Source organism: Mustela lutreola, chromosome 1, assembly GCF_030435805.1.
Source record: "Mustela lutreola isolate mMusLut2 chromosome 1, mMusLut2.pri, whole genome shotgun sequence".
In the NCBI taxonomy this organism is placed as follows: domain Eukaryota; kingdom Metazoa; phylum Chordata; class Mammalia; order Carnivora; family Mustelidae; genus Mustela; species Mustela lutreola.
This window is the reverse complement of record NC_081290.1, coordinates 55,102,256-55,336,430: the sequence shown is the minus strand read 5'-3', so window position 1 is coordinate 55,336,430 and position 234,175 is coordinate 55,102,256. Positions and strand designations below refer to the sequence as shown.

The 234,175-nt window shown below is 43.1% G+C and overlaps 4 protein-coding genes across 4 annotated transcripts; 2 read left to right on the top strand and 2 right to left on the bottom strand.

Moving 5' to 3' along the window:
* The first annotated feature begins 30,170 nt into the window (after positions 1-30,170).
* LAP3 (leucine aminopeptidase 3) lies at positions 30,171-55,609 on the top strand. The gene is made up of 13 exons (XM_059164994.1): positions 30,171-30,327; positions 32,624-32,739; positions 33,954-34,008; positions 34,675-34,780; positions 35,878-36,037; positions 37,378-37,542; positions 40,520-40,678; positions 44,610-44,734; positions 45,868-45,956; positions 46,939-47,041; positions 51,951-52,030; positions 54,467-54,576; positions 55,051-55,609. The coding sequence occupies exons 1-13, from the start codon at positions 30,226-30,228 to the stop codon at positions 55,238-55,240; spliced, it is 1,560 nt and encodes a 519-aa protein (XP_059020977.1). The 5' UTR covers positions 30,171-30,225; the 3' UTR covers positions 55,241-55,609.
* Positions 55,610-58,899: 3,290 nt separating this feature from the next.
* On the top strand, positions 58,900-64,157 carry MED28 (mediator complex subunit 28). The gene is made up of 4 exons (XM_059165014.1): positions 58,900-59,082; positions 61,005-61,071; positions 61,757-61,869; positions 63,123-64,157. Exons 1-4 carry the CDS (start codon positions 58,933-58,935, stop codon positions 63,318-63,320), a joined length of 528 nt encoding a protein of 175 aa, XP_059020997.1. The 5' UTR covers positions 58,900-58,932; the 3' UTR covers positions 63,321-64,157.
* Positions 64,158-66,649: 2,492 nt separating this feature from the next.
* FAM184B (family with sequence similarity 184 member B) lies at positions 66,650-233,417 on the bottom strand. Its single transcript, XM_059164983.1, has 18 exons — positions 232,937-233,417; positions 165,673-166,425; positions 164,767-164,914; positions 163,432-163,571; positions 162,671-162,877; positions 123,795-123,905; positions 120,082-120,189; positions 106,945-107,048; positions 94,636-94,765; positions 93,719-93,931; positions 81,406-81,559; positions 78,459-78,622; positions 75,726-75,898; positions 74,755-74,901; positions 72,720-72,837; positions 70,786-70,890; positions 69,329-69,528; positions 66,650-67,847 (listed from the first exon to the last, which is right to left on the bottom strand). Exons 1-18 carry the CDS (start codon positions 233,081-233,083, stop codon positions 67,754-67,756), a joined length of 3,216 nt encoding a protein of 1,071 aa, XP_059020966.1. The 5' UTR covers positions 233,084-233,417; the 3' UTR covers positions 66,650-67,753.
* LOC131825500 (glutamine synthetase) lies at positions 159,129-161,102 on the bottom strand. Its single transcript, XM_059165005.1, has one exon. The coding sequence runs from the start codon at positions 160,970-160,972 to the stop codon at positions 159,851-159,853; it is 1,122 nt and encodes a 373-aa protein (XP_059020988.1). The 5' UTR covers positions 160,973-161,102; the 3' UTR covers positions 159,129-159,850.
* Positions 233,418-234,175: the final 758 nt, after the last annotated feature.

The window sequence follows — 234,175 nt, the reverse complement described above, 5'->3', positions numbered from 1 at the left end:
CAGGGAGCCTGCTTCCCTCTCTCTCTCTCTGCCTGCCTCTCTGCCTACTTGTGATCTCTCTCTATCAAATAAATAAATAAAATCTTAAAAAAAAAAAAGCAATGTTTCTTATGGTGAGCAGCGAGGAGAGCCATTTTTTTAAAAAAGCTTTTATTTATTTATTTGACAGACAGAGATCACAAGTAGGCAGAGAGGCAGGCAGAGAGAAAGGGAAGCAGGCTCCCCACTGAGCAGAGAGCCCAATGCGGAGCTTGATCCTAGGACTCTGGAGCCACGGTAGAGGCTAAACCACTGAATCACCCAGGCACCCCGAGGAGAGCCATTTTAAAAGCCCAGCTTTAGGCGTGCCTGGCTAGCTCAGTCATTAGAGCGTGGGACTCTTGATCTCTGGTTGTGAGTTTGAGCCTCATATTGGGTATAATGATCACTAAAATATATAAATAAGTACACACACACACACACACACACACACACATACACACAACTTGATGGATTCTACTGTAGTAGATTCTTACACTGGAAAAAAAATCCTAGAAAATCCATAAGTTGATCACTTTTTCATGTTTTGTAAGGGTGCCTTTTTTTCTTTTCTTTTTTTTTTTTTTAATTTAGGATTTTATCTAACTATTTGACAGAGTAAAAGAGAGAGACCACAAGCAGGGTGAGCAGCAGAGGGAGAGGGAGAAGCAGACTCCCTGCTGAGCAGGGAGCCAGACGTGGGGCTTGATCCCAGGACCCCCGGATCATGTCCTGAGTCAAATTGCTCAACTGACTGAACCACCCAGGCCCCCATGGGTGCCTTTTTTAAAAGACTCTCATCTATAAGGCTTTATCTCTGTCAGACATCACTATAGCAAATATTAACAAGTTACTTAGAACTTGTAAAATTATGACAAAAACACTATTTTTTAACTGAGAAAACAGAGTGGGAATGCATTACTTTTTCAAGTTTCCTTTATGTATCAAGTTTCGTATCAGTCCATGTAAATTACAATACCATAGTAAAATAGGAATTATTACACTTGTTAAAGTTATACATTCAGAGAATCAGTTCTTCTTTAAGTTGAAGCCCAGCTTACAAATCTCATTATTCTATTTATAAGGCTAGCACATCTTAATAGTCACTTTCAAAAGGCTTTTTTGATTCCTTGGTCCCAGTTACAAATGAAATTAAATAAACATCTTGAAATAACCTGTATATATTTATTCAATTTCTTTTCTAAGCACTCCAATTAACTAACAAAATTTAATAATCCTTCTAATAAATTAAATTTAAGATACCGTGAACCTACATTTTTATAAATGTTCTAATGCTGTGTATAAATGGAGTATCAACTAGAATTGCAATTGTTTTATGTAGTCTACCTCCTCTTAATCACCACCAATATGTAAAATAGTAAATATGCACAGATTTTAAACTGAAAATATCAATACTTCAATTTTTATGTCTTCTAGATATTTTTACACTTATTTTGAAGCCTAGTCAAGGCAAGAAGCTTACTCACCAAGAAAATAATTATACCATATCTCAAATTTTCAGGAATTGCTTACCCACATATTTAAGGAATTAATTCTCAGAAGGCTTGAGGTCACATTATGATCCTTAGTCTTGCCTCAAATACCACCTCCTAAATGATCAGTACTGGAAGCTGTCTTCCACCTCCCCAGTGGCTGCTCTTCCTTACCCTGCTCTAAGTGTTCTTTTTACTTAATTTTAACATCCCACATAATTGGTATGTACATTACATTTGTGTTTATTGTCTGTCTTCTCCCTTGAGAATGTCGTCTCCATTAGGATAGAGATCTAAGTTTTTCGTTTACTGATGTATCTCAAGCACCCAGAACTGTTCCTAAATTATACAGAAAACAAACTTTTTATATACACAAAAAAACCTTAAAATACACAAATAAAATTTTTTAAAGTGTCCCCTTTCCTCTCTCAACCCCACTTCCAAAGGTGACCATTCATACATCTCTATACATTTTCTTATATTCTTTCATAAGTATACATCCACTTTTTTTGCTTACACAATGGATTATTTGTATACATATTGTTCTGTAATTTGGAACACATATTCATAATCAAGCCACTTTCCTCTGAAAAAAAACAGACAACATAACTCTTCTTTTTATAAAGAGAAAAATCATATGTGACAAAAAAGTCTGCCGCTTACTTTTTTTTTTTTTTTTAAGATTTTATTTATTTATTTGACGAACAGAGATCACAAGTAGGCAGAGAGGCAGGCAGAGAGAGGGGGAAGCAGGCTCCCTGCTTAGCAGAGAGCCCGATGTGGGGCTCAATCCCAGGACCCTAAGATCATGACCTGAGCTGAAGGTAGAGGCTTAACCCACTGAGCCACCCAGGCACCCCTGTCACTTGCTTTTTAAGTCAATCATTTTGACTGCAGGAATTCAGGAAAGGGAAAGGCACATATAAGTAGTAGTTAATAAAGTTTCTTGGGAAAGTGACTGGAGCTGACGTAAATGTGTTTCACCCTGGCCGAGAGGATGCATGGCCAAGAGAGACACAAGCAAGCAGGGCATCCAGGACAAATGGACTGGGTGTGTTCTGTGGATGGTGGGTGGATGGGCTGGGCAGAGCAGAAGGCTGTATATTAGCAAGTAAGTTTCTAATATTCACTATCTTGCAGAAAATATATCCTACATGCCAGGCCATACACTAAGCACTTGATGAGATTTACCTGTGTTATCACATTTAATCCCCAAGGCAATTTTTTAGCTTTTTTTAAAAAAAGATTTTATTTATTTATTTGACAGATGGAGATCACAAGTAGGCAGAGAGGCAGGTGGCGGGGGCGGGGGGAAGCAGGATCCCTGCTGAGCAGAGAGCCTGATGTGGGGCTCAATCCCAGGACCCTGAGATCATGACCTGAGCCAAAGGCAGAGGCTTTAACCAACTGAGCCACCCAGGCACCCCCAGATGTGAACACTTTACTGCATTTGCTTTATCATATTCTCTCTCTCTCCTCTCTTCACCTCTTTCTTCTTCTGTGTGTGTGAAAGTGTGTGCATGTATGCAGGTGTGTGCACATTAGTGTGTGCATATGTGTGAGTACTGTGTGTACACACTTGTGTGCCTATGTATGTGTGTAGGTGTGTGTATGTGGGTGTGCGCAATTTGTGTGCATTCTGTGTGTGCATGTGCATATATGTGCAAATGTGTGGGTGTGTGTGCACTATGTGTGTGCAGGTGTGTGCATACTGTGTGTGCACATGTGTGTACTCAAGGTGTATACATGCTATGTGTGCGTGCATGTAGGTGTGCAAATGTGTGGGTGCATGCATGTGGGCGTGCACTGTGTGTGCATGTACACTTGTGTGCGCAAGTGTATGTGTGCAAAAACTTTCACTGAAGCATTTGAGAGTAAGCTGCAGACACCTTACTCCTTACCTCTAAATATTTTAGTGTGTGTATTTCCTTTAAAAATATTTTTTAGGGCACCTGGGTGGCTCAGTGGGTTGGGCCGCTGCCTTCAGCGTGGGTCATGATCTCAGGGTCCTGGGATCGAGTCCCGCATCGGGCTCTCTGCTCAGCGGGGAGCCTGCTTCCCTCTCTCTCTCTCTGCCTGCCTCTCTGCCTACTTGTGATCTCTCTCCGTCAAATAAATAAATAAAATATTTTTTTAAATATATTTTTTAAAGGCATTCTCTTAGATAACCACAGTTCAATGATCAAAATCAGGACATTAACATTGACACAGTTCTGTTATCGCATCTACAGATCTTATTCCAATTTTGCAACAGTCCCCTTTATGTCCTTTATAGTTTATTTTTTGCTTTTTAAAAAAGATTTATTTATATATTTGAGAGAGAGAGAGTGAGCAGAGGGAGGGGGAGAGGGAGGGAGAATCCTCAAGCAGACACCCCACTGAGCACAGAGCCCAACATGGAGCTTTATCCCAGGACTCCGAGATCATGACCTCAGCTGCTTAACTGACCAAGTCCCTCAGGTGCCCCTGTAGTTTGTTTCCTTTTTAACATGATGCAGAATCCAGGCTGTACTTGGTATCACATCTCCTTAGTCTCCTTTAAACTTGAACAATCCCTCAGTCTTTTTTGTCTTTTATAACCTCGACCTGTGCTGAAGAACACAGGACATTTACTTTGTAGACGCCCCCTCAATTTGGGTTTTGTTAGATTTATTTGGGCATTCTCAGGAGGAATCACCTCTGACATGATGTTGGGACCATCTCAGTATATCCTATAGGAGCATTTGATATCTTTTTTTCCTATTACTGGTGGTATTTACTTTGATTACTTGGGGAGTGGTACTATCAGATTTCTCCACTGTGGTTACTCTCTTCCCCATTCAGATTAGTCAGTATCCTCTTGAGAGATATTTTGAGACCATGTAACCAGGTTTACATTTCCCCTCAAATTCTTATCCACTAATTTTAGCATCTGTTGATGTTTCCTGCCTAAATCAATTGTTATTTTGATGGTTACCAAATGGCTCTTTTCCTAATTCCATTACTCTTACAAATGATGTAAGATGTAACCTGCATTGTGTACTCATTACAAATATAACATGTATTTGTTGGCATTTTACTGCAAGGTAGAATCTACATATTCATTCATTCATTCATATATTTTTATCAGTATGGACTCACAGATTCCTATTTTACTCTATGGCTTATTATCCATTCCTATTTCATTATTTATTTTGATGCTCGAATTGTCCCAGATGTGACCCATGAGAGTGCCTTCCGGTACCTCCTTTTGACATGTCCACCCTTCTCTGAGCTCTTACTTACCTGTGGCAGAGCAAGTCCCATTCGGGATTAGGGACTACTGCTCACCCACTCTGGAGGACCAACGAGTATGAGAACTGTCCTTGCTCACCTCATCCTTGACAAAGCCACAGAGGAAAGAAAGAAGATGGCATCCGTTAGGAAACCAAACACCACGTCATTGTCATAAGTGCTTAAATGTCAAGTACTCAATGAAAAAATTATTGAACTTAACTTTGATTATGAAGTTTATCGGAAACACCTTCTCTGGGATTTTCTTTTAATAAAAATTCATTATCACTGGTGAATGGGATGCATCCTTGCCAGATTTTCACTATGAGTGACCATAAATTGTGCATTGTTTGTGGAAAAGATAATGTAATGAATTATATCATGATGTAAAAAGACCATTAAAAAAAAAAGAAGCCTTTTATCCCAAAACACCAACATTTTTAGCACTTGCATTAAGGATTCATTTATATGCCATGAATTGCAGTCACTTACAGTTCAAAAAATTAATGAAGTCTATGATTCAATGGTTTTCAGAGTGTTTACAGAATTGTACAAACATCACCACAACTTTAAAACATTTTCATGGCCCTGAATGGAGACCATGTATCCTAGCATTCCTCTCCCTCTCTTCCAAGCCCAGTGTAGGCAACCACTAATGTACTTTCTGTCTTATGGGTTTGCTTATTCTGAAACATTTCCTATAAATGGGTTTATACAATATGGGGTTTTGGTGACTGGGCTCTTCCAATCACTCTGATTTCTTGGTTCATCTATATTATAGCATAATGTCCCAACACTAACTTTTGTATGTCATCATTGTGTCTCTCATCCCAAATAGAATACAGCAGGTACTTATTTTCCTTCCCTTTTCTTCACATAAAAACATCAAGCTTATTTTTTTATCTCCACACAATTTTGTTCTTTATAACATTTTTTTTAAGATTTATTTATTTATTTATTTATTTTTTAACCCCTCCTATTTATTTATTTGACAGAGAGAAATCACAAGTAGTCGGAAAGGCAGGCAGAGAGAGAGAGAGAGGGAAGCAGGCTCCCTGCTGAGCAGAGAGCCCGATGCGGGACTCGATCTCAGGACCCTGAGATCATGACCTGAGCCGAAGGCAATGGCTTAACCCACTGAGCCACCCAGGCGCCCATGTTCTTTATAACTTTTAATGGCTATTGAATTTCATGACATTCCCCTGCAGTGGAAATTTCCAGGTCTGAGATTTCAGACAATCCCATCAGATCCTATAATCCCTTACTCATAGCATCATTAAAGATGAATCTGTTTACGAAAACTGAGTCAAAGGATAGCATGTAACAATGATCATTTTAATACTCAATTGTTCCCTCTGCAGCTAAATGAAGGTTTTATCCTAGGGAACCTGTGACACCCTCTCAAGGGCTGACCAGCCACACAGTGACATCCTCTTCTGGGCTTCTCCCCAGGAGACATGGAAGTCATTGCCATTGTTCCTCAACTAAGGGCCATTGTGACAAAATGCAAAAAATGAAGCTTTCCGGAACATCTTCATTATCACATTAACACTTCTTTCTCATGCCTGTTTATAAACAAATGTACTTTGGCTTTTTTCAAATTTTTTATTAGGGAAATTTTCTAATCTATTTAAAAGCAGAGACACTACTATAATGCAGTCCTCTTTCCCAGCTTCAACAATGATCAACCCCTGGCTAATCTTGTTTCATCTGTACCTTCACCTCCACTCTCCCACCTCCAATGACAAAAGCTTCTCACTAAAGATATTTTCCAATATTTACTTGGAATGCCCCTTCCCTGTCCTCCCATAGATATGATTATTTTAACTTTATGTTCAGTAGGTATTTGGGGAGAATTACTATGTGCCCAGCACTGGGTGCTGAGGCTACAAGGATGAATAGGACATTGTTTGGGCAGTTTACAGACCAGGAAGGAAAAACACAAACATCCCATTTGATTATAACATGAGGTTGGGGGCTGGGCAAAGTTGGTTCCTGACACAGCTTCCCACAGGCAGTGGTAGGATTTGGAAATAAAATCATTAATAGTAACCACATGCCGGCATGAGGGTAAGTTTTCCAATAGTTACTGGTATGGAAGATCTCATATTATTTTAAGGCTAGACATGGTTGACCTTTATGATGAGCTTGGGGTTGGCTAAAATGTGAAAACAGGGCCACTTCTCTGATGGAACCCTTGAGCAGATGTGTTGGTGCGATTCACAACCTAGAAAACCCGGAGCACTGAAAGTCAGTGTGATTGCCCTTCTTTTCCCCATCACCACAAAGCTCCCAAGGCAAAGAGACATGGGCCCCAAGGTCACCTGGAATGGGGATAGAAACAGGGTAGGTAAAAGGAAACGTAATTGAGTATCTCCATAAATCACCAGCCTCAAAGGTCGGAGCCAAAGTTAAAATGTATATAACACAAAACTACCTAGACAGCCAGCCATAAATGGGAAGAAGATGGTTTATCTACGGACAATTGTGAAGAAGCTTTCCTGCCCATGGGCTCACGCAGGCTGCCTGGTCAGGGGCAGCTGATACCTTCCAAAGTGCAGGGGACAGCTTGTTGATGCACTGAGTTTCTAAAGTCAGAGTCAGATCATTATTTCCTTGACAAACTGTTCAAACAGTAAGTGATCTTGTTCTACCCACATTCAGTCCCTCATAATGCCCCAAGATGCACTCATACACATAGGTCGTTCTGGGAGCCAGAGTTGTGATTGGCCCGTAGAACCAGAAAAGGGCCCCATTTGTTTACTATCAGTTTTGAAGAATAGAGAAAAGGTAGGCAGGTGAAGAAAAAGGTTGAAGAATGAGGATGTAAATAAAAACAAAGGCATTGAGCCCTGAAACAGCATAGCCTTCTCACAAGGCATCAATGAGGGTCAACTGCAGGACAAGAAGCATGAAAAGAAGGAGGCAGGTGCAAAAGGTGGGCTGGTTCCCAGAGCTCTTCCTTCAGCCTGTGAAGGGACATGTGCTTGATCAAAGGATTAGAAGCAGGGAGATGGCATGATCAGACACAATCAGACTTGTGTATTAGAAAGATCCCTGTAGGGCGCCTGGGTGGCTCAGTGGGTTAAGCCGCTGCCTTCGGCTCAGGTCATGATCTCAGGGTCCTGGGATCGAGTCCCGCATCGGGCTCTCTGCTCAGCAGGGAGCCTGCTTCCTCCTCTCTCTCTCTCTGCCTGCCTCTCTGCCTACTCATGATCTGTCTGTCAAATAAATAAATAAAATCTTTAAAAAAAAAAAAAAAAAGAAAGATCCCTGTAGATAGTAAATTGAGGCAGAAGTTCCAGGAGGAAACATGTTGCAAAGTTAAGGGCAGAAGGAGGCAGACTTCAACTAGTTCAGAAAGATTTAAGATTGTTATGAACTAAATTGCAGCACCCCCAAATTTCTTATATTGAAGTCCTGATCTCCAGGACCTCAGGATATAACTGTATATGGAGATGGACCTTTAAAGCAGTAATTACATTAAAATGAGGTCATTAGGGTAGGCTTTAATCCAGTATGCCTGGTAGGCCTCATTATAGGAAGAGATTAGGACATACATTAGCATCTTGTGAAAATACAGGGAGAAGACAACCAAGCCCAGGGGAGAGGCCTCAGAAGGAAACCAACTCTGTAACACCTTTGAAATGCCAATTGAATATTACCCCCACCTTAAAAGACCACCTGAGACGTGAGTCAAAGCCAATCAGCAAGGGTCGTTTATTGCAGGTTGAACCTGGACCTCTGCGGCGCTCGTTGCCGATAACACCGAGAGGTCCAGAGCTGGGTCGGTGCAGGATTTTTATAGACAGATACAAACGAGTTTCGGGTGGGGCTGAGCTGATTGATTGATAGTTTGAACAGGTATACTTGGCGTCAGTGGATTGGGTCAGGGGACCCGCACGCAAAAGCAGACAAAGCAATCTTACAGAAGCAGAACTGGCCGGTTAGCCCACGCATGCGGGGGAAAAAAAGCACTATCAGGATATTGAAGGCCTGGTTACTTATCAAGTAAAGACAATTGGGAGTCTCCTGGTGGAATGTTACATTCCTGCTATCAAGCATCCTTGTTAGTGAGGATTAGGTTTAGAAGAAATTTAACTTTATTTACTTTTCCTTCTACCTCCGCCTCCTTCGGTTTTTTATGGAGGGGAGGGTGACATTAGGGCTATCGATAAGGTAACTTCTTTGTTGTAATCTCAAGGACATTTGCAAACCAAGGGAGACTCCTGTCTTGCAGGATTGTGATCTCAGCAAGTTAACTATTTATCGTTTTATGGCAGTCAGGGGTGCCTGAGGAATGCTACACATATGGAGGGGAGCGGGTGAAGCAGGGGGGGGGGTGGTGCAAGGCGCCAGCCTTTGCTTTGTCCTCAGCCAGCCTCCTGCTCCTTCACCTTGACCTCAGAACTTCTAGACTCTAGAACCTTGAGTAATAAGTTTCTGATGTTTGAGCCCCCCAGGCTGTGATACATTGTTATGGCAGCTTTAGGGGAGTAATACTAGGGAGTAACACATGTGAAGGAGGGTCAGGAAAACCAACAAGACTTGTTGGTTGCAAGTGGGGACAGAGGAATGAGAAGGATCTAGGAGGCAACCAGATTTCTCATTTGATGGGATTATTAGATGGTGATAACATTAACTGTCACAGGAATCCTGGAGAAGGAACAATTTGGGATTAGTTATATCTTAGAGCCTATGGGTGGGACATCCATGTAATGCACAACCAAAAACTGAATATTGAATCAAGCATTTCACAAACGCTGGCACAACTGTGATTCTTGGCCCATTTCCAGGACTGTTTTTGCTGTGTGCTCACCCCTCAACCAGAAGAAAAAGAAAAAAAAAAGACAAGATAATAATATCTTCCCTGAGACAAACCATAAGAGATTCTTAATCTCGGGAAACAAACTGAGGGTTGCTGGAGGGGTGGTGGGTGGGAGGGATGGGGTGGCTGGGTGAGGGATATTGGGGAGGTTATGTGCTATGGTAAGAAAAAAATTAAAAATTAAAATTTTTTAAAAATAATAATACTTTTTTGTCTTTCTTGCTGAGTTGCTGAGGGGTCAGATAAAAGTAATACAACCTTTAGGAATGGTATAAAAGCACTTTTTAAAAGAAAAATTTATAATTATATCTAATTTCTCCAGGACACTCACTAACGGGTAATTTCAAAACTGGACTAAGCTTATTAAAGTTCTTTCTTTCTTTTTTTTTTTTTTCTTAAAGAATTTATTTACTTGAGAGAGAGAAAGGACAAGTAGGGGAGCCACAGAGGGAGAGGAAGAAGCAGACTCCCCAATGAGTTTGAAGTGGGGCTCAATCCCAGGACCCTGAGATCATTACCTGAGCCAAAGGCAGCTTAAGCAACTGAGCCACCCAGGCATCCCTCACTGTGGTTCTTTAGAGCAATCTGCCTCAAAATGACAAACTGTTTTCTAGGCAGGCACTGTTTACCAAATCCTGGATCTGGTAGTAAGATCCCTTTGATTTGTTTTGTTTTGTTCTGTCACCACAGGGCGGCAATTTCCCATTTCCAGAAAATTAACCATGCTGGCTTATAATGTTTAGTGTGCTAAGGACTGACTTACAACAATGACTTGCATTTTTGTAAGATTTCTTACCAGAGGAAGTACTATAAATCAGAGATAAGTTGTTTTATTTGAAACATCGAATCAAAACATATTAGAGAAGTAACAAACTTCACCTTCCTGTAGATACTGTTGCTTTGTTAAAATCCTGAGCTAAATGTTTTAACATTGTTATTACTATGATATTGTCACAAAAGCATAAGTTGTAATAATCATAGTCAAAGCAACACCTGGTGTGCAAAAATGCATAAACTGTGATTCTGAAGTTAAACTACTTTTACAAACTGAGATGGTATGACCACCTTTCACCACCTGGGGGAAGCAATCCACCAGCAAAAAACACATTGTGTCTTGGGGTGCGGTGGTGAGGGGGACATGGGATGTTGAACGGGTCTTCCAACTCAGATTCATTCTATGATTATAAGAGGCTACATTTCAATTTCAAGTTCCAATCAAAGAAGGAATGTCCTTTTTATATTTTACATATATCACTGCTGGCTAAGTAGAATGGGTGTCATTTCGGGGCAGGGCTGGGGGCAGGTGTTGTCAGACCGTAGAGGACAGAAACTGTTAGAACTTTAGAGATCTTCCATCTTCCAGTAATCTGTAAAGTCGTGGCCATAAAAGTATGCCTCTGTGTCTTCTGAGAGAACAGAGTCCTAAAAATAAAAATATTTGGTTAACTGATAACTCACCAAGGATAAAAGAGTAGCTAGGGCAACCATGACAAGTCACTGAATCAATCCTTTTATTCATAAAAATTTACTCTTTAAAAGTTATTATCAGGGGCACCTGGGTAATTCAATCAGTTAAACATCTGCCTTCAGCTCAGGTCATGCTCTCAGGGGTCCTGGCAGAACCCCACATCAGGCTCCCTGCTCACTGGGGAGCCTGCTTCTCTCTCTGCCTACTGTTCCCCCTGCTGTGCTCTCTCTCTCTCTCAAATAAAAATAATAAATAAATAAATAAATCTTTGTAAAAAAGTGTTTTTGTTTTTTTTTTTTAAGTAATCTCTATACCCAACATAGGGCTTGAATTTACAATCCAAGATCAAGAGTGGCACGCTCTCCTGACTGAGCCAGTTAGGCACCCCAATTCAGGAGATTATTGGAGGAAAATCCCAGACATGACCAAAATGAGACTAAGAAGTAACAATTAGTCTTCTTTACTAGTAGCTTATGGATATAGGAGGATGCAAGGAAGTTCTTTAAAAGGCACATGTTTGAGTGTAGACACCCGGAGACCCAGCTCTTACAAACAAGCAGGACTGGACCCCTCGCTAGGCAGGCTGGATGACTAGGGAGCTGCAGGAAGTTGCCTGAGGATGAAACTCCTACCAAAAAGGGGTGATTAGGACCAGGAACTAGAATGTGTCCAAGGAACAGAAAACTCAATGGGTCTGAAAGCTGAGGCAAAACTGGAAAATAAAGAGAAACAACCACCATGAGATCTGGACACCACTGAGCCATTAAAGGCATGGGAGATGTCCAACGGTTCATTATCAACAGTTCAGGACATGGCTGGGGGCAGACAAGCCAGAACTCCAAATTTGTTTTTCCAGAGAAAGAACAAGCTGGTTTAAAAGCCCGGAATCAGATACGAAAGGGAGAGGATCTTCATGATTCATCGGCAGCCAACACGGTGTCCATGTCAGGAGCTGCTGAAAGCGAAGTCCGATAGTGTGTCGCTTGTATTGGGTCTTGATCTGTCTCCACCAGCTGTCCAGTTCAGTGATCTGGGACCACAGTCTCAGAAACAGCTCTCTGAAGGCCGGAAATAAGACAACATGTCTAAATCAAGCAAGGCTGCTACTCAACGTGGTCCATGGACCTGCATCTTCGGCATCACCAGAGAATTTGTTAGAAATGAAGAATCTCAGATCTCACCCCTGAAACACTGAATCAGAAACTGCATTTTTTACAGGACCCCAAGGCAATTTTATGTACTTGAGATCAGGTCTTTTGGTAGTCTCAAGAACAGTCTCAAGAATGACCAAAGCAGACTTGTTCATTACTAAACTTAGAAGAACCTTCAGCCTGAGGGTTCACATGTTAGGGCAGAATTACCCTAATCTATAGACTGATCAGTGCGCTCCTAGATCCAAGAAGAGTATCCATCTCTTGAACAGAGAGCTCAAGATACAGAAACGTAGTTCTGTGCTTATTAATTGGTAGAATGCATAAGGATGAAATAAATCTATTTTTTGAGGAATTCACTTCTAAGATGCAGAGCATCTTAGAAAATTGAAATTGCTGACTACACCGTGTGGAGTGCTCCCCTCCTCCGGACGCCTTCCACCCACTTCACGTGGTCATCCTCCCAAAATTTAATCTGGAGATCTGAATGGCCTCCACTTTGCTCAAACTACATTCTACCAGGAGTGTTGGGCATTGATTTTTCTAACTCTAGAAACAGATTCTGTTGCACTCAGAAATAAACATTTCTGTCATTTGTGTATTGCAGACTCACTAGAAAGATTATTTTTTTTTTTACAGATTATTTATTTATTTGACAGAGAAAGATGATGAGAGAGGGAACACAAACAGGGGGAGTGGAGAGAGAGAAGCAGACTTCCCATCTAGTAGGGAGCCCAGTGCGGGGCTCAATCCCAGGACCCTGGACCGAAGGCAGAACCTTAACCAACTGAGCCACCCAGCCTCCCGGAAATACTGTTTTAAACGCGAACTTTCAACTCACCATCCCAGAGATTCTGATTCAGAGGGTCTAGGGTGAGATCTAGAATTCTGCATTTTTATTTATTTATTTTTTATCTAGATATATATTTTTTAAAGATTTTACTTATTTATTTATTTGACAGACAGAGATTACAAGTAGGCAAAGAGGCTAGAATTCTTCATTTTTAACAAGCAGCTCAGGTGAGAGACTTAACCCACATGGGCCACAACCACACTTTGATAAACGTGGGTCTGGTTGTTAACGATCACTTCCTGCTTACACAGGCGCTTCTCAGGGAGTGAAGAGGGATTAATTAGAACAGCCAGAGAGTTGCTGGCTTTACAAGCATTTTTGTTACACAAGTGATGCCAGTGAAATCCCGCTGACCTAGGGCAGAACTTGGAGAAAATTGCCTGGTAAATCACCACCAAGGAAAACGCTTGCCTGGTGGGGGTGCCTTGAACTTGAGTCCCTGCCACCAAAAAGAACAGTGGCTCACAAGACTACACCTATTGAATAGGGAAAGAATGGGACTTCAGGTAGGGAAACAATAGGGGCCCCAACCAGGTTCTGTGGGTATTTTAGGTATGTAGACACTGAGAACAAAAATGAAGATCATGGGGCGCCTGGGTGGCTCAGTGGGTTAAGCCACTGCCTTCGGCTCAGGTCATGATCTCAGGGTCCTGGGATCGAGTCCCACATCGGGCTCTCTGCTCAGCAAGGAGCCTGCTTCCCTCTCTCTCTCTCTGCCTGCCTCTCCATCTACTTGTGATTTCTCTCTGTCAAATAAATAAATAAAATCTTTAAAAAAAAAAAAATGAAGATCAGGAAGAAAAATCAGACTAGTCTGTTCCAACAGCTAGGGTTAAAATGTTTTTTCTAATAATTACATCGTGACCACGGGGGGCGGGGGGGAATGACCACAGAAAATGACCAGGCCTCAAAAAAAGAAGCTAACCGTTAAAAATGTTATTGTAAATTCTTGTTCAACAAAAGACCCCTAAGAGAGTTGTAAGGCCACAAAACTCCTGGGTGATTCTAAATAAAAGAATACCAATGAAAAGCCCTCTCTGCCCACCCTGTCAGGACCCCTCTCATTCCTGACAGCTTCTTCTGTATCCTTGCTTAATAAAACTCTATTGCTTTACTAGCTCTCCTTTGTCTGGGAGATTCATTCATTCATTCATTCTTGAGACAAGAACCTGGCTCTCACGCTTCAATATGGAAATGGTAAAATTGAGAAAAGCACCTCCTTTCAGATAAACACCTATACAAATGCAAACTACTAACAAGATAAAGGGCAAGCCTAAAATGTTCTCTAGGAATTCTGTATATATCTGTAAAACTGTCAAATATAACACTAGTAGAAGCAGTGAATTGCACTATTATGCAATTGATGCTCTGATCTCGTTTAAGGGTATCATACAGGTGCCAAAATTACAGGGTGAAGAATTTTGCAAGGTCACTGCAGGTACTTGGAGGTTATGCCAGAATGCCTCTCAGTTACTATGGAAGAGGTGGGTCACCTTTGCTTGTGTCACACCTTCTGAACAATGTGCACACGTGGTTGCTGTGTAGTAAGACATGTGATGCCCGGGATGTCCCTCGCATTAACAACAGGCACTCTGATGACGGGAGTACACTAAATACCAGGTTCTCTGCATCAAGCTTTACCCTGTTTGAAAATGTAGAGAACCCATAGTAAATTGCTAAACTTCTGTTGTGCCCTTTTAATGTGTAAAACTCTACTCAGAGTGTTGTATCTATATCAATTAATTCTCACAGCAAGCACAGGAGGAAGGTATACTATTATTCATGCCTTACGATAAGGAAAGGGAGACAGGGAAGCACACTGTGAGGAAGCTACAGACAATCTGGCTCCGGAGCCCAGTTTTATTGCATCGTCTCTCAGTAATTGTTAGGTGGTACTTATTTATTCTGGATACTAATCCTTTGCTGATTGCCCAGGTTGCAAATATCTTTTCCCAAGCCATGGTTTGCCTTTTCACTGTCTTGATGTCTTTTTGTTGGGTGGAAGTTCTTCATTTTTTTATAGAAATTTCTTTTTTAAAGGTTTTATTTATATATTTGGCAGACAGAGATCACGAGTAGGCAGAGAGGCAAGGCAGAGAGAGAGGACGAAGCAGGCTCCCTGCGGAGCAGAGAGCCCAATGTGGGGCTCGATCCCAGGACCCTGGGATCATGACCTGACTGAAGGCAGAGGCTTTAACCCACTGAGCCACTCAGGCACTCTGGAAGTTCTTCATTTTAATGTAATTGAATTTATCAACCTTCTTTTATTGTTAGTGCTTTCTAGACCCTGTATAAGAAATCTTCGCCTGCCCCAATTTCATCTGAAGTCTCCTATATTATCCCTTTAAAAAAAAAAAAAAAGATTTTATTTATTTATTTGAGAAAGAGAACCAGTGGGGGCAGAGGCAGAGGAAGAGGGAGAAGTAGGCTCGTGCTGAGAAGAGAGCCCAGTGTGGGGCTTGATCCCAGGACCCTGGGATCATGACCTGAGCCGAAAGCAGATGCTTAACTGCCTGAGTCACCCAGGTACCCCAGTCTCCTATGTTATCTTACACAGATTTTATTGTTTGACCTTTCACATTTGCTTGGAAATTATTTTTGTGTTTGTTGTGTGGTAAAGGTCAAAACTCCCTTTTTCCCCCCCAACACACACCCACTTGGCCTTGCTTCATTCACTGAGATCAAAGGGCTTCTTCATTATGTAAAAGACTCCATTGCTCTGCAGTACCACTTTATAAGAAATCCAGTGTTCCTATAAAAATGCTAATTCATTTTTAAATATCAGTTTGGCATAACTTGTGTACAAGCCAAATTATATTGGGATACTTTTTTTTTTTTTTTTTTCTTAAGTAGGCTCCATGACCAACATGGAGCCCAATCCCGGGGCTCAAACTCATGACCCCAGTTAAGACCTGAGCTGGGATCAAGAGTCAGATCCTTAACTAACTTAGCCACCCAGGCACCCCTATTGGGACACTTTTTAAATATTAGGAGATTTTACCAGAAATCTGATCACAATACTCAGATCCCACACATAACTGGACTTCTGCCTCGGGTGGCTAGGGCAAAAGCCCATGCATGTCTCTGCAGCTATCTTCTATTTCAGGGCCCCCAAAGGGGTTTGCAAAGAACACAGTTCTCTGGACGGGTGAGGGGAGGACTTACATGTGGAGAGCAAAACATTTAATCCTTCACCACATAAATTCATTTGTTCAAGCCACAGAGTACGGCCAGTTTTCTTTTTCACCCTGTGATTTTTTTTTCTAAACTTGTTAAGGAGCTCATACCTGGGATGCAGCATTAAGAAGAAGCATCTCCCAATCCAGTTTGACCTCAAAACCCTTTGATCTCCGAGCACTTGGCTCTCAGCATGGCCTTCATTCTCTATTTACTAGTGAGAAGAGAAGCCATTAAGCCATTAAGTTCCTGCCACCACCTGCGTCTGACCTCACTCTTTCCTTCCTTCTCCAGTTACTAGCTTGTGCTCTTCAGTCAAGGGATGCCCCTTTCTTCTGCTCTAGTGCTGCCCCTTTTGCTTCCTTAGGACTCTGCTCCCCTCCTCCCCTTGCATCTTTCCTCTTCCTGGTGACCAGGTCCTCCCCTACAACACATAAACATGCTTCACATCACTCACCTTAAAAAACCAAAAAACAGGAAACAAACAAACAAACAAACAAAAAACCCAGGACACCTGGGTGGGTCAGTTGGTTAAGCATCTGCCTTCATTTCAGGTCATGATCCTGGGGTCCTGGGACTGAGTCCCACATCGGACTCCCTGCTCAGTGGGGAGTCTGCTTCTCCTTCTCCCTGTGCTGTTCTCTCTCTCTCTCTCTCTCTGTGTCAAATAATTAAATAAAATCTTTTTTTAAAAAATGAGAAATGTGAAATGCTACAGCCCTTCTGGAAAATAGTTTGGTGGTTTCTCTAAAAACTGAATATGAATTAATCATACAACCCAGTAGTTATACTCTTGGACATTTATTCCAGAGAAATGGTAATTATAGCCACATAAAAGCCTGTACACTATGTTCATAGCAGCTTTTTTTGAAGAATCAAAAACGGGAAGCAACCAAAATGTCCTTCAACAGTGAATGGCTAAAAAAAAACTGTGGAGCATCCATAGCAGGGAATAATACTCAGCAAGAAAAAGGAATGAACTATTGGTATGGATCTCAAGAGCATATGCTGAGTAGGAAAAACCAATCCCAAAGGTCACATGCTATATGATTCCACTTATATAATACTCTAGAAATGATAAAATTATACATGGAGAACAAATTAGTGGTTCCCAAGGGTTAGGGATGGGGCAGAGGGGAGCATGAGTAGGATCTTTTTAATAGTTTGATGCCATAACATAACATAGAACTATATGCACACATTATACTAACATCGGTTTCCTGGTTTGGATATTGTACTGGAGTTACATAGATGCAGATGTAGATCGGCTCATGTGATAAAATGACTTACAACTGTATATACATATACACATATTATACCAATGTCATCTTCCTGGGTTTGATATTGTACTATAATCATGTCGATATAGAAGCCACCACTGGGGAAAGGTGAAAGGGAAATGGAATATCCTGGCTTCTTTTCCAGCTTTCTGGGAACTGATAATTTTTTTTTTTTTTTCAAAATAAAGCACTAAGAAGAAAAGGGAGAATGTCAGTGTCCACCAAACAAACAAAAACATACCCTCTTCCCTAGACCCCACATTCCGCTCTAAGTACAACAATATCTTTCTCTACTTCAGCCAAACTTTTCTTCAATTTTCAGTACACTACATAGCTCATTAATTTATTAATCAAATATTTATTAAGTGACTATTGTGTCATGTACATTATTCTAGTTTCTTGGGACACATGAATGAACAGAATTTCTTTTTTCTTTTTTCTTTACAGCTTACATCTGAGGGAAGGTAGAGGTGGCACACAATAAAGTAAATAAATAAAACATGTAGTATGTTCAATGGTGATAAACGCCATGAAGAAAAACAAAATAGGAAAGAGGAATAGTGCTTGAGTGGAAATAAGTAATTTAAATACAGTGTCAAGTAAGACCTTGCTGAAAAGTAATATTTGAGCAAAGACCTTAAGGAAGCAAAGTGGTGAGCTGGCAGAAATCTGGGAGCATCATCTCTGACAGACCAAACAGCAACTGCAAAGGCCCTGTGGCAGAAGCTGTGGCTTTTTTCTAGAAACCGTGAGAAGGGGGACGCCTGGGTGGCTCAGTCGTTAAGCCTCTGCTTCAGCTCAGGTCGTGGTCCCAGGGTTCTGAGATCGAGCCCCACATCGGGCTCTCTGCTCAGCAGGGAGCCTGCTTCCCCCCCCTCTCTCTGCCTGCCTCTCTGCCAACTTGTAATCTCTGTCAATTAAATAAATAAAATATTTAAAAAAAATAAAGAAATAAAGAAACAGTGAGAAGGTTAAGTGTGATAGGAATAGAGACAGTCATAGGAGATGAGGACCGGGATAACTAGTCGGAAGTAGAGAGATCAGATCACTTGCTGGATTTTTTAAGTCTGAAAGTGAGTGATTGGAAAGACTCTGAGGAGTTCTGAACTCAGGAGGGACATGAGCTAACCTACATTTTCACAGAATCTGCTGAATATGGAATAGACCTTTGCAACTGTTCTTGCCAAGGTAAACTGTAACCTCCACATTACATTCTCTGTTGGACTCTTCCCAGTCCTTATTTCTGTGGACTCACCTCTGCAGTGTTTGAGTTTGTTGATCACTCTTGTCCTCTAATCAGTATCGTTATCTGCTATCTCTTGGGCCACTCCTTCTCGGTCTCTTCCTTTATCTGTCTCATAAATATTGGACTTTCTCAAGATTATGTATATGGCCCTCATATTACCTAAGTACAAATGCTCCACTTGGGCATTCTTATCCTCTCTCCTGGTTTCAGCTATATGCTGATGCTTGCAAAATTGGTATCATTAGCCAGGATGACTCACCTGAGCTCCAGACCCATCCATCCAGCTGCCTATTGCTTATTTCCACTTGGATGTCTCCAACTGGAGTAAAATGGAACTGTTTCTCCTACTGCCTCTTTGCATAACCCTGCCCCCCAAGACTGTTCCTCCTCCTGGGTCCTCAATCTCAGTTAAAGCAAGATATCCACCATGCTGCTTAAGCTAGAAATCTAGGAGTCACCTTTAAAATCTTCACTGTCCCTCACTCTTCAAATCTGGTCCCTCACCATGTCACCTCGATTCTACATTAAGTGCATGATAATTCTCCATTTCCCTGCCTTGCTCCAGCCACCATGCAGTCCAAGCCACCAGCAGCTCTCCACAGTGTACAAGTCTGTACAAGTCTTCAACTGCTGGCCCCTGCTTATCTGTAGAGCTCCATTTCGACCTCTCAATTCCTTGAACGACGAGCCACACACTCTTCCCTAGTCACAAGCATCCCTATTCACCTACATCCTTTCTCTTCACATCCATCAGTCCTACTCATTGTACAAGTCATAGGTTTAATGTTAATTTCTCTGGGAAAACTTTCCTGCCCCACAAATCAGGTGAAAGCCTCCTACTCTGTGCTCTTGTATTTTCCCTATCACAGCCCTCACTCATCACATACCTTTGGCATCGTCTTTTTTAGTTGTCCTTCCTTCCTGCATGATGTGCCGAATGGAGGCAGATTGTGCCTTTTATTTGTCTTGTATCCCCAGAGCACACCTCATTACCTGCCATATTGTGAGCTCTGAAAATATTTATTAAGAGGATGAATGAAGTAAATAGATAGATCCCGGGGTTCATGTAACTCAGGACACTTGCCTGTCTTATTCACCGCTGTATTCACCAGCACCTAGAACAGTGTCTCACATGAACTAGGCATTCAATAAATATTTGCTGAATAAATGAATGAGCACACATAGCAAAATTCCATTCCAGTGGCCTGAGGAGTAGTAAATTATTCCATGTGTGATATGGTTCTGTTGAGAACCTTCCTCTTAATCCTTAACTGACAAAGATGTGATCACAAGACCAAAGTACACAGCAATGAAGCAAATACACACAGAAACATGAAATGGTATCTCAGTAAATCTTTACAGATTATATTCATGCTCCCCCGCATAAATACCTCTTCCCAAACTTTGTAGAAGTCTAGATTATCTCTCTCAAGTGATTGAATCAGAAGTTTTCCAGATTTGGGGTCCCCAGATCAGTCAGGGGGATGCATGTAAGTGAAAATAGGGAAATTAGGGCGCCTGGGTGGCTCAGTGGGTTAAAGCCTCTGCCTTCGGCTCAGGTCATGATCCCAGGGTCCTGGGATTGAGGCCCGCATCGGGCTCTCTGCTCAGCTGGGAGCCTGCTTCCTCTTCTCTCTCTGCCTGCTTCTCTGCCTACTTGTGATCTCTGTCTGTTAAATAAATAAATAAATAAATCTTAAAAAAAAAATAGGGAAATTAAATGAAAATCCATAGACTGAATTACATAAATCAAGACACATTCCACCTGACACGCTCCAAAAAAGCTAGCAGTCAGGCTATTAAAGGACAGACATGCAACTGAAGGATCCTTTTTGAGGAAAAGGAGAAACCCAAGAGAAAATGCTTGTTGAGTCTGACTTTTGCGGATGTCCCAATGAAATGACTGGGTCTTACTTAATTACTCTTGGGTGACAGCTGCTAATTTTCAAAGGAGTTCCATTTAGCCTTTCAGTGCCTCACTTTTATATATTATTAGACAGCCAAAGACCACCAGGCATTTGAGGAAATCCACCCACATAAAAGTTAGAGGTTCAAACAAAGAATAGATGGTTCTCAGAGGGAACAGACAATTCAGAATAGAAGCAAATTTCAGAGAAAGCATCATTAATATCTAGAGAAAAATAGTAGTAAATATTGCATCAATGAGAAATGAAAAAACTCTTGGAAATTAAAATTTCTGGTAGCAGAAATAAGAAATTTAGGAGCAAAACCCAAGGAAATGGAAAATAAGATCAATGTTAAAAAATCCATGTTAAGGGGCATCTGGGTGGCTCAGTGGGTTAAAGCCTCTGCCTTCAGCTCTGGTCATGATCTCAGAGTCCTGGGATTTAGCCCCGCATGGGGCTCTCTGCTCAGCAGGGAGCCTGCTTCCTCCTCTCTCTCTGCCTGCCTCTCTGCCTACTTGTGATCTGTCTGTCAAATAAATAAAATCTTAAAAAAAAAATCCATGTTAAGCCTCTATTCAGTCATGTCAGCCTCTATTCTTAATATAATCGATTCTTACTACAGAGCAGCTATCGTTATCTCATTCAAAAGAAATTTGTCAGGGACAGCTGGGTGGCTCAGTCAGTTAAGCATCTGACTTCTGCTCAGGTCATGGTTTCAGGCTCCTGGGATTGAGCTCCACGACAGGCTCATGGTAGAGTGGGGAGTCCACTTGGCCTTCTTCCTCTCCCTCTGCCCCTCCTCCTGCTCATGCTCTCTCTCTCTCTCTCAAATAAATAAATAAAATCTTTTAAAAAGGGAGGGGGGAACCTGGGTGGCTTAGTCAGTTAAGCCTCCAACTCTTCTTGGTTTCGCTCAGGTCATGATCTTATCTCATGGGTTATAGGACTGAGCCTCACGTCAGGTTCCTCCTGGGAAGTCTGTGTGAAAGAGTCTCTCTTTCTGCCCATCCCCCTGCTTTTTCTGTCTCTCAAAATAAATAAATAAATAAATCTTAAACAAAACAAAAAAAAGATAAATTCTTCAGTAATCTTTGCACATGAGATTCCTTCCAACTGGAATGTGTCTTCTAGGGATAGTTCATTAAAATGGAAATTTCTTTTTTTTTTTAAAGATTTTTATTTATTTATTTGACAGACAAGTAGGCAGAGAGGCAGGCGGAGACAGAGGAGAGGAGGAAGCAGGCTCTCTGCTGAGCAGAGAGCCCGAATCGGGGCTCGATCCTAGGACTCTAGGATCATGACCCGAGCCGAAGGCAGAGGCTTTAACCCACGGAGCCACCCAGGTGCCCTTAAAAGGGAAATTTCAAAGTATCACATATATTATTTTAGAACAGGTATGTATACAACAATGAATTTTCTCAGCATTTACAATATACTTTGTCAGCAATTGCATTGATATTTTAAACAATATTTTATTTATTTATTTGCCAGAGAGAGAGAGAGCATGCGAGCATAAGCAGGGGAGTGGCAGGCAGAAAGAGAGGCAGACTCCCTGATAAGGAAGGAGCCAGGTCCTGGAGATCCTGACCTGAGCTTAAGGCAGATGCCTAACCAACTGAGCCACCCAGGATCTCTTGTTGTTGTATGGGTTTAAACATTAACAACCTAGTGTACAAGCTTGCAGCTCTAACTGCTTCTCTGGGTCTTTGTTTTTCTTGTGACGGCTCCCATGTAAACATTAATAAGTAAAATTTGTTCACTTTGCTCCTGTTAATCTGCTGTGTCACTTTAATTTTCAGGTCCAGCTAGAGACCTTAAAAGGGTAAAGGAGAAATTCTACCTCCTCTACAATGTTAAAGAACGTAGACAAAGAAGAGCTGATCTAACAAGGGCATCAGGAAAGAGCTCCTTTGGGAAATGAAATCAGAACTGTGACCTGAGAGATGAATAGCAATTACTGTGTGGGCAGACACTGCCTGTTGCCCAAACAACATCCAGTCTCTCTTTCACTGTTAGATTTTAGAACCCAGATTTTCCTCCTGGGTAGCAGCCTTTCTTACAGATAGGGACGGCCAACCAGTTGTAAACAGAAGTCCTTGGGCGCAGCTTCCAAAACATTTTGTAAAGGGGATGACTCTGCTGGGGGGTGGGAGGGGTGGGGGCTTGGTCTTTACCCTTCTTCTTATTTGGAAGGCAGAGACAATGGCTGACTTTCCAGCAACCAGATGACCTTGAGGATGCAAACTCTCCATTAACAGGTGGGAGAGGCCCTCTTGTTTACTGTCTTTCAGCCCCCACCTAACAATGGATCTTGAACCTGAACACTTTCTTACCTAGAGATAAAGAATCTACAGGGGCTGGGCTGGACTCATCACCCTGTATGGGACCATCTTTCCCCGTTTTGCACTCAGTGTGTGTTCCTTTGTTCTTCTGAAGCACCTGTGTCAGTCAATGGCCCACAGACCTGCCCCTAGCTTTCAGTATTCCCGAGGGCACTGGGGAAGGGGAGGGGTCCTGCTACTCAGGCAAGAGAGGGCTATGAATAGTTCAGTCGCCCTGCAGTGGCTTTTGGGGAATGGCATCGGCCATGGAGGACAGACCACCACTCCTGAAACATACCTTGCCATTTCTGCTCTATGAAATAAAGCATTTCTCCATCCAGGGCTTCACTGCATTGCATTTTTCTTTAACAGCTCTGATACCAAGATGGCGGTAGGCATAAGAGCTTGGACTCCTGCTCTGCTTGTTCGGCAATAGGTGTCTTTTGCTTAACACTAAATATGGTAGAGCAGAAAGACAGAAGAATTTCGAACCTCTGATAAGTTTAGGCAGCCAATGTACCAGTTTTTGTCTTCTGTCACATGAGATGATGAGTCTCTAATATGTTTCAGCCTTTGTGTAAGAATTTTTTTAAAAATGCACACGAAGCTACATAATGGTTCATGGATGCCCAAAAACACAGATAGTACTGAACTCTATATGTACATCCCTGTGATGAAGTTTAATTTCTAAAAAATCAGTCACAAGGGCTCCTGGGTGGCTCAGTCATTGAGCATCTGCCTTCGACTCAGGTCATGATCCTAGAGTCCACGTCAGATTCCATACTCAGCAGGGAGTCTGCTTCTCCCTCTGACCCTCACCCCACTTATGCTCTCTCTCTCTCTCTCAATTAAATAAATAAATAAATCTTTAATAAAATAAAGTAAAAAATGAGCCATAGTAAGAGATGAACAACAAGAACTACTACTATTAAGCTAGGACAATGACAACAATATACTGTAATAAAAGTTATATGAATTGGTCTCTCTCTCAGAATATCTGTTTGCACTCTACTCACCCTTCTTTTTCTTGTGATGATGTGAGGTGGTAACAGTCTTGCAGGACAACATGAAGTAAGTGGAATGTCATAGGCATCATGGGGGAGCATTGGGTTGGAAGTTCCGTTAGATGATCCGATCAGGAGGATCACCTGCTTCTAGACCGCCTTTTGACAGAGGGTAACTGAAACCACAGAAAATGAAGCTGCGTACAAAAGGGACAACTGTCCAGGGCTGTGTGGGCCTCTCAGGTTTGCTAGGTTCCCAGCACCTCTTACACCCTCCCCCTCTGGTGAGGGAAATGTTCCTCCGTCCTCAGGTGGAGCCCCACCTCCTCAGGGAGCAGCCAGAAGCTTCACTTTCTCAGCATGGTCGGGGGTGGGGTTAGATAGGGGACCCGACTCTGCCAGTGTTGCCACCCTCAGCAGACTGCAATTCGGAGGAGAGCACCCTGAGGAGGGAGGCCATGTGGGATCAGCATTGCTGGTAGGTTCAAAGCAAAGGGAAGACAGATGTAGCTGGTTCCATCTCTTCCTGCTTCCTGCCACCCTGAGTCTGGACAGGACGCCTATATCCCCATGCAACCATGAAGGAACCACCAAGCAAAGAGCAAGAACACCAGGGTATCATGAAGCAGCTGAACTAACATTGGAAAAACCTATCACTGGACTTGCTATTATATGAGAAAAACAAACTGGTGCTTCTTTGGGCCTCTATTAGTCCAATATTCTGCTGCCTACAGCTGAAATTGTTCCTAACTTAGGGCAAAATTACAAACAAGCAGTGCTAGGTGTTGTCATGGAGATGTGAATCCAGGGCCTCTTTCTTGACAAATATGATGAAATATTCTCTCACTGTGCTCTGTAATCTTTGGAGCATTTGAAACTCTTGAGCTCTCGATCTGTAGGCAACTCCCTCCTTCCTTTGGTGATGCTACACCATTCATTTATGAAGCTGAGCATGGTGTTCAACACCAGAGCTACATACAGGGCTTTCCAGCCAGGAGGCTCTCAGCACACAAATCTAGGTGTGTGGTGGTGTGTGTGGTTGTATATGTCCCCAGGCTTAGTAGAGCCCAACACTTGCTTTAATGATTTGCTGTCACCATCTTGTAATTCTTGATCATTTTGAAGAAGGGACCCCATATTTTCATTCTATGCTGAGCTCCAAAAATTATGCAGCTGGGTTTGGTGAAAGACTAACATACCAATGAACCAAATCAGAAATATGGCGCCAACTTCCTCAAATTCCTCCCAATTTGATTCTCATACATCTACTGCAATATAAATTGATGACTTCCTGGGACAGTGCATAATACCTGCAAATGAAAATCAAACACTCCTCACAATGCTACTGTTCTCTGAATTTATTTTTTGTAATAAAATGTGTAAGATTTTAAAAATATTTTTATTGGGCACCTGGGTGGCTCAGTGGATTAAGCCTTTGTCTTTGGCTCAGGTCGTGATCTCAGGGTCCTGTGATTGAGCCCCATATCAGGCTCTCTGCTCAGTGGGGAGCCTGCTTTCCCCCTCACCCCACTCCTGCTTGTGATCTCTGTCTGTCAAATAAATACATAAAATCTTAAAAAATATATTTTTATTGAAGGGCAATAAACATATGATGTTATATTAGTTTAGATATGTATTTTTTAATATTTTATTTTTTAATATTTTATTTTTTAAAGATTTTATTCATTTGATGGAGAGAGATCACAAGTAGGCAGAGAGAGGGCTCCCTGCTGAGCAGAGAGCCCAGTGTGGGGCTCGATCCCAGGCCCCTGAGATCATGACCCGAGCCAAAGGCAGAGGCATTAACCCACTGAGCCACCCAGGCGCCCCAAGATATTATTTTTGTAAAGTAACCTCTACACCCAATGTGGGCATAGAACCCACAACCCTGAGATTAAGAGTCACTGACTCAGTCTACTGACTGAGCTGGCCAGGCACCCCTAAATGTGTGTTTTAAGGAAGAGCAGCAGACCACATTCCTCTCCTTCAGACCAGCCCATTTGACTGCTTCTCTGCTTACACTCACTGTCAAAGGAAACCAGATAATGCTGTAGCATCATGATGTGTTTTATTATCGCAATTCTGAACTTCCAACAAGCCCCCACAAGAGTTCGTCCAGTTTGGAAGAGAAAAAAGACAACCAAAGTAAGCATGAGAACCAATAAGAAGTAGGAAACCAGGGTGGCAGAATTGAAATATCTGGAGCCCAGGCTTTGTAATGTTATTTGTGTGTATTGGTTAGAATTCCATGTCAACTGTTAGAAGAAAGGACAAAATAACAGTAGCTTAAACAAAGTAACAGCTGGTATGTTAGCAGTCCCGAAGTAATTCACTGGCCTCATGCTATTGGTGGCAAGCTTCCTGTGTCTTGTGGTTTATAGCTCCTTCTACTAAGGCTGCATTCCAGGGACAGAGAAGGGGAGAGGAGGAAGAGAAGGAAGTCTTCTCTTCCATTTTACTGAAATCTTAAGGTTTTTTTCAAGGAACTATTCTCTATTTTCTTCCTGCCCCATTGGTTGCTACATTTTGTTGTCTGGGCTGGTTCTTCTTTGTTTCAACATTTTTCTTTTGAAGGCCCTTAGAACTCAGTCCTTGTTCCTTTGCTTCCTGCCCTCCCCTTCTCCCCCACTTTCCTCCTTTCATGGATCATGGCTTTGGGTACCATCTTCATGCCAATGACTATCACATGTATATCTCCAACCCAGAACTTTCTCCTTAACTCCGGGCTTACATCAAGTTACTTCCTCCACATCTCCACTTGGATGTCTAGTGGACATCTTACATCACTGATTACCTCCTGCAAACCTGCTTCACCCATAGCCTTCCTAGTTAATGGCAGCCTAGTTCCCATTCTCAGTGAAGGCAACTTCTTCCTTATAGTTGCTCAGACCATAAACTGGAGTAATCTTTGACTCCTTTTTCTCACACCCAAACTCCAGTTCATGAAGAAGTTCTGATGGTCCCACGTTATTTATTCCTTTTAAAATATTTTATTTATTTATTTGTCAGGGAGAGAGAGAAAGAGAGTGCAAGCAGGGAGAGTGGCAGGCAGAAGGAGAAGCAGGCTCCCCACTGAGCAGGGAGCCCCATACAGGACTTGATCCCAGGACTCTGGGATCATGACTTGAGGTGAAGGCAAACACTTAACCAGCTGAGCCACCCAGGTATCCCTCCACTTCCCAGAATCTGACAATTTCTCAATAGCTCCACTTCAGCACCCTAGACTGAGCCACATCAACTTTGGCCTACATTTTTTAAGAGTGGCTTAAAATTACAGTATTTATTATGCTCACGGATTCTGTGGGGGCAATAATGCAGACAGGCAATAATGCAGAGCAATAATGTCTCTGCTCCTTGACATATTAGCAAGAAAACTCAAAGGCTGTGGCCGGAATCATGTGAACTCCAGTTCTCACACATCTGGAGCTTGATTCTGGCTGCTGTCTCCTGGACTTCAGTTCCTCTCCTCTTGGCTCTTCCACACGGTCTATGGGCTATGTTGGACTTCTCAGCAGGGAAGTAGTATTCAAGCAGCTGATAGTTCTTTCCACTCCTTAGATATTTAGCCTTCAGAGTCAGATTATTCACTGGACATCTCTCTTCTCCATGTTTCATCATTAATGTTTGTAGTATTCAGTATTTATGGTTTCTAGAACACAGTTTTCATCCTGTGAGAATTTCAGCTTTGGAGTGTCCTTCACCCAAGTTTCAAATGTCTGGCTGACTCCATCCTGAAGAGGAGTGAGGAGAAGAAGCACTCTCTCCTGCAAAGTGAATCAATGGCATATGCCATCTAGAAGCTAGATTGCAGGTATCTTATAAAAGGGCATAACTCAGGAACAGCCAGATGAAAGAGATGCGTGGGGCAAGGTATGTGGGAAGGGGCGTGGAGCTTCCATGCCCTCTCCAAGTGCATCACTCTCCTTGAATCTCCACATGATCACCATCCCAAGTGCTCCAACTCTGACCTACATTATCCTGTCTATAAATAAGATTTGCATCGCATAACAATTTACAGAGTTGTGAAAGAAGTTCCTTGGAATCTGAATCAGATACCACAGAGGAGCCTCCAGGCAGTCTCTCTGGACCCGGTACAGGTTTCCAGCCAAGCATAACCTTCCCCTACCTACACTGCTCAATCTTTTTGTACCCTTCATGCCGTATCTATCAATTGTACTAAAGCACAGCTTGTACTTCTCCCAGTTCCTACAAAGTACTTAATGAGTCCAAGTGAACTCCCACATCAATTATACGTTCTTCCAGCCTTTCAAGATCCTCTTTAATTCAGCATCACTCTCTTTTATAACCGCCTTTCATTCCAGGCAGGCCTGATCCTCATACCCCAAGCCAAGCCAACACCCTCCCTCATACGTCTCCATATTTTCATGTCCTCCTCAATCATCTATATCCTTCTCAGTCTGCTGGCTCATTGCAAGCTTTTTTTTTTTTTTTTTTTTTTTTGCGTTTATTATCTAAAGACCACAAGTGAGACCTATCCTATTCTTCAATTATCAAATCTATATCCACTAGACCTTGATCATGCTTTCATTCAACCATTATGTGAACACCTTGTATATGTGCCAGACACCATCTACACTCTAGATCTAGGCATTGGAAATCAAGAGACAAAAACACTGGGGGAAAACATACAATGAGCCTACAGGTAATTAGTTCTTTGAGACAAGGGGCTGTGAGAGCAAAGGAAGTGTACATAACCCACACATGGAATGTTATCAAAGTTTCTGGATGGTGTGCCATCAAAGTCTTAGTCAAGCTGAGAAGGGGACAGAAGGAATTGGGGCATAGGCATATATCATGAAAGTCTGTCTCTTTTTCTCTTTTACACTCATGATATATCTTGCTTATATCTCTCTTACACTCATGATATATCAAGGACATAATAAAGTCCTTGAGGCCGTGGACATTTAAATCCACAGTTTCTAACAAAGAACTTAGTGAACACTTTGTAACCTTAAGGTTTGATCAATGGCCAAGTCTTACACCCCAAAGTTGTCAATAATACTGTTTGGTAAGGACAAGAGTTATTGGGAGGCTATGACATTTATTTCTCCCTTACCCCATTAAATATATGAAGATGTAAATGCTATGGTCCTTGAAGCACACTGTGCAGTTGGTGTTTCCCCACCACCTCCCTGTGCCCTAAACTAAAATCAAAGATCCAGCTAAAATTAGGATCGGACACTGGTGTAGTATTAAGGATAGCTTCCCTAAGCCTTCTTCCTTGTGCTTCCCAATGTTCTCAGAGTTGCATTCAATCACGTACTTTAAAAAAAAATTATTTATTCACTTTTAGAGAGAGAGAGAGTCAGAGTGCACTAGTAGGAGCTCAGGGAAGGGCAGAAAGGGAGGGAGGACAAGCAGACTGGGCTGAAAGCAGAGAAAAGGTGAGGCCAACCTCTTGACCCAAGATCAAGACCAGAGCCGCAATCCAGAGTAGTACACTTAACCGCCTGAGCCACCCAGGTGCTCCCAACCATGTCCTTTTTTTTTTTTTTTTTTTTTTTTTTTTTACAATAAAACATTTAAGACCTTTTTTACAAAAGGAAACTTGTGTTAAAACATTGAGCACTATTCACAAGGATCCTGTCTTCCAAAGCAATACTTAGGGCGTCTTCCATTATAACATCCCTGGACGACATGCAAGTTCAAAAGAGTTCCCAAAAAGGATACGAATAAAAAAAAAACTCGATAGGAGAGAGAGCCTTTAATACCTGGTTAGACCTCTACAGTAAACCCCCACGTCTCCTATCTCTCCCGGGTTTCCCGGAGCCCCACCTCCATTCCCGCCCCCCGCCCTACGGCGTAATCGAGACTCCGCCCGCCTCTTAGCTCTAGCCGGCACCAGGACCCGCAGGCTGGCACGCCCCTGAGCCTGCGCCAGGTCGGCGCGTCCATCCTAGCACCGCCCAGTACGCGGCCGCGCGCCTTCCCGCTCCGCCCCCTGACATCTGCCCCGCCCCCAGGCGCCGTCCGCTCGGTCCCGCCCAAGCTCGTCCGCGTGCAAGCCTGATCGTACCCAAAAGCCACGCCCCTCGTGGCCTCCAGCCACGCCCCTGACGCCTGCCTGGCCTCTCCCTGGCTCCTTGCCCCCCCACCCCACCGGGCGCGCGCACGCTGTCCCCGAAAGCTCCACCCCCAGACCGGCGCCCGTCCTCCCAAATCACCACGTGCTCGCTGGAGGGCGGCGCTGGGGCTGAGCTGGGAAGATGTTCTTGCTGCCCCTTCCGGCTGCTGGGCGAGTCGTCCTCCGACGTCTGGGCGTGAAGCATTTCTGGGCACGGGGTCTCGCCGCCGCAGACATGACGAAGGTGAGAGGCCGTCACGGGAGTCCCGCTCCGGGCGCCCGGAGCTTCGAGGGGTGGTCGAGACCGCGGTGTCTGGCTTCTGCGCCAAGTTCGAAAACCCGGCTCGAAAGTTCCCTGGCATTGCCGAGCTGGGCTTTCGCCCGGGCAGGTGGCGTTGGGCTGCCCATCCCCCAAGCTGTTTGCGGAGGGTGTCCGTTCTTCCATCCTTTGCTTGGTGGGGGTGGGGGTGCGGAGCGGCGGAGAGGGCTAGGTTCCGAACTCCGGCCGAGAGAGAGTGATACCTGCGGCCACCGTGTTCTGAGCTCGCACTCTGTGCCGTGTCCTGAGTCCTTGTTTTGTTTAGCCCGCGCTGTGCCCCAGGAAAGGACAGTGCCGGTGGTGTTGCCACCGTAGCTAGGACAGAGCCCGCGTATGGTGAGGTGCAGCGTCCTCTAAGGTCCCAGAGGCGGCCGGTCTCGGGCTCCACTCACCCCCCCCCCCCCCCCAAGTCTCCCTTGAAGTGGAAGGCCAGGACAACAGCTCCTCCGGGACTAAATTAATTGCCCGAGTTTCTAGAGGAAAAATAGCGTCTCTCTAGGGAAAAGGGCTTTGCACAGGGACCCATATCTTTTTGAAATTAGAAGGAGAGCGTATTGCAGGAGAAAAGCGTTTTCCATCTAATTGAAGTAAAAAAAAAAAAATATGAAGGTCCCTATTGGGATGTGGAGGATCTGGAAAGTTGAATGGTTCTGTGGAAGAAGCCACAGCTTGGGTATCATGCTTAAGGACCGACCAGAAGAAAATGGCTTTGTCTGGCAAGGAATATTCTAGATAGGGACTGAGCTCAGGCCTCCAGCGGTGCCGCAGGTGGCAGGGGGACCAGTTGCCTTGTCCTGTGTTCTTTCCAGTACTGTGCAACATCCTTTCCAGGTGACAGCTGGGTCCTGTGTCCTTAGTTCCCCACTTGGTTCCACCGAATTCTGGGCAATGGGCAATCTTAGGAAAATGAGAATCTGGAAAATTTACACCAAAGAAGAGTTATCTTTTTGATGAAGAAGAGAAAGAACAGTTTGCTCCAAGTACCAGTGTGATTTTGTGGAAAGGTGGTGAGATTGTCAGAGAAGGAATCAAGATTTTTGCTCAGTTCTCGTGGACATGGGCCAGGTTTCTTCTCTCTCTTGGTCTGTGGGAAGAAGAGTACGTGTTCTTTCCACCTCACAGCGTTTCTGTAAGGCAGAAAACATTTTAAAGTTAAAGATTGCTCTGCAAAGACAAATAGTGATTCCCAGGTTGACTTCCTTCTTTCAGTTGTTTGAGGCATGACACGATAAACTGCTAAATGCTGGGCCCAGGGCTCTACTGCCTCTGCTGCCTCTCTGTGAAGATGCATCCTTCTCTCAGTCTAGGAATCGGCCAGAGTGCATATTTGTATTGGCAAGTGCAGCCATTGGCTTAACTGTGGTGGCATCCCAGAATACCTGAGATTTGCATTTGGAGATTGTAGGGAAGGGAAAACTTCCTTCCACTCATCAGGCTTCTGTGGCTGGACCTGGGAATTAAAGGGATGTATGACAGGTTAGCAGGGAAAAGTGTACAAAATTTGTTTGATATTTTTACGTGGACGTGGGAATCTTCGAAAGGAGAATGAAGACCCATAAGCCTCGAGGCCTGACAGCCTGTATTACCATTTTAAACAGAGAATGAGCAATTGTTGGGATGTGACGAGACAGAGGGGCTTGGGCTGGGGCAGGAAATTTTGTGACAGTGACTGAAGTATGGAGAGGGGAGATTAATGGAAGACAAGGGTTATTTTAGTAGGTTTGTTTGTGTGGGTCCATTTTGGTGCTGACTCCCAGTCTCTGGGGATAAGAATGTTCTCTTAGTTCAGGGAGAGCACCTTTCTTACAGGCAATTTTTTCACCTGCTTTTAGGTAAGAAGTGGCATATTTTGGGGTGGCATGTTCTGAATCCCCTTGTGGTCTAACTTGGTTAAAAACAGACTTGTTTTCTTAAACAAAACACCTTTCTGCCCTTCTTTGTTTGGAAGTAAAGGAAACCCTTTATGTTGTGAAAGAAAGCCCTTTCTTGGGAGGCACCTTGAAGACCCAGGACAGGTACTACTTGGGAGTCTTGCTTTGGCAGGAACATTTAGGCAGGATGTAAGTGTAGCTGACTGCCCAGCACTTACTTCTTTTTTGGCTTTGTCCTTGAGGGGAACACAGTTTGGGTGGAATTATTTGCTTCTTCTGGTACGTGGGGAACTCTGAGTCTCCTGGCGATCTCTAATTATACTTATTTTTTCTTGTTTATTCTTTCTCAGGGTCTTGTTTTAGGAATTTATAGTAAAGACAAAGAAGATGATGTGCCACAGTTTACTAGTGCAGGAGAGAATTTCGATAAATTGGTGTCTGGAAAGTTGAGAGAAATTTTGAACATGTAAGTATTCACCTATGGGCTCCAGGTTTTAAAATGCCCTGAAATCGAAAGAGAATTTTTTTCAATGCTTTATTGTTAGTACGTAAAAATGAACGGAAGTCAGTTGGCCATTATCTTCTCAGTGGAAGTGAAAGTATTTGCCCCTGGAATGCACTTTGGTACTTTGCCTTTCAGTAGGGGTGAGTCTGCAGTTCTGGGAAGTCAGGCCACTTCAAATCAGAAACAGATTGTGAGAGACTGACCCAGAAAGATCTGGGAAGTACCAAATATCCTCATCTCACACTCATCCTAGTCCCTAGACTAGAGCTCAAAACAGTTTATGGTACAGCTCCATTCTTGGTGTGCCTTGAGTTTCAGAGTCTCCAAGTGAATCCCTTGAGGGTATAGTTAGACTACAGATTCTAATTCAGTAAATCTGGGTGGGGCCTGCTACTGAGAGTACTCAGATTAGCTATAATTTAGAGGAAGTACAGAAAAATTGGACTTTCCAGCACCTTCTGAGCTGTTGGCCACATTTGGCAGAAAGGGAAGTGTCAGCATAAAGCCACTGCAAGTATCTATTATTTGGATTATAGATAACCTGTTGGAATACAGTCTAATAATTGCAGTAATTGTCTAATACCGGAGTAACAGAATTTGCATTCCTTCTCAATTCCTAGTCCTTCACCAATAGACGGTAATTAATTCATTAATCCAAAATCCACTGTTAGAGGACAGTACAGCCTGGCCTTCCTACAGATAACTGTCAGCTGTGGCATCAGGGCATCCAGTCTTTTGGCTATAATCTTTGCCATCTGCTTTGTTTGGAAATTGCCCATTATCCCATCTGTACAAAACCCCCCACGCACCCCAAGAGCCTGTCTGCTGAACACTGCTGTCAGCTTGGCTGTTACGAAGGATGGGAGATTCGGAGCTAGCTTTCATCCAGTGCTCTGTCCCCCCTCTGTAGCCACCCATTACCCAACCAAGGCATTGCTTTCTGTAGTTGTTTTCAAAGAAGTATGTACTAAATCCCATGTGGAAGTTTCCTAAATGATTTTTGAGCTAGAATTAGAAGTGCTGCATCTGAAAAATCTGTATTTTGATGAAAACATAAAAGCAGCAAATTCACAGAAGCAGCAGAGTATTGTAATAATGTGAAAGGTATATATACGTCACTTTCCAAAGGAGCAGAGACAACTAGTTTTTAAAACAAAAATTTCCTCTTGTTTTAGATCTGGACCTCCTCTGAAAGCAGGCAAAACCCGAACCTTTTATGGTCTTCATGAGGTAAGAGATCAGGATAAATTTTTATTTGGCAAAGCCTTGGTGAGCCCCTCCTGACTGTCAAGTATTGTGACTACACAGTCATTCAGAAAATTTGGTATTTGATTGTGTGTATGCTTTTATCTCTGTGTTAAGCCACAAATATTACTTAAGATTGTGAAGAGACAGTTGGCTGTTAAGAATCATTGCGTTGCAGTCTGTGAGCTTTCTTTGTTCAGTTTCCATAGTTGTGGCACAGGCTTACATAGAATTATTTGCAAGATTATCCTTACTCTACCTTTTAAACACACAAATGGGGGGCACCTGGGTGGCTCAGTGGGTTAAAGCCTCTGCCTTTGGCTCAGGTCATGATCCCAGGGTCTTGGGATGGAGTCCCGCATTGGGCTGTCTACTCAGCAGGGAGCCTGCTTTCCCGTCTCTCTGCCTGCCTCTCTGCCTACTTGTGATCGCTGTCTGTCAAATAAATACATACATACATACATATCTAAACAGGCAAATGGTACAGTTTTACCAAGAATACAGGGTAACATAGAACAGAATAACCAAATTTCATGGGGCGGTTTCTATGAGGAGGTGAAGGTAATTGTGTGGGAGCTCCCAGACCCTTCCCCACTGGAAATGGATGTTGTAAGGACATGAAGGTGTTGATCTTGTGCGTGTGCTGAACAGGACTTCCCCAGCGTGGTGGTGGTCGGCCTCGGCAGAAAGGCAGCTGGAGTCGATGACCAGGAAAACTGGCATGAAGGCAAAGAAAACATCAGAGTCGCTGTTGCAGGTGATTGCACTTTCGAAGTTCAAGGTTGATGGAGAGGCTCGAGGATGTCCTCTTTAAGATGGTCTCTTTCCGCTCGCTTGGTGCTTAAATCCGTCATTACCTTCCACCACATTCAGAGAAAACACTCACCTGAGCAAATGCTCAGTTTCCCTTACATATATGCCTGGCCTTAACGTAGATACTGAAGGTCAGCTTTTGAAATTTTAATTTTGATATTTCCGTAGCTTGTGTTTGGAGGTTTTGCGACCATTTACTTACTGCCTCATGCATTATTGACCTTAGAGCTCTCTTTTACCAGATGGTGGATTTTTTTCCCTTTTATAATACAAACCTGGTGTTGCTTGGCTTAAATGATGTAAAATCCTCTTACTTAAAATTAAAGGAAATGGGGGCAGAGTGTGGGGTGCCTGTTTCTTACTCATTACCGGAGGTAGGTGTCTGTCCCAGTTTGCCACGTGCATGGTTTACACGTTGAGGTAGATGCCACTGAGTCACTTAGGGGCTGAGCAGCAGAATGAGGCCTTTACCCAGAGACTAGTCAGAGATGCTTTGAGAGACATTGCTGAGGCAGTGATCATTAGCTTGATTGATCTTTGGCCCCGTGGATAGCATCTCTCCCTGTTAAATCTGCTTTCAAAGTTCATGTTGAGTGATTCATTGATAACTTTTATTTGGGATTTTTTTTTGCTGACCTGATCTTCATAAAATGCTTTGTTACTAATGGACTTTACTCAGTTCTGTGGATATAATTTCAGTGTCATCATTCCTCTCCCATTTTTAATCTGGCCAGCTCTAGGTGACTGGAAAGCTTTGTCAGGAAATTCTGGTGTTTCAGAAGTTGTACAGTAATAGCAGCTGCTTCTGAGGGCCCGTTCTACAAGGGGCCGGGCCAGCCCTTTTATCTGTGAGTCCGTCCTCCCACTACCTGTGTGGACACAGGCACACTTCACAGAAGGACGCTCAGAAAGGTCAAGTGCCAATGGGATCGGAACCCCAGATCTCTTGTTTTCTCAGCCTACAACCATGCCTCTGCCTTCCACTATTGGGTTGCCTCTGACTGACTCCATTTTTTCTGGTTTTTCTCTGTCCTTCTGAAGCGGGGTGCAGGCAGGTTCAAGACCTGGAAATCTCTTCTGTGGAGGTGGATCCCTGTGGAGATGCCCAGGCTGCTGCGGAAGGAGCAGTGCTTGGTCTCTACGAGTATGATGACCTAAAGCAGAAGAAGAAGGTTGTTGTATCTGCGAAGCTCCATGGAAGGTGCTGGAACAAAACTAAGATCAGGCTTGCATTTCCTGACATTCAGATAGTGGGGTGTTTGGTTAAGAGCTGCCTGCTTCTCACTGTGGGCACATCACACAGCTTGTCTGGGACTGCTCTTATCACCTCAGCTGTTTTATAAGTGTGGTGACATTTGTAAAACATTTGGCATTACAGCTCTACAGCTCTGCTCCTGGCTTTCGCCAGGTGCAGGTTTCAGCCCATGGCTTCCTAGGCTCTTCCATGCTTGCTGGTTACAGGGAAGCCAAACCAAGTCAGCTCTCTGAAGAGGGAGGAATGAGGTGACAGGTCCCAGCAAGTGTTGTTGTGAATAATTTCCATTTAGCCAGCATCTGCTGGCACTGTGTCAGATGCCAGGTTACACAGATAGAGGGCTCTTAGGGCCCTTTCCCTCATGGTCTTGTGGGGAGAGTCATTTTTCAGCAGCCTTACTGAGTACCTACTACATTGCAGCCCTATCTGTCCTGGGTTCTAGGAGATAAAGCCTCTGCCGTCAGGGATAGACAGAGGTGGGACCTTCAGGAGATGGTGCTGTGAGGACAGTGGGGTCTTGATACAGCCTGGGGTTTGGCATCTGTGAGGGGGTGGTTTGAAATGAGAGCTCTGCTACCATTCAGCCTGGCTTTGAATCCTGGCTCTCCTACTTGCTATCTGGGTAACCTCAGCAAAGAGACCAAAATCTCTCTTTCACTTTCTTCATTTGTTAGTAGAGCTGTAATGCCAATGTCATAGGGCTTTTATGATTGAAAGACACTGTTAAGTGTGGAATACATGGCAAATTATTCCTGTTGTGCCTAAGAAGAGCCGAGATCATGACACGCATGCCTGTATCTTATCTTTGCAAGCTGGTCCTTGCCCTTTGGTGGACTTGTGTTCAGAGCCCTGACCTGGGCAAAAAGAAGGCAGAAAGGCCTTCACTTTCACATCGGGACTGTTGAGTGTGCTTGCTCCATACAAGCACTGGGGGCTGCCTCATCCCTGCTGCAGTGAAGGAGGACACAGTGGGCTGTTGGAACGATGGAAACCTCTTCCTTGGGTTTGTGTGTTAGAGTTAGGACTTTGGAGACCCATCCGTCTACCCGTTTTCATGCACATGAAATGTGAAATGCTTGCCTCCTCTAACTTGGCTCAGCTAGGGCCCTGTTTTCTAGCTCTTGGGACCTGTTACCCTGAGTCAAGCAGAGAAAGATCCAGGTCCCGTGTGTCCATTTTGCACTTGGGGTCTTCCCCTTTTGTTTTCGTAGGGTAAGAGCCCTCCTAGCTGCAACACAGTATCTTGAGAGGTTGTCTGACAGTGATCTTGTGCTTTCTTCCACCAGTGGGGACCAGGAGGCCTGGCAGAAGGGTGTCCTCTTTGCTTCTGGGCAGAACTTGGCACGCCACTTGATGGAGACTCCAGCCAATGAGATGACGCCAACTAAATTTGCTGAAATTATTGAGAAGAATCTCAAAAGTGCTAGTAGTAAAACAGAGGTCCACATCAGGTAATGAAGGGTCCTATCATAGACTCAGGGTGTTTCAGTAGGAGTGTTGGAGTTCCTAAAAGTCCAGCACCCTCAGTATTCAGAGGAGTGACTCAAGACCAGGGAGATAAGGTGACCCACTCGCAGCCACAGACAACCTAGGTTAAGGGCTCAATTTGAGGTTCTTTTCATGCCTTTGAACGAGCACCTTGACTTCACAGTATATACTGTGTGTGTGTGTGTGTGTGTGTGTGTGTGTGTGTGTTTGTAACAGCTTTCTTGAAATACAATTCACAAAGCATACAGTATACATACCATGTAAAGGGGGCCGCTTATCGATTTTTACTGTATTCACAGAGTTGTGCTACCATTACCTCAATCAATTTTAGAACATTTTCATTACCCCAAAAACAACTTTGTACCCATTATCAGGCACTCTTTGTTTGTCTTCTCCCTCACACCACCGCCCCCCCCAGCTTGCAGTCATCAGTTGATATACGTTGGGTTGTTTCTACCTATTGGATACTTTGAGTAATGGGGCTGTGATTGTTAGTGTACGTTTTTTGTGTGAACATACTCTGGTGTCTCTTGTGTGTGTGCTTAGAAATTGAATTGTTGGATCAAATGGTAACTGTTTTGTTTGTTGAGGAATTTATGTATCATGTTTCCTTTGGGTGAGCTCCTTCTGTTTTTTCTCTTTCTGACAGAAATAAAGAACACAACATTCATAAGTTGGTATGAAATGAGAATCTATGTCTTGTAGACTCCCAGATTCATTACCAGAGCTGGTGTTCCCCAGCAGGCCTGAGTGGTCATTGTCAGCAGCTGGGCTGGGGGATGTAAATACCTGCCCCTCCATTCCCTTTATCCTCTGGTGATCTCCCCATAACCCTAAATGCAAACCAGGTCTGAGCATTGGGGGATTTAGGATTAAAAAGTATCAACAGATACTTGCTTTACCTAAATAGTTCTTTATGTCCAGTGTTGTATCTCAAGGGAGCTTGCACTTAAAAGGCTTCTTTAGTGCTTAATTGTGACCACAGTTCACACTTCTCAGGAAAATCCCTGTGGTCTAGACAGAGTGAATAAAAATGTGTAATCTATAGAAAACAAAGGACTTAGAGCTTGATGACATTTTTGGAAGTGCTGGCCCATATTTAACCTGTGGTAAGCTTTAGTCTCTATAAAGGTGTTTTGGCAAAGACTGTTCTTATTTGAGGAGACACCAGAGCTGTTTTATGTTAGCAAACGTGACTGTGTGGTTACACACCCGTGAGGGCACTTCCTGTGTGTGCCTGGGTGTTTGGCATATAAAGGTTGGGGATGGTGGTCTTTGCCCTCAAAGAAAGGAAGAGCTTATAAGCAGGAATAGGCAGGGAAAGAGGGTATGCAGAGGATCCTAGTCTAGGAGGGTTCTGGGAGAGCCAGAAAGGCTTGCCAATGAAAATGGGGCCTAAGCAGAGTCTGGAAGATTGCACAGAGGTTAGCAGATGGAGAGAGAGTTGGTCTGGGCATTTCAGATGTAGAAGCTCGTGTGCGGTGGCCCCTTGGGAAACTGCCAGGGCTTGTGAGCCAGCCAAGGGAAGGTTCAGGCAGGGATGAGGCAGGTCATGCAGGCAGGGTTTAACCCATTAAACAGAGAAACTGTTAACTGTTAAACTGTTAAACACCAAACCTGCTCTAGTGTAGGTGGCTCTAAGTCAGAGAAGTATAGACAGGACTTCCAGAAGACCAGGGCTTTCATAAAGTACGTCAAGTACTGGGAGTTTCTGGTTAAAATACCCACGTTATACAACCTTGCTGCTTTTGAAGTGGTGTTTTCATTGTCATTCCTTCTGTTTTTATGTTCTTCCCTCTCTGAAGTAATATTTGTGGCTTAACACAGGGATAAGAGCATACATATATATACCTTTCACGTTTAATAGTTGCAACAAATGGATGGGCAAGTGTAGGAGGAGCACTCCTTGGTGTGGTGTTTTCCTGCTTTGCCTGTTGGGAGTGTAGGATTTCTCTCCTGGCCTAGTTCTTGTGGCCAGAATTCAATACAAAGACCTTTGTACCCCTCACCTGCCAGGAATTGTGATATGGCATCTGTTTTCTGGGTAGCATTACACGCTGTCCCATTGGGATCACCCCTGGTGATCCTGTGTTTGTTAAGTAATTACTGGTTTTCCCACTTCAAGCAGACATCAGACTGCAGTTGAAGCCATGAGAAGTAGTGTGACACTGTTGAAAAGGTCAAATTCCAGCAACTCCGAAACCGCAAAGAATTGTGATGCTTTAGTCCAGTCATTGGACTATAGCTTTGTTGGATTTTGTTTTTGTTTGTTTTTATCGGTTGGTTTTTGGAATCATTTTTAGAAATACAAAAAATAAAGCACTGCACCCAGAAACTGCATCCTTAATGGTCTCAAAGCTTTGCTAACTTTATCTTACATGAAATCTTTAGCTAGAGATCAGTAGATTAGGGGGAACAAATCAAGCAATAAATACTTACTGACTCTGTATTGTTACTCACATTGTATTGTACGTTATAGGTGAATTCTCTTGGTAATTCGGTGACTTGTCTTGACAGATCTATCATTGACCTCGTTTTTTGGGTTGTTTGGTTTTTTTGTTTTGTTTTAAGATTTTATTTATTTGAGAGAGCAGGGGGGAGAGATACCAAGAGAGCACAAGCAGTGAGGAGAGGGAAAAGCAGGCTCCCCGCTGAGCTGGGAGCTAGACATGGGACTCAATCCCAGGACTCTGGGGTCATGACCTGAGCGGAAGGCAGAGGCTTAACCCACTGAGCCACCCAGGTGCCTCAGCCTCATTTTTTAGGTGAGAAAACAGGCTCAGAATCAAGTGGCCCAAGAATATACAGAAAGCAAGTAGGATATGATAATTGAAGCATTAACACGTGTATACATTTTAAGAGTTTTACATAAGAATTTCTAAGTTATTTTGAAGTAGAGATAAGCAAACATGTTGACTTTTCTCTTTTTCCGCCCTATAGACCCAAATCTTGGATTGAGGAACAGGAAATGGGATCATTCCTGAGTGTGGCCAAAGGATCTGATGAGCCTCCTGTCTTCTTGGAAATTCACTACAAAGGCAGCCCCAATGCAAGCGAAGCACCCCTGGTGTTCGTTGGGAAGGGAATTACCTTTGACAGGTACTTCTTTTTTTGTGTGTGTGTGTGTTTTTTTTTTTTTTTTTTTTTTTTAGATTTTATTTATTTATTTGACAGAGATTACAAGTAGACAGAGAGTCAGGCAGAGAGAGAGAGAGAGAGAGGGAAGCAGGCTCCCTGCTGAGCAGAGAGCCCGATACGGGACTCGATCCCAGGACCCTGAGATCATGACCTGAGCCGAAGGCAGCGGCTTAACCCACTGAGCCACCCAGGCGCCCCGACAGGTACTTCTTTATGTCTCTGTGCTTTGCATTTGGTGAATGCGCTGTATGTACTTGTATCGTTTATTTAAAGTTTGCTTCACAAGCATGGTGTCTGGTCCAGGCTTATATGTTACTTTAAATATATTAAGCTACCATTTGTAAAATGCTTATTGTGTCTCAGAGAGTCTATTAGGCATCTTACATGTGTGATCCTTGATCTTACTCCTAGGAGTTAGGCAGACCTTCTACAGGTGAGGAAAGCATGGCTTGGAGAGGTGCAGTAATTTGCTCAGAGCCCCATCACTCATTCATAGAGTCGGATGTCAAACTCATGTTTGTCTTGAAAATGACTTAAGATCTTTCCACCGTAGGCTTTTATTTTCCTGTGTGGATATTAAAGCTCCTTCATGGGAATAATGGGAGACAGCTGTTTGGATCATGGCATTGCCCCTTTGCTTGCTTCAGATTGCTTGCTTTAGCCGACTAGTCTAGCTCCCATTAATCTTATTGAACCATAAGTATTTTTTAGAATTGGGAACTGGTTATTCCAAACTAGGAGAAGCTGAGGTGGAGGAGGTGGTGTAGGTCCATATTTCCCATGGGAGGCACGGGCTGCTAATTAAGCACGAAGGTTAAAAAGGATTACTTGGGCAAAAACTAAAGTAGATAAAACACCTGAGCTATTTGTTGTGGGGTTTTTTTGTTTGTTTTTGAACTACAGGACTTCTCAGGGCACAGAAGATAGTGTTTTCTAGGCATCCTTTTGGAGGGAATTTAGTTCTCTTGGGACTCATGGTCTATGGAAACTACTTTGGAAAATGCTTGTATGGATCCATAAAATCTGGGTGTCCCCAGTACACGTGTGCACCCATTCAGATGCTGTGCCTGAAATGTGAATGAATGCGGTCCTCCCAGGAATGCTTGCAGGTGCCGTGAGACCCAGCCCGGGCAAGCGGAGGCCAACAGTGTCTTCCTTATGTTAGCCGGTCCACCTTCTCTCTTTCAAAGCATTGGTCTCCAAACATTCTGTAGCCCATCACTAAAAGATTCAAGCTCATATTGTTCACATTATGCATATTGATTTTTAAGTTACATCCGTAGGCAATCATGGACATAAGACTTACGTGTCTGTCATAAAGCATAATAGCAAATAAAAATTAGAGTGAAAGTTATGCTGTTTTTAATTGTCTTGCTAATTGTGAAGATTTCATGCTGTCTGGAGCTAATATCTTGATGGAGCATTAATACTCAGTATGAAACTTATGGTTAATACAAATCCATACTTGAATTTGTGCTATGAGAGTAATTTAGCAAGGAAACCTGACGTAGTCTTTGGGTTTAGAGAAAGCTTCCTTAAAGGAGTTACAGGTTTAGCTGAAGATGGGAATGGTAGGGGTGCCTGGGTGGCTTAGTCGGTTAAGCAGCTGCCTTCAGCTCAGGGCGTGATCCCAGGGTCCTGGAGTCGAGCCTTCTTCTCCCTCTGCCTGTTGCTCTGCCTTCTTGTGTTCTCTCTCTCTCTGTCAAATAAATAAATAAAATCTTTAAAGAAAAAAAAAAAGGTGGGAATGGTAGGAGGAGTTAGTGCAGCAGGGAGTAGGGCAGGGAAGAGCCTGGTGGAGGCTGCAGGGTGGGAAGGACGAGGGAACTCCGGGCCCTGAGGGATGGGAGAGTGGCTCCAGCAGAGTGTAGCAGGGAAGGAAGCACACAGTCGCTGGAAAGGTGGGCAGAGCTGGGTGGTTCTGGGCCCAGTTGCATTTTGGACTTTGCTCTAAGAATAATTGAAGTAACTGAAGGGTTTCTAGCTAAGGAAAGCCTGTTTCTTCTGTAAGTGTTAGGGTTTTAACATTGAAAGCTATGATCCATTTTGATTTTTTGTGCATGCTGTCGAAAACTTGTGGTTTTCTTTTTGTTCTTTCCATATGGATGTGTATTTGTTGCAAAACTTTGTTTAAAAGACTATCCTTTCTCCGTTAAACTACCTTGCACCATTGTTAAATCAGTTGGCCATATTATTGTGGGCCTAACTCTGGCCTCTCTGTCCCCCAGGACCTTGCGACCAAGTATCTAGTGAGTACAGCTTTGTCTTGATACGTAGTGATATATGGGTTCTCCAGCTTTGCTGGTTTTTTTTTTTTCAAAAGTACATTAGCTGCATCCTTTGCATTTACATACCAGTTTTAGAATTAGCTTACGATTTTTTACATGCACATACATGCGCGCACACACACACGCGCGCGCACACACACACACACAAAGGCTACCAGGATGTTTGTTGAGGTAGGTATTTTTTATTTTGGTAAAAAAGGTAGTTCTGTGAGGAATAAAATGAGGGGGGTAAGACTGATACAGGGAGACCTGATTTACAGCAGCCATGGCAAACACCCCAGTGACATGATGGTGGCCTCACCAGGATGGATGCAATAGAAGAAAAACGGATGGATTTGAGAGGGATCTAAAAGGTGCGCAGTGATAACTGCTGCTCTTTGATTGGCGGTTACTTTGAACTATGCATAGTCCTGCTCATGGAGAGTAAGAGTGAGTAGACAGAACGACCTCATGTACTGGTGTGTTCCCTGCTCCCCCGCCACCTTGGGATTCTCTGTGGACTTCTTGAACCAAGAGTGTGTTTCTTTCCTTATTCTGAGCCAGTGGATCATCTTTAATTTTAGGTGTAATTGACAGCCATCCCATTATCAGGTGCTTCTGAGGTGAATGAGAATTAGGACTTGATCTCTAAGGAAAGCAGACCTCCGTGCAGGGAGTAGACTCTGGACTCACAAGGGCAGGTTGGCAGCAGGTCTCAGAACCCAACAGCTGGAGCCCGGGCCCCAAGCCCAGCCCATGAAGCAAGTTTCTGCACTCTTGTAGACTGGAAGCAGGGAAGTCACTACGTAGTTAAACCTGTTTGGGGGAGTAGTTTGGGTTTTTGCTAAAACTGAAACCCCACATTTGAGCATTGTCTTTAAGGCTTTGGGTGAGCATGTTTTTTCTTTTGTTCATTCTTTTTTTTAAAGAAGTTATTTATTTGAGAGAGAGTGTTAGAGCATGAGCAGGGGTACAGGGGGAGAGAGGGAGAAGTAGGCTCCTCGCTGAGCAGGGAGCCTGGTGGGGGACTTGACCGTGGGATCATGACCTGAGCTGAAGGCAGATGTCTAACCAACTGAGCCACCCGGGCGCCCCTGGGTGAGCATCTTCGTTGTGCGTCTGCCTGATTCAGGTTGTATTTTGTCATCAGCAGGATGAAACACACCTTAGGGGTGTCCCTCTGTCGCATAGCTTGAAGGAGATCCTTCCAGTTTTCTGAATTTGTTGGCTTTGCTTTCCTAACAGTTCTTGACCCTCAGGTTCAATAAGTTGATCAATTCATAAAATTTGCTGAAAAAACAAGTCTGTGTGGGTGTTAGGAGTTAATGGGCAAATACAGAGATGGGATTTGAGCAGCGCAGATCGCATGATATAGTAATATTTCCACTGACACGACTTACATTTCATTCAAAAAGAAATAAAATGAGCTAAGAGACCCATTTATATTTTTGCAAAGTTTGCAATATCTTCTTTTAAAATGTTGAAATCATTTGGATTCTCAATTCAGAAATTTGAATTTTCTTTGCAAAGGAGATAGTGCCTCTGTTTATATATTCACTCTTAAGGAGGTGATTTGGGTCCTCTTTGTTGCCACTGATGTTGCACACTGTCCTTTTCTCCCACAGTGGTGGCATCTCCATCAAGGCCTCTGCAAATATGGACCTCATGAGGGCAGACATGGGAGGAGCTGCCACAATCTGTTCAGCCATCGTGTCTGCTGCCAAGCTGAACCTGCCCATTAACATCATAGGTGAGGGGGCAAAAGGGGGTGCCCTGGGGAGTCTGACAGAACAGACAGCAGACATGGTTTCCTCTAACCTGAAAAGACCAAGAAATGGTTTTCATCAAGCAGAAGCTGTTGAGCTAAGTGTTGTCTTGTCTGAACTGATTGAGTTAAATGTGTTTTGCAGTCACGGGCTGTAGCTAGAATTGATTTTTTGGTACGTCTGCAAAAAGCATTTAGCAGGCAGGGGCACATAATGTCAAGTCTGTGATTTACTCCAGTGAAAAATGCTCAGTCGTCAGGGTGGAAGGGCATTGCTGGCATATGCAATGATTGTCTCATAGGGGCTGTGGCTGATTATGAGGCACGATGTATAGAAAATGCGTGAGACAGAAAAAGCCTTCAGTCCGCAGCAGCTCTTCGTGGAGCTCCAGATGCCAGACACAATGCTGGGAGTTTGCCATGTTTCAGAGGACTGTGGGGATGGGGGGAGGCTTTGGTTAATGACTTCCCCGGTGTCACATCCGTTAGGTCTGTCTCACATGCACCCTCCCCCTTCCCTACCAGTATCCTAGTCTTGTTTTGTAAAAGTAAGTTGCGGACATGCCATGTCACTCCCGAATGCCTCAGCATGTGTCTGTCTGCTAAGAACAAGGACATCCTGTGGAATGACCATACCATTATCATTCCCAGGGATTGATACAGTCATCTAATTCAGACTTCCCAGTTGTCTACAAAAATGTTCATTTTGTGTACACACACAAACACACTCGTTTTTATTTTTGAAACCTAAGAGCCAGTTAAGGATCACACATTTATGTAGTTTCCAGGTCCCTGTTTTTTTTTTGTTTTTTTTGTTTTTTTGATCCGAAATGTGTTTTCTGCCCTTTTTCTTCCTTCTTGGTATTGGCAGTTTTGAAGAGTTCAGGCTTGTCTTGTGGTGGTCCACAATTTGGATTATTTGGCTAGACTCTTTCATTAAACACATGCATTTCCTGTGACTGGTGCACACGATGTCAGTTGGGTCCTTGGTGATGCTACATTTGATCACTTGGGTGACTGTGGCATACTTCTGACGGCCCACCAGTGGCCTGGGTCCATTGGGTGTTGAGTGTGGACCCAGCACATTCCATGTTCCTTCATATATGGTTTTCCAATAGGTTTGGCCCCTCTTTGTGAAAATATGCCCAGTGGTAGAGCGAACAAGCCTGGGGATGTCGTCAAAGCCAAGAACGGGAAGACCATACAGGTGTGTGAATGCCAGACATAGCCCTGCCCATTCTGGTGATCCTAGAGGAACCTCCAGTCACCACATAAGCACACCTTGAATGAAAGCGGAGCATGGGCTCCATTTAGGGGAGGGTGGTATCTTCACTGCAGGGAGTTTTTCATACAAATTTTCATACAAAGTCAGAAGTATTTCTTCATGGGAATTTTAAAAGTATTTTCTCTATCTTACTCTTCCTCCTGTAAACCATGCACACAAATTACCACACATCTGCAGTAAGCCTTGCACAGCATGGCCAGGCAGGAAGAGTGTGAGCAGTTTTCTAGAGCTTGACCTGTGCCATGCATGATTAACTTCTTCCCTTTTGGTGTTCGGGTGGAGCACACCGTCCTGAGTCATGGACTCTGCACCCCCAGGGATGTGGCTGCAGGGTCTTCTGCTGGGGCACCTGCATGCGTGCACACACTGCCCCTAATGCCTGGCCACTGTTTAAAAGAAGGGACTTGATCTCAGCTCAGGTCTTGATCTCAGGGTCATGGATTTAAGCCCCACGTTGGGCTCCATGCTGGGTCCACGTGGAGCCTACTTGAAACAACTTTACAAAGTTGCTGAAGTTGCAAGGGTTCCTCCTGCCTGGAGAGCTGGACCACTGCCTCACTGTAACCTTCCAAACTCGTTAGTCTCTTTGTCTTCAGAAAATTCTGAAATTTTCCCTTGGTCCTGCTGCGTACTTGTTGGTACAGTGGGCTGGACATTTTCTATTTATTTCTGCTTCCAAAGTCATGAGCATTTGGGCATCAGCTCTGTGTACAGGGATTATTAAATAATATTTGCTCTTCAGATTAAATAGATTTCTATTCTAATTGAAGTATACGTATGTTTTTGGTACTCTGGCAAGTGCCACACTCGCTTTCCTCACTTTTAACTTGAAGTGTTGTATCTTGTGTTGCTATTGTAGACACGTGTTTTCTGACCCTAACTCTTTTGACCCTTCTCTTCTCAGGTTGATAACACCGATGCTGAGGGGAGGCTTATTCTGGCTGATGCCCTTTGTTATGCACACACCTTTAACCCAAAGATCATCATAAATGCCGCCACCCTGACAGGTCAGATGTGTGTTTTTTCTGCCTTTGTTTGAAAAAAGCCACACTCATTGGCGTAGGGTGTGCACCGTAACTCAAGGCATGATTTTTCTGAAAGTTGGCTTGTTCCACCTGCATTCAAATATCTTTCACCAGGGGAATTGTTCTGCAGCTGTCAACTGTTTTAAACATCAGGTTTGTTGTTTTAAAACATTCCAGGCTGCAACTCTGAAAAAATAACAAGCAGGTTACATCAGCTCATCCAGAGTCCCCTCTGCAAATGACTTGAGATGTTTTGTGGTATGAATGCTGTTTGATACAGATCTGAAGATATTAGTGATAGATCCCCAAATCAGGAGCTGTTTGTATTAATCGCAGTGTATCTGATGTTAGCTGAGTTTTCTGAACTTTTTGTACTTGTTATAAACAAAAACATGCCGGGGGGGTGGGGTGGGAAGGTCCTCCTTTAACAGAGGCAGTGAGGCGTAATGTCCAGATCAGCTCGCTGTCCCCTGCTGGGCCTCTTATAGCCCTTCAGCCCTGGGCAAGTTACCTGACCCCCCTTGCGGCACTGTACCTAGGATGCCCGTGTTACCCTAGCAGAGTAGTGGAGTTCTGGAGGAGTTTTTAGGAAGCCTCTTTAACTCAGCCCCCTGCGTGTGGCAGACATTGGCTAAAGGAAGGCGAGTAGCCCACTGGGTCTGTGAGTTCTGAACTCATTTCCTGAGGGACGACAATAGGCATTGCTTTGCTGCAGGTGGCCAATAGTAGTGGTCTTTCATCTAACCGTTCTCTTTCCAGGGTTCATTCTGTTTCTGTCGCTGCCTCTTTTAAGATTAAAATTCAGATTAAAAAAAAAAATCTTTTGGGTTTAATTTGTCCTCCGCTCATGTGAGCCTTTATTATAGCAGAAATCAATTCATGTTTTTCCTTTTATGGGGCTCTAACAAGAGTGCATACATTTGCTAGGAGTCTTTTTTTTTTTTTTTTTAAAGCCAGCATTACAGTATTTTTGTGGTCTTCTTTCTCCCTGCTCGATTTAGCAAAGGGGAGCTGGAGGTTGGGGGTGCTGAGTCTGGTGGTTGGGGGGCAGTGGTGAGGTGGGTGGTAGTATACCTTTTCTGTAAATAAATCATAGCCCCCATCCCTTCCCGTTTTTTCCCCCCTAGTCTGAGGGTGGGAAAGTTGGCCCCAGGATATTAAGAGCATGCTGAGGGGTGAGCCTTTACACTGCCCAGGTGTTGGCCTGGCTGAAGTTCCCCACACACCCACAGAGCCCCTTCTGAGTTCTAGTTGCTGTGATCAAAGGGGAGAATAAGAAACACTTTACAACCCCAGGTTCATATTGGGAGGAAGTACACAGTCTTTAGAGATGGAGGCCCTGATCTTAAATTGGTCTTGCAAGACCAAGAAGATAAACATGTTAACCAAGATAATAGCATGTGATTTTGGACAAGGCCAAAGTTGTCTCATCTGTAAAAAACGGTATAATAATGCCTCACTGACAGGAGGAGTTTCTGTGCAGATGAGATGAGATGATACAGGGTGATGGCCCTGACCTGGCAGACATTAAACCAGTGTCCACTATCCTTGAAAAGGCAGGCCTGTACCAAAAAGCCGTGGCTTTTTCAGGGGATGGCCATTCAGTAGTGCTGCCTCTTTTCATTTTCTTCATGCAGGTTGTGATTTAGGATCAAAAGAGAGTGGTGACATCAGCACCTTCCTTGGAGCTTTGATTCTTCTGTGGGACTATAACAATTCTGATAACTTGATCAGTTAGCACCTTTGGCTCCATATGGGCCTTGGAAAAGAATACGGAAAGTAGGTCCCTGCTATTGGTAATTCTGAAATTGGTGATGGTAGCAGTTCTGTCATTGTATGTAGAAAATAGAGCATTTTCTAAAGAATGTAATGAAATCAGCTTTAGAGCCTTGATCTCAACTGGGATCATATTAAATATTTACATCTACTGCTTTAGTAGAGGATATCACATTCTTACTTGAAGATGGGGCATCTTGCTGAGAACTGCTGCTTGAGCTGGGATCTGAAAGAGGAAGCATCGCTGGGTGGAGGAGGGAAGGAAGAGCATCTCAGAGGAGGGTGCCTTTCACTTAGGGGCGTGTGAGGATAATGGCAAACGGGACTGGGAAGAGCACAGTGTGACTGGGGTGGGTACACAAGGCCAGCATTAGGAGGCACCGGACCCCAGCTTGGCCTTGACGTGTTTCTGGGGTTTGTCCTGAGCCTAAGTGCAGCAGGAAGCTATGGGGACAGTAAGATCATGTTTGTGCCGAGAAAGGGCCGGTGCTGGTAGTGTGCAGAATGCCCTGGAGAAGGGCCTGAGGGGACTGGCAGGCCAGCTAGTTAGTGAGCAGTGTGCTTGTTGACTCTTGTAGATGCATGTGTGTGTGTGTGTGTGTGTGTGTGTATGTAGATGCATGAGTGTATGTTACAGACAAATGTTACAGTATGTGCAGGTGGCTCCAAAATAATCTGTCAGGCAGGGGGTGTAGATGGAACAGGTTTGCCCAGAAGTTGGTAATTGCTGATGCTGATTAATAGGTATCTGCATTTATTATACTGTTTTCTTCATGTGTATTTGGAAATTCCCAGTAGTTTATGTTGTTGTTGGTTTTTAAGATCATTATTACTGCAGTCCAGTTTGTGGATGATGATGGTAGCACTAGGAGTAGGGAGATGTGGATAGGCTTGAGAGAGAATTGGGAGGTAGAAGAGTAACCTTGAGGAACAGATGACCAGACAGACAGAGCTGCCCAAATGTCATGCAGAATCACAGGGTTTTACAAATGGGTCACTACTTTATGTTTTAAATGATCAATGGTTTGACATCCCTTATGATTAACCAACTATTAATGTAATTTTTTTGTGACTTTTGGAGAAAATATACAATTCAGTGCCCTCGTGACACACAGGAATGGATTTCTTACGTGTTGCTCCCTTCCCTGGAGAGTCTGTGTAATTGTGGTGTGTGTGTGGCTGGTGGGGTTAGCCAAGATAAACAGAATGAAATGATGGCTCTCTGCTGTATTCCTTAAGTCAGAGATGTGTGCAAATTATTTACCCACAGACATGCAAATCTAGGGGATCACTCACTGCGTGTCCTACAACCAGTGATGCCAACTTCAAAGAAATGGGAGGATATGGGAAGTTTTGTTTATTGTTTAAAAAAAAAATCTACAAAACAGTGTATATAATTGTATTTCCAACTATCCATTTTTGTTGGGGGAGATGCTAATAAGCAGTGCATGAGAAGCCACCATGCAAAGCTATACTTAAGGATTAAGGTGCAAGCTGGCGGGGTGCCTGGGTGGCTCAGTTGTTGGGTGTCTGCCTTCGGCTCAGGTTGTGATCCTGGGGTCCTGGGATCAGGCCCTGCATCGGACTCCTTGCTCAGCAGGGACCCTACTCCTCCTGCTTCAACTCCCCGTGTTTGTGTTCCCTCTCACTCATTCTCTCTGTCAAATAAATAAAATCTTTAAAAAAAAAAAAAAGGCAACCTGGACATGACTTGTGAAAACTATAAATTTTCCTTCATCTTCCGTGGTGTCTCCTCTGATGTTCCAGGAGTGTCCTATTACTGAAAGATAGTGGGGTTTGCTTTCCTTTTGCATAAATACTGAGCTCCAGTGTGCTAGGCCCTCAGCACATACTTAGGAATCAAACATGATCCCTGCCCCAGAGCTTGCACAGGGCCAGGGGAGTAACAAAGGAAACTGTTGGGAGCTGGTACCAGAACTAGAGGAGGTGCTGAGCTGCAGCACCTAATTGTGATTGACATTCAGGAATGTGTGCCTGCAAAGAACCTGAAAGTCTGGATTTTTAACTTGATTTTTAAAGGTATATTAATATAGGGGCGCCTGGGTGGCTCAGTTGGCTAAGCAACTGCCTTCAGCTCAGGTCATGATCCCAGGGTCCTGGGGATTGAGTCCGGCATTAGGCTCCTTGCTCAGTGGGGAGTTTCCTTTTCCTTCTCCCTCTGCCCCTCCCCCCTGCTTGTGCTCTCTCTTATGCTCTCTTACTCGCAAATAAATAAATAAAATCTTTAAAAAAAACATACATAAATGTAAAAAGAGGGCGCCTGGGTGGCTCAGTGGGTTAAGCCGCTGCCTTCGGCTCGGGTCATGATCTCAGGGTCCTGGGATCGAGTCCCGCATCGGGCTCTCTGCTCGGCAGGGAGCCTGCTTCCCTCTCTCTCTCTGCCTGCCTCTCCATCTACTTGTGATTTCTCTCTGTCAAATAAATAAATAAATAAATCTTTAAAAAAAAAAAAAAAAAAAATGTAAAAAGAGAAGTTAACCGACAGAGGCACCTTTGTTGGAGAAGGAAATGCAGATGAAACAAATATGTTACGATAAAATACTAATACTTTTTTCCCAAAAAAAGAAAAAGGGGCAGAGAATCTAAATAGCAGATATTTACAGATGTGATTAAAAATGTTGAGGAATTCGAGATGCCTAAATGTCCCATAGGAAGTGAATTTTGATACCTTCTACCTGATGGACTTTTAAGATCATTAAAACTACTTTGTAACATTTGTTTCTAAAAGAGGAAGCATAAGAGGAAGAACACATACTTGGACATGAACAGTATGGTCTTAATTACGTTTTTTAAAAGTTCAGAAAAAAATCTGGAAGGAAATACTAAAAACTTGTAATGGTTATGCTGAGGATGAAGTTACTGGTGATATTTGGTATTGTTTCCTTTTTTACACTTTCCTTAATAATTGAAGTTGAATTCTAGTTGAGAAAGTAGGAAGATATTAAATACATTAAGGATTTCTGAAGCTTCTCTAGTTTTGAAAGTGAAGCAGATATTAAAATCAAATTACAGGGTGAAGTTTTGGTTTCAGCAGCAAAGAAACCCATCATGCCTGGAGAGACTGAACACTGACCTGAAGCCTTGTGTCTTGCAGGTGCCATGGACATAGCCTTGGGGTCTGGTGCCACTGGGGTCTTTACCAATTCGTCCTGGCTGTGGAACAAACTATTTGAGGTAGGAATAATAGGTAGAGACTAAAATGACATATGATTGAATTGTTGTAGTAGAATAATAATTTTTACTGTTTTATTACCCCTGTGTTAAAGTGATTTTTATGTCATAGATTTGCCTTTGAATTAAAAATACAATACACTCTATTCAGTGTGCTTTGGGTTCTCTATAAATGTTGCAAAATGTTTCTCCTCTCCTCCTGTGGCCTCAGAATGATGTGCAAGTGATGCACAGAACCGAAGCCATTGTGCAGACTCCCTGCGACAGAAAATGTTATGAGAACAACTTTGTCAAGGAAGGGATGACCTTTAGTGAATGCTGGCTGTGACTAAGTAGGGCTTGTCCATTTGTGGGCGGTGATAAGGACGTCTTCTGACTGCTATGCTCTATGCCTTCTGCACACTGTTCATAGCTAGCCTACCTCTTCCAAACAGCAAGCTCCTATCATCCCCTCCCCAGTTCCTTTACCCACTGCCTGCAGCTTTCCCCAGCCCACCCCACTCAGCCTTACTTAGACTGGCTGGAGGCAGCCTGCAACTCCAGTCTCCTGGTGACACCCCAATCTGCTGTTATCATCTCTCTGGTTCGCTCCTTCACTGATTTCTGTTTTAGCCGCCTCTGTCAGTTTTTTCCTTCTTCTTCCCCTTTGGTGGGTGTTCGGCCCTATACCACATTCTCTTCTCCCTGCCTCCCCACCACCACCTTCTTCATGGGGAAACCCAGTGGCTTCAGCTAGCACCTCTCTGCTGCTTGCTCCCATCTCTTTCGTAAGCTCCAGACCCTTTGTATCTGCCTGGTAATGAGACAGCTCCCTCTGGTACCTCCAGGAGCTTACTACCTGCCACTGAGAGACAAATCCAGAATGTCCTTGAATACATCTGTGATGTTAGTTTATGGTCCTAAATGTACCCTTCCTGCCTAACCCTTGTGACGTTCAGCTCAGTTGTCTATGCAGGCTGGGCAGGGGACTCTCCTCTGGCCTGTAATGCATTCAGTGTCCCTCTTTATTAAGCACCTACAGTGCTGATTTTTTAAAATTTAAGCTTTAAAAAAAAAAAAAATCAAAGTTCCGTGTGCATGAACATTTAAGTACCAGTCAGCAGTCTACAACAGTCTACAGTCTTACCTTCCCAGAGGCAGCTGCTTTCAACACTGGGGCTGATCCAGCTGCTGTTTACTCATGTCTCCAAATAACAGCTTCTGTTGCTGCTTCCTGACTTTTCACTTTTGGGTCTTCTCTCTGACCACAGTATATTAAAACAGTCTGTGTATTTGTTTCCTTTACCAGACTCTGGGCCTTCTGATGGCTCAGATATTAAATTTCTGTGTAGCCCCTGAAAGGGTCTGTAGACAAAAGGACGAGACTGATACAAAGTGAAAGTTAAGCAGGGCTTTATTTTGTGCCAAGCATGGAGAATCAAACTGACCGGCCAGGGCCATCTCTTGCAAAGAGGCGACCCCTCCCAGCCTCACACTAACTTTTATAGAGTAAAGGCCATGTGGTTGAGCCTGGCCACACAGAGGTGGCCAACTGAATTACATTCTACCCCATGATAGTCATCTAATTCAGCCTGTGACCTTGGCTAGAATTGGTGCCTTTTTCTGGCGCCCAAAAGGGGGGGGTTCACACTCCTTGGCAGGTAATACATGCGCTTTTACTTGATTGGACATCTCCACCTGGCCGCATACGTCCTTGGCGGGTAGGGAGGTAATACCTGCGCTTTCACTGATTGGACGTTTCCACCTGGCCAGTCACGTCTTTCTATCTGGGCTCTGTTATTTTTGCCTAGCCTGACATGTCCTGATCTCTGTGCTCTGTTATTGGGGCTATTTGGCCGTATTTCACCAGTTCTGTTTCTAAGCGCTTTCCTCTTGGGGGGAAGGGGCAGGTTCAGTCTAAGTTTACTGCATAAACAACAAAATGGCTCGCTCTGGCTAAGTAGGCCCTTACAGCCCCAACACCTGGTGGTGCTCTGTCGAGATTCAGTAACTGATTAATGTGAATGAGTGTGTGTATGATTATGTGAATACATAAGGTCACCCTGTCTTGGGCTCTGGTCTTCAGTGATGCAGTTTCAGACATGTATTCCTTAGCACTCTGAGCTGACAAGTATCACAAAGGCTGTTTCCGCATAATCAATCCCATAAAGTCAATGTACTGCTGAATACCATCTTACTGTAAATTGACATCCGTAAGAATTGATGATTTGGGCAAATGCCCTACAGATTTGTGGGGTGTTTTATAACATTCCTGGTTTCGTTTATAATTCTTTAGTAAATCTTTCGATTAACTGAAATGTTTCTGGACCTGGTTGCATAGTTTCCTGTTTTAGAGGTCAGAACAGTTCTTGCTTTCCAGCATTGAATACTTTAGTGCTGTGAATTTAACAAGAGCTTACTTCTTGCAGTCTCCAACTATTATACCTATTTCTTCTTTAGGCCAGTATTGAAACAGGGGACCGTGTCTGGAGGATGCCTCTCTTTGAACATTATACGAGACAAGTTGTAGATTGCCAACTTGCTGATGTTAATAACATTGGAAAATACAGGTATGTAAAAGGAGCTATAAAAGTACATTTTTTTTTACAATCACTGGTTACCAAAATGACCGCTTTAAATTTTATGCCCTTTCACAGAAAGTGTAGCCAATTTCCTTTTGATACAGTGCTCATAAACCCTAATTTCAAATGTCTTTAATTTTCAAGGTTTTTCCATCTGGTGCTCAAAATTTTGCAGGTTTTTACAGCTAAAAGTCATTTTAAACAAATCATAAGGGAAAGAAATGAAAAATAGGTGAATTCATTACCATGGGAAAGAGGAACCTACAATTGATCCTTTATTGCTTAAAGCTATGTCTGAAAATAAATATTCTGAAAGTGGTTCTGGGTTATGCTCTTAATCTCATAAACTTGACTTTTGCTCTCTCATCATAGAAGCTACTTAGTGAGAATAGAAAATCTTAATGGAAATGTTCAGTGAACGTTTACATGGGGTTAAAAAATGATTTTTGTCTTTCTCTTTAGGTCTGCAGGAGCATGTACAGCTGCAGCATTCCTGAAAGAATTTGTGACTCATCCTAAGTGGGCACATTTAGATATAGCAGGTGTGATGACCAACAAAGATGAGGTTCCATATCTGCGGAAGGGCATGACTGGGAGGCCCACAAGGACCCTGATAGAATTCTTGCTTCGGTTCAGTCAAAATAGTGCTTAGTTCAGATCTTCTAAAATTCTCTCATTCTGTCTTAAATGGGCAGTTGAGCCTCAAAATATTTTTGAATGAATGGATGAAAATCTTTCAAAGGAAACAAAGGGTGGTATTTAAAAATGTAGAACAAAAGAAAAATTGATTGCCTTGATTTGTTCATTTTGTGTGGAGATTTATAAAGGTAAAGCTAATCTCTAGCCTGGCAAAGATTTTTAAGATACTCTATAAATCATTAAATGTTTAAAAACTACCTAGTTAATTTTCAGAGTATATGTTTTTAATTGAGGAGCAAAGTTGTCTTTTAGATTTGTGATGCTAGGAATAAATTAAAGGTTACTATGCAATTGTCAGAAATAATAAATCATCTTTTTGTGCTTTCTGGTGTGGCTCTGGTATTCTGTATTACCGTAGACGCAGTAGTAGCCTAAATAGCTTTTTTGGCTGTGTTATGTGAACTAAGTAAGATGGTACAGTATTTTCTCAATGTTAATAATCACTTTAGGGCACTCAGCAATGAGTTTATCAGTTGGTGAGGTAGGTGCTATTATCCCCATGTTACAGATGAGGAAAGTAGTCACCAGAGAGAGGGAGGGGTAAAAATATGTCAAAAATGTCAACATGGAGGACATTAGGGGAAGGAAAGGAAAAGTGAATTGGGGTAAATTGGAGGGGGAGACAAAGCACGAGAGACTGGATTCTGAGAAACAAACTAAGGGTTTTGGAAGGGAGGGAGTTGGGGGATGGGTGAGCCTGGTGGTAGATACTAAGGAGGGCACGTATTGCATGGAGCACTGGGTGTGGTGCATAAACAATGAATCTTGGAACACTGAAAAAATTAAAAAAAAAAAATGTCACCAAGCTACTAAGTGGGAGAACAGGATTTAAACAGGAGGGAACCTGCCTCCACAGCTGGCTTAATTGTTACATTGTAATGCTTCTGTTAGTTCAGTGACTTGAGTGGATGTGGGATGTATTTGAGTTAAGGAACAAGACCAATAAAAGAGACTGTTCATGGGTAAAGTATTTGCTTACCATCTGGGACTACAACCAGTCAAAAAATTGTACTTGTGCAGATTTAGGGCAAAGCTCTCCTCTTTTCTTTTATATCTAGGTGAACAAATTACCCATGATTTGGATCCCTCTACTTTTTTCTTTTTTTAGGACTAAGCATTTGATAAGAAACCTGTTTATTGGAGTTATTTTAAATATTTTATTATTTTTTAAAGGTTTGTTTATTTTAGAATGTGTGTGTGGTGGTGGGGCAGAGGGTCAAAGAGAGAATCTCAATCTCAAGCAGACTCCCCCTCTGAGCATAGAGCCTGATGTAGGGCTTAATCTCACAACCCTGAGATCACAACTTGAGATGAAATCAAGAGTTAGACACGTAATGGACAAAGCCACCCAGACGCCCCAATTTTCAATATTTTAAAAATTTGACATGTAAGAGGATGTTATATGTCTCAAGTGGATTATAAAAAGGGAATGGATATGGGTATGCATATCTGTTTTATTTGTTAGAATTAAAGAAAATCAGGCAGGAATAGTGAGTAAACAGGTTTCTCTGGGTATCCATGTCCAGGAGCTCTTCTGTCAGGGAAGATGGAGAGGTGGAACCACTGGCTCTTGAAGGAAAACTAGAATTAGATTTCTTTCAGTGACTCAGAATGCGAAGCACGGACTTGGTAGAAGGCTTTTTATAAACAGAGGAACAACAGAATTCTTGTGTTTACCAGAGTGTGGGATCCAAAAGGCATGACTTAGCCCTGGATTCATGTGCTTATCTAATCTGACTGAGATGAAATTTAGTTATCATTGCAGGTACATTTGACTGCCAGGTATTACACAAACCTTTGACTCCTCTCAACCATGCTCAACCATGGGTATTACCCATGTCTATCCATGAGGACCAGGCATGGCTATGGCAAGCACCAAATCCAAAACAGCAGTAGTTTAGAATACAATAGTGTTAAAAGGTGGCTGAAGTAAAGAAACCAAAACTGAAGCAGCCCCATGGTCACCAGAAATCCAGGGTGGGAAATGTGCATCACCACCCAGGCTCAAGGCTCTCTTGCAGTCCCAGATGACCACTGGGGTTGAAGACATATAAGAGTGAGAAGTGTCAGTCTTCTATTTTTGCAAACAAGTAAAGTAAGCCCAACTCTTCTTTTTTTGGTTTTATAAAAGAGAAATACTAAAATATTGATGCTAATATTAACTGGCTTGTTTTTAAATATATTATTTAAATTCTCAGCTTTAATATGTAGGTATTTTACATATTCCAAGTTTTAGTTGAACAAATACCAACACAATCCATACGTGTTTGTAATACTCAATATTTTGGGAGTGTAAAAGGGTCCTAAGACCCAGAACAGTTTGAGAACTGCTGGAGCCCACTAGTTTCCTGATGGCGTTATATTTTTGTTTGGTCAACAATTATGCCTGACAGTTTTGGGGTGCTGAGAATACAAGTGATCAAGACAGGCAGGTCTTACTTTCCTATTGGTGCATGTGCAAAGTTAGGTGACTTTGTTAATGAAGACAAATGAACCACATAATTTCATGTAATGATTAAGTGCTATAAAGAAAATTAAATGGTGAAGTGGCTGGAAATGTGTGGCTAATTTAGACTGATGGGAAGAGGAGTTTTGATCTGAAACCTGATGGGCAAAGGGGAGCCTTTGCTTTTTCTAGCTGCTACTGCCCTGCCTCCCCCACTCTAGCCCCACTGGCCTTTCTGTGGTTCCTAACTATGCCAGGTGGGTTTTTTCTTCAAGGACCCCTCTGTCTAGAAAACTCTGGTTACATTTTCATTCCAGTCATTCTAGCCCAGATCTCTTTGAGAGGACAGCTACCCATCTCAAACCCATCACTAGCCATTTGTTTACTGGGTTTCATTTTTCTTCTTATCATTTATCTCCACTAGATATTGCTATATATATTTGTGTGTCTCTCCTCCACAAAAACAGTAAACACGACAACAGAGACTTGGGGGGAACTGTTATAACCCCAGATTAAATAGAGCCTAGGGCACAGAAGGCTCAATGTGCTGGATAACTGTAAAATATAATGGGAAAAGAAACCTTAGCTTCTGAAAAGATAAATGAATGCTAAAAGGAAGTTACTGAAAGACCGCATATGTGGTTTTAACGCAACCATAAATATCCAAGGCGAACAGAGACTAGTGTTTCTGTTACCTGCCTCTCAACACAGAGAACTTAGGGGTAACTTCGCCAGTTTGTTCCCGTTATATCCACAGTGAGTAGATCAGTCACTGGTGCACTGTAAGGGCTCAATTACTGTGGAATGAATGGGTGCCTCCCTCCTACCAATCGCTAACCTGAGCCCAGAGAGAGAAAACCTTGGCCAAAATCACTCCAAATCTCAAGTACAAAGGCGGGACTTGGACGCAGGAGTAACCGAATCCGGGGAAAGGGCTGGTTCCACCGTAGCTACTGATTCTCCACTTCCCACAACTGCGTCGAATCCTGGTAGAGCCTTTAATTCTTAAATTAGGAAAAGAAAAAGCCTGGCCGCCTACCGGCAGACGAGGAGAAAGCGAGGGTTATCAAACCTGCGGTTTCCCTGGAGCCCCAAGGACGCCCGCGGAGGCCCTCAATGTCACATGACTAGGGCCGTCACGTGCGCCGCGCGCGCCAGCCTGCGCAGCCGCACGGCGCCTCTTGCGCGCCATTCCAGAAATGGCGGCTCCAATGGGAGGTATGTTCTCCGGGCAGCCACCTGGACACCCCGGGGACTCCAGGGGCCAAGCTTCGCTTCTTCAGGCCGCGCCAGGCCCTCCGAGAACTTCTAACAGCACCTTGGTGGATGAGTTGGAGTCTTCTTTTGAGGTAAGATGAGACTGGGGCGTCTGTGTTCCCAGCCTGCCTTCTTTCCTGAAACATAAGCCGCGCCCGGGCAGTTGTCTTCTTTCAGCGATGCCCACATCAGGCTTGTGAATAGGAGAACAGGCTCAGAGAACGGAAGTCACTTGCTTTAGTTTCCACGTTGAGTGGTGACCGGCATTCTGCTCAGGTCTGCTGGCACAGATGTAAGCTTTATGTTTCTGGAAGCACGTGGGCTTGAAGTTTGCCCATCCCCAGCTTTGGGACCCGTCTAGGTTCCCCGTCTGTTTGTTGTACCTGTTCCATCCTTTTTTGAGCCCTGAGCGCTCTTCCCCGCACTCCTGCGTGTTTAATACTGGTTCATCTAGGATAGGTAACGTCACACTGCTATGTTCTGTGTTCTTTCCTTTGGGCTCCACCCTCAGATGGCTCCAAACTAACGGACTCTTGGAGCTGAGATGGACTTCTGTGAAGGTTACTGTGTGAAATTTGGTACTCGAGGGGAAAGAAGGGAAGCTGGAGAGAGTGAGGGAGACAGGGATGACCCAGATTCTGAGTTCTACCCAAGAAGTTAACCCCTCTAGCAAGGGAAATGGGGAGTGGTAGACAAAGGAGAGGTAAAAATAGGTGCTTAAAAATAAGATGGCTTTCAGTGGTCTCTAGAGCGGAAGATAAGCCTTTATTATGTGGAAATAAAATAATTTTTAATTGCAGCTGCCTTTCCACATTTTAAGTCCTAGTCGGGTGAGTTTTATACTGTGTATAATAGCGGAGTAGAGCGTGAATGTAGGTTGTTAATGAATGTGTTATTGGGGCTGCATGGGAAAAATGCTTTTACCTGGGACTGTACATTAAAAAACTTGGAAGTAACTGATTAAAAGACATCGAAATTCATCTGGGAGGAGGATGAGATGCCTTTGCAGTGGTGCCAAGCCATGAAGGAGAGGGTTTGGTAAGCTTTAGAGCAGCATTTAGCATTGAGATGAGGTGGCTGTCAGTCATGAGTGCTTGCTTAAAGATTGGCCTTGTAGAAGTCTTGGCCAGAGCAGACACCAGTGCTCTAATGCTTAAAACCCTTTAGTGGCTACCTGTCAATCTTGAGATAAAGTCAGAAGGTTTACTGTGGTATTCCTAGCTCAGCATATTCAACTCTCAGCTCCATTGCAGTTTCCTCTTACTCTGACCACAGAAGACTTTTTCTCCGTGTGCTGTTTATGTTCTCTCTGGGTTTCCAGGTCCCCTTCTCCAAATTGTGTATCACTTCCTCAGTGGATCTGCCCCTGGTGCCTTTTGTAGGATTTTTTTTTTTTTTTTTAATTTTATTCATTTACTTGACAGAGATCACAAGTAGGCAGAGAGGCAGGCAAAGAGAGAGGAGGAAGCAGGCTCCCTGCTGAGCAGAGAGCCCGATGTGGGACTCCATCCCAGGACCCTGGGATTATGACCTGAGCCGAAAGCAGAGGCTTTAACCCACTGAGCCACCCAGGTGCCCCCCTTTTGTGGGATTTACCACTAAACCAGGCCCATAAAGTCAGAGGCCACCTATCTCTCTTTCCTCCATCAGTGCTAATACAGTGGTGCTATACAAGTGCTTGATGAATATTTGTCAAACAGTGAAGGAACCTGTTGTGTGTCAGTCCTGGTGTGGAATGGGACTGCGAGGAAGGGGGTGAGTGGCAGGAGTTGGGACCAGGTGGTGGTGGTAGCAAATACCAGCAGCCTCATTTGCAGGTCTCCCTCTGAGGGTCTGATGGACTCAGTGTACCAAGTTTCTTCATCAGCAGTAGTATATTTTGTCAGCTGATGTGCAAACCTGGACTCTATCAGCTCATTGAATGAATTCAAGAGAAGTTATTTCTTACTCTGAAGTAAGATTTTTGACATGGGAATGACATATTTTTTCTTACATTTTTTTTTGGGTCACACAGGCTTGCTTTGCTTCTCTTGTGAGTCAGGACTATGTCAATGGCACGGATCAGGAAGAAATTAGAACTGGTAAGAATTTACTCTCTGTAGACTATGTTCTTACCTTCAGCAAGCTTCCTAATTACTGAATATATACTCGATGTGTTTCAGTTCTGTTTGTATCCTGAGAGAACTTTTCCAGGGAATAAGATTTATGCAGTCATTTCTGTATACTGCTGGTTCTTTGTTCAGTTCATTAATTGACATGTCACTCATAATGAACCACTTAAATTGAGCTTTTTTTTCCATTTTGGTATAGGTCAGAGATAACCAACAATGCATACTGCTTTTTTCAAAAACCCAAGTTTTGATTATTTTTTGAAGGTATTACACAGAAAAGTCTCTTGTGCTTCCCTGACTTCAGCCAAGTTCGCCTCAGAGGCAACCAGTGTTTCTGACTTTTTTTGTACCATATTTTACATGTTACGTTTTAACTGGAAGTCATGATGCTAATTGCTGGATCTCTGGATTATCTCTCTTCAGAAGAACTTTTGTGTTGTACTGAGGTATCATTCAACTCATAAAAGCACAAATTATGTGCTACTTAATGTTGGTTAATACATGGGGGTTGGGAGTCAGTATCACTGCTGTGACCAGAATTAAAATTCCAGATTACATCTGTGGGAAGGTGCCATTTTGATATTTTGCTGTTTATTTATGAGGGAGATGCACATGTCTAGGGTTTTTCTTAATATTTTGACCTTTTTCTCATAAGGTGTTGATCAGTGTATCCAGAAATTTCTGGATATTGCAAGACAGACGGAATGTTTTTTCCTACAGAAAAGATTGCAGTTATCTGTCCAGAAACCAGAGCAAGTTATCAAAGAGGTATGAACTCACATTTCTCCTTAACTTTTAGGAAAAACACATGTTGTCAGGATTCTATCTGTGCTTTAAATGAGATATATATCCTTTTCCCATGAGTTATCGTAGGGCTTTGTAGATTGAATACAAAGGTTGCTAGTTGTCAGTGTTGATGACAAGCTGGGCAGGTAGTGGAGCCAAGGGGTCGTGGAGGAAAGATGGACTCAAACAGAGCAGTGTAATTTGCTGGCTTTCATGAAAGACTTTTCCTTCAGGAAAGGTTCTTGAAAAAAGTGGAGAAACCATTAATGTAGATGACAAGCTCCTTTTGGACAGAAACTGGCGTGTGTGTATCCCCAGCTGCCTTAGACGCAGGAAGGGCTCAAGTTTCTTCAAGGAATCAAAAATTAAATGTTTTGTCCAGCTTCCTTGAGACTCAGGATTTCATTTATCTCAGTTGTTTGATCGGGGGCATTTGGAAATGTGTTGAGGTTGCCATGATGACTGGGAGGCTTTATTGGCATTCAGTGTGTTGGGCCAAAGCCTGCCAAATGAATTGTGGAAGGGAGAATCATCATCTCGCCCAAGAGACCTGTGATGCCCCTAATGAGAAACACTAAATTGAAAGGCTTGTTTTGGGGACTTTTGAAGTAAGTCCTCCCAGTTAATTAAAAACATTCTTTTTATTCACTGATACCAGCTATTGAGAACATGAAGGGTAAAATGATATTTTTAGTTTATCTTGTCAGATCATTTCCTGATTTGAACACTTGACTAGGAACATAGGTGTGTTTGAGGTCAGGCCTTAATAAAGAATTGTAATGCTGGTATTCATTTAAAAAACTCTTGAATATGAGATTTTAACACTTTATCCTGAACTGATAGAACAGTGGTTTTGGACTCTTTTTTAAACAGTTGTTCGCATATGTTTCAGGTTCTCAGTGTAAAAGATCTCAGCAGTAGCCTTTGAATGGAGGTATTGGGTGCCTGGGGACTGGGATGGGAAAGAGACTGCCCTTTGGTACTTTAGAATATTGGAACATCTGTATTACTTACTAAATTAAAATGAAAAATAAAAACTCCCAGTGTTAGGCAGGTATCTTCCATTGGAGGAGCTGCTGCAGGTTGTTTATAGATAGTGGAGCCAGGCAGGATAATAGGTGTACAATGGTTTAATTGATTCTCCTGATTTGAATTACTTCTTAGAGCTCTTACTAGATCAGGAATTGTTTTCACTTTTCATGAGCTTACTCTTACTTCGTTGTCTTTGTTTGTAGGATGTCTCGGAACTAAGGAATGAGTTACAACGGAAAGATGCTCTGGTCCAGAAGCACTTGACAAAACTGAGGCATTGGCAGCAGGTGCTGGAAGACATCAACGTGCAGCACAAAAAGCCAGCTGAGATCCCTCAGGGCTCCTTGGCCTACCTCGAGCAGGCATCAGCTAATATCCCTGCACCAATGAAGCAAACCTGAGTCAGAGCTGGTCTGAAGGTGATCTGGTGTGTGAGTCAGCCTAAACACAGTCTTGACAGACATCACTTCTTGTGGACATGACATTTTGGAAGAACTCTTTGCCAAAGAATAAGATGATTTTTGTTGATGATCTCACCTAAAATTTTCCCCTTATTTTTTTAAGCGTTATTTTTTGAGTACTTTATAAAATGCCTATACAGTTTTGGTAAATCAAGTAAATTTTCCCATCTGTAGCAAAGTTTAGACTGTTAGTGTGATGCCACCTACAGATTTCCTTTTCATGTTTCTTTTTTCTGTTTGTACTTACTGTTTTTGTATGACTTAGTCTCTTCGTGTTTCCAGTTTTAGATTAGCTTGTATGATCTGATCTAAGAATCAGAAGGTGAGGATTTTGTTTGCAGGCCTTTCATGACAATTATCCCTCAGTAGTTGTGCAGAAAAATAGGTAAATTTGCATGTTTCAAGACTTTAAATTACCTCAAGAAGAAGAATCTAATACAGTGATATTTGTAATGCATCTGGAGCTCTTAGAATGAGGATATTTTGTAAATAGGTTGAAAAGGTTATAATATCGTAAGTTAGAATAGTAATAATATGGTACAATCCTTACGTTGATGTTGACTTTTATTTGGACTAACCTTTATATTTTGTGTAGTGTTTTTCCAGTTTTTGGAGTGGGGGTGTGTAGTAGGAGCAGTAATAAGCTAGTTTTGTTATGTTCTCCAGTGATGAATCACTGTAAGTAAGGGGGCAGACTTTGTTTTCAGTGTGATGCTTGAGGCATATATGCAGTATGAAATATTAAAGCTTGCTATGATCATCTCTTTTCATTTTGAATTTGCTTGTGTCTTTCTTGTTTCTGGTTTTTTTGTAGCTGAATTTTCCACTAAGGATGGTTCTTGCTAATGAGTGACATTGATACCAAGGGACTGAGGCCTCTGGGTGGGGAGTGGGCTGCAGGATGACCCTCAGCAAACTCCCCATCCTCAAAAATCATGGGAGCCTCAGCATTTGGGAAGACATTTTACCCTCTTGTTGGTTACAGAGGCCAATGAGATTCACTGTTGAGCTGCCTTTGGGAAGTACAGAAGGGCATTGAGAGTGGTGCTCCCTAGGTGAGATTTTTCCTTTCTCTGTGTTTACAGTCGCTTATTAGATGACACCTCCTAACTGAAAACAAATGCTCTATTGTTTTCTAAACAGGCAGTACTTCTACACCCTGTATCCTGACTTGTTTTGATTCCTTCAGCCTTGAGGGCTCCTCCCTCAATAAGGTTGATATCCATCCATTTATGGTTGTTTGGCCTGGATGCCACCTGGTCCCTGAAGCCTCTGCATGCCCTCGCTGCTGCACCCCACCCAGGGACATGGGACTTCCTCTTTCTCTGCCGACCTTGCTTGATTGTCCCTGAGGGTTAGAGATTTATATCCATTTCTGAGCCCCTCATGAGAAGTAGGCATTGTTCCTCTCAGAATATACACTGGCCATTTATTATTTATCTTTTATGCATGATACTTATTACTCCTTCTTGTCTGTGCATGTGTGTGGGGTATCCAGCTGGGGCCAACCCCTCAGTGTAGATGAAACAAAGCTCTTAAAAGTTGTTTTTACTTTTGTTCTACGACCTCAGGGTTGTTAATCTGGCCAACCTTGTCCTTGTGGAATTCAGATGGATCCTGGAGAATGAGTATAAAGACCAAGTAACCTCAAGTGCAACCACTGTGTTGGCTGTTACATTGATGCTAGAGCAGGTGATAAGGGCTCAGGTACATGATAGCAGCCATTGCTTGGGTGAGTTCATTCTTTTCCATCCTAATTAAGAAACGCTTTACAGCAATCTTCCTTTACAGTTTCGCCCTAGCAGTGTTAACCCTTCCTCCTGTCATAATAGGGCCTACCAAGATTTATCACCAAATCTTGATTATCACCAAATCTTGGTGATTCTCCCCGCTGACTCAATCCTGAATCAGTTCATTTCTCTTCATCTCCACTGTTCTCCCCAAGCCATCACTGTCAGGTCTGGACCACTCACTCTTGAGAGACTGATGGAATCAGATTATGTACACAAAAACTGGAAGAACGTTTTCTCTCTCAGATTGAGTTTCTTTGTCAGTGTTTTCTATGGTATGGAGAGGTAGGATTTTAGTCACTGCTGGTGAAGGTGTAAACTTGATAGGAACTTTCTGGATGATAATCTTGATACGTCACAGAAAGCTTAAGCATGTATCTTTTGATGCTTTACTTCACTCAAGGAATTTGTCCTAAAGAAATAAATGGTAGGGGATGCCTGGGTAGCTCAGTTGGTTAGGCAGCTGCCTTCGGCTCAGGTCATGATCCCAGCGTCCTGGGATCGAGTCCCACATCTGGCTCCTTGCTCGGCAGGGAGCCTGCTTCTCCCTCTGTCTCTGCCTGCCATTCTGTCTGCCTGTGCTCGCTCGCTCTCCCTCTTTCTCTCTGACAAACAAATAAAATCTTAAAAAAAAAAAAAAAAGAAATCTTTAAAAAGAAAAAAGAAAGAAAGGGTAGAAGCATGCACAGATTTATTTAACAAAGATGTAATCATTGCAGGATAGAACCTAGAAATTTAACCATCTTTCACTCAGCTGCACCAAGAAAGAAATCAGACAGATGTAGAGTCTCAATAAAATTCTGTCCCTGCAGCTTGTATCCTGCTGAATTAATTAAAGGAGACAGTTGTACAAGGTGCAGCCTGCTTTGCTAGTCATCAGGAGTTGCAGTGTTGGAAAAATATTTCAATAAACAGAGCTATCCATACATAGTTTTTAAAACACAAAATGGAAGCATGATCCTATAATGCTCACCTTAAGCGGGAAACAAGATAACTAAAAAAATGTGATAGTGGGACCCCTGGGTGGCTCATTTGGTTAAGCATCTGCCTTCAGCTCAGGTCATGAACTCGGTCCTGGGATTGAACCCCAATTTGGGCTACTTACTCTGTGGAGATGCTGCTTCTCCCTCTCCCTCTGTGCTGCCCCCCAACCTGTGGTCTCTCATACTCTCTCCCTCTCTCTAAAATAAATAAAATCATTAAAGAAAAAGTGACATTGAAAATAACATGGTATATTACATGTCTGGGACAAGTATTGTCATTTAAGAAATTATAGGGCCACATGTTTTGATTAGTGATTTTACCTTTATTGTGATTTGTAATTGGATTTCTCTCAGAATGATGTATGGAAGCAGCTACTTTTTATTTGAAGATGATCTAATTGAGGTTAATGTGAACATTCTATTTCTATGATCCATCTTCATCTAATTTCACCTTTCTTTGGGAAAACAATACAAGTCACAGCCATTTTTATTGCCCAGTTGTTTGAAGTTTTATTCAAAGAGCAAAGGTTTGACAGTGCATAGAATAAACAACTGTTTATGGCCACCTGTGGCCAGCACCAAAGGACTGAGAACATATTTTGCCCAAATGTATTGAGTCTTGTCATATCGCTGTCAGAAGGTCAGACAATTCAGCGTGGACTTTCACAGTCAGCACTGTGAATGGCCAGTCCTGAGTCCCTTTAATGTACTGAGCATCCATGCAATGGAGAAGCAATGCACCGTGAGGCAAAGGGCCCAAGCCCAAAGACTACAAGTTCAGTAGATCTTTGACTTCATAGAATACTTTAGAAACCTTGACAAGTGACCAAATTGAAACTATAGTCATTGAAACTGAGATGTGTGATGGGGCAAGGCTCAGTTATTTACAGAAAAATTCTGGCAGTGGTTAATTCTAATTCATGATTGGTATCATTCACCATAATATTTTGCTTAATTCTTGTAAAGCCCCTTTTGAGGTAGGTGTTATTCCCTCTGTATTCTACTTGTAGGCTTCATGTCCTGGAGCTATAAAGTCAAAGCATTCAATCCAGGTATGCCAAGGTCGGCTATAGTCCACTCCTAGTTTTGCCTCATTTTGTTTTTAATTGGCTTTCACGAGTATCTTGAACTTTTATTCTTCTTCCTACTGAGGTTGAATGTGCATTTTGGAATTGTGTCATTTACATAGAAATACTTTTTAAGTGGAGAGAACTAGCATTCTAAGGAAAGATGAAACCACTTTTAGAGTAGACCATGGAAATCACAAAGCCTGATATTCCATAAAGTGGAATGAAACCTTCTGGGTACTAGAAATACAATGTGAATGTTATCAGCAACATTAATATTTTTCTAGGGTGCCTTTTGATAACACATATTGGGGCGGGGAGGTTACCTTAATGGCAAGAATTTTTTTTAAGCACTGGTGTCACAATGAAATAGTATGAAATGTTAAGGCCAAAATTTTTTTTGGCTAATATATATAAACCATATCACAAGCAAGTTATTTGGTTGGTTGGTTGTTTAGCTCATTCCTTCAATCAGATGCTTTAAAAGAAATGTTTTTCAAATGTCCTCTTTCTGATGGATCCCAAGAACCAGTTCAGAAAGAAAAATACTTGGTAAACCATTCCTGGTGGGCAGAGCTCTGTTTCTGCTGGACTTCTTTGGGTTGGGCTGTTTCACCATCTTGTGTCCTAGAAACACGCCAACAAACAAAAAGTTGCTTAGATGGTTTTGAAAATTACTCAGCAAACACCTTAATACCCCGCTATCTTTCAGGGAAAGAAAGCTGCTTCGTTACTCTTGGAAAGACAGTACAGTGTAACTGGCCAACATTCATAGCTGGAAGCAAGTTGTGAAAGGTGGGGGTGGGGAGGGAACATCCAATTCCCATTTTGAAAACACGGTCTCCAGTTTTACTTTAGACTAGTGAGGCATATCATGCAGCCTTATTTATTTCAGGCACAAATAAACTATAAACCTCATAAAAAAGGTTATGAGATAGTTAATCATCACAGCCTTACAATGTCTGGCTTCTCTAAGAGCTATCTAATGTGTCCTAGCATCTCAATAAGACAGTGGAGTTAGCCCAATTAATTGAAGAGACAGTAAGCCAGAAAAGTATGATGGATACCTGCCGGAATGGTCTCTGTCTGCATTTGTGAAGCTTTACAGACAGGTGTGTGCTACTGAGATGAAACCAGAGTCAGGAGCTGGCTCTAGCAGTTTGAGAGACCTGTGCTCAGGGGTCCAGGCCTCAGTTACCCCAGCTGTGAAACAAAAGGGCTGGATTCATTTGGTGACTGCCAGAGGCTCTGTCCAGCTCAATACTCCTAAAGGGCTGTGCCTCCCCCTTTGTTTAAGTAGCCACAGGGTTGCGGGCCTTTGGAAAAGGAACTTTTTAGAAGGAGCCCTTTCTGAAATGCAAAATTCAAAGCCCAGAATGTAAAATTTTGCCTCTGAATGGAAGACTGGACAGGAGGGAGAACCAATAAAGGGACAACTCACATTCCTGAAAGAAACATGTTGCAAGGGTTTCTGGGAAAGTAAGATGGTATATGAAAACATCATGAATGAGCTCCCAAACCCATAGATTAAGAGGTCTTACAACTTCAAGATGATACAGTAAATCTTGAGACATAACCTTAATAATAACAGTGGAAATACACCTTCTGTACCAGGTCTTGTGCTAAGCATGTCCCACAGATTCATTCCTTTAGTCCCACATCAGTTTGATGAGGGAGATGCTATACTATCTTCATTTTAGAGGTAAGGAAATGGAGATCCAGAGAGGTCAAGTAATCTGCCCAAGGCAACTTAGGTAAGAACAAGAAGGATCAGAATTTGAATCCAGACCCCAGGGCCAGATGACAAGAGTCCCTCTTCTGTGTTAGCCACAGTGACACGGCCAGCCGAGTGTCCCTTATCCAATCTATGGAAAAAGGCTTTCTGGAGTTTGGTACCAAGATAGTACTTCTTCTAAAGAATGACATACTTCTTTCCTCTTACACAACCCTTTGGCTTGATTGTAATTTGTCCAAGACCGGGTTTGTTTTACCATTCTTTATATTTGCCCAAATGCCGGATATTTAAGAGGTGCCAGAAAGGAATCCAAATTCCCCTCCTATTAATGGAAACTGGAAATCACAGCTTCCCCTCCCGCCGCAGCCCTTACCTTGTGGCAGTTTTCGCATCTAGAGACTGGGGAGGTTTGTAAGGCTGACCAGAGCCAGGGCTTGGGTCCAAGCTGGGTGATTTAGTTATTGGAGGAGCGTTGATCCTGGAGCTCAGATCACCACTCAGAAAGTTCTTTGCGTAGGAGGCGAGGTTTGGCACACTGACCACTCGGCTGGGCACTTCCTCCATCTTCTTTTTCTGTTTGTATTAGAAGGAAGGCTTTTTAGTGCTACCCCAAAGAAGCATTATTGTAAAAGCAAAAAGGCCCACCCAGCCAAAACTATGGGAGAGGGGGCGATAATTTTATTTGTATACTTACGTGTTTGTTTGTTGTTGTTTTTTAAGATTTCATTTACTTGAGAGAGTGTGTGTGCATGAGAGAGCACAAGCAGGGTGAAGGACAGAGGGAGAAGCAGACTCCCTGCTGAGCAGGGACCCGGACACCGGGCTCAATCCCAGGACCCTGGGATCATGACCCGAGCCAAAGGCAGATACTCCACTGACTAAGCCACCCAGGCACCCCTTACATGTTATTTTTTAAAGCATTTTTTCCTCCAGTCTACTTTATGTTTTAAGAAACACATAGGTTTACAATTTCTTATCAGAAACTTCTAGGGATAGATGTGTTATAATTAAAAAAAAAAAAATGTTTTAGGCTTTAGAAGGCCATCTAAAACCCCCAGCAGGGGCTGGGCCCATTGTCCTCAAATGTGTTAATATTTCTGGAGTGAGATTTAGATCTTTTTGCACTGAGGGGCATATGTAAAAATTATAAATGAGCTCACATCAAGTTTATTGTCCTTTGAACTATTAAAAAATATTTTTTAGCACTTTTAAGATTTCTTGATAGCAGATGAGAGACTTGGATGTGAATATTTTCATTATAACAACTTGCAAAAACATACAGGGATTAAAAAATTAAGAAGTAGAAGATGCCTGCTCTTTTTCTTTTTTTTTTTTTTTTAAGATTTTTATTTATTTGACAGAGAGAGAAATCACAAGTAGGCAGAGAGGCAGGCAGAGAGAGGAGGAAGCAGCTCCCTGCTAAGCAGAGAGCCCAATGTGGGACTCAATCCCAGGACCCTGAGATCATGACCTGAGCCAAAAGCAGAGGCTTTAATCCACTGAGCCACCCAGGTGCCCTGGAGATGCCTGCTCTTTACTCTCCTCCCTATCACCCAGATATAACCATTATTAACAGTGACATGTTTATTTATAAGAAGTTTGGAGAATACAAAAAACCCATACAAAATTAAAAAATTATAAGTACACCTAATCCACCTAGCCAGATACAAATACTGTTTGCTACTAATTTGGACTGTTTCCTGTGAGTCTTACTTTTAGTGGCTATCCCTCTGAATGTATGCCAGCCCCCTGACAAATAAGCTACAGTTACCTTTAGGAAAACAAAGCCAGCAGAATTGTGTGATGCTTGAAACCAGGAAACCAATTTACCTTCATGGAAGGGGTCAAATATCCTGGGTGAGGATTGAAAGAGAAGGACCGATTCCGATGGGACATGGCACTGGGGAAGGCTGCATAGTGAAATCTTCTCTCCTCCTGGAAAAACAATACAACTGAGTCTACATGAGTACATGAGCCTAACTATACAGCACTGGATTTGACCTGAAGGAAAAAGGCTGTGTGAGGGCAGATCACAGCACAAGGAGAAGAAAGCCCACAGGAGGGAAGGGGAGGTCAGCCGGGGTCACTGGGAATCAAGCTGCTGTCCAGGGAAGCTTTGAGAAAGCAACTTTACTCCTGTGGCCTTTGAGTCCCTAGCTTCTCTTGTATAGGAAAGAGCAAGCTTATTTGAAACACTATACATATATATGTATATATATATGTCCAGGTACTCTTAGCATCTGAAGAAAGTCTACTGCAGAAAGTTAATAATAAAGAAAACTCCAGCTACAAAACCACATGGCTATTGTTTATGTGTATCATTATCCACTTTTTTCTTTCCTGCTGTATTATTTTTAAAGATTTTATTTATTTATTTGACAGACAGAGATCACAAGTAGACAGAGGCAGGCAGAGAGAGAGGAAGGGAAAAGGGAAGCAGGCTCCCTGCCAAGCAGAGAGCCGGATGTGGGGCTCAATCCCGGGATCCTGGGATCATGACCTGAGCCAAAGGCAGAGGCTTTAACCTGCTGAGCCACCCAGGCGCCCCATGCTGTATTATTTTTAAAGCAAATTCCAGTCATTGTATAATTTCATCTGTAAAAACATTAATATATATCTCTAAGAGATAAGGATTCTTAAAAAAAAAAAAAACCAAAACCAAAAACTTAACCACAATACTTCTGTCATATTTAGCAAACAAGCTATTCCTTAATATCTAATTTTCAGTTAGTGGTGAAATTTTCCTGATGGTCTCATCAGTGTACTAATATGATGGGAATGGTCAGGGATGGGAGTGGGAGTGAGAATTGAGAGACATGGCTGTACGTGTGGGAGGACCTGAGGCCACCATAAGATGTAGGTATTACTTGCAGAAGACGGGAGGCCATGGGAAGTGCTGAATAGAGACGTGCTATCATGTGATATACTTTCGAAGATTGCTCTGGTTCATGTGGGGGAGGTTCGAGTGGGAGACCAGTAGTTCTCCACTGTGTGTGAGAGGGGCTTGGACTAAAGTGGTAGAGGCAGAGATGGGATGGGGGGAGGTGGCTGGACTGATGTCCCCCATAGTGGGCTACACTGACAGGAGTGAGTTAAGACCCACAGTCTCCAGAGCTGAATGTAAGCCAGGGGAAGCATTCCTAAGCAGTTCAGCTGTGGTGATACAGCTCTCAACCAGACCAGAGAGCAGGGAGAGGTGGGTTAGTGCCCAAAGGAATGGATGAAGCTATCGGGAGATAGGGATAGGAGGTGTGTGGGTTGTGACAGGGCAGGAGAGGATGGAGGAAGGGGCATTCCAAAGAAACAGCCTTAGGCTTTGGAGGCTGTTGGATACAGAACCAGAGGGAGAAAACTAAGAGTCCAGGAGGTGGCTTGCTAATTGCAAAACAGGTAGTCATTTTTGCAAAATGAAGATCAATAAACAATAATTGGCTTGATTTGCTAAAATTCAGAAGGCAAGCCATTCTGGATTTTTCCAATTCTGTAGGTTAAAGAAAAAACAAAACAAAACAAAACAAAACAAAAACATCAGGTAGATGTTGTGGGACTGAGTGCTTTTCCTGCATCTATTTTCCTGTATTTTTTTTTTCAGGCATATGTTTTTTGTTCGTTTTGTTTTGTTTTTTAGATCATAGACAAAAGGAATCAAGGGTCTTCTGGAGGGGATTTTAGGGTTATCAGGATTAAAATCGAAGGGCCCCGAGCAAAGTGAATGGCTCTCCGGAAGAACTCTGCAGAGCCCCTGGTTGCCCCGACAACCTCACCATGAGCTGCTTGATGATCTCCTCTCTCTCCTTCAGGCGGGTCTGCAGACGGCCTATGAGCTGAACGTCCTCTGGCCTGGACGCCCCCTTCCCTGTCTTCTCTCCGGAATCTTTTAGTCTGTTTGGAGCAGGCATGCAGTTAGTCTCCTTACTGTCATTACCCAACAACAAACAGGTGGACGTGGTGGGGACGTTGCTGTGAGCTTAACCTGGCAGGCTAATCTCTCTATTCATGAAAGGGGAAACTGACGCCCTGGGAACTTGCCCAGGGCCACTCACTGAATTGACCGCAGAGCTCCGGGGGGAGACCAGGACCCCAACTCCCAGTCTGACCTTCCCCGGAGACTACGGGGCCAAGGACCCAAAGGCCTGTGTGTGGTACACACGCTGCTCTCGGTGAAGCTTCAAAAACCAGGGATGTCACTGGACAAAGGCCTCAGCAAAATAATGCCCCCCAATCCCCAGCCAAATGCCCACCCCCTCCGCCTCCGCTGCAGCAGTTGGGCTAATGCCGACGTGGCTCTGGCGCCATCTGCTGGCCGGCACGGAACGCGGCATGCGCCCGTTCTCTGGCGGAGCGGCGGGGCCGCTGTAACAGAGCTAGCTAGCTAGCACTTTGAACACGAACCTGGAGAGAAATAACTCTCTGCATGGTGGGAGGAGGGTTATGGCTGTTTGTGACCTATGGACTGTAGCTGATTAGAGGCCAGGACTTTAGGGCGAGATGACTTGGGATCTAATTCTTATTCTGACTTTTTCTAGCTAGGTGACTGTCCGTAGCCTTTCCCTGTGACCTTTGGTTCTCTCTTCTTTAAGATGGGCACGAAACAGGGTGGTTGTGAAGATTTTGTGAGATATTGGAAGGCTGGCATGTGGTAAGTGCCCACTAGGTGGTAGCTCATAAAACGTTCCACTCTGGATTTCTCATGATTTGCTTTGTATTGGAGACAGTGGAGAACATTTTTTAAAGAGCATGAACTAAGGGTCAGACCGGTGACATTTAGATTCACTCAGTGCTGCTTGACCTTAGACAAGTGGCTTCACCTGTCACCTTCCAACTGGTCTTTCTGCTGCTAATCCTGACTACCCCCCTCTCTTCTCCCAGCAGCCAGTATGACCCATTAAAAGATAAATCAGACCATGTCACCCCTGTTCAAAGTCTTGCAATGGCTTCCCAGTGAATCCTGAACACATCCAAACTCCTTCCTGTTTAGTGCAGGGTCTCCTTCATCCCTCCCAGCTACTCCACCAACCTCAATTCCTACCACTCACCCTCTCACTTATTCCTGGCTGCTCAGGCACATGAAGCAGGACCCAGGGACATTGCACTTGCTGTTGTCTCTGCTGGGAATGCTCTTCCTCTAAATGGCTCTCTCAGTCCCCCCACCTGCTTGTGCTTAAGTATCACCTCCTTAGGCCTTCTGGCCTACCACTGCCACTCCCTGGACACAGATCCTGTTTTTCTTCCAGAACTTTCTCTGAGTCAAATGTTTATTTGCTTCTTTCTTGTCTAAATCCCCATCTAGAATTTGTGAGCTCTGAAAGAGCATAGTCTTTGCTCAGTTCCCAGCCTAAAATAGGGCAGGGCACACAGTAGGCTCTTAACAAACATCTGTTGAATAAATCAATGAATGCATCTAAGCATGCACAAGGCCCCTTGGTTCCTTTATCTGTTATCTGTCTGGGGGAGTAACAGTTTCCATCGTGAAGGACTGCTGTAAAGATTCAATGAGATGAGGCATGTGAGAAGGGGCAAATGATCCTTTTGATTTCTTCCCAGTGTGAGGGTCAAACCAAGTCCACAAGGCAGTGCTCATTCCTCACAAAGTTCCAGTGCTCTGCACACAGAGAATGCAGGCTCCCAATGTGAGGGGGACCAGCTCTCCACAGGTACCCAGGACTGAGGGTTTTCCTGGAACTCGGGACTTGTAGTTTCAAAACTGGGAGAGTCCCAGGCACACTGGGATGAGCTGGTCACCCTAACAGAATGTACATCGACTACCCTTCGCAACCTCGGCCCCCAGACCTCACTTACTCAGTTTCCAGGGCAGCCAGCCGGGCCTGGAGCCGGGCTTGAGCGCTGCTGAAATCTGCCACCATGGCCTGCATCTCCTTCCGGTGTTCCTGGCGTAGCTTCTCCACCTCCCGGGCCCGCTGGACTTGCTGATCCTCCTCTAGCAGCCTGCAGGTGGGTGGGAGCTCAGCTAGGCTGGCCCGTGCTCTGGGCACTGAACCTCATGGGCACTGGGGTTTCTCCACCCCCACGGGATGGCTGGGTTGGGGAGACAGTCTGGGGGAGTGGTTATATGAATGTGAGGTCAGGACACTGGGAAGAACACCTGGGCGCTCTGAGTTGTGGGGTCCATGCGAACCCTGCCTGTGGGACCCCTTCTCAGCACCTCCTACCCCAGCATTCCATCTGTAGTTATAAACTTTCCAGCAATGGGGTGAAAGAGCTGTGAATTCAGAACTAATAGAAGCTATCCAGCTTGGAATAGGCAATAACAGTAACACCACGGTTTACCAAGGGCTTCCTCCAGGCCAGAGCCGGTGCAAAATCTTGCTTATGTTTCACTACATTCCATGGCAGCCCTGAAAGCTGGTGGTCTTACCTCCACTTGTAGACGACGGCACCGTGTAGGGGAAGTTAGCTGACTCTCAGGAGCTCACACAGCTAGTTAAAGAGCGCCCAGCACCGTTTGAACTATTCCATCGCCCTGTCTCCCTAAGGCTGGTTTTGAAGATGCTTTTGATATGGTCAAGTCTGATTCCATAAATTCCTTGTTTGTAGGGAAGTAAGATTCCCTTTTCTATTCCAGGGCAAATCCTATGCAGTGTTGAACCGAAAGCACTAGTACTTTTCATGGGTCCGGAGTAACATTAGTGACGTGCTCGCATTAGGGAGTCTCTCCTTTGCTGAGATGGTGAGACGGGAGGCCTTAGATCTCAGAGGCTCGCCAAGGAGCAGTGGTAGGAGCTAGGGCGGGCCCCGGCCTGGAGACCCACCTGCGCTGGTCGCGGAGCTGCAGCGCCTCCTGCTGGTGCTGCTCCACCTCGGCCCGCAGCCGCTGCACCGCGTCCTTGAGCTGCGAGTTCTCCTCCCAGAGGGCGCACGCCTCGCTCGGACCAGGCTCGGCGGCGCCCTGCGGAGAGCGGGCCTGGCCCAGGCCGCCCCCGTCCTGGGGAGAAAGGACCCGGGAGAGGTATTTTCAGGGGGCGCCAAGGCGGACGAGACGCAGAGGGCCCCAGACGAGCCGCGCAAAGCCGGAACCAGGGCTCCGCCCAGCCTCCTGCTCCGGATTCGGGAGCTCGCAGCCAGGCTCCAGCTTTTCCCGCTTTGAGAGCTGGCCACATCCGGCCCTCACGAAGCTTAATAAGGCCGGTCAGCCAAGAACGTGGCTTAAATCAAAACCAGCCGACCACTCCGCCCGTTTTTCAGACCTCCTTGCGTTCTCTCTGCCCAGAGAGCCTTCCCTACGGAAACAGCACTGCTTCGGGGAAGAAGCGACCAGCTTTCTCCTCTCTCCTCTCCTTTCTCTCTCTGCCATCACTGAATCCGAATCCTGGCTGTGGAGAGATCACAGGGCAGCGCGCCGTGGTTTCCTCAGCTAGCCCGGGAGCGGTCCCGGGAAGGCACCATCTCTCTTCCAGTTTTCTAGTCCTCTGGCGCCTGCTCCGTGGCTGGCATCCAGTAGGTGCCAAATAAATGCTTGCTAAATGGCGCCTGAATGCTTGTGGTTCAGATAGATATTTGAAGATCTGTGTCCAAATTCAATGGGATCAGAGTTAACTCCTGCTTAGTGAATGCTAGGGTTTTCAAGGCCGCTCAAACGTGCCTGAAGGCTTCTGCATTTGCTCATTTCGCAGGAGGACGAGCAGCTTGGCACAGGGAGCATCTGTGGGCCCCGCCTTACACCTCCTGCTTCCTGCCTTGGGGCTTGCGTGTGCATGACACTCATGGGCTCCTGGGCACCAGGCACTCAGATATGTAAAGCCTGGAGGAGCTTGGTTAAGGTCCTGTGGGACCACCCTTGACTAATGCGAGAGCCTGATGAATAAATGCATCCCTGTCTGTCCCTAGTTCGGACAGAGAGGATAATTATTTCACAGAGCTCCTCAGAAGATCCCAGCAGGTGGGATACCACTTACCTGCAGTGGGGGCCAACTTAAGGATGCATCCTTGTATGGGGTACCCGTCCCTTCCCTCTTTCGGTTCTGCTGCCTGGGGCTATTCCTTCTTGCTAATACGCCCATATTTCTTCTCTGTGTGAGTTTTCCTCTGGGGCCTTGCTGTTCCTCCCAGAGGGTTCAGAGCTTCCCTCCAATGAGGTGAAGGTGAGGGAGGGCCCCTGGTGGCAGCCAGGTATCATCTCATCCACCCAGTGATCCCGGGGTTCTATCCACAGCACCAGGGAGGCTGTCATCATAGACGTCACAATCTCACAATTCCCCTGCCCCCTTCCATACATATGGCTGGCTCCAACAGATCTAGAACACTTACTGGAACATGATCTGTCTTCCCTCTGCTACACTTTACTGACTGGGCAGAGCTCCCTGTGATTCATCATTTAATATTCTTCATTAAACACAAATCATCTTCAGGTGCTCAGTACTGACAATATCTTGAGTGAAGAATCCCCAAACTCCTGGGACCTCCAGCGGGGCTGGGACACCAAGTAAGTCTTCTGTACCCACAGACTTGGTGGTGCTCCCATGCGGAGAGTGGGGGTGGAGATGAAATGAGGCAGACTGGCCTGGTTCTCAAAAGACTTCTGGTCCAGTTGAAAACAACCATAAAGAACATTCAGGATATATATGACGGCTGCCTAATTGGGTCATACAGTAGACACGAGGGCAGCAGGACTATAACAGGAGGCGCTGGGTGAGCTCAGAGAAGGGTGAGGCCGCAGGTGTGGAAGGGAGGTCCCGAGAGCCTCACCTTGACAGCACATATACTCAGATCAGAGGGGAGACCCCTGGCCCAGAGGGTGAGCTGGGCACTGAGGAGGGAGGAAGGCGTCCCAAGCAGGGATTGGGCACATGCAAAGGCCCAGGGGCACGATACTGAGCCCAAGTTTAGAGCAGAGGGAGATATGACTGAAGGTAAGAAGTGTGGCCAGTGGGTGAAGGCTTTTCCTCGGCAGGCATCTGGAAGTCGTTCTGATAGCAGGAGGGAGTCACTGAAGCTTTATATAGTTGCATACCTGTCACCGTATGGTACACGGTGGGCTGCAGGGGAGAGAGTCTGGGCTGTTAGGATGTCACTGCCCTGCCGGCCAGGTGGGAATATGGATGTACAAGGAAGGGGCTGAGGGGCCAAGTCTGACAAGGAAGTTCAAGGAGAGTTGGTGTTGAACCTCGGTGACAAAAAGGCAGCTCCCAGTGATGGAAGCAGGGAGGTTAAGGCAGGGAGACTGTCTGAGGCAGCATTCTGAGACATCCTCTGCAGATTTGAAGGAGTAACCCCGAATGGCTGATTCTAGGGCCCATACCACAATGCTACTCTAAAATGCTACTGTGTCTGAATTTAAAATGACACACAGCGCTTAAAACTTGTTTTTTGCTTTTCAAAATGGGAGGCTGCAGACCCATCCAGGATCTCCCAGGACTGTAGAAGAAGTGTCTTCCCCATTCCAGAAGTGAATGATGACCCCCTGGAGCCTCTCCGTTATGACTTTCTCCCTGCAGCCCTGATGTCACTGCAAGAGGGGTGCAGAGTGGGCAGAATGGGGTGCTGACCTCGGCAGGGACGGTGTGGTCCTCGCTGTCCCCTGGACACTGGGCGACCGCCTGCCGCCTGCCCAAGCCGCCCAGAGACCTCAGCTCAGCCTGCAGCGCCTCCAGGTCCTTCTGGTGCTCGGAGCAGGCAGCCCGCTGCTCTGACAGCTCCTGCTTGAGGGCCTCTAGAGAAGGAAGAGCTATTACTTTTTAAAGCCAAGATCATTTTCAAGTGCTAGTAAGTTTGATATTTTCCTTTTCTGTTAGGAACTTTTGGGGGCTCTATTTTTGTTGCTGCAAAGGATTGTTGAAACATTGTTTCAAGAATTCCATAAGCCATGAGGTACCCTGTAGGCTTAGATGTCTTAGTACAGAGCACATGCTCAACATATGTTGGTAAAATAAACAAGTGATGTTTAGAGTGGAAATTAATGGTATTATAAAAATGTGTCTGTAACAAAAAGATTTCCCATAAACTTACTAAGCTTCTCTGAAAGTTATAGTATATTAAACATAGCAAAGCTTAGTTATTCTGATGATATGTTGAAAAATTTACTTGATTTATCTTTCCTCCCCACTAGGATTTTAATAGTGATTTCTATAGTCTATTTTCTTTAAAAAGCCCAAACCCAACTCAGTATTTTGAAATCCTTTATCACAAAAATATGTTCAATAAAACCCTTTAGTAAAGCATAACTAGAGTGGTTTCATTTATTACCCTTCCCTCTTCTGTAATATATTCCCTTCCCTCCCCTGCTCCCTCCCTCCCTCCACCCATCTATCCATCCATCTGTCCATCCACTCTACCTCTCTACACACCCACCTATCCATCTGTCCATCAGCCCATCTCACCATCCATTCATCCATCCACACAGACACCTGCCCTTCCGTCCTTCTACCCATCCACCTGTCCATCCAGCATGGCCGGGTCCCCACCCCAGTGGATCAGGTAATCTGATGGACACTCCCTTACCCCTCACACACTGAACTACACTGCAGGACAAACGTGTTTCACACAGACAGTGGAATCACCATAATTGGGACCGGGGATGTCTAATTTAATAATCCTGTCATGATAGCCCCCTCCCCCCACAGCACCCACAAAGCCAACGACTTTCTATTGTCCTAAGAGAGTTCATAGAGCCCCTTCTTCCTGGGGCTATGTTGAGAATCCTAGCATGTACGCAGGCTCTCTCCTGAATCTTTTGTCCAGGACAGGACCAGGCTGCTGTGGGATCAGAGGGACAAGGGAAGTGGCAGTAGGGACAGCTACTGTTGGGTGCTGGAATCACCAGGGGTGTTCAACATGATCTGAATCTTGTCTAGTATCTGAGACACATGGTATTGCCTGGGTTTTATCTTGTGTAATCCATCTTCCTTAGATGATGCCAACTCTAGCATTTCCCACTTGGATGTTAACTGGGGACTCAATAGGACTCTCTCTCTCCCCATGTCACTTCCTCCAGAAATGGGCAGAGCTGATGTGCTGACGTACAGCCTGCAAGACACACTGTCTAATGAAAAAGCTCAACAAGCAGCAGGTAGATGATAATCACTTATGGAGGTAAAGAAAATGCTCTTTCCCCAAATTCTCTTAAGGAGAATCCTGCCTGGGTCTGAACAAATATGTATTTAATAAGGCCAATGTGGTCTTTAATGCTAGGCATGAAATAAGGAGAGGCATTTGTCTTGCTCTTAAGAGTGAGATGGAAGATGAGGATAAAGGAGAAAATGAGGGAAAAGATGATCTACAAAAACAGAAAGAGGCTTCTGGGGCCAGCCATGCAATGTGGGAATATTCAGTAATGAGAACAGTGAACATGTGCCTAGCATTCGCTGCATACTAGCTGGATGTTGTTATTATTCCCATTTCACAGATGAGCAACTGAGGCACAGAACAGTTATGTAACTTGCCCAAAGTCAGGCAGCTTGTGAGTGTTGGAGCTGGACTTCAAGCCCGAACAATTTGGCTCCAGACATCTTTACTGCTTCTGGTAACTTCCAGAATGCTCCGCGTGACTGGTTTTGGATGTCGGAAGAGGAGGTGAGTTTCCGGCCGAGGATGATGTAGGGGCAAGCAAAGGGCAGGAGCCTGGAGGCGTAAGTCCCCCAGATTTGCGGAAAACTTCAGAATGGAAATGCGAGGTTGAGGCGACCCCATGAACGTGTCACGAAGGCTCAGGGATGTGGCTTATATTGAATAATGATGATGGTGATGATAATACGGATGCCTCCGCTTTTCCAAGGTTCGCCTAACACCACTTTGATTTTAGAACCCTTTCCCCCTAACCTAGAGAAATCCGAAGACTTTCATTTTTACATAAAAAGGCGAAAAGGGAAAACAACGTTCTTGGCTGGTTTGGCAGCGAGCGGTCCGGAAGCAGCGCGCACCTCGGGCCGCGAGAGGGGCGCCCCCCAGCGCCTTCCCCGGGAGTCACGCCCAGCATCTCAGCGCCCGGCGCTGTGTCCGTGAGCGTCTGGACTTGTCTCCAGCTACTGTGCGCATCCGTTCGCAAGATGTGTCCTGTCGTATCAGGAAAGCCTAAGACAGGTGACTTTGGGGGTCTGGGAACGCTCCAGAGTGTTCATTTAAATGAATGGTAATTGCTTCTTTGCTTTTCGCCATTTTGATTTAGGGAATGTTTCACAGGAACGCCCTGCTTTCAGACAGCTGGAACAGTCACCAGGCTCCTGTCATATGCTAGGCACTTTCTATTTAATATCATCACACCCACACACCATCCCTATGGGTAGGGACAATGGTGACTCCATTTTCCAGAAAAGGAAACTGAGACTGACAGTGACCCTCCCACCCCTACCCCAGGTCTCCCAGCTAGTTGGGAGGCGGAACCCGGAAAGTCACCCCGGCCTGTGTGCCTCCAAACATGGGGGCCCCATCTTGCCCCTGGTCCCAACGTGTGGACCCTGCCAGGTAGCTAGACCCTCCCAGGGGCAGCGGGCTGTATACCTAACAGCAGAGCCTGTTGAGTCTGCATCCTCTCCAGCTCCCCCTGGAGCTTCTGCTGGGCCTTTTCTTCCAAGGCCTGGAGCTCCAGTCGGTGTGCCTGGTGCTGGGTCTGGAGGCTGTGGCTGGATTCCTTCTTCAAGCGCTCCTCTGTGGCCTGTGGATGAAAGTGGGATAAAGCGGGCACGGAGTGGGGACCTGTCTCCTTTGCCAAGTTCCTCCTATGCACCAGGGTGCACTGAGAACTCACCACTCCTCAGTGGAGGGTTTATTGGGCTACTGAGAATGACCCAAGATGTTGGTGATGGCTTGGCCACAGCAGCCATTTTATACCATGTGAACCTAACTCCAAACCATAGCTGATTAGGCCAGAGTGGACGCCTGTTCCAAGTTGAGCCAGTTATTGGGAATTTGGGGTTAGGAGGCCAGGGAGAGAGAGCACAAGTAACAGACAGACAGACACGGACTAGTTGGCTCCAGATTTAACACACTCAGGAGGGGGGTGACCATCTTACACCTGTCCCAGGACCAGGGAGGTGGAAAGAGTTGTCTGTGAAGAGGAGGGCAGGAATGACAGAAGGAGGGGTCTTTATAGTCTTTCCAGTCTCTGGTCTAGTCTGGTCCCCAGAACTGGCTGTGTCTCTGCCCTCTGGTTCACTTGTTATTCTTCTTTTACTTCATTTATGATTATTTCGTTCAGTCAGTCATCCTTTTATGTGACATTTATTTATTGAAAGTCTCTCATATATCAAACACCCAAAGCTGTTTCTATGAGTAGCTTTGTAAACTTTAATAGCAATCTCTCCACTCCTAAGCTAGCTCAAGTTGGTTTCTGGGAGTCAAAATAATAATGGTCCCCAAGATATCCACGTGGGGATCTCTGGAACTTGTGAATATATTACTTTCCTTGGTAAACGGAGTTTTACAGGTGTGAATAAGTTAAGGATCCTGAAATGAGAGCTTATCCCAAATTATCTGGGCAGGCTTAATGTCGTCACAGAGGTCCTTATAGGAAGGAAGCAAGACAGCCAGTCAGAGGAGAGGTGCTGATGGAAGGAGGAAGCAGTGGTGGAGGGGAGCAGGAGCAGGGAGGGTGCTGGGGAGAGAGAGAGGAAGAGAGGGGTATTTGAAGATGTTACATGCTACACTGCTGACTTGGATGATGCAGGAAGGGGCCAGGAGCCAAGGGAACACAGGCAGCCTCCAGAAGCCAGAAAAGGCAAGAAAACAGATCCATCCCTTGAGCTTTTAGAAGGAACACAGTCCTGCCAACACCTTGACACCTTGAATTTAGGACCTCTGACCTCCAGAGTGTCAGATAATAAATCTGTGATGTGGTCAGCCACCAAGTTTGTGGTATTTGTGATAGTAGCAATAGGAAACTAATACAGTTTCAGGGGGCTTTTGCAACAGAGAGTTCCAATTAAGACACAGCTTATCTTGGGCCACCTGGGTGGCTCAGTGGGCTAAGTGTCTGACTCTTGATTTCTGCTAAGGTCATGATCTCGGGAGATCAAGCTGGGAGTCAGGTTCTGTGCTCAGTGTGAGGGTTCTGCTTAGGATTCTCTCACTCCCTCTCTCTCTCTGGACCTTCCCCTGTCCCACACCTCCCACCCCGTGTGCATGCACACACACTCTCTCAATAAAATAGAATAAATAAATAATACAAATGAATAAAAAATTTAAAAAAGACATAGCCCATCTTTTAAAAGAGAAAGTCGAGGCTGGGAGAGATGAACTAGTTTTCCCAAGGTCATGCAGGAAAGATGCAGGAAGCATCGTCTCCCTCCTTTGTGCCAGCCAGCTGTCGGGAAGTGAGCTGACTGAAGACAGGTAAAGGTGGGACAGGACAGTCACCCCTGGGCAGCAGGGTCCTGAGCTCAGGCCCTCCGCACTCCCCGTGCAGCCTTTGGAAACAATGGGAAATGGGGTTTCACCAAAGATGGGAGGCTCCAGTTCAGAGCACCGAAGCCACCACCCCCAGAGCCCCAGGGAGCTAACTGAGCACAGTGGCACCTTTGGCTCTGCTGCCCCCTGAAATTGGGAATCCGTTTTACTCCTCCTCTGGGAAACTGTCATACGGTGCTGGGTTTATTTCATAAGACAGAAGAGTCTCCTCCTTTTCAGACTCTCCAGTATTTCTTCCTCTTGTACTTGCTACCAGTCTCAGAGAAGCAGTTGGTGACATTTTTATCCCAAGGGAAATGGGAATGAAAAGGCCCAGGCTAAAGTTTTACAGCAGATGGGGCCAAACTCTCTCACTCCATGATCCAGCCTCTCTGTCCCCCAGGAACAGCACAGTGTTTAGATCAGCACTGCCTGCTTTTTTGCTCAGCAGCCTTCCATGGTGAGAACTATGCAAAGTTGAACACTCAGAGTTTACATCAAACCACTCTCCCCTGGTGAATGACTCCAGTAAACCTATGGGAGGTTTACTCTGCTTGTGTTGTGGTTGTTTTAAAACCTCCTAAAAGGCCCATGTTCACCCTATCTTCAAAGGTAATGACACCAGTCACAATGCAGGTGTTTGTGTGGGGGCAGGAAGGGGCGGGGGGTGGAGGGAGGACCAGTGGATTCCCAACACCAACAAGCAATGCTGAACACCCACGGAGGACAGTGTCCTATGAGTCAACTCAGTCCTGACACTCTCTGCCTGGAGAGAGAGAGCATCCCACAGGGTGAGAGCTCAGTCCCATCAGACCGCCCTGAGTCTTAGATGCCAGCTGGAAGACTAGGTCATTACCTGTGCTCCTGACCAGCGGGCTATAAATCAGTGGTCCCACGACCCCTCAATTAATTTGTTAGACTGGCTCATAGAACTCAGGAAACCTGTTTATTTACTAGGTTATCGATTTGTGACAAAGGATAGTAAAGGATATGAATCAATAGCCAGATGAAGAGATATGTAGGAAGAGATCACAGGATCTTTTTTTCCCCATGAAATTGGGGCATGTCTCCTTGTGGTATGTGGCGGTGTTGGCCCACCTGTAAACTCTCTGAGCCCCCTCTCTGCTTTAGGGTTTCTGAGAGGCTTTGTTACATAGACATGATTAATTAAATCATTGGTCACTGGTGCCTGAGTCCATCTCCTGCCTTTTCCCTCTCCCCAGAGGTCAGGGGTGGGACTGAAAGTTCCAACCCTCAACCCTAAGGTGGGTTCCCCTGGCAATCAGCCCTCTCATCCTCAGTGGGGTCCCCAAGCTATCTCATTAACATAACAGAAGACAGTTTGGTTGCTCTCCTTGCTTAGGAATTTCCAAGAGTTTTAGGAGCAGTGTGTTAGAAATGAGACTAATACCAAATAAGATTTCTTTTTAGAAATCATAGTAACACATTCTCCATCCCCATCCTGGGTAAAGTCTCCTTTCCCTGTGCTTCCCAACTGTCCCCTGGCTCTGACCCACTGAACTACAGCAGCCTGTGGTTGCCTTTCCCCCTGGAGGTACGGTCCAAAAAGCCAAGAGTGTATTAATCATCTTGATGCCTGCAGAGCACAGCGTGGCAGTAGGTGGTGGAAGCTGTTCTATAAATAATTCAGGGTCAACAAGTGAGCAGTAACAGCCAATCTTTAAAAATGGAGCTCTGCTATGGACTGGATGTTTCTGCCCAACCCCCCTCCCACGCCCCTAAGTCATAGGTTGAAAACTGATCCCCCATGGGATGGCATCAGAAGTGGGGCTTTTGGGGGTTAATGAGGTAAGGACAGTGAAGCCCTCACGAATCAGTGCTCTTATAAAGGAGATTCATAAAAGCTTCCCTACCCTTTCTCCCTTGTGAGGTTATAGTCGGGTGGCTGTCTATGAACTATGGAGTGAACTCTCAACAGACACCAGACCAGCTGGTGCTTTGGTCTTGTACTTGTAGCCTCCAGAATGAACAGCGGGGAATTAATTTTTATGTTTCCAAGCGGCTCAGTCCGTGGTGTTCTGTTACAGCAACCTGAATGGACAAAGACAAGCTCTTACTCAGCCTCGTATGGTTCTAAGTACTTTACATGTGTTATCTCTTTGGTGCTCTCAACAGTCTTAGTAGTTATTATTTTATAAATGAGGAACTTGAGACACAAAGAAACTGGGAGATTGCCTGAGCCCACACCTTACAAGTGGCAGACCCAAGATTTGAACCCATGCATCCCACTCCTCCTCACGATCCCGTACAAGGAATGACTATATATCGGGTATTTTAAATTAGAATTGGAACTTTGGTGTCACTTTGGAATCATCGGACTTGAGCCAGCAACAAGGACCCCATGAATCTGTAGGGTCTTCAGGGGCTAGAACTGAGATGTGCAAGGTATGGGGGGGTATGGGCAGAGCTGAGGCGGCCAGAACTCACAGGTTCCTTCCTTCCATCCAGGGGAGCCCTGGACCACCACTCCCACTGGTGAGCGACAATCCCCAGCTTCCCCTGGGAGCTAAGTCTACAGCCTGGATGGGTAAAGCTTAGGAGAACACAAAGGCCAGCATTGCCCACCACCTCGCAACCTGGCATCTCATCAACTGGAGCTGTTGTAAATTGCAAGTCAAATTGGAAAAAGATTTAAAAGAATAAAAGAAGAGAACTCACATTTTTTTTTTAACACCTATTAGAAACCAAACAGTCCACATGCATTATTTCATTTCTTTTTTCTTTTTTTAAAGGCTTATTGTATATTTTTATCAGGACAATGCATGCATATAGTATAAATGGCTAAATAGTATTAAAAGAAAGGAAAGCCCTCCTTTTTCCTCTCTCTGCACTCTATTCTCTGGAGGAAGCCTCTGACAACTCTTCCAATTGTTTCTTTAGGTATTTGCCACAATTAACAGGCTAGAATCTCCATTCTGCTCTGTCTTGGTTATTTTCGAGACTAGGAATTGTCTTCGCATTTGGATAGATGAGGATTTTAGGTCTCATACAGTCTCCCCCTTCCATTCCTCACATATCATTATTTATTTTTTTAATATAGTAGAATATATTCAACACTTTTGTTATTATGAGTACATACAGTTCACTCCCAAGTAAAACTATTATGATTAATGCCTACCTGCACAACTTATTGTTTTTCCTTGCATTGATAACTTGCTGCATTTTTAAAAAATTTGCTTAGCTTTCTTTAAATATTTGGCTAAGTCTTCCTACAACATCTAAAAGCTCTGTAAAACATTTGTGTGTGTGTTAGAGACTTTCAATGCAACTTTCTACATGGGCAAACGGATCAGAAAATCCGGTAGTTTTATTTTCCCCTAGAGTTGCTCTTCTGAGACCTCAGTCCTCTTGCTCCAGCTGGGACTGAGCTGTTGTCTCAGCCAGGGCCAGTGGCATAGCTGGGCTTCTTCCTTTTCCTTCTTCTCCTACCCTGAATTACTCTATCCTAGATCCCTTTTATTCTGGAATCCTTGGCTTGCTCCCTCCTTTGGGTGGGGCATTCTTCAAGGAATTTCCTAAGGAAAAGCAGTGGAAGACATAGTAGCCTGGGTCCAACAGGAGACAGAAATCACACAGTAATTTAAGTAGGAGCTTAATATAAAAAATTACTGTGCTATCACAGGTGAGTAACTCTAGAGATACAAAGAGAACTCCAGGGTGTCCTGAGGCTGGGAGAATGTACCAAAGATAAGGACAACTTAGAAGGGGGGAATCCTTCCCCAGTTTGGGATCCAGACCTTGTCGGAGAAGGTATGGTGGTAGCTCACTGGTGGAGAAGATCACTAGCTATCCAGGCCACTGTTGGTTCAGTTACTGGTCGAGCAGGAACAACCCTCCATAGTACAGAGGAGCCACAGGTGGGTGATTTTCGGAGAGAATAGGGGTGCCCATGCAGGTGTGAGGGCCAGAGCAGATGATGGTATTTGTCTCAGGAGGCTCACAGAAAACAAATCTCTGGGCTACAGGAAACAGTGGCCAGTCGGGGTGGCGGTGGGGGGATTACAGGGAGAGTCAGAGTAAGCTGTGCCGGTGTGAGGACTGCCTTCCTTCCAGGACAGCAGTCACTCGGCCCAGGCCAGGTCTGTGAGGTCACTGTAAGCTTACTGGGGCAGAGGAGCACCAGATGTCCTCACACAGCCATGTCGCTCTTCAATGAGCAAGTGAAGCCAGAGACAAAGCAAAAACACAGCCACCAGAACCAGGAAGAGAAGAAGCCTCTCTCCTCCTACAAGGTGTCTCCAGTGCCCTCTACTGATAAAGCTTAATATGATGCTCCATGTGAAGGAGAAATGCTTCAGGAATCTTGGGTCATTACTGCAGGGCAGACAGGGAAGAGTGAATTGGGAGATGAGAGACAGAAAACTGAGAACAGAAGGCAAATTCCCTAATATTTTACATGCCTATCGATATTTGTATTCAATTCTTTTTTTTAATTTATTTTTTATTTTCAGCATAACAGTATTCATTATTTTTGCACCACACCCAGTGCTCCATGCAATCCGTGCCCTCTATAATACCCACCACCTGGTACCCCGACCTCCCACCCCCCACCCCTTCAAAACCCTCAGATTGTTTTTCAGAGTCCATAGTCTCTCATTACAGTTATTAATATTTGTAATAGAATTTCTCAGAATTATGCATTGGCTTCTAATATACTGTTTTGCTGCCTGTGAGATGTCCCATGACATTCTGATTCAAATAATTTGTGTCTAGAATCACTTTTCCTCACTGGGAGCTTTTGGAATTTCTTCTGTTTCCCTGGTGTCCTGAAATTTCAAGATGAGCCTTGGTAGAGGTCTTTCTCCTATGGTTCTAAGGATTTCATTATTTCTTTGAAAATACTTTCCCTTTCTAAAGTTGGAAAGAACTCAAATATATGGAGGCTAAAGAGCATCCTACTAAAGAATAAATGGGTCAACCATGAAAATAAAAAAGAATTGAAAAAATTCATGGAAACAAATGAAAATGAAAACACAACTCCTCAAAATCAGTGGGACACAGCAAAAGGCAGTCCTGAGAGGAAAGTATATAGGAATACAAGCCTTTCTCAAGAAACAAGAAAGGTCTCAAGTATACAACTTAATCCTACACCTAAAGGAGTTGGAGAAAGAACAGCAAAGAAAGCCTAAACCCAACAGGAGAAATCATAAAGAGCATAAATCAATGAAATAGAAACCAAAAGAACAGTAGAAAAGAGAAAGGATCCAAATAAATAAAATCATGAATGAAAGAGGAGAGATCACAATCAGCACCTAAGAAATACAAACAATTATAAGAACATATTATGGGCAACTATAGGACAGCAAATTTGACAATCTGGAAGAAATGCATTCCTAAAAATGTACAAACTACCAAAACTGAAGCAGGAAGAAATAGAAAACCTGAACAGACCCACAACAAGTAAGGAGATTAAAGCAGTCATCAAAACTCTCCCAACAAACAAGAGCCAAGGGCCAGACAGCTTCCAGGGGGAATTCTACCAAACATTTTAAGAAGAATTAATACCTATTCTCCTGAAATTGTTCCAAAAAACAGAAATGGAAGGGAAACTTCCAAACTCATTTTATGAGGCCAGCATTGCCTTGATCCCAAAACCAGACAAAAATCCCATCAAAAAGGAGAAAATTACAGAAAAATAGCCTTGATGAACACAGATGTGAAAATTCTCACCAAAATACTAGCCAATAGGATCCAACAGCACATAAAACGGATTATTCACCATGACCAAGTGGGTTTATTCCAGGGCTGCAAGGTTGGTTCAACATCCACAAATCAATCAATGTGATACAATACATTAATATAAGAAAGAACAAGAATCATATGATATTCTCAATAGATGCTGAAAAGGCATTTGACAAAGTACACCATCCTTTCTTGATCAAAATTCTTCACAGTGTAGGCATAGAGGGTGCATACCTCAATATCATCAAAGCCATCTATGAAAAACCCACAGCAAATATCATTCTCAATGGGGAAAAACTGAGATCTTTTCCCCTAAGGTCAGGAACATGGCAAGGATGTCCACTATCACCACTGCTATTCAACATAGTACTAGAAGTCCTAGCCTCAGCAATCAGACCACAAAAAGAAATAAAAGACATCTAAATCAGCAAAGAAGTCAAACTATCACTCTTTGCAGATGATATGATACTTTATGTGGAAAACCCAAAAGACTCCACTCCAAAACTGCTAGAACTCATACAGGAATTCAGTAAGTGTCAGGATATAAAATCAATGCACAGAAATCAGTTGCATTTCTTTATACCAACAGCAAGACAGAAGAAAGACAAATTAAGGAGTCGATCCCATTTATAATTGCACCTAAAACCATAAGATACCTAGGAATAAACCTAACCAAAGAGGCAAAGAATCTGTACTCAGAAAACTATAAAGTACTCATGAAAGAAACTGAGGAAGACACAAAGAAATGGAAAAACTTTCCATGCTCATGGATTGGAAGAACAAATATTGTGAAAATATCCATGCTACCTAAAGCAATGTACACATTTATTGCAATCCCTATCAAAATACCATCAATTTTTTTTCAAAGAAATGGAACAGATAATCCTAAAATTTATATGGAACCAGAAAAGACCCTGAATAGCCAGAGAAATATTGACAAAAAAAGCCAAAGTTGGTGGCATCACAATTCCAGACTTCAAGCTCTGTTACAAAGCTGTAATCCTCAAGACAGTATGGTAGTGACACAAAAACAGCCACATAGATCAAAGGAACAGAGTAGAGAGCCCAGAAATAAACCCTCAACTCTATGGTCAACTAATCTTCAACAAAGGAGGAAAGAGTGTCCAGTGGAAAAAAGACAGTCTCTTCAACAAATGGTGTTGGGAATATTGGATGGCCACATGCAGAAAAATGAAACTGGACCATTTCCTTATACCACACACAAAAATAGACTCAAAACGGAATAAAGACCTCAGTATGAGACAAGAATCCATCAAAATCCTTGAGGAGAACACAAGCAGCAACCTCTTTGATCTCAGCTACAGCAACTTCTTCCTAGAAACATCACCAAAGGCAAGGGTAGCAAGGGCAAAAATGAACTTTTGGGACTTCATCAAGATCAGAAGCTTTTGCACAGCAAAGGAAACAGTACACAAAACCAAAAAAACAACTAACAGAATGGGAGAAGATATTCACAAATAACATATCAAATAAAGGGGTAGATTCCAAAATCTATGAAGAACTTCTCAAACTCAACACCTGAAGAACAAATAATCCAATCAAGAAATGGGCAGAGGACATGAATAGACATTCTACAAAGAAGACATCCAGAAGACACATGAAAAAGTCCTCAACATCACTTGGCATCAGGGAAATACAAATCAAAACCACAATGAGATACTACCTCATACCAGTCAGAATGGCTAAAGTTAAGTCAGGAAATGATAGATGTTAAAGAGAATGTGGAGAAAGGGGAACCCTCCTACACTGTTGGTGGGAATGCAAGCTGGTGCAACCATTCTGGAAAACAGCATGGAGTTTCCTCAAAAACTTGAAAATAGAGCTACCCTAAGACCCAGCAATCACACTCCTGTGTATTTACACTAAAGATACAAATATAATGATCCAAAGGGGCACATGCACCCGAATGTTCTTAGCAGCAATGTCCACAATAGCCAAGCTATGGAAAGAACCTAGATGTCCATCAACAGATGAATGGATAAAGAAGATGTGGTATATATACACAACGGAATACTATGCAGCCATCAAAGGAAATGGAATCTTGCCATTTGTCATGACGTGAATGGAACTAGAGGGTATTATGCTGAGTGAAATAAGCCAATTAGAGAAAGACAATTATCATATGCTCTCCCTGATATGAGGAGTTTGAGAGGTAGAGTGGGGGGTTTGGGAGGTAAGGAAGGAAAAAATGAAACAAGATGGGATTGGGAGGGAGAGACTCTTAATCTCACAAAACAAACTGAGGGTTTCTGGGGGTGGGGGGGGTAAGGACAGGGTGGTTGGGTTATGGACAGGGTGGGGTGGGTATGAGCTATGGTGAGTGCTATGAAGTGTGTAAGTCTGATGATTCACAGTCCTGTATCCCTGGGGCAAAAAATACATTATATCTTAATAAAAACAATTAATAAAAATAAATTTAAAAAAAAACAAAAAAAATACTTTCCCCTCCTTTATCTCTTTCTGGAATCCCAAATGTTATATATGAGCCTCCTAGTTGTGTCTCTACACTTTGTGTTCCTTCTCTCCAACCACCCATTTCACTGTTGTGTGTGGGTGTTTTTTTTTCTTCTGGTTTCTGGAAGGTTTCTTCATTTTTTCTATTTCAACTCATTTCCTGGGACGCCTGGGTGGCTCAGTTGGTTAAGCAGCTGCCTTTGGCTCAGGTCATGATCCCAGCGTCCTGGGATCAAGTCCCATATCGGGCTCCTTGCTCCGCAGGGAGCCTGCTTCTCCGTCTGACTCTGCCTGCCTCTCTGTCTGCCTGTGCTTGCTCTCGCTCGCTCTCTCTGACAAATAAATAAAATCTTTAAAAAAAAAAAAAAAAAACACTGACTTAATCTATTTCAACTCATTTCCTGACTTTTAGAAATCCTGTGATCATGTTTTTTATCTAAAGAACTCTTCCTTAACCTAATTGCCCCTCCTTTACAAATAGCATGTTGTTCTTTCACAGATGCAAACATCACCTTTTAATTTTGAGGAGATCAATACTCATCGAAGCTTTTTTTTCTTTCTGCTGACTGCATTAGCCATTTCTTCTGAGTCTGTTCCTTCTCCTCCCGGTTATTTTAGACTCTAAAGTCCATGTTAGAGGCTTCCCTAAAAAGTTCAGTAATTGCTGTGCTTTCTTATTAAAGATGGAACGCTGAGATGGAGTTACTTGGAAGAGGGTCCGTGGGGTGCTGGGCTCCTTTAGAGGGTGACCAGATGGCCAACTAGCAATTTTACTGGAAGTCCACAAATGTGAGACTCTAGGTCTTTTCTCTAGGATGGTTTAATTTCCCCAGAGAACATTCTCCAGTCTCCTACTTAGGGAGTATTTAAGTTCTAGATGCTTGACTTCTAGAGCTGAACAGGAGAATGCACTTCTGGGGACCACAGAGAGGTGGCAGTGGTCCAACAAATAGCTCAGTATACAGATTTTCACCTGAACCTATTCTCAGACCCAAGCTTCATCCCAGCCCCTGTGAATCATATTTCCTAACTCAGAGTCTCTCTGGCTCAGTTTATCCAGGGATTTCCCCCAACCCAATCTCTTGTCTTTAAATAAGGGAGAGCTAATTGCTTGCCTGTGCTGGCGGAGCTGGGAATGTGACATTCTATGTCAGTCATATTCCTCATCTCATTCTTGCCTCTGTGATAACTGCTACCTCCAAATTCCTGAGCATTTCTGAGCTCTGCCATGGAATCAGCTTGATTCTCATCCTCTCTCTGCAGGCTTGAGCTTTGGCTTGAGCTTCTCCGCTCTGTGAAGCCACAAGCTATTTCCTCATTTCTGTCCTGTTCTCATGTAGCGGGGCTCAAGGGCACAGATGCCTCCTGCTTTATCTGGAATAGGAGTATGCTTTGGCTTTGTGTTTCCTTATTGTTTCCTGGACTGTTTCCAATAAGAAAGGATTCAAAAGCATTTATTCTGTCACCTTAAAACCAGAAATCCATTTTTTCCACTTATTCATGGACATCTCAAAGAGGTGGATTTCAATACCCCCAGTGTATAGAAGGGGAAATTAAACTTGAAACTGTAATTCAGTGAGAGACTTTTCTAAGGAGCTATCCTGAACTAGGAAGAGATTCAGGGTCTGAACAGACACAGATGTTTCTCGGCCCCACGCAGGTTCAGGTGGCAGATCTGATGGTATAAGGAAGTCATTAGATAGAGCATAAAGATGCTATAACCGGGGAAGACAGTCTGTTGTGACAGTCGTAGTGGGAGCCCCAGCTCCTGAGGGAGCAGGAGCAAAGGCCTTCTGGGAAAGTAGAAGGTAGACGAAACCTGCTCCTCTTGGATTACACATCATGGTGCACTTGACCTGCTTGTTCCAACTTTCCAGCTTGCCCTCTCTGTTTTTGTCTCCCATGCGAGTCCGACCCCCCAGCATGCATCACGCACAACATTGCCCAAGTCATAAAGCTGTTCTTATGTTATCAAGGTCACATAGAAATAGGGATACGCAGTACAAGTAGCCAAACAGACCTAAGTGTGAATCCTCGCATGGCCACATCCTAGCTGTGTGACCCTGAGCAACTTACTGAATCCCTCTGAGCCTTTTTCCTCAACTGGAAGAAGGAAATGTGATAATAGTGACCCTGGAAGATTCACGTAGGGATTAGAGATCATGTACAAAATGCACCCCGTCTAGCACATGACAGATGGTTCCATGGCAAGGGCTCAGTAAGTAGTGGACTTCCTAATTCTCCCCCTTACCTTGAGTTCTTGATTTTTGGCCTTCTCAAGCGTGCGCAGGGCTCGCTGGTGGGAGGCCTCGAGCTGGGCTTTCACGGCCTGGTTCTGCTGAATGGTCTCCTGGAGCTCGTGCTGCAGCTTCTCCCTTTCGTGGTCGGAGAGTTGCTTGAGCTCCTGCAGGTCCTCCCTGTAGGTGCTGGCGCACTGCTCCAGAGCCTGCTGCATCTGGGAGACCTGCCCCCCCCATGGCATCCTGCCCTCAGGCTGCGCCCTCTCCCTCCCCCTTCCCTTCCTGAGGGGCTTGAAAACAAGTAAGTGCCCTGGACATCTCCTCAACCCAGCTGAACCTCCTCTATCTGAGGGAACTCTGAAGGGGAGTGCTGTAACCTTGAAAAACCTGTGATGGCCAGTCTTCTGGAGGCTTCTCAGCTAGAGCCACGAATATCAGGTCAGAAGGGCAGAAGGCCAAGAAAGCCTTCCCTGATAACTCCCTTGAGTATTACACCCACTCCCCCATGACCAGACAGCTTCTCAATCCTTTTGACCTTGTTCTGTTTTTCCTTTTTCCTAAAATCGGATCATCCTCTAATATGCTATGTGCTTTATTTCTTTCTTATGTCTGGTATTTGGGGTCTGTTCCCACTTCCTCTGCTATAATACAAGTGCTGTAATGCAGGACTTTGCCTGGGTTTGTTCACTAATGTACCCCAAGTTTCTAGAAGGTTCCTAGCTCATAGGAGGTGCTCATGGGCCACAGGAGTTATTAAATAAATGAATGAATACAGAGAACCAAGAATCCCACTTTGTCCTGACCTGGAATGCCCTCCCAGCCCAGACATGAATCAGGTTCTGTATGTATTTCCAACATTGTCTGGAAGAAGGAGAAGGAGGCCGGGTTCCACCAGCAGGAGGGCATCTCCCCACCATGGCTGTCCTACCTGGGCCTGCAATCTAGCCTTCTGGCTTTGCCACTCCTCCTGTAGACGCTGGATTTCTGGTGCCTTCTCCTTCAGCAAAGAGTGCAGTGGAGGTTGCAGGTCACTTCCCTCCTTAAGGGGCACGTCAATCCTTTGAAGACAGAGAGGTGCAAATCACAAAAGATCCAGGGCTGGGAATGACATGACCACCTGGGACTGGGAGAAGGGAGTTCCCATGGCAGGGACCGGGGTAAGAAGTATCTTCCTTGGATTTAAGAATGTAACCTGGCACACAGTTCTAAGTGTTACTGCACAATTAGGATTCAGCTGGAGCCCAAAGGTTTTAGTGGGTGCTTAATGACTGGCTGTTAAAGCGACTGAGAGGGGCACCTGGGTGGCTCAGTGGGTTAAGCCTCTGCCTTCAGCTCAGGTCATGATCCCAGGGTCCTGGGATCAAGCCCTGAATGTGGCTCTCTGCTCGGCGGGGAGCCTGCTTCCCTATTCTCTCTGCCTGCCTCTCTGCCTACTTGTGATCTCTGTCAAATAAACAAATAAAATGTTTAAAAACAAACAAACAAGCAAAAATGCTGAGAGCTTGGCATTGGTTATGGGGGCTTAGTTAGTCCTTGGGGCTCTGAAAAAGAGGCCTCTCTGAATTAAAAATAGAGCTTCCCTATGACCCTGCAATTGCACTACTGGGTATTTACTCCAGAGATACAGATGTAGTGAAAAGAAGGGCCATCTGTACCCCAATGTTTATAGCAGCAATAGCCACAGTCGCCAAACTGTGCAAAGAACCAAGATGCCCTTCAACAGACGAATGGATAAGGAAGATGTGGTCCATATACACTATGGAGTATTATGCCTCCAACAAAAAGGATGAATACCCAACTTTTGTATCAACATGGACAGGACTGGAAGAGATTATGCTGAGTGAAATAAGTCAAGCAGAGAGAGTCAATTATCATATGATTTCACTTATTTGTGGAGCATAACAAATAACATGGAGGACATGAGGAGATGGAGAGGAGAAGGGAGTTGGGGGAAATTGGAGGGGGAGATGAACCATGAGAGACTATGGACTCTGAAAAACGATCTGAGGGTTTTGAAGGGGTGGGGGGTGGGAGGTTGGGGGAACCAGGTGGTGGGTATTAGAGAGGGCACAGATTTCATGGAGCACTGGGTGTGGTGCATAAACAATGAATTCTGTTACACTGAAAAGAAATTAAATAATTTAAAAAAAGAGGCCTCTCTGGTCTAATTTCACAATACTTCCTGCAGATGAAAAAAATAGTGAAATAATAATACTTTACTTGAATACAGTACTTGACACTTTTCAAAGTAGGCTCATGTCTTTGACTGGCTGTCCCAGGGATACACTGCAGGGTAGCACACAGGTTTTTATGGATAGAGCATGAATGAGAAGATGCTGGCTTAAAGCTACAGTGGTTTCTTCTGTATTCTAGCACAGATGCTCATGGATCTTTTTGGAGGACACCTTCCCTTACCTAGAGCTGAACTTTTGAACCAGGTGAGAAATTAAAATATAACTGGTTGAGATGGGGATTTTAAGCATTTATCCTGTGTAGTGATGTAAAAGGATGCCACGCAGTAGGCATCTCTGCAGAGTTTGCTGGAATGTCAGTGGTGTTTTCTTCCTACGCTTAATTAAAAAAAAAAAAAAGATTTATTTATTTATTTGAGAGAGAGAGACAGAGACAGAGAAAGAGAGAGAGAGAGAGAGAGAGATTAAGAGCACGTGCTGTTGGAGGGGAGGGGCAAAGAGAGAAGGAGAGAGAGACTCAACCGGACTCCACGCTAAGCACGGAGCTCAGTGCAGGGCTCAATATCACGACAGTGAGATCACATCCTGAGCCAAAACCAAGAGTCATACTGTGCCACCCAGGTGCCCCAGTGTGTGCTTAACTTTTTACAAAATCATCAAACGGTTTTCTGAGGTACTGCCCCATGCTATGCTCCAACCAGCAACGTATGAGAGTTTCAGTTACTCCACATTATAGTCAACATTTTGTGTCTTCAGTACTTTTAATTTTAGTCATTCCAGGGAGTGTGAAATGGTATCTTACTGTAATTTTAAATTGCATTTCCCTGCTGACTCTGATGTGAAGTGCATATTCATGTCCTTATGTGCCATTCTTTATTTGCAAGTGTGCTCAAGCATTTTGTCCATTTAAAACTGTATTTGTCTTTTCTATTATTGGCTTATAGCAATTCTTTATATACTCTGGCTGCAGACTGGATAGCTTTTTCCAGCCTGTGATTTGTTTATTCATTTTCTTAATAGTATTTTTTAATTAGCAGAAATTTTAATTTTGATGAAGATCAATTTGTCAACTTTTTTCTTGGATGATTATTGCTTTCATGTCCTAAAAAATCACCATGCACCCCCAAATTGCAAAGAGGTTTTCCTATGCTTTATTGTTTTACATTATATATTTAGAGTTAGTTATTGTACATGGGGTGAAGTTAGGGTTGAAGTTCATTTTTTTTCCATATATTGATTCAGTTACACCACCATTTGATGAAAAAATCATCCTATATCCCTGGGGTTGTTGCCTTGGCACTTTTAACAAAAATGAATCCAACATCTTTTGTTGGGTCTATTTCTGGACACTCCATTATTTTTCATTGATCAGTTTGTTTATTTATATATTGATACCACATCGTCTGCATTATTCTAGCTTCATAATGTCTTGAAATTAGGTAGCCTGAGTCCTCCAACTTGACTCTTCAAGGTTCTTCTTTTCTTTTTCTATGTCCTTTGCTTTTCCACTTCAATATTGAAAACAGCTTATTTCTTTCTACAAATAAAGCTACTAGGATTGTATTTGGGATTGAACTGAATCTATAGTTCAATTTAGAGTAATGTCTTAACACCAGTGAGTATTTCAATCATATCATTCTGTCTGTAAATAAGACATTTTTTACTCTTCTCAGTTGTAGCTCTTTTTCTTGCTTTATAGGACAGGCCAGGACAGTGTTAAATAGTGAGAGCAGAATGTTTGCCTTGTTCCCAATCTTAGGAGGAAAGTGTTCAACATTCACCAGTGGGTATATTTTTCTGTAATTTATCATGATTATCTTTTTCAGGTTAAAGAACTTCCCTGCTATTCATGGACTGCACACTTTTTATCATGAGAGGATGTTAAATTTTGTCAAATGTTTTTCTGCACCTACTGAGATGATTATTTACTTTTTCCCCCTTTTTTTTTTTTTAAAGATTTTATTTATTTATTTGACAGAGAGAGATCACAAGTAGGCAGAGAGGCAGGCAGAGAGAGAGAGAGAAGGAAACAGGCTCCCTGCTGAGCAGAGAGCCCGATGCGGGACTCGATCCCAGGACCCTGAGATCATGACCTGAGCCGAAGGCAGCGGCTTAACCCACTGAGCCACCCAGGCACCCCCCTTTATTTTTTAATGGACAAATTCACATGAATGCTATTCACATGTTAAGCCAACACATTCCTGGGGAAATCCTACTTGATGATGATGTACTATCCTTTGATTTGATTTCCAAATATTTTGTACAGAATTTTGCATTCATGAAGAATGTCCATTTGTTATTTTCTTTTCTTTTAAATGTATTCATTAGGTTTTGGTACCAGTCATGCTGATCTCATAAAACAAATTAAGGGGGATCTATACTCTTTTTCTGAAAGAGCTTATGTCAGACTACTATTATTTCTTCTTTGAAATACTTGATAAGAGGCCGCTGGATGGCTTAGTAGGTTAAGTATCCAACTCCCAATTTCAGCTCAGGTCACGATCTTGAGGTCCTGGGATGGAGCCCCACATCAGGCTCTTCACCCAGCCAGGAGTCTGCTTGGGATTCTCTCTCTCCCTTTTCCCCTCCCCCTGCTTATGCTCTCTCTCTCTCAAATAAATAAATCTTTGAAAATAAAATAAAATAAATAAAATTGTTGATAAAACTCACTAATGACATCAACTGGGGCTGGAGTTATCCTTTAGAGAATTTTTTAAATTAATTCAATTTTTTTCTCACCATAGCACACATCCTCCTCAATGTTCATCACCCAGCCATGAGTTACTTATATTTTCCATTTCTTCTAGTGCCATTTTTATAAGTTGTATTTTTCAAGGAATTTGCTCTTTGGTGAAATCACTGATAAAAAGATTGTTCATAGATTTTCCTTATTTCCCTTTACTATCTATAGAATCTATAGGGATGTCCCTCTTCCATTCCTCTTTCTTGTTTTCCCTAATCATTCTTAGTTTGAGTATATAATTTTCTAGAACTAATTTTTCGTTTTCTCAATTTCTTCTATTAGCCCATTTTCTGTTTCATGGAGTTCTGCTCTTATCTTTCTTTCCAATTTAATTTAATATCTTTATTTTTAATATCTTTATTTTACCTTCTTTATATCTTTATTTAAAATATCTTTATTTTGGGAGAAGGGGGTGGGATTATGGACATTGGGGAGGGTATGTGCTTTGGTGAGTGCTGTGAAGTGTGTAAACATGGTGATTCACAGACCTGTACCCCTGGGATAAAAATATATGTTTATAAAAAAATAAAAAATTAAAAATTAAAAAAATATCTTTATTTTACCTTTATCTAATAAGATCTTTATTTTATCTTCCAATTTTACTTAATATCTTTCCTTCCAGATTTAACTTCCTTATCCTTTTCTAATTTAAGATAAAAACACAGAAATAATTGATGTTAGAGCTTTCTTTTTAAAGTAGGAGTATTTAAAGCTATGGTTTGCCTTCATTAGCTATCTCTCCCAAATTCTGACATGTCTTATTATCATGGAATTTGAAGTAGTTTCTCATTTCCACTGTGATTTTATTTTTTGGCTAATAGATTATTTAGGAGTATTCTGTATAAGTTCCAAATATCTGAGGATTTTCTCAATAGCTTATCATTCTGGATTTCTTACTTAAAAAAAAAAATTTATTAATTTACTTGAGAGAGAAAGCTAGCATGAGCAGGGAGCAGGGGCAGAGGGAGGGGCAGAAGCAGGTTCCCAGCTGAGCAGGGAACCTGACATGGGACTCTATCACAGGACACTGGGATCATGACCTGAGCTGAAGGCAGACGCTTAGCCAACTGAGCCACCCAGGAGCCCCTTATTCTGCATTTCTAATTTAATTCTTTTGTGGTAGACAGAGTATATTTCAGAGAATATTCCAATCCTTGAAACTTATCAAGATTTACTTGTGGCCCTACATTGGAGAAAGTACAATGTGCCTTGAAAGAAGATCTGTTCAGCATTGTTCAGACCATTATCTACAAATGTCAGCTAGATTAGGTTAGCTGATAATGTAACTCAAATCTTCTGTATCCTCACTGCTATTAGGCTAGTTGTCCAAATCCTCAGAGAAAGGTGTCACAATCTCCAACTGTGGCTGTGGATTTCTCCCTTTCATTCTCTCACTGTTGGCTTCATTATTTTTAAAGCTCTGTCATGAGGTCAGACACATTTAGGATTGTGGTCTTCCAGATGAACTGACTCCTTTACCATTATAACATATCCCCTTTCATCCCTGGTAATATTCCTTGTTCTGAAGCCTCCTCTGACATGAATTCAGCCACATTAGCTTCCTTCTGCTTACTGTTTGCCTGGCATAGTTCATCCTTTTATCGTCAGAACTATCTGTGCCTGCATCAGTTTACAGGGCTGCCGTAACAAAACAGCATAGTATGTGTGGCTTAAAAAACCAGAAATGTATTTTCTCACAATTCCGGAAGCTAGATGTCTAAGATCAAGGTGTCAGATTTGCTTTTTTTCTGAGGCTTCTCTTATTCTGAGGCTTACAAATGGACACCTTCATGTTGTGTCCTTACACTGATGTTCCTCTGTCTCTGTTTTCTGCATGCTGGTCTCTTCTTATAAGGACATCAGTCTTGTTGGATTAAGGCTGCCTTAATAATCCCATTTTAACTTAATTACCTTTTTAAAGGCCCTACCTCTAAGTATATCACATTCTAAGCTCCTCAATGTATGAGTTTGGGGGAGGGGACACACTTTTGCTCATAATAGTGTCTTTATATTTAAATGTCTCTCTCCTGGACAACATATAGCAATGTCTTGCCTTTTTATCCTGACAATTTCTTCCTTTAAATGGTATATTTGGTTCTTGAATACTGTAATTATTGCAATGATTGGGCTTAAGTCTATGTCTTGTCATTTGCTTTCTATTTGCCTAATCCTTTTTCTTACTGTTGGCCTTCTCTTCCTCCTTTCTACCTTCTTACCTGGCAAATATTTTTCAGTCTTCCATTTTATTACTTTATTGAAATTTTTTTAGTTCTTCTTTGTATTAATGTTTAATGTTCCTCTATGGGTTGTAATTTGTATCCTTAATTTATGACAATCTATTAGAGTTAATAAGGTAACTCTTGATGTAAAATGTAAGTCTGTTACAATGATATCATTCCATTAATCCTATCCCTGTCCTAGCAGCCCAAATGTCTATCAATAGGTTAATGGGTAAAAAAAATGTGGTGTATGTATATATGATATGAAAGTGTGTGTGTGTGTGTGTGTGTGTGTGTGTGTGTGTGTGTGTGTGTGTATAAAATATCACTCAGCCATAAAAAAGAATGAGATCTTGCCATTTGTAACAACATGGAAAGATCTGAGGACATCTATGCTAAGTGAAATAAGACAGAGAAAGACAAATACCATATGATTTCATTTATATGTAGAATCTGAAAAACAAAGCAAACAGATTTTTTAAAAGGCAGAAACAGACCCATAAATATAGAGAACACACTGATGGTGCCAGAGGGTAGGGGGTTGGGAGATGGGCAAAACAGTTAAAAGGGAGTGGAAAGTACAGGGTTCCATTTATGGAATGAATAGGTCACAGGGTTGAAAGGTATGGTGCAGGGAATATAATAAGGAATAATGAGGAGGAGGAGGAGGAGGAAGAAGAGGAGGATAGAAAAAAAACCTAACCCTGTCCTTTGTGCTAATAGTCATATCTTGTCAATAAGATACATTATGAATCTCATAATAAAATGTTGTTAATATCATTATAATTATTTTTCTTCTTAAGTAGTTGGATGTGTTCTGTTTTAAAGTAATTAAAAGAAGGTAAAATAATACTCTTCTATATTGACCTATATGTTTACCATTTCTGATGCTCTTCATTTTCTCCTATAGATCCAAGTTTAAATCAGGTATAACCTCTTTTTAGCTTAAATAAATTCCACTAGCACTTATTATAGTGCAGGTTGGTTGGTGAAAAATTCTCTTAGCTTTTATGTACCTGAAAATGTTTTTATTTCACTCTTGTTTTTGAAGGATATTTTCACTTGATTTAGAATTTGGAGTGGACAGGATTTCTTGTTTTCGTTTTTATTTTTAATTTTTTTTCCATGTTCCAAGATTCATTGTTTATGCACCACACCCAGTGCTCCATGCAATACGTGCCCTCCTTAATACCCACCACCAGGCTCACCTAACCCCCCCCTCCAAAATCCTCAGATTGTTTCTCAGAGTCCATAGTCTCTCATGGTTCATCTCCCCCTCCAATTCCCCCTAACTTCTCCTCTCCAACTTCCAATGTTCTCTGTGTTATTACTTATGTTCCACAAGTAAGTGAAATCATATGATAATTGGCTCTCTTTGCTTGACTTATTTCATTCAGCATAATCTCCTCCAGTCTCATCCATGTTGATACAAAAGTTGGGTATTCATCTTTTCTGATGAAGGTATAATACACCATTGTATATATGGACCATATCTTCTTTATCTATTCATCCACTGAAGGGCATCTTGGCTCTTTCCAGTTTGGTGACTGTGGCCATTGCTACTATGAACATCAGGATACATATGGCCCTTCTTTTCACTAAATCTGTATCTTTGGGGTAAATACCCAGAAATGCAATTGCAGGGTCATAGGGAAGCTCTATTTTTAATTTCTTAAGGAATCTACACACTCTCTTCCAAAGTGGCTGCACCAACTTACATTCCCACCAAAAGTGTAAGAGGGTTCCCCTTTCTCCACATCCTCTCCAACACTCTTTGTTTACTGTCTTGTTAATTTTGGTCATTCTAACGGGCGTAAAGTGGTATCTCAATGTAGTTTTGATTTGAATCTCCCTGATGGCTAGTGATGATAAACATATTTTCATGTGTCTGTTAGCCATTTTATGTCTTCATTGGAGAAGTGTCTGTTCATGTCTTCTGCCCATTTTTTAACATGATTATCTGTTTTTTGAGTGTTGAGTTTGAGGAGTTCTTTATAGATCTTGGATATCAGCCCCTCTGTTTTTGATTTTGTTTGTTTGTTTTGCCTTTTAGGACTTTAATGATAATGTTCAGGTGTTTTTTGGAAAGCAGAAAGAGTATGAGGCTGGAAGGCCAAGAAGGAGTTAATTGTCACTAGCACTCATGAGAATTCAAGTGTTCCCTGTATTTTTAATTTGTCTTTTAAGACTTTGGGGGTTATTTTTTCTTTTCAGCAACTTTTCTTGGATGTATCTAGAGATTTCTAGGATGTATCTATGACGTTGCCTTTGGATTTATATTGTTGGGAGTTCACTGAGCTTCCTGACTGTGTAAGTTGATGTTCCTCATCAAGTTGAGAGACTATTCAGCTATTATTTCTTCAAATATATTTTCCTGCTCCATTTTCTTTCTCTTCTTCCTTCCGGGCTCCAACTATATGCATGTTAGACCATTTGATTTTGTCCCACAGGTCACTGAGGATCTCTCCATTAATTTTTTTCCCCCCTTTATTCTCTGGATAAGATAGTTTCTGTTAATCTGTATTCAAGTTGGCTATTGCACACACCAGTGAGATTTTCACTTTGAAAACTGTACTTTACAGTTTCAGAATTTCCCTTTGTTTCAAGGTTTCATGTCTCTGTTGAATTCCCTATATGTCCACTGATTATAATGGTCTCTCCTTCATGTCCTTGAACATACCTCTTACAATTGTTCTAAAGTCCTTCTCTGCTAATTCTAACATCAAGGCCATTTTAGGGTTTTTTTCTATTGGCTGATATTCTTTCTTGATTACAGGTCACATTTTTATGCTTCTTTGCATTCTCATAATGTTTTTATTGTATGATGCATATTACAGATAATATAATTAATATAATATAATAAATATAATACTGAATAATAGGAAGTCTAGATTATGTCTTCCTTTCAAAAGTGTTGATTTTTTTTCTGCCAGGCAGCTAAACTACTGAAAGTCTTTTCTGATCCTTTGAGGTTTGAGCTTATCTTTCGTTAGAGCTGGTGAATTTCAATATTGTCTTCTGTTCTAGGGTATGGATGTGTTTCTTACCCATAAAGTATGACCTCCATGAGGTCTCCACTGAAAGCCTATATTGCCTTGGAAGATTTTTCTATCCCAGCTAAGCTGGGACTGCACCATCTCCCAGCACGGCCTGTCCTCTGGGATTTTTCATTTACTCAACACCAGAGCAGCCACACACATCAAGCCCCATGGAACACCATCTTGTGTGTTCTCTCAAGCCCTTGTCCAGGGACTTACAGCAAATCCTCATAGTTTTCTGTCCTTCCTCCCCTGACATAGAACTACCTGTTCAGATACCCTACCTTACAGATTCCAGCCACTTTACCAGCTTTGAGCTCTGATGTCTGCCTTCCCAGCTCAGCTTGACTCCACCTCTTTTTCTGCAGCTGGCAACTTCCCCCAGGAAGAAAAACAGGGGCAATGGTGGGTGATCATGGGACTTGACCCATGCTTCCCTTCTCAAGAACACAGTCTTCTGCATATTGTGCATTCATATGTTTTGCCCAGTTTTATAGCTATTTACAGAAAGAGGAACTCAAGCCAGACTGGAAGCCCATGGCTGGAGGTCTAAGTTTCAGTTCTTATTACTGACTATTAAAGGGCCAAGTGATCTGGAAAGGTGGAAGACCTGTGTCTCTTCATTTTGCACAGAACAGCTGCCCTTAGTTGAGATGTAGCTGAAACTGTGATTCTGGCATCAGAGAAACTCATCCAATCCTACCATGTACTAACAGTGTAACCTTGGGTAATTTACTTGACCACCCTGTTCCTCTGTTTTCTCCATCTTTGAAGCGAGGTACTTCAATAGTAATATCTATGTATTGAAGATTAAATGGGTTAATCATTTTAATGTGCTTATCACACTTAAGCATTCAATAAATATTTGTTATTATTTTCATCACCATCATTACTCCCTGGAACACCACTAATGAGATTTCACTCTCTGACTCCATTCTAGTGCCTCAAAATTCCTCACCTCCTCCTAAAGAGCCAATTTCATCCTGCCACCCATCACTAAGTGAGCTGACTCTCCTAATGTCCCCCATTCCTCCTCATTAAAGCTGATCTTAACCTGCTCTTCTGAATTTGACCTTAAGCCCATGAAAAAACCACGTCCCTTTTCAGAGCCACCATGCCAAAAAATCCAGTGTCCTGACCAGCATTCCCCATGAAGCTAAATACTAAATATGCAATCTTGCCCCCAAGGAGCCACTGCATTTGTTCTGTTCTGCAACTTCTGATGTTAGAGCTCAGGGTGCCTAGTCCTTCCTTTCTAGTCCTTCCCTGTCACTGCTTAGCTTTTCTCTTCACACCAAAATCCTTGTGGGAGTGACTGCCAGAGCCCCTCCTTTTTTGCTTCTATAGTTGAGGACAACCCCTTACTGAAACAACCACCACAGGAGAAAAAGATAAGGCTGTTGTGATCACCACCTACTGTTGGTATGCTCAACATCCTCTCCCTGGGAAAGCTTTTCCTCTTTCCATGTGATTCTTTTTAGTCCACAGAGTTTAAGAGCAGCTGACTCTGCCCTCACCCTCAGATGGGACCAGGGGAGGATGTGTCACAAATGCTGGCCAGTCAGAGTACTCCATCTTTGTGGCCAGAGTGATTGGCTCAGGAATTGACATGTGACCCAGGCTGGGCATCTTAGAGACCTCTTTGAAATTTCTGTCATAATTTTAGGAAAAAGACTCTTTCTCTCTGGAATTGTGAGTTATAAGCAGGACAAGGTTTGTGGCTGCCAGTAGTAAGGATATAATCTGGAAACCTGAGTCCAAAGTCTGTCCTCCTTCACAGCTGTTCTTATGTGCCTCATAGATTCTGAGGCAAAATCTGGAGGATTCAGTGGAAGTATTAGTAGCTAGGAGTTCACTGGGCTATAGGCTATGGTCTGGTTTAGGGGTTTATACCCTGCTTCCCCAAGGTTATGATCTGCATGGTTATGCCTCCTCTCCCAACTGATATGTAGAAACTTATTGCTCATGTAATGGTATTAGGAGATGGAGCTTTAGGGAGGTAATTAGGTCATGAGGGTAGAGTCCTCGTGGTGAGATTACTGCCCTTATAACAAGAGACATGAAAGAGACCTCTCCCTTGCAAACCTTTCTCTTTCCCACCCCTCCAATCCTCCTCGTCATGTGTGGACACAGAAAGAAGATGGCCATCTGCAAGCCAGGAGCAGAGTTCTCACCAGGAGACTGAGTGGACCAGCAACTTGTCCTTGGACTTCCTAGCCTCTAAAACTAGGAGAAATAAATTTTTGTTGTTTAGGCCCTACAATCTGTGGGATTTTGTTACAGCAGCCAGAGCTGACCATAGGACATGTGGACTGCATAGTCTTCTCTGTCCAGTGATAATTTGGTCATGTGCCTTGCTTTGGCCAGTGGAATATGACTAGAATGAGAGGATGCAGTTCTGAGCATAGGCTTTAGGAGGCACTGCATATTTTCATCAGCTCTTTTGAGATTCTTCTCTTTACCATGACAATAACATGCTCCAGATAGAGGGTAATATTTCAGTCTCAACCCCAGAATGAGCAAGCATGTGGACAAGACTTGAACTTTACCCATAGTTTGGGGCAGGCAATGATGCCTGACCTTTAGGCAGGAGCCAAGATATAGGTAGCTGACATAGGAGTTAAAAATCACTGGTATTTTGGAAATGTTTGTTACAGCAGCAAAAGCTGACTAATATAGATGACAGAGATGGGGTATCTCCCATCAGCGACAAAGCTCCCTCATGTCTCCTAGTTAAAGGATAAGGAGCAGAGATTTGGGGCCAGCTGAGTTTTAGGCAGGTTTATTAACCTCTTTCAGTTTCTGGTTCTTAATCTATAAAATGGCCTCTCTAGGTTGGTGTAACAATGGAATAAAATAAGTTGTGTTAAGCCCACAGCTGTGCTGAGAACATACAAAACACATATGTTCCCTTTCTAAGTGTGATGCAAGGGGCAGTGATAAACACTTGAGGAATGAATGAATGAATGAATGAGTGAATGAATGAATCCTCCCAGAGTTGAGTCCTCATTCACTGGAGCACTTGCAAGCTTATGTGTCCTGTACCTTTCTTCTTCATCACTGCTGGTTCCTTCTTCAGCTGCTAACTTATCGTGATACTCTTCTCCTTTGGGAAGGCTCTGAGGTTTATTCAGCTTCAAGCATGGATCCTAAGGTAAAAACAGTTGCAAGATGAAACTGAGTATACCTCCCTAATTCAACCCAGGCTTATCAAACCAGAAAGCAGAGGAGAAAGAGCCCCTGGTGATCCATAATTGGTGCACAGTCCACAGGCCTGGCATGATGAGACCTGGGACAATTCAGTGCCTATTACAGTGCCTGGCTTAAGAGCAGCAGTAGCCCTTATCCCTGTATCCTATCTTCCATTGACCAAGCACTTCACACATCTGATGAAAGTCAAGCACAGAGATGGTAGGTGACCTGTCCAGGGTCCCACCATCAGTGAGAGGTGGAAATGGGACATGCAGTCAGTGGGTCTGACCCTGGGACTACTGTGCAGATCAGAAAACACTGCCAGCAACAGCTGAACAACCGTGTGAACGAACGCTATTATTACCATGCTCATTTTAAGGTGGCAGCCTGTGACATCTCATGACATAGGCTCAGAGAACATGGAACTTGCTGAGTTGGCCATACATGTTGAGAAACGAGGTGTGGTGAGAGGAGAATATGGAAACCATGAGTGAACACTCAGGCCTAGGAATTTTCTATGAATTAAATTTGTTCCTGTTATCCTTCTCCCCTTTCCACAGAAATAAAAGGTGAAAAGGATGTTCTTTTTTTTTTTTTTTTTTTTTTTTTTGGTCTACTTATTACAGTAACCATTGTCTATGGAACACACTAGTAAGACAGGCTAGGAACTGATGTCTTCATTGGCAAATCTCATTAAATAATATTAAATTGCAGCCTGGGGTGTCCACTAATTAGTTTCATGGCCTTGAGCTAGTCTCTTCCCTTTTCTGGCCCAGAACTTCATCAACTGTAAAGCAAAGGGATTAGTTACATCCATAGTTTTCAACTTGTGTTCCAGAGACCTTGGGACATGTCCCTGGGTCCAGAGTTCAGAAGGGGCAGAGCTGAGGCTGGAGGATGAGTCATGGGGCTCCAAATCCCTCTCAGCCTGGCATGAAATTGCTTTGGTTGCCCTTCCAGGTATTATAATGTTTATTAAAGGTCACCAATTTCAAGGTTAATGACGACCTCTGTGTTGCCAAATCCAGTGGTCACTCCCCAGGCTTCAACTAACTAAGCTTCCCTGCAGGACTGGAAATATCTGGTCACTCCCTCCATCAAGAAGTTCTCTCCTGAGTTTCCTCCTCCCTCACTGGCTGCTCTTTCTTAGTGTCTTCTGCTCAAGTCCCCTGCTCTTCTGCCCCTCACCTTAGTCCTTGAACTTCTCTCTCTCACTCCCCATCTCTCTCACCAGCATCTCATCTAGTTCCATGAATACCGCTGACAAACAAATTTAATCTATTTCTAAGATTTACCCTAAAGTTTGGGCTTGAATATCCCAACTGTCGTCCAGATTTCACTTAGGTGCTTAATAAGCTTCTCAAACCTCAACATGTCCAGATCTGAACTCCTGGTCTCACCCTCCTCAAATAGCAAGCATGCAACTGTCCCAGGGCCTTTGAACTAGCTTCTCCATTGCCTGCAATGCTCTTCACTATAATATTTGCATGAACTGCTCCCTCATTTCACTAACCTCAACTAAGAACCTTCCATGACTTTAATCCTAAGCGCTGGTACCAGACACCTATATTTAATTCCCAGTTCTTCTTCTTCTTAAGGACGTAATTTTGGGAACATTATGTTGTCATGGATTAAATAAACCAATAAAGTCTTTGAAATGTATTAGCTACACAGTGAATACTCAAATTAATATTGCCCAGGATTATTGTTCTCTGATCATCTTCTCTAAAATATCACCCCATCTTGATCTATGTCTTCCTCAAAATACATATCATGGCCTAATGTCAATTACATGTCTACTCTTCCACTCTGTTTCCCTCTTGGAAGGTAAGCTGGATGGAGACAGGGATTCTGCTCTGTTCCCTGCTGTTTCCCTGGTTCCTAGAAGCAGTGTGAGGCACATGAAGAGCACTCAGTAAACAACACCTGAATAAATAATAATAAAAAAAATCCCTCAGAGAGCAGGGGGGCCCTTATCTCCCACACTTGCCTCACACTCCCACTACATCCCACGGCCCAGAGTTGGGCCCCTTGTGCTCCTGATTCTTAAGTTCCAAGTTCTGTTTGAGTCATTTGTGTTTCCTTTAAACCTAGCAGAAACCATGTGATGCTGGAACCCTCACTTTCAGAGACTCAGGGTAGAGATGACAGAAAGACAATGACCATCTCTGCCCAGGAGGGCCAGTGGAAGGGTGCCCAGAGGTAATGGCCCACTGGACAGTATGGGTTCCCTCTGCTTCCCACACCATACCTATCTAAGCCCTCGTCTTCCCTTCTGGAGCAATGTGTCCTGGGTCAGCTTAGCTAAGCCAGACCTTCCTTTTCCAGGCTTTCCTTCCCTGCGTAATTCTGGACCATATGACTTCATATAAGGTCTGGAAGATGGATGTGCCTTTTTTCTTGTGCTTTGATGTTTGCCACAGGACATCAGGTGCTGGTTCACCTGGTTGGCCTGGGCTGCCTGGACTCTCAGCTCCTCCATCTCCCACTGGACCCTCCATAGGCTTCTCCATTTCCCAGGACCCAAGGCATGTTTAGCTCTGTGAGAAAGGATGTTGGATTCTCCTACAGGTCACCGAAATCCTCCAAGCTGGAGGCTCACTGGCTTCAGAAATCAATACTATTCAAGCTCAGCTCCATGGGTTGCATTAATCCTTGGTCTTCCCCATTCCACATTAATCCTTCTTTGCTTCTGACTGCTTGCTCAGCTATAGGCCCACTTTAGGCCTGACATTGGACGTGGATGCAACAGTTGAACATATAGAATGTTCAAAGAGTGTTCACCTGGCTCCCACAATGATTCCATATTTTTCCAAAAATGAATCCCATGTTCTCTATCATTTCTAGTAGTCTGTTTCTCTGACCAAACTCTATCTCATGCACTCTTTAATCTCTAGATCCTACTTATCCTCCAAAGCCTACTCAGCTGCCACTTCCTTCATGAAGCCCTCACAATCTTTTTTATTGGCACTATCCTTTCTGCTCTTGAAGGTCTCATAATAATTATTTTTTTTGCTACTGTAATTTGCTCACAAATATTTTTGGGCATTTACTATATACCAGGCACTTTTCCAGAGACACAGCAATCAGTAAGGCAGATGAAAGTTTTTTCTGCTTTGTATCAATTATAGGAGTGTTCCCTTTTTCCCTTTCTGGAAAGTAAAAGTAATCCCAGATATAGTTTTAAAAATGTTATAAATCCTCCAGCTATTAACTGAGAACATGCTGCATGGTCATTTTCCTTTGCCTGAATTTTTTTCTTTAGTGTGTGTAACTGGGTACTAAAATCCAGCTGACTGACATGCTATTTGTTACAGTGAGTTTCGTTCATTGCTGGGAACTTTCAAAGATGATGTCATCAACAAGCTTGTAATCTCTGTGTGGACCATAAGCTACAAGGCCCACCTTTGCCTCCTACTTTCAAGTATTTGGGACATTCAAAGTGTCTCCCAATTCCTATAAATACCAGAAGCAAATATCACAGTCTTAGCAAAACAGCTTTTTGAGATACCTGTTATAAATCCATGTTCTGGATAATCAAGGGAAAATTGCATGGCAAATGCAGAACAACAGCAGTGAATCAAAATAGCATAATACTACAATATAAATAAATATGTAATTATTAAGATTAATCAGTCCAGGTTTCTAAAGGAAAATTAGATGTTATAAAGAAGTATTGGCAAATAGAAAGCACAAAACATGTTGGTAAAAACAACCCTAAGGGTACCAGTAATCAGGATAAATAGGAAGTGGCTAAGTTCAACATGTTATCTATCCTGATAAAAGGAATCATTCACTAAAACTCTCTAATAATGAACCTGTATGCATCTAACAATAAAGCCTGAAAACTAGGCAAAATGTTTGGAACTGTAGGGAGAAATGCGCAAATTTACAACTATAATGAGAGAATTTAATAACTACCTCTCAGAACTGATATAGTAAGTAAACAAAATGAGCTAGGATACAGAAAATTTGAACAAGATTAATAAGCTAAACCTAATACCTAAAAAAAAGATACTAATAAGTGCTAAGATTTATATGGTACTAAGTGTTGCCAGGTCCTCAGCTCTATGAGATGGGCTGTGACAAAACTGAGGCCAGAGAGGATATGCAAGTTCCCCAAGATCATATGATGAATATATCACAAAGCTTGAATTCAAATATACAGTCATTCCCTGCACAACATAGATTTGAACTGTGAGGGTCCACTTATCTGTGGACTTTTCTCTCAGTAAATACAGTATAGTATTATAAATGTATTTTTTTCCTATAATTTTCTTTTCTCTAGCTTACTTTAAAAATATGCAGCCACTTTGGAAAACAGTGTAGAGATTCCTTAAGAAATTAAAAATAGAGCTTCCCTATGACCCTGCAATTGCACTCCTGGGTATTTACCCCAAAGATACAGATGTAGTGAAAAGAAGGGCCATCTGTACCCCAATGTTCAGCAGCAATCGCCACAGTCACCAAACTGTGGAAAGAACCAAGATGCCCTTCAACAGACGAATGGATAAGGAAGATGTGGTCCATATACACTATGGAGTATTATGCCTCCATCAGAAAGGATGAATACCCAACTTTTGTATCAACATGGATGGGACTGGAAGAGATTATGCTGAGTGAAATAAGTCAAGCAGAGAGAGTCAATTATCATATGGTTTCACTTATTTGTGGAGCCTAAGGAATAACATGGAGGACATGGGGAGATGGAGAGGAGAAGGGAGTTGGGGGAAAATGGAAGGGGAGACAAACCATGAGAGACTATGGACTCTGAAAAACAATGAGGGTTTTGGAAGGGTGGGGGGTGAGAGGTTGGGTGAGCCTGGTGGTGGGTATTATGGAGAGCACATATTGCATGGAGCCCTGGCTGTGGTGCATAAAAAGTGAATTCTGGAACACTGAAAATAAATTTAAAAAATAAATAAAAATTTTTAAGAATATGTGTTGATTGTTTATGTTTGTGGTAGATCTTCTTGGTCAATAGTCGGTTGTTAATATTTAAGTTTTTGGGGAGTCAAAAGTGACATGTGGATTTTTAATTATGCAGGGAGCTGGTACCTTTAACACTAGCATTGTGCAAGGGTTAATTATATACTTAAATGACCAAACTGAGAATGTAGGTTTTTTTCTATCACATTGGGAGCAATTAAAAATGGCCCCAAAGGGGTTCCTGGGTGGCTCAGTCAGTTAAGTGTCTGACTTCACTCAGGTCATGATCTTGAGGTCCTGGGATGGAGCCTTGTGTTGTCGTTGGGCTCCCTGCTCAGCAGGGAGTCTGCTTGTTCCTCTTCCTCTGCTCCTCCCCCCTGCTCATGCTCTCTCTCTCTCAAATAAATAAAAATATTTTTTTTTAAAATGACCCCATATAAATCTACAAGCAAAGCTCACCACAGTTCCAAGTGTTGACATTCTGTGATCATGTGATCTGATGATGACAATGCAATAAAATTAGAAAGCAACAAGAAATAGGTTTTAAAAAGTAAACTCCAAGATACAGCCAAAGACATACACTTAGAGAGACATTTACAGCGTTCACTGTATTTATTAGAAAGCATTCAAGAAGTTAGAAAAAGCATAATAGAATAAATCCCAAGGAAGAAGAAGGAAAGAGATACAAAAAACAAAATTAATGACATAGAAAAGAAGAGATCCAAGCAATGCATCTGAAAGGTGGCTTTTCAGAAAGACACATGAAGTCTGATCAAGGAGAAGACGAGAAGGAACTTAAAGCAATATGAATAATGGACAAATAGCTCATGAAAGTTATTATAGAGATGAAAAAGAATTCTAAATGTACTCTGAGCCACTGTGAGGACTGTGAAAGGAAATGCACAGGATGTAATTTCTGGGCCACCTTACCGACAACTGATATATTTAAAGGCATCCCGGGCAGGAGTCCAGAAACCGGAGAGGATGGGAGACACTATGAAAAGCTGATGAAGCACCGGGAGGACTACACTGGCTCCCAGCTGTATCCCATTTTTGTATTTCCATACATTGACTGATGGATGCCTAGGACTCTCTAAGGTGGGCACCCTACCATCCTTATGTCACAGATGAGGATGTGAGATCAGAGAATAGTCTAGCAACTTGCCTCAGGTCACATGGCCACTGGAAGATGGCCTGAGGACTGGACCCCTGGATTGTCCTGCTGCCTGCCTGTGATTCCATATGACCACAATGCTACTTGCCACTACCATGGTGGTAAGATCGCCAGCTGCCAGCATCGGGACTTAACTGGGTGTGAGTTCAAACCATGTTGTACAAACATGCTGTGAGAAATATCTGTGAAACAGACACTTAAGATCAACCTGAAAGATGAATGTTGTTTTCCTAATCAATAGGAAGGTGAAGTCAGTAATCCTTTCTGTCTATTCACTTTTTTTCCCCCATCCTCCAGGACCAGACAGGGGCATTCTTTCTAGAAAGAAGGTGAATCCTCCTTTTCTTCCACAAGTAATTGGAGAAGGACCCCAGTGTTCTTCTAAATCATGCTCCAGCCAAGACTAATTTCTGAAGGGGTTCCTAATCTAATCTTGTACTACCAGGACTCAAAATGGTACCCTTAATTCCATTCATTCAGTTGTCTTGTCATATATCAGTTTGTGTACAAGATAGTGCTTGACATCTGCCATATACAGGTATATTAGGTGATGGAAGGGTAAAAATTAAGAACACAGAGTTCCTGATATCAGCAAACTTACGGTTCGGCAGGGGGGTACGAACAGACCATATAAATTTCAAAAATATTTCCCCCCTCTCTCCCTCTAGTTGTGTACCTGGCATTTGAGGTCAAAGTACATAATTCAAGAGGCCCTAGGCTGCCATAAGAATATTTCACAAATAGACATGACCATGGAGATCAACAGTTGGCTGAAACGAGTGCTTTCAAGCTCACTGATACTCGTGTCAATGGTGTACTCTTCTTTAACCTTCAAACGGAACAGATTCTCCAGTTGCCCCTTTCCTGGTTTTCTGTTTGGGATCTCAGCGAGTTCCTCCAAGAACGACCCTAAGCCACTCCTGGTGTATTTGGAGTTATCCATGCCTAATTCACACTCCTGGTTTCCCCATCAGGCATTTTGCTGCAGTTCTAACCAGTGCTCTTTGTCCAGGGCCAAAGGGCCTGGACATAAATTGTACACAGAAAAATAAATAGTTCTGCTTCTTTTCCAACCGTCCATCACCAAAGTCTCCTTCCAACTCCTCCCAAGCAAAGAGCTGGCTGGTTATTTTAATCCTGTGTTCACATTAGGTTTTCATCTTTCATCTACCAGGCAGTTAACCTCTTCTGGATTGTTTCTATTTTAAAGAAACATCCACGCCCAGGAAATCTCCTGGAAGGGAATATTCAAAGTCATTCTCAAGTTCAGTTGACACTCTTTCAAAGGTGGCATTATGTATATCTTAAAATAGAATACCTAATGCAATGGGTTTTTGCTGAAATGTTTACAGGGGGTTGTAATAGATACTATAAAGTCACCTTACATTTATAGATTCTTGAACTGTTTTGAAAAGTGCCTTCATATACAGTCTTCTGTTCATTACAACAAGTCTCTGGTGTGGAGCCAAGTAGGGATTACTGCTGCCAATTTACTAAAGAGAAGGAGTATGGAGTTATCATTTGGAGCATGGGTCTGTTTCCCTACCTGTAAAATGAGGATAACAATGACACTTGTCTATCTGGGTTGTTGTGGGGCTCTGGAAACTATTGTTCTTGGCACACAGTCATGGCCTGGTCCGTGTCTGCTACTTACAGTATTGAGGAAACTGATCTCAGGTTTCTGTACTTGCCTGAGGTCCCCCAAAGAGGTCTGGGGGAAAGCTCAGACTGGAGCTATTGCGCATCCTATGCTGTCTTCCCAGGTTCAGCAAATCTCATCCCAATTTTCAGCCAAGAATCTCTCCAGAGAGTCAGTCTTCAGGGCAGCCCGTCTTGCTCCAAGTCAGATCGAACCAGGTCCCCCTACTCACACTGCACAGAGGGTTCACTGCAGTTGTTCGAGGGCTGAGTGGTGGTTTGCCCTAAGACAGCTGATACCCTTGGATTCCTATGATCCACTGGGTGTGCCACACAGTGTCAGGTGCTCAGCAAACTGCCTGGGGCCCCCTGTGAGCTGGGGACACGTCCCAGGCCTGGGAGAGCTTCAGCGTGCCCCTCATCTCCCTTCCTCCAGGCCTCGGGGATTTCGCCTTGAGACCTTTCACTGTGCTCCTTCTTCCTGTCCGCTCCCTCCCTGGGGAAGACATCTTCAACTTTCAGTGTCCAGGCAGATGGCAACAAATGTCACTGCTCTGCGGAATCTTTCTGGACTTCCCTGGGCAGACACCTGCCTCTCTTATCTTGGCTGCAAAGAATCTTCCTGCTATTATTACAGTATTTATCATACCATGTGACTATTTAAGTAAATACTTATTTCCCCTTCTAGAAATGGAACTTTCCAAGGACCAAGACTGGGCCTTATTGATCCAGAATCCAGCTCCCATGCCTGTAGATGCCACACATAAATATTTGTTGAGGCAAAAAAGACTTGAATAATAATGATAATCAATGACTCTCCTTTTTCTTCTGGAAGGGTAGAGGCATGAGACTCTGTGGAAAATTTACCCCTTTTCTGCCCTAGTTCACTGTGACCTAGGCACCAGAGTCTTCAAAAAAAAAAATTTCCCTTCAGAAGTACTAAGGCTGACATGGCTTTCTGAAAACCAATGGAAAATAAAAAAGCTATACAAAAAACTAAGGGAATCAAAGAGACTTAACATGAGGTTCAACAAGACAAAAGATTCAACAAAGTCCCAGCTAACTGTGCTGGGGATAGAGCCACACCCAGGCTTGGCAACCCTCTCTCAGTATGTTCTGGGAGTGGAGGGAAAACAGCTCAAGTCTCAGTTGACATTATTATTTTTATCTCTGTTGACTCCCTGTAGGGCTCTGGTAGAAAAGCAAAAAATGGCCTAAATCAAAATTCCAGAGTCTTGAACAAACTTAAATTTTATGGCCCCTTGTGGGTCCATCCATGTGGAGGGCCTTCTATGACTGTGCTGCAGGGGGCCACTCACACAGCCACTCCACCAGCCCAAGAAATTCTCCAGGACTTTGTATCTCTAGGGCTCAAGTCAAACTTCAACTCGCTTGGCTGACATATAGTCAGCTTGCCAAAAATATCTGAACTAAATTCCAAATTTTCTCTGATGGGTCATGTTCCGAAAGTTTTATAATGCACTGTGTTGGCCAGGATGTGGCGAAACAGATGGTCACATGTGCTGCTGTTGGGAGTGTGCACTGAGACATCATCAGTGGAAGGCAATATGGCACAACTATCAAAGTTAGAGGCGCACATGCCACTGGACCCAGAAAATTATATGATCACAAGTTAGCATCTACCAAGCATTTGCACATGCTGGGTACTTTCCAACACTATACATAAATTAATTCATTTCATCCTCACAAAAGTCCCCTGAGGTAAGTGATATCAATGCCCCAATTTACAGATGAGGAGGCTCAGGAAAAAAGACTTTAAATCATTTGTCCAAGACTATTCCGCCAGTAAGAGCACAGGGATCTGTTTTAGGGGGAGCTCGCCTAACCGTGATACTACACTATATCCTTCTATAGAGCTATCCATTGAAGCATTATCTATAATGGAGAACACCAACATAAATATCTGTCATAAGCGAAAGAGTAAATACATTACGGTTTTCTGTACAGGGAACACTGGGCAGTTGCTCTTTCAAAGAAAGGAGGTTGATATGGAAGTGTACTGATGTGTTGCAATCTCCAAACTATGACAATTTAATGAGGTAGAAAAAGTAGATCCCAGGCGAGTATGCTACCATTTGTAGAAAAAAATAATAAATTCATAATTATGCTTGCATATGCATGGTATATAGCTCTGAGCAGATACACAAGAAGAGATAAAACACAACAAAACCAGACAAGGAACTAGGGAGAGGAGGGAAGCTTCTCTCCCTTTATATAACTTCTCTGCCTTTATATAACTTCTAAATCCTCTGTCACATATATGTATTAATTATTTGAAAAGAAAACAATTTAAGAGAATAAGTCATACCTGCAAAGCACATAGGAGTTGCCTAATAGAAAATACAGCACCAGATGTTTAATTCTATTACTAAGTGTCCACTTGGTTTTAAAGCTGTTGGTTTATGAATGCTTCTTTCCTCCAGGGTCTAGCTCAGAGGCTGGCTCATCCTAGGTATTCAACAAATGACTGTGGAATGAATAAATAACGTGCATATAGAGTTGAATCAAATGGAACTGATGTTCCCTGAGGTTCCATGTGCAATTCATACACAGGAGGGGTGTGTACTGCTCTCTAGAAACCGGGCTCATGAGGGACAGTGTTCTAGACCAAGCAGGGCAGGAGGAGAGCCAAGTTTCACGGTGAACCAACCTAGGGTTGTTAACATGCATGTGTACTTTGAACTCCCTCAGGATTTTTAATTACATCAGTGGTTCTCAACTGGGGGCAATTTTGTCTCCAGGAGACACAGGAGAGCATCTGGACACATTTTTGACTGGGACATTTTACTGGGGAGATGCTACTGGCATTTGGTGGGCAGTGGCTGAGGATAAGGCAGAGAAACGCTGAGCTATCATAACAGCTCTGACCTTTATTCACCTGCCCTGGGACATACCTAGAACTTCAGGTGTGTGTATTCTCCCCCCAAAATCCAGCTGATGATCCATCTTCCTGAGCTTATCAATCTTATTTTCACTGGAATCTCATCACTCAGGACCCCAGCCAACTCTGTCCCATCTCCCTGCCACAGTCACTGTGAGGAGCTGAGAAACAGTTGAATATTTAAGAAAGAATCATTCCGGGAATGGGGCTGGTGGAAAGTTCAGCTAGCCCCAGGGCCAGGTGCTCTTCCAGCGGAACGCAAGCTCATGAGGCTGGTTCTTGAGAAACTGAGGGAGGATGGAAATATCTGCATACTTCTCAGGCAGGCGCCATCAGAAAGGATGCATGGCTCCAGAGCAGGAAGGACCAGCCCCACTGAGGTAGGTGCGTATGCTCCATTAGCCTTCTCCTGCAGGCTTATGTGGGGCAAAGAGGGTGCTCTAGGATTCTCCCCCAGTCTGGGTGTCAGAGGGGAAACACAGGGCATCCTGACTGCCCTGTTCAACCCCAAGACAAAGTTGAGGTCTGTTTTACCTGGGCATGTGTTGATACTCTCACAAGGGGAATGGGGCTCAGAGCCACAGACCCAGTGGCTCTGTTCTGTTCTGGGGCCTTACATGCCTATGACCATGGGCAAGTCACCCAACTACTCTGTGCCTCAGTTTTTTTTCTCTGTAAAATGAGGGCATTATAGCGTTGTTGGAAGACTCCAAAGAAGTTATAGATGGGGACCGTGCTTGAGAGCTGACGGGTCCCGTACAAACATTAATTGTCATTCACATCCGTATCTCCCAGATTTCTGACTCATTTTTACCACAGTGAATATGTGGTTAAATAGGGGCCAGCTGGCAGGACCAGGGCTCAAGTTCTGGAAGTCTGGAGTCGAAGGAGAGAAAGTGCAGTTCCTGTCAACACTCAGGCACATGGACATGGTGAATAAGAGATGGGCGAGGATGAAGCAATAAGATTCAGACTCACGTGTGTTTTCCTGCCTGGAGTATGAAGTGGAATGAAAATCTGGGACAGCAACAAAATAGAATGTTACGGGGATGGCCTTTTGCTGGCTGCAGCTGCAGAGGTTAATAGGAAAGCTGAACCAAGAGGGTCAAGGAAGCCAGGACACTCAAACGCTGACTTCACAGGAATTATTTATGTGTTTGACATCATGCCACAAATATTCAATGAGAGCGTATGTTCTGCTGCATTAAACTGTGGTCCTGAGAAGATATACTGAAGTCCTGGTCCCCAGTACCTATTCATGTGATCCTATTTGTATAGAAGCTTTTGTGAATGTAATTAGTTATGATGAAGTCCTACTGGATTATGGTGGACCCTAACCAAGGATCCGAGGGTCCGTAGACAAATGCCCTGTGAAGACCCAGAGGCACAGACACGCAGGGAAGATGGCCCTATGAGGACAGAGCCAGAGCTCGAAGTGATGCATCCGCAAGCCACAGAATGCCACGGATTGCCAGCAGCCATCAGAAGCTGGGAGACAGGCACGCAAGAGAGTCTCCCTCACAGCTGCCAGAAGGAACCAACCCTGTAGTCACCTAGATTGGGGACGTCTAGACTCCAAGACTGTGAGACCACACATTTCTGTGGTTTAAGCCACCAAGTGTGTTGTGATTCATTATGACGGCGCTAGGAAAATAAAATGGCTTATCATGAGCGAACAGAGGACTCACAGGAACCAGCTTCCACCCTTGAGCAGGGTCTGTAAAAGGGCAGCCTCATGGGAGGGCTAGCGTAAGAGTAACTGGTATCTCCATGCAGAGGGAGGCGGCGAGGGGCATTATTATTATGCTTCCTGCTGAGCAGAGCCAAGGCCGCCTCTGGGAGAGTACCCTTTTATCTGCCAGGCAAGATCCTCTCAGAGAGGGAAGGAAGATTTCATCTGACAAGCCTTGTTCTTTTTTTTTTTTTTTTTTTTTTTTTTTTAATTTATTTGTCATAGAGAGAAGCGAGAGCAAGCACAGGCAGACAGAGTGGCAGGCAGAGGCAGAGGGAGAAGCAGGCTCCCTGCCAAGCAAGGAGCCCGATGTGGGACTCGATCCCAGGACGCTGGGATCATGACCTGAGCCAAAGGCAGCCGCCCAACCAACTGAGCCACCCAGGCGTCCCAAGCCTTGTTCTTTTCCAAACCACGTGGATAATTACTCAGAACTCTATTTTCTTCATGGCTTTTGCAAATGGATTTTGTGGTGATTTTTTTTTTCAGACATTTTGGGAGCTCTGAGGGGGGAGATAAAAGAACCCATTAACACTAGCATATGTCACTAGGGACGATGAAGTGCTGAGAGAAGGGATATATCCTTAAATAAAGCAGGAAAAAAACAGAGGTTACCTGGGTCTCTAAAATGCTGTGCTGTTGGCAATCCAGTTCCTGGGACCTTTCTTTGCCTTTTCCGGGACATACCTTATTCTGTTGGATAAATTCTTCCAGTCTCAAAACCTAAAATAGAAGAAAACAAACACTTGTTAATGATATGGAGCCCCATCTCCTGATGGGGTCAATAATCTGGGAAACGATTCTCCAGGGTCAATCGGTTCTGGGGACAGTGCCCCATTAGACAGCTTCTAAATGTGTTTCTGGAAAGGCCACTTCTAACTGGCTGGTTGTTTCATCTTTCTAGAAAAGATGAACCCGGCAGGGGTAGAGTACTCTGTACTTCCCTTTAAATTATGGCCATAAATACACCAATACGGGAGCTGTAAGGCGGTTTTCCTTGGCTTTCACAACATTCCTGGAAGATCACTCTTTTTCTTTTTTTTTTTAAAAAGCTAGTTGGTAAAGAAAATGAATAATATTTAAGAATTATACCAAAGAAAGGGTGGCTAGGAGGTACTACTCAAGTGTATAACCCTAATTATGATGATGATGATTAGCCAGCTAATTGTAGAATATCAATTAAACAGACTGGTTTCTCTGCTCTAGACTCTGAGAAGAACAAGGCGAATAACCATAAAGAAAACTCAGATTTGCTAACAAATCTTGCTAGGAAACCTAACCCTCCTTGGGCCCCATGCCAGGTATGAGGAGGTAAGGAAGAAAGACAGAGTGAGAGCAAGATGGTAAGAGAATAAAATACAGCCCAGGCCTTCCAGGAGCTCTCATCTTGTGGAGGAGGCTAAGCAGGTAAGTGGTTATCATCACAGAAACATTCAGGAGACAAAATGATAATAGTACCATGAATGGTGTGTTTCTCTGTGCCAGGCACAGGCCTAAGAATTTTGCAGTATAAAGTTGTTTAATCCTCACAACAACTACTATGAGACACATACTACTGCAGAGAATTTACAGCCAAAAACTCTGCCCAGGAGGTCTGGGGCACTTCAGGGACACTGAAGGATAAATAGGAGTCCGTCAGTGGCGAGGGTGACAAGCGACATTCCAGGAGACAGGAGAAGCAGGTGCAATGGCAGAGGGAAGGCAGGATGTGCGTGAGGATGAGGAAGGTTCCATGCTGGGGACCTGGCATACAGGAGTGGGTGGAAGGAAAGAGAGTCCTGGGCAAGAGTGGGGGTGGGTTGGGCTGGGCCCCAATTATGAAAAACATGGAAATTAAATATTTGGGGGAAGGAGGAGTGGGGTCTTAAGTGGATTTGGGTTTTAGAAGGCGAGTTCTGGAATTAGCTGGCCCAGGGAGAATGTGGAGGCAGGGAGATACAGGCCAATGCTCTTGACAGACTCTAGGCAACATCACAGAAGACGGTCACGAAACTATTTATACTTCATTTTGCTAAGGCTTACAAAATATCCAAATGGGAGTCCTATGCAATTGTTTGTGTAACATCTGAAAGAGGTAAAGAAAAACAGAGTCTAGGCAAGCCATGCTGGGGGTCTGATAAAGGGAGAAAAGAGGATGGGAGCCCTTAGGGATAGGACCCACAGGACCTGACAACTGACTGGATGTGATGATGGGGGAGGGGCGGGGACTCCAGGTGAGGATGGAGGAGGTCAGGCCCATTTCTAGCTTTGGTAAGCAGTGGTGGAAGACATGGAGGACGAAGAGCAGGCCTGAGGTGCTTGGTCGTGATCAGCCTCTGGGTCAGGCCAGCCATCTGCAGATACTCAGGTCCTGAATGATTCTTGTCATCAAATGCGTGGCACACCGTGCTAGAGGGAGGATTAGCATCATGGTTAAGAGTGGGGTCTTCAGAGCCCCATTACCTGGGTTTGAATCCTAGACCTGCTAGTCATTACCCGTGTGGATTTGAGGAAGTGATTTACCTTCTCTGAGCCTCAGTTTACTCATTTGTAAACCAGGGATAATCCTAGTGCCTACATTGTATGGCGGTAGTGAGGATTAAAAGTTAATACACGTAAACGGCTAAGACAGCACCTTAAATAAAGTAAACAGTCAGCAAAATTAACTGTTGTCATTTTTAGAGAGGAGCTCTCCTGGGCATTTAGAGAAACAGTCAGTAGGGGGACCCCAGTGTCCCATGTCAGAAGCATGACTGGGCTGGTCCCACACAGATATGGGAAGCCTCCCTAAGCTCTGCAGAGCAGCATAGTCCAGAGCCAATGTGAAAACTGACAGTACAACTTGACAGAGAGGGAGAGAAGAGGAAGAAAGAAATGGATGTCTTCACCTTGTTGCCACGTGGCTGAGGTGGAACAGAAGCCTCTGGAGCAGAGCCTTGCTGCCGGGACTGCTCCTCCTGAGCCCCTAATATATCAAGTCTGAGGTCTGGCAGGCTCAGCTTTTAGAAACATGGTAACTTGTGACACAGAAAAAGAGGTTGGAGAAAACTGTAATGTGTACATGCGTCTCACACAGCCAAAGAGATAACATATCACAAATACAGCTGCGGCCCCTGAGTGTCTCCCTGATCCACCACCGTCCCTTCTAGAAACAACCTGCGGTTCAGATTTCCTTCTGTCATTCTCAGGCGTGTCTCCAGACTGGACTCCACTAGGCATTTCTAAACAATCGATACTGTTTTGCACACGGCTTCTAGATACTTAAAAGCTCCCGTAGGAGGTTGTGGCACTCAGTCAGGGCTGAGGAACCAATTTTATGGACTCCTGAGGGGAGCATGGACTCAGGAGATGTGAGAGAGGACAGGGGAAACAAGGAAACCACTTCACATTTTGGGGGGGTCTAATGAGCCAAGAGTGAAGCCCGTTTCCAGTCCCTCCCGCGAGTTCCCTCCAGAACATGGTCAACAGTTCTTTTAAACTTTGACCTTGGTCTCTGGGTGGTCTGGGCAGGTGGACTCACAGAGCAAATATGATGTTCAGCTGGTCTACAGACGTTCTCTACTCCTTTCTCCCTTGCCTGCCTCCTCTGTGCCTCCCTAGGCTGGCCCGGTGACACAGATACAACCGATGGGAGGAGGAGTCAGTGGGAGCCCTCTGTGAAGGCTTGTGGTTTCCTGATGAAGTGGGCAGGCCTGGTCATCACCTCCCCCATGCGCCATCTCCTGGTGTAAATTTGGACCTGACAAGAGGGTGGTGACACTCATTTTCCAAGCCTGAGGGAATCTGAGCTAACTTTCCCCTTAGATGCAACAGGTATAGGACCTATGGACTACAAAACTTTTAGGGGCCACAACAATGTTTGAATTTCTTTTAAAGTCAGGTGGTAAAAATATAGCTTGGCTATATTAATCTTTATATCAATGTGGTCATAAAATACAATTTTTGATATTTTTTTTTCAATGGAGGAAGGAGCCCATGAAGGCAAAGGCATCTAAAACCCAGGAAAGTGAGGACCCAGTCCAGGAGGAGGAGAGACTGTGGGAATCTCAGATATACCAGATGTGATGTCATTTAGCCACAGAATCCACCCCAGCAGCCTACTGCCTCCTTTTATGTGAGACATTAAACGCCTCTTTGTTAAGCCTCCATAAATCAGGCTCTCTGTTACTCACAGCTAAATTTATGCCCCAAGAGACAGATTTCTTGTCAGGCCAAAGTCCTTTCCTTTTTTCCAAGGATGCTGAACGTACAGAAGTCAGGCCAGTTTTCTGTGCTTCCTGGCATCTCAGTTAGCCAAGACTTCCACCCAGACCCATCACTCCCAAGAACTGAATTAATTTGGGATTTACCTCAAGCAGGGAATTCTGGAGCTTCACATTTAGGGCTGCTTTCTCTTCTTCCAGCTGCTTGATTTCATTTTCTGACTTCTTCTTCACTTCCTCCAACTGTGCTTCTACTTCCTAAATGATGATTAGAAGAGTTATCCACACAAGACATGAATGCATGGACAGCACATGCACATATTCACACCCTGCCTTATCCCAAAGGAGTTCAAAGAAGCTTACAGTAAAGGTTGCAGGATACAAAATTAATCTGCAGAAATCCATTGCATTTCTATCCACTAATAATGAGGCAGCAGGAAGAGAAATTAAGAAAACAATCCTATTTACAATTGCACCAAAAGAGTAAAATACCTGCGAATAAACTTTACCAAGGAGATGATGGACCTGTACTCTGAAAACTATAAAACAATCATGAAAGATATTAAAAAAACACAAACAAATGGAAAGATAGTTCATTCTCATGGATGGGGAGAACAAATACTGTTATAATGTCCATACTACCCAAAGCAATCTACAAATTTAACACAACCCCTGTCAAAATACCAATAGCACTTTTCACAGATCTGGGACAAATAATCCTAATATTTGTATGGAACCATGAAAGACCCTAAAATAGCCAAAGTAATCTTGACAAAGAAGAATAAAACTAGAGGTATCACAACCCCACATTTCAAGAGTTACTAAAAAGCTGTAATACTCAAAAGAGTATGGTACTGCCACACAAACACATAGATCAATAGAACAGAACAGAAAGCCCAGAAATAAACCCATGTTTATATGCCTCTTGACAAAAGAGGCGAGAATATGCAAAGGAGAAAGACTGTCACTTCAATAAATGGTGCTAGGAAAGCTGGACAGCTATATGCAAAAGAATGAAACTGGACCACTTTCTTAACATACACAAAAATAAACCCAAAATGGATTAAATACCTATATGTGAGACCTGAACCATAAACATCCTAGGAGAGAAGACAGGCAGTCATTTCTATGACATCAGCCATAGCAATGTTTTTCTAGATATGTCTCCTGAGGCAAGGGAAATAAAAGCAAAAATAAACTACTGGGATTGCATCAAAATGAAAAGCTTCTACATGGCAAAGGAAATAATCAACAAAACTAAAAGACTACCTACTGAGTAGGAGAAGATACTTACAAATGACATATCTAATAGAGGGTTAGTGTTCAAAATTATATATAAAGGACATAGAACTCAGGGTGCCTGGCTCGTTCAGTCATAGAGCATGTTACTCTTAATTTTGGGGTTGTAGGTTCGAGCCCCACATTGGGTGTAAAGATTACTTAGAAGTGAAATCTTGAAAAAGAAAAGAACATACAACACCAAAAAATAATACATTTTAAAATGAGCAAAACACTTGAACAAACACTTCTCCAAAGAAGACATCCAGATGACCTATGTTCAACATCTCTTATCATCAGGGAAATGAAAATAAAAACCACAATGAGATATCACCTCACACCTGTCAGAATGGCTAAAACCAAAAACACAAGAAACAACAAGTGTTGGGGCACCTGGGTGGCTCAGTGGGTTAAAGCCTCTGCCTTTGGCTCAAGTCATGATCTCAAGGTCTTGGAATAGAGCCCCGCATCAGGCTCTCTGCTCATCAGGGAGCCTGCTTTCTCTTCTTTCTCTTTGCCTGCCTCTCTGCCTACTTGTGATTTCTGTCTGTCAAATAAATAAATAAATAGATAGATAGATAGATAAATAAATAAATAGAAATAATCTTAAAAAAAAAAAGAAACAAGTGTTGACGAGGATGTAGAGAAAAGTGAACCCTTTGTACTGTTGGTGGCAATGCAAACTGGTGCAGCCATGTGAAAAACAGTATGGAGATCCTCAAAAAAATCAAAAGTAGAATTACATAAGATCTAGTAATTCTACTACTGGGTGTTTACCCAAAGAATACAAAAGCACTTACTCAAAGAGATACATGCATCCCTATGTTTATGGCAACATTATTTAAAAGAGCTAGATTAAGGAAAGCAGCCTGTGTCCACTGACAGAGGAATAGATAAAGAAGATGTGGTATACACACACATACACACACACAGAGGAATATTTCTCAACCATAAAAAAGGATGAAATTTTTCCATTTGCAGCAATATGGATGGATCTAGAGAATATAATGTTAAGTGAAATAAGTCAGAGTTAGAAAGACAAATACCATATGATTTCACTCACATGTGGAATTTAAGAAACAAATACACAGAGAAAATAAAAGAGACAAACAAAAAAACACACTCTTTTTAAAATTAATATATAATTTATTATTTGCTTCAGGGGTACAGGTCTGTGATTCATCAGTCTTACACAATTCACAGTGCCCACTATAGCACAGACCCTCCACATGTCCATTACCCAGCTACCATCTTCCCTTCCCTCCAGCAACCCTCAGTTTGTTTCCTGAGATTAAGTCTCTTATGGTTTGTCTCCCTCTCTGATTTTGTCTTGCAAAAAACAGACTCTTAACTATAGAGAACAAACATATGGTTACCAGAGGGGAGGTGGGTTGGGGGAATGGGTAAACCAAGTGATGGGGATTAAAGAATACACTTCCGGTGAGCATTAAGTAATACAAAGAATTGTTGAATCACTATATTATACAACTGGAACTAACATAACACTGTATATCAGCTACACTAAAATTAAAATTTAAAAAAAGATTGCTTAATTAATTTTATAAAGTCACTGGAATGAATAAATCCAGAGTCAGCAGCATTTTATAAAAACAATTACTTCATTTCTGGCACTGATATACTTCTGAATCTTAGCTTTTAATATTACTTAAAGGAAATAACTACAAAATTATTGAATTCTACTTCCAAGTTAAAAAAAAAAAAAGAAGCCTACAATAGTCATAAAATATTTTAAGAAAACACAAATTAGAAATAAACAATGGGGTGCCTGAATGGCCTGGTTGGTTGACCATCCAACTTGGTTTCAGCTCAGGTCGTGACCTCAGGCCATCATGAGATGGAGCCTATGTGGGGCTCCATGCTCAGTGCAGAGTCCATTTGAGATTCTCTCCCTCCCCCTCTGCCCTTCTCCTCCACTGGTCCTTTCTTTCTCTCTCAAATAAATAAATAAAATATTTGAGGGAGAGAAAAGAAATACACAAGAAATTCAAAAGAAAACAAATGTTAAGATCATACCCCAAATCTGATGTATACTGGCAGGGTGTACACAGTAGACATCTGGGTTTAAGTTTTACAGTGTCAAATGAGCAAAGAGAATGCTCATTACTGACACAATTCTCGGTGTTCCATAAATCAAAAATCCAACTACATTCTCAGATGCAGGGAAATATTAAAATCAGAGTAAAATTTTCTTCTGGTTTTCTCAACAGCTTCCATACTTCAGTCAAAATGACAGGGCTCACAGAGTCGCTTCTCCATGGTTCCTCACCCCAGCTTGATTGCCTCACACAGAAGATCCAGACAGAGGAACATTCTGCGGACAACGTGGATGGCACAGCCTTTTAGCTGTGTGATATTGAGTACATTTCCTACCCTCTCTGTGACTCATTGTGTTCCTTAAAAGCCTAGCACAGTTCTGGCTGGGTGAGGGATAGATAAATAATGAGTACAACTATTATTCTGATAGATGCCTACCATTTCCAATCTAGTCTATTTTGGGAGGAATCTTTTATCTGTCTAGAGGATATCTAGAGGAGCAGATGAAATATTCTGTTCCTCTTAGCTGGCCTCATAAGTAGGTAACAGCTCATTTATTCGACAAATACTTATTGAGACCTACAATGTGCCAAGCACTGTTCTCAGAGCTAGAGATAAGAACAGACAAAATATCTACTTGCTAGGAGCTCACATTGGCATAAAATTGGCAGCAAAGTCAATAGGCACAACTTAGGGCACCTGGGTGGCTCAGTGGTTTAAGCCGCTGCCTTTGGCTCAGGTCATGATCTCAGGGTCCTGGGATCGAGTCCCGCATCGGGCTCTCTGCTCAGCATGGAGCCTGCTTCTTCCTCTCTCTCTCTGTGCCTGCCTTTCTGCCTACTTGTGATCTCTCTCTGTCAAATAAATAAATAAAAATTAAAAAAAAAGATAGGCACAACTTAGTAGATGCTATGTTGGATGGTGACAAGTGCTGAGGACAAATAACAAAGCAGGAAAGGGGGCTATGGAGGACTGAGGGGGCTGCGTTCAGTTCACATAGGTTGGCCAGAGAAATCCTTGGGAGAAAGCGACTCTGGGGTAAAGGTCTATGTTGTTAAGTAAGGAGCCTAGCCAATGAGATGTCTTGGTGTGCATACTTCTGGACCTGTGCAGGCCCTGGCATGTTCTAAGGATGAGAGAAGGGCTCTGTGGTTGTAGTGGAGTGACCGAGGGAGAGGGGGTGGGGGAGGGGCTAGACGACATGGGAGAAACCATAGGAAGCCTCAGACATTGGTAAAGACAGACAAGATGAAGGCCAACCAACAGCTGGAAAGTGGAGTGGCACAATTTAGCTTTAACATGGTCACTTGGCTTCAGTTTTGAAGACAGGTTGGAGGGGACATGGGGTGGGGGGGCAGCAGGTGGGCCAATGAGGAGGCTGCAGCAGCAACCCAGGTGGGACCTGAAGGGGGCTGGACTGAGGCAACAGTGTGCCTAGCAATGAATATAGAACCACAGATGTTTTCTCAGTGTAGGCCTTCACAGAAGGCCTGCTGTCAAGGACAACACCAAGGTTTCCAACCTGAGCAGGGGAAGGATGGTGCACCATTAACAAAAAGGAGGAAGACAGAAGAAGAAGCAAGTTTGCAGACAGTAGGAGGCTCATGGGGGATATGTTGAGTTTGAGACCTCTGTTAGATGTCCAGTGGGCAGGTGGACACATGGGTCTGGAAATCAGGGGAAAGTTCTGGATTGCTGGTGTGCATTTGTGACTCATCAGCCTACAGAAGGTATTAAGCCATATATTTGAACGAAAAAAGCTAGAGAATATAAAGGAAAATAGGAGAGATTCAAGAATAGAGAGCCCTGGGACACTCCTGCATTTCTAAAGTTGAGGTCATAGTATCTGAGTGTTACCTGGGCCTCAGTTCTTCCATGCTGTCAATGATTACCGACCTTTGTGCTGCAAAGCAGATGGACCTAGTAATAGCAGCTGACATTTACTGAGTGCCTACCCATTTGCTGGGTCCCTTCCACAAACACTCATTCTGATCACTATGAAAACCCTATCAACTGGGTACTATTGTTGAAGTTCCTTTAGACCAGTGGAACAGAGTAGAGAGTCCAGATATGGATCTTAACTTTATGGTCAACCGATCTTTAACAAAGCAGGAAAAAATATACAGTGGGAAAAAGACGGTCTCTTCAACAAATGGTGCTGGGAAAATTGAACAGCTATGTGTAGAAGAATGAAACTCAACCATTCTCTTACACCATACACAAAGATAAACTCGAAATGGACAAAAAGACCTCAACGTGATGCAGGAATCCATCAGAATCCTAGAGAACATAGGCAGTAACCTCTTCGACATCAGCCACAGCAACTTCTTTCAAGATATGTGTCCAAAGGCAAAGGAAACAAAAGTGAAAATGAATTTTGGGGACTTCATCAAGATCAAAAGCTTCTGCTCAGCAAAGGAAACAGTCAACAAAACAAAGAGGCAACCCATGGAATGGGAGAAGATATTCGCTAATGACCGTACAGACAAAGGGCTGATATCCAGGATCTATAAAGAACTCCTCAAACTCAACACACACAAAACAGATAATCATGTCAAAAAATGGGCAGAAGACATGAACAGACACTTCTCCAATGAAGACATAAAATGGCAAACAGACACATGAAAATATGTTCGTCATCACTAGCCATCAGGGAGATTCAAATCAAAACCACATTGAGATAACACCTTACACCAGTTAGAATGGCCAAAATTAACAAGACAGTAAACAACATGTGTTGGAGAGAATGTGGAGAAAGGGGAACCCTCCTACACTGTTGGTGGGAATGCAAGTTGGTGTGCAGCCACTTTGGAAAACAGTGTGGAGATTCCTTAAGAAATTAAAAATAGAGCTTCCCTATGATCCTGCAATTGCACTACTGGGTATTTACCCCAAAGATACAGATGCAGTGAAAAGAAGGGCAATCTATACCCCAATGTTCATAGCAGCAATGGCCACATTTACCAAACTGTGGAAAGAACCAAGATGCCCTTCAATGGACGAATGGATAAGGAAGATGTGGTCCATATATCTATGGAGTATTCGGCCTCCAACAAAAAGGATGAATACCCAACTTTTATATCAACATGGATGGGACTGGAAGAGATTATGCTGAGTGAAATAAGTCAAGCAGAGAGAGTCAATTATCATATGGTTTCACTTATTTGTGGAGCCTAAGGAATAACATGGAGGACACGGGGAGATGGAGAGGAGAAGGGATTTGGGGGAAATTGGAGGGGGAGACAACCCATGAGAGACTGTGGACTCTGAGGAACTAACTGAAGGTTTTGGGGGGGGACAGGAGGTTGGGTGAGCCTGGTGGTGGGTATTGTGGAGGGCACATATTGCATGGAGCACTGGGGTGGTGCATAAACAATAAATTCTGGAACACTGAAAAGAAATTTAAAAAAATAAATAAAAATTTAAAAAAAAAAAAGAAAGAAATGAAGCTTAAAGAGGTTAAATGACTTGTCCCAGTTCATGTGGCCAATAGGTGGCAAAGCCAAGATTTGAACTGAGGAAGGCTGACTGCTTGGCTGTATATTTCCTCCCTGCCAACCTAAGGGAACTGTGGTATCCAGTACAAACGCCTGACTGAAAGGTCTTCCCACCTCTGCAACAGCAAAGCTGAGTGAGGTCCCGTGGACAGGCTCCCAATTCTCCCCAAAGCAGGGTGAAGGAGCTGGAAGTCCAGTCTTCAGGAACTGGAGCCTTGTTCTGTTTCCAAGGAGTGATGTGCACTTGAGCTGACATATGGGAATATGGGGGGCATGGCTTGTGTGATGGGCGATGACTTGGGGTTAAATGGAAACCTATCGTTCTTTCATTCAACCAACCAATATTAACTGAATATCTGTTATATGCCAAGTATTGAAGGGACCAGGGATACAGTCACTGTGTGCTGGTAAATGTTAAACAATTGGCTTCCAATCAATCAATTAAACTGATTCGCAGCATTTGTTGACTTTCATGGTATAAGTACACCTACTGTGGCTCACTTCAAGTTACTACCATGATGTCACTGAATAGAGAGTTAGGAAAAGATGTGAGAAGTTCTTCTCAGGAGTCAGTGCAAGTTGACTCTTATATATGACTGTATATAATAGTGAACAGCATTCCCCAGGGGGGAAAGCAAGTAGGAAATAGGTGATTATAATGAAATGTAGTGACAGCTATGCTAAGGTAGGATCAGTAAAAACTAGACAAAATGAGACAAGCAAATTTGGAAGTTGGGAGGGAGTGATCCCCCTCAAGGGAGAGAGAGACCTTAAGGCCAAGAAGGGAAAGGATATGGAATGAATGGTGACCTAAAAGGCTAGAGGGCAGAACTGAACAGGTGTCTGGTGTGGGATGAAGGAAGAGAGACAAATAGGAGTCCAACCACATGTCTTAAAAACCACATGAAGGAATTCGAACTACACCATAAAGATGATAGGGGGCCTTGGGAGAGTTTGAAACCAAGGTTGAGTTTTCAGAAGATCCCCCTGGAATGGAGATTGGATTTAAGGATGTGGGGAGAGGGGACACAGGGTGACCAGTAAGGAGGTCATCGCATGGCCAAGAAATGGTTGATCGGACCAGTGTGCTACCACCAAGGACAGAGGGAACTGGACATATTCCAGGGCCGTCAAAGAAGCTGATGAATGGGTCTGATGACTGACCTGTCTGACTCCTGGGTTTCTGACTTGAGCAGCTAAAGAGATATTGCTACTGATCACCTGGAGGACACCTGTACATTTTCTATGGGGCCAAGTTCTGTGGGGCTAAGTGACTGCCCTGGGATCAGTCATACAGAAGAAAAGAGGGATGCAATTAGATTGTAAGGTCACATGAGGTGGACACTTACACGGGTATCATTTCTTCAATAAATCTATGATCCCTTTTGCAGGGCTTGGTGTTTGGAGTTCATTTGTTAAAAACAATATATAAATTATCCTTTTGCCCCAAGAACCATCAGAAACAAAGAAAAATTATTATTTTTTATTTCATTGATTAGCTTCTTAGTCACTGAAGCTTTTGTTGAATAAAAGTTTTGTTAAACATGCCTTCTGGTAAAGACACTCATTAACTCTGTCAAAACGTGCTCACTGTCATGATAGTGTAGACACGTGGGAGAAAAATTCTTAGCAGAAAGCAAGGGCTATTTCTAATGTTACACGACCTAACTTCCCAGGGTCCTTGTAATCATCACAGCTTCAGCTGTTGCTTTGACAAATGGACCTAACGTGGAAAAAAAAAAATGTCTCCACATGTGGAAAGAGCTGATTTCATTAATGATTTTTGGCATCAGGAAGCTTCATTTTAGCTGCAGAATAATGTAGTTTTCTGTCAGAAGGACAGTTTTGGGTCGCCTCGAGAACACAGATTGGGAGGAAAGCATGTCCATATCTAGCTCAGTTCAAAGTGACCCTGAGGATTTCAACAGGAAATTCAAACACTCTCCTAGCTAAGCAAAGAGAAAAAGCACAACTACAAGGATATGAACATGAGGGAAGAGGAGACTAGTACTTTCAGATCTAAAAATTGCAGCATCCCATTCCATACCTGGACCAGGGTTGCATGGGCTATTAATGTACAGAACTCATAGAGCATTTTCCATAAACTGTTCTTCTGAACTTTCATAGTAGTCTGGGAAAAAGCTTTACTGCATCTATTTCATGGGGAAGAAAGCCCACGAGGTAAAAGTAGGACTCACACCTGCTTTCTGCTTCTTTGTCTAGTTGTCCATAATTACAGGTAATTTAAAAAATAGACACATGGAATTTGAGGCCCATGTTGGGTGTAGAGATCACTTAAATAAATAAACTTAAAAAAAATAGAGAGAGAATAAAAAGGCACACGAAAGAACAACAAATGAGTAACAACAGAAAATTACCACAGATTTATAATTGGTGCTTTAAAGGAAAACACATTGGGGCACCTTGGTGGCTCAGCCCATTAAGCATTGGATTTTGTTTTCAGCTCAGGTCATGATCTCATGATCCTGAGATCAAGCCCCAAGTTGGGCTCCACGCTCAGTGTGGAATCTGCTTGAGATTTTCTCTCTCTCTCCCTTTGCCCCTCCCCTTACTCACACATTGTTTCATTCTCTTTTTCTAAAGTAAATAAATACATCTTTAAAAAAAAAAAAAAAAGGAAAACAAAACGCTAACATTTTTTTCAAGAAGAAAAATTACTGTTTGAAATCCCTCTTTCTGCTGCTCCCCTTGCTTGTGTGTGCTCTATCAAATAAATAAATAAAAACTCTTTTAAAAAATCTATACTCTCAATAAATGAACATTCTTAATGTCCAGCATCTGATTAAAAATTACTAACCAGGGACACCTGGGTGGCTCAGTGGGTTAAGCCTCTGCCTTCAGCTCAGGTCATGATCCCAGGGCCCTGGGATCGATCCCCGCATTGGGCTCTCTGCTCAGCAGGGAGTCTGCCTCCACCTCTCTCTCTGCCTGCCTCTCTGCCTACTTGTGATCTCTGTCTGTCAAATAAGTAAATAAAATCTTTAAAAAAAATTACTAATGGAGGCTGCAGGGGGCTGAAATGAAGACACTAAGTGGCAGCACAGAGAACAAGCAAGAAGGACACGAGGAGAGAGCCACCTCTAGTTAGTCCTGGTGGCCTAAGGAGCTGGGCTGGAAGGCAGGTGACCGCTCCATGTCTGTGTGAAGCTCCCAGAGGCTAGAAGGCACCTGCCATATGTGATTGTAGGCCTCTGGGAAGTCGGACTTCATGACACCTGACACTTGTGGTCTTTTTTGTCCTGAGGCTCCCTCTACCCCAAGAATTTGTCTCCATTTATATTCAATGTGTGGTTCACCCAACAACAGAGGAGGCCCACACTGGGTCCAGTGGAGTGTCCTGACCTGCTCACAAGCACAACACTTTAAGGTGTAGATGCTGAATAAACATTTGGGGATCAGTGTGGAACCCAGAGATGAATAGCTTTTGTTCAAATATTACTCCATACTGGATAGCACTAGATTTAGTTTGAGTGTTTCTTTAAACGTGAACTGCCCTAAAGAACAATGCATTCATTAGTACAAAATAACGATGGGGCACCAGCTAGATTGAGGGGTTCAGTCCACAAGGTCACTTTCTAAAGGATGGATCACAGTCAAGTGAAGCAATCACAATGGCTTTAAAAGCCTACTAGAACCATTGTGTGAGTTCAGGGGATGGATGGACTGAGCTGGGCAATGGGCTATTTTGTGGGAGAAGACTTTTTCTGTGGGGATTCTTGGGGGATTAACAGGGGGCCAAGGAGCATAGAGATGGAGAGGAGCACCCTGGGGGAGGTGTCAAACAAAGGAGGGGTTGACACAAAGCCTTTGGAGGCTCCCCAGTGTCGGGTGGAGAAGAATGTGTTGGGGAAACCATAAGTTCAAACAAGGCCCAGCAGGACACAGTGGATATGCTAAGCGGTTGTTCAGGCTCCCAGGTCAGTGTTGCTTAGGGGTGTGGTTGTGGAAAACAGCAGCCAGGTGTTCAGGCATTCTGAACACGGAGTTCAGGAGGACAGCCAGGGTGCACAGCCCAGGTGACATGCATTTTGAGAGGAGGGGGTTCAGGAGGACATTTGGGTTTAGGGCATGAGTAAGTAGGAGAATGGGGCCACTTGCTGATGGGGACTCAAGGTGAACCTCTCCGTGGATTTGCACACCACTGCCCCAGAGTGTTTCTTTCATTTTTCACAGTGGGAAACATGTCTACAAAGTCTTCTACAAATGCTGTGCAGCCAGGCTCCCTTCCGGCTGACTGTCCTGTGACAGCTGCAAAACCTGTTTCCTGTGGGTCAGCCCAGGGTGTCTCTGCACCCAAGCCACTGCACCCAAGCCACTCCTGCACCCAAGGCACTCCTCCTCCCCAGCCCAACCCTGTAGTCCAGTCCTGCACACTGAGGAGCATGGCATGAATGGGGTGTGCTCATCTTCAGTTTTCTTCTGTGGAACTGAAATGCCTGACTTTGAGAACATGGTTGAGGCCATTGCCTACATTTCAAAAAAACCCACTTCTATGCAGAAAAATTTTCAGGATTATTTTTGGCAAAAGAATTTCCCAAAGATACATTTTCATTAGCTCTGAGTGAATGAACTCCTCCATCTGTGGGGCCAGACATGATGGGGCGTATTGGCAGGCCTTCCGGGTCTAGACTGATTTGGGTTGAAATGCCTGATCCCTGCTTTGGGAAGCATTCTGTCTAGTTCGGGGTGACATGAAAAATCAAATTAGTGCAGTAGTTCTGGGTCATCTGGATTCTTCAGTGCCAGGGGAGAAGCACTGCTAATCTAAGCAGGAGGGAACTTGTCGGGAGGCAGGTACTTGAAGCTCACAGCTGGGTCAGGCCTCAGGATAGTCCTGGGTGGCTGCCTGGAGGAAGGAACTCTCCTTGAGACCCCTGGTCCTAGAGTCACTGGCAAGGGTCCATGTCCATGAGGGAGTGTTCAGGTGGATGTGGGAGGACCCCAGGCTGACATGGAGGAAGGAGAGACTGACCTTTGGGGTTTCCAAGTGTGCTGACCATCAGACTTTTCTTCCCCTAAAACTATACCTTGGTGATAGGAATGAGGGCAGAAGTCATTCCCAAGCAGGAAATTGGGGGGAGTGGGGAGTGGGTAGGGACAGGAATGTGTGTCCCGTTTCACATCAGTGCAGGGCGCCACTGCACTGGCAGAGCCAGTCCATCCATCCTCAGGGTTTGAATCTTGGCCTAGGCTCCCTTTGGGGGTTGGAGAGTGGTATTGGGTGGATAAGGCCTAGTTTGACAACACTAGTAAGACAGGGCTACTTTGATGTAAGTTTTGAGCAAGTTCAACATCAATACCAACCATCCCTATTGATTTCCACCAGCATCCACTAAATTTCTCAAACGTGCTTAACACACAGAAGCAGACATTTTCTGAAAACTCCCCACTCCCACCCAGAGTTTTGATCACTACAAAGTTCTCATCCATCCTTAGGAATAAATTCAGCAAACAACATGTTTTCAGTTGTCATGTGCCCTCATCGCTGTCTGCAGGGAAGAATGCCATGATGATGTGACTTTCCACACAGTCTGTCCTCCAATTTCCCAATCATGTCTGGTCAGGCTGAGTAGTTGTAGTTCTGGCCAGGCTTTGATTTGCTCCTTCTGGTTTGGGCACATAGCTGGGGCTATACTTGCCAGTCACACTTCTGTAGACCCACCACCCACTGACATACCAGGTTTAAGAAGATTCAGAGTATCAATATAACACCCCAAATATCCAAGATATAATTAAGAACAGTCATCATACCAAGGACCAAGAAAATGTCATCTTAAACAAGTTAGACAATCCGAAGGCCCCTAACACTGAGGTAACTCAGGTTTTGGGATTTCCTGATGAATGTTAAAGTAGCCATCATAATAATGCTTCAAGAAGCAATCATAAACATGCTTAAAACAAAAGAAAAATAGTAAGTCTCAGCAAATAACAGAAGAAATAAGTTGAAAATTAAGAACTGAAAAAATACAGGGTGCCTGGGTGGCTCAGTCAGTTAAGTGTCTGCCTTCAGCTCAGGTCATGGTCCCAAGGTCCTGGGATTGAGTCCTGCATTGGGCTCCCTATTCAGCAGGAAGCCTGCTTCTCCCTCTCCCACTCCCTTTGCTTGTGTTCCCTCTCTTGCTGTCTCTCTCTCTGTCCAATAAATAAAATCTTTTAAAAAAACTGAAAAAATACAATAACTGAAAATTTAAAAACACAGTAAATAGACTCAATGTAGCATAGTGGAGAGAGGTCTAGAGGAGAATTGTAAACTTGAAGACAGAACAATAGAAATTACCTCATCTGAACAACAGAGATAAAATGACCAGAAAAAAAGAAAAAGGAAAAAAAAAAAGAACAGAACTTCTGAAAAAGGTAGCAAAAACTCTTAACATTTGTGTGCCTGGAATCCAAGAACAAGAAAAGAAAAAAAGTGGTAGTTAAAAAGCATTTCAAGAAAAAACTGGGGATGCCTGGGCAGCTCAGTTGGTTAAGCATCTCCCTTCGGCTCAGGTCATGCATGGTCTCAGGGTCCTGTGATCGAATCCCGCATCAGTCTCCTCTTTCAGTGGGGAACCTGCGTCTCCCTCTGCCTGCTTGTGCTCTCTCTTGCTGTCCCTCTGATAAATAAATAAATAAAATCTTTTAAAAAATGGATGATAATCTCCCAAACTTGCAAAAGATATAAACCTAAAAATTCAAGAAACTGAGCAAAACCTGAACAGGATAAACCTAAAGAAATCCACACACATGTTACAGACTAAAATGTGTCCTTCCCAAATTTCCATCTTGTAATCCTATACCCCCATGCACTTGGAGGTGGGGTCTCTACAGGTAATTAAGTTGAGATTAGGTCATGGGGGTGGGGCTTTCATGAAGGGGTGAGCATCCTTATAAAAGACACTAGAGAGCTCTTGCCCTCTCTCCATGCACACGCCCAAAGGAGAGGTCATGTGAGCACACAGTGAAAAGGTAGCTATTTGCAATCTAGGAAGAGAGCCTTTCACAGAAACTGACCCTACTGTCAGCCGGATGATGGACCTCTAGCCACCAGAACTGTGAGAAAATTAATATATATTGTTTAAGTCCATACAGCTTAGTGAGTTCTTAGATGTGGTACTAACAGCATGATCCATAAAAGAAAATATTTGATAAACTGGATTTTATCAAACATAAAAACATTGGGGTAGCTGGTGGTGAGCTGGTTAAACATCTAACTCTTGGTTTCAGCTTAGGTCATGATCTCATGGTCGTGGGATCGGGCTCTGTGCTCCACATAGAGTCTACTTGAGATTCTCTCTCTCCTTCTCCTTTTGCCCCCCACAACAATAATAAATAATTCTTTTTTTTTTAAGTAAACATTTTTACCCTATTAAAGATCCTGTTAGGAGAATGAAAAGAGAAGCTACAGAAGAGAACATATTTGCAAACCACATATCTGACAAAAATGTGTATCTAAACTATATAAAGATCTCTCAAAACTCAACAAGAAAAAAACCCCCACAACTATCCAAGTAGAAAATGGGCAAAAGACATGAATAGACATTTCACCAAAAAGAGTATGCAGGTGGCAAATAAGTACACGAAAAGATATTCAACAACACTAGCCATTAAGGAAATGCATATGAAAAACTTTATATCACTACCTACCCATTAAGATAGCTTGTTAAAATAAATGGTGAAAACGTCAAATACTGGAAAGAATGTGGATCTCTCATTCATTACTAGTGGGAATATAAATGCTACAGTTGCTCTAGTAAGATAGTTTGATAGGTTCTTCAAAAGCCAAACATAAATACTACAACACAGGAATCATGCTCCTGGACATTTACCCCAGAGAATGAAAAATTAAGTTCACACAAAACACTGTGCACAAATGTTCACTGCAGGTTTATATTTAATAGCCTTAAGACTGGAAACAACCAAAATGTCCCCCAAAGGTGAACAGGGGAACAAACTGTAGAATGTCCATAACATGGAATCCAACTCAGCAATAAAGAAGAAAGAATTATTGAAGCACACAACTTGGATGGATCTCAGGGGTCTTATGCTAAGGGAAAACCAAAAGAAACCCAACCACCCTCAAAAGGTCACTGCTGTAGGATTTTGCTCATGTAACATTCTCAAGAGAACAAAACTCTCAAGATGTAGAATAGATTGGCAGTAGTCACAGGCAGGAATCGTGGGGCCAAAGGTGGGTGCATGAGGAAGATCTTCGTGCTGGCAGAGCAGCTCTGCACCTGGGTTGTGTTATTGCTTATGTGAATGGACACAATACAACAATGAAACCAGACAGGTACATCATGCCCATGTCAGTTTCCTGATGTTAACACTGTTTTGCAGTGATGTAATATGTTACCAGTGGGATAAAATGGATGATAGGTACCTTAATGAAGGGACCTTCCTGTACTACCTGCAGCTACCTTTGGATCTATAAATCAATCAATCAATCTATCTATCCATCCTAATGCCATACCTGTCAGCATGTCCCAAAATAGCTCCCTAAAGCAGCCTTTCCACCCTGGCTCTCTGGAGCTCAAGTCTTCCCTGTGGGTCCAGTGGCCCCATCCTGTGGGTGCCAGGCAGTGGTGGAGGAGGAAAGAGGGATCTAGTGCTAGACTGTGGCTGGGCAGGTGCTGGGCTGAGGTAGTCCAGGACCAACAGTGCAGAGAAGGACAGGTGTGGGGCAGAGGCAGCACCCAGAGCAACCTCCTCCTCCTCCTAGAACTGATGCTCTCCCTTCAGGAAGGAAAAAGCCAGGATAAGGAGCCAGCTCACAGTGAACCCTCCAGCCCTCTTTCCCTCCCATCCTCCTCAGGACTTCCATCTGTCCCCCTGATCCTCCCCAATCTGCCATTTCCTGCCTCTCACTCACCCCCGACCTCCACCCCTACCTGAGTTGTCTGCATTTTACAGATGAAGGAATTAGGGAATCAGAAGGGGTGAGCAACCGTAGATCACATCCCCAAAGTATTGTCTTAGCCCCTTCATCTCCAGGAAGCTGCTATGTCTGGGGACCTGCTATGTTTGGGGGACATGTGAGCTGGGTCTGAGCAGCTGAGCAGAGGATGTTCTCAATGCTGGATCATGGAAGTGACCCACTCGCTCCTTAAGTCCCAGATACCTGAACTCTACCACTCTCCCTGCTGGATCCTACAACCAACGATCCTCAAAATGGCTTTTGAGGGAAGCATAAACTTCCCTTTCTCTCACCAAATCCCTGTCAAATTCACAATGTACCCCTCCCACATCCAGCTTCTTCACAACTCTCCTTAGTTTACCCTCAGTTGCTAGCAACACATTGACTTGAACATCCCACAGGGGCCTCAACTTCAGGCTCTCCACCTTCACCTTGGCTGGAGCTGCAGATGGGCCCCAGCTCACTGGGATCCATTCCTCCCTTAAACTCCTACCGGACTGCCCCTGGAGCTGGAGGGGCCCAGCCTGGAACCTGGGATTTCTCTCCCTCCTCACACCCCATCATTCAATTCATCACCAATTCTCAGCTCTGCCTCTTGGAAGTGGCCACCTACCTCCAGGCCCACAGCACCCTCCAGTTTCCCAGATGCACCTGTTCCCACCTGTCTCCTGCTCTGCCTTGTTACCTGCATCCAGCCCCACAGCTAGAGCAGCCAGAGTGAACCCCACATCTCTCCCTGCAAATCCTTGCTTCCTTGGCTCAGGGCATGAAGCCCACCATGCTGCCCCTCTCCAGTCTCTACCTCCCTCCCTCACCCCACACCACCTCCCCCAGAGATAGGGAATGCTCTTCCACTCTGGCCTTCTCCACCCTGGTCTTCACCTCACATGTTCTCTTCGAAGGCAAAGAGTCTGCAACTGAGAAGTACCTGCTGCTGTGGCCATAGTTTAAAGCTGTAACTTCAGGGTCCAAACCCAAGTTTTGCCATAAACTGGCTGTGAGACCTTGGACCAGAGATGGTCTCTGCAGAATTATCTGTGTGAGGACTTTCTGCTTCTCTTTTTATTATCAGGATGGCACCCACCTTAGAGGCTGTCTTTGAGGTCAAGATGAGTCAAATTGTGTGAAAGTATTTGATGGGGATGAGCAGGTTATGCTCAGCAACAGCTTGCCGTGAAGAGCCATGGTGAACCTCACCCACCATCTGGAGAATACAGTGACACATGAGGCATGGTGGGGTCTGCAATTCCAGTGTGTGCATTGGGATCACCCAGGGATTATTTATTTTCAAGTAATTATTTTTAGAGAGGGAGGTAAGATGGTAGAGAAGTAGGAGACCCTATTTTAACCAGTTCCCTGAATTGAACTAGATATCTACCAGAACACTCTGAACACCCATGAAATCAGCCTGAGATGTAAGATTATACACTTCTGAATCTCTACAAGGGCAGAGGATCATCAGTAGAGAGGGTGAACCTTGCCTGGATTGTGGTTGATATTTTCAGCTATACATCCCCTCAATCACCTCTCACCAGAATTACTAGGAAGAAGAACCCCCCAACAGAGGAAAAATTCATAGACTGTGACCTCTGCCACAGAACTAATGGATATGGACATAAGTGAGATTTGGAAATAGAATTCAGGATAACAGTTATGCAGACAATGGCTAGGTTGGAGAAACCCATTAGCAGCAGAATAGATTCTCTAATGGCAGAAGTGAGAACTGATCTGGCAGAACTTAAAAATGCTATCAATGAGATCCAATCTAATCTAGATACTCTAACAGCTAGGGTAAATGAGACAGAAGATTGAATTAGTGATCTAGAAGATAAACTGATAGAAAAGAAGGATCAGGAGGAGGCCTGGAACAAACAGCTTAGGATCCATGAAAACAGAATTAGAGCGATAAATGACGCCATTAAACATTCCAATGTCAGAATTATTGGGATCCCTGAGGGGGCTGGAGAGAGAGAGAGGACTAGAGGATATAGTTAAGGAAATCCTAGCTGAGAATTTCCCTAATCTGGGGAATGAAACAAGTGTTCGTGTTCTAGAGGGAGAGAGGACACCCCCATGATCAACAAGGATAGAATGACCTACCAGTACGTGATTGTGAAATTTGTGAATCATACGACCAGAGAAAACACCTTTTTTTGGTTAAGATTTTATTTATTCATTTGACAGGGAGATAGAGCTCAAGCAGGCAGAGCAGCAGGCAGAAGGAGAGGGAGAAGCAGGCTCCCCACTGAGGAGAGAGCCCAGTGCAAGGCTCAATCCTAGAACCTTGGGATCATTACCTGAGCTGAAGGCAGACACTTAACTCGCTGAGACACCCAGGCAACCCACCAGAGAAAATATCTTAAGGGCAGCTCAGGGGAAGAGATTCTTTATATACTGAGGGAGAAACATCAGAATAATATCAGACCTATTCACAGAAACCTGGCAAGCCAAAAAGGGCTGGCAAGACATATTCAGGGTACTAAATGAGAAGAACATGCAGCCAAGAATACTTTATTTGGCAGGGCTGTCATTTAGAATGGATGGAGAGATAAAGAGATTCCAAGACAGGCAAAGACTAAAAGAACTGAGACCACCAAGTCAGTCCCAAAATAAATATTAAGGGGGGGGTTCTATAAAAGAAGAAAGACCCCAAGAGTGATATAGAAGAGAAATTTAGAGAGATAATCTATAGAAACAAAGATCTCACAGGCAACATGATGACAATAAAAGCATATCTTTCAATAATGACTCTCAATGTGGAATGATCTAAATGCTCCTATAAAATGGTACAGGGTTGCACACTGGATAAAACGACAGGACTCAACCATATGCTATCTACAAGAGACTCATTTTGAACCTAAAGATACATCCAGCCTGAAAGTGAAGGGATGAAGAACCATATTTCGTGCCATTGGGCCTCAAAAGAAAGCTGAGGTAACATTTCTTATATCAGAGAGATTATATTTGAAGCTAAAGACTATACTCAGAGATACAGAAGGACACTACATCATTCTCAAAGTGTCTATTCCACAAGAAGATCTAAGAACTGTAAATTGTTACTACATAAGCCAACAGTTAATCAAAATAAAGAGACATATTGATAAGAATACGTTAATTGTAGAGGATTTTAACATGCCACTCTCAGCAACAAATGGATCATCTAAGCAGAAAATCAACAAAGAAACAAGAGCTTTGAAAGACACATTGGACCAGATGGACCGCATAGATATATACAGAACATTCCACCCTAAAACAACAGAATACCCATTCATCTTGACCACACATGGAATTTTCTCCAGAATAGACAACATACTAGGTCACAAATCATGTCTCAACTGATACCAAAAGACTGAGATTATTCCCCGCATGTTCTCAGACCATAATGCTTTGAAACTGGAACTCAGTCACAAGAAAAATTTGGAAGAAATTCAAACATTTGGAAGCTAAAGACCATCCTGCTAAAGAATGTTTGGATCAACCGGGAAATCAAAGAACTTAAACAATTCACAGAAACCAATGAGAATGAAGACACATCGGTCCAAAACCTATGGTATACGGCAAAGGCGATCCTGAGAGGTAAATACATAGCCATCCAAGCCTCATTCAAAAAAATAGAAAAATCCCAAATACACAAACTCTTTCTACACCTTAAAGAACTTAGGAATCAACAACAAATTAAGACTACCCCATACACAAGAAGGGAAATAATTAAGATCAGAGTCGAGATCAGTAAGTTAGAAACCAGAGACACAGTAGAACACATCAACAAAACTAGAAGCTGGTTCTTTGAAAGAATTAATAAGCTTGATAAACCACTGGCCAGACTAATTCAAAAGAAAAGAGAGAAAGGATTCAAATTAATAAACTTATGAATGAAAGGAGAGAGATCACAACTAACACTAAGGAAAAAGAAACAATCATCAGAAATTATTATCAATAGCTATATGCTAATAAGTTAAGTAACCTAGAAGAAATGGATGCATTCCTGGAAACCTGTAAACTTCCAAGACTAAAACAGGAAGAAATTAAGAACCTGACTAGATCAAAACCAGTAATGAGATTGAAGCAGTGATTAAAAACCTCCCAAAAGGAGCACCTGCGTGGCTCAGTGGGTTAAAGCCTCTGCCTTCGGCTCAGGTCATGATCCCAGGGTCTTGGGATCGAGCCCCACATCGGGCTCTCTGCTCAGTGGGGAGCCTGCTTCCTCCTCTCTCTCTCTGCCTGCCTCTCTGCCTACTTGTGATCTGTCTGTCAAATAAATAAATAAAATCTTAAAAAAAAAAGCAATTTAAACAAACAAACAAAAACACCTCCCGAAAGGTGAGCTCAGAGTGCAGCCAGAGGCCAGGGAGACAGAAGTGACTGGGCTCTTTTCTCTGAGGGCGCACTGAGGAATGGGGCCCTGAGCTCTCAGCTGGGAGGCCACCATTTTCATTCCCGTCCTCTGGAATTCTACGGAAAGTGTTCAGGGGACAAAAGCTCCCGAAAGCGAACCCGAGCAGATTACTTAGCTTGGCCCCTGGTAAGGGCGGTGCAATTCTGCCTTGGGCAAAGACACTTGAGAATTATTACAACAGTCCCCTCCCCTAGAAGATCAACAAGAAATCCAGCCAAGACAAAGTTCACCTACCAAGGAGAGCAGCAGAATTCCAGTGGAGGAGAAAGCAAAGCACGGAACTCATGGCTTTCTCCCCATGATTCTTTAGTCTTGCAGTTAATTTAATTTTTTTTCTTCTGCTAAAATTTTTAAACTTTTACCCTTCTCTTTTTTAACGTTTTTTAACTAGTTTAGGTAAAATATATATATATATATATATATATATCTTTTTTATCTTTTTTCTTTATTTGTTTTCTTTTTTTAATTTTTTTTTTCTGAACTTCTTTTTATCCCCTTCCTCCCTCCCATGATTTGGGGTCTCTTCTGATTTGGTTAAAGCGCATTTTCCTTGGGTCATTCCCACTCTTTCAGTACTTTACTTGCTCCTTCATATACTCATATCTGGACAAAATGACAAGGTAGAAAAACTCACCACACACAAAAAAAGAACAAGAGGCAGTACCGAAGGCTAGGGACCTAATCAATACAGACATTGCTAATACGTCAGATATAGAGTTCAGAATGATGATTCTTAAGGTTCTAGCCGGGCTCGAAAAAGGCATGGAAGATATTAGAGAAACCCTCCTTAGAGAGATTAAAGCCCTTTCTGGAGAAATAAAAGAACTAAAATCTAACCAAGTTGAAATAAAAAAAGCTATTAATGAGGTGCAATAAAAAACTGGAAGAGATTATGCTGAGTGAAATAAGTCAAGCAGAGAGAGTCAATTATCATATGGTTTCACTTATTTATGGAGCATAACAAATATCATGGAGGACAAGGGGTGTTAGAGAGGAGAAGGGAGTTGGGGTAAATTGGAAGGGGAGGTGAATCATGAGAGACTATGGACTCTGAAAAACAATCTGAGGGGTTTGAAGTGGCAGGGGGGTGGGAGGTTGGGGTACCAGGTGGTGGGTATTATAGAGGGCACGGATTCATGGAGTACTGGGTGTGGTGAAAAAATAATGAATACCGTTTTTCTGAAAATAAATAAATAAATAAATGTACTAATAAAAAAAATGGAGGCTCTTACTGCTAGGATAAATGAAGCAGAAGAAAGGATTAGTGATATTGAAGACCAAATGACAGAGAATAAAGAAGCTGAGCAAAAGAGGAACAGACAGCTACTGGACCACAAGGGGAGAATGTGAGAGATAAGTAACACCATAAGATGAAACAACATTAGAATAATTGGGATTCCAGAAGAAGAAGAGAGAGAGAGGGGAGCAGAAGGTATATTGGAGAGAATTATTGGAGAGAATTTCTCTAATATGGCAAAGGGAACAAGCATCAAATCCAGGTGGTGCAGAGAAGCCCCCTCAAAATCAACAAAAATAGGTCCACACCCCGTCACCTAATAGTAAAATTTACAAGTCTTAGCAACAAAGAGAAAATCCTGAAAGCAGCCCGGGTGAGAAGTCTGTAACATACAATGGTAAAAATATTAGATTGGCAGCGGACTTATCTAAGAGACCTGGTAGGCCAGAAAGAACTGGCACGATATATTCAGAGCACTAAATGAGAAAAACGTGCAGCCAAGAATACTATACCCAGCTAGGCTATCATTGAAAATAGAAGGAGAGATAAAAAGCTTCCAGGAAAAACAAAAACTGAAAGAATTTGCAAACACCAAACCAGCTCTACAGGAAATATTGAAAGGGGTCCTGTAAGCAAAGTAGTAGAAGGGGAGGTGAATCATGAGAGACTATCTAAAAGTAGTAGATCAGAAAGGAACAGAGACAATATACAGTAACAGTCACTTTACAGACAATACAATGGCACTAAATTCATATCTCTAAATAGTTATCCTGAATGTTAATGGGCTAAATGCCCCAATCAAAAGACACAGGGTATCAGAATGGATAAAAAACAAAACCCATCAATATATTGCCTACAAGAAACTCACTTTAGACCCGAAGACACCTCCAGATTTAAAGTGAGGGGGTGGAAAACAATTTACCACGCTCATGGACATCAGAAGAAAGCAGGGGTGGCAATTCTTATATCAGATCAATTAGATTTTAAGCCAAAGACTATAATAAGAGATGAGGAAGGACACTATACCATACTCAAAGGATCTGTCCAACAAGAAGATCTAATAATTTTAAATATCTATGCCCCTAATGTGGGAGCAGCCAACTATATAAACCAATTAATAACAAATTCAAAGAAACACATCAACAATAATACAATAATAGTAGGGGACTTTAACACTCCCTTCACTGAAATGGACAGCTCATCCAAGCAAAAGATCAACAAGGAAATAAAGGCCTTAAATGACACACTGGACCAGATGGACATCACAGATATATTCAGAACATTTCATCCCAAAGCAACAGAATACACATTCTTCTCTAATGCACATGGAACATTCTCCAGAATAGATCACATCCTGGGTCCTAAATCAGGTATCAACCAGTATCAAAAGATTGGGATCATTCCCTGCATATTTTCAGACCACAATGCTCTGAAGCTAGAACTCAATCACAAGAGGAAATTTGGAAAGAACCCAAATACATGGAGACTAAACAGCATCCTTCTAAAGAGTGAATGGGTCAACCAGGAAATTAAAGAAGAATTGAAAAAATTCATGGAAACAAATGATAATGAAAACACAACAGTTCAAAATCTGTGGGACACAGCAAAGGCAGTCCTGAGAGGAAAATATATAGCAGTACAAGCCTTTCTCAAGAAACAAGAAAGGTCTCAAATACACAGCCTAACCCTACACCTAAAGGAGCTGGAGAAAGAACAAAAAATAAAGCCTAAACCCAGCAGGATAAGAGAAATAATAAAGATCAGAGCAGAAATCAGTTGAAATAGAAACAAACAAACAAAAAAACCCCCAATAGAACAAATCGACAAAACTATGAGCTGGTTCTTTGAAAGAATTAATAAGATTGATAAATCCCTGGCCAGACTTATCAAAAAGAAAAGAGAAAGGACCCAAATAAATAAAATCATGATTGAAAGAGGAGAGATCACAACTAACACCAAAGAAATACAAACAATTAAAAGAACATACTATGAGCAACTCTACGCAATTTGACAGTCTGGAAGAAATGGATGCATTCCTAGAGACATATACACTACCATAACTGAACCAGGAAGAAATAGAAAACCTGAACAGACCCACAACCAGTAAGGAGATTGAAAAGGTCATCAAAAATCTCCAAACAAACAAACAAACAAAATCTCCAAACAAACAAAAGCCCAGGGCCAGATGGCTTCCCAGGGGAATTATACCAAACATTTAAAGAAGAACTAATTCCTATTCTCCTGAAACTGTTCCAAAAAATAGAAATGGAAGGAAAACTTCCACACTCATTTTATGAGGCCAGCATCACCTTGATCCCAAAACCAGACAACGATGCCATCAAAAAAGAGAATTATAGACCAATATCCTTAATGAATACAGATGCGAAAATTCTCACCAAAATATTAGCCAACAGGATTCAACAGTACATTAAAAGGATTATTCACCACGATCAAGTGGGATTTATTCCAGGGCTGCAAGGTTGGTTCAACATCTGCAAATCAATCAATGTGAGACAACACATCAATAAAAGAAAGAACAAGAACCATATGATACTCTCAATAGATGCTGAAAAAGCATTTGACAAAGTACAGCAGCCCTTCCTGATCAAAACTCTTCAAAGTGTAGGGATAGAGGGCACATACCTCAATATTATCAAAGCCATCTATGAAAACCCACTGCAAATATCATTCTCAATGGAGAAAAACTGAAAGCTTTTCCTCTAAGGTCAGGAACACGGCAGGGATGTCCATTATCACCATTGCTATTCAACATAGTACTAGAAGTCCTAGCCTCAGCAATCAGAGAACAAAAGGAAATTAAAGGCATCTGAATTGGCAAAGAAGAAGTCAAACTATCACTCTTTGCAGATGATATGATAGTATATGTGGAAAACCCAAAAGACTCCATTCCAAAACTGCTAGAACTTGTAAAGGAATTTAGCAAAGTGTCCAGATATAAAATCAATGCACAGAAATCAGTTGCATTTTTCTACATCAACAAGACAGAAGAAAGAGAAATTAGGGAGTCAATCCCATTTACAATTGCACCCCAAATTATAATATATTTAGGAATAAACCTAACCAAAGAGGCTAAGAATCTATACTCAGAAAACTATAAAGTATTCATGAAAGAAATTGAGGAAGACACAAGGAAATGGAAAAATGTTCCATGCTCCTGGATTGGAAGAATAAATATTGTGAAAATGTCTATGCTACCTAAAGCAATCTACACATTTAATGCCATCCCTATCATCCCACCCATTTTTTTCAAAGAAATGGAACAAATAACCTAAAATTTATATGGAACCAGAAAAGACCTCGAATAGCCAAAGGAATATTGAAAAAGAAAGCCAAAGTTGGCGGCATCACAATTCTGGACTTCAAGCTCCATTACAAAGCTGTCATCATCAAGACAGCATGGTAGGGGCGCCTGGGTGGCTCAGTGGTTAAGCCGCTGCCTTCGGCTCAGGTCATGATCTCAGGGTCCTGGGATGGAGTCCCGCATCGGGCTCTCTGCTCAGCAGGGAGCCTGCTTCCTCCTCTCTCTCTCTCTCTGCCTGCCTCTCTGCCTACTTGTGATTTCTCTCTGTCAAATAAATAAATAAAAATCTAAAAAAAAAAAAAAAAAAGACAGCATGGTAATGGCACAAAAACAGACACATAGATCAATGGAATAGAATAGAGAGCCCAGAAATAGACCCTCAACTCTATGGTCAACTAATCTTCAACAAAGCAGGAAAGAATGTCCAATGGAGAAAAAGACAGCCTCTTCAATAAATGGTTTTGGGAAAATTGGACGGCCACATGCAGAAAAATGAAATTGGACCATTTCCTTACACCACACACGAAAATAGACTCAAAATGGATGAAGGACCTCAATGTGAGAAAGGAATCCATCAAAATCCTTGAGGAGAACACAGGCAGCAACCTCTTCGACCTCAGCTGCAGCAACGTCTTCCTAGGAACATCGCCAAAGGCAAGGGAAGCAAGGGCAAAAATGAACTATTGGGATTTCAGCAAGATCAAAAGCTTTTGCACATCAAAGGAAATGGTTAGCAAAACCAAAAGACAACTGACAGAATGGGAGAAGATATTTGCAAACGACATATCAGATAAAGGGCTACTGTCTTAAATCTATAAAGAACTTAGCAAACTCAATACCCAAAGAATAAATAATCCAATCAAGAAATGGGCAGAAGACATGAACAGACATTTCTGCAAAGAAGACATCCAGATGGCCAACAGACACATGAAAAAGTGCTCCACATCACTTGGCATCAGGGAAATACAAATCAAAACCACAATGAGATACCACCTCACACCAGTCAGAATGGCTAAAACTAACAAGTCAGGAAATGACAGATGCTGGCGAGGATGTGGAGAAAGCGGAACACTCCTACACTGTTGGTGGGAATGCAAGCTGGTGCAACTGCTCTGGAAAACAGCATGGAGGTTCCTCAAAGAGTTGAAAATAGAACTACACTATGACCCAGCAATTACACTACTGAGTATTTGCCCATAGTGATCTGAAGGGGAATTTGTACCCGAATGTTTATAGCAGCAATGTCTACAATAGCCAAACTATGGAAAGAACCTAGATGCCCATCAACAGATGAATGGATAAAGAAGATGTGGTATATATATACAATGGAATACTATGCAGCCATCAAAAGAAATAAAATCTTGCCATTTGCACTGACGTGGATGGAACTAGAGGGTATCATGCTTAGTGAAATAAGTCAATCGGAGAAAGACATATGATTTCCTTGATATGAGGAAGTGGAGATGCAATGTGGGGGGTTAGGGGAGTAGGAGAAGAATAAATGAAACAAGATGGGATTGGGAGGGAGACAAACCATAAGTGACTCTTAATCTCACAAAACAAACTGAGGGTTGCTGGGGGGAGGGGATTCAGGAGAGGGGGGTTGGCGTTATGGACATTGGGGAGGGTATGTGCTAAGGTAAGTGCTGTGAAGCGTGTAAACCTGGCGATTCACAGACCTGTACCCCTGGGGATAAAAATACTTTATATGTTTATAAAAAATTAAAAAAAAAACCCTCCCAAAATACAAGAGTCCAGGAACTGATGGATTCCCTGGGGAGTTCTACCAAGGATTCAAAGAAGAAATAACACCTATTCTCCTGAAGCTGTTTCAAAAAACAGAAACAGAAGGAAAACTTAAAGACTCTTTCTATGAAGCCAGCATTACCTTGATCCCCAAACCAAGCAAAGACCCCATCAAAAAGAGAATTTCAAACCAATAACTCTGATGATTATAGATGCCAAGATTCTCAACAAGATTCTAGCTAATAGAATCCAACATTACATTTAAAAGATCATTTACCATAACCAGGTGGGATTTATCCCTGGGATGCAAGGGTGGTTCACCATTTGTAAATCAATCATTGTTATAGAACAAATTAATAAAAGAAGAGAGGAGAACTACATGGTCTTCTCAATTGATGCAGAAAAAGCATTTGACAAAAGACAGTGTCCTTTCCTGATTAAAACTCTTCAGAGTACAGGGATAGAAAGAACATTCCTCAACTTCATAAAATCCATCTCTGAAAAACCCACAGCAAATATCATTCTCAATGGGGAAAAGCTGAGAGCCTTCCCATTGAGATCAGGAATAGGATAATGATGATCACTCTCACCACTAGTGTTGAACATATTACTAGAAGTCCTAGCAACAGTAATCAGACAACCAAAGAAATAAATGGTATTCAAATTCACAAAGAAGTCAAACTCTCTTTCTTTGCAGATGAAACCATTGAGTGCTGGAACAAACAATCCTAAAATTTGTATGGAACGAGAAAAGAGGCTGGATTGCCAAGGAAATGATGGAAAAGAAAAACAAAGCTGGAGGTATCATGTTACCTGATTTCAAGCTTTATTACAAAACTATCAAGACAGCATGGTACTAGCACAAAAACAGACATATAGACCAGTGGGACAGAATAGAGAGCCCATATGGACTTGCAACTCTATGGTCAACTAATCTTTGACAAAGCAGGAAAAAATATCCAGTGGAAAAAAGTCTCTTCAGTAAATGGTGCTGGGAAAATTGGATAGCTATGTACCATTCTCTTACACCATACACAAAGATAAACTCAAAATGGATGAAAGAACTCAATGTGAGACAGGAATCCATCAAAATCCTAGAGGAGAACATAGGCGGTAACCTCTTCAACGCTGGCCACAGCAGCTTCTTTCAAGACACATCTCCAAAGGCAAGGGGAAAAAAAGTGAAAATGAACTTTTGGGACTTCATCAAGATCAAAAGCTTCTGCACAGCAAAGGAAACAATCAACAAAACATAGAGGCAACTCACAGAATGGGAGAAGATATTCGCAAATGACACTATAGACAAAGGGCTGATACCCAAGATCTATAAAGAACTTCTCAAACTCAATACCCAAAAAACAGATAAGTCAAAAAATGGCCAGAAGACACGAACTTCTCCAAAGAAGACATACAAATGACTAACAGACACATGAAAAATGTTCATTAACCATCAGGGAAATTCAAATCAAAGCCACATTGAGATACCACCTTACACCAGTTAGGATGACAAAAATTAACAAGGCAAGTAACAACAAATGTTGGAGAGGGTGTGGAGAAAAGGGAACCCTCTTACGGTGTTGGTGGGAATGCCAGTTGGTGCCACTTTGAAAACAGTGTGGAGATTCTTCAAAAAATTAAAAATAGAGCTACCCAATGACCCGGCAACTGCACTACTGGGTATTTACCCCAGAGATACAGATGTAGTGAAAAGAAGGGCCATATGTACCCCAATGTCCATAGCAGCAATGTCCACAATAGCCAAACTGTAGAAAGAGCCAAGATGCCTTTCAACAGATGAATGGATAAAGAAGATGTGGTCCATATATACAATGGAATATTACTCAGCCATCAGAAGGGATGAATACCCAGCTTTTTCATCAACATGGATAGGACTGGAAGAGATTATGCTGAGTGAAATAAGTCAAGCAGAGAAAGCCAATTATCATATGATTTTACTTACTTGTAGAACATAAGGAATAACAGAAGTCATTAGGAGAACGAAGGGAAAAGTGAAGGGAGGGAAATTGGAGGGGGAGATGAACCATGAGAGACTCTGGATTCAGAGAAAAAAACAGAGTTTTGGAGGGGAAGGGGGTGGAGGGATGGTGAGCCTGGTGGTGGGTATTAAGTAGGGCATGTATTGCATGGAGTACTGGGTTTTATACATAAACAATGAATCTTGGAACACTACATCATAAACTAATTATGTACTGTATGGTGACTAACATAACATAATAAAAAAACACAAAATAAAATAATTATTTTTAAATGATTATTTTAAATTATTTAAAGTTCCTATAAATCCTGAAATTTGTGTCACCTCCCACTCCAGGATGTGACCCCCAATCCATGTCAGCTCCTTTTCTTTGCCCTCCTGGGTGGCATGGGTGGGGACATCACCATTTACATGGGCCAACACTTCCAGGAAGCCATGAGTGTTGCTGATGAAGTTCTCCAGCTCCCAGACACTGGCCTGCCTCTGACCCCACTGGTTAGCCTGTTCTTGTAAGGCCTTCACTCCGCCTCCAGGTGGGAACACCTGTTGTGAGCCTGGAGAAGTTCAGCTGATGATTCTTCCATGCTGGCCTGGGTGTCCTCTGGAAATTCCTCTCAGCCTCCTCTTTGTCTCAGGCTGTGTCCAGGGAGGCCTGGCTCTCAGGCAAGGTGTTCTTTAATTCTTGTGACACCAAGTGATAGAAAAGATTTCTCAATCTTTGGTTTTCTTCTTCACACGTTAAAATCAGATATTTTAGCTCAGACACTTTCTGAAAGGGAGATTTATTCCTTTCCCTCCTTGTATTAAAAGCTTCTTTCATAAATCCAGGCTTTCTGTTGAATGCTGTCAAAGATTTACTGATGTGTTTCATTTCCAGGGGCAGCTCTTTTCACTTTCTCTCTCATTTAAGGCATGGTGTCTTTCGCTCCTTCCAAAGAGAACTTCTCAAAAGATGAAGGTCCCTCAAATGATGTGCCACCAGGACACCAGGGTGGAGTTGGTTCCAGGCCAGAGGGCTGAGGGCCATGGCTCACCAGTATCTCTACACAGTGACCTAACATGGGGACTGCAGTCTGAGTGGTTCCAAGCACTGGTCAGGCCTCGGCATTTGGCCACAACTCAGTGACATTTGGAAGCCAGCTTCTAACAGGGGGAGGAACCACTACCTTCACAGATAGCCTCTGTCCTGGCTCTTCCCCTGGAAGACAGATGTCCCGGGGACTCATTTTCCCTGTGCTAAGCCCTTGGTCAGCTAGGCATCCAAGGAAATCTTTGGCCCTCTGCTGAGCTGGGTAGAATTCCTGGCCTGTTGAGTGCCTCGTAGACTCATTCATCTCTTGCTGAGCTGGAGTGGCAGGGCTCCCAGTTGGTCAGATATCCAGGGGACTCTTTTGCCCTGTGGTGAGCTGGGTTGGAGGGTTCCTGATAGGAGGATTTGCGTTCAGTTGATTGTCCAAGGGACTTGCTTATCCAGTGCTGAGTGGGGTTGGAGAATTGCCTGGGTGTCCCTGGCCCTCATTTATTCTGTGTTGAGCTAGGTCAAAGGTCTCCCAGTCATTTGGATATATGGGAGCTCATTGCCCTGAACTAAGCCAAGTTTTAGGGCTTGCAGCTGGAAGGCTCCCAAATGGTGGTGTCTGGGAGACTCACCTTGCTCTATGCTGAACTCTGTCAGTGGGATTGCAGGTGTCTGGGTGGACAGGGGACTCATTTGCCCTTTGCTTACTGGTAAGAAAGCTTCCGGTCTGCAGTGTGTCTGGGGAACTCGTTTGCCCTGTGCTGAGTTGGGTGGGATGACTACTGGCTAGAGGGCTCCTAGTCCATCAGATATCTGGGGAATTCATTTGCTCCATTCTAAGTGGGATCAGAGTACTCTTGGTCCAAGAGCACCCCGTCTGCTGTCTTGGGGACTCTTTGCCCTGTACTAAGTTGATTCAGAGAATTGCCCATCAGAGAAGTGTTCAGGGAATTAGTTTGCTCTGTGCTGAATTGGGTCAGTGGAATCCCAGTGGACCCAGTGTCTGGGCAACTCCATAGCCTTGTGCTAAGTTGGTTCAGAGAATTCACCCCTAATGAAAGGTCTGGGGGACTTGTTTGCCTTGTGCTGATCTGGGTCAGAAAGCTTGGGGTCAGCTGGATTTCCTGGGATGAGTTCACCCTATGATGAGCAGTGTTAGGGCTCCTGGTTGGCCTAGTATATCTAGTGGATTCAGTTGTCTGGTTGGCCTGTGCTTTGCTGGGTTGAGGGCTCCGAGCTGGAGAGCTCCTAGTTGGTCTAGTGTCCAGACAACTTGTTTATCCTATGTTGAGCTGGATCAGAGAACTTGTAGTACAAAGGTACCCAGGGTGCCCACTGTCCTGAGGGGACTCCTTAACCTTATGTTGAATTGTTTCAGAGAATACTCCATTAGCCAGAGGTCCAAGGGACTTAGTTGCCTAGTGCTGATCTGGGTCAGCAGGCTCCTAGCTGGCCTGGGTAGAAGATTCAATTTCCCTGTGCTCTGCTGAGGTGGAGGGCTCCCGGTTGGCCCAGTGTCCGGGCAACTTTTTTGCACCATGCTGAGCTGAGTCAGAAGGCTTTTGGTATAAGGACACCCAATAGGATCACTGTCCTGGGGACTCATTAGTCCTATGCTGAGTTGGTTTAGAGAATTCCCCACTGGCCAGGGTTCCAGAGGACTGGCTTGCCTTGAGCTGATATGGGTCAAAGTGCTTGTTACCAGCCAGTATCCAGGGGATTAGTTTGCTCTGCCAGAACTGGGTTGCTGGGCTCCTGGTGAGCCCAGTGTCTGGGGGAGTCCATTGCCTTGCTAAGTTGGTTCATAGAATTCCTCATTGGTGGAAGGTCCAGGGGACTTGATTGTCTTGTGGCTGATCAGGGTCAGTTGGCTCCTGGTTGAAGGACTCCTGGTTTGCCCAGATGGAAGACTTGATTGCCCTGTGCTCTGCTGAGCTGGAGAGCTCCCAGTTATCCCAGTATCCAGGCAACATTTTTGTGCAATGGTGAGCTGGGTCAGAAGGCTTTTGGTATCAGAGTACCCAATGAGCACACTGTCCTGGAGACTGGTTAGATCTATGCTGAGTTGGTTTGGAGAATTCCCCATTGACCAGGTATTCAGGGGCCTTGGTGGCCCTGGGCTCACCCTCATCAAAGGGATGGTCATCAGCCAAGGGTCCGGGGGATTAGTATGCCCTGTGCTGAACTGGGTTGGTGGGCTCCTGGTGGGTCCAGTGTCTGGGGGACTCGATAGCCCTGTGCTAACTTGGTTTAGGGAACTCCCCATTGGCCCAGGGTCTGGGGTACTGGTTCACCTTGTACTGATGTGAGTCGGAAAACTTGTAGTTGACTGGATATCTGGGGGTTTAGTTCATCTTGTGTTGAGCTAGGTCACTGGGCTCCTGGTTAACCGGATGTCTAAGAGGACTTAATTGCCCTGTGTTCTTCTGGGTTGAGGGCTGCCAGTTGGAAGACTCCTGGTGGGCACACTGTTTAGGCAACTTGCTTACCCTCTGGTGAGCTGGGAGCAGAATGGGGCCTAGTGGGCCCTCTGTCTTGTGGACTTGTTAATCCTAGCTGAGCTGGTTTGGAGAAGTCCCCATCATCTGGATGTCTAGGGGACTTTGCTGTCTAGTGATGATCTGGGTCAGTGGACTCCTGGTCAAAGGGCTCTTGGTTGGCCCAGCCAGAAGTCTCAATTGTCCTGTGCTGTTGCTTTGGAGGGCTTCCAGGAGGGTGTCTCTTGGTCAGCCTAGCATCCTGGAGACTTGTTGGCTCCATGCTGAGTTGGTTCAGAGATGTCCCCATTAGCTATATTTCTGGGAGAATGTCTCACTCTGCTCTGTGGGATTGGTGTGCTCCCACCACGCCATGTGTCTAGAGGACTAGTTTCTCCTGTGCTGACCCTGGACACAAGGCTCCAGCTCAGAAAAATTCCCAGGGGACCCTCAGGACATGCCACTGACTTCCCTGTGCTGAGTCAGGTTATGATTCCAGAGGGCTAGAGGGGCTCTGCCCGACTGGGTGAGGGTCTATTGAACTGTGATTCCCAGAGCCCCCTACCTTTCTGCCAAATGGGACTGAGTAACTGGATGGTCTGACCAGCCCTGCTGAGTGGCGGTATAAGGACTCATGGGACGTCAGAGGGGCAGAAAAGGAGAAGCGTACATGGAGTGGACTGAAAGGTGTGGGCGAGAGAATGGGGCAAGACCAGTCGGAGAGAAGCTGCCATTAGCAGGAACGGAGAACCCTGAAGAGTACCCCAGTCATAGCTGTTGGGTACTGGGCTTTTCTAACAGCCACCGTTCATCCAATGCCTCCTAAGCATATCACTGCACCCCAGCCACTCACCAGGGGGCTCTCTGCTTGGTCTTGCTCATGTGGCCAATCACCAGGTGGTTCTCACTGTGGCTAACCTTACGTCATCGCCTGAACTCCATGTTTTTAAAGAAAAATATGTTAACCTGTTTTGAGAAGAAACATTACTATTTGGAATGTATTTATAATAAAGTTGGTGGTATAGCAGCAAGAGTCAATGAGTAGGAACTAAAAAATGTCACTTAGAGTCACCATCAGCAATCATAGTAACACCAGTATTAGTACATTTGGCATTAGACCCCACGAAGTCTCACACTTCAGTAGTAAAGTTAAGGTGGTACCAGAGCAAACGCTACTCTAAACTCATCCTAAGTTTTTAAAAAGTCTAGAAAATGGTATCTTTTAACAATAAAAAGAATAAGTCTGGCAAAGATGAAGCTGATTCACAAGTAATTTACCTGCTGGCCCAAACAAAATTCAGCACTCAAGAAAGGGTGCTAACAAAATGCAGTCTTTCAAAGTTAACACTCTTAATGCCCAGCATCCAATAAAACATTACTATATATCCAAAGAAGCAGGAAAATGGGACTCATAACCAGGAGAAGACTCAACCATAGGTGGAAAAAACCAAATGCCTGATGAGGATGCTAAAAGAGCAATTATAAACATACCCAAGAATTTAAAGGAAAAAAAAAATAGAATGAGGAGAAAAGGGGAGATTATAAAAGAGGATCAAATGGAATTTCGGAGATGAAAAAATAAACCAAATAAGCTTAAAAAACTGCAGGATGCGCAAAAAGAAAAAAAGATGAATGAGCTTGAAGATACAGGAAGAGAAACTTTCCAAACTGAAGCACAGAGAGACAAGAAGACTAAAAATAAATGACCAGAGCTTCAGGGACTTGGAGGACAATATCAGAAGGAGGAGAGGTCTAAGGAGAAAATGGCCTTAAAATTTCCAAACTGGAAAAACAATGTGTTTATAAATCCACAGATCAGGTCATTCAATGAACCACAAGCAGAAAAACATATATACAAAAAAATCATACATAGCATACCATAATAAAGGTGTGGAAATCAGTGGCAAAGAGAAACTCAAAGCAGTCAGAGAACAAAAGACTTACTATATGCGGGGGAATAAGAGGAGCTGCCAAGCTTTTGTGAGAAGAAAATGCAACCCCAAAAGTGCTGAATGACATCTTTTTCTTTTGAAAGGGAAAAAAAAAAAAAAAAACCTCTGTAAACTTAGTATTCTACATCTAGCAAAAATAAAGGCAAAATAAAGACATTTTTTCAGATATATAAAAACAGAGAGAATTTGCTGTAAATGGACTTATACCACAAGAAATGTGAAAGGGAATTCTTCAGGCCAAAACAACAAAGACTGTAGAAATGGGAAATGGGAAAGGATAACTATAACATTATAATATAAAAATAAAAATTATAATTATATAAGAAATATTTCTTTTCTCATTTAAAACTTTTCCCTAAAAAATAACTGGCTTTTCAAAGGAATAGAAAAGCAATGCACTGTTGAGTTAGTAACATGTGTGATGTAAAACATATGACAGCAACTACACAAAGGCCAGGAAGGGATAAATGGAGATGTATTGTTGTAAGGTTTGTACAGTGAAGTAATATATACACGGGATGTAAAATAGTATTTGGTGCAGAATAGATAAATTAAAGACACAAGAGCACCCCTCCCAGAGACAAAAAAGGAAAAATGGCTAATAAGTCATTAGTGAAGATTAAAAAAGGAAATATAAGAAATAAATTCAATAAATGAAGAATAGAAAAAGAAGTAAAAAGAGAACAGATGTAACAAAAACAGCAAGATGGCAGACTTTGTGATAATTACATTCCCTGTAAATGGTCGAAAGGGTCCTTAAAAAAGGCGGGGGAAGCACACTCCCACCCCAAACCAGGAGAGGAACACAATTTATTTCTATGTGATTCATTTCCCATATGGACTCATGCCCCTTGATTAAAGCCGCAATGAGATTTCTACAGTCAGAGTCAGGCTTGTCTAATAGGTTACCAGGGTAACCTGTCGCTCTGGTAGAGCCACTGTTCTTCCCACTGACTGTGGCTCTGGATAGAAAGAGTGTTCAGCTGTTTGTCTGAGGATTGGATTTGTGTGACCCCTCGCAGCTCACGGGAGGAGGGAGGAAAATCCTTTGTACACAGCTGCTTCCTGCCCAGCGCAGGGGTGGGAACCATGGGCTCTGGACTCAGACTATCAGGTTTTTTTTTTTTTTTTTTTTTTTTTTTGCTTTTTAAAAAATTTTAATATATCAAAAGGCCTGCTTTAGTGACATGCTAGTCCCACCAGAAAATAATCCCAATCACCCCTTGTCAGTAACATGCTCAAGTTGACCAGCCAACTCTTATTTCTAAATCCGTGTGGGTGTGTGTCTTTTAAACCAAAGCCGCGGGGCTCAAGGGAGTGCTCCTTCCACAACGTGCCTGCACCTGTCAACCCGACCGGGTGTCCACCCCCACCTCCGGAAGAGTGGGCAGAGGACGGAGGACCCTACAGGGACAGCAAGGGAACAGCAAAGGGTCCCCAGAGAGCCAGCGTTGCAAAAGCACTGCCTCCCTCAACCCCCACTCAAGAGGAGATCCCTTATTTCCAACCAGACTATTCGTCTCCAGTTTGGCTCCCCAGTAACCAGAATGTTCTTCCTCCTTTAGAAAAAAAAAAAACACACGTATCTGCACACCCATATATATAATTTTTTTTGTTTTTACATTTAAATATAAAAATACTACTCTGCTTTGTGTTATAAATGAAGGACCAAGCAGTTAAGAACTTCTTCTTCTAAGGTAGGTCAATCCATCCTTATGCTGAGCTTGTCTTCAGGGGAGGGCCATTTCCACCCAGGTGAGGGAAGCCCGGTACCAGGAGGACGGTGGTGCTTTTTTCTGCCTGGCTCTCTCCTAAGGCTCACTTTTAATAGAAAGTTGGTTATAACCTGACACCAAGTGGAACTCCCCACCAAGAGGGGGACATCCTAACCTAACCCCAGAGTAAGTAAGTAACCCCCCTCCCCCAACACTCAGCTACCTGGAAGAAAGAGCCCTCCCCCTCCCTTCACAAACACTATGCTCTGTCGGATCGCTACGCCTACTGGACAAACACACCTGATTAACTGGAAACAGTGGTTATGCCTCCCCACCCCCTCCCCACTAACGTACTAGACAGCTTCAGTGACAGGGGAAAAAAAGGTGGGGGGTGGGGGTGTAAAAAGATTAAGAACCTGACCCCTCTATCCTGGCCAAAGGAAGCAAAGAGATATTAACTGGGCATGAGGAATAAAAAAAAGACCTTGATATTCCGCCCTTTGAATTACAGCTATTAGGACAGTCGAGAGAGGGGCGAACACGGAGGCAGGGTGGAGAATGAGGAGGGGTCTGACGGCTGCAAGTCTAGTCCACTTAGTTTTTGTACTGGAAGGGTTCGTCGCCAGTTTCATTGAGAAGACACGTGCGGATGAGGGCTTCTGTCACGGAAAAGGGGTCACAGTTGGCAGAGGGGCGACGGTCTTCAAAGTAACCCTTCTTCTCCTGGCCGACAGTCCGGGGAATGCGGATGCTAGCCCCACGGTTGGCCACGCCGGCGGAGAAGTCGTTGATGTTGGACGTTTCGTGGAATCCAGTCAGGCGCCGGGCGTTATCCAGGCCCCCCTTGGGGTCGTAGGCTCGGATGTGGTAGTGGTGCCGCTTGCTTAGTTTCTCGATGGACTCCTCAATGTACTTCAGACCATTCTCCTCGCGCATGGCCTTGGTGCTGAAGTTGGTGTGGCAGCCCGCACCATTCCAGTTCCCAGGAATGGGCTTAGGATCAAAGGTTGCTATCACTCCAAAGTCTTCACATACACGGTGCAAGATGAAACGGGCCACCCAGAGATGATCTCCCATGTCGATTCCTTCGCAGGGTCCTATCTGGAATTCCCACTGGGCAGGCATGACCTCAGCATTTGTCCCAGCAATCTTGATGCCAGCGTACAAGCAGGCTCGGTAGTGAGCCTCCACGATATCTCTCCCATAGGCTTTGTCTGCTCCCACGCCACAGTAGTATGGACCTTGGGGCCCAGGGAAGCCATTGGAAGGCCAACCAAAAGGGTGCCCATCTGTGCCCATGAGAGTATATTCCTGCTCCATTCCAAACCAAGGATGCTGATTGCTCACCATGTCCATTATCCGTTTACAGGTATGCCTCAAATTGGTCTCTGCAGGCTTCCGGTTGTACTTGAAGACTTCACAGAACACCAGCTTGTTGGGGTCCTTGCGGAAAGGGTCCCGAAACATGGCAACAGGGACGAGATACATGTCACTGTTGGAGCCTTCGGACTGAAAGGTACTAGAGCCATCAAAATTCCACTCAGGCAACTCTTCTATACACTTGGGCTCACTGTCCAAGGTCCGGGTCTTGCAACGCAATCCTTCTCCCGTCCCGTCAATCCAAATATACATAGCTTGCACTTTCTCGCCCTGAGGCAGGGACATGTACAACTGCTTGATGCCTTTGTTCAGGTGGGAGCTCGCGGAGGTGGCCATGGTGGACGTTGTTCTGCTGGGCGGCGAGCAGGCGGCGGGAATGGCAGGCCTCGAGAGCGAGGTGAGGTGAGGAGAGGAGGCCGGCGTGCTGCTCAGAAGCTCCACTCTGCTCCCATTCTCGGCTCTGCCGACTATCAGGTTTTTATGCTAACTCCAGCACTCCCTGTCTGTGTGAGTTGATACATAACATCTTTCAGTCTCTGTTTTCTTATCTCTAAAATACAAACACCTGTTGGGATGCCTGGTGGCTCAGTTGGTTGAGCGACTGCCTTTGGCTCCAGTCAGGATCCTGGGGTCCTGGGATCGAACCCCACATAGGACTCCCAGCTCAGTGGGGAGTCTGCTTCTCCCTCTCCCTCTGTGCCTCCCCCAGCTCCTGTGTGCTTTCTTGCTCTTTCAAATAAATAAATAAAATATTTTAAAAATTTTAAAAAATGAAATATGAACACCCATTTTGTAATCCTGTTTGGAAGATTCAATATGTTCCTAAGAATAAAGTGCTTTATGAATTATAGTGGGCACACCCCAAAAATTAAAAATTAGAAAAAAAAGTATAGTAGGCACTAACCAATATTAATACACATGATGTTACCCCATGCACACAGTAACTAATCATAGTCACTGTTTATCGAATTTTTACCGCAAGCTGTGCATTGAACTAAGAGTTTTTATATAATACCATAAGGAATCCACAGAACAAGCCCTCAAAGTATCCTTACTTTAGAAATCATGTTTTGGAGAGGTTAAATCATACAGCTAGTGGATGCACCACAACTTCGTAGACCACAACCATTTTGGGTCTTTTATGAGTTCGTTTATTTACCCAACACATCCATTTATGGAGTACCCATAACCAGGTCCTCACCAGGGCACAACACTGCATTACTCAGGTCTATATGACCATCTTTCAGCAAAGAGTCAAAGCTGATAACGCAGGCTCTCGCACGATAAAGAGGCTGTGTTCACAATATTACTGATTTACAATCCGTTCTTTCCCTAAAACACCACAGATGTTACTTGCTTTTCCCAACAGACATGTGGAGACGAGGCTCTGCATTCCTTCTCAGCAGAAAGCTGCCCCCTTTGGTGGGAAGTTGGAACAGGACCCAGAGGGCAAGAATCTTCTTTCACATTGGCAAGCCACTGATTAATCACCTGCATCTACCTATTATGCCCCAGGCACACACTATGCTTTGTGTTTTCACACGGATTCCCTCATTTAATCCTCACAGCTACTTCAGGAAGTGCTATTAACATCATCTGTTTTATAAATGAGGAACCTCAGTCAAGCCAGCTTTCCCTCTGAGGGGCCAGTGCTCAGTACCTCATGGGCCTCCCCACGCTGGAGGGTGGCAGTGCTCGGATTTGGATCCAGGCAGTCGGCTAGGGCCAGAGAGCTTTCTTCATGTAATGTCTGTCTGGTTTTGCTGAGGAGACTTGAATGCCCTCAGTTCAGCGCTCAGAGGATACAATTCTACCTCATGTCAATGACTCTAGGCCCTACCTGCTCCCAGCCTGTGGGGTGTCTCCTTCTCCTCCAAAGACCCTCCACTCCCTTGGTCAGACAAATAACTGAGATGTGCAGACAGCAGGAGCTCAGTAAGTGTCTGAGGAAGGGAAGGAGAAATACAAGAGAAAAAGAGGGAGGGAGAGGAGAGGAGAAAGAATCTGAACAGAGTTTATGGAAGGGGATCCCACCTTCTGCAGCTTCCTCCTCTCGGCCTCCACCGACGAGCGAACGGACTTGATTTCTAGTGTGTGCTTCTTCACTAAGTCTTCTAGTCGCTTCACTAGCTGGTCTTTGAGATGTTTCTTCTCCTCTTCTGTCTGATGTTTGATTTTGCGAAGGTCTTCTTCATATTGTTGCTTCATATATTCCATCTCAATACTTGCCTCTTTCTTGGTCTATAAACAAGAGAAAGGGCCTTGTAAACCTGCCAGCATAGGGTGAGGAGCAGGGCATCACCGTTTCTCTTTGGTACAGAGTTTACAACATTTACACACCGGTTTTACTGCTCGTAGCAGCAGGGGCCATAAAGTTCATAGGATTATAGATCTGATATTCGTAACAGCCTTCGCTTTTATCCACCATCAGCAAAAAGCTCTTTGGAAACATGTACCTACAGTCATGGGATTGGATATTCCAGCCCACTCCAGTGGTGTCTAAAGAATTCTTTGTTTGTTTTGATTGGGGAACAGATGGTGGAAGTCCTATGCAGGTTTCTAGTTTCCCAGGAATCAGCGAAAGAAGTGGGGAGAATTCTGCTATATTCTTAGTCTCCTAATTTCAAATGGCAGGAAGTTAGCTGGAACTTCACACCCACATGTCCATCCCTAAAACCATGGGACCTGCTGGTGCCAAGTGGCTCTGTCACAGTTGGGAACTGGCCTCTACCCGAAGCTCATTCCAGCAAAGCTTCCTGTGACTTCTGCATTCCCAGGGCTGGGGCAGACACTACCTGTGCCTCTGGGCCTCCTTTGGTGCACGGACACTCCTTGGGGAAGTCTGGTTCCTGCTGAGGATGGAGACTGCAGCCTTCCAGGTCATTCACCTTTCCTAGGACTTCCTTCTCTGAAACTAGCTCCGTCTTCATGTCATCTGCAAGTATATGTTTCAACATCATTTAAAATGCCCTTGTGTTCAAGGTCTTCTGCAGTCAGGTACCCATTCTGCTATTCAACTCTTCTACCCCCACTCTCCAGTGGACTTGAGGCTCTATGGCCTTCTAGCTCTCAAGCACAATCAAAGTGGTGATTGTTGTCTTTGCTCAAGCAGCATCTTGAGTTCAAACAGTTGCCCTGTTCTAGCTTATTAAACTAATCATCATCAAAATGTTTTGATCATGCTTTCCATATGTTGAAAAAAACCACTGAGCATGTTCCTGCATATATATGCATTCGAAAGATTTAAATGTAAAAGATAAAACAAAAAATAAATATAACTAGAAATACTCATTGTTTTCTTCACATATTCTTAGGAGGTATCTCTGCCCCACTTTTGAAAACACTGCACAAACTCCTCCACACACTTCTGGTTCCAATTCAAACCTCTCCTCCTCCACATCTTTCCAGCCCACAGTGACTTCTTTCCAGAATGTTTCACTCCCCTGGTGCCTGGGCCACCGCATGATACCAAACGGTGTTCCAGACTATAAAGTCACTGTCCTATAAGCTCCCTGGGGGCAGAGCCCATGTTTTGTGACTTTTCTATATCTCCTAGGATCAAGCTGATCACACTGTAGTATTTAAGAACTTGCTGATGAAGGAGTCTCCTCCTTCAGAGGAAGGCACTCTGGAGTCAGATTTGCTCAGATACACTTGTTCTATCATGACCCATGGCCTTGAGCTAGCCACCTACCCTTCCTCAGGCTCGTTTCTTCATTTGCATCATGGGAGACACTGACCACGCCCACTCACAGTACTACTGGGGAGACCCAGTAACATCACTGTGAAATGATGGGAAAAATATGAATTGTTGCTTCAGCGTGGAGAAGACAGTGCTGAGCCATTCAAGCATGCGGTGGATCTGGTGAAGAGATTTCGGGGGGCAAGGGGTCCTGCTGCACCATACCTTTTAGCTCTCCACACTGTGGCAGCTCACCTGTGCCCTGCCTGGGTTGAGCACCCTGCCTGGGTTGAGCTTGCCCACCAGGGGTCAGATGAAGCAGCCCACCCTCCCTCTGCTCCCTCAACAGTTTCAGGGTACAAGGAGCACCAGCCCACCTGGCAGCTGCCCTTCTCTCTGTTAAGAAAAACAAAAACAAAAAAACCACAAACAAACAAAAAGCTCTCACAGTGCCTCTCACCGCTTTTCTGGGTCACGTGACACTCCTGCAGCATCAGTCTGTCTTTGGCAACAGCCAGCTTCTCCCCAAGTTTTTTTGCAGTGGTTTTCAGCTCTGAGTTCTCCTGCCGAGCCTCCTTGAGCTGCACATCCAGGTCCTAAACAAACAGAAAGGGTCTCATTGCCCTGGGGACAGTTCGCAGTGGAGACGCACAATGTGCACAGATCTGAAAGGTGGGTCAGTGCACAGCAGCCGCTCTTGTCTTTGGAATTCAGGGGCTCATGTTCACCCAATCCCTACTCATCCTGATGGGCTGTGTGCCTTTGGGCACGTTATTTAACATTTCGGTCGTGAGGATTAAATGAGATAAAGTGCCTGGGACCGAAAAAGTGCTCAAGGATTACTAAGAATAGTAGCGGCTGCAACTTTCAGAGATGGGGCTCTATGAGTGTGTGGGGTTTGTCCGTGGTCTATCTTGTCAATGGTCTGGCTTGCCGTGAAAGCCAAGTCCCAGGATTTCAGGACAGGTAAATTGTTAGGGAATGAGCAGGGCTTTAGAATGAGGCTGGCGTCAGTTAAGAAACTTACGCCAGCTGTGTGCCTAACAAGATTAGTCTTTAAGCCTCTCCATTTCTAGACCAAAATGATCGTCTCTGTTAACTTTAACTGTTGAAGCTCTCTGAGGTCCGGGACCCAGTGCAGCTTGCCATGTGTCCCCTACCTGTTGCCCCGGGTCTGGCACACAGTAGAAATTCCATAAATATTTGCTGACAGAATGTCGTTGACCTCAAGGGAAATAAGAGTCACTTGGGTGAGAGTCAAGTGCCTTGCACAGTGCCCCACACAGAGTAGGTATTAAAATTAGGGACCGTGTTTATGATCCCATTGGAAAGCTAGCAAGAGACCCTGCTTTACCTGTGTCCTCTCCTTTAGCTTCTGGGCGTACTTCTTCAGGTCACTTATCTTGCGACCTCTGTGCTCCAGATCTCCTTCGAGCTTCCTGACCTGGGCCTGCAGGGCCGACTCCTGGACCTGGAAGTTCTTGCGGAGGTCTGTCTCTTTCTCCTGCCACTGCCACAGGGCCTCGCTCACCGACTGCTGCATGGCCTGTCGGATGGCCTCGGTGTCCCGCTCGTAGGTGGCCTGCAGCTCCTCTGCCTTCCGGGCATAGTCCTTGCTCAGCTGCTGGTTTTCCACGCGCAGCCGCTCTACCTCCAGCAGGACCTCCCGCATCTCGTGGCCGTAGCCTGGCTCTCCCTTGGGGTCTGGGCCCTCCTGGGAAAGTCGGCCCCACTGGGGCGCCTCATGGCTTGTCAGGTGCCTGAGCCTCTTCTCGTAGTCAGCCTTGAGCTCCAGCATCTCCTTGGAGAGGCTGAGGACCCGCTCGGCGTGCTCAGCCTCTACCCTCAGCTCCCTTTCTTTGGTCTCCAGCCTGCACGTGGCCGACTGCGCCAGCGCCTCCTGCGTCAGCCTCTTCTGCAGTTCCAGCGCGCTCTCCAGGGCCTCGATGCGCTGAAGCAGGGCCTCCTCCTCCGCGCGGCCCTGTTCCTGCAGGAGCCTGGCCTTGGTCTCCGCCACCGCACTCTGTAGTTCCTCCTGGTGGGCCTCGCGCAGCGCCTCCATGCTGGCCTCCGCCTCATCCTGGCGCGTGTTGAGGGCGTAAATCACCTGCAGGAGAATCCCCGGAGCTCGGTTAGTGTGAGGAGTGGGAGGGACTGTGAGGGGCCACGTGACCGGAGCTGCTCCTCCTCCGCGGCCATACCTGGGGCAGGTCCCCACCAGCCGCATCTGAGAAGAGGACCGGTGTGGAAGTGGTTTGTTAGAAATTGTCCCCAAGAGAAACCCGCGAGGAAGCAGGGAAGTGGGACAGGAGCATGGCAGAAGTCAAGTGAGGGACACATAAAGGCCACAGAGGGGATCTGTGGCAGAGATCCCTAGAGGGCCTCCGGAGTGCCAAGGGAATCCAGTAAAGGGCTTAATAACTCTAGTTTAGGGGGGCGGGGTGGGAAGAAGAATTTGGAACAAAAAAAACAAACAACGCCTCCAAAAAAAAACCCAGCAAAATAACAGAAAATAGAATTATGCAACATATAAAATGATTATATACCATGATCAAGTGGGATTTACCCCAGGAATGTGAAGTTGATTAAACATCTAAAAATCAGTTCATGGAATATACCATACGAACAGAAAAAAAGACAAAAGTGCAGGATGTGTCAACAGACACAGGAAAAGCATCTGATAAAATACAACACTCCTTTGTGATAACAACACTCGACAACCTAGAAAGGTATCCAAGGTGTAAGACTGTTTCTCCATAACTTCAGGAACCAGAATAGGGACACTTTGTTACCCCAAAGAAGAGAATGCAGGAAGATGGGAGTGTGGTGGGGCCCAGCAACCAGCCTGAGCAACAGGTAGGTGTTTACTGGAAGGGGGGGGGGAAGCTGTAGGTAGGACAGGCATGGGGAAGAAAATAAAGAATTCTGTACTAGACAAATTAAACTTGTCTCCTGGGGCATCAGAGCAGACAGAAATTTCTGGAGCTCAGAGGAGGAAGCCTGAGCTAAAGATGAAGGGCATACGGAATCAGGATAGTTTTGTTGTTTCTGTTGTTTGCTTGAGGAGAGTCCAGAGTCTATCTGCATATGCCACCCCCCACCCCACAGGTGCAGGAGGGAAGGAAAAGCTGGGCGGAGGCATAAAGAACGTAAGACAGGAGACTGGCAGAGCTCACCTGGCAGAGGCGAGAAGGTGGCTTCTATGCTCTCAGGGAGGATGGAGGGAAGGCTGTTCACGGACAGTGTGCTGAGCTGGTGGGGAAGTGGGAAGTGTGGGAGGTTTGAGGAGGGACAAGTTGTGAATTAGTTTGGGGGAAGGGAACTGTAAAATACAAGGCAACATTAAAGGCTTTGAATTTGCAGTTAGTTCTCTGCTCTGGACTCTCTTTTGCCATGTTTAGCTGAGTGAGTTCAGGGAAAAAAAAGAAGAGGGATAGGTCATCTCGGGGTGGGGTTTTACATGGTGATTGTGGAGAGAGGGACAAGGCAGCAGAGGTATTTCCTAGAGCCAACAATCTGGAAGGAGAGGGCAGGAATAGGTTTTTGGTGTTGACAAGGTCAGAGGTATGGTGAAAGTAGAGAAGAGGGTAAGGTCACTGGATGAGAAGGGGTCAAGAGACTGAGAAATCAAGGAGCTGTGTGGTCCCCACATGGGATGTTGAACTCATTGAAGATGACTGAAGAGGAGCTGGGCTGGTGAAGGTGAGCAAGAGTCGGGGCCAAGCGCTCCCTGTCAGCTCCCTTGGGCGCTGAGGTTAAAAACATCCTTCCGAAAAGCCCCGCCACACAACTTCACACTTACAGACCCTTAACTTTTGTGTGTGTGTGTGTGTGTGTGTGTAATTGTGAAGCAGTTGTTGAAGAAGGCCAAATGGCACCACTAGGGCTGACATTCGTGATGCATTTAATAGCAGTTTACCTTGAGACTGCACAACTTGAGAAAGAGGAACCTTATATCCATGATGCTGCCAAAAGTCTTATTTTCACGGTCTACATGCGATCCAACTATTGATGGGTTGTCTGTCTCCCTCCCTAAAATGAAGGCTCCATGAGAGGGGAGCTCGGTCTTCTTTGTTCAATACTGTTCATCCCCAGTGCCTGGCTCAAGGTGGATACTCTAAAAATATTCCTTAAATGGATGACTGAAAGAAGAGGGAATCAGAGCTCTGTCTTGAATGATGTAGTTGTAAAGGTATGAGATGGGCTTGACATCTTGTGAATTCTTGGGACAGTAAGCACTGCCTTAAGAATTGTGAATCTAACACTCTCTGATGGCAAGAATAAGGAAAGGAAGACCTCCCTCCCAGGAAGACCAAAGGAAGGAAGGTCTCCCTCCCAGGAAGACCCCCACCCCTATGAAATAAAGCTGCTGTCCCCACAACTCTTCTTTGTCATCATCCTTGCACATGATTTGGCCACCTTTGGTTTCTATGGCTTCTCCTGGCTTGCGTCTAAGATTGGGTCTAGAGTAAGTGAGTGCTGAAACCGGTATCCCACTGGTTGTCATTTGTGTTAATAATAAATACTATTTTTCCAGAGTTTACTATGTGCCTAGCACAAGGCTAGGTGGTACATACACATTTGGAATCTCAGAAAATCCTCAGAGCAATGTTGTAAAGTTGGTATTGTCCTCCCATTCTAAGAATGAAAATTTGAAGTTGAGAGAAGTTTAGTAAGTTTTGCAAGGTCACAAGAGATAAGAAACTTTGACTAACTCTGAAGCACATGCTCACAGCATGGTACAACACTGCATCTCACTGTACCATTCAACCATTTATTCCTTTATGCATTTACTGCACTTCTCGGAAGTGCCAGGTTCTGTGAAGGGCAAAGAACATGCTGGTCAATAAGACAACTGAAAGTTGTGACCTCAGAAATGTTTTAATTTAATGGGTGAGTCAGACAAGAATCTGTAAGGTTTCAAAACCTTGTGATAAGTGCTGTGACCGGGATCAGCACCAGTTACTATGGAAACACAGAAGAAGGGGTCTAAAAGGAAAGAAAACTTCCCAGGAAAAGTTAGCCTTACCTACTTGAACTTGGGGTGACCTGTTCCCTTTTACATGTCAACCTGATTATGGGCAAGAACAATATGACTTCTGTGTGCTGTCTCATAGCACTTGGGGAGAAGTTGAGGGCACCGTAATTTCATAATAAGTAGATCATTATGATTCTACAGCAGGTCATCAAGAATTTATGCTTTCTTTCCACAGACTTGCTATAGCAGAATAGCCACTGAGCAGACATCACATTTCGTAGCCCTCTTGTATCTACATGCGACCATATGCCTAGTAATTGCCAAAGGAATACAGCCAGAGGTAGTGATGTCATTTTGGGGCCAACATTGGGGTTAAGGTGACAGGGAGGGTTAATAAAGGGGGATGTATTTTTCACAGTCTCTTTTTCTTATCTGCAAACTTACCAGACAAGACTCAGAGGCTTTAGAAGAAGGTAGAATACAAGATGTAAGGCATCTGGGTCCTTGATGACTGACTAGAAGGTCATCCACCCACCAGGAACACTGGCACTGGTCTTTCTATACACAAGAAATAAACTATTGTGTTGGACCTCTGAAGTCTTGGTAGTTTTCTGTTCCAATAGCTACCATTACCCTAGGAAAACTCAGGAGACTCAGTACATAGTCATGGGATTATTATGATTATAGGGAAAGGATACAAAGTAAACTTGACAGAGGGAAAAGATGAACAGGGAGAGGTCTGGAGGAAACTAGGCTCAAGCTTCCAAGAGTCCTCCCCCAGCAAGTCCTCTCCCAGTACAATCACATAGGACTTGCTGAATTTCCCTCTCAAGGAGTTGTAGCAATATTTGTGAACTATTGTTTACCAAATAGCTGTCTAAAGACTCAGCAAGGTTTTTACAGAGGGCTAGTCAAGTAGGCAACTTCTATTGGCAATACCAAAATTGCAAACCCCCAGTAGGAGAACAGGTGCTCAGCATAAATCACATAGTTTGCATAAACAATTTAGGCATAGTGAGTCACTCTTAACAATTTGGGTGGTGCGAACCCTCTGAAGATCCAAGTTCCCAGATGCTAACTGAGGGCCACTTTCCAAGCTGACCACTCTAGGCATATGCTGTCTGGGGCCTGCTATGTTAACTCTTTCTGTACACCTAAAACCCAACTTGACAAAGGTTCTTTTCAGTAGAGTCAAGCTTGCACCATGAGTAAATCTGAACACAAATGAGGTTTTCATGATAAAGAACAAAACATCCTCAAAAAGGTTATTCCATGAAATTTGGCATGCTGATTCCATGAAGGATAAAATTAACTACTGGTGTTGGTGGTGATCTGGGAGAATGGAGTTCCAACATTCAACTATACCTGAAGAACAGAAAACTTAGTTGAATCACAGTGCCACAAAAGCACTCAATAAAGAAAGAACCCAAATGTTCCACCCCTTTGAGTAAAACCACTGTGCCCTGGGTTTTAAGGTCTATATCTCTTTCCAGCATTTGCTCATGTGAGTCTTCTCTGTATTGTGAAAACTCTCCCCACATGCATACCCTTGAATTAACACAAGATCAGAGGTAGTGGAGATGGTATCACACTGTGGGTGGGCACACAATGTCTGAGGGCCCTTTGGCATATGTATATTTACTCATGGTTTCTCGCAATTAAAAGTCTCCAAATAATCCCCAGCAAGGGTCTGCTCCAATTGTTCTGCTTGGCTGAGATCTGGCTACAGGGTTCGTGGCTTTCAACAAGTGCCAGACTCACCTCCCTTTCCCTGACACCCTTGCCCAGAAAGATACTCCAAGGATGGTGTGTGCACAAACAAGAAAGTACGTTGTTATTTTATATTTCATATCATATTATATTCCTCACCTACTTGTAATACTCATACATGTTCATCTAGATCGTGGGTTTTTTTTGTTGTTTTGTTTTTTTTTGTTTTTTTACTTAGCAGTAGATCTTGAAGACTGTAATTCTGTACATAAAGAGATGCCTCATTTTTGTTTTTGGCTGCTTTATATGCTATTGTATGGTTGTGTTATAATTTCTTTTTCTGTTTCTTACTGATAGACATTGAGTTGTTTCTCCACTTTTTTTTTTATTATTTCACTGTTATGAAGCAAACATATTTTCCCTTTCCATTCTTGCCAATAAACTTGAGGTCTGCTCTTTGCTTATGATTGAAATTCCAAAGCTTGGCCTTAAAAAAACCTGACGTCTTCATAGTTAATACAGAATCCTAGTGAAGAGATGGAGGAAGAGTATACTCTCCCAGGAGGAGAAGAAAGTGCCATTTTGTGTGAAAAAACTAATTCAAAGAATTTTGAGAACTTTCAAATGCCTCACCTTGTCTTCCTATGCAACATGGAGACATGTATGAATTTTCACAGTTGGGAACTCCTGTGGTAACTCTACTGGGACATCTTGCCTACTTTCAAGTCATCCTCTTCTTTTTCTACCCTCTCCACTTCCTCACTCTTGCAAGTTTTTTTTTTTCTGAACTTGATATTTCTTTGTTCTCCTGGTCCAATAGTCTGTTTTTATCTTAACTCCATGCCTTCCCCACTGCCCTTTTTAATCTGATGGCCAATCATCTCAACTACCTTCTTTTTAAAAAAATTTTTAAATTTCTTTATTAACATATAATGTATTATTAGCCCCAGCGGTACAGGTCTGTGAATCACCAGGTTTACACACTTCACAGCACTCACCATAGCTCGTACCTTCCCCACTGTTCATAACCCCACCACTTTCTCCCTACCCCCCACCTGCCGGCAATCCTCAGTTTGTTTTCTGAGATTAAGAGTTTCTTAAGGTTTTCAGCTTCTTCTTAATGACATCCTTAAACCCCCTGCCTATCTCATCTTCAGCCTCACATCCTTGGTACTCAAAATAGCAAATCAACCCAACCACCTCAACCCTTGTCAAATACTCCCACCTAATCCTTAAGATTCCCAACCTCTGAATCACTATATTGTACACCTGCAACCTGAAACTAATATAACACTATTTGATAACTAACTGGAGCTAAAATTAAAAACTTCAAGAAAATAAAATAAAAAAAGAAAGAAACATGATCAGTATAGATTTGAGGTCATCTGGATCATTAAAGACCTTGTTAGAATGAAAAAAAGAAAGATGCCTAACTTCATCTGTGTTCTCCACGCTCACACTTTAATCAATATGTCTTATAATCATTCCCTATTCCTTTTTCCCATAGGGGCTATTCAATTCTCTGCCACATTTTGTAGGTCACATCCCCAGTTCTTGGCCCATTCCTACTCTCCTCCCCTACAGTGTTGTCTCTTGATTTTTAGAGAAGGAATACTTAAGAGCTTGGGCTCCAGGGCTAGCTAACCTGGGTTGGAACTCCAGCTTCCCTGCCTCCTTGCTGCTGACCTTGGGCAGTAATTCAACCTCTCCAGAGCTCAGTTTCCTAACAGCAAAATGAAATTAACAGCAGCACCAAACTCCTAGGGTTATCCTGAGAGCTCCATGAGACAATGCATAGAAACACCAGATTCCAAATAACTGCATAATTAATGTACCTGCCGTCCAGGGAAAAAAGACTTGTATTGTTAATCATGAGGTGGTAGGATTTAGTGCAGTGCTGGGACTGAAGCAGACTGATGCAGTTAAGGAGAGAATGGAGGGCAGGGCAGGGGAGGAGATGGATGGATGCCACTCTTCCCCAAAGCTACTGGTGAAGGGAAGAGGGATAGAGCAGGTAAATGGGCAAATAGGATCAAAGCAGGCGGGCAGGGGCACTAGGGAAAGGCAGATGAGAAGAATTTTTTTAAAAGGAAAAGATGCATAAAATATTTTACTTGGAACCACTGGAAAAAGTAGAAGGAATGTCTCCTCCCGTATAAAGTGTCCTTTCCCTTCCCTGCATACAACAGAAACTTACCCAATTCATCCTTCTCCCTGCGCACTTTGCACCACTTGATTGCAATGGCCCTTTTGTGTCCCATTATGGACACTTGGGTGCTAGATGTCGAAGTCACATGTGAACTTTTTCGGAGTAGGGACCTCAGGGACCCTCCACAAGGCCCTTTCTATATTACGTAGTTCCAAGCTCCTAGTAAAATACCTGGCCTGATTCGGATTCTCAGAGTGTTTACTGTTAAATAGAAGGAAGACTTTGTACAGGGTGGTGAGAGATTGAAAGAATAGGATTCAGGAAGGAAGATGGGCAGGAGCAGAGGCCCTAAAGTGGGAACAGACAGGAAGGAGACAAAGATTAACAATGAAAAGACTAGGCTTGGAGTCTCCACTGCCTGAGCGCAGATCTTATTTGTCATTCAATGTATGGATCCTGATGGTATTTACTAGCTGTCTGACCTTGCACGTGCTGTCTTCCTGGGTCTCAGTTTCCTCATTTGTATAAGGGCGAGAATCAAGTTCCTGCTTTATAAGTAACTGAAGGATTAAATGAGATATTGTTATAAGACTTGTTGCATAGTGCCTGGTTTATAGTAAGTGATGTAAGAAAGATGGGGTTTGGAGCTGACGGCCAAGAAAGAATTCTTGAGACATCTTTGGTGCACAAAGGTGGTTTTATTAAAGCATGGGGGCAGGACCTATGGGCAGAAAGAGCTGCACTAGGATAGAGAGGAGCGGCTGATTATACACTTTCGAGTTGGGAAGGGGTTAGGGATAGCAAAAGTCTCTAAGGAATTTTGGAAGAAAGGTTTCCTGAACCTTGAGGGAGCTAGTAATGGTTGGAAAAGGTCATTTATTACTGCCTAGTAAAACCCTAGTCATGAGACCCTTCACATGGATTGGTGGGTCAAATATCTGGGGGAGGATTCCCAACATGTATCTTGGGGAGTAGAGATAAAGGAAGTTTCCAAAGGAATTTTTATATGTTTAAGTAGTCTTACAGGATCCTGGGGATTGGGCTGAGATTGCCTTTTGCTCTTAGCAAAGTATTAACATTAAGGCAGCTGAGTCCCTAGAGAAATGCCACTCTGCCTATTTCAAGTACATGTCAGTGGACTGTGGGTAGTGAGGAAATTTCATTTTTCTTTTGTCTTTGTTTCCCACATCAGTAAGTACCTGATAAGACCCAGCTGTTCCTATCATGGTTGTCTAGAGGGCACTTTGAGCTGGACAGAGGTTTCGATGGCAATGGCATTTCTCTTAAGAAAGGCATTATGGTAGGAGCAATGGAGCTATCTGGGTCCTCTGGAGTGAGAAGGACTGAGACTTACCCTCCTCAGAGCAGAAATTCCTGGTGTGCCCAGTATCTGGCTCTTTCCTTCATCCTTAAAAATAGAAGTCCTGGGGCGCCTGGGTGGCTCAGTGGGTTAAAGCCTCTGCCTTCGGCTCAGGTCATGATCCCAGGGTTCTGGGATTGAGCCCCGCATTGGGCTCTCTGCTCGGCAGGGAGCCTGCTTCCTCCTCTCTCTCTCTGCCTGCTTCTCTGCCTACTTGTGATCTGTGTCTATCAAATAAATAAATAAAATCTTTAAAAAAAAATAGAAGCCCTAATTTCTCCATGGGCAGCTGGCCACATTTCTCAGCTTCCCTTCCAGCCCTCAGCAGCCATGAGACCAAGTTCTGCCCTGCTAGAGAGAAGTAGACCTATTATTCCTTTCTTCCAGGATGAGTCCCTTCTATGGCTGAGCAGTCCTCTTGGACCACGCAGTGGACACCAGAGCCTAAGGCTGGCAACAGAGTGAGCTAAGAGGAGCTGGGGTCTCTGATGCCCAGCAGGCCATACCAACCCTGAACTGATTCCAGCTGGACTGTGTTTGGGTTTTCTGGACAAACCTGATATTTGTATACATATGTTGTATATATATTTTTGCTTTCTGACTCTTATTTTTTTAAAAATTGCTCAAGTTCTTTAACTTCTTGGAGCCTCAGTTTCTTTCCTCTAAACAGACCTTTTTTTTTTTTAGGATCTAATAGGATTACACGTCTGAGGTGTCTGGTACATAGTAGGTACTCATTAAATGTTTCTTCCTCCTCTCTTCCCACACTCTGCCCTCAGGAAGAAACATCTTTCGGACACACAATCTGCTCCTCCCACCCTCTCGGTCTACAATTGCCGAGCAGAATTGTCACAGACCCACACTTCCCCTGGGCCTGGTGCCTTGCTTTCCTTCACTCACCACCTACTCAACCAAAACAGCAAAGGACTGGCTGAGCCTCCCTTATAAATCCACCTCTTCAGTAGGAGGCCAGCTTCACAATCCATCAAGGGACATGAATAATTCAGCAGCCAAGAGTACTGAACCCGTCCAAACGTCTTCCCAAGGGTTTTAGAAATCCACTGCTAATGGTTTCAGCAGAGGGCCTGTGAGGGTCTTAGAGGTCTCAGAAATTGAGAACTGTAGGTTTAGCAGAATTACAATTGATGTATTATGTGCATGAGATTTTGAAGAAAGTTTTCCATCAAGTCTGGCCACCGGAGTTGGAATGAAATAAAAAAGGAAGAAAGGAAAGAAGATTTATTGAGTGCCCAGAGTGTCAGCTTCACTGGGCCAGGTAATTGATATAGGACTTTTCAATTAATCTTCTAATGAGTCTACAAAATGAACATTCTCATGCCTGGCCCTGTTTTGCAGATGAGGAAACTGACTGGGCATCCTAACTCCACATGCACGGGTGACATAAGATGATGCTCACAAGGAGGCTTTACTGGGCCTACTGAGCTGGGTTTTTATCATAACTCCACCTCTTTCTAGCTGTGTGACCTCAAGTATGTGACTGAACCTCTCTGATTCTCAGTCACCTCATCTATCACACTGAGAAAGCAATGCCTCCCTCGTAGATTTGCTTGGACCCTAAAAGACATTCTCATGAACATTATATGGTTATATAATGAACAGATTACATATAATGCACATTATAATGAACCAAAAACCCTAACAGCATTCCTAGCTCACAGTAAACACTCAAGAAATGCTGTCTGTTATTCTTTTTACTATTATTGATATTGTTACCAAAAGCCATCTAGCTAAAAAGTGAGAATGCTGGAATTTAAACCCAAATTCTTCTGGATCCCAAGTTAAAGGAAACAGAACCAGAACCATGGTTAGAAAAGAGCTGGTAACAATCTCCTTTCAAGATTTTTTGCAGCATTTACTACATTTGCAGAATTTACCAGGCATAGTGGTAAGTGCTGGAAAAACAGAAGAAATAAAATCATTCTGTTTAGGATTGTATTATTTGGGGCACCTGGGTGGCTCAGTGGGTTAAAGCCTCTGCCTTTGGCTCAGGTCATGATCCCAGAGTCCTGGGATCAAGCCCCGCATCAGGCTCTCTGCTCAACGGGAAGCCTGCTTCCTCCTCTCTCTCTCTTTGTCTGCCTCTCTGCCTGGTTGTGGTCTCTGTCTGTCAAATAAATAAATAAAATCTTAAATTTAAAAAAAAAGGATTGGATTATTTGTCCAATTTTCCCCCCTTCCATCCCCTTCCTGGTCCTGGTCCTCCCAGTCTGTGTATCTCATTTGCTTTTTCTTCCCGGTTGGGCTTGGCTTATAACTTGCTTTGGTGAATGGAATTTAAGTGGACTTGTTGCAAACAGAGGCTTGTGTTTGTGTTTCGGCTTCCCCCTTGTGCTTCTACCCTCTATACTAGAAGAGTAGATTCAGGGTAGCCACAGTTCCCAGGATGAGAGACACATGAACAGTCCAGAGCCCAACTCAAAGCCTGACACTCTCCTGGCTCAGCCAAGACGACAGAGAGCTGCCCAACAGCAGCCAATCTAAGCATGAAATAAATCACTATCATCGGGGCGCCTGGGTGGCTCAGTTGGGTTAAAGCCTCTGCCTTTGGCTGGGGTCACGATGCCAGGGTCCTGGGACGGAGCCCGCATTGGGCTCTCTGCTCAGCAGGGAGCCTGCTTCCTCCTCTCTCTTTCTCTCTCTGCCGGCCTCTCTGCCTACTTGTGATCTCTGTCTGTCAAAAAAAAAAAAAAAAAAAAAATCTTTAAATCACTATTGTCATAGGCCACAGAGGTTTTAGGGTTGTTTATAAAACAGTGTTATTACTGGAAAACCCAAAGAGAGACTAGTAAGCCAACTAGTACATTTAAGAGGCTCTGACTTTATGCATGCTTGTTTGTTAATGATTCCCAAATTCGCATGTCCAGGCTGGACTCGTCAGCTGAACGTTAGACTCGTGTGTCCCGTTGCTTACCAAGATATCCACTTGGATATCTAATATGCATCTCAAATTTAGTTCTGTTTTCCCCCCCTCAAAACCCGTTTTCCCAACAATATTCTCCATCTCACTTCATGCAATATTCTCTAACTCCCTTCTTCCAGTTGCTTAGGTCAAATTTTGGAGTTAACCAACAAGTACATGAAAAGATATTCAACACAACATCACTAATCATTAGGGAAATGCAAGTCAAATATACAATGAGATACCACCTCACACCCATCAGGATGGTTATTCTTAAAAACACCAGAACACAAGTGTTGATAAGATGTAGAGAAATGGAACCATTGAGCATGGCTGGTGGGAACATAAAATGATGTAGCCACTGTAGGAAACAATAGGATAGTTCCCCAAATAATTAAACATAAAATTACCAGTTGACCCAGCAATTATATTTTTGGAATTTCATTTCTGAAAGAATTGAAAGAATTGAAAGTTCAATACTTGAACAGGTATTTGTACCCATGTTCATTGCATTAAGTCACAATAGTGAAAAGATGGAGACCCCACCCAAGTGCCCATTAATGGATGAATGGATAAATAAAATGTAGTATATACATAAACGAAATATTATTCAGACTTAAAAAGAAAGAAATTCTGATACATGTCATGATTAGGATGAACCCTGAAGACATTACGCTAAATGAAATAAACCAGTCACGAATGGACAAATATTGTGTGATTCCTTATATGAGGAACCTAGAGTAGTCAAATCTAGAGCTAAAATGTAGCACGGTAGTTGCAAGGGCTGAGGGGAGGTGTAGGAATGGGGAGTTATTGTTTAAAGGGTATAGAGCTTCAGTTTAGGAAGAGGACAAATTCTAGAGATACAATGGTGGTGGTTGCAAAATGTGAATGAACTTAAATGCCACTAAACTGTACATTTAAAAATGATAAAATTCACGTTATTTCTATTTTGCAACAATAAAAATAGCAGTTAAAAAATTTTTTTGAAGTTATCCCTGGTTCAAATAAAACTCTCATATCCCACATCCACTCCATCAGCTAATCCTAAATGTGTTCACTTCTCACCACCCCATCCTTCTCTTGACCTGAGTCATAAGCATCTCCCACCTGGACCATGACATAGGCCTCCCAATCCTGGCTTCCACCTTCCTCCTACAGTACTCTAAAAGTCAGCCAAATCATATTCCCCCACTGCTCAAAACCTTCCGTTGGGGGACGCCTGGGTGGCTCAGTTGGTTGGATGACTGCCTTCGGCTCAGGTCATGATCCCGGAGTCCCGGGATCGAGTCCTGCACCGGGCTCCCAGCTCCACAGGGAGTCTGCTTCTCCCTCTGACCTTCTCCTTGCTCATGCTCTCTCTCACTCAAATCTCTAACTCTCTCTCTCAAATAAATAAATAAAATATTTAAAAAACAAAAACAACAACAAAAAAATCCCTTCCCTTGGCTTTCCAGCAAACACTCAGGAAAAGTCAAGGCCTTACAATGGCCAAAAAGGGGTTATATGACCTGGTTTTCCATAACCTTTTGAGCTCACCTCATCCTCTTTTTGGTTTAGCCGTTTTCCACTGCACTGAAATCCTTGCCATGCCTCAGTTATCTCAAGAATACTCTCTCTTATCTCTGCATACACTGTTGCCTTTTCTGGGATTAGCATTCTCCAAATCTGACATCTAGATGGCTTTGGGTTTCTGCTCATATGCCACCTTGTCAGCGATACCTGCCCTGATTACTCCAAATCCATGCCCGTATCTTTTCCTGCTTTATCTTTCTCCATGTCACCTTCATCTGATATATTATATGTTTAACATGTTATTTTTTAAAAATTTGTTTATTTGTCTCCCTCTCTAGAAAATGAATTGTAGGCAGGGATTTTTGTCAAGTCTACTACTAGATCCCAGAACAGTGCCAGACTCTGCAAATATTTGCTGAATAAATGACAACTCTCTTTATCCTAGCAGAAAGGAATCAGAGTGCAGAGGATACTTGAGTTGGGTTTAAAGAGATGAGTCATTGTCAGTCAGGAGGTCAGAAAGGGGAGGAAAACACAAGCAGGGGGAGTGCCAGGAACAGAAGTAGCACAAAGGCATGACACAGAATGGACTGGGAGGGGACAGGCAAGGGGAGCCTTCCCAGGGAGAGGCATTAGCAGAAAGTTGAGAACAGTGACAAGCAGCTGGACAGGTAAGGCTTGGACCCTTAAGGGTCCAGCATCCATGTTGACTTGAGATTGTCCTGTTTGTACAGTGCATGGTGATCACGCAAATTCCTAAGGCGCCTTGCCCCAGAAAGCCTGGTGTGTAAGTCATGGGGTGGGATTGGGTGGGGTGCGGTAGAGGATGCAGGGATTTGCTTTTTTCTACATTCATTTGCTGAGTCCTCAGACTCTGAAAGCAGACGTTTGCATACTTCAGGGAGCTACAGTTTTTATGTCCCCTGCAGGAAGCTTTTCGCACAAGATTCTGCCTTTGGAGTATGGGGAATAAAACTCTATGTAACGGTTAATTTGATGTGTCAACTTGATCAGGCTATGGAGTGCTAGATACTTGGTAAAACATTATGTTGGGTATGTCTGTGAGAGTGTTTCCAAGTGAGATTAATATCTGAATCAGTGGACTGAGAAAAGCAGATTCTCCTCCCCAGTGTAGGTGGGCCTAGCCAATCAGAGCACAGAGGGGTGAGGAGGGGGAATTTACTCTGGCTACTTGAGGTAGACTCAGGCTTCTTCTGCCCTTTGACCGGGATTCACACCACTGCATCTCCTGCTTCTCAGGCCTGAGGACTTAGGGCTGAAATTTACAGCACCATTTCTCATAGGTCTCCAGCTTGCAGGAGATCAGGGGACTTCTCAGCTTCCATAATCATGGAAGCGAATTTCTTCTAGGATATCATTCATATGTATATGGTTTTGTTTCTCTGGAGAACCCTAACTAATACACTCTCCCTTTTATAAGTTTGGGGACCACTGCCCTGGCTGCAGAGGGGAGTCCTGAAGAGAGCAAGGAGAGACCTGCAGGAGGCAGGAGGCCAAGCTGGGAAGCGGCAGTGGGAGGGTGTTGCAAAAGCTGGAATTAGAGCTGGGGAGGGAAAGAAGTACCAGAAATAATGGCAGGTCCAGGGACTTTCTACATGTAGGGTGGGAAAGAGGGAAAAGAGTCCAGAGAATTCTCCAGCTTGCATGAAAAAGAGGGTGTCCATATCACCCCACCTTGAAAGCATAGCATCCTGGGAGGCCAAAACATGGGAAGTCTATGGTCACTGATCTTAACTCAAATGTCTGCACACATAGAGGAGCCCTAATTTCCTGGCACAAAGTCAGAATAGAGGACAAGCTAGATCTTATGAAGGAAGACCTGAATTTGGGTGCCAAAATGTCCAAGAAGAGCAGAGGTCATGTGGTAGCTGTCCCTTCCTTTGTGTAAACAGGATAGAATAGGTCCCAAACAAGGCTGGGCTCCTGCAGGTAAATGGACTTGGGAAAGATTTCTAGAAGGAGTCCTTGATGCTAATTAAAATCTCACCATTACCCATCAGAGAGCCATTGCTAAGCGCCTAACTGCGCATGGCTGGGCTGTGAGGCTTAGGGTTCTGAATAATTGAAGCCCACAGTCTCCCAAACCAGTTTAGACTGAAAATTAGCTGAAAGGTAAGGGCTGTACCTCTGAAGGCTCTTATTTAGAGTACCTCCTCTTCCTGGCTCAAGCCAGCACTCACACAGACATGGACCTGCCTGCCTTCCTAGGAGCCAAACAGGTGCAAAAAATGAGAGACCTGGAAAGGGACCACCTTGTCTTGCAAATCTCGAAAGACTTGCTTACAGCTTTTTGGAAAGCAAAGACTATGGATAGCTCCTTTACTTAGCCAACAGTGGTCAATGGATACACATCTGTGTTAGTGATACTTCTTTGGGAGATAAAAGTAATACAAAGAAATCTTAATATCACCCACAGGGAATATTGTAACAGACAAGTAAGCCAAATTGGGGCATCAATATCTATAACAACACATATAAATAAAATTGTGTGAACCCAAAAGCGGAAATAACAGCTCTTCAAATTTACTCATTCTGATTATGATTTTATAAATTCAAATTCTGAAAGCAGGCTTTGTGCATATGTCTACATAGACACGCATATCCATTTGCTCCATACAGATGATCTAATGATGAATGCTAATGTTATTTTTACACTTTCTGGTTCACAAAGCAACTTTCAAAGGTAAACCCCACATCATGGAAGATAAATATACTGAATGGCCATTCTAAATGAATTTTTATTTTCTCCACTGTTCTCTGGGGGGAAAAATCTCTTTAAACATTTTCCAATCCATTTATTGTTCCTTCTGAATAATCCTCAGCATATGGTATGTTTCAAGCTAAATATTCTTGTCCAAATAACACCTTAACCCAAAGGTCCATTTATGATACTCAGGGCACTTTTGCAAATTGTCTTCCCAGCCACAGCTGAGTTTCTGTGCTTTGACCACATGAGGACTTGAGTACCGAAGCAGGGAATTCTGCCAGATGCTCTCTCTGTTTGACTCTCAGTTGGGGTGACAGGTAGACATTGCTCAGTTAACCTGCACATAAGAAATGGAGGAACCACACTGGGTCAAGCTCAAGGGCTGGACCATCTTTTGTCTCTGGCTTATGCTATCATAGAAAAGAGAGTCCATGACCACCCACCATAGCAGGGGCCTCAGAAAGTTAGAGTAGATTTAATTAAAATTAAAGATATAAAATTGAAGATGCAAGATGGTGTTTCATTTTTCTTTTTAAAAAATATTTATTTATTTGAGAGACAAAGAGGAAGCCAGTGGGGTGAGCGGCAGAGGAAGAAGGAGAGAGAGAGAATCTTCAAGCAGACTCCGTGCTGAGCATGGAACCCGATGCGGGGTTTAATCCCAGGCCCCTGAGATCATGAGGTGATCCAAAGCCAAGAGTCAGACGCTTAACCAACTGAGCCACCAAGGTGCCCTGTGAGATGGTGTTTTAAAATCACACACACACGTCAACAAAGAAAAGGGTCATGAATATACAAAACAAGACCAGGGTTTTCTCTGGATGACAAAAAATGAAGGGTGATCAATTTTTCTCCTTTTTTGTGTTTATTTGGTTTTTTGTGCATTTCCCATTTTTTTTCTATGAGTATATGCTTCAATTATAATCAGAAAACAATCTAGGTTTTTTTTTTTTTCTTTTATTTTAAGTTAGGGCTAGACCATCAAACTGTTCTGCATCAGTTCCTCCACAAGTGTCTGGGTCTGAGACAAAGGTCTGGCAACCTGACAAGGAAGAAATAAAGTCCTGAGGCCTCCACCCAAGAGATCTGGCATTAACTGTGATGCCTCCATGGGCTGGTCTATTTTGGTCTGAATGGCCCAATGACATATGTATTGTCTTTTCCATTTAGGTCCCTGGTTCCACAGAGGAGAAGAGTTTAAGAGAGTCTTGATGCTGTGGGTGTAATGAGGTATGAAAAGCTTTTTGAAGCAGGAGACAGTGAACCACAGGTCACAGACAAATAATGGATGCTATGGATGTCATAGTAGGTGTAGTTTATGTCTGTTTTCAGAGCTGAGCTCTTGAGGTCAACCTCGCATAAACCTCTCCTTGAAACAAATGTAACAACAACAGTAAGAGCATTTGGCTTTTGTAAACTTGAGGGCACATATGCCCTCTCTATGGCCTCTACCTTTCTGGAATAATCTACCCAAACCACTCTCCCCTTCATCCCTTGCTCACCAGAGTGTTCTTTCTAACTCTGTGGGCTACATGACAATCCTACTGAATAATATTTGGGGGCCCTTTATCAGCCACATCAGTGGTCCTCAAGCTTTTCTTGTCCTAGTGCCCTTGAGTGTTGGACAGGGCCTATAGGGATTCATCACTGGAGAGCCTGCTGGTTTGTAAGGATAGCCATGACTTCTTCACCTTTGAGTCCAGACACCCAGCCCTGGGCCAGGGATCTAGCAGGCACACAGTAGGTCCTCAGTGAGAGGTTACTGGAGTAAACTAGCAGGGACTATTTGTTACACAGCACTGTATCCTAACCACCTAACAGAATCCCTCGTCTAGAAATGTAAGAAAGTAAAGTAAAGGAATGAATGAGTAAGATGGAAAAGTGAATGAAGAACTCCATGTTACAGAGAGAGGACACCATTCAGATGTGATATATGCCAAGTGAAATTATGCAGAGCTGGCATGGAAGAGGAGTACACCATTATTATCTTCATGTCACTGGTGGAAAAATGCAATTTTATTCACCTAGGTAATAAGGTCAGAAAATGGTAGAGTAGTCCCTGGGTGGCTCAGTCAGTTGTGTTGGACTCTTGGTTTGGTCTTAGGTCATGATCCCAGCATCTTGAGATGGAGACCATGATGGGCTCTGTGGTCAGCGGGGAGTCTGTTTGAGGTTCTTTCCACCTCCCTTTCTCTCCCTCTCTGCTCCTCCCCCAGCTTGCACTTTCTCTCTCCCAAATAAATAAATAAATAAATGATTTTTAAAAAGAAAATAGTATAAATTATTCTTCAATAAGCATTTACTGAAAACCTAATATGAGTCAGTCCCTGAATCCAGTGCTCTTTCACTCAGTTCAGATCTCACAGCTATCTCTGGGGTTGCAAAACCTCCTAATAGAACATTCTGTAGGTGAGCATCTGGGAGGTTGCCAGAGTGGGTTCTGATAACAAAATTATGTATAAAATCATCTAATCACTTTATTTTCACTAATGGTGACAATCTTCCTTCTCTTGGCTGAGTTCCCCAAGCCAATCTTAAAAAATCTGTCAGCATTAAAGGACAAAAAATGTACTTATTACATACTTCTGAAAGTCCTTTCTTTGCTTTTAAAAGAGAAATAAAGGTCCAGGGATTATGGAATAATGATTCCCAGCATGTTTTGGTCTTATCCTTCTTGTCCAGTAAAAATATGTGAAACTCCCCCTTAAAATCTTTATGTTTTATGGGGAGACTGGGTGGCTCAGTCAGTTGAGGGTCTGACTCTTGATTTCTGCTCAAATCATGATCACAGGCTTGTGAGATCAAGCCTCTTGGGGCTCCCTGCTGAGCATGTAACCTGCTTGAGATTCTCTCTCTCCCTCTGCACCTTCCCAGCCCCCACATGGGCTCTCTCTCTCTCTCTCTCTCTCTAAAATAAGTAAATAAAATATTTTAAGAATAATGAAAAAAAAATCTTTATTTTGTAGCAAGCAAATCCTAGAAATGTGCAGATTTAACAATCATGGCTCTCCCAGATACAAAAACAGAAACCCAAATTCACCACGTTGGGAAAAAGGCAATTTATTGACTCATGTACCTGAAAAGTCCAGAGCCAGACTTAGCTTCAGGTATAGATAGACCCAGGCTCTCAAGTGTCATATTGACTCTGCCTCCTTCCATCTCATAGTTTTGCTTTTCTTTGAATTGTCTTTATCCCTCTGGAGGTTCTTAGCAAAGTACCACAGACAGCTTCAGGATTACATTTTACCAACTTTGCATGCCCCTAGAAAGATAGCACCTCTTTGTTAACCATTTCAACAAGTCTCAGGGCAGACTCTATTCACCCTATCAGAGTCATGGTTTCTCACACAAATTCCTGTAGACAATGGGATAGACTACACTGATCAGCTAAGCTCAGGTCATGTGGGATCCAGGAAAATGGGGTTGACCTGCCTCAACCAAAAAGACTAGAGACTGCAGTGGGGTACCATTGTGCCAGCAAGAACAGATGTCCACTATAGCTCATATTCCTGATCCTTCCAAGAAAACCCAATACAGTTTACAGAGCACCAACTCCAAAGTTGGAGGAGACAGAGAAAAGATTAGGACTTGGTCTCTACTCTCAGAGAGGAAACCAGAAGCAAACGTGCATACGCAAAGGAGGAGGCAAACTTCCAGGCAGAGAGATGGTACAGGCCCAAGACCCTGTGAGGTGATGAGGGAAGCCCAGGGCCAGCTGATAAGAGATCCGAGCTCCAAGGCCCCATTTTGCCCCTTTTGTGACCTAAGGCAAGTTCTTCCATTTCCTCTCCTAGTACACAAAATGGTCATACTGAACTGATATTTCCCAAAGGGATGGATGTGATCTCCGGGTTGTGGGACTGAGTCTCGCATCAGCCTTCAAGCTCAGCGTGGAGTCTGCTTGAGGATCTCTCTCTCCCTCTGCCTCTGCCCCTCCCCCTGCTCTCTCTCTCTCTCAAAATAGATAAAATAACTAAATAAAGCACAAAAACTGTCTGAACCAATTAACCATGTAGCTTTTCTACAACCAATATTAGTATTTGATAAAGTGGGAATGTTTTAAATTAAAAGCTGGTAACTTCTTTAATCTATGTCATGGGCATTTCTTTTTCCATCATCAAAAAGCAAATATAAGGATGACAACTATGAAAAAAGTGGACACCTGGGTGGCTCAGTCAGTTAAGCATCTGACTCTTGATTTTGGCTCAGGTCATGATCTCAGTGTCATGACAACAGCGGGTTCCATGCTCAGTGGGGAGTCTGCTTGAGATTCTCTTTCTCTCTCTCTCTCTTCTCCTCCCCTCCATAAAATAAATAAATAAAGCTTAAAAGTAAAAAAAATAAAAATAAAGGGAAAAAGAGGAAACAGTCTGTTTCCCCCACACCAGGGCCTTAGAAAGTGAAAAGTCAGGTCTTGCCTTTCACTCAATCTCCACTAGTTGTCTTATGTACAGATGAGGAATCAAGGCTCACAGGGTTTATGCAATTTTGCCAGTAACCTTCATCTCATTAGGACAGAAATGAATCTAGAACTTGTCCCCTGATTTTCAGTCCAACAGTTCTTTTTTTCTAAATTGAGTTTTTGGATAAAATTGAAAAGGTATTGATAAAATTGATAAAATTTCTCAGTTGTTGCTACAAAAGTTGGGTATTCATCCTTTCTGATGTAGGCATAATACATGGATGGGACTGGAAGAGATTATGCTGAGTGAAATAAGTTAAGCAGAGAGAGTCAATTATCATATGGTTTCACTTATTTGTGGAGCATAACAAATATCATGGAGGACAAGGGATGTTAGAGAGGAGAAGGGAGTTGGGGTAAATTGGAAGGGGAGGTGAATCATGAGAGACTATGGACTCTGAAAAACAATCTGAGGGGTTTGAAGTGGCAGGGGGGTGGGAGGTTGGGGTACCAGGTGGTGGGTATTATAGAGGGCACGGATTCATGGAGTACTGGGTGTGGTGAAAAAATAATGAATACTGTTTTTCTGAAAATAAATTAATTAATTAAAAAAAAGAAATATAAAAAAAAGAAAAAGAAAAAACTTAGAAATAAATATTCTATAAATTAAAAAAAAAATTCTCAGTTGTGCCAGATAAACACAATGCCCTTTAAAAAATGTTATCTGTGACATTGCTCATGTGTTGAACAGAGGTTCAAAAGGAGTCAATAAATGCCAAAAAGAAAGGTAACTATATTCATAGAATTTTAAGATTGTAAGCAACATAACACTCACTGAAACCATCTTCCTCACTTCATAAAAAAGGCAAGCATGTCCCTTAAATCTACTGATTTCTACACAATCACATAGCTTTTGTGGAAAAGTCATGACTGGCTTTATCTCTTGATCTTCAGTGTTCCTTCCACTGAATGCTGAAGTCCCTCATGAGAAGGATAAGGGGCCTCAGAACACCCTAAAGTTGGAGCCTGTGGGACTCTCTTAAGATCCCATTTCTATCTCTCAGGTATCACCTATGAAACCTGTTACTTTCTGATCTAGCCAACTGCAGTTCAATATTCTGCATTTATAACATTCCTTCCCTTTGTCAAGCACTATGCTAGAGATAAGGAGATGCAAAAATACAGAAGCTATGGTCCTTGCCATGAGAGTCTCCAATTTAGCAACAAATATGTAAACCATTAGCTATGACATGGTACAAAATGACATAGTAGTTAGGTATAGAGTGGCGGCCACTTTCTCTATTTTTCCAGGAAATATAATATCCCACATGCCATCTGTGGCAGACTCTCTGGCAGAGGGGGGGAGTAGGTATCCTCAGCTGAGCTGGTGAGCAGGTGAGAACTCCATCCCTCTGACCAAAGTGATTGGCACAGGATGGGCATATGATACAAGCAAGTGCAAACAAGGGTCCTTCCTAGGATTTTCTCCACTGAAGTGGGAGAGAATCTCTCTCTCACCTGTTGGATCTGAGGGTTGGAAGAGTATGATTCACAGTGACCTGTGGCCTTGCTCTCCATCCCATGAAAAAAGCCAGTTAGTAAAAAGAATGACTACTACCCAGACAAGTACAGAGATGTGAGTGAGAGAAAAGTTAAGGATATGTGTTTAATATAATTCCTAGGTGCTTGGATACCCAACCTTCTCCTCTTTATCACCACCATAATTGACATTTGTCAGTGCTTAATTTTATGTCAGAAATGGTGCCTATATAAGTACCTTGACATCATCTCACTTAATAACGATGAGAGTAGTATTAATAAAATTATGAAGGTAGTACTATGATCCTCTTACAGAAGAGTACTAAGTAACAAAGAGAACAAATAATTTGCCATGGTCACACAGCTAGTGAGTGAAATGGGCCAAGAACCTAAACTTGTCTGGCTCCAAAATCTTAGTTCTACTGCTACAGAAAGCCCTGCGGCCACAAGGCACTATTCTCTGAATTAAGGCAGGCAGCCTGAATTTCTTGTATAGAACTAGGATTCAAGTATCCACACCATGTGACACCCCGCTACCCCCCGGCTGGATGGACTCTGAGGTTGGTTTTTTGTCTGTGTAGATTTCTGGTGAGTCTCTTCCCTAATTTGATTTCCCTCCATGGGTGGAAGTCCTCTCCCCAGGCAGAGAAATCTCAAGTCCTGTGTCTGAGAATAGCTGCCCCAGGGTCCACATCAGATTTTCCCTCTTCAGTTCTCACCTCTGTACAGAATAGGCCACCGTTTCCTACACCCACTCAATATCTTCACAGGTATTCAATAAATTGTTTTTATTAAGCTTTTATTATGTCCCAGACATGGTATTAGGTTCTTGGAACACATAAGTGGGCACAATATACAAAGATAACTACCCTCATGGAGTTGAATTGTAGTCTCAGGATGGCAGGAAGGGGATAGTGGTGACAGGGAGGCAGACAATGAACAAAAGATATAATAGGGGCACCTGGCTGGCTCAGTGGGTAGAGCGTGAGACTTTTTCTCTCAGGGTTGTGGGCTTGGGTCCCATGTTGGGTATAGAGATTACTTAAAAATAAAATCTTTTTAAAGAAAACCCAAGAGATTGGATTTAAATAGAGTTTTTAAAAATAATAATAAAATAAAAAATACAAAAATGAAAATAAAATAAAGTAAAATCTCTTAAAAAAAAAACCCAATAGGTATAATGAATGAGCTTATTATGACACATTGGACAGTGGTAAGTGCAGAACTTGGAAAAGTAGATCAGAGAAGGGAGATCAGGAGTATGAAGACAGAGGGTGAAACAAGATGGTTCAGGTTAGCCTCACTAAGAGATTCAGGCAAAGATGAGAAGCCAGGCAGACATGTGCATGAAAAACACAACGCCAAAGTAAGGGTCCTGAGGCCAGTGGGGCTGGAAGGGAGTGACCCAGGGGACAGTAACAGGAATAAAGTCAGGGAGGTCAGGGGAACCTGAGCGGTATAGTCAAGGACTCTGGCTTTCACCCAGGGATGACTGCCATTGGTGGGTTTGAACTGAAGGGTGGCCGTAACATGACTTGGAGGGGCTCATTTTGGCTACTGAGTTAAGCATAAATCACACGCAAGCAGGGTGGAAGCAGGGAGACAGGAGGAGATAGTCTAGGAGCAGTGATGCAGGACTCACCACACAACATGTCCCTCAGTGAAATCACCCTCTTCTCCCAGCTATGCCCACCTGCTTCTTGATGCCATGATGAAGTCACCCAGGTAGGAAATCAGACATCCACTTTGGCCCTTTGTTCCTCTGCTCACAACACTTGGTTACTGAAGACTGAGGTAACATCCCTGGCCACAGGGAAGCCCTCACTTCCATCCCTCCTTCTTTTGTTCCTCCACCTTGTGCTGCCTTCAGGACCTTTTCATCCCAGCTGAGCCTCCCCTTGTGCAGCTCCTTCTCTCCCTTCCAGTTGTCCTCCACACCACACACCAAGTCTCTACCCCGGCACTGCCCCCAGATCCCCACTGCACACTGAATCAAATGATGCTCCTCAACATGGCAGTCAAGGCTCCACACAACCAAGTTTCAAATCCTGCCACCTCTCCCTCAAACCCCAAGCTGCAGTGACACAGGGTTACACACAGCTCTCTCAACATGCCACACACCTTCAGATCTCCTACTTTTGCTCACACCTCTCCCTCTGTCTTTCCTGCTATCCTCTCCCTGGTGAAACCCTCCTGAATGCTAAGTTCCGGATGTGATGATGTCACCTGCCTTCCAAAAGCTCCTCCAGTGCCACTATGAGGAATTCATTCATTCATTCACTCATTCAAGAAATATCTCCTGAGTCCCTAGGCAATCAACTGGCCACCGTGAGTTACTCTCTCCTAACCTAAGGGCAGTTCTCTTCTGGTGTGAAGATGGAGAAAAAGACACGGGTCCTTTTATTTCCATCACTTTCTTTTCTTAAAGAGGGTAGAGATGAATGTATTACTCCTTTCTGTGCACCCCCATGGGATCTGTCAACGTCCCCTTGGAGCCCCCATCACAGCACATCATGATTTGTGGCCGAGGCTCCGAGTGTTGGAAGAGGCACCCCCGTGCATAAAAGCTTTGCATCCCTGCTTGGTCACATACGAATGGGCTTTGGCCTGGAACGCTTCCTTACCTAGAGATGAAGAGCCCACGCAGCCTCTGACAAGCTTATTGATTTGTATGGAAACGTCTTTCCCCGTTTCAGGTTCAATATGTGCTCCTTTGCTCTGCTTGAGTGTGTGAGCCACTGACCCCTGGGCATACTCACAGATTTCAGTATTTCAGACACAACAAGGGAGGAGGGGTCCTTCCACAGATCTACAATTGCCACTATTGGGCTGTGTCAGCTGCTGGGCATTCACTAGCCATGAGAGACCCGTGCACATGACTGCAACAGATCTCTTTCCATGTGAGCAAACCATCATTCCATCCAGTGTGTTTTCCTTGGCAACTCTGATACTAAGATGCAGTGGACACTTTGCTTAGATTTCAATTCCTGGTGGCTAGCCTCATGCTGATCTTTGCTACCCCTGTGTAGTTAAAGTCTTCCTTTAGTCCTGGTAACCGGGGCACGGTGTTCTGCTCACCAATTTGCCTATCCCCAGAATCTTATTTTTTAGCTGGTATCCTGTTAATAACACCATCTCCAGACTCTCCTCTAGGTAATTGTGACCACATGGCTAAGCTTTACGTAGCTGAATGAATGAATTGTTAACAAGAGTATTACGAGGGCTTCCAGAAAGCCTTCTTAAATGGGAGAGATGCACCCATGTTCACCCCTCTCCTTCCAGCAGTGTAGAAATGGGTTTCCCTGGCTGGAGATCCAAAAGTCACCTTGAACCATGAGGTGATGTTGAGGGTGAAGCCTTGCAGCTAGCATGGCAAAGCAGAGAGATATAAAAGCCTGGCTCCCTACAACATGACTCTTCAACTCCAACCTGTGAATGTATCTTGTAAACAAATGGGTATGTATTAAATGGACCATACCACAAAGATAATATAAAATTAATATTGTGCATACATATTTAAAACATGTAAAGATATTTATAGTTCAGGGAATATTTGGGGGATAACCAGGGATTTTTCACTGTAGCTGTTAAGGCCCAATTGAGTGCTGTTTAAACTCTTCACTTCTTGAAATAACACATAATCTTGCTTTTGGAAGAGTCCACTGTCAGGCTGGCCTCGTTGTTTGGGTCACGATAGGCAGACAAGGAAGAGTGGCAGCTGCCCAGCTGGAAGCTGGCTGGGAGAGATGAATGTTTTCATGATGATACTTATTAAATATTTATTTAAAAATAACCTCTAAGCTACCAGGCAATTTGTATCATAAAGCCTCATGAGGGATTATGTTTTATATCCTGTATTTCTTTTTCCATCATAGTAGTCTTCGCTGTTGGCTCCACATGTAAAGCAAACTACAAAACCATATGGTTGTTTATTCTGGATTTTTGTAGCTGGAGGGAATAAAGAGCCAACTCACTGTTTTTCTTAAAAAATATATACCTATTACTAATTTCTTTGAAAGAAAAAGAAATTACTATTAGGAAGTGAAGTATATCTCTCCTGATGTACACATTCCCCTTTCATTCAATTGTTTAGCAAATATATTGAAGGCCTGCTATATTTCAGGTACGGTTCTCAGTATTGGGGGTACAGCACACTTGAAGCATATCCAAACACTTGTGTGCACGAAGCTAATATTCTAGCGAGAGAGTCAGACAATAAATATGTGAAATAAGGAAACAAATTGTTAGTTAGTGATAACTGCTAAAGAAAAGCATAGAGTAAGGAAGGGATGTTTGGGGTATCACAGTTAAAATTTTACAGAGGATGGTGAAAGAAGGCTCCTCTGAGAAAGTAACATTTGAGGGAAAATGTGATGAAAGGAAAGAGCAAACAGTGCAGGGTCTAAGGAAATAGCACTACTGACAGAGGTGCAAGGCTGTGTGTGGGCAGAATATCAGCAGGTATGGTTGGAGAAGGGTGAGCTATGGAGAATGCACAGCAGGTTAGAGGTGCTGGGGCCAGGTCATGGAGGTCTCACAGGTCATCAAAGAAACTGGGATTTTACCCCCTGTGATATGAAAGCCCTGGAGAGTTTTGAGCACGGTGACATGATCTGAGGCACATTTTATAACAATTACCTTGGCTCCCATGTTGAGAATAATGAAAGCAGGATTAATCAGGATTTGGATTTGTCTCTTTGGGATCTCCAGACACTGTTTCTCACCAGCCATTCTACCCTCTTCGTTCCTTCAGTGATCTTCTTCCCCAAGCCACTTCAGAATGTTTGAATATCAATTCAGAGAAGAATCTCCCTGCCTAGGTCATGTACTATGGCTGGGATGGAAAATGGAGGAACAAGACTGAGATGCTTTCAGAGCCATTTGAAAAAGGAAAGTTCTCCAAAGGAGGGAAATAAAAGGTACTCTGGACAGACAGACAAACAGACCCACTGTAACCCTAGTCAGCTGTAGGTCTCACTCTTTCCCCCAAAGACTTAAAATCTTCCCTGCATCACTCCCTTTCCTTTTCTTACCTGACTAGTCTTACCTTCTTCACCTCTCAGAGGACTGAGGTCTAGTTCCAGTATCCACAAGATCAAGTTCAAACGTACACCAGCTGGGGGTGTGGGATGGGGTTAGACAGTGAAGGAATAATGCCTTGTATAATAACCTAGAAAGAATTCTGGATTAGAGAGTAGTCCTTGTTCTGCTACTAACTGTGACATTGAGCATGCCATTGTAGTCATGGAGGTCTGGCACTCAGAAATGCCTTCCAGAGACACTCATATCAGGAGTACAGTCACTTAACAGCTTCTACCTTTCACATCCTCGGATTCACAGCGACATTCACACCAAGACAATGATCCCCCAAAGCTGCTTTGAGCCAACAGCCAAGTTAAATGTGGATGCCAAGTTTGAGCTATTTCTGCCCAACACAAAATTTCTATAATGTTCTGTCTTTTCAAGAGCTCCTCATTGGTCTGGCCAAGACACCTTCTTAGCTATACTGTGGTCTGCCATTTCTCCCATCCAATCCTGCATCTTTCCTTCTCCTCTCATAGATGCCAGGTCTGCATCAAGGGAGTGTTCCCTGTCTACTCATTTTCCCTCTCCCTTTGCTCTTCAGACATTTCTCCCAATAAAACTCTTGCACATCTAAGTTGGTCTTGGTGTTCACTTTTTGGAGGATCCAAACTGACACACATCAATGCTCTATTTCTCATCTGTAACATGAAAGGGATTGGAGTGGATTTCTGCATCCCTGATAGCTCTACAATTTCACCTATTTTTGAGATTCTAGAAGGTTATCCTTTTGATCAAAGATGAGAAAGAGGGCTGAGCATCTTGATCTCTCATCCACAACTATTGGGGCCTCTGATACTTACTATGTTTGATTTTTGTCACTTTAAAGAACCTTCCTATTGGTAATATCTTATCAGGAAAGGTAAATAATTCTGGTCAATATTTCAAATGGCTACAGAGCACTTAGGGACTGGCTGAAAACTCCATACATGGCTTGAACCATCACTTTGCCAAAGCTGTTGGTTCTCACACTTCAATACACAGAAAAAGCAACTTATAAAAATACATATTCTTGAACCCAACTCATAGGGAGCTTCACTCATGAGGAGGATGGTGGCTCCTGGGAATCTGCTCCTTTTTAAGTTTTTATTATTTAAATTGAAAGTATTTTTATTTATTTATTTATTTGAGAGAGAGAGAGCGTGAACAGCGGGAGGAGCAGAAGGAGAAGGATAAACAGACTCCCTACTGAGCAGGGAGCTGTATGCAGGACTTGGTCTCATGACCCTGAGATCACTGCCTGAGGTGAAATCAAAAGTAAGACTCAACCGACTAAGCCACCCAGGTTCCTCCTCCTCCCCCCATTTTTTTCATGTATCTGATGGCCATTTGTATATTTTATTTATTTATTTTTATTTATTTCTTTATTGTGCTATGTTAGTCACCATACAGTACATCATTAGTTTTAGATGTAGTGTTCCATGTAAATCAAGTTCCCTAGTGACTCTGATGCTGGTTGTTTATGGCATAAATTCTGAGAAATGAAAGCCTGTGATAAAGTAAATTTACATTTTTCTTAAGTTTTACAGTAATTATTTACTGAGAACCTATAGTGTGTTGTGGGAAGCCAAATGGCACCATCAACTCTGCATGGTTGGGGGGGTCGCAAGGTGATTTCTTATAGGTGGTAACATTTCAGCAGGTCATAAAAAATGAGAAAGAATTTATTCCCCAGGTGTTAAGGTGGTGAAGTCACTTCCAGAATATTTAGATAACACCTGGGAAGCTGAGGAATTCTGGTATTTGTCAACAATCAAAGAAGAGACCACAGGAGAGAGTATGGACCCTCAGTTCTATCTCAGTTTCTGGTTTGGACCTGATTTTAGTGATCTGTGATACAGACACAGAACATCACTTCAGGAGTTTAGGGAATAGCTCTCTCATCTAAATAAAACACAAGGTAAACAAGGAGTGGAGAAAGAGCCAGAAGCAGTAAGGGCTGTTTTTCTTCCCTGGCATAATATGTGCTAGAACTCAGAATGGTGCTTCCTATAAAACTCTCTGTGAGGTTGCAGGATCTCTGGGGCATCTCACAGTGCCAGGAGGGAGTATCTAACTGGCTTTAACCACCCCATCTGTCTCCCAAGGTTAACTGGGCCCAAAAGAATCAACTATCAGTTAGGGCATCCTCAAAAGTGTTGTCCCTAGTAGAAATGGGGATCAAGATCCTTTGGTTCATTGACAATCCTCAGAGCTGACCCATACTTGCCCTTGCATTTGATGTAGCTTTGTCCCTTACATTTCAATCATTTGTATACTTTTTAAAAAATCATTTTGTCTTTCATTATAATACCTTGGAACTCATCATTGTAAAAGTAGTATGAGGTCAAGGTAAAAGTAAATCAAAAGAACAATTTCTTAAATTTTTATATATATTTTTATTTTTTTAATTAACATATAATGTATTATTAGTTCCAGGGTTACAGGTCTGTGAGTCGCCAGGTTTACACACTTCACAGCACTCACCACAGCTCATACCCTCCCCAAAGTCCATAACCCCACCACACTCTCCCTACTCCCCTACTCCCAGCAACCCTCAGTTTGTTTTGTGAGATTAAGAGTTTCTTATGGTTTGTCTCCCTCCCAATTGCAACTTGTTTCATTTATTCTTTTCCTACTCCCTAAACCCCCCACATTGCCTCTCAATTTCCTCATATCAGGGAGATCATATGATAATTGTCTTTCTCTGATTGACTTATTTCACTAAACATAATACCCTCTATTTCCATCCATGTCATTGCAAATGGCAAGATTTCATTTCCAAAAGAACAATTAAAAAAAAAAAAACCTTCTGCCCATTCCATCCTAAAGCAACTGAATATACATTCTTCTTGAGTCTACATGGAATATTCCCCAGAAGAGATCACATACTGGGTCACAGATCAGGTCTCAACTGGTGCCATAAGACTGGGATTATTCCTTGCATATTTTCAGACCATAGTGCTTTGAAACTTGAACTCAATCGCAAGAGGAAATTTGGAAACAATTCAAATGCATAGAGGTTAAAGAGCATCCTACTAATGAATGAATGGGTCAACCAGGAAATTAAAGAAGAATTTTAAAAATTCATGGAAACAAATGAAAATGATGCAGAAAAAGCATTTAACAAAATACAACATCCTTTTTTGATTAAAACTCCTCACAGTATAGGGACAGGGGGACATACCTCAACATCATAAAAGCAACATATGAAAAGCCAACAGTGAATATCTCAGAAAAAACTGAGAGCTTTTCCCCTCATGTCAGGACACTGCAGCGATGACCACTTTCACCACTGTTGTTCAACATAGTACTAGAAGTCCTACCCTCAGCAATCAGACAACAACAAGAAGTTAAAGACATCTGAATTGGCAAAGAAGAAGTCAAACTCTCACTCTTCACAGATGACATGATAATCTATGTGGAAAACCCAAAACACTCCACCCCCAAATTTCTAGAACTCATACAGGAATTCACCAAAATGTCAGGATATAAAAATCAATGCACATTAATCAGCTGCATTTCTATACACTAACAATAAGACAGAAGAAAGAGAGATTAAGGAATTGATCCCATTCACAACTGCATAAAAAATTACATACCTAGAAATAAATCTAACCAAAGAGTTAAAGAATCTGTACTCTGAAAACTATAGAACACTCAAGAAAGAAATTAAGGCAGACACAAAGAAATGGAAAAATATTCCATGCTCATGCATTGGAAGAACAAATATTGTTAAAATATCTATGCTACCCAGAGCAGTCTATACATTCAATGCAATCCCTATCAAAATACCATCAACACTTTTCACATAGCTGGAACAAACAATCCTAAAATCATATGGAATCAGAAAAGACCCCAAAGAGCCAAAGAAATATTGAAACAGAAAGCCAAAGTTGGTGGCATCACAATTCCAGACTTCAAGCTCTATTACAAAGCTATAATCATCGAGACAGTATGGCACTGGCACAAAAACAGACACATAGATCAATGGAACAGAATAGACAGTTCAGAAATGGACTCTCAACTCTATGGTCTACTCATCTTCAGGAAACCAGGAAAGAATATCCAATGGATAAAAGACAATCTCTTCAACAAATGGTGTTGGGAAAATTGGACATCAACGTGTGGATATGACACTCGACCATTTTCTTACACCTTCCACAGAAATAGACTCAAAATGGATGGAAGACTTAAATGTGAGACAGAAATCCATCAAAATCCTAGAGGAGAACACAGGCAGCAACTTCTTTGACTTCAGTCACAACAGCTTCTTGCTAGACACATCTCCAAAGGCAGGAGAAACAAAGGCAAAAATGAACTAATGGGACTTAATCAAGACAAAGAGCATTTGCACAGCAAAGGAATACAGAATACAGATTCTTCTTGAGTGCACATGAAACATTCTCCAGAATAGATCACATCCTGAGTCACAATCAGGCCTCAACCAGTATGAAAAGACTTGGATCATTCCCAGCATATTTTCAAACTACAATGCTTTGAAACTAGAACTCAACCATAAGAGGAAAGTTGGAAAGAACCCAAATACATGAAGGCTAAAAAGTATCCTACTGAAGAGTGAATGGGTCAACCAGAGATTTAAAGAAGAATTTTAAAAATTCATGGGAACAAATGAAAATGAAAACACAACTGTTCAAAATCTGTGGGACACAACAAAGGCAGTCCTGAGAGGACAGTACATAGTGATACAAGCCTTTCACAAGAAACAAGAAAGGTCTCAAGTACACAACCTAATCCTACACCTAAAGGAGCTGGAGAAAGAACAGCCAAGAAAGCCTAAACCCAGCAGGAAAAGAGAAATCATAAAGATTAGAGCAGAAATCAATGAAATACAAACAGAAATAACAGTACAACAGAACAACAGAACTAGGAGTTGGGTCTTTGAAAGAATTAATAAGATTGATAAACCCCTGACCAGACTTATCAAAAAGAAAAGAGAAAGGACCCAAATTAATAAAATCATGAATGAAAGAGGAGAGATCACAACCAACACCAAAGAAATATAAACGATTTTAAGAACATATTATGAGCAACCACAGGACAGCAAATTTGACAATCTGGAAGAAATGGATGCATTCCTAGAGATATATAAACTACCAAAACTGAACCAGGAAGAAATAGAAAACATGAACAGACCATAAGGAGACCCAGTAAGGAGATTAAAGCAATCATAAAAATTTACCCAACAAATAAGAGCCCAGGCCCAGATGGCTTCCCAGGGGAATTCTACCAAACATTTAAAGAAGAATTAATACGTACTCTCCTGAAATTGTTCCAAAAAATAGAAATGGAAGGAAAACTTCCAAACTCATTTTATGAGGTCAGCATTACCTGATCCCAAAATCAGACAAAGACCCCATCAAAAAGGAGAATTACAGAACAATATAGCCTTGATGAACATGGATGCAAAAATTCTCACCAAAATACTAGCCAATAGGATCCAACAGTACAGTAAAAGGATTATTCACCACAACCAAGTGGGATTTATTCCAGGACTGCAAGTTTGGTTCAATATCCACAAATCAATCAATGTGATACAACACATTAATAAAAGAAAGAACGAGAACCATATGATACTCTCATTAGACCCTGAAAATGCATTTGATAAATCATAGTATTCTTTCTTGATCAAAATTCTTCACAGTGTGGGCATAGAGGGTACATACCTCAATATCAAAGCCATCTATGAAAAACCCACAGTGAATATCATTCTCAGTGGGGAAAACTGAGAGCTTTTCCCCTAAGGTGAGGAACATGACAGGGATGTCCACTATCACCACTGATATTCAACATAGTAATAGAAGTCCTAGCCTCAGCAATCAGACAACAAAAAGAAATAAAATATATCCAAATCAGCAAAGAAGTCAGGCTCTCACTCTTCACAGATGACAAGATAATCTATGTGGAAAACCCAAAAGACTCCACTCCAAATCTGCTAGAACTCATACAGGAATTCAGTGAAGTGTCAGGATATAAAATCAATGCATGGAAATCAGTTGCATTCCTATACACCAACAGCAAGACAGAAGAAAGAAAAATTAAGGAGTCGATCTCATTTACAATTACACCCCAAACCATAAGATACCTAGAAATAAACTTAACCAAAGAGGCAAAGAATCTGTACTCAGGAAACTATAAAGTACTCATGAAAGAAATTGAGGAAGACACAATGAAATGGAAAAACGTTCCATGTTCATGGACTGGAAGAACAAATATTGTGAAAATGTCCATGCTACCTAAAGCAATGTACACATTTAATGCAATCCCCTTCAAAATACCATCAGTTTTTTTCAAAGGAATGGAACAAATAATCCTAAAATTTATATGGAACCAGAAAAGACCCCCAAAGCCAGAGGAATGTTGACAAAGAAAGCCAAAGTTGGTAGCATCACAATTCCAGACTTCCAGCTCTATTACAAAGCTATAATCCTCAATACAGTATGGTACTGGCACAAAAACAGACACATAGATCAAAGGAACAGAATAGAGAGCCCAGATATAGACCCTCAACTCTATGGTCTACTAATCTCAACAAAGCAGGAAAGAACGTCCAGTGGAAAAAAGACAGTCTCTTCAATAAATGGTGTTGGGAAAATTGGATAGCCACATGCAGAAGATTAAAACTGGACCATTTCCTTACACCACACACAAAAATAGACTCCAAATGGATGAAAGACCTCAGTATGAGACAAGAATCCATTAAAATCCTTGAAAAGAACACAGGCAGCAACCTCTTTGATCTCAGACACAGCAACTTCTTCCTAGAAACATTGCCAAAGGCAAGAAAAACAAGGGCAAAAATGAACTGTTGGGACTTCATGAAGATCAGAAGCTTTTGCACAGCAAAATAAATAGTCAACAAAACAAAAGACAACTGACAGAATGGAAGAAGATATTCACAAATGACATACTAGATAAAGGACTAGTACCCAAGATCTATAAGGAACTTATCAAACTCAATATCCAAAGAACAAATAATCCAATTAAGAAGGGAGTTGAGGGAAATTGGAATGGGTGGTGAACAATGAGAGACTAAGGACTCTGGAAAACAACCTGAGGGTTTTGAAGTGGTGGGGGGTGGGAGGTTGGGGGAGCCAGGTGGTGGGTATTAAGGAGGGCATGTATTGCATGGAGCACTGGGTGTGATGCAAAAACAATGAATACTGTTACACTGAAAAGAAATTAAAAAAAAAAAAAAAAAAGAAGTGGCCAGAAGACATGAACAGATATTTCTGTAAAGAAGATACCCAGATAGCCAACAGACACATGAAAAAGTGCTCCACATCACTCAGCATCAGGGAAATACAAATCAAAACCACAGTGAGATACCACCTCACACCAGTCAGAATGGCTAAAATTAACAAGTCAGGAAATGACAGATGCTGGCAAGGATGCGGAGAAAGGGGAACCCTCCTACACTGTTGGTGGGAATGCAAGCTGGTGCAACCGCTCTGGAAAACAGCATGGAGGTTCCTCAAAAAGTTGAAAATAGACTTTTTTTTAATGACCCAGCAATCACACTACTGGGTATTTACCCTAAAGATAACAAACATAGTGATCTGAAGGGCATGTGCAACCTGAATGTTTATAGCAGCCATGTCCACAATAGCCAAACTATGGAAAGAACCTAGATGTCTATCAACAGATAAATGGATAAAGAAGATGTGGTACATATACACAATGGAATACTATGCAGCCATCAAAAGAAATGAAATATTGCCATTTGGAATGATGTGGATAGAACTAGAGGGTATTATGCTGAGAAAAATAAGTCAATCAGAAAAAGACAATTATCATATGATCTCTATGATATGAGGAATTTGAGAGGCAGGGTAGGGGTTTGTGGGGATAGGGAAGGAAAAAAATGAAACAAGATGAGATCAGGAGGGAGACAAACCAGAAAGACTCTTAGTCTCACAAAACAAAGTAAGGGTTGCTGGGAGTGGGGGTGGGTAGGGATAGGGTGGTTGGGTTATGGACATTGGGGAGGTTATGTGCTATGGTGTGTGCTGTGAAATGTGTAAGCATGATGATTCACAGACCTATACCCCTGGGGTAAATAATACATTATATCTCAATTAAAAAAATAATATCTTGCCATTTGCAATGACTTGGATGAAACTAGAGGGTATTATGCTAAGGAAGGAAAAAGGCAATTATCATATCATTACACTCATGTGTGGAACTTAAACAAAACAGAGAAGTACAGGGGATGGGGGGAATAAAACAAGATGAAATCAGAAAGGAAGACAGACCCATAAGAGACTCTAAATTACAGGAAAAAACTGAGCTTTGCTGTAGGGAGGGGGATGAAGGGATGGGGTAACTGGGTGATGGGCATTAAGGAGGACATGGGATGTAATGAGCACTGGGTGTTATATAAGACTGATGAATCACTAAACTCTACCTCTGAAATTAATAATACACTATTGTTAATTAACTGAATTTAAATTAAAAATAACTGCTCTGAATTATAATATCCTATTTATTTATTTATTTATTTGAGAGCGAGAGAGTACACAAGCGGGGATGGGGGACGGTTGTCGAGGGGGGAGAGAGAGAGAGAATCTCATGCAGACTCCCCACTGAGCCCAATGCAGGGCTTGATTTCACAATCCTGAAATCATGACCTAAGCCGAAATCAAGAGTCAGATGCTTAACTGAGTTACCCAGGCACCCAAATTATCCTTTTTAAAAAAGAAAACATATATCCTACAATTTTAAGGGAAATATATCCCTTTTAAGGGAAATATATCCTGAAATATATCCATAAGCCTCTTACTGTTTATGGGCCCTCATTCAGGAACCTCTGAGATAAGGAAAAAGTAAGCCAGAAGAGGGAGATCAGAAGTCTAAAATACTGGAAATAGATCTAAAAATTGAATTGTTAGCATGACCTAGATATTTTGCATTTGTTGCCTTGAACACAATAAACTTAAATAAACATGGCTGCATTACCTCAAAAAACAAAACAAAACAAAATAGGAGAATAAAGTCATACTCAAATTATGGTGTGTTTCCTGCCAGGTTATATTTGTACTTAACGTTTTAAGGTATTATCATAATTATGATCATGGTATGTATTCAATTTCATTTCCTCACTTTTTTATTTACCCTTATAAGTGTTTTTTTTTCTTCATAAACATAAGTGTATTTTTCCTTCATAAATGTTATACTTACTGTGGGCATAAAATTTCATCATAAATACCTCAATCTTATTTTATTGTTATATACATATGCCATTGGAAGTTTAAGTTATTTCCAATGTTTGCTTATAAATAATGGTGTTTAGAATAAAGATTTGCAATAAGGCTTTTGTCATAGTTTGGATATTTCCCTTAGGAGAATTTTTAGAAGGGGAATGCGACAATAAGAGGGCAGGATTTTTTTTTCTTTATTTATTTTGAGAGAGAGACACACACAGAGTGAGAGAGAACAAGAAAGGGGAGGTCAGAGGGAGAAGCAATCACCCCATGGAGCTAGGAGCTCAATGCCGGACTGGATCCCAAGACTCCAGGACCATGACCTGAGCTGAAGGCAGTCGCTTATCCAACTGAGCCACGAAGGCGCCTGCCAGGGCAGGATTTTAGGAGTAATTGTACATATCATCAAACTGTTTTTGAGAACAGTGCGACCATTTGGCACTGCCACAGGCCTGCTATGCCACAGCCCTGCCATCATTAGGTGTTTCTTCTTTCATCTTCACAAGTTTGCTGGCAAAAATTGTTGATACACTTCCCCTCGTCCTGTTTGAACCCTGTGACCCTTGATTCCCAGAAATATCCATCAGACATTACAAACCAGTATTAGAGAGGTGTAAAAAAAATGAGCTACAACACTTTACAAATGTTCATTAAAGCAGTGTTATTCTTTCAATTCATCATGCTTCGTATTTTCCTACAAATTGAGTTTCTCTATCTTGGCACTATTGGCATTTAGGGCTGGATAAGTCTTTGTTGTCACGATTGCCCCATGCAGTGTTGGATGTTAGGGAGCATCCTGCCAGACATTCGCCCTTTTCCCCCCTCCCCACTGTGATAACCAAAAATGGCTCCAGACATTACCAAAAGTCCCTGTGGGGACAATAGCCCCTAAATGAGAACCCAGTGTCTCCTGGGGAGAAAATGACCTCTGACTAATGGAAAAATGCATAGCTGTTAGCTCAGGTTTCCATTCCAATATTAGACTTTTATTCTCCAGTATCTTAAACCTAATAGTGCCTGCCTAACACCCTTTCTCAGCCTCTCCCTTGCCAACAGAACTCCAGTTTCATTCAGCGGTTCCCCTCCCATGGACTCAGGGGGTGAATTAGGACAAATTATACATTATCTCAGCCATGTCTTGCAGTCTTGTTTCCCTTATCAGAGACTGCCTCTGGTTTGGGTGTGGAAATCCATCTTGACCAAGGAGACCCAACAAGGAATTTGCTGAAGGACTTCTGGGAAAGATTTCCTTACTAATAGGAAGCAGCACATGGGAGGAAATGCCCTTCTCCTTTGCAGATGGTCATGTCTCTGTGCCCTGCCGGGAATTGCTGCAGCCACCTTGGAAGTCAGAGGGGAGAAAGCATTGACATGTAGAGGACTAGGAAGATGGAAAGCCATTTGGCCTGTGATGAGCTCCTGGAGACGCTGAACCAACCGGCTGTGGAAAGAGAGGGGCTCTGCCTCCTGGCTTCCTGCTGTATGATGCAACACACCTCTAAACTTTATATTGTTGTTGAGTCTTCCACTCTTTGTGTCCTGACTGACTTTCTGAGACCCCAAACATAGTGCCTAAGAGAGGTGGCAAAATCAGGTCCTCTCTGGGCCAGCTCCAACATCTAGGTTGAAGCAATATTCATCCCATGGCCACAAGTGCCAACTCCAAGCAGAGGTGTGGCTCCAGGGAGGTCTAGCCAGTTGAAGAAAGAGCTCAACCAAGGGGTAGGGAATCTAGACCAGATAATTCTAGTCCTAAAGAACTAGGTAAGCAGGTCAGAAAGGCAGAGGTGTGGTGGGATGAAAGCTGCTTCTAGGGGTCCAGGAGTTCAGGGAAACCAATAAATTCCAAGTCCACCATGGAAGGTAATGGAAGCTCTTGTTAGACCATAATAGCTCTGTTTTCATTGGCTCCGAGTGGGCACGACTGAGCTTAGGGGTCTTCAGTACTAGTTGCAGCAGCTGAGGAGAGCTAGAACACGTTATTCCTGACCAAGTGTCTAGCATAAGAAGGATCCCGAAAATGGTTTAGGAGGGGCGCCTGGGTGGCTCAGTGGGTTAAAGCCTCTGCCTTTGGCTCAGGTCATGATCTCAGGGTCCTGGGATGGAGCCCCACATTGGGCTCTCTGCTCAGCAGGAGCCTGCTTCCCTCTGTCTCTCTCTGCCTGCCTCTCTGCCTACTTGTGATCTCTCTCTGTCAAATAAATAAACAAAATCTTGTAAAAAAAAATAGTTTAAGAATAAATAAATCAGCTGGAACTTATAAGACCAAGTTTTACTAAAGCGGGTTTTAAAACCTGCTCTCTATATAAGTTTTATGCAAATAAACAGTTTTAAAAATGTATTTAAATGGAATGTAGCATTATTTTCAAGGTAGCAATAAGGAAATTTTCCCACTTACTCAAATCAGCTCCCCTGTTGTCAATAATTTCCACAATCAAGTAATTCAGACCAAAAGGTTATTAAATACTGGGATGACTGTCACTCTCTAGAGGCCTTTAAAAATTGACTAGCCTTGGGGCACCTGGGTGGCTCTGTGGGTTAAGCCTCTGCCTTCGGCTCAGGTCATGATCCCCAGGGTCCTGGGATCGAGCCCCACGTCGGGCTCTCTGCTCTGCAGGGAGCCTGCTTCCTCCTCTCTCTGCTTGCCTCTCTGCCTACTTGTGATCTCTGTCAGACAAATAAAGAAGAAATCTAAAAAAAAAAAAAAATTGACTAGCCTTAAAATACATGATTCGCTGACCTTGCTAATTATAAATAATTAGCTGAAAAGGATTAAATGTAGAGGTGGTCATAGAGAGGATGTTCCCACAGCTGAACTACGAGCTGGGCGGGAGGGATTGGAGGATCCTCACACCCTGCCCAGTCCCAGGAATGTTTGTTCTACCCACTGTTCCCACACTTGGAGCCATTTTCAAGGCCACAGACTTGAGAGAGTAATGTGTTGCTGTGACCATCTGAACTAAATAGGTGACTGAACCTGGTTAGAGCCTCCACATAAACTTTTAAGATTCTGGTGGTGGGGCGAAGTTCTCCTTTGGGAACCACCCACAACAGGCTCATATGCTAGCTTCCTTGTTTTTTACACCTGCCACCTCCAAACCTAGGGTGGTCCACCTCTTTCTTTAGTCTCTACCTGCCCTCCACCTACAGGCCAGCTTTGATTGTCACTCCAGAAAATCCGAGGTTCCAAACCCACATTAAGGGAGGAAATGTTCTATATACGACAGCAGTGAATACACACACACACACACACACACACACACGCAGCAACAAATTTAAGAACTATGTAGAATTTCGATCTAGAAAATTTCGAAGCTGTGAGACATAAAAGAGTAAATGAGAACACCTTCTGTGGTTTTGAATAGGAGTGCTTAATATAATATGTAAATTCTCTCTACACTAATGTGTAAGTGCAATGTAATCCCTATGCAAACATCAACAGGATTTTTTCTATTCACATAGGAAAATAGACAGGTCAGTAATCCAGGAACTATTTTAGAAATAAACTGTAGGAAGAGTGGACTATCCTATCAGATATCAAAACTTAATATAAAGTTATAATAATTAAATTAAATAGCATGGTTCTATACACAAAATAGACAGATGATTAGAACAGAAGAGAGATTGATTTGTGAATGTTGAACCACCCTTGCAACCCAGGGATAAATCTCACCTGGTCATGGTGGATAATCTTTTTTAAAAATTTTTTAATTTTTTTTATAAACATATAATGTATTATTAGCCCCAAGGGTACAGGTCTGTGAGTCACCAGGTTTACACACTTCTTACACAATTTGCACTCACCATAGCACATACCCTCCCAATGTCCATAACCCTACCACCCTCTCCCTACCCCTCTACCCCTGGCAACCCTCACTTTGTTTTGAGATTAAGAGTCTCTTATGGTTTCTCTCCCTCCCGATCCCATCTTGTTTCATTTATTCTTTTCCTACCCCCCAAACCCCCCACGTTGCCTCTCCACTTCCTCATATCAGGGAGATCATATGACAGTTGTCTTTCTCTGATTGACTTATTTCCCTAAGCATGATACCCTCTAGTTCCATCCACATTGTTGCAAATGTCAAGATTTCATTTCTTTTGATGGCTGCATAGTATTCCTTTATATATATATACCACATCTTCTTTATCCATTCATCTTTTGATAGATATCTAGGTTCCTTCCATAGTTTGGCTATTGTGGACATTGCTGCTATAAACACTCAGATTGCACATGCCCTTCAGATCACTACCCAGTAGTGCGATTGCTGGGTCATAATGTAGCTATATTTTCAACTTTTGGGGGAACCTCCATGCTGTTGTCCAGAGCGGTTGCACCAGCTTGCATTCCCACTAACAGTGTAGGAGGGTTCCCCTTTCTCCACATCCTCACCAGCATCTGTCAATTCCTGACTTGTTAATTTTAGGCATTCTGTCTGGTGTGAGGTGATATCTCATTGTGGTTTTGGGTTGTATTTCCCTGATGCCAAGTGATGTGGAGCACTCTTTCATGTGTCTGTTGGCCATCTGGATGTCTTTGCAGAAATGTTTGTTCATGTCCTCTGCCCATTTATTGATTGGATTATTTGTTCTTCGGGTGTTGAGTTTGCTAAGCTCTTTATAGATTTTGGATACTAGTCCTTTATCTGATATGTCATTTTCAAATATCTTCTCCCATTCTGTCAGTTGTCTTTTAGTTTTGTTAACTGTTTCCTTTGCTGTGCAAAAGCTTTTGATCTTGATGAAGTCCCAATAGTTCATTTTTGCCCTTGCTTCCTTTGCCTTTGGTGATGTTCCTAGGAAGAAGTTGCTGCAGCTGAGGTCAAAGAGGTTGCTGTCCGTGTTCTCCTCAAGGATTTTGATGGATTCCTTTCTCACATTGAGGTCCTTCAGTGGGTAATCTTTTTAATGTACTGTTGGATCCTGTTAATTAGGATCTTGTTGAGAGTCTTAGCATCCATATTCATCAAGGATATTGGTCTGAAATTCTCATTTTTGGTGGGGTCTTTGCCTGGTTTGGGGATCAGGGTAATGGTTTCATAACAAATCAATAAGAGAAGAGAGAAGAGGTCATCAATTGAGAGGTCAATTGATGCAGAAAAAGCATTTGACAAAATGAAGCATCCGTTCTTGATTAAAACACTTCAAGTATAAGGATAGAAGGAACATTCCTCAACTTCATAAAATCTATGAAAAACCCAGAGTGAATATCATCCTCAATGGGAAAAAGCTGATAGCCTTCCCTTTGAGATCAAGAACACGACAAGGATGCCCACTCTCACCACTCTTGTTCAACATAGTATTAGAAATCCTAGCAACAGCAATCAGACAACAAAGAGAAATAAAAGGTATTCAGATTGGTAATGAAGAAGTCAAACTCTCTATCTTTGCAGATGACATGATACTTTAAATGGAAAACCCAAAAGCCTCCATCCCCAAACTACTAGAACTCATCCAGCAATTCAGTAATGTGGCAGGATACAAAATCAATGTAAAGAAATCAGTTGCTTTCTTATACACTAACAATGAAGATAAAGAAAGGGAAATTAGAGAACCGATTCCATTTACTATAGTACCAAGAACCATAAGATACCTGGGAATAAACTAATCAAAGAGATAAAGGATCTGTACTGAGGAACTACAGAACACTCATGAAAGAAATTGAAGAAGACATAAAAAGATGGAAGACCATTCCATGTTCATGGATTGGAAAAATAAATATTCTTAAAATGTCTATACTGCCTAGAGCAATCTATACTTTCAATGCCATTCCCATCAAAATTCCACTGGCATTTTTCAAAGAGCTGGAGCAAACAATCCTAAAATTTGTAAGGAATCAGAAGAGACCCCGAATTGCTAAGGAAATGTTGAAAAAGAAAAACAAAACTGGGGGCATCACATTGCCTGATTTCAAGCTTTACTACAAAGCTGTGATCACCAAGACAGCATGGTACTGGCATAAAAACAGACACATAGACCATTGGAACAGAGTAGAGAGCCCAGATATGGACCCTCAACTCTGTGGTCAAATAATCTTTGACAAAACAGGAAAAAATATACAGTGGGAAAAAAAAAACAGTCTCTTCAATAAATGGTGCTGGAAAAATTGGACAGCTATGTGTAGAAGAATGAAACTCAACCATTCTTTTACACCACACACAAAGATAAACTCAAAATGGATAAAAGCCCTCAACTTGAAACAGGAATCCATCAGAATTCTAGAGGAGAACTTAGGCAGTAACCTCTTCGACATCAGCCACAGCAACTTCTTTCAAGATATGTCTCCAAAGGCAAAGGAAACAAAAGTGAAAATGAATTTTGGGGACTTCATCAAAATCAAAAGCTTCTGCACAGCAAAGGAAACAGTGAACAATACAAAAAAGCAACCCACGGAATGGGAGAAGATATTCACAAATGACAATACGAGGGTTGATATCCAGGATCTATAAAGAACTCCTCAAACTCAACACACACAAAACAGATAATCATGTCAAAAAATGGGCAGAAGACATGAACAGACACTTCTCCATTGAAGACATAAAATGGCTAACAGACACATAAAAAAATGTTCATCATCACTTGCCATCAGGGAGATTCAAATCAAAACCTCATTGAGATACCACCTTCACCAGTTAGAATGGCCAAAATTAACAAGACAGTACACAACATGTGTTGGAGAGGATGTGGAGAAACAGGAGCCCTCTTACACTGTTGGTGGGAATGCAAGTTGGTGCAGCCACTTTGGAAAAGAGTGTGGAGATTCCTTAGAAAATTAAAAATAGAGCTTCCCTATGATCCCGCAATTGCACTTCTGGGTATTTACCCCAAAGATACAGATGTAGTGCAAAAAAAAAAGGCCATCTGTACCCCAATGTTCATAGCAGCAATGGCCACAGTCTCCAAACTGGAAAGAACCAAAATGCCCTTCAACAGATAAATGGATAAGGAAGACATGGTCCATATATACAATGGAGTATTATGTCTCCATCAGAAAGGATGAATACCCAACTTTTGCATCAACATGGACGGGACTGTAAGAGATTGTGCTGAGTGAAATAAGTCAAGCAGAGAGGCTCAATTATTGTATGGTTTCACTTATTTGTGGAGCATAAGGAATAACACAGAGGACATGGGGAGATGGAGAGGAGAAGGGAGTTGGGGAAAATTGGAGGGGGGAGATGAACTATGAAAGACTGTGGACTCTGAAAAACAATCAGAGGGTTTTGGAGGAGCAGGGGGTGGGAGGTTGGGTGAGCCTGGTGGTAGGTATTATGGAGGGCATGTATTTCATGGAGAACTGGCTGTGGTACATAAACAATGAATTCTGGTACACTGAAAATAAATTAAAAAAATAAATAAAAATTAAAAATAAAAAAAGAACAGAAGAGAGAGTCCTGATTGCCAAATTCATGGTAAAGAGGACATTATTCAATAAATGGTGCAGGGTAATTTGTTAAACATTTGAAGAAGAATTAAGTTGGATTCCCCACTTCACCCTTTATATCAAAATTAATTCCAGATTGAGTAACAATTCAGATATAAAGAATAAAACCATATGAGCATTAGGAGAAACTGTGGATTCATTTATATTTATTTTATATATTATGTACCATTAATTTATAATGTTGGAGAAGGGTAAAAGCCTTTCTAACCTGTTACTTACCTACTGCATTTTCCTTTTGCTGAATTTTGTAGCTTACAATGATGCAAATTTATTATCTCACAATTTGGCAGTCAGAAGACCTAAAATCAAGGTGTCAGCAGGGCTGCACTCCTTCTGGGGACTCTAGGCATAACTGTTTCTTTGCCTCTTCAGCTTCTTGAGGCCGCCTAGGTTCCATGGCTCATGGCCTCTTCCTGAATCACTCCCATCTCTGCTTCTTCTTTCTTAACAGGACCCTGATTATATTCATGCAGCCACTCCTCCCCAGTGCAGTCTGGGTGACTCAGAGGAAGCGGACCACATGCCCAGTTCCACTGTATCAATAGGTCTTGACTGGTCCTCTAGCGATGGTTATTGATCCAGAATGGTCTTGGGATCTAATTCATTGGTCCAATCAAGAAAGTGAGAAACTAATTTTCCAAAATATGGGTAAAGAGGTTTTACTCTCTCACTGACTAAGAACAAGGTGCTAGCCGTTGTCCTAGGACGGGAAGGGAGGCCAGTCTCAGAATGGTGTCCACACTACAATGTCAGAGCAAGAACAGAAAGGATCTCAGGTCTTGATGATACTGTTGAGCAATTCCATCAACATACCCCAAAGTCTTTCCTACTTTGGGACTTTCTGTTAAAGAAGAAAATTAATTTTTTAATCCTTTAAACTGTATTTGGGTAGCTTTTCTGTTAATTGCCCTAGTAGTATCCTAACCAATACATAACCAGAACATAAAACCCAGAAGCCCAGAATATGGACATATTCCAGTTCATTTTAAATTCAGTAAACTTTAAACTTCTATGTGGGAAAATTATAAATATGTCAAAAGACAAGAGTAACAGAAAAATGTTTTTAACAAATATGACAAAAAAACCAATACCTGATTTAACAAAAGCTTGTATAAATCTTAAGAATGTAGAACCTAGGATAACTGGGTGGCTCAGTCAGTTAAGCGTTGCCTTCAACTCAAATAATGATCCAGGGTCCTGGGATGGAGCTCCACTTTGGGGTCCCAGCTCAACAAAGAGTTTGCTCCTCCCTCTTCCTCTGCCCCTCCCCTGACTTGTGCTCTCTCACTCACTCTCTTCCTCAAATAGATAAATAAAATCTTAAAAAAAAAAGTAGAACCCAATAGAAGCACAGATAAGAGACCCACATAGTTTAAAGAAAAATAAATGTAAATCAATGAATGCTCAAACTCACACAAAATCTTTAAAAGGATAACCTAAACAAGTAGATTACTTTTTTGTTTTAATATCATCTGAGCAGAGGAAAAGGTTTCATGAGATTGTTGGTACAGGTCAGGGGAAATAGACTTCTCCCACATGTGGATGAGAGTTTACGTATCAACACAACCTTTCTGGGGGGTGAGGGCATTGAAGCAATATTTCCCACAATTTCCAATGAAAGTGCCCTTTGGTCCAGCATTTCCGCTGTTAGGAATTTTTTTTTTTTTTTTTTTTTTTTTGACACACACATAGAGACCATAAGTAGGCAGAGAGGCAGGCAGAGAAAGAGGGGGAAGCAGTCTCCCTGCTGAGCAGAGAAGCAGATGCAGAGCTTGATCCCAGGACCCTGAGATCATGACCTGAGCAGAAGGCAGAGGCTTAACCCACTAAGCCACCCAGGCACCCTCCACTATTAGGAATTTACGTTATGGGTACCATGATGTAGGTCAAGTATGTTTACTACAGTGGTGCCTGGGTGGCTCAGTAGGTTAAAGCTCCTGACTTCGGCTCAGGTCATGATCTCAGGCTCCTGGGATTGAGCTCCACATCAGGCTCTCTGCTCGGTGGGGAGCTTGCTTTCCCCCACCCCTGCTGTCTCTCTGCCTACTTGTGATCTCTGTCTATCAAATAACTAAATAAAATCTTAAAAAAAAAAAAAAGGAATGTTTACTACAGTATCAGCTGGAAGGAAAAGCAACAACAACAACAAAGGAAACAACTAGGATGCCCAAGGAAAACCAGATAATGAATTATGGACATTCTGCAGATGTTAAATAGGCTAGCCTGGAATTAAATGTGCAGAATGGAAAAGTCTCCAGTATGTGTTAGTATAACTAATATAATGGAATGATGTTAATATAATTTTTAGATAGTAATGGCAGTTTATATAATATGAGCCTTTGTGTAAGATTTTAAAAATGAGATATGCATAAAAATAGATATATATAGATGTGTAGGCATTTACATATACAGCTAAACAACACGGTAGTATAGGTATAAATTTTATTTTCACAGAAGAAAACACAAGAAACTCCTAATAGATTCATGAGCAGAACTTATTTTTCATTTTCTACCTCTCTGCATTGTATAAATTGTCTGCTCTTGTGTATTTTTAAAAATGGTTCATATTAATTATCTGAACTGTGGAGTAATTTGTCATTTTTATTTTTTTATATATCTGTGCATTCAAGAAAACAAATAGAAGTTATTTTGACCGTTAATTGGCTGGAGAGCCATCTGGATGGTTGGCTTGAAAGCAAACTATTCAGCAGGGTATTCAAGGCCCATTACAATCAGGCCACAGCTTTCCTTTGAGTTTATTCATTTATTCATTAATTCAGCAAATATTTGCTGCAGACTGATGAGATTTCTAATTCTGTATGAGAGGCTCATCTCTTCAATGATCACAAGCCATGGACACTGCCCTCCAGTTGCTCATGGACCCTTGTACCATAAGTAGCTACAAGTGGGATGTTTTGTGCATGACACTGTCATGGAGGAGAGGGCCATGTATGATAGTTTCAAGGTGGGAGGGGGCTGCTGTCTGTGGGTGATTCACAAAGGCCTCACAAAGCCACCTGCACATGATCTTGCAAAGTTCTGAGGTAGAATGAACATTCCAAGTGGAGGGAACAACATGTGCAAACATGAGGAGAGGTGGAAGAAAATGGTGTGTTTGCAAATCTCTACATCATCTGTCATGTTCTGTGCATGCAGCAGGGCCAGGAAGTACAAGATGAAGTTGGAAGGGCAAAAAAAAAAAAAAAAAAAAAAAAGGCAGATCACGGATGACCTTGTTTATTCTAATGGTCATGGGGAGCCAATGCAGGATGTGGGGCAGCAACATGTATGATCCCTGAGTGTTTCATAGAGGTCAGCAATGAGGATAGATCCTAGTCCTATGGTGGTGGGTACAGGAGAGTTTGTAGTCACAGTAATTAATAGTATAGAATGGGGCTGAACTCCGGTTCTATAACTTTCTAGTTGTATACTTTGGGGAAGATTATTTAGCATCTCTGTTTCAGTTTTCTCAGAGTCAATGTCCAATAATCCCCAAAGTTCAAAGTTCTAGGTATCCAACTTTCTCTAGGGCACAGCTGTGCTGGTACACTTACCTCACAGCTCCTCTTGGAAAAAGTTGGAAAACTCAGTACCTAGGGTGTCAGTACCATGAGTTCTTTCTTAAGGGGCACCTGATCTTCCTACATTCAAGGAGCTCCAGGCCTGTGAACTGACTTAGGTCTGTAACAATGCAAGGAACCATGACTCTCAAATAGCTTGATGCAACTTAGGCCTCTGTAGGTTCATGAGACCTACAGATATAAAATCACCAAGGTTGAATTAAAAACCCTTTACACCTCAACTTGAATTAAAAGTATCAATATGAACTCGTGAAGTAATTTATATTTAGAAAAATGTGTATCTTATATATGTGCATAGAAAGACCTAGATTCAGTGAATGACCTAGTTGCAATGAGTGCTCTTAGTGTATAGATTTGTAGTCTCTAAATGCCATATCCTACTAAGAAGAAACAAGGGTTGAAATATGGGTGAAATACATGTGAGTAAGGTGTTCAACAATGTTCATCCTCAAATCTTTAACTCACTTCTTAAAGGACCAATAAAAATACTCAGCTGCCTCCCTGGCATCTTCACTTCATGGGACCTCCAAACTCATGCCAAAAACAAAATTAATGACCCCCCAACTACTAATGACCCCCCAACTCCTACTAATTAGCAGTGTGACCTCAGAGAAGCCTCTTAGCCAGTCTAGTCTAGCATGTGTGAACTGGGCCAGTAACTAAATTATCTCTTGGTTATTTCCAACTGAAGAAATGTGTGGGACTAAAACTTGTGTCCAGGTGCCTAGATGGCTTATTGGGTTAAGCGTCTGCCTTTGGCTCAGGTAATGATCCCAGGGTCCTGGGACTGAGACCCATGTCAGGCTCCCTGCTCATTGGGGAGTCTGCTTCTGCTTCTCCCTCTGCCTCTGCCCCTCCCTCTTCTGCTTGGGCTCTCTCTCTCAAATAAATAACATCTTTTAAAAATAAATAAATAAAAGTTGCCTCCATTTGTTGTAGTACTAATTTAATTGTGCATTATGTCTAAAAACAAGCCACTTTTCGAAAAGGAATATTTATTTATTTTGAGAGAGCGAGAGCCCATGAGCAGCAGGAGGGGCAGAAGGAGAGGGAGAGAGAGAATCTCAAGCAGAATCCCTGCTGAGCATGGAGCCAGACCCCAGGGCAGGGTGGGGGTGGTGGTGGTGTTTAATCCCACAATCCTGAAATTATGACCTGAGCTGAAATCGAGTCGGACCCTTAACTGACTGAGCCACCCAACCTCTCCAAAATAAATCACTTTAAAAGGAACTTAGCCTACGTATTCACCTGTGCAGCCTGCAGTATATTTGGATGAAATTTCCAATAGCCCATAATTGATTTCACTGTGGGCTCATGGATCCTGGACCCAGCCAACCACATAGCTAACTGCCTACCTCCCTGTAGCAATAGCCCGGGACCTGTCTATTGTTGAGAAGGTAATTTAGATGACTTTTTTTTTTTCAGCACCAGGTTTTTGTATCTGTTTCAGAAATGTGACAGGTGCAATTTTTTCCAAGGAAAGAGGAAGAGATGATTTTGACCTCTAGTGAGGCATCTGTGGAAGGGTGACTTGTCATCTTTATTGCATAAGTGAGGGTGTTCCTACCGTAAAGTGAAAGGGGCAATAAATAAGCTTCTTGCAGGCTGTTAGATGCACTCGGCAGGAGGGAGGCCTGAGTGACAACTGCACACTGCTCAAGGGTCACCACAAGCCTCCCCGTCCTATGGTCCTCTACAGTGGCATGTAAATAATGGTGTTGGACTTCACTGTCTCTCTTTGGATGGCTCACCTGATTTAAGGGGTTAAAAATCTGAATAAGCTTAAAACCAATGGGAATAAAAGAGAATGTTCCCCCCCCCACACCGGGTAGAAAAGATAACACACCTGAAACTCAGCTTATCTTTTCTCAGAGGCAGTTATAAGTCTGACATCAGCTGGAGGCTCCTATCGTATTATTGAGAGTCAAAGGAAATGTGACTTGAAACCCCATTCAACGTAGAGTGGGAATCTCAGCACTAGCCATCTTTGGGGTTTCGGGGCCCTGACTTCTGTTTCTCTGGGTTCTTGCTAGCTCCACATCCTGCTGACACTGGACTCATTCCCTTTAGGGATTACTCACAGCCCTGGTGTCCTGTCTTGCTTCTGCAGACATTGCCAAGTGGTGGACACCACCTAGACGCTTTTAGTCTCTCCAGAACCACCTGGATGGGGGCGGGGTGGGGGTGGCAAACTTGCCTGCAGTGTTGGGAGAAGTGTTACATTGCATAGTATCAGAGCTCAGCAAGGAGATCAAAGTTGGAGATCAGGCATCTAGGTTTTTAAAGTCAACTCAAGAAAATCTTCAGCCATTTGCTGCTGTGTTTTTAATCTACTCGCTATGTCATTTCTGTACACATCAAGGTAGGTATTGCTTCCAATATTTGTCAGGTGAAGAATCTAAGGAATTGTTAGTTAACTTTCTAAGGCTCAGACGCTCCATAGCACCAAGGGATGTGAATCCCGGACTGGCTGACTAGGGCTCTTTCCCTCCATCACATCGTACCCCCCAAAACAGCTCAGGATTTCATAGCATGCTTGGTTTGTAAAGAATTCATATATACAGGGCACTGGGTGGCTCAGTTGGTTAAGTGACTGCCTTTGGCTCATGTCATGATCCTGGAGTCCCAGGATGGAGTGCCCACATCTCACTCCCTGCACCTTTCTCCCTCTGACCCTCCCCCTCTCTCATGCGCTCTCTCTTTGTCTTTCTCATTCTCTCTCTCTCAAAGAATAAATAAAATCTTTAAAAAAGAGAATCCATAAATACATTCTCACCTGAATCTAGCAACAGTTCAATGGAGGAAATGGGGAATGGGCAAAAATACCAAGTTTGTAGATGAGGTTTTGAAGCTCTGGAGAGGTGAAATGTCAAGGTCAACCAAATATTAAAATAAACAAAACCATTCTGGCCTGCCCCTGCTCTCACAAATAAGCAAACAAGACACACCTCATGGACACAGGCAATGCATTTCACATTGTTAGGTATTGCTATGTGTGAAAACACAGACACACACACACACACACCCATATACCCACTTCTAATCTCCCCTCTCATATTTAGGCTGTCGCCAGATAATTTGATAGGTTTCCTTAGGACAAATGGGCCCTGCTCCAGGAGGCTGAGGACAGGAATAGCAAGTCTGGACAGGCATACTTTGGCAGTAGGAAGAGGAAAAGCTTTGCTAGATGAATGTCGGCGGTATTGCTGGCTCTTGCCTGCTGTATTAATTTCTCCTTTAAAAGAAAGCTGACCCATTTTTTCCAGCCCACAGCCCTAATGGACTCGTATTCAGAGGCTACCCTTCTCCCACATAAAGAGCTGTATTGTGTTTAATGATAAGCCTTTTAATGGAATTTGCTATTTCTGGGTATCTGGGAAAATGCCATTAATGAGCTTGCAAGTGCAAAAAAAAAAGAAAGAAAGAAAAAAAAAAAAGGCAGAAGCTTCAGGGGCATGCTTCTCAAGGGCAGAGTACCCTGGCAAGAAGATGAACAAAAATTCAGAAAACAGGTTCTTTCTCACTGTCTTGGCACTAGTTTGGCCTAACCAAAACTATGATCTAGACAAACCATCTTCAAAATATCAAGGTATCACCCTTAACCATCCCCATGCTACCCACTTCCCAACATCCTATCTGTAGGCCCCTGATTCTGATGTCACCCCAAATGTTTCTGTCATCCTCGTCATAACCAAATCGTCAGTGGAGTGCAAAATTAGACCAAGACTCATGGGTCAACCAGGCAGATTAATATCTGTTGCTCCTTCAAAACCTGTAATTGGTCAGTATCCATGTGAGACTGAGCACAACACGAGGACAGAACAAAGAAAGAGGCAGGAAACTCCAGGCTTATAGGTGGCAGTTTTAATAATAGCAAAGGGAACTTTCATATGAGGCCACATCCACTCTCCAAATCCCTGAGTCCTGACGCTCATGGAGGCACTGAAGATATATAAAAAATGTGTAACAGGAAGTCCTGGTCCTGAGGGTTTAACAGTTCAAAGTAAGCCAACTCATATTACTGAGTATTACCAAGAGCAGGACACTATGCTAGAAGCAGCTGAAAGTTCAAAAATGAAGAAGACAGAATAGAGAATCCTGATCATCTTAATGGCTTGCTCAACCTGAGGTCTGCAGCATCACCTGAGCTGCTTTACTTTCTATCTATCTATCTATCTATCTATCTATCTATTTATTTATTTGAGAGAGTGAGAGAGCACAAGCAGGGGGAGCAGCAGAGGGAGAGGGAGATGCAGGCTTCTGCCCAGCACAGAGCCTGACCCAGAGCTCAATCCCAAGACCCTGAGATCATGACCTGAGCCAAAGGCAGATGCTTAACTGACTGAGCTACCCAGGCGTCCCACCTGAGCTGGTTTAAAATGGGATAACAACTCACACCACTCAGAATGGCTATAATGAACAACTCGGGAGATGACAGGTGTTGGGGAGGCTGCAGAGAAAAGGGGAGTCCCCCTACACTTTGGGGGGAATGCAAGGTGGTAAAGCCACTCTGGAAAACAGAATGGAGGTTCCTTAAAAAGTTAAATAGAGACCTACACTATGACCCAGCAATTGCACTGTTAGGTATTTATCCAAAGGGTACAAACATAGTAATTTGTAGGTGCACATGCACACGAATGCTTACAGCAGCAATGTCCACAATAGCCAAATTAAGGGAAGAACCCAGAAGTCCATTGCCAGATGGATGGATAAAGAAGATGTGGTCTATATATACAATGGGATATTACTCAGCCACCCAAAAGAATGAAATCTTGCCAATGACATGGACAGAACTAAAGGGTGTTATGCTAAATGCAACAAGTCAGCCAGAGAAAGACAAACATCATATGAGTTCCTCATATGTGGAATTTAAGAAAAAAAAAAACAAATAAACATAGGGGAAGGGACAGAAAAATAAAATAAGATAAAAACAGAGAGGGAGACAAACCATAAGAGACTCTTAATTACAGGAAACAAAGAGGGTTGCTGGAGGGCAGGTGGGTGGGGGATGGGGTAATTGGGTGATGGGCATTGAGGAGGGCTCTTGAAATAATGAGCACTGAGTGTTGTATGTAACTGATGGATCATTAAATTCTACCCCTGAAACTAATAATACACTCTATGAGTATAATATTAAATTAATTGAATTTAAATAAAATATTAAAAGTAAAATGCCTATTCTCAGGCCTCACCATGGACTGGCTGAATAGAAGTGCTGCAGGAAGATCTGGCCACTCGTGTTTAATACCAACATTTGAGGAGTATAGGCCTAAAGAGCTTCTTAGAAAAATGCAGGAAATAAGACAAACACAGAGGCAGTGGCTTCAGTGTCAGGCTGAAGTCGCAGCCTGCAGTGGAGTTTTAAAAATGCATAGTTGCTTGGGCTCCACCCAGAAGTTTTCATTTGCTGGTTTGAATTTTTGTTGAAAAGCACTGACAGTTATCAGAGGAGAGAGGCTCAGCAGGGTTGAAGCAGCCGTCAATAATGGGGAAGAGGGAACTGTAAAAAGCCGGCGTATTTACATCCTGTGGCTGCCATAACGAGTCACCACAGACTCGTTTAAAACAACAGACCTTGATGGAGCACCTGGGTGGCTCAGTGGGCTAAGCTTCCAACTCTTGGCTTCGGCTCAAGTCGTGATCTCATGGGTTATAGGATTGAGCCCTAGCGGGGAGTCTGCTTGAGATTCTCTTCCTCTGTCCTTCCCATCCCAACTCTCTCTCTCTCAAATAAAGGAATAAACCTTTAAAAAGACAAAAACAGAACTTTATTCTCTCATAGCCTGGAGGTCGGAAGTTCAAAGTCAAGGTGCCTTCAGGCCTCACTCCCTTCTGAAGTTCATGGGGAGAATCATCCACCCTTGGCCTCTTCGAGCTTCTGGTGGCTCCACTGCTCCAAGCTCTGCCTCCATCTTCACATGGCCTTCACCTCTTTCATGTCTTCTCTTCGGTCTCAGATCTCCCTTTGCTGTTCTCGTCTAAGGACACTTGTCATTGCATTTAGGGTTCATTCAGATAATGGAAGACTATCTCATCTCAAGATGCTTAACAGAACCTGCAAAGACCCCTTTTTCTCACGAGGTAGGATTCATAGATTCCAGGGAATTGATATCTATCAGGGGACCTTTTTTTTTTTTTTTTTTTTTTGTATGTGTGTCTACCACAGCTACCAACAAGAGAAGACAGCATCTGCCAGGTACACAATTGGCATGAAGCAACAGTCTCTCGGGCCTGCTTTTTAACCAAATGAAAGCCTGAAGCTCAAGGGGAAAAGTTATTATGGTATCTGTTCAGGACTTTGCAGGCAGGGGCATCACTTTTCAGGAAGATTTTACCACCATTCTGCCTCAAAAGACTGTATTAGTATTCAAAAGAATACTATTTTGATGATGACATCAATGACTTAACAGCAGATCTCTGCTTCCTGTTCTGAAGATTCCATAGCTAAGAAAAACACTCTCTCAGGAGACTAGGGACAAGACAGGGAGAACCACTGGTGTGCCACTGGTTCTAATGGACCTCCAAGCTTTGAGAAGGTTGCTTGTTTCTCTCAAGTCTTGAGCAACCTATGAGCATTTTCTAGTGTGTCTTCTTACTCTGAAGAATCAGAACATAGTGATTAATTTCAAATAAGTCTGTCAAGCAGTAAGAATGAGAGCTTACCACCTGCGCCTGTGATTATGTCACTGCAGTTTGAAAGTAATTACAGTTACTCTCCCCCACTCTTATCTGTGGGGGATATATCCAAATACTCCCACATAGTACCAAATCTACATGTACATACTGTATGTTTTTTCCTCTACGTACATACCTATAATGTGTCTTTATTTATAAATTAGGCATAGTAAGAGATTAACAAGAGCTACTAATAAGATAGAACAATTTTAATGTTATACTAATGAAAGTTATGTGAATGTGGTCTTTCTCAAAATACCTTATCATACTCACCCTTTTTCTTGTGATGATATGAGCTGATAAAATGCTGTATGATGAGATGAAGTGAGGGGAATGACATAGGCATTGTGACCTATATATCACAATATATCAGGAGAATCATCTGTTTCTGGACTGTAGTTGACCCCAGGTAACTGAAACCATGGAGAAAGCGGGACTACTATACGCCATTCATTGTCTCTGTCACTATGAGTGTGCTGTTTCCATAGAAATGTTCCAGTAATTGGATTATAGAGGAAGAGGGTTATAATAATTGCCTTTAAAAATGACAAGATTTGGGGATGCCTGGGTGGTCCTGGCAGTTAAGTTTCTGATTCTTGATTTCGGCTCAAGTCATGATCTCAGGTTCGTGGGATTGAACCTAGCATTGAGCTCCATGCTCAGTGTGGAGGCTGCTTGAGATTCTCTCCCTCTCCCCCTGCCCTTCCCCCTCCACACACATGCACATGTTCTTTCTCTCTCTAAAAAATAAAAAAATAAATCTTTTTTTAAAAAATGGCAAGCTTTGAAGTTAGCAAGTAAGAACACCTTGCCTATGAGACTCTTTTCAACTAATCACCAAATTCTCCTCTCTCCAGGTCTCCCTTCCAGTCTTCCTGATATTCCTTCATAGGAGTCTATTTGTAACAAAGTGACTTTTGCTCAGAGAAATTTAACTGAAGAAAATAATCTAGCAAGTGTGAAGTGATACAATCTCAAGAATGTCCATCACAGGTGTGCTTGGGTGGCTCATTTGGTTAAATGTCTGACTCTTGATTTTGGTCAAGATCTCAGGGTTGTGAAACTAAACCCCATGTTGGGCTCTCTGTTCAGCACAGATTCTGTGTGTCCCTCTCCCTCTGCTTCTCCCTTTGTGTACTCTCTCATTCTCTCTCTTTCTCCCCTCTCTCTCTCTCTCTCTCTCTCTCTCTCTATATATATATATATATATGTATAGTCTTTCTTTGTTTCTTTCTCTGCCCCTTCCCTGCCCCCTTCTCCCTCTCTAAAAAAAATGTCCATAATACTATTACAATAATGAAAAACCAAAATCAACCAAAATGTCCACCAATAATAGTCCCTGCTTATCTAAGGGAAACTTCCTTGATTCCTTAGGCTGTTCAATGTTTTCATACTTCTTCCTTGGTAGCATATCAAAATTGTAATTCAATTGCTGTATAAAAACAGTAGAAGCTGTCTTAACCTGTCTCCATTCGAACTTGTGGATAACTTAATAACTCTTCATCCTTTCTCTGGAAAACCACAGCAATTCTGCTCACACTGTCACCACATTGTGCCAGTTGTATTTGCTGCTGAAATATGTAACCTAACATCATATTAAGTCAGTTATATCTGAATGTAAAAACTAAGCTATTCCTATGAAAACTAAGTTGAATGCTTTGGACAGACTCAATACAAGAAAATTGCTAAAGAAAATAATCTAGAATATTTAGATTCAATTCTCCACATTAAGACACCCAAATAAGAAAGAGTAGAGATGAATTATGGGAAATAGAACAGATGCGTGTAGGAAATAGGACAAGTGCATCATGGGTAGGGTGACGACCTATCCAGGTCAATCTAGGACAGTCTCTGTTTACACCTGTTGTTTCAGTACCTTCCCCAGCGTAGTGCCCCCTTTCACTCTCAGAAGTATCCAATTCGGGTGATAAAATAGAAGGTCACTCCAACTATGGCTGTAGTTTATATAAGACAAATAAAGTTTAAAGCGAAATAGCAGGCCATCCCAAAGAATGAAAACTGAGCCTCACAGGAAAAGATTAGTGAATAAGTGTTCATATACATGTTTTAAATTGGGGTATTCAGGCTTTTTTCTGTAAAGGTCCAGATAGTAAGTATTTTAAGCTTTAGTCAATCTCTGTCCCAACTATTCAAATCTGCCATTGCTTTTGTGCTGAACAAAAGCTACCCTAGATAATCCCTAAATGAATGTATGTAGCTGTGTTCCAACAAAACTTTATTTTGGATACTACATTTGAATTTCATATAATTTTCACATGTCACCAGATATTGTTCTTATTTTTAAATTTTTTTCAAGCATTTAAAAAGATAAAAACCATTCCTGGTTCATAAGCCATACAAAAATGGGCAGTGGGTTGATTTAGCCTGTGGGCCATAATTTGTTGGCCTTTGTTTTAAGTTAAAAGAAAAAAAAGACAAAGTTATGTATGTGTTAGGTTTTTTTCCTTTGTGGTTTTCATTTTTCAATTATTCAAAATGCTCAAATGACATTGAATAAAACAGCTTCTATTGTATTTGTTCACATTCTTTCTATTTTTCTTGCCTGTAAGGTCCATGAGATAAGCTGTTTTACCTGGCACATAACAGGTGCTCAGTAAATGTTCCATAGATGAAGGAAGTTATACAATATTTATACAGTGGAATACTAACACAACCATGAAAAGTTGTGTTGGCAAGCTCAAGGTCTATTGTGAAAGGTTAAAAAAGAAACCCAGGCAACACAATAGTTATGTATGATGTAACTCTACTTTTAGAAATTATAGGTCTATGTTTGCATGGGGAATTAGACAGTAGGGTATACAAAACTATTATCAGTTATTTTATCACTATAGTTATTACAGGTTTGGGGATGCTTTAAAGTCTTTTTTTTTTTTTTTTTGCTTGTATTTTTGAATTTTATAAAATGGATGTGCTTTCTAAAATGGTGTATGATTGCTCATTGCTGTTTTATAATTCTCGTGTCCTGAAGGAATTTAAATCTGATCAATGGAGGCACCAAGATTGGTCAGACTCTGTATCTGTGGTCAGGGACTGGGAGGGACTAAGTGAGATGCTGGCCATGGGGGAATGGGGGAAGTCCTCTTATTTGTCAGATAAGACCAGTTCTCCACGCCACTCTGAAAATTAGAGATTAGCACCCCCTGAGTTCTGGCCTTGAAAAAAAGCTACCCAAATATATATATATATATAGGCTGTGGTTAAATTTTCATATTTTAAGCTAGGAGCAAAGGGAGGTCCAGGAAGAGTTTTATGCATTTAGCCCATCAACGAACACTTGTGGGCACCCATCACTAACCAGGCACTGTTTCAGGCCATGGAGGTGCAGGAGAGAACAAAGCAGGCAAAAATCCTTGCCCTCCAGAAATTTCCTTTGCAGAGAAGAGAAAGCGACAAACAGCGAGAGGGAAAAACGATGATAGCGATGGAGCTGAGGGGACCTCCAAGAGGGGCTGGGCAGCAGCACTGTCCAGGTAGACAGGGTGGCCTGGTCTGAAGAGACATCTGAGCCAAGCCCGGTCAGCCAAGTCAGGATCAGGTAGAAGAAGCCACAGAACAGAGATACTGAGCAGCACAAGCCGGGCACATCTGAAGGCCCGAAAGAAGACCATCGTGGCCCGAGAGATGACACTGAGACATGGACAGTGGCCACCATCCACATGGACAGTGGATGGTGTGGATGAAGAAGAGGAGGATGAAGAAGGAGAAGATGAGGAAGACGAGGAGGATGAGGATGGTGAAGAGGAAGAGTTTGATGATGAAGAGGACCACGACAGAGAATTTATTCTAAGTGAACAAATGTTATTCCAAGTGAAACAGGAAGCTGCTGGTGGGTTTTAAACAGAAGACCATGTTCTGGTTTATATTTCAAAGCTCTTTCTTGCCCCCATGTGAGGTGGCAAGGGTGGGCCACAAGGCTCCTCAGGGGTAGGGGCAGAGGGGAAGGTGGAAATGGGGAACAGAGTTGGGCTGATTTGTTATTTGTTTACAGGGTGAAGTCGCTGGGACTTGCTTCAGAACTGCATTTAAGCAGGAGGAAGATAGGGTTCAGTTTGTTTGGTTTGGATTTCTTTCGTCTGCTTTAATTTAGCAGCTTTATTGGGATATGACTCTGACACCATACAATTTTCCCAGTTAAAGTACAAGTCAGTGGCTTTAAGGACATTCACAGAGTTGTGTAACCCTTACTACAACTGACTTTAGAATATTTTCTTTACCCCAAAAAAGAAACCCTGCACCCCGTAGCCACTGCGTGCCCCCCTCCCCGCCGTCTTGTACTCTGTATCACATTTTATTTATCCGTTCCTCAACTGATGGACATTTAGCTTATTTCCATTTTGGGGGCTATCATGAAAAGTGCTTCTCTGAAAACTGTATGTGAGTTTTTGTGTGGGTGTATGTTTTAATTTCTCTTGAGGACTCAGGAATTGCTGGTTCATATGACAACTGTTTAACGGAGGAACTGCCAGACCGTTTTCCAAAGCGGCTGCCATGTGGTATGTCCCCACCAACAGTGTGTGAGGGTGTGATTCAGGTTTAAGGTCATTCTGGCTGCTGTGTGGAAGGAGGGATGCAGACACCGGAAGGGTCATGCAAAAGTGAAGGCATCTTAGCAGGTCGGGTTCAAAGACATCCAACTTCAAGTGCACCTCATAGTGTTTTATGGCAAAAAGATTTCTGTGAGATAGCCAGCTTGACACCATGAATCACATCATTAAATGGAAAGATTCCAAAGGAGAGGACTTGTTAAAACAGATCTGTAGTTTTCCAATCTCGAATCCTAAAGCAAACTGGTATGGAACTGCTTGAACATCTGTCCCCAAACAAGCCCCAACAAGCAGGAGGGTATTTTCAGAGAAGCTGCAGGAGTCAGTTGGTGCAATAAAACTTCCACACCTTTAAGCCATGAAAACACAGGGCTCAAGTGGCAGCCTGTCGCTAACAGGCATCACTCCCACTGCCTTGGGGTACTGCCTCTCCGTCCCAGAGAAGGGCTAGCTTTGTCCCATTGCTGGTTTTGAGGACTGGGCGAGAGCTCCGGCCCTCTGCAGTTCTACAAGTTCAGAAACGGAAGGGAGACCAGTATCTATCAACACGATGATCTAAACAGCCCTGGGTGAGATGCTCCACACTAAGTTAGTGAAACCTCCTTTGTCAAATCACCGAGGAAGAAAGACCTAATTTTTTCTGATTAGAGATGAGGAAAGTCGCGACGCCCCTTTGCATTGGAAGGTCAGAAAAGGCCTCTCTAAATAGAGATGCTCTTTTAGCTGATATCAACCATGTAAGGATCAGGAGGAAGGACAGTCCCAGGAAAACCCCCAAATTGTTCATTAGCTCCAGGTGTCTTCATGTTTATTCTCATTTAATTTTTCATCTATATTTACTAATATAAATAAGAGTAAGAAGTAGCCCTCTAGAAATTAATCAAGTTTAAATTGGTTGAAAAGATAACTATGAATTGAAATTATAATTGTTTTGGGACACCTGGGTGGCTCATTCAGTTAAGCATCTGCCTTCGCCTCAGGTCATGATGCCAGGCTCCTGGGATGGAGGCCCTGCATCTGGCTCCCTGCTCGATAGGGAGTCTGCTTCTCCCTCTCTCTTTGGCCCTCCCCCCGATCATGCTCTCTCTCTCTCTCAAATGAATAAACAAAAAATCTTTAAAAAAAGAAATTATAATTGTTTTTCCTTAATCTTTCTGATCATACTCAGGACCTAGTCCCATAACAGTATCATCCACTCAATCTCTATAAACATTCACTATCTCCCCCACACATCAATATCATCTCTCTTAGTAGACGTTGGACTAGGGTGAGATCATGTAAAAATCGATGCCCTGGCAGACAGAGTAGAATGTGTGCCTCTATGAGCAGATTACTCCATGAGGAAAAAGGTAGGCTAAGGAAAGATCTCTGCCCAGTCCCTGCTCTCAGCTTCACTAATTGGATACACCTTTCTCCCTCCATGGGAAAAAGTAGTAAAGATGATTGGGAGAGGTTATGGAAACATAAGGATGACCAGGGTAGAAATATCACCTCGCCCCCCCACAAACACACCCAGCCCTGGTTCTGTCAATACGTACTAATGTAACATCAGGCAAGAATGCTGGCCCACTCCTGGGTCTTGGATTTTTCCTCCCTCGATTAGAGATGGTGCTTCCCTTCTTGCTGTGCAGAACTGCTGTGCACACAGAGGATGAGTAAGTATGTCAAAGCCTTTGCAAAGAACACAACTACAAAAAAGAATGAAATCTTGCCATTTGCAACAACACAGATGGATCTAGAGGGTACAATGCTAAGTGGAATAAGACAGAAAAACACAAATACCCAGTGATTTCACTCATATGCAGAATCTAAAAAACAAAACAAATGAGCAAACAAACAATACAGAAAGACTCATAAATATACAGAACGAACTGGTAGTTGCTAGAAAGGAAGAGTTAGGGAGATAGGTGAAGGAGATTAAGAGCTATAAACTTCCAGTTATAAAATAGATAAGTCGATGGGTGCCTGGAGGCTGCAGTCAGCTATGAGTCTGACTCTTGGTTTTGGCTCAGGTGGTGATCTCAGGGTGGTGAGCTCAAGTCCCAGGTCAAGCTCCTCGCTCAGTGGGGAATCTGCTTGAGAGTCTCTTCCTCTGCCCGTCTTCCCTCCACTGTGTTGTCTCTTCTCTCCCTCTCAAATAAATAAATTTTAAATAAAACAGATAAGGGGATGAAAGTATAACAATAGAGGAGGTAGTCTTATAATAATGTATCATGCAGTGACTATTGTTTGGGGCTTTGTGCAACCTGTGGAACTGCTGAATCATTATGCTGTACACTTGGTACTGATGTAACTATACTTAATAAAATAAATAAATAATAAAAGACAGGGGTGAGGAACTAATAGAAAGCCTTAAAGCTCAAAAAGGAAAGCATTACAAACACTAAAAAAAAATCATAAGATATTACTAATGTGTGGAAGTTGCAAGCCCTTGATTGCAGGGTCTTCCAAGAGACTGGCACAGATCCTTTTCAAAGGGTGACTGAGAGGGTCCTGTCGAGTTATTCTACTCCTTATACTTTTAGCTTAGCAGATTCTGGCACCTAACGAGACCGCTCCTTGTCTCCTGGGCGCTTTTCCTCTGATCGGGAGATGAGAGGGAGTGCTATGTGCATGCAGTTTTCATGCTTGTGGTCCCAGGTCCTGAGAGTTAGCCTTCAGTTTGAGAGATGGCTCACGGAGAGGGAACTCTCCCATTCATTTTCTTGTTCTAATATAAAGCTTTTATTTGGAGCGAGACATTCTATACCTCCTTGAAATTTGGAACCAGAGAATCCCTGGGTGTGAGGGGTGCCAAACCTTCTGGGTACGAGGATGTGGAGCCCTAAAAGAAAAAAGCAGAGGCTGGCCTGACAGGCCCAGGGGCAGGGCTAGGCAAACCTGCCCGATGCTTTCAGAACCAAAAGCTTCCCAAAGGCTTTAGTGGGGAATGAATTTGGAACCTCGTAGGGCCCAAATGACTCCTCTGTGCCCACTTTACTATTTAAACCTTCAAGTGCTCTGAAATGGTGGTTCTTGACCCCAAGTAAACATCAAGAGTTCTTGAATGACTCAGAAAGCAGCAGTGCCTGTTACTGTTCTCTCCTTCCTTCACAAGTGGGGCCTGGGGCCTTACATGCTTTGCGCTTGTTTTTAATTTTTGATTTGGAAACAATTTCAAGCTTAGAAACACACTGCTAGGAAACGAACAGTACAAAGGACATCCCCATACCCTTTACTGAGCCTCCCCAGTGACTCACATTCGTCCCATTTGTTTTACCATTTGCTCTCTTTCTATGTTTTATTTATAAAATCAAATATTTTGAAAATAAGACATCATACTTATGTTCTTAAAAGAGGACCTATTTCGGGGTGCCTGGGAGGTACAGTCAATTAAGTGTCCCAACTCTTGATTTAGGCTCAGGTCATGATCTCCGGGTTGTGAGAATGAGCCCGGCTCTGGGCTCCATGCTCAGTGAGGAGTCTGCTAGGGATTCTTTTTCCCTCTCCCTCTGCCCCTCTGTCCAACCTGCAACCCCCTCGCATACATGTGTGTTCTCTGTCTCTCTCTGTCTCAAATAAATAATTTTGTAAAAAAAAAAAATAGTAAGACCTATTTCAATGTGCACTAGCCCAGAATAAGGATATGTTGTTGCATAGCCACAAAGTATATTTTCAACTCCAGCAAATTTAACATTGACATGCATGCTTTTCATCTACCTATCATCATATTCCAGTTGTCCATAGACTTGACTGTCTCCTTGCCACATTTTTCCCTCCAGAAGAGACTTCAGTCTGGGATCCATCTAGTTGTCGTCTCACTGGTATATTTTTAAAAGCTACCTGGGGATTTTAATGTGCACCCTGGACTTTGAACAACCATGTGAATGAATATTTACTACCCTAACATATGTTAAGTGTCTATCAGGTGCAAAGTATTGTGAATAGATTCAAGTTTATGATTTTTTTTTATGATTTTTTTAAAGATTATTTATCTGACAGACAAAGATCACAAGTAGGCAGAGAGGCTGGCAGAGAGGGAAGGGGAGGCAGGCTCCCTGCTGAGCAGAGAGCCCGATGCGGGGCTCAATCCCAGGACCCTGGGATCATGACCTGAGCTGAAGGCAGAGGCTTAACCCACTGAGCCACCCAAGTGCCCCAAGTTTATGATTTTTAAGGGACATATATATATGTACAAATACATACATATGTATATGTATGTGTATATACAAATCAACTATGATACCAGATGGATAAATATCACGAAAAAAGTGTTAACCAAATCTGTGGGAGGAAACTTTAAATTTAACAAGCTTACTGAGAGTCTACCATGTGCCAGGCATTGTACAAACTTCTGGAAAAACAGATGTAAGAGAGAATAATGAATGCACAATTAATAATTAATGAATACATGGTTAATTTCAAAAGCTAGGTTTTTCAAAGGCTTTTTTGGGGGGGGAGTGAGACTTAATATAAGTAGAATTCAACTTTTAGAAATGAAGACATTTCAGGAGAGTAAACATAAAGAAAAAAAGGAAGGTAAGTGAATGAATTGTGGAGTAAGGAAAGAAATGTACTTCACTGTAACTCGAGAACTGGGAGCATGGGGTTGGATTGGGTTTTCCTAGGAAAGTAGGCTGAACAATGTAAGATGATACAGTCACTTTGGAAAACAGTTTGGCTGTTTCTTCAGAAGTTAAACATAAATATAACATACAATTCAGGGGCACCTGGGTGGCTCAGTGGGTTAAGAACTTGCCTTCAGCTCAGGTCATGATACCAGAGTCCTGGGACAGAGCCCTGCATGTGGGGGAGGAGGAGGTCCCTGCTCAGCGGGAAATCTGCTTCTCCCTCTGAGCCGCATCCCCCCCTCCCACTCATGTGTGCACTCCCTCTCACTCCCAAATCAATAAAATCTTTTTAAAAAATAACATACAATCCAACAATTCAATTTCTACATATCTACCAAGTCTAATGAAAATGTTTGTCCACACAAAGACTTGCATAGGAATGTAATGCTCATAGCAACATTATTTACAATAGCCACAAAGAGGAAATGACCGAAATGTCTCCCACAGAAGGTACGTATCCATCAATGGGATACTAGTGAGCAGTGAAAAGGAATGAATGACTGACATACGCTACAACATGAATGAACCTCAGAAACATTCTGCTAAGATTTAGCAACTAGGTGAAAAGCACCAGATGGAAATACCATATATTTTATCTTTCATTGAGTTGAAGGGTCTGCAAAAGACAGATTTATAGAGACAGAAAGTAGATTAATGATTGCCTGGTGTAGGGGTGAGAATAGGGACTGACGACAAATGGGATGTAAATGTCCTAAATTGGATTACAGTTATAGGTAATAACTCTGAACATTTACTAAAAAATGTTGAATCGTACACCTAAATAGATGAATTTTATAATATATAAATTATACTTCAATAAATCAAGTTATTAAAATCAGAGAGGAAATAAGTAATCTTAGAAATGAAAAATATAATTATTGAAATTCTAAAACTTGACAGGACTTAAGACTTAAGGCTGGAAAATCTTTGACAAAAGTTAAAAAACTTAAACAACTTATTTAGAGGACTAGTGAACAGAAGGATTTAATTAAGGAATTTATCAGAATCCAACACGGAAGCAAAAAAAAATTTTTTAAATCACATTTCAGGGTATAGATGAAGAGGCTTCCTCACTGACCTGATGGCAGTTCCAGAAAAGAAAAGGTAGGCAATGACAGAGAAACATTATCTGAAGAGAAAGTCACTGATAATTTTCCAGAATTAAAGAGAGCACACCAGTCCTCAACAGAAAGTACACTAACATATAGTAAGTCCTGGTGAAAGTGCTGAACACCAAAACAAAACAAACACACATATTACATGTTATCAAGGGAAAGGCAGACTGACCACAAAGGAATGAAAGTCTAGCAGCAGAACTTTCACCAGCAACAACCAGTGCCAGAAAACAATGGAGTACTTTCATCACTGTGCTTTGGGAAAATAACTGTTCACTAGAGTTTTATACCCAATAAATTATCACCCAACACTGAGGGCAAAATAATGACAGTTTCAAATATACAAAGAATTCCCTCCCCTACCTAGACCTCAACAGCAAAAATTACTAAGAAATAGACTTCAGCTAGAAGAAAAGTGCATCTAAAGAGAAGGCTTTGGATTCAAGAAAAAAATAGTGAGAAGTGATGAAATGTCAGTGAATTTAATTAACACTTGATCATAAAAATGATTTTCAAATTTAAAAATGTCAAATGTTCTAAAAATGTCAAATGTGAAATGGGTAAAGTATGCAAAAATCTTTTGCAGGAATGGGGCACCTGGGTGGCTCAGAAGGTGTAGCCCCTAACTCTTGATCTCGGATCAGGTCATGATTTCAGGGTGATGATCTCAAGGTGATGATCTCAGGGTCCTAAGATGGAGGCCCAGGTGGAAAACCAGGCTCAGTGGGGAGTCTGCTTGAGATATTCTCTCTCCCTCTGCCCCTTCCCCCTCCCCTTCTTGCTCTCTCTCCGAAATAACTAAATAAATCTTAAAAGAAAATCTTTTACAGGAAGAAAGAATTACACCATAACTTTGTTAGAAAAAATTATAGTTAAGTACATATGTTGAAAAATAAAAAAAAGTTCTGAGAAGAATAAAAATAAAGCCTAATGCCCTCAAATCAGCAGTGGAAAATGAGGAAATATAGATCATTTTACTAATTCAGTAGAAGGCAGGGATAGAGGAAAAGGAAGAATGAAAAAGCACAGCACACAGAAACATAAAACATGATAGAAGAATAAGCCCCAATATATTAGTAATCACAATCAATGCACAAAGATTAAATTCACCTGGCAGAAATACAACCAACTTACTGAAAGATTCAGTCTAAAGAGATGGAAAATATGTGACACACAGACATTAGCCAAAAGAAAGGTAGCACATTGATATCAATATTAAAATGTCTAATTTAAGCAATTAGCATAAAAACCATAAAGAGAGGCACTACCTAATAAGAATCCATTATGATTTCTAATGCAAACTATCCTTTGAAGAAACACTGCCTACTGTGTGCCAGGGATCATGCTGCTTTCTCCACTGCTGTTAGCTTCAGTGCTTGGCACTTAATAGGTGTGCCATAAATACTACAGAGTGGAATGCTTACCACATTGTATTGAAATTATCTGTTCAACTTTTTGTTATCCACAGGGGTAAGGACAATGTCTTAGTCAGTTTTATTCCATCAATAATCAGCACAGCACCTGGCACACAGTAGGCACTCTATAAATCCAAACTGAATTAAAGTGTTCATCCCTTTAGGGGATAAAAATCTCCCCTAAATGTTCCTGCCCATAATTACTTACCCTTTGTTTCCACTTCTATAGAACTTACAGTTTGAAATACCCAACTTAGCAATTGATTATATAGTAGTGTCTGAGTTTTCTTTCCATATTTCAAACTTGTGTCTATAAAAACATTTCAGATTCTTTAAAGATAGAGATGGCTTATACTGTGTCTAGAGCCTTGAATCAATATTTTTTAGGGGTTGATGTCACATTTGGATAAATGTAGATTAGATCAGTGGTGCCAGCCACACATGCCAAACCCTCAAGGGGTATCTCCAATCCCTTTTTTCAATCCTTGACTAAAGAGATCACTGTTTGGAAACAGGCTCATATGCCAAGAATGTGGGGAAGTTGATAGGAGGGGCAGGAGAAGGCATCTAGTGTCCATTTTCAAGTCCCTGTGCTCCCTTCCCTCTGGCAAAATAGGAAAGAGCCTGTGAACCTACCAAAAAAAAAAAAAAAAAGGTATGGGGAGGTTGGAGGAGGACAGGGAAGAGAGCATGTCCCATATACTGCTGGACAGAATCTGGACCTGACCCTTCCACTAGCAGACATGGTATCAGGAGTTTATTATGATGTCAAAAGGAAACTCCAAGGCAAACAGCTATATTCTCCCACTGGAACCTTGTGTAAGAATGGAATCTTGTTTCCATCTATACACAAGGCACAAGAGGGGAAACCTACAACAAGGAGCTCCTAATAGGGAAGCTGCAGAGAGTTAACCAAGGGCAAGGTGGCATCCTCTTGGTGGTCTTCATCCGGTCCTGGAGAGGTTCAGTACTGTCCCTGGGAGGACGTAGGAAGATGGGCTGGCTGACCTCCCAAGGTCTTTCCTAATCCAATAATTAATGGGGGAATGGTGCACTTCCCCATTTATGCTCTTACAACATCTGCACCCAGTTTGATAGTAAATCCCCTGGGCTGCCTTCCAGGTTTAGTACGGTGCCAGGCAAGCTGCCGGCACTCAACAAATGGCTCAAATATTTGTTGAATGAAGGAAAAAATTAATCAAGTGTTTAAACAGAGTCCACATGACCTCCCCAGCTGTAAAGTACAGCGATGAATAAAATCACAACATTCCAGACACGATCATTTGAGCAGAACTGGCAAAGGAAAACACACGCGTGCGTGCGCGCGCACACACACACACAATTCACACTAGCACCGATTCAACTGTTTCCCACTTTGGGAGCACAGACCACCTGCTCAGCAAGCAGTCTGTAGGAGTTTCTTTGGTAAGAATCCTCTCTCTCCAGAGAGGTGCTTCCAGAAGGTCAATTTACCAGTAAGGTTTAGGACCGCTTCCCTTACCGACTGGCCTCCCAGACAAAGTTTCTGCTCGGATTCAGTATGGGCCTCCCCTGGTCGCGTCCGCTCTCCCCCAACCTGGGCACCCCACCCAGGGCGCGCAGCTCGCCGGACCGCAGCGCTTCACCTTACCTTGGTGAGCTGGGCGATCTTCTTGCACATTTTCACGTGCATGTCGGGATCCCAGTCCATTCTCCAGTCGGCGCCACCGCGGGCATCAGCTTTGGAGCCCTGGCAAGTCCCGGACGCGTGAATTTTGCTGTTGAGGACAGAAGCCATGGCTATAACGCGTCCAACACTCAAGGGTTCTCGCTCGTGTTCTCGCTGCCCGCGGTGTGCACGTGCGTGCGCGCGCGGGCCTGTGAGCGTGTGGGCTTTCTCCGGAGCGGTGGCACTGCAGTCCCGCCGCCCGCACCGCCGCGCGGCCCCTGCTGCCCCGAGGTGTTGGCCTTTCGGCGGTTCGCGAGTCCACCCTCCCTGCTCCGGCGCTCGCTCGCTAGCTCGCGGGCTCTGCGGACACCCGCACCCTGCGGCGAGACGCCGAGGATCCGCACGTGCGGCTTGCGACCCGCGCGCCGCTCTCTGGCCGGTGCGGATTTCGCCTGCAACAGTGGAGCTTCAGCGACCAGAAGCCGCCGGCCTTGGAGAGGTTTGCGCTGGCCCCGCGCCGCGCTCTTGGACACGTGGGTGGCTCCTAGCTCCCGACTAAGCAGCGACTGCCGGTGGTGGGCACCCCAAGCCAACGGAAGAATTAGGGCCGGCTTCAGCCTCGGGCAGCCGGGAGCACGGTCTGGGAAGGGGCCCTTGTTGATGTTCTCCGGGGTGGACGGGTGGCGAGGGACAGGGCACCTTGACCAGCCAGCGCCCTCAGCCCCAGGCTCCGGAGCCTCAGAGCTCGGCGCTGAAGGCAAAGATTGCGGCCAGGGGGTCTTGAGAGGGAAAGGGAGGTAAGAGCAAGTCGGGGATGACGCGACGTGGTACCGGGACCCGGGTGCACACTGTGGGCCCTAGTAGGGACTGCGGGTAGCAACCCCCCTTCCCCCATCTTGGGGAGGAGCCCGGACGATGCGGGAGGATTGCCAGAGATCATCGAACAAAGGGAAGAAGCCAAAGGGGTGGCTGAGAGGAGCTGGTGACAGAAATCTGGGACGAGAAAGAGAGGAACGCCCAGTTGTGTCTGAACCAAGATACTCCTATTCTAAATTTCTTACTTCGGCCCCAGGATTCTACACTGGGTAGGAATGGCCAACCTGGGTTTGTGAATTCTACTAAGTTTGGATTTCCTCTCTGAGACAACATCTCAGTTTCCCAGTGCATTTAGAAAACAGAAGGCCCAAACCAAAATCTCTCTTGATATAGTGTCTTGGTCCT

Coding starts and splice junctions, on each gene's coding strand:
- LOC131825500 (XM_059165005.1), bottom strand. CDS start 160,972: ATGGCCACCTCCGCGAGCTCCCACCTGAACAAAGGCATCAAGCAGTTG.
- LAP3 (XM_059164994.1), top strand. CDS start 30,226: ATGTTCTTGCTGCCCCTTCCGGCTGCTGGGCGAGTCGTCCTCCGACGT. Junction 47,042..51,950: donor AAATGCCGCCACCCTGACAG/GTCAGATGTGTG, acceptor TGTGTCTTGCAG/GTGCCATGGACATAGCCTTG. Junction 54,577..55,050: donor AATAACATTGGAAAATACAG/GTATGTAAAAGG, acceptor CTTTCTCTTTAG/GTCTGCAGGAGCATGTACAG.
- FAM184B (XM_059164983.1), bottom strand. CDS start 233,083: ATGGCTTCTGTCCTCAACAGCAAAATTCACGCGTCCGGGACTTGCCAG. Junction 164,915..165,672: donor AGCTAAAGGAGAGGACACAG/GTAAAGCAGGGT, acceptor CTGTTTGTTTAG/GACCTGGATGTGCAGCTCAA. Junction 75,899..78,458: donor ACCACACCGTCCCTGCCGAG/GTCAGCACCCCA, acceptor CTTTCTCCCCAG/GACGGGGGCGGCCTGGGCCA.
- MED28 (XM_059165014.1), top strand. CDS start 58,933: ATGGCGGCTCCAATGGGAGGTATGTTCTCCGGGCAGCCACCTGGACAC. Junction 59,083..61,004: donor AGTTGGAGTCTTCTTTTGAG/GTAAGATGAGAC, acceptor TGGGTCACACAG/GCTTGCTTTGCTTCTCTTGT. Junction 61,072..61,756: donor TCAGGAAGAAATTAGAACTG/GTAAGAATTTAC, acceptor TTTTCTCATAAG/GTGTTGATCAGTGTATCCAG.